The 288,358-nt window shown below is 48.7% G+C and overlaps 3 protein-coding genes and 1 long non-coding RNA gene across 8 annotated transcripts; all 4 read right to left on the bottom strand.

The window, feature by feature from the left end:
• Positions 1–90,738: 90,738 nt before the first annotated feature.
• LOC122369314 (long-chain-fatty-acid--CoA ligase 4-like) lies at positions 90,739–125,399 on the bottom strand. 3 transcript variants are annotated; one of them, XM_043343966.1, is made up of 15 exons: positions 125,160–125,399; positions 109,366–109,511; positions 106,336–106,437; positions 104,575–104,682; positions 101,643–101,820; positions 99,789–99,949; positions 98,244–98,374; positions 97,564–97,721; positions 96,922–97,082; positions 96,190–96,305; positions 95,372–95,544; positions 94,847–94,972; positions 93,841–93,978; positions 93,194–93,478; positions 90,739–92,816 (listed from the first exon to the last, which is right to left on the bottom strand). In XM_043343966.1, exons 2-15 carry the CDS (start codon positions 109,498–109,500, stop codon positions 92,665–92,667), a joined length of 2,124 nt encoding a protein of 707 aa, XP_043199901.1. In that variant the 5' UTR covers positions 109,501–109,511; positions 125,160–125,399; the 3' UTR covers positions 90,739–92,664. The 3 variants fall into 3 exon arrangements, with proteins under 3 accessions (XP_043199901.1, XP_043199909.1, XP_043199918.1); XM_043343974.1 differs by lacking the exon at positions 125,160–125,399 and adding an exon at positions 124,937–125,089; XM_043343983.1 differs by lacking the exon at positions 125,160–125,399 and adding an exon at positions 110,662–110,817.
• Positions 125,400–127,294: 1,895 nt separating this feature from the next.
• Positions 127,295–177,592, bottom strand: LOC122369290. Its single transcript, XM_043343926.1, has 12 exons — positions 177,427–177,592; positions 176,321–176,412; positions 175,506–175,729; positions 174,965–175,211; positions 174,298–174,488; positions 173,776–173,962; positions 147,538–147,650; positions 131,104–131,315; positions 130,294–130,442; positions 129,743–129,824; positions 128,193–128,378; positions 127,295–127,792 (listed from the first exon to the last, which is right to left on the bottom strand). Exons 2-12 carry the CDS (start codon positions 176,345–176,347, stop codon positions 127,479–127,481), a joined length of 1,932 nt encoding a protein of 643 aa, XP_043199861.1. The 5' UTR covers positions 176,348–176,412; positions 177,427–177,592; the 3' UTR covers positions 127,295–127,478.
• Positions 177,593–178,103: 511 nt separating this feature from the next.
• LOC122369298 (cardioacceleratory peptide receptor-like) lies at positions 178,104–239,277 on the bottom strand. Of its 3 annotated transcripts, none has more exons than XM_043343948.1 (11): positions 239,230–239,277; positions 199,190–199,731; positions 198,799–198,934; positions 197,196–197,299; positions 195,584–195,677; positions 192,940–193,035; positions 190,317–190,505; positions 188,507–188,644; positions 186,898–187,078; positions 180,977–181,132; positions 178,104–179,491 (listed from the first exon to the last, which is right to left on the bottom strand). In XM_043343948.1, exons 2-11 carry the CDS (start codon positions 199,292–199,294, stop codon positions 179,347–179,349), a joined length of 1,344 nt encoding a protein of 447 aa, XP_043199883.1. In that variant the 5' UTR covers positions 199,295–199,731; positions 239,230–239,277; the 3' UTR covers positions 178,104–179,346. The 3 variants fall into 3 exon arrangements, with proteins under 3 accessions (XP_043199883.1, XP_043199874.1, XP_043199891.1); XM_043343939.1 differs by lacking the exon at positions 239,230–239,277 and adding an exon at positions 219,678–219,866; XM_043343956.1 differs by lacking the exons at positions 178,104–179,491; positions 180,977–181,132; positions 239,230–239,277 and adding an exon at positions 219,678–219,869 and having other exon boundaries at positions 186,894–187,078.
• A 32,946-nt stretch (positions 239,278–272,223) lies between these two features.
• Positions 272,224–275,914, bottom strand: LOC122369286. Its single transcript, XR_006254389.1, has 2 exons — positions 275,719–275,914; positions 272,224–273,609 (listed from the first exon to the last, which is right to left on the bottom strand). It is a non-coding gene; the product is annotated as an uncharacterized LOC122369286 (long non-coding RNA).
• Between the last annotated feature and the right edge of the window lie 12,444 nt (positions 275,915–288,358).

Raw genomic sequence — 288,358 nt, 5'->3', positions numbered from 1 at the left:
GGTGTCGCAGAACCCAATTACCGACGGTCGCCGAGGGTGGCACAGAGTTGTGGGACCGCCGCCGGCTGCCAAGATTACTTTACTTATAGCCGGCTGCCGTTCAGAGCACGTTATTACATGGTGACGGTAGACCGGCTTTAGTTACTCCCGCTCCGCCCGTGGCGTGCATTGCGCATCTGGAGGCGATATAAATCCAGTGCAATTTGGTCAGGTAACGTCTCCCGCCGTGTAAAAGAAAGTCCAATTTAGTTTATGTTAAGCCAGCTAATTACATGTGCCTGGTGCATGGGAACGGAAGGCCAAGCGAAACATTAATATACATGAAGCTCACCAATCTTCACTTGTTCACACATTTCACCAATAAAACTTCATTATGTCCGGCGTCTTTATCCACAAAGAGGCCTCCCTGGGCGGCTGGCCAGCCGGGGCCACCACTGTTTCTCGGCACAGCAATGACCTTGACCATCGGACACAGTCGGCTGCCAACTGGATATTTGCGAGATCAGACCCATGTTATAACAAATTGTTTTTGCTGTTGATGAATTTTCTACTACAGCCGCAAGTACGTATTTTTAGGAAGCTTTCGAATGCCTATGCATTGCTGTATAGGTTTATTGAGCTTCGATGTACGTAGAGCACAGTCACTGCACCATTAAAATCTAGTACCGGTTAGTGCCAGCTCAGATCACCTGACCTCACAGTTTGATAGACCGCAGCCCACTCCTTTCGAACTCCTCCCTCCCTCCCTCCCTCATCTCTCTCCGTGCAGCCTCCGTGTCTGTGCTCTGTTCAGGAGCTGCCAATTAGTGGCCTCATCCCCGGACGATCAGCTGATTACGGCGCGTCTCGTGGCGGTCAGCATCCTCACCACCAGCAGCGCCGGCGACAACCCACAATTAATTCTTTATTAAAGCCATCGGCGGCGATGGAGCTGGCCCGACGAGTGATAGAATCCCAATAAAAACGGGCCGCGGAGATGGACAGCCGAAAAAGGGCGCGCTCGCCAAATGACCGGTGTCGGTAATAAGGCGCACACCGGAGTCGCTCACGGCTGGTAGAGATTGACGCTTCGACTAATGGCTGCGCTGGGAGCTGCGCGGCTGGGCACGGCTTCTGCTCGAGTTAGGATGGGGATGAGGGTGGGATGGGGATCATTAGCGATGGGTTATTGATGCTGGTGACCTATGGCTGGTGCTATGAAGGCGGCGTTGCTATAAGAAATGTTGATGGTGGTGGCGATAAATGTTGTTGCTGTTTCTGGTGCTGAACTTCGTACGGAGACGGTGCAGGTCAAGGTGATGAACCCATTACCCATAACGTAATGTGGGTGAAGATAATACTGATTCTGTTGGTCCAGTAAGAATCATAGCTTTCAGGGTCGGATCGGTGATTCGTTCGGAGCCAACCTGAATAGACCATTCACCATGGGGATGTCCTTTTAGCCACTGAAGCTCATTACTCAATGCCTCCGCCACTGCATCGGTCGATTTATTGAAATTCCAGCCTGTTGAAAGCCGATCGTGGCGTCATTTATTATCCGTCGTCAGTCGTGCCAGGCCGACACCTGACATCTGTTCAACCGACCGTTGTCAACCAATAAAACTGCATTGACCCAACGTTGGCAACCGTTCGTGCTTCCACAAAAATAAAAATATTGATGGGTTTGATTCGATTTAATCGCAAAAGCTGTTGACTTTGTCGACACTAATGCTTTGCAAAGCCCGTTTTCTCAGTTTTAAAGTGAGAACGATTAATAACCCCATGCATAATGTCAAGCTTTTGAGCTGCGCCCAACAGCCAGCATTTTTTTCTGCCAGCCAAAGAGCACCCAGCCCGCCTATAATCGGCTCATTGACTGCCCTAGCGAGCTGCGGCGTGGCGTGGCGCGGCACGGGCCATTGTGACGCGCTTTTGGCGCAGCGTCGCGCCACGTTTGCTGCCCGTTAGCGTCGCGCGCCACAGTTGTCTCGGTTGCGCCACGATTGTCTCCGCTTTACCCCGTCGCTGATGACGAGGCAACTTTGACAGCGGGGAGGGAAATGGAGGCGGAGGGGGAAGGGGGCGCGGAGGTGGCAAGATACCAGATGTGAGCATCTCGTCAGACATTCTAGATAATCCCGGACAACCCTATATTTTCGTTGGAAATATGTCTGAGCGTAAAATTGTACCTGGCATGTTTTTTTTTCTTTAAAAAAAACTTGGCCGTCTATCTTATACCGACACGGTGTTAACGATACAGTGGCAAGGACATAGCAAAGTTTGTTTTTGCATAACCATATGGATAATCCCCTGGTTTTAGGATAAGCCGCATTTTGAACGGAAGCGGCCATAGCTGCACCAAATGCAACGATGAGCTACCGGAAAAGGAATCAACGAAACATGTTTCATCAAATTAGCCTTAGTGCGTGCCCTTTGACCAAAATGAAAGCCTCCTTTGATGTCCACAAATCGCAATGCCACGCATCTCACTGAAGAAACCACGGCAAATGACTAAAAACTCGCCCAAACCGTTGGATAAGCAAAGACCCATTCTAGACCATGTCCGTAGCGATGTGCTCCTGTAACAGTCCCTGTGAGCTGGTTAGCAGCCCGAGGACTGGCGGCACCCCGTGGACTGGTGTCCACCGCTCGGAAGAGGCCGTCGTGGCCCGGAGATGACTCGCGGTCAGCCGGGCCCTATCTCCCATGCGGCCGGCCGACCTCCTCGCCGATTAATTTCCTTGTTTTCCCATAGCTCTCGCTCTTATCGCCGGCCGCGCTTATGGTATTGCTCTAAATCCCCAGTTAATTTTGGACGGTTTTATTGGGCCGATTTAGTGTGGGGATGTGGTGATATTTCTGCTGGCCGGCGGGTGGTGCAGCCGCTGGGGCATGTATCAACTGGCCAAACAAATAAATCGGCCCGCCGCCCGGCCGCAGCGCCGACTGGGTGGTCAGTGCGCATGCGCCCCATTTTCAATTAGAGCGGCTGCTCCTTTCATGAAGGGCGGGGTCCGAGCGCTACACTCTGAGGTCAGTGGTTATGAGCTGTGATAAAAACCGTCACTTGGCGGGAGGCAGGCACACGCTTGAACTGGGCTGGAAAAATAGTGCAAGTCTAAGGAGCTCTTTGCTCGACTCTTGTAAATGGAGAGCAAAATAGGTACTGGGTAATTTAGAATGCACTCTTCATCGTTTTATGCTGTTTACAAATCTGTCATATTTTGAAACATAAATGAAACCTGAGCCTGAAACTTTTCCATGAATCTGATATCCTCTTGTTATAACTAATGATTGTTTCAGAATCGTTCAATCAAGGTACCTTTGAGCATTGTTACTCTACACCGAACAATAAATCACGGCTGTCTGCATGCAGCACAGATCATATGTTGCAGCACAGAGTTGAAGGCTGTTATGTTCCAATCGTGTGTGGCCTGGGTGCTCTGAGATCCGATACCGACCTCTCATCAAGCATCAAACAAACACCTCCCTCGGCGCGCCGGTCAACCGTCACTGAACGGCCACCAGCAGTCCGCGCCGCCTCTCGCCTCATCCGCGCAGCGTTTGTCTCTGCGTACAAAAACGGCGCGATATGACGTGCTGCGCAAAAACCTACCGTTGAGTGAGAGTGGCCAGAGGCGAGCCGCCGCGCGCGCCACCGAGCGTCCTTCCGAACAGCACGGGCGCGAGCAGGCAGCCTTGGGGCAGTCCTTCTCGGGCGCGCGATGTCGCGTCTGCGACCACCCAGACTGCGTCCAGACGCCGCCGCTTTGACGCAGCTCAGTCGGACGTTTTTGCGAGAGCAGGTCGGATTCCTGTGCATTCGACTGACACCGTTTGGCGCCCCGCAGAGTGACCCTGTCACCTTTGGCGGCTCAGGACTGAAGGGGCGGAGGGGCACCCCGCGCACCCACACCCCTGCCGTCGCACCGTCGCGTCGTCAGAACCGATAACGTCGTGTAAGCCGTCAGGGAGCTTGTCAGTAAGGGATTGCAAATGCAAATCAGCGGAAAGAATGGCCACGTCGAGGGAATTAAACACTTTGCATCAACAGCGCTTGTTTTTTTTTTCGTTACGAACTTCTCAGATGTCTTAAGCGGTAAACCGAAAAAAGCACTATATGTCCTTTCAACTTCCTGAAAAACTTAAACTTCATTAAAATGTAGCGTTGTTTCCAATGAACGAGCGCTTAACAATTTCCGAGATGTTTGTTTAATGCTCTAAAGCATATTTAGTTAGAAACCAAAGATGCATTGCTTAGCCTTAAAAGAAGGCTTTTCGGAAGCTGTTCGTTTTGCTACCAGTCGGCTTAGTGCTTAGCTTTTTTGCAAGGAAGTTTATGAGGTGGCTCACATATGTTCAATGGATTTCAGATAAGACGATTTTTCGAAAGCTGATTTGTATCATGAACGAAATACAGCCATAGCAACCATACCCTTTCATGACCGCTGTCTAGATGGTGGTGAGATGTGAACACAGCTGGGGAAAACACAAGCTTCAGCAGTCTTATCATCGCTGATTTTTTAGTGAACTAAAATATGTTTTGTGGGTAACTGCAGGGGCATCACGGAATGCGGCTTATATCCCACGCTCACATGAAGCACAATAATTTTGTCTATGCTTATTCTATCTCATATGTAGGCGAGTGAGTGGATAAATAAGCGAGTGCCTGAGTTTCAACTGCTTGTTGGTCTCCTTATAGATCCTAACATGCTTCCCATTAACTGTTAATATACCTGTCCTATTTACTTCATCTCTTTCACTCTTATACCTCTCTCGCCATGCTCATGCACAAGTCAACTGATCAGACATGCGCGATTGCTTACATTCCTAACCATGGCTCATGTTCTTATCCCACCAGAGCTCTCACCTCAACCGCCCAGCTCGTTTCTCCCCTGTGACCCACAGGCTTCGTGTGGGGCGCCTCTGCTCAGCGCGCTGTTGTTGGCTGCACGACGCTGGCCTTCTAGCGGTGTTTGCGAGCCTTTCCGTGCGAATAGCGTGGTTGACGGGTGTTCCCAAATCAGACTGGCACCTCCGCGGATTAGCGCGTCCACTGTCGTTAGTTGTCGACCGCCACTGGTTGGTGGCTGGTTGGTGGCTGGTTGGTGGCTGGCTGGTGGCTGGTTGGTGACCATGGTTGGTGGCTGGTTGGTGGTCGGTGGTCAGTTGTCGGTGTTCGGTGGTCAGTTGCTATCAGTTGCATACCATCCGAAATAAATGGCTGGCTGGCGGTCATTGGTCAATGGTCAGTAATATAAGTGGTCTGGAGGTGTTCAGTAGTCCCTGATCGGTTGGAGTAGGTGGTCATTTGTTTTTTCAGTGGTCAATTGGTCACAGGTCAAATGGTCGGCTATGTCAGGAAGTGATCGGGAGCGATTCAGTGATAGGATGTTAGCGGTAAGTAGTGGCCCGGTTCTTTAGAAAAGTAGTTCTTTAGTGGCCCGGTTGGCTACACCCCAGTGCTCGCGCATCTGGAACAACGTAGCTGATGTTATCATATACGATTTTAATCGTAATGACATTTAGCTGTAATTTTAAGCTAAAATGAGAACCAATGTTTAATGGCACCAGTGAAATTACATGGCCATTTAAAATCATTTGTCTTCGTGGTCATATATCACAAGTACCGTCTGAAATGACACTACAGTATAACTATCATTTTCCAATTATGTTAATATCTTAACATCTTGGTGCCACTGACATCTAATGCCATACCGGAATGGTATTATAAATGAATATTCATAGTTTCGAGTGGCATTAGTCAACGCACTTCGAATTCATAATAATTGGGCAAATTATTTATGTAACGTTTTTATTCAGCAAATGCTGTGGTATGGACTACTGGAGTGTGCATCTGCAGTCACACCTACGGAGATCACATAATTATTCAACCTGTATCTAAGGGCACATTGGCTGGGTACTGTGAAAAGAGCGCTGGGATCTGACGTTGCTACAGACAAATGTCACTGATGTGAGCTCGGTCCACACTGCTAAACGCTATACGGTTCGTTGGTTGAGCACCGTTCTGTCCGTTCACCATTAGGCTGTCGTCACCAGCCGAGTCGGCCGCACGTGGACGGGGGCGGTGATGGGACCCTCCTCTGGCGCACGTGCCGGGTCGTCGACGATTTCTGGGACCCGTCCTGGACAGAGCTCATCCTTGCCGCTTCAGGGAACCGAGCAGCCCTCTCGCGCCGCCGCCGCCACCGCCGCCGCCGCCCCCGCCTCGGGAGCCAAATTACCTGATGCTCTCCGGTGGAATGTGCTAGGGCAGTCAGCCGTCATACTCTCCACCGCAATTGACCGCGTGCCCGCGTGGGGCCACGGGAGGTCACTATTGATGACCGGGTTCGGCACGAGGCAGTTCAGCTCGGTCGGCAGCGACCGAGGTGTGCAGAGAGACCTCAGCGGTGCTGCAGCGCGCTGAGAGAATGTGCGGACCGTGCGCCGGTGCCGAGAGGCTGTTATTAGGTCGCCCGTGATTGAGCAGGTAATGACCGCACGTGGGGCGGCCGGCTCAGCGCGCGCGGCCGCCGAACACTCTCCGAGCCGAGCTGACGGCATTCCGAGCACGATTTCCACCGCAGTGCAACAATACGCCGTCCGCGAACGGGTCGCCGGCTTTCTTCTGAGTCGGCCCAGCCGGTTTGGCGCAGCTCATGACCGGACGAGGCCTCAAACAGCCCAGCATTTTTCAGCCATCGAGTGAGCGAGCATTTCTAGCAACTTAGCATAATCCGTCGCTCGCGCCGGCGGCCCGCCGCGCCGGTTGGCGATTAATGTCCTGGATCAGGGCGGTGGGGGATGGGGAGGGAGCGGCGGTACTGGGAAGCGTGGTGGAGGTGCGACGATAGGGCGGTCTTTCTACGATCGTCACGGTACAGCTCGACATCGCTGCTGACATCTCTCTCTGGCGCCGGGCAATCGCGGCATCAACCGCGCCCTGCAAACATCAACAGGGATGGAGGCGAGATATGGACAACCAAAGGCTGTGCCGCGATACGAAATCCGAGTCGACGATCATTTCGATTCATCTTTCGTGTTGTTCAGTCGAAAGTTGTGTCAAACTTTGAATGATAATCTGCGATCATAACTATGTACATATATCACTGGCGTCATTGCATTTGACATGTCGTAAACAGAAAAACGCATGTTCGATTGCCGGAAGATAGAGAGTAAGACTTAGCATGATTGCCTTCACTTTCTCTGGCTTCAGCCGACCTAGCTTTTCAAGCGCAAGGATTACGCACTAACTAGTTTACCCTTTTTACGTTCGGTGACGGCGTAAATATACAGGACAGGACCGTGTCCCCGACTGCAAGCGACTTTGACATCCACCGGACCAGCTGGTTACCAAACATATGAATCATTGGTCGCAGCAGCTGCCCCGACTTAGCCTGACAGAAGGCTATCAGCAGTTAGCAGCCAGTAGCCAGCAGTGAGCGGGCAGCAGCACGATCGGTGGTCAGTGGAAGTAACCATCTGTGGGCAGTGGTCAGTGATCGGTGCTTCGTTATCAGAAGGATATGTCAAAGAACGATGGTTCTTTGAAACGGCCTTGGTCCGCATTCAGTTATATGTAAACACTACAGTGATATCAGCTGTCAGCAGTCAGATAAGTATGGGCTCCCACTGATCGGGTCTCCACGAATACATATCCTGTTACTTAAGGTGACTTGTTGATTTTAAAGGATTTTTTTTTATCTCAGAGGATGGGTTCTCTTTTCAAAATATAATGCTCATTTCTGAATTGTCCTCAGTGAGTTCTTCTATCGTGTTCTTCCCCCGTTTGTTCTGGCAACAACCTTCTCTATGTCATTTGCGTGTTTCTTACTGACATCTTTCACACCCTCCATTGACCTCCCATCCCTTCTTCAGTGACCTTTCATCCACCCTTCAGTGACCTCTAGTTATTTCAGACCTCTAGTTAGTTCAGTGATCTAGTTATTCCTTCAGTGACCTCTTTCTCGGTCAGTGGCGGCGCCACGAATTTTCGCCAGTGGGGGCAAGCTTGAGGTAACCCGACTGTGGTCTGATACCTACCCCGATCTGCAAAATCCATGAGCACCTTGCCCCTAGAGGTTGCCATTCAAAATTATTATGGTTTCAGGTTTCATGCATAATTGAGCTTAACCATTAACCCTCGCGGGCCAGGAGGGGGGGGGAGGGGGAGGGCGTTTTTCGCCTCCCCTGGCGAATATTTGCGATACCTCATGAACACTTAGGGATAGAAAGACGAAACTTGCTGTACCTTATCCCCCATTAATTTGACATCTTTTGAAGCAAGCGAATTGGACCTAGCCTTCTTGATAACGTCTCGGGGCTGATTTTCCTAGACTCCTGCACGGCAAACTTCGGCGTCACAGACGTGAACTTCAACCAGCTGCCAAAAATAGAGGTTTAGAGATGAAGACGAATTACGAGCACGGTTGTGTGGCATTTGACCTAGAAAAATGCTTAAGTAACTTTGGTGACCTGAGGTTGGAGGTCAGGTCAATGACCCCGAGCTGGGGCTTTAGTTTTTTTTCGCAAATAACTTCAACAAAAATGGTCCTAGAGCTACGACAGCGGTAACATCGCATTTGTCTCGTCGAGACGTGTCGAATGACATATATTATATATTATATATACATATATATATTGTTTGAAAAAGGTCAAGTTTTATGTTGACATCATGTGACCTCGAATGACCTTTGGTTGACTTTGACACATGAAAGGGCGTTTGTGATGATTTCGTTGCCGCTGATCACGATTCTGGCATCCATTATGCTCTAAGCATTCATTTAGAGCCTCAGGATGGCATAACATGTCTTAATTATTATGCCTGACTTGAATAAGTGAAATAACCTCTAGCAAGGATACTCTCTTGTGACTTTAAACCTTGTAGCAGCCTTTTATCGTAAGCTAAGGCACAAATAGGGGCCCGCTAAGCTTCAAAACATTTCAAAACATTTCGGAATTTAGTAAACAAGATATAAGAAAAAGTGCAAAGTTTGTGGTCAATTTTGATCATGACTGTGACCTTGCATTTGAATGTTATGCAGATCATCGGAATCCCCAGACCAGACTCTCTTCTTTCGTTTAACAACCATTTTAGCCGGTTTCATGCACTATGCCGTCCTCTGGAACACGTACCTACTTTGAGACCACTACAAAAGTGCCGGTTTTTGCCTTTGACCTTGATGTTTGACCTTGAAAATTGACCTGAGATCAAAAAGTTTAGCTTTAGAATCTTCTCGTAAATACCTTTCGTTTGGTACCATTTTTGTTTCCGTAGCTGCCTTATTTACGGAGTTAGACAGGTGTGTGGGGGGCTACCCCCCACGAGCAAACAAATCGAGCAAACAAACAACAAACAAACCCCCGGGCTGCGGTGGTTGGGATTGCCCCCCGGACCCGGGCAGGTTACGGTCGCGAGCAAATAAAACTATAAAACTAGATTGCGAGACACAAACCTATGAAAACGTTATGTTATTTGTTGAGATGGATTGAGAATGGCGTATTCCTCAAAACAATGATCAGTACCTAGTTCTCTTTTTTCCCGTAGTGGGTACGTGTGCGATTCTCACACACACGATTGATATACCAGAACAAGCTTTATTAGGGCGATCCACATACCAGATAACCCGGATATACATACCTATCACATTTTGTCATACCTCCCTGAACTCAAGTCTCAGTCTAAGGGCTCCCAAAAGAAGGTGATCTCTTCTCTGGCCGATTTTGACAAACTGCCTCTCAACCTCCTCGAGGTCAAGCGAGAGGGCAGCCTTCTGGTGAATGAAAATGAGTAGGAGAATGAGTGGGAGTAGGAGATATGCGACAGACGGTCCGAGAACGAACGTTCTACAGTGCTAATGCACTTGATACGCGTAACGCGGGGACCGTAAAAAAAGGCGTAGGTACACTCGGGGGCAGATTGATGTTCCACCACTCCCTACCCATTGGGCTCCGATGGCTCAGCACTGGCTGCTGCCAGTGGCAGCACTGGCAGCACTGGCACTGGCAGGCAGTGCTGAGCAGTGCTGAGGGCAGGCAACACCATGGCAGCAGCCACTGCTGATCCATGGGAGCCCGATGGGTAGGGAGTGGTGGAACATCAATCTGCCCCCGAGTGTACTATTATAACCGCCTATCATGAATGTTGCACCGGTCTTCTGTTCCCATTTCAACATCAGCCAAATTTTGTGGGGGCAAAAACATAGTCTTGCCCCCATGGCCTTTTGCCAGTGGGGGCAGTCTGCCCCTACTGCCCCCACGGTGGCGCCGCCCTTGTTCTCGGTCATCCAGTGACCACTAGTGCGCCCATTTATGACATTTGCTCTATTCGCTGCAGACCTCTTCTTTGTTCTCCCTCTGTCCTCCAGTGACCTCTGGTCTGTCCTCCCAAGTCACACCGTCGGCGTCCTGCCGTCCTCCCGGTGGCTGCGGTCGGTGGCCGCGCGCCTGGCGTGTCGGCCGGCCGTCCCAGCCTGACTCCGATCGACGGCCACCGCTCACGGCATGTCTCGCGCCCTGCACGAGCTCACAGTGGCCGCCGCCGCGCGTGGGACACGCGTGAGGATGGCTCGTTGCAGGTGGGCCGGCCATCGACGAGCCACCGGCACGCCAGAGGCATCACCGACTGCCGCCGGCTAATGCAGATCACCTCAGGGAGGCGACACGCCCCGCGCGTCAGGTCAGAGATACCGACTGAGGTCAGACTCGAGCCCCGGATAGAAGCTCAGTGCTGGGGACGGCGCAGGAGCGGGTTCTGGTGTTGCTCTGTTGTTGCAGCAGCAGCCTCTTCGTGGACCTCCCGGTGGTAGGGGTGATTCCATATCGTTCAGGGCGTGCCATGTGCCATAAGTCCGCTCCTGAGTGCTGCCGCTCCCCGCCTTCCGCCGGCGGCCTCCCGCCTCCCGCCGCAGGGCCTTCCCAGTACGGCCGCCGCCGGCCGGCTCTCTGCAATGAATGACGGTCGGCAGCGCCGGGAACTGCCTGATGTGCTCATTGAACGTGTGGCTCATGAGTGGAGGTTATGACTGCCGGCGGCGTGTGAGATGGCACATCAGACAGCGCCGCCGCGGCCGCCGCCATCGGTGCCGGCACTGCCTCCGCCGCCACCGCCGCCGCCGCCACCATCACGGCCCGGCGGCGCCGAAGGCGGGTTGCCTCATGGTTTGTACCAGTCAGCACGAATGCTGCATTAGCATATAGATCGCAGCCGGCGCCGGAGCTCATCAGTTGGGCCAGCGACATCCGGTCCAGCCTGGGGTCAGAACGGGTCACAGCGGAGGCGGCCGGTCACCCCGGCGTCAATTAGCTCATTTGTTGCAGCACCGGCCGCCGAGCGGCGCTACCGCGCCGTTAGCGGTGCAGTTAGCCGCAATCGTGACACCGCTGCGGCGAGGACGGCGCGACGCCGCAAGGACGACGCCGAGATGTGACGCAGGCACGAGCGCACCGCCCGAATCGCCGTGGGACCTAGCTGCTCGCGGCGGGCGCCGGGGAAGGCCCGGAGCGTCCCTGCCGGACCCTGGGTCATCCGTAAGAGATAGAGCGATGGGCTGATGTCCGCCGGTGGCCCGAATTGCCTCAGATTGCATCGGATAGTGACAGATCAAGTGACCAACTCACAGAACTGGAGTGATGTAAAATCAGTTCGATCTGAGCGGTGCAGCTCAGATCAACCACCATCATCAGAGGATCGTTCGACCCAGAATCATCACATGACCTGCGTCATGCCCTTGCGTTTTTTTAGGACAGCAGTCTGGTAAATATCTTCTTGGAAGCGCGCGGACGATGCCGGTCAGTCTGAGCTAGGTCCGGTGGACCATGGCCACAACGCCGATGAGCCTCCAACTTCTGGCCTGTCGACAGCATCGTTCGGCCTTGTAGAGATCCTGCCCGCCACGAGCAGCTAGGTCCCACGGCGATTGACCACTGATTGACCACTTACCTTCGGTCCGGACAGCCAAACTGATCAGCTTTCGGATGACCGTCCTTTCGCTCAGGTTGGCCGTCAACTTCCGGTTCATTCGACCGTCCACTTCCGGTCCGGTCGACTGTCAACTTTCAATTCAAGTTCTGTGATTGATGTCAAAAACGTGTTTTTCAACAGGATCTGCGTGCGAGCCTGAACGGGCATTATCGCTTGAGCTACATCGAACAAGATCCCCTGATTAAGCGCCCGTCAGGCGTCGGTTCCACTTGTGTTCTGCGTGAGCATAACGCTATCGAAGATCTCGGCAAAGGAATGCTGCTTTTTCTGTATATTTAGTCAGCCAACGATTAGCAGATAAGGTAAAGGTAGTAGTATGCAAAATAAGAGACTAGGCGAAATCGAAGCATGTGAGAAAGATGAATGGAATTTAGTTTGCCCTTAATTATGCGATTCCAACATGCAAACGTTTACTCAAGCAACGGGTCGTGTTGTTTGACTACTTGGTGTTTATGGAATCGGCGGAATTTGAGAGAATTGTTTAAAAATACAGCTGAAAAGATATATGTTTTGTAATATGATTTCCTTACCTTGATCATTGATGCGTCTGAATACGTCCTCCGAGAGACCTACCAGGTACTGGTAGGGGAGAGCGGGGCCAGTTGAACCACTTTTTATATATTGCCATGCACAGCGAGATCTAGTAGTCATATCGAAAAATGCACAATGCCATGAAAAAATATGCTCTTTTGGCTTTATTTTAAGATATGTAAAATTATGTTTCAAACATATTTTGCTGCCAAACGCATGCTTATAAAACAGCTCTACGCCCGTTTCAAATGACCCCGATGCGAGGGTCAATTGAACCAGCCCATGGGGTCAATTGCACCTATCCTTAACAATGGGATGTTTTCCTCTTTAAGGCCACTTTTTTAAGGAGATATTTTGTCCGGTTTACTTTTCCAAATGCTACATTCAATAGGTCATTGGAAAGCTAAAAGTGCAAAGTTCCTCATAATAGGTGACATAAAGTACATAGACTATGGTAAAATGGGCGGATGAGAAAAATGAGAAATATCTCAGGCTATAGTGTGCTTTCAAGCAAAAGGCTGGAGAAAAAGGGGTAAAAAATTGAGCTCTATTAAACTACTATTTCAGTTTAAAAGCTCATTTCAAAGGTGGACTATTTCCTTTAATGTTTACAGCCCCTGAATAATAACCATTGCAAAGGCCACCGGGGTCCATTGAAACGGCCTGTGGCCCTGTTTCAACTGACCCTCAGAGAAACGTTTCAATTGACCCCATCCGCTCCCGCCATCTCGCACGCGCCGTAAAGCACATGTCAAACGAGCTGGAGGGACGGCATCATGCTGAATGAAGGGCCAAATAAGGTGTTATTCCGGAGCCAGGAGTTCTTCTTTCAGCAAACAAAGGTATATGAGATATCACAAAATATTCATAAAAACGATTTCTCCCAAACGCCCCTCAAAACACAAAAACAAGTGTCAAATCAAAATTGCCGTCCGCTTGCCGCCCAAACGCCGTTGACAAAGGAAGTGGTCGAGCGCGGATGCGCAGTGGTGTCGGCAACGCCATATGTTGCATACTGTTGAAAATAACGCCATGTTTCATCTGACCCCGTGTTTCAACTGGCCCCGCTCTCCCCTACCTACCAACGGGATACCAAACACAGCGATGTTTTACGAAAGTTCTTTTTTGCAATTGGTCAAGATCTGTGATAATGCGTCTTGATTTTGCTAATCATCTCCTTCCCGGCAATTCTCTGTTTCTCATCCACCATTTATACCATTCCTCCTCCTCCTCCATCACTCCTCTTTTCAACAGTATCTTTTTCCAATTGTTACTCCTTCTCTCCACCACCCACCTGCCCCTTCTCTCCCAAGAAGCCCACTTCTACCACATCCCTCCCTTCAGCCACCAGCCACCGCACAATTCCTCCCCGACCATATCACCCCGCGTCTCATCGCCCTACACCACCTAGCTCACCGCCCCGCCACTCCCAACAAGATAAACGACATCTGCCTCCATGGACAGACCAACACGACTACTGACAAAACAATGCGAGCGGGCGGCGTCGGCGCGCCAGAGACGACGCATTTGTCTCACCTGCGTCGTTTTTGTCGCCACTCACGGTCGGCGACCACTCGGAATGTGTTCTGTGGTCAGTGGTCGCGGTGGAAGGCGCACAGCGACTTGACAGTGTGTGGATATGTGGATAGTGTGGTGGAATATGACTTGGTTTTGATTTTATTGTCAAGCAAATCAAGACACTTGAAATTTAATTCCCTAGTTGTCGATGAATAAGTAATACTCGTGTAGCCCATTCTGTAAAGCCAAATAATTTTCCTCATGGGCAATCATTGTTGATTTTTTTACATGAAAGCAGGCAGTCATCAAACCTACGCAGGTCTCAACGCATTACGATGTGACTGCTTTGGTTCGAAAACAACATTTTATTTTTCCACCATGCCTCACATGCGGAGAGAAGTCAAGTGTCATGTGTTTTATCTTATAAATCTGGCAGCCACGACTAGCCAACGAGGTCATGACCTCTGTCCTGAACGCGTGAAACACATAATTCACATTTTCACCTGCCTGTAAAATTAAATCCATTATCCACCCGCACTTGGGTCTCCAGCCTATCATTTCATCTACATCATTTTGTCAAACGCACGCCATCAAAGATCATCACCAGTGCATGGCCGCGTGAATGAAGCGCCTGCTTACTCGCCCAGCCTGCATGCCTAAGTGACAGTTTGGACCTGGTTTGGGCTCGCGCGTGCGGCACAGAATGTGGACGCGTGGCCGTGTTCGTTTGGAAGTCGCCGAAGCGGCACGCGCACTTCCGTAAACGATAACACCCTGCGTGTTGGTGATACGCACCGGCTCTTCCGTGCTTGTACGGCCCATCCGCCAGACACCGTAAGTCACTGAACTTAGCACGGATAAAAGATATGAGCATGGAAATGAAGAGCTGACTGCTATACTTGAGATAAATCCATAAATCAAGGCCTGAGCCAATATTTCTTTTTAGTAGTGTACTATATAAATGCTTGCCAAGAGCTGGGCGATGTGTTTTATTTTATTTAGACCTCTGTACGACTAGCGCTCTGTTTCGTTGTCACTAATTGCTCCTACTGATATTTCGTTTCTGTTTCCATGTCAATTGTCAAAGTCACAATTAACGTCAAAGTTACACGATGTCCCAACACTGTCGCTATCAACGTCACCTTGGACGTCATATTCAACGTCACCCTCAACGTCATCTTCACCCTCAAAGTCACCCATCGCCTCGACTGGATCGTTTTGTGCGATTTAGCGTCTGACTGTCCTGCCGTGTCTCCGAGTGGTATGCCGGCACACACAGACACACATACATCCTGTTGACGGAGCCCGCCATCGTTGTCACCGCTCCAGTCAAGCTCTGAGGAAATATGAACGCCTGTAAACACCTTCAGATCTGCTTTGGCCGTCATCTCAGAGCCTGTCTTTATGATGTTGTCGCCGTCGACTGTCAGGGAGGGGAAGGAGGGTGGTATTGTTGACCGGGGGCCGTTTGACACAGAGGGGATGTTGAGTCTGTGTTGTGAAGTCTCTGCAGTGTGTAGGGCAAAGAAGAAACGGCCGACCAACGAGCAGGCTTCAGACTGGTCGACTGACTTTCAAGTGGAGTAGTAAAGGCTGTTGCATCTTTTGATATTTATTCAACTGTATGTTGATTATTTAATTAAGAAAACAAATCAAAAATGCATGTTTTTGTAGAAGGATACATCAAATCAGCCTCAAGTGTGCTCAACGACTCATGGATCAAGCGTGGGGCGAGGAACGCACAAGTCTAACCCCTGCACGTTCTCACGGTGGGCTGAATGTTATGCGACGTATGATGCCCACCTGCTGGGCGGAGTCCCGTGTAACTGCCGCCACGGAAGGTGTGTCCGACTGGTAAGCGATGTGGCAGTGTCTCCAGCAGTTGCAGAGAGCAGGACGACCTGAAGTACAACCGTTACGTCCCGGCTGTCGAGAGACGTAAGTAGACAGCGCTACAACGCAGGGACAATGGAAACGGAGTCAACTTTCATTCAAAGTCAACAGAACATTCTCGGCATGGCTGTGGTATCTGTCATGAAAAACAAACTGACAGCGATTGTTTGTTCTTAACACCGGCCTGCAAGTAAATTGTGAGATAAATGGGAGGCTCGCTAACCACCGTTTCCGTTCTGAGATATCTCGGCATCAGTCGTGCCTCATTGCTATGTCTGTTGTGTTCAGATAGCCAATCCATCACATGTTGAAAACACCGGGGCCAGTGTCAGATTGTGACACGGACTTTGAATGGCATACTTTCACCGTGTGTACTATGCATACAAATCGACACTTGGGAAAACAAGCTCTGCTCGACGCCCTCTGAGACTAATGCTGTAACGTGTATCTCATCAATTTTAAAATATTGTACATGGTCGTTATGTCATTTTTATTGATTAAATTTCATTGATAATTTATTTACTGCACTTATTTATTGCATGGTATTATTTGTTGCAAAACTACATTAAATGCAAAAAATGAATACACAATTATCAGCATTTATCCTTGCATCATCCATCCGAGCATGTTGAAGTCTGTTTTATGCGCTAGCCTGAACCCGGCACCAACAGAATCTGACCGATGAGCTAACATGTCGTGTCATGACCCCAGTCTGTGTTCGGAGGCTCACCAAGTATAGAAATGCGCATAAAACGATACTGACCCCACTCTCCTGCGGCTGTCATCTCGAGCCAACTCCACTCAGGGCTCGAGGAGTTAGCCAACTCCATCTAACTCCTCGAGCGGAGCCCAACCGTCTCAGGTGGGCCAGAAGGCGGCGCTAGATCACCAGCGACCATAACACGCCGTCAGCCCAGTCGTTTTTACTGCCACCTTGTTTATTACTCGGGCTGGGTGGACGGTGGACGGTGGACGCGAGTCGCGTGGACACGTCAGCTCCGGCGGTCCAGCGGCGTGCTCATTCGTCATGGCTTCCCGCTGAGATCTCCGACTGGCGTCGTTATTAAAACTTTTTCTGTCTCGGAAGCACGCACCATTTATTTGGACGCACCTCGGAAAAGATCGGACAGTGGTCGGCGGATGGCTGCAGTAAAAACGACACCGACTGCGGACGGTTCAACATGACCACGGGTTCTATCTGGTTTGGTCAGCATTTAAATAAATCTGTAAGGATTTATAAGTCAAGTGTAATTATTAACGGCTCAAAAAAAACTTTTTGGTGTTCCTGCTGGGGAACTCGTAAATAAGTTCAACGAGCAGGAGCGTCATAATCGAAAAGGTACCGAAAAACTTTAGGGCATGGAAGCTTAAAGTCATGGTTTGAGGCTCAAAGTGATCACCTGTGCCAAAACTCGAGAAAAGATTGGTTTATTTGCATATTTTGCGAAGCTTATAAGATTCACCTAAGCAGCTGAATAACCCAAATGCTTGTTAAACAGGCACTGGCTGGTGTGAAAGAAAGCGCTGATAAGTGACAACTAGAACGAGCCTGGCACCGAAACCAGCTGGAATATTTACATAGAAACAGCACTGCAGCACAGAAGTCACAAGTGGAATGTCCGTGTCGATAGCGCCCAACGATCTTGAGTTTTATACCAAGCTTGCTGAATATTCATTGCCGTTGAATATGCATCGACTAACCTTGGCGACCATTATATGTGGCCGCCATACTGGCGTACCGAACGAGCCGGCAGAAATAAGTGGCCATTGTTCGCCGCTATAACAAAGCTGGCACTCGAGTGACGGCCACAACTAATTCCAAATTAGTCATCGACGCCGTAAATAGTCGCCCGCTGAATAAGCCGACCGGTGGTCGCGCCGGGCACGGTGTCAACTAGCCGGCTGTCACCAGTGCGGGCCGGTGACACTGACACATCACCGGTGTCACCGGCCGCGTGACACGCTGCTGGACCCGGCGGGGGTCGGGGGGTCCAGCGGGCCCGCTGGGACCTGCAGCACCCGTGCCATGGGGTCGCAGCCCGCGCATGGATGTTTGTCAGCAGTGTGCGCCACCGACACCCCATCGGCGGCGAATAAACGATCTCATCTGGACCCTTGAGGAGGGCGACAGAAAAACCGTGTCAGGTAGCCACCGCGGGTACGTGCCAGTCATCAATTACTCCTCCTTCGGCTAGGGGCAGGTGGCAGGGGTTGAACCCACGCCCCTACCCAGCTCGACAGGAGAAGGGGACGTTCGTTGGCAGATCGTACCTATAAAGTACACGTCCAACAGCTAGTTAACGCCAGTCACGATTTCTTCACATGTTTGCGTGAGACAGGGAGCCAGCCAGCTATCAAATGACCGAGTGAGAGTCCTCCGTCTCTGAACGCTTTCACCGCCATGTGCGTGCTCCTGGGTGAGAAATTCTACAGATTGCCGACTGGGAACGCATATGCAGCGTAACTCTGTCAGCGTTCACCGTACTCATGGCTTTGCACTGCTTCTGTTGATAGGAACTTTGAAAATACTGTTAAAAGAGTTCATGATTGCTGGAGAAGGCTTGAATACAGGTAAGGATAATTGTCACTAAAAGATCATCAAACACACTTTTCTGATACGATGTATTTCTGTGACCAACGCTGCGCTTTTCTAGCTCGTCCTGTGACAACTGACTTCATCGGATCGACGCAGACTGGCCACAGGTTGTTACCTGTGTGTGCGTGGGTAGACGCTGTGTGTATGTGACAGTCGTCCAGCAGCACTATCAATTCCAGCACCACGAGCTGTACTGCAGGCCTTCTAATTAGTGGCAAAACCCGCGGCTCAGAGCTGGGCCGCCGCCGCCACGGTCATTTGCAGCCAATGGGATTATACCGGTCCCGCCGGCGAGTGATTACATTATCCGGCTCATGCAAGGCAATTGTTATTTTGCCGTGCCATTTGCGATGGCGCAATACGTCTGCCAACAATCCTGCAGGCAGCCGGCGAACGGACCCCGGGCCGGAAACACTACTTTGGCCGGCTGCGCAACGTAGCTGAGAAAATGCGTCGCCGTCGTATCACGACTGGCTGACGATCATAGAGACAAACGGGGCGGAACAATGCACGGTGGCGACCCACCGACCTGGGGTCAGACTTCGTGGTATCACGGAGACTGCTGAGGCGTGGAGGTGGAGAAAGAGAGAGAGAGAGAGAGAGAGAGAGAGAGAGAGAGAGAGAGAGAGAGAGAGAGAGAGAGAGAGGCAGGCAGACAGACAGACAGACAGACAGACAGACAGACAGACAGACAGAGAGAATAGATAGACGAGTAAGAGTGACTGAGGCTAGACGAAAATGGAGAGAAAGGGACGGAGATGAGGAGGCATATATCTGCCCTTGACCGAGGTCGGGCTCCATTCAGATCCCACCGGGTCGCTGTCGACTGTGTCGCTCGTCCCATAACTGTGATGCATGGCTGATGACTCGTCGGTCGCCTGCACGGATCGTGCGGAGCCTTCTGCGACCGGCGGCGCCGCTCGTGCACGGTCTCAGGAGGGCGCTCCCTGCCGGCCGGGTCGGACAGTCGGCCGCACAGACCGCGGCGGATTGAGGGAGTGTCTCGGTCGGTAGCCACCCGGCGCGGAGGTCCCGGGTCTCGTGAGTTCCCCTGACAGGCACCTCTCGCCGGAGCAGACGGACGGTGATTTGTGACCGGGTCCGCCGTGGAGCCCGTCCCAGCGCTGCTCCATTCACAGCCGGTACTGCACGCCCGGCACCGACCATAAATCCACAATAATTATCAAACTTGTCCGTGAGGAGAAATGACAGACGCTGACAATAGACCGCCGACCGAGCCAGTGGCCCTTCTTGCCGGCCACGGTACACGGCCGGATTTGTAGGGCATTATTCATGGTGCAATGCGATGGCTGGATAGGTCAGTATCAGATTTCACAAGCGATAAGCGGACAGCGACTGGGGAGCGTCTCTGGCGCTGGAAACGGCTCGGCTTTTTGTCGCGCGGGGCTCGGCGACTGCCTCTGTCGAGCGGCGCGCTGCCGAAGCACCCTCATAAGTTGCAGACGGCCGCGTCCGGCGGCGGACGACCCTGTCTGACCCCGACCGGTGAACGGGGGGGGAGAGAACCCCCTCCCCCGGATGACGGTCCGGCGGCGATGACGGTACGCCACCGACCGGCGGCCGCGCTCCAGCGGGCGCCGACAATGGCACAGCGCCGGCAAACTGTGGACAGACTGAAAATGATGCCCGCCTCCCGGACCGGAACAATGCCCCGGGCAATGTGAACGGTGCGCCGACGGAACGCCCCGCAAAGAGAACAATTCGCACTTGCGAATTCATTGGCCTATGGCTGCAATGCTGTATCTCATAAACCAACTCAACAAAGGATTCCGGGCCATCTCTAGACGGACGATGAAAGTTGTTGGCAAAACTTGAAGCAAAGTCTTCGAAGCGTACAACTTCAGTGCATTGTTCTTTACTGCGAAAAATGTTGATAGTTATGCAATATGCCAGACCATTAACTTCTTGGCCAAAAATGCGCAACAGACTGTCGTTTAAAGGAAGAGGGATTCTTAGCGAAGGCGAAAGTTGTGTTGGTATTTCCTATGAGGTATTTTCTGGCACACCGGTCATAAAGCATGAAACATGCTCTACCACTATGCTTACATTTTTGTGCATGCAATGTTTAGATATGTTATACATATGGCTGGCTAATCATATGATATCGTCGGTGCTTCACATAACTATTTCCGTAAAAAGGAATTGCTATTCAGTTATCCATTCGAATGGTCAACTTTTTTCAAATTTTATGTATCCGAATAATAGTTATTTCTGAGGTAGACGGATCGTCTGACGTGAATTTGGCAAAGCAGAAAACATTTTGTAGCTGATGCAGTAAAGCATGCAATGCAAGTAATATTCGTTTTCCTGCTAGGACTGGAAGAATGAATTATCATTGTGATAAATTTTCCTTTCTTCTTGACGATATTTTGCCTTTGACCATTGCATTTATGGTTGACGTTTTTGGCATTGGGCAAATTCAACTTGCACCAATGAATCGTGCTGCGTCACGCCAAGCCGCTTCTGCGCCGGTTTGCGCTCCGTCACGACCGAGCCGCTTCTGCCGCTGCACCACAAGTGAAATAAGGCGCGTCGCATTTGTAGCCGCCGCGCACCAATTGTCGACGGACAGCGCCATCTATCGACGGTAGTGGCGTCAGCTGACCTCTGCTGGCCAGAACGACCCAATAACGCGGCCGCCCCATGATAAATGCAAAATTATCGCGTTCATATTGGCTAAAATATCGCCGGCCTGCACAAGCTACGAGAAGTTATTACAAATAAAGGAGGCGAATCGCCGACTGGTGGTTTGACCGTGCCTGCACGCCTGGTCGGCCCCGTTTGATCTCAGACGGTTAATTTGTTATTAATGCACACAGAGCGGCGAAAAGATCGAACCGTGGCGAGAATGATTCGCAAGAAGTGGCTGCCTGGCTGCGGCTCGGCGGTTTTTGCCGGGCCCGTGTCATTCAGTGCTGGCCGAGCGGCAGAGGGACGCCCTTAGCGCGTCACTCACAGACGTTCGAGACGGCCGAAAAACTACGCCAACTGAACACTGAGAGAAGAAGTTACACCAGGCGAGATGAAAAAAGGAAATATACAGAACATGAAGTGACACATAGGTATCGGAGATCCTGTAGATGAAACGAACCAGACAAACCGCGGCAGAGTAAAAGACAATTCGTCTCGCGGTCACACGGCCCAGCCTGGCGGCTGGGTTTGACAGCAGCCATGCCGATGGAAGCGGTCGTTTGGCGTCGGCCGCTGGAGATGTTTTTTTTTTTTTTTGCTAGGCCCCCGGTTGTATAATAGGTGGTCCCTTGAGTGACAAGCCTCCGTCCAGAGGAGCAGTTCGGGCTCGTGCCCCGCTGACTCGGCGCCTTTTTACCGCGACTCCAGTCCAACTCTATTAAAGCAATCGGTGCGAGCGGCACCTTTTTACGCCGATCCCCAGTAATGATTGTCGTCTGTATAGGGACCCCGGGTGGAGCGCTCCTGACCCCTCCCCACCACGGACCACCCCTCCCTCCCCCCATGGTCACGGACAGGTAACGAGACACGTCGCTTTTTCACGGCTGCCGGGGAGTTGAGAAATAATCAGAATTCTTCGGGCCGTATGTGGCTGCCAGCCAGGGACACTCAGGACGTTATAGCACGCGCGGATACGACAGCTTTGTGGAGTCTGCATCTGACAATTTCAACCACGGAATGTGTGTGCGAGTGCTGTGCTGAATTCTGCCGTCGCAGACACATCTGGTCACGCGGAATGTGACTTGTTGAGGCCGTTAGAGCGCCGGTTCAAAGGAAGCGAGGACGCCCCTCGGACTGGCGTCGCCGAGCTGAGGATGATTATGGGCCATTCGAACCTACGCAGTCAGGAAGTGAGCTGATGTACGGAGATGACCTGCAGTTGGACGTCGTCTGAGAAATTAATGGCATTGCAGGCGAGGATTGCTGGGGTTCTGGTCTTTCGGAACGGTCAGTTGACCGACAAGGAGAGTGCTGTTCTTACTCATGACAGAGTTAGGACGAAGTGAGCACTACTACATATACTGGTCTGTCTCCACTTGTTTCAGACATTAACCTGGCGGCTAGCGATATGGAGTAGCATCCTACTCCGTCCTGTCTACCCTGTTTAAGTGTTTACCAATGTCTGAAGAAAGACTTGAGGCTGCCTGACCCGCAAGCTCACCCTGCGTGAGTATTTTCATTAACCCCATAACCATTCAAACTATAAGTGCTTTACTGAACTCCGTCACTGCATACACCTGAATAACAGAGTTGAGCTGTGCATTGTGCAACTTCCGATGGGGGCCGGGTCACAGTGATGTACTAATCCGGGCTCGGGCAGTTGCTGGTCCCGCGACCCAGCACGCCCTCCACAACTTAACCGAGGCAATTCAAATGACACACCACGACGCTACTGGCGTATAATTTTGCACAGTAATCGTGCCAATAATTTCCGAGGCGGCCGTTGCGTCGCTGCTATTTCCCAGCACATTTGCGATCGGGCCTTGAACAATTGCTCGTGTTCAGAGTGCAGAGCGGCTGAGTGTGCAGCGCAGGGAACGGTACGGGCTGACAATGGGCCGACGCCCGGCGCCTCGGCCGATTAGTGCCGAGAAAACGGCCCGGGTCACGGTGGCAGGGAGCCGCAGGTCACAACCTTGTCAGTCGGAGACGACCCCAGAGAAGTGATGCTGCCACTTGGCAATGCTTTTTATAAATCGGCCACCCATAAATGACGCTTGAAATAGCTATTGAGGTAAGGAACTATGGTCTCCACGGCGAGATATGTAGAAAATGATGAGAGTCCGATAAATTATATTGCATAACAGAACTGGCTGTTATGTTTTACCGGTTACGCCCTACTAACATAAGTTTTGCATGCCTTATGGCATGAGACCTATTTCATACCACAGTTTATTGATGAAAATAAACACATTCGCTTTGTATCTCGATTATATATCACTACATGCATAATCTAATTGATGAAGGAGACAAAACGTTGATTTGGATAATCAATATCTATATATGTACCCGATATATTGAAAAAAATAAGTGATATCACTTCCGCTAAGCCTAAACATTTTTGTCATGTCACATGTGTGTCAACTACCTATCGATGTGTTTACAATAAGGAACACATTTCCCAAACATTTCTGGATTAGGCAACTTAGGTATACGAAAAGCGTGCCACCGTCATTCAGCAAAATTTTCATATGTTCATTGATTGATAGGTATAAGGTATGAGAGCACATTGAATATTGAATTAACACATTGATTCATGTGCTCATGTAATTGAAAAAATGTCAATGTCAATGTCTAAATATGTCAACACTTTTTCATAAAATGTAAATATGAGCTATCAAGTCAGATATCTATTTAGCATGACATGAGGCAGCAAATCGCAGACTTTTAACGGGGAATGGACTGCATCTGAATCTTCTGCACCTAAAACAGACTTTGCATCGCGTCTGATTCAATTGCCCATCTGCACTGCGTGGCGGGCAAGCTGCGTGCACGTCTGCACCGTTCTCACAAAGCTCAGTTTCGTCTGCGTGTCGGCAGAAGACAGGCCAAAGCGCGTCTGGAATCGCTCAGATCTGGCGCCAAAATTACTCGGACCTGGCGCCAAAATTGCCCCACTTAGCCGGACTGGTGGGGCGCGGACGCGGAAGTTCACTATGCAAACACTTACACGCGGGCTGCGCAAACCCTGGGAACACGAGACAGCTAAGTACCGAGTGGCACTCACGCGATCGGACTGGACGTCACGGTAACGAGCTGCGGCCCATGGCGTCCCAGACAGGCCGAGAGACGTAATGGAACAACGGAGTAGCGGACTGACGTTTGAGTCCTTGGCTCAGGTACCTGTAATATCTTTGATTGCATGCATAAATCTTGTGTGATTTCACCCACCGTTTTCGGCAGATCGATAAAGAAAATATTTCTAACCCGCGCCCCGCTGGGGGGGGGGGGGCAGAATCTGCCCCCTCCCGTTTTTAGCCAATAACTTCTAAACGCGTTACGCCAGCAACGTCAAACTTTCAGTACCTTATCATACATCAATTTGACACGTTCCCTGAAAATTTGAGCGAAATCCGTCGGAAAATGTTTGAGAAATTGACGTTTTAGTGACGTCATGTTCGCCATTTTCGCCTCAAAAATGGCAAAATTTCAAACGCCGCTAACATCTTCATTTTTAAAGGAATCAAGACGTAACAAAAAAGGTTATACGTGATTCTACTTTGTCTATCAAATGGCTATCTCGGTTTTTTGAAAATTTTGGATTTTGGTCCAATTTTTTTCAAAAAACTGACTTATTTGGGAAAATATTTATAAAATCCAAAATTTTGAGTGTATCGAAAAAACAGAATATATGTCAAAGAAGTGGTTTATGTGCACCTACATACCAATTTTTAGAAGAATCGGTTAAAAAATGTGGGAGTTATTCAAAATTTTATGACGTCACGACAGACAAAAAATTTGAAAAATGATTTTTTTTTGGAAGTTCTGGACCTCGTACGGAACAAAAATAGTACCATTCGATTCGCCGTGAAAAACTGCATCAGATAGACACCTTTTTAGGCCTTAACAACCAACTTCAAAATTTGACCTCACTTGACCTGACCTTGACCTGACCTCGACCTGAAATTCATCCAGAGGTGGTCCATATCACTTATTGAGTGCGCCTATTGAATTCTATGAGTAAAATGACCCATAAATTATGTGTCGCACATGCCCTTTTCTATATTTTGTTTTTGGTGACCTGACATGACCTGACCTGACCTTGACCTTGACCTTTGAATGACATTGTATGCAACGAATATTGTCTTGGTAGTCTAAGAACACGTTTTGGGCAATCAGCCTCACTCCATTCTTCGGCAACTACGGTGCAAGGCCGATACTGTAGAAACTTGCATCTTGTACCCTTGACCTGACCTTGACCTGACCTCTGACCTACTTAAGCAAAAAAAATTGGGCTCTTAAGATCCGCCTTGTTGAGAGCTTTCGATTGCCGTTTTCCCCGTCTTTCTACGACCATCGGTTCGGAAGTTAGACAGGGGGGCAGAATCTGCCCCCCCCCCCCCCCCCAGCAGGGCGCGTATGGCTGAATAGCCCAGCGCACAGTGGGCCGATATGCCATTCTAGCGCGACAGAGCCTGAATCTTCGAAAGGAACCCTTGGTTTTTCGCGAGTAATTCGCGTAAAAAGCGGCCGATCGCAACGAAACTTTCAGTACCCTCGCGATAACTACTTTTACAGCTAACCTGAAAATTTCATGACCCTGACCTTAATGATCTTTGACCTGTGACCTTCTTTCGAGACCATGTTTGGCCGGAATCGCGATTCAGCGTATGTCGGCTCGCATTAGCCGCGGGTTTGCAGTCTTTTCTTGGCTTAAAGCGTTCAAACATGGGATATTATGTTGCTCCCATGCATTAGGGTGGGTGTCAAGGTCACCAGAAGGTCAGGTAAGGTCATTGACCTTTGATGACCTTAGTTCACTTTTTCGAGTTTTACATGTTTCTAGGCTAGTTTTTGGAGCTGAATTCGAATCTAGCAACCATTTGAACATTTACTATGTAGATTTGGTGCCTTCGTAACATGTTACAAAGCTGTCAGAGGCGGTTGCCACCTACTGCAAATACCCGGCAAAACCCTTACTGGTTGAGCTGACCTGACCTGACCCGACCTGGCCTAAATGTATGAAGACATCATCTATGATCGTAAATAACATTATATTCGTGATCAGCACCCAAAATACCCATAGCAGCCACCCTTTACGACGTTCTAACAGGTCCCGATTTTCCCGACGTTTGGGTCATTGACCTGACCTGGAAGGTCAACCGATGACCTAGGACCTTACAATTAGGTATCATCAGCTTCCTCTTGTCACGGGCAACACGCTCGTCTTTTCCGCGAAGCTCTAGCTCGATCAGGGGCGAAGCGGCGGGAGGGGGGGGGGTCCAACGGACCCCTTCTATACGTTCGCGGCTGGAAAAACACCACTAGGGGCGAGGGTTAAGCCAAATCTGATGGCTTATTTCGGAAAGACCGCTAAAAGAGCAATTGAATGCACTTTTTCGCGACGATGTAGCTCTATTCGTCCCCGAGGTAAGGGCCGGTTTTCGAGAAATGTTGATATATGCAACATTTTACCTTAGATGACCTCTAGTGACGTGACCTTTGACCTGACCTAGAAATGACTAATTACTCCATCTGAAATTTCGGGCGCTCTTTCGAATGTCACTTACTACGTGTCGTTATGTAGCCCAAGAGCCGAGTTAGAAGGGGAGTGTTCAATCAGCACCTCCCGGCCCGGCGCGTTTGACGCCGAGCACCGGTCCGGCGCGGGTTGATGTTTGGCTGCTACATCCAAAGTCGCAAAAAGTCGCAAAAAATGACTGTTGGATCTTGTAGTGCAATGAATCATTGACATGTAGCGAGATTTTCGAAGCGGTACTCTGCGGTACTTTTTTTAAAAGTCTATTTGTGTGTGACATCAATTATGTGAAATTATATTTTCGTCTTTAAATCTTTGCGGTGCCAATACATCATACCCCAGTAAGAGTTCGCCATTTTCATGTGGTTATGTGTGTTCTGCAGACCCGGAGCTATCGTTTGATGTATATAAATGTGGAATTCCTCCTCAAATTGTGATTGTTTTCGTGGATCAAAGATACGTTGTCGAAGAGTGCGGGGGACGAGTTCGGTCCAAACGATTCCGAAGTTCGTGTTTAAGCTGAGTTTTCGCCATGAAATAGCAATTGTGTTTGAAAACAAAGACCACAGCAATGTAGCATGATCATTTTTGAACAAATTGGTATAGGTTTCATTGCACATCCACAAAGTTCGATTTTTTACCCATGTCGTGCTAGACCTGGCGATCGGCCCTGTGTGCAGCGGGGCGCGGGCTAATACCTATGTTCTAAGTTCATCGAGTGATTCCAGAGCTGCCTTGCAGGTGCACACTCAATCTATCCTGGCTGGACACATCTACGCACATTGCACAAACAGCATTCACCCCGCCCCCAGCGCAGGCCGAACCACCTGGTGTTAGTGTGCTGTGACTGCGTGCGGGCATGCAGTCTCCGATTGGAAGCCGCCCATCGATGAGTGTTAGTTGCTCGCTCTCCGTCGCAGTCCTTCGACAGGCGACCATCTCCCGTGGGTGGCGGGAGGGCGGCTGGAGCGTGCGAGACAGTGCCAGAGATAGTTTTGTGGCTTGAGTGTAAATCACATTGCTTCTCGAAATGTTTGAATATCCTCTTATTTTTCCTGTGCAGTGTGCAGGCATCACGTCATGTCGTAGCGGTTCACGGACAATCGTCTCCACTTCCTCCACAGGAAATGTGAAATAATCAGTGCAGGATGAGAGACCCAATCAATAAATCAACACCATTTGTCCATTGATAGGCCTACATGTATGTCATGCAACATAGATGAGATTGGCATCCGAATGGCCATCGCAAAGCTAATAACAAATTAACCCTCGCCCATGTAGGGGGGGGGGGGGTTGGTGCAACCCCCCCCCCCCCCAAAATTTGGCGGCGCGCAGCGCCGCCAAATTTTGGGTACCTTATGGGGCAAACCTTGCGCATCTTTTGATAAAAAAAATTGACCGGGTCATGTCAGGTCACGGAGTTATGACGTCACAAAGGGAACAGCCTCCGGCCGGATTTTCACAAACTGAGTGCCAACGCCCGAGGTTTCCTGCCGGTGGTACGGACATCGGTTGATGGATCGTGATGAAACTTCCCATGCATGTTGGGGCAAGTATTGGCTATCATATGGTATAAGAAACTTGACCGGGTCAGGTCAGGTCACGGAGCTATGACGTCACAAGAGGAACAGCGTCCGGTACTATTTTTGAAAAGCGCCCGAACCACTATTTTGCTAATTCTTGTCACCTCAATGGGAATATGCAGCAATATTAGCTTCTATAGGGAGCAAATGGACCTTCCAAATCCAAAAATACAATCAGATTTCAAAAAATTTAAATTTTGATTTTTCGAATTTCTGCCGCCGACTGTGACCTTGCCGACTTCCGGCGCTCCCAACGCGCCATTTTTAGAGCTAGGGAAACGAAATACATACCAAACGATAGAGAATTGATTAAGGAACACGATAGTGAAGGTTTCAAGTCGATATCTCCCACCGTTTTGCCGCAATCGCCGCGGAAAGTTGAAAAAAGTCTATTTTTTCGAAAATTTGACCTTTGACCGGTCAAAAGTAGGTCAAATGTTGACCTAGGACCAAAAAATATACCACCAATCGCGAGATCTCGGCGAGAGCAATCCGTTGGTCTTTTCCGCTAAGCTCTACGACGCTTCGTTTTCAAACGCCAAGGGGGGGGGGGTCGCACCAACCCCCCCCCCCCTGCATGGGCGAAGGTGGCAGATCGCCGTTTACGGGCGAGGGTTAACAAATAAGCTGGTATCAAACACGGTGTAGGGTGAGATGAATATCATTTGAAATTTAATCAACATTGCCTGTTACCAATTTGATGTTTTTCACCTATCAGTATCCATCAGTGGTCACGTACAGTTCTGAGATTATATTGGCTTGATTTGACAAGAAAACAGGCATGAGAAAATGATAACAAACATTGTCACTTTGAAGAGGGAATATGTGTACGATCCTTTGCGTTTGATTCAATTCTCTATAGCTAGGTCGAGAACGGAGGACAATTGATCAAATCTGCTAATTGGCACTTGGGAACGATTGTGACACCCACCTGCCCCTTTCTTCACATCCGCTTCCCGCGCGCGGCCTCTGCCGAGACTGCTGTGGACAGTTGCGTGGCCTATGCATTGTGCAGCTCGTGCTCACCCACTGTGACGCCTGTCGACTCTTCTGTTCAGCGTGTCGTGACTCGTTAGGCCCTAACGCGGGGCCGGACGGGTGCCGCCCCCGCGAACGCCACCCAGTGCCCCGCGAGCGCCCTGTGAATGGCTTCAGCGGCGGTGACTTTCACGACACCGTCGCGGCTGCCGCTCCGACAGGGGCGTGGCACCGGCGGTGACGACTGTGTGCGGGTCAAAGAACGACCATCCGGCCGGAAATGGCTCTCTAGAGTCGCTTGTGCAAATCACTATCGGTCTGTGACGGGGAGGTGGTTGTCACGGCAGAGCGTCCCGCCCTGCGCCCGGTGGTGGTGGCGTAAGGTGCAGGTCGCCAGGTCACAGACAAAGAAGCACGGGTGCAGCGCGGGCTGCGTCTCACATAATTCAGTTGTTCCGTGTCGCCGGCCAGTATCCGCTCGCCACATCATTGAGACTGCGCATGATTGTTTTAAACGACCGCATAAGCACGCAACTAAACGGTGTTGCACTCCATCTGAGCTGCCGTACCTCACTACGGTGTGTACTTTTGTTTGTAACAGCTCACACGCCCGGCTGGTGTTCATATGAAGCCAATGCTGTTTAAATTCTGCTTCTGCAGATGTCGTTTGAAATGTAGAGCGTGTCGTTATTATGCTTTGGGTCGGTTTTAATTCAAAGGGCGTGAATGAAGCACGCGCCCGCAGTCACACTCGAGACTCTCACTGACACAGGCACGGCGACAATAAACATCCGAAAACGCCCTCGAACAATGCCTGGTTTGTTTCTTTTCCGACAAACACTCCACTGCGAAGAGTCGGTCTGTTTCAGAGCGGCGAGTGCGCTGCTCTGGTAAGGAAGGCTGTGCTCGCCAGTCGCCAACATACTCGTAGAGTGTGAAAGCTGTTGACAAAAGGCTGGAGAAGATTCATAGCCTTGTAGTTTTGAAGCTGAGCTGATTCCTGTTTCTTGATGTCGGTGCAGTAGATATATATTCACTGAATATGGTATAGACACCTGTATAGACATTCCTATTTAAACGCCTTTTGATACCAAGAATTGGTTACTGTCTGGCTACAGACCACTTCTTATCACTGCGTTTCACACCTGGCCAATTTTATTGTCAACGCCCGTGTTTTGGTGACGATAAGTTTCCTGCAGCGGGGGAAGGTGTATGTGTGTCTGTGGGGCCTGTCCGTGGGACTGATTTGGGGCCGCCCGTCTCCTCCACGTCGCGTTAGCCCTCAGAGTGATGACGGTCACTGCGGCGCCTCACGACTCTGCGCTAATTACCCGATATTGAGCCCGCTCCGGGACAGTGATGCATGTCGCTCGTAACGCGGGCGTGCACGCCACCGTCGCCGGCATCGCACGGGGCAGTCCATACCGCCCCTGACGCGGTGACCCGACCGGCACAGAGGTGGTTAATCACCGACCGGTGTGACATCACCTCACCTCACCTCACACGAACGGCGGCCTCTGAGGTCCGAGCGGAGTGTCTGGAACCAGCCTCCATGAAACAAGCGGACGCGATATTCGGTCCGACGCTAACGTCCTGACCGATAAATCCCGGACCCGATGTCCCACTCGCGCGCGGGCTCATCTAAATTGGAACAGTTACCAACCAACTGGAAACCTTATCCGCTCACCGAAAGAGAACGCAGTAAATCGTCAACAAAGAAGGAATTCGCCGCTGCTCATTTCACGTGCGACTGGTTTTATTAGAACATGTGATTGCTAACCTCACGTCTAAAATATACTGCAGCGACCACGGACGTATAATTAAACTGGACCCGCAACCACCTCCATTCAGGTGAAGCCGACAAGGCGCCATTTTACGTTGCCAAAAACCCGTGCTCTGAAAGGTCATCGAACCATTACAATTGGAATTGCGTCTAAACGGATGATCGGATCGAGATGCTGGTGGTACCGTTCGATGGGCAATGCTTTGAGGCAGGTGATGATGCATATCACAGGTCATTCGGTGTCACGTGGCGCGTGCCACGTGCCGACAAAGTCGGGAAGGGCAAAAACCTTTAAGCGACGCTCCAAATTAAACGGTGCGCGGCACAGGTGCGAAATTCACAGGTCACCTGTCCCGATGTTTGACCATTAACATATGGTATGCTCGGCAGCAGGGGGTGCGGAATGCACGCGCCAGGGGCGAAAAACATGTTTTGAGGATGCATCCTCCGATTCCGGAAAACCTTGACCTAGGCACACCAAATTTGGCACACTGACACTACTGGACGAGCGCTTTAAGGTGTTGTGCAAATAGATGTGCTGGGGTACACGGTGCACGTGCTGTGCACGTGCAAACCTTTTGATGTTGCACTCTGTGTCACATATACGGGCAGAGTGGGTAGTGCTAGCAAGCTCAAAGTGCCAAATTTACACAGGCCACCCAGAATACATTCCAGCATAGTTATTGAGCATATCTATCTCCTGGTGGACCCTAAAGGTGCGCTCTGCACGTGCAAAAAATTATCTGCGCCGGGCGGTGGGGATGCTTGGACAGTGGACACCCCATGTAGGTTTATGTAAATATCTCGAAAACGGCGCTGTGGACCGCCGCCGTTTTTAGCACACCCTTTCATGAATCTTTTTCACACATGCTGCATAACTTTCAGGCCCAGGTCACTCAAGGTTAGGTCTTCCCCGTTCCGCCACCTATGGTCGATGATGACAACAACAACGTTCATCGGTCCCCCTGGTCGGCTCACCATTTAGGTGCTGATCCATTTGAAAATGGGAGATGATATCACTTTTGCCTACTCCAGTAGGTACCCATCACCCTCACGTGAGGCAAAGGACACAAAACACAGACGAGCGGTGTCGCCTGAAGTTCGTTATGTGCTGGTAATAGCTTGGAAGTACCACGGTTTGATAAACAAATCACCAATTATCTCAAAGCAAGAATTGAGAGTAATCGCAGATTGTTTGATACGGTCTTTAAAACGGCAAACAATTTCTTTTGTCAAATTCGGGCTCCAAAACTTTTAGCCACCCAGCAACGCAAATTTACGCTATCATCGCCCGGTAGCGCAGCATAGGCATCTTTGTTTGCACGCTGTTTGCGCCTGTAGTGATACTGTACCGCAATAACCATTATCTTCATCTTTCACCCATAGATGGCAGTAGCAGAGCGCCTGCATCTATGCTGTGCCGCAGTGCTTTTACAATACGAACTGAGCATTGAGCAAGCGCGGTGTAATTCGATTATGGGTGGCCTGGACCGGTGACCGCGGCCAAGAAGAAATGGTTCTAACTTGACTGAGTAGCGGTAAATCAGCATCTGATATTAAGTTATTATTACGAGACCATGTTTGGCCGGAATCGTGATTCGGCGTACGTCGGCGCGCACTAGCCACGCGTTTGCCGTCTTTTCGTGGTTTCAAGCGTTCAAACATGTGATATGATGTTGGTCACATGCAATATGGTGGGTGTCAAGGTCACGTGAAAATTAGGTCAAAGTCACTGACCTTTAATGACCTTGGTTCACCTTTTCGAGTTTTAATTGTTTCTAGGACAGTTTTTGGAGCTGATTTCGAATTTAGCATTCAGTTTAACATTTAAGAAGTTATAGTTTTAGTGCCTTCGTAACATGTCACGACGCCATCTGTGGCGGTTGACACCTACTATGGATAAGCTACTTTACTATGGATAATTGATACTTTACTATGGATAAGATACTTTACGTATACCTATATGGTGCTCTTAGTAATCGCCGCCAACGTTTTAGACCGATTGTTTAGTCTGTGTAGCTATGACGGGCATTATAACTTTTCCTAAGGTAAGGCCACTTGGACGTAACCTGGTGACCTAACCTTGAGTGACCTGGGTCTGAAAGTTATGCAGCATGTGTGAAAAAGATTCATGAAAGAGTGTGCTAAAAACGGCGGCGGTCCACAACGCCGTTTTCGAGATATTTACATAAACCTACATGGGGTGTCCAAGCATCCCCACCGCCCGGCGCGGATAATTTTTTTCACGTGCAGAGCGCACCTTTGGGGTCCACCAGGAGTTGGATATGCTCAATAACTATGCTGGAATGCATTCTGGGTGGCCTGTGTAAATTTGGCACTTTGAGCTTGCTAGCGCTACCCGCTCTGCCCGTATATGTGACACAGAGTGCAACATCAAAAGGTTTGCACGTGCACAGCACGTGCACCGTGTACCCCAGCACATCTATTTGCACAACACCTTAAAGCGCTCGTCCAGTAGTGTCAGTGTGCCAAATTCGGTGTGCCTAGGTCAAGGTTTTCCGGAATCGGAGGATGCATCCTCAAAACATGTTTTTCGCCCCTGGCGCGTGCATTCCGCACCCCCTGCTGCCGAGCATACCATATGTTAATGGTCAAACACCGGGACATGTGACCTGTGAATTTCGCACCTGTGCCGCGCACCGTTTAATTTGGAGCGTCACTTAAAGGTTTTTGCCCTTCCCGACTTTGTCGGCACGTGGCACGCGCCACGTGACACCGAATGACCTGTGACATGCATCATCACCTGCCTCAAAGCATTGCCCATCGAACGGTACCACCAGCATCTCGATCCGATCATCCGTTTAGACGCAATTCCAATTGTGATGGTTCGATGACCTTTCAGAGCACGGGTTTTTGGCAACGTAAAATGGCGCCTTGTCGGCTTCACTATCTTCCATAGGAGGTCCATTGGGATCGTCAGTCCAGTTTATTTATACGTCCGTGGCAGCGACCCAAGGCGTCTCTGACGAGAAAAGCTTTAACACGCGCAGTGGAAGGGTTGCGAGTACTACGCCCAGTGGAAGGGGGGGCGGATGTCGCCCCCCCCCCTAAGATCTCAGCTCCCACTGGAGCTAGAAAGACGAAATTTGGAGGGTAGGTGGAGGCCATGGGGAAATCTGTTGTGTGTGAATTTCATGACCCTAGGTCAATATCGTCAAGGTCAAATGAGGTCAAATGTGGTCAAATCTGCCATATTTGCGACTTTTTTGCGTTTACACGCCGATAACTCAAAAAGTTACCGGCTGATTTTCTTTTTTCTTTCACTATACAAAAGACCAAACCTTTGTGAGTATGTATGGTGAATTTCAAGTTAATCCAACAATGAATATGGCAGTTAGAAGCCTGCTAAGGGTAAGATGTCGCCGGCTGAAGCGGGATCGGCCGACGCGGGAAACGCGGCAATCACAATTTTGTGTTTACACACTCATAACTCAAGTTGTTACCGGCCGATTTTCAAAATTCTTTGACCATATGATTGCCTGTACATTTCTCAGTCTTTTCACCAAATTTGACGCGAATCTAATTTAATCAGCGGTAAGGAGTGCGATGTAAAGACGGTACCGTTCCGCCCCGGCACAGTCTACAATTCAGGCGGCGCGTAACGGCTAGCGCCGGCCGCCGCGCCGCCGCGCCGCCGCCGCGGCAGGATGTTTGACTTTACACCGCTGTTACTAGAAAAGTTGTGAACCGATTTTCTTATTTCTTGCACGAGAAGATCCGCAATTCAATTCTAGACAGGTAGCCAAAATTTCACACTAACATTATGTTTGCGGCGCGAGTTATTGGCGAAAAACAGGAGGGGTGGGCGAAATCCGCCCCCCCCCCCTTCCACTGCGCGTGTTAATTGGATCGTGAGCCGCTCCATTTTCCACTGTGTAGACAAAACTTGTTAGACATCTTCGAAATAGACGTTTGTGATAAATGAAAACTATGGGAACGCCAACACATTTGTTATATTTGACTGACTACCTTGAGTGAAGAGCGACATGTGGGCTGCAAATCAATTCAGTGATTGCTTAGTGATTTGATTAAACGCTTCAGAAAATTATGGAAAGAGGCAAGGTGGCATGCGGTAGTGTGTTATTCATTCATGCAAGGGCTCCGCTTCCAAGGTGGGTCCGGAATCCCCCTCCAAATAATAATTTCGCTTCCGCAATGCAGCGGTATGTAGCGGTGTGCATTTTGAGTCGGAATGTAGGTACTTATCAGAGGGACGCAGCGTTTTGATGGAGTAATTTAATTTTACTTAGATGCTTATAAGAGTATAGCTCCTTAAATTGCTTATATTATTACATGATTATTTATTCACATGTTAAGTACGTCATGCCTCTGATTTATTTGGATTTTTTCCTAGCTTGGCACATGTTTCGTGGAAACAACAGTGCTATAATTTCCACTATAGTTCGTCACACCCGACTGAAAATAAAACACGATACTTTCACGCCCTCTGAGCCGCCCGTTATGTGTGTGTCTGGCTGTTTAGTCGACACACGACGCCGTCTGGCGCTGTTTTTCGCCCGTTTCGTGATTGTGTTTGTTGCGTGTCGGTCACGGTGGCGCAGGCTGCCTCCGTTCGCCCTCAGTCCGTGCCCGCCGGAATTAGACGGGCTCGCTCTGCAGTCGCGCACGCCATCCAGCTTCTATTCGTCTCATAGGCGTCACAGAACGCTTTTTTATCAGCGGCTCTGATTAGCGTTCTTATTTTATGCAGATGGCCTCTGTATGCGATTTATTAAGGTGTGTCTTCCCAGTGTTTATCATGTTATCACCCACATCGTCAACTCCAGCCTGACATCCCACACGGTCCCTCGGTCATGGAAATTAACCCTCATACACCCGATCCAGAAAAGTCCCAAATCAACAGACACATCCAACTATCGACCAATCTCGATCCTCCCCACAATCGCAAAGATTACAGAGAGAGTTGTATACGAGCAACTATTCGAGTTTTTCACCTCCAATCACCTATTCTCACCCTGCCAACATGGGTTTCGTACAAACCATTCGACTGAGTCGGCGCTTCTGACGATGACCGATAGACTGCTAGAGGGAATGGACAGACGGCAGATAGCGCTACTCTGTATGCTTGACCTTTCCAAGTGTTTTGATACGATTCCTCATGACCGACTGCTAACCAAGCTACAGCAGTACTGCATTGACACCCGATGGTTTACCAGCTACCTGTGTGACCACTACCAGCAGGTGTCAGTCCGCCTACCTGATGGTCGAGCTGCGCTCTCGAGCCCTATGTTGAACCCTATAGGAACCTATCAAGGGTCCGCCCTGGGGCCCCTCTTGTTCAACATCTATGCCAACGATATGCCGCTTTTTCTGACCGATAGTGTCTCTCGTGACCGATGTTTGGTGCAATATGCTGACGATGTCCAGCTGGCGCTACTAGGATGCCCTCGGGATGTTGCCACGCTAGTGAATCGCATCCAAGAGGATCTGGTCACCCTCTCAACTTGGCTTGGCAAAAACGGACTGAAAATCAACGCAGAAAAGACGCAATTAATTGTAATTGGAACTAAGCAAAGTCTTCGTAGCCTTCCACCGATCACGGTTCGCTTCATGGGTTCCAACATTAACGGGTCTCGTACTGTCAAAAACCTCGGTATCACGTTTGACCAGAGCCTCACGTTCATCGATCATGTGACTGATGTGGCGCGCCGGTGCACAGGTGTTCTGAGTGGGCTGAGTCACTGCCGGCACGCCCTTCCGAGAGAGACATTGATTGACTACGCTGGTGCAGGCGCTGGTTATGTCTTCCGTACGCTATGCATCAGTGTATACGGCGTGTGTGGCGCAATGCAACGGGCCCGGCTGCAGAAATTGATCAATTTTGGAGCTCGGGTGATATCGGGTCGGCGGAAATACGATCATATAAGTGATGTCATTAGGGAGCTGCAGTGGCTGTCGGCGGAGAACCTGTGGCGCTATCACTCACTGAGCATGTTGAAGCGTATGATGCACACAGGGCAGCCGGAGTCGCTGGGAAATAGAATTGTGACTCGTGGAAGCATTCACGGCCGTGATACAAGGCAGACGGACTCACTTGAAACACCGGCAATACGTACCGAGTCCGGGCGCCGCCGGTTCCTGTACTCGGCTGTATCGGAGTACAATGCCTTGCCCCAGGATCTCCGCGACCTGGGCCCTCGTCAGTTTAGTGCCCACTGCCCACTGCCGCAGCCATCTGCTGAGAGTGCAGAATGGTGAATAGTTGAACTTGCAATGTGTGATGTGTACTGTGCAGGGATGCGTGGGTTGTGGTATGGATGTTCGTATGTGCATTTTAGAACTTTCCCATCCGTCCGTGTTTTACTTTTTGGACTCGACGCCAAGAATAGCCATTATTTGTATATGGAATGGTTTGTCATGAAGTCAATACATATTTTAGTGGTGCGGTCATTCATAGGCAGTTGCTATACCTGACAGGATATCGAATAGAGTTCCGAGAAATATTTGGCACGGCGATACCAATGCGTTTTTTTTTATTTTGATTGCTGATTTCACAATGTTTTCCATCATTTTGTACGTTCAGCAGTCAGCACTGAGCATGCTTTTAACTGAAACCAATTTAAGCCATACGTTTTTGAGAACAGCTTCTGCTCAATTATTTTTGAAAAAAGTGTCCATGGGAACACTGTTCCCTGTGATGGTGTCAATGGAAATCAAACTATCTCTTCTGCTAACCTTAAAACCAAGCTTTCGTTTCTATATAGTCAACCAGGTATAGCAATCGCATTTCCAACCCCATGTAGCGGCAACTAAACGGCCGTCGAGGCTGCCAAGGCTGAAAAGAAAACGACCTGAGAAAGTGTCGGTCTTCGTAATAGGCTGATCTCAATCTCCAATTAGCAGCAATTAAGGCTGAGCGCATGATTCTAGTTAGCGATGCGGATGATGATTTTTTCGCAGTGATGTGCGAAACTGTTGCGATAGACAGGGCCGTCAGCCGCTAAAAACGGAGCAGAATCGTGAGTCGACTGGTCGCATTCGTGGACGTGGCTGGTGCTCTTTCCCACAATGGGCACGCTTTTCTCTTATATAACATGTTTGTGTTGCTGGTCGCATACGTGCTAACATATATAAAAAGACAATGTGCTCAACATGGATTGCATGCAGTCGCACACATATTCATGAGCCTGCCGACTGTCGAATTGTATTATATGTTTTAGGTGGAAAAGAAAAATCGAGGCAGATTTATTGAAACATCTTATCACTTACACAAAAAAGCATATATGACATGTTTCTATCAACATTTGTTCTATAATTATTTGATTGGTTTGAATCTGCCCTGCACATTACCTACCATTTAGTGTTATTGCTCTTTGGAGAGACTAGAAGCTGCTGATTGTTAGACGCTGTTGACTGATCGAAAGATCCGAATTTTCACAGCTGACCACTGACCCATGACCCCTGACCGTTGACCAGTGACCACTGGCCACTAACTCTCGGTGGCATCCAGCACCGCCGACATGACACCGGAAGGTGGTGTCTTTTGAGCATTAATTAGAGTGTTTCGGGTCACGGAGAGGCTCCATTTGGGTGTCACCGCGCGCACACGGGCCGTAATTGTATTAGCCGGCTGCTGGCTGTCACAAATGAATCGCGCGCGGCCGCCACGGTGGCCGGCAATATGTCACGTCGGCAGGCACACGCCACACAGCCAGTGGAGTGACCCAGCTCAGTGGACCGTGGGACCGACGACAGTCCCCCGCTGCTCCCAGCGCGTCTGCCGATAACGCGCCATAATGTGCTCCCAAACAGAGCTGCCGGCGCGACCGGCGCGGCGACCCGCCGGCTCCTGACAGGTTTATCGGCCGGCCCGCCGAGGTGACATCACTCACCGTCACCTGTCAGTGACGTCACCAGGGGGCGGGGCGTCGGCCGGAGGTGGTGACAATGAAGCGATGATGATGTTTCTTTAGAGGAGCCTCACGGTCATTGGTTGTCAGACAGTGGACGGTAGCAATACAATAGACGGGTCGGTAGCCCACGGGGGGGGGGGGGGCTGACGGGGGGTCACACGAGTTAAGGCACTATGGCTCCTACAGCATATATAAATTATAGCTGTCATTGTCATTACCGGGGCCTGCGTTTTTAGTGACACTTGATCAAAATGAATGAATACTTCACTAAAGAAGACAATTTTAGATGCCATCTTTGACAGTAGCCATGGAAAATATAAAATTTCGATAGTTGCGTCTTACTCTTCATGAAAGATACGTTATGCCATATTCACTGGAAGTGAGGTTTTACCTGTCTTCTGCAACGGATTTCACCATGTTGCTGTTCCATTGATTTTTAATTGTGATAAGCATTACCACATTTAAATATTACGGAAACATTTGAATATCTACTCTTTTTTGTGCAAAGACGTGGTAGGTGCGTACGTTTCGATATATGTGCAATCGCACCATGTATGTACAGCTAAAACTCAAATGCCCCACCAATGCCATATGTGCGTCGCGCGCGACACTGCATCTGTGATCAGTTCCAGCGGTCACCCGTGGGGAGCGCTCGGCCGGACCCGGCTCGAACCGTAATTAGCGTGTCATTGATGATGAGTTTGTGAGCCTGCCAGGATACACAGACGTGAGCGATGGTGATTAGCGTTGTGACGCAACCGTCTAATGGTTCCTTCCTCCTGCCGTCTGACCGCGCGGCCGTATCTGTGGCGAAGGAGTGGAGAAATGTTTCACATTCCAACTTGGAATGGGGGGCAGTGTGAGTTGTACGTACTTCTGGCACATATCCACAAGCACGTTGATTATCATCAGCAGTAATGGAAAATATGAGTAAAGCCTAACTTTGGATGTGTGGATGTATGAACTATGAACGCAGTGGCATTTATTTATTATCCGCCACTTGCGCAAGCAAACCCCTTGAAGACTGGCCAAATTGGCCAGCAGTAGCAACAAGTCATGATCACTTAAGCGTCTACTCACACACGGCCATCATTGTGTGGTCTTTGTGCTTCCGATGGTCTCTCATCTTCACATTATGCGACATCCGCGACCATAAACCTGTCCAACACGCATGACATCTGTTTTCCAAGCTCGAATGCCACTTGACTGCGTTGTCATTTGTTGACTCTCCATTCACCAAGTACACGACAATAGCCTCTGAAACAGTCGGAGTGGAGCGATCACCACCCGGATAAAATGATCAGCCCGAGTCCCTTGCACCAGTGGCTCCCTGGAGTGGTGTCAGCTGCGGAGAGGGACGCCACCAGTCAGGTAATTGGTCACAATCGAGCCGGCGATGAGTCTCGTGGAGGGTGCTTGGTCGGCTGGTCAGCCGGAGAGCAGTGCCGTTACCGTGGGAAGACGGCTCTGTCTGCTCACGACTGGCCGCAAGGGAGACGTGCCCGGTACAGGATCGTTGCAAATTAGACGTCCGTCCGAGCGAGGCAGAATGTCACCGGCAGCTCCGAGCCGCGTCGGGTACACTGTGTGTCTGTCTGACACACTGTGTCAGCTCGACAATCCGACAATGGTGCGTCTGATACGGCGGGCCGTCCCGGCACGGCCCGCGCCACCCACCCTTTGTTCGCGCCGGCTCCAAAGAATAATTGAGTGATGGTAATTTTTCTCGAAAATCATCTCAACGAGTATGCAAATCCAATAATTGATATGCAGGGGAAATAGCGTATCAGAGTCAGGTGGGGACTAGAATAATGAATCCTATTTGGAGGATGGATATAAATGGGAGACGGGTGCGTGGCAGCCGGCACGGTGTGAAGCGGGGCTCACCTGTAATGTCGGCAGACAGATCACACGGCTGGCAGAGACGAGACGCCGTCCTCAGCTGTCTCAGCGGGATCGAATTCACCCCTCCCCCTCCCTCTCTGTCTCTGCAGATCTTACAATACGTCTCCCATAGGAACAGCTGAGAGCCAGGCCGGGCCCGGCCGATCGGCATTTTACGGGGCGCCGGGGTGTGAATTAGGTTAGACGGGGTGACAGAGGTGTAAAATGGGCTTTGTGAACTCGGACAAGCTTTGGAAATTAGCGTCCTCTTGGAACGAACGCCTCAGACTCTGAAAGAATTATGCTAGATGCGATAAATGTCAGATGCCTTAGATGTTCATTATCAAAGAAAAATGCGGCTTTTTCAGAAACATAGATAGGTACAATCAATGAATTATACGAAGGGTTATAATTATGAAGATAATGCTTATGCGAAAGCTGCGTATTTGGACAACGCGTATTGTACTACGGAACGTTTATAAACACTTCAGAACTCTGCAATACCCTTATTATACATTTGTGTAAGGTACATACGTGAAATATAAGACATTGTTTACTCAAGTGTAAAATACTCAATAGTGATACGTTGTTTACAGTGCCCGTAAGTTTGAGACCATTAGTGATTAATAAGCGCGTGCGTGAGTGCATGCACGTAACAAGATTTGAATATTCCGATGGGGCTGTATAGCGGAAAGGCATTCTTAAAAAAGTGATATCATTTTCGAAAACTTCTCACATTTCGTTTCCTCATACGCTGCTGTGCAATTTATAACGTTTTATGTTTTATCATAACATTTGTTTTCTTTTTGCAAAGGCATTGCATTCAGAGAATACCTATATACACATGACTTCTTAACTTAGATACCTAATGTGTGAGGGGTAAGTACCAACAACGGCCCCTCGATCCGACAGCGCGTATTCATTGGCTGGGCTCATTTTCAGTGCATGCATTGGTACAATTTCTGACGGTAGACGCAGTCATTCTTTTCTCGAGTCTACTGACCTAGATAAAAGCCTGCAGGATTGTGTCAGGTGGCAATCGATAAAGCTGCCTGTGTCATAATAGTCGCTCTCCCCTTCCCATCTCCCCCTCCCCAGCACGGCGTCACCCCAGGAGTGTGTCGCAGACAAAAACCAACAACCAGACAACGCACCGTTTTCAGAACAATAGGCTGGCAGTGGCGCACACAAATGGCACATTTGTGGCATGCTGTGTACCTGCCCAGTGCCCAGGTCTCCGGTGAAATTGGCGATCAGAGTGGATGGGATCCCCAGCAGAACCACGCCAGTGGTCATCTCTGCTTGCGATCTGGGTGGACTTGACGTTGGAGTAAATAGTCTGGCGAACCATAAACAAGAAGCGGTGGAAGTTGCTTGATTGCACAGAACATACTGAAGTGTACGTATACATAAATTTGGTTGTTCTTTATTTTTTTGTAGTCTTCACCAGATTTTTTCTCCAGACTGCATCTGGCTGCTCCTCAATCAACAGCTGCATATTTTTGGCGGTTTTGGAACGTACATAATTCGGGACCTTTGAGAAAGAGAGAGAGAGAGAGAGAGAGAGAGAGAGAGAGAGAGAGAGAGAGAGAGAGAGAGAGAGAGAGAGAGAGAGAGAGAGAGAGAGAGAGAGAGAGAGAGAGAGAGACAGAGAGAGAGAGAGAGAGAGAGAGAGACAGAGAGAGAGAGGAGAGAGAAAGAGAAAGAGAGAGAGAGAGAGAGAGAGAGAGAGAGAGAGAGAGAGAGAGAGAGAGAGAGAGAGAGAGAGAGAGAGAGAGAGAGAGAGAGAGAGAGAGAGAGAGAAGGGGAGATAGGGGAAGGGAGGGAGGAAGGGACTAGGGAGAGAGTAGACAGGCTGAAGTTTTTACTGTTTATGTGTTTATTCACTGTAATTGTCACTGTTCTTACTATATTTAGGTGTTATATTTTATGTGAATAAAAGAGTGATTCAATATTTTAACCCTCGCCGGCCGAGGGGGGGGGGGGCGGGTGCCGCCCCCCATAGGGTTTTTTCGCGATAGCTCCGAACAGCTGGCGATAGAGAGCTGAAACTTGGCATACCTGACCTTTGATCCAAGCCGCATCTTTTGACACCAACCGCATTTTTGGGTCAGGTCAGGTCACTGACCTATGACGTCATAAGTGAACCTTTGCACGGTCTTCAGATGTCGCAACTTCGCAACGCCCTCACTGCCAGAGGAGATGTCACAGGGAAATGAAACTTGCAGGATCTAGTATCCATTATGAGTCTCACAACTTGTATATCTCGGATTTTTCCTATAGGTCATATGAGGTCAGGTCATTTTCGTGACCTCACCATTATAAGTCAATGGGGAAAAATGAAAACTGCTATTCTGGCGCCGGGAACGATCTCCAACTATCTCAAGCACACAGAATTGTGATTTGATGCACTCCTTGCAAGGTTAGATGCGTCACTTTTGCAATGTTGACCCTCCGTGACGTCATTTATGACGTCATCAAGGTCATATTAGTTTTTCGTCAATAACTCCCGATCAAATTGAGCTAGCGAGTCGGGAAAGCCACCAATGGACTCAGGAAGGCCTACCGAATCGAATGATATGCGACATGACCTCTTTCTACCAACTTCGTGACCTGAGGGTGCTGACCTGACCTTGACCTGAGGTCAACACCCTAAGTTGACCTGACCCGAACAAAAAGTATATCATTCGACGCGCCTGAGCAAGGCAAACACGATGCTGCCAAAATAGCGGCTCTGCGACCGTTTTTTGCGAAGTTATTCACCAAAAACTGAACCGTACCCTGGGGCACTTGACCTGACCTCAGAGGTCACCGGTTGATCTAGGACCTTAAAATCGGGTACCAATCTCTGCGTCTCGTAACGGCGCACACGCTCGTTTTTTTTCCGCGACGCGCTAGCTCCACCAGGGGCGAAACGGCGAGGGGGGGGGGGGGGTCGTACCCGCCTCCCCCCGTCGGCCGGCGCGTATGTAGAAAACCAATAGGTCCGGCGAGGGTTAATAATGTTGCAATCCAGCATTCCGTTCAGTATTAATATGGATTAATCCCATTTTAAGTGCATCGCAATGGCTAAGTTAACCCTCGCCCGCATTGGTGTTTTATTTCTGTAAGGCGGTCCTTCGACATTACACGTTTACCCTAAAATACTAGTAAATACTAGTAGTAGTAATAAATATTCAGTCCAGGCTTGCTCTTCTGCCAAGAGTTCTAGCAAAGAGCGTTTTCACATGGAAAATTGATAGCCCTTCAGCCTTCTCACCCTCCCATTCAATCACAATTAACCCTTATATGAGCCCTAGCCTGCACCTGAACCAGGTGACTCCTGTGACCATCGGCGCTAGTCGCGTTCCTCTGCTGATGTCCATTGTCGCCGGTCCCCGTCGGCACCGACGCCCCCCCCCCTCTCCCCCCGGAGAGCGACTGTGACCATTAATCAGGGGACATTTGCCGTCGCGAGGCCCGTCTCTGTCCGTTCAGGCGCCGACGACCGGCCAGCCTGCGGCTTTGTTTCATCGACGAGTTCCATCTGCATGCTAAAGGAGCGACAGAGCCGTGCCGAGCGGCCACTGTGGCGGCGCCAGCGTTATTAATCGGCGCCGTGCCGCGGAATTTTCACATTCAAATCTGCCAAGTCGGCCGGTATTGTCTTAGCTGACGGCCGACGGGCCCCAGTTTGGCTCCTTTGTGGAGCTGGCGGGCCGGGCTGGGCCGTGCCGGGACGACAATGTCGCCTGCATTAGGGCTCACTGGCAGGCTCTGATGGGTATACGGCCGTCGGTGGAGGGTATGGCAGCACATACCACCGAGCTGCCACCTGGCCGACGCCCAGCTCACAGGATAGGCTCTGTGCTCGCATTTCACCCAGACGTGACGAGTGCATGCCGTCTCTGCGCTGGACTCACTCACAAGACAATTATCAGCCTCTAAACGGGGCGACAACATTCCTGACGGCCCGCAGCGGCAGCCACAGGCGGTTGTCATGACAACGGGCGTATGTCACTCGTGGCTAAATTGAGACGGAATCCTGTGGTGTTTTTGCTCTCATCTCTTCCCACTAAATCAGTGATCTGAGGCTTTGCCTATCAGAGTTTTGACATACAAATGATCGCTGCTAAAAGCAGCCCTGCGAAACGCACAAATCAACTGAAAAACGGCCCATCATGTCTGCGCGCCGCTTTCCAAGCCTCCAATCACGCGCACTTGTCGCCACTTGTGGTGAGGAATGGCGACTCCTGGCCGTCTGGCCATCCGTTTCAGCTTGCGGCACATTTCACGACTTCGTTTTCCCACCGCCGGCCGTTGATGATAACAAAAACAGGCGAGGCTGCTCCGCGGTGTCGCTCGGCGTGACATGTAGCCGACGGGCGCGCAGGAGCGCCCCAAATTGGATGCAAAAGGACTGGGCGTCCATAAAACACTATCGATGTGCCCGGCGGAGTGAGACTTTACCGGGCGGGTGGGGTGGGACGACGCACCAGGCCGTCCCACGCATCTGGGTTGCAGTTTCGAGTCCGGGACCGACTGACGCCGGCTCTGGCCGAATCGACTAGACAAGACCGCGCTGCAGGCCTCGGCTCCGTCTAATGGACTACGGATCAAAGAAGGACAGACTTCTTTATGTCACTATCAAAATGGGTTTATGACATCAGCCGTGGCGGTCAAACGAACCGCCAGGCTGCCCGACTATTCGTAGTATTCGTTGCTAATGCGAAGAGTTCTCTTTGATGCCTCAAGGGGCTCCCAATTGCTAGCGTTTGGCTCGAGTGCGTTCTTGACGTGGCGTCGTATTAGCGGATCAGTCTCAGTTTTTCTGCTAATAACACTAAGATCGCTGCGCTAGCCGCTAGGCGCCGTCCAATACTCCATTAAGCTGGCTTCAGACTGCACATGAAAAACGTTGGCTGGGAGCGGAGAGCGGGGCTGGATCCCAGGGGACCGGGGATGGAGCGTCTCGGGAGCAGGGCAGGGCGAGGCTCGGAAACTCATCAGCCACCACCGCGCCGGCCGGATCGGAACTGCAGGCCATTTACAGGCTGATTGGAAGGAGACCCGCGCGGGCAGATGTTTGCGAACCTCTGGAGACAGTACAAACCTTCCTGTGATACGTGGTGGTCAAAACATTCTGAATGAAATGCTGGCCAAATTTTAGAAAAGGCACTGCATTTTTATCTACAAGAATTGCTATCAAATCAAATGTTTGATATTTGACATGGATTTGAATTAATGATAAGAAGCAACAGTGATGATACATGTTGTTGTCGCTTTTTTGGTGATGTATTTGTCCCCAACGCAATTCCGATGCACAAGGTTATTTTTATATGGAACGGCTGATAAGAAAAATTATAGCGTGATTGGTTCTAGCAACATGTACCGCGTTTTTGCTAATTTTACGCAGCCTGCTATCGGTTGATGTCCAGTAATTCGGTTGTTAGCTTCTCGTTCGACATTCCTCGATCGCCTTTATGTGTGAATTCCGTGCACAGTGGGGCGTTTCGGTGCGTTCGGTCGGCGTTAATCTGTCCCCTCCATCACTGGGCGCCGCAGTCCTGCGTCGTTTTCTCCTAATTACTGCGCCGCCTCGCGGTCCCGCCGGATTCCAGTCGCCGATTTACGCCGAATGGTCACCAAATTCGGCCCATCCGCGGCCGATTCCGCGGTGCATCCGCGGCAGATTCCACGGGATTCGGATTCCGCCGCTGCACCGGACCTCGTCGACCACCTGGCAGCTGCGGTGGATATGTTTTACTGCAACTGGAAATTATGATCAAATAACAAACCATGCGTCGCACGTCATAGCATTCACTTACGGCATTGTTATAAACCATTGATTGGATCGTTTCACTCGCAGTAATACGGTGGTTTTAGAGGCACTCACATGTAGCGCAGAATCGATTAGCTAAGCAGGCCGATTAAGATGCTGTGACTTTGGAAAGGCGGTCAGTTTATAAGTAAAGACGTTAGTGCAGAATGCCGTACCGATGAAAAGGTCTTACTACAAGGCCGGAGTATGGGTCCATGTGTAAACGTTGACGCTCTTGCATGTCAATGTGTCAATGCTGTGAGTCTAGCACAGCGAATCTAATAAAACTGTTTTCCATGCAGTAGTAGTAAGCATTAGGTGACGCGCATCAAATACAAAGGTCGCCATCGTGAGTTTGAAACCAGCGCAAGGGCCCCCATTCCTAAAACAGATTAGGATGACAACGTTGCATTGCAAGTCTCGCCAAACGGTAAAGCAGCTCTAGTGTCATCATGCTGCTTTTCTGTCGGATCACCGTGCAATGATCAGAGCCGTGTCATTACCAGGACATTTCCACGGCTTCTGACGATAAAATGATGACCGTAAAGCTGAAGGGTTCACGGAATGGTTCGCGGTTAGATCGCTTTGATACGCCCAGTGAGAATGAAAATCAGAAGCTATAGTTTGACTCCATGCTACTCCGTTGTCAGTGAACAGAATGACACGGGGGTTGAACTGCGTCGTTCTTATAGAAAATGTGAATGCTGGCTGATGATAATGTGACAAGATGGGAAGAAATGCGCACCCGCCTCTGTAATTTTCAATCATTTTCACTTTGACAAAATGTGGAAAAATATAATATTTTGGTGGGTGCGTTGCTGACTCAGAAGATGACGTGCATGTCTCGTAAACGCCTGAAACCATTGGTTAAAAAGCTTTGTTTGATGAGACTTTGCCACATGTGCAATGTAAATGTCTACGCATAAGGATCCACAACTCTGAATGATAGCATGTCATGGTGAAAAATGCATGCAGACCAGGGATGCGGAGCCGGAGCCGGAGTCGGAGCCGGAGCCGCCGGAGCCGGCATATTTTGCCCGGAGCCGGAGCCGGAGCCGGAGCCGTGAAACAATATAGACCGGAGCCGGAGCCGGAGCCGGAGCCGCCAAAAAAGGGGGCGACTCCGGCTCCTTTTTATTTTTTGAAGAGGAAAAAAATAATTGACCTAGTTCGGTTTGACAGTACAAGGCAGTGAAACATATGGTATGTACTTACGTCATGGGCCATCAAGTGAATGAAAAAAGCCGAATATCCCCAGTATCCCACAGTACGCAATCAACTTCCTGTCTGCTCCTCCCCCCCCCCCCAACGTCTACTGCATCCCCAGAACATGAGGACCGGTCATCAGGTGACGGCCATTGTTTTCAAGCCAGTGCAGTGGACTGCGACTCCCAGCACCGTCCCTGCCGAGACGGATGTCAGCTTACGATGGTTCAGTGAACTCCGATTCGCGGCGACTGCGTTTCCAATGCCATCGCTTCCTAGTCCCTTGTTCTGCCATGGTTCTCTCCGAGGTGCGTTTGCGCGGGGACGCGGTCATGAGCCGGTCATGGCAAAGAGTAACGCGTATAACCAATCCAATTTTTCTTCCACCCGTATTTAATTGATTGCATAGGGGATGTACTGAGTCGGAGCCGGAGCCGCCGGAGCCGGACCATTTTACTCGGAGCCGGAGCCGGAGCCGCCATAACATTTCAACCGGAGCCGGAGCCGGAGCCGGAGCCGATTTTTTTCTCCGGAGCCGGAGCCGGAGCCGGAGCCGTCTGAAATTTCCACGGCTCCGCATCCCTGATGCAGACACCTTAATGTCAGGCATCTGTCGCAAGTGCATTCAAATAGTAATTGTGCTTAGCGTTCTCATTGGTAATGAAGGTACTGTTTTCCCGCACTTTTCCACAATTATCCGTGATGAAGACGTCACTTTGTAAATGTCGTCTATCGCCCGCCCACTGTCCATGAGTTTCACAGATTCCAAAGCCACAGCCCCGTCCGCGCCCTGTCCGTGCCCAAGCCACAGCCGCACAGATGGTACGCCCTCGGGCCAGCCACTTCCCTGTGTGGTGATCGATCCTCGGCACCGGCCATCCATCGCTGGCGTAGATTAATATTGTCAGAAGTTTTATTATAATGTCATTGGAGCTCAGCGGGCAGGTCATCGGACCGGGACGGACACCCTGGGGCCGGTAGACGCCCTCGGTCGTCGCGTCGTCGCAGCCGATACACCGCCACTGTCTGCATGAGTGGGCGATCGCGACGTCCCCATGATGATTGCCACTGTATGAAACAAAAGGCGATGCCGAAGGTAAGGGTTTGAGGGTAGTGGGAACTTACAATGGATGGTGATTGGTGATGACGAAAGTAGTCTGGTGCAAAAATATTTGTTGAGGAGAGAATACCGTTCTTTTCTGCAGTTTCAAAAAAGGTGGTTGAAAAAGGACGTTTTTATGACATTCTGTTCCAAAATCTTTACGCCAATTTTATGAACATTGATAAATAGCTCCCTGAGCTAACTGATTTCATTCAGCAAATCTGCTGACGTCCGACCCAGTGGCGGATCCAGGGGGGGGGGCTGCGGGGGCTGGCAGCCCCCACCCAAGGAAAACTGGCGCCACTGCGCCGAAGGCGCAGTGGCGCCAATTTTCAATTCGCAACTCATCGGAGTGCCGCATACTAGGACTAGGATGCAAAAATCAGTCGAATAACGTCGTTTCAGTACGCTCCGCACCGATATTTCCAATCGTGTGGTGTCACTGTACATACTGATCCTGGGCGCCTCTTGTCAGGGCCACTGGGCGCCAATATTTCAGCGCCAATACGATGCGACTATGGCGCCCATCCGGGGCGTGGCGCCCAATTATGACCTGCAGCCCCTCCCCAGTGAAAATCCTGGATCCGCCACTGGTCCGACCTTCAACACAAGTAACTTATGTATTTCCCAGCAGCTTTCTCTTCCAACTCGGTGAAAATCAGCCCGCCCTCCAATAATCAGCAGCCACTACGGCCGGGCGTCGGGTCCCACGCGAATTAACATTTTGTCGGCGTCATCGCCGGCGCGTTAAAACAGCCGGAAACGGCAATCACAGAGACGAGCTTTAGCATCGGTGACCGATGGAGTGGGACTGTTCTCACACTAGCGTCGAAGGTAAGGAGGGAGGGAGTCTTAGTGTAGGTACTCCAGTAGAGTAGAGGGAGTCCCTCGCCGTGGCTGTATCGCCGTCTGTCTCCAGCGCCCAGCGTGCCAACAGTAGCCGGTCACGGCTCATCGGGAGACCGCTCAGCGCGACGCTCGAGGGCAGCCCGGCCACGCCATGTGGACAGCGCGGCCGTTTGGCCCGCTGACCCGACCCAGAGGCGTCCTCCCCTCCCTCTCGACAGAGCGTCCTCCCCCCTCCCCGCAGCCGCCCCCTCTGGAAGACAGATCGGTGGCGTGGTGGCCGGTTTTTCAGTTGACGGCGCCGGCTGCGAGAGCCGGGCGATGATTAGCTGTCGTTTGCTCAGCGTGACAGCGCTGGTGGCATATTCACTCCTTCACGGCGTTAAGCCTTTCTTCGTCACCGTTGGTCCGTGACCGTTGGCGCCCCGGCCCCCGAGCCGCCACCCACGAGTCATTTCCGCATCCGGTCGCTCCGGACACTCGCCTGATCGAACTTGATTCGAAGTTGAACAAAAAATCGCCACCCCGCGCGCGTCCCGTGCACCCGGCGTGCCCTTTATCGCCTGCCCTCACACCTCTCACCCTGCGATCGGGTCCCAGCTGGTCGCCGGATCACGTGGTGTCGGCTGGTGACCGTGCCCTCTGTCACGTGACCGACGTCTGATGACAGGGGTCATTGTTCGGCAACGGCACCGGGTGTCCGGGATGAGGACCCCTCTATTACGTCACCGGACAGGTAAACAAACGCGTCAGGTGGACAGCGACGGAGACGACGCAGGGGGCGGATTCGGATCCGCTAAAACGAACGGTTACTCGAGCGGCTGGAGGGGAAACAGCAGAAGAAAAAGTTGTCATTCAAGCTAGCCGTTACAAGAAGTGATAATCGCTGTAAGGCATCGATTATGTTGAAGAATAGATTAGCATAGATAAGGCATTAACATTTGATGTGCGGCATATCTGTGAGCTTAGCAAAGACTCAGCTGGCGCCGTTGCTAAGGATTCGGTATGCTAAGCATGGATGCCCTCGGGATTTTCAAAGTTTTGGCTGCGCATACCGGCTGCCCGTCAGCGAAATTTATGTTGACTGTGATTTAAGCATGTCCAATGTCTAGTCTACTTCTCAGGCACCTCATCTTTCGCTGATAATAGCCGAGCGAATGAGACACCGGTTGACAATAACAAAGGACCTGGAGCTACTTTATTTGACATCGATATGAAAGCTTCTTTCAAGGTAGCAAAACGAGGCATGCTTTGATCCCAAAAGATAAATGTGTTGAATGTTCAAGTGCTCACTGATTCAGCTGAATAACGTATAAGCATCCAATTCATCGAGAGCAAACCTCTTTTTTTCATATCGGGTTACCGTTATTTGAAAATACTGGGCATTATTTTCCAGTTACCGTCTACGCTCGGCATTTGTTTCCAATCATGAATCAACATCCAGCCTGCGACGCCACAGTATCTTTTATTTAAAAGTATATTTATTTAAAAACAGATGCTGACCCTAGCGCGTTCGTAAAACTATCCTAAACGTCATTTTACCGCCGTTGGGGATTACCGTTCGGACCTGTCCCGTGTCCGATGTCCGTCAATCCTAGGTGTCCATTACGGTGACTAGCATCAGACGCCAGTTTAAACAGGACCCGGCGCCCGTCTCTTAGCATTAGCGGCCAGGCGACACTAATACTTCCCTATGTGTGAACTTGCGTGCTAAACTCGTTCAAGCGACAAAGTTCTCAGATGCGAGGCGACATGCTTCTCGGAAGAACGCCGTCATTTTGATTTATGATCGTTCCTGTGGCTGAAGGTAGATTATCCTTCATAGTCAGTTCAGTACGGATGTGAGTATCAATATCGACATATTACAGCCGCGCCGGAATTTCTACATGTGTGGTCAATAAACTTATTTGTCAGGTTTTCTGGTTGTGTTGCAATCACGATCATGAAGAACCCGGGCAGATCGTCGCGAAGAACGCGCTTCTCCAAATCTGAATAAATCGGTGATGGTAGGCACATGAATGTCATGCTCAATGTTGGTGGTGTTAATGTTAGTGGTGACGGTGGTGATGGTGACAACAGCAAAAAGTCAGCACTAGTGTCGGCAGCGGGCGGGGAAGACGCGGCGCGGTGCGTCGGCGGTGTGCGTTTTTCTTGGTCGCTCCACCGTCACATTGGCTTAGTTGGGATGTCACCAGGAGTGATTGAACACGACGACGGTCGGATGGTAGCGGCGTGAGACGGTGGAGAGAGAGAGAGAGAGAGAGAGAGAGAGAGAGAGAGAGAGAGAGAGAGAGAGAGAGAGAGAGAGAGAGAGAGAGAGAGAGAGAGAGAGAGAGAGAGAGAGAGGGGGCAGCGAGGGAGACAAATCAGACGACATCGAACTTTGTTCATGGCTAAACTGGGAGACGTGAATATTGGATATGACTGTGTCCTGATATTAGCGGAGGGTCTAAAAATAGCGTTGTTATGTGTTACAAAATAAATGAAATAGTTGTTTAACAGCTATCTAGATTTAATTATCCATATGCATATAATGCTCAAGCGAGGATTGCAACTGCTCATCGATTCATTGGACCTCATTGTATAAAATTGCGCAATCAGGTATGATATACTTCTGTCACAATTATTTCAGCATTACTTCTTGTGATTTTGTTTCAAGGTATTCGCAATTATATGATCTAAGGGCCGTGTCATTCCGTGCTCGTTCATACCTATCAATTACATAAGTAGCGGAAGCGTTCCAAATGCTTGTCTGAGGGCGTCATTAGCCAAGTGACCAATCACGCAGCCGTGGGCATCGGTCACATCATGACAGAGACAAATCCCACCTTGGTTTAAACGGCGGTCGCCCTATTGCGCCAAGTCACGTCACAGGAACGGACTCGGAGCTGGGAACAATTTCACATAGTGCGTGGCGGGTGCCGGCTGCGATTGCATGCGTCGGTAATTTGGAAATGCACAAAACGCACACCAATGCTCGTTAGGCTAGACATTTTCACACAGTTAGCTACCGAGTCTCCACAAAGACTCGACGGGATTCGGCACAGAAATGGGACAAACTGTGCCGTTCTTTGTTCCTAAATAATGCACAAAATGACGGACGGCAGCCCTTAGTTCTCAGAAACAGAGTTGAGTCTGCCAATATTTTTTTCACTCGCCTTTCCAAACTGTTATATTTAATTCAAACGTCCAACCCTAGGGTTTTCGTATCGATCGACAGGGAAACGACATGATCCAATCATTAGTGCGTAGAAGACATCGCCTGACCACTTGTAATCTCGTGATTGCAGCTCGTTTGTGGATGTGGTAGAGTTTTATGAGTTTTAATTTTGAGTCACTTCCTACTGAAACCATTAAACTAGCCTCTACGTCTCAAAGGCGATTATGCACGGCGACAGCCAATATCAACTCAATACATGAGAATGATCTGGCCTAGATAAATATCATTCCATGCCGCAGTATTTCATGCCATCGTTTGCTATACATCTTTTGTAGCGGTTTTGCCATGCTGCCTTTCTTCAAGGCACAAGCACATGTCCTCTGCGCTGAATCTGGCTGAATCTGGTCCTAACTCGGGCTGACTATGGGCACTCGGCTGGTAAGTGGTGCGGCGGTGCGCGGACAAGACGGCCCAATCGCTCACAGCCGTGACGGTCCATGGCGGAGTGGAAGACCCTCGGAGGGGCTGGAGGGGACGCCGTGGTCCCAGGAACAATCGGGAACGTTCTCTAGAAGGATCTGCCTCTGAAACAGTAGCGAGAAAATGTTGTCGTGGGCATACCATCAGCGATTTTGTTCTGCAGAAAAGCCGCTGTATCGCTTATGTCTGTAGCGTAGATGAAGATAAAGGGGTCAGAAGACCGTGTCGAGAGACTAAAGGTGCAGGTCAATCGGCAGACATTTCTGACATGCAAGGAAGTAGGAACACAATGCGAATGTTGGTATCACTAATGCTCTCGTCAAGATCGGTCATCATGTTTCAGCGATATATGTATAGTGTGTTAGAGATCGCCAGCTTCTGTCCTCTTGAGGATCGGATTACCTTTTGACGTGCATGCAGCTGGGCCGATGGGCTTATGTGGATTTTAAGCTCCATATATTCAAGGTATCTAAAAATGTGCTGAATTGCAATAATATGGAATGTGCCTAATTACTTTCAGTTTAGTTTAACAATGTAACTAGTGAAGCCAATCAAGACAAATATTTTCTAGGCCATGATTCATCATCGCTGTGTGCTCATAAAAGCACCTTATTCAACTAATAACTACTGATAAGTGTGTTTGAAAAGCTATCGATAGCTTTTCAAACACACTTCAACTGACGTAGCGTTTACTTCGATTTCAGGATAAAAATGACACTAACTGTACAATTTATCTCAAAAACCTCCGAATTGACCAATGATCTAGCAAAAACTGCTCACAAAAGCCACAATGGCCGATAAGCATCACCACTTCGTTCAAGGCCTCTCCATGATTGGGGGCAGGCTCAGAACAATGGGCTGAGCTGGGGCGCGACACCCACTTGTCACAGTATGAGCCGAATGTGACGGGGAGCAGGAGTGTGCCTTTTATCGGGCGAAATAAGCCCTCGACAGGAAAAAAATGCCGATGAGCAATAACAAACTGTCAAAAACCGTCTGTCAGAAAAAGATGTGACAGATAAATGGGTGACATTTTGTTGTGATTGTGACTTGTTTGTTTGCGATTTTTTATTCATGCCGTAGGCTAAAAATTAAAAATACCTGCAGGAGTTGTATCATGAAACGAGCTTTGTTCTTCAGAGCAGCTGCGGTTGGATTCAGTGTGCTTCAATTGAGTTTATTGGCAACTTATAAAGCAAGCTAAAAGGTTTCAGTGAGGCAGTAGCAACTAGCAGCTCAATGAAAAGCGCAGAAAAAAACTTGAGTTTCGTTCTTATACCCTTGGTAAGTTTTTGCTGGCTGGTCACGGCCCGTGTTTCGTTTTCACGACTAGATAGATACTTCTTTAAAGTAGCCGACAATTCAGTTATTCGGGTTGTGTGCGCTCACAATTTATCCCCCGTTGGTCATATCAGCCTTACGGCACACTCCTCATTTCTCGAAACACTCGCTAATTGAATATTGACAGTGGACTCTACAACCTAAACAATGTTAAAACCTTAGCATGGGTGGACCAGAGCGGCTGTAACTGGGCACGAACCAGAAGCACGTGCTCAGAGACGGAAACTATCTGCACTGACAGCCAGGACCGGAATAAAAATATATGAAATTAGTTTCTGTGTTTTAGAGCGACTCATCTCTCCTCGTGGCTCGCCAGAAGCTTCCTCGCTGCCGGCTGTTTTGCTTATGTTCGGTGACATATTGCATATTTAATTTTTAGTCACCACAGGTGGACCATCACTGGACAGGATATTTCTAGACATTGCAACGGCCAATTTTGGCTCAGCAATCTGCCAACCTCTGTTTATTATTATATTAACAAAATAACTGAAACCGATGTTATGTTCTCATTCCTAAGATTGGCTAGCACATCTCTCCAGAGGATGGACACGGTCGCATATGGGTCGCCCCACTGCCCACCAACGCTAACCGTCTCTGGAACGTCGAGAGCCGCGGCTCCGGCTGTCGAACTGCGTCCCAGGGCTCCCTGGGGACCACTCGGTGGCGGGGAGGGGGGCATTTGGAGCGAGCAGCAGCCGATGCTGACAATCAGAAGGATGGCGGTCGTTTGTCTTGGCTGTGGGCGGCCGGACGAGGTGATACGGTCGAAACAGATGGTACGCGGAGGGCCGTGGGGACAGGCAGCCGGGAGCCGCCGCGACGGACACGCAGAGACATCTGTTGGCAGATCGCTCAACTAGGGGCGCTGGACCGGTAAATCGATAGATCCGAAGATGCAATGCGTTGACTTGGAATTTGAAGGTATTATTAGGTGAGTATGTAAAATAGCTTACTGATGCGTTCTTTGCCGTTTCCTGGTGCTCTTTCATTAACTGGACCATAACATGAGGCAGGTCCCTGCTCGAACTACCTATCGAATGGCAACATATCGAACAAACCTAAATGCGGATTTCTACCCATTATCTCCCATGACATCCACGGATCCAGGCACTGAAGATCACCATCATATTCAGGCTTGGGTATCCTGTAACGTTTAATTGACTTGTCTGGCGGTGATGGGTTCTTGCCAATTTAATCCCCATGCTTCCTTCTTATTTAGGATTTCTTCCTCCATGTTTCCTCCTTTTTTAGCTACCATTCTCCCCATCGTTCAAAATGATGTGCAGAAAGAAAAGCCATAGTCTCAAAGTGGGTCAGTCGGAAGCAGAACATCCGTTATCATATGTATAACCTAGTAATAGGTTTACCCAACACTTTTGACTAGCTCCCCTACACTCCAAGAGTGTATGTGGGGAGTGGGGGACACCATGAGCGCTCCCCTAATCCCCACACCTTGGTACACGCTGATCAGCCGTCTGCGCAAGCACTCGGCGATGTTTACGACGCCGCGCTGCCGTGGCTTCTCGCTTTGCCGGCTAGGTGTCAGGGTCTCTGTCAACCGAATCCCGCGACCACCCAGCCTAGTGCCGCCTCTCGGAGTAGAGGGGCTGTCGGCTGAGGAGTGGCGAGCTGCCGCAGCCCGGGGAATTATCTGATGACGCTCAGATGCGGGGGACACGGCCACAGCTCATCAGGCGGCGGCGGCGGTGACAGATGGACGGTGACAGAGAGGGGATAGAAAGGGAGAGAGAGAGAGGGGTGAGAGGGAGAGAGAGATAGAGAGGGTAATAGAGAAACCAAAGCCTCAATCCAAGCACATGTCTATGCACACATCGTGGTTTAGTGATTAAAAATCGCTATCGAAAGAGTAGATAACATACCGGCACTATTGCTAAGTTATGTCAGAAAGATCCAATGAGGAAGGGTTTGCAACGAAATAGCGCACTAAATATTTATCATGCGTTATCTTATTTACCAGATTTGACACTGATTTCCTGCTGCCAACACATCCATTCAAGAATGCTCACAATATAAGACAGCAATCAGTGCATTTTATGAGATGATGCATATTCATGAAAGGTAACAAGACTTATGTTGTTTAAGAATGTCTGGCTAGGAAGAAAATACGAGAGTACGAGACGTGTAACTATGCATGTTATTGTCCGTGCATCTCAGTGCAGCCTTATGAATTCCTAAATGTGATTTGTTTTCGGACGGAAGTGTACTTTTAGTTTCATTTATCTGTCAACTTCCTTTAGAGTTATGACGTCTAGCAATCTCTTGTGATATTTACCAAGACGTCTGGGAGGCTCATCAAATTTTATGTTCAGTTTGTATGTGCATACGTGTAATAATGCCAGTTTCATTGTTGCGAGTTTACATTTTAATTTCTAAATCTAGACATTTCATTTTACAAATTCTATAGGCACTACCTTAACGAGACGGGCTCTTTTTTTAGTCACAGCTCCCACAGACGTTGTAATGGATAAGTTGCAACTAATTTTTTACACCGCACACGCCACCGGGCTACACGTCGTCGATGTAGGGCGTTAAACTGACCGAAAGTGCCGAATCTGCGCTGGCGTCACAAAGTCTAAGCGCGCATTGCAATTGCATTAGCTCTTTAGAATATAAGTGCTGCAGCTTTTGAAATTAAATATTTCCGAGTCAAGGTATTTCTCAATTTTGTGAGTGTCCAAACCGTTGATTTCAAGTCAGGGACCCGAATTTGGCTAGTTCAACTCAACTATTACCTATAGGTGGGATAGCTGCTTTAAAGGGACCCTCCCACCTTCAAAAAAGTTAATGAATTGGCACGAAAGTGATGTCGCTCGGTTCAGAAAGAGCGAAAACGAATATCTACCAAATTTCATCGAAAAATATTCACCGGTTTTCAAGATATTAGACTTTTACTTTTGTTTACTTTTTGGGATCTCCGCTGTTCCTAGCGACTTTATTTGAAAGTGCGGCATTTGTTGCGCGCAAAGCAGCATATACCACCGCGTGCTACCAAACGCTTTAGTAAAAGATTTAAAAATCATTAGATCTCCGCTGACGTCACAAATTCTAAGGGGGCATACCAATGCACTAGCCCCTTAGAATCCGAAAACTGCAAGTTTGAAATTCCATATCTCCGAATTAAAGCATTTGTCGATGTTGTGAGTGCCCAAACCGGTATTTGCAGGCCATGGCCACCAATTTGGCTATCTCAACTCAAAACTAATGTTAAGGTGGGAGTGTCCCTTTAAATGGCATGCAGTGCTAAATGTTGGCCGCCGCTGCTGCCGCCACTACACCGGCAGTGCCTCGGCGGCCCAGCACTCGACGCACGGTCCCAGCGGCTAACATTGATATCTGGGCCCGTCTCGGTCGTGATTGATTAAATTCCTCCCCAGGCGGATGGAACGCGCTTCCTCGAAACGTCAAAGAATCTCATAAAGATTGTATTCTAATTTACGGCTGTGTTCAAAAGGCCGTCTTCCAATTTCGTTATTAATCATCGGAGAGGTTCGGCCGATCTTTTCAGGGAGAAAGCATAAATAATTCAGGTTTCTAATCTCGCTAATTACTGAATGGCATCGATGGGTTCAAAGGAGCTCCAAGGAGCGCGGAACAGTCATTAAAACGAAAGCCGGAGGTTTCAGCTAATAAGTCAACAGAGAGACGTTGCCAGGCCATTAAATAAATAAAACAGACTTCAGAATGTTGTGTAAACAAGGACGCACGGTTCCTTTGACCTAACATGTTTATCTCATATACTTCTAAGTTTCGCTTTGCTTAGTTCCTATGCAAACTGTTTTGAGACCAGAAGGTTCTGTTGAAACAGAACAAGGCAAAACAAGAATAAGTGACAGCCGCGTCCGCTCTTGAAATCCGAAGGAGCATTCACTTGCTGATACATGCCTACATTTAGTAGAACGATATCCTACTTTGTAAAGTACTACTGTAAAGTACTGTAAAGTACTTTGTACTTTGTACTTTGTATCCTCCTAAAGTACCTACTTTGTTGTAGAGGAAATCGGGAGACAACGGAGTTTCTTTCAAGTAATTGCATAATTTCAAAATAGTTGGCACCACTGTGATTCTACGAAGCTTATAAGCTTCAGCTTACTTTTTCTGGTGTATGCAGCAGAAGCTGGGTGGCAGACAAGTGGCTGCGTTGGCGTACAGTGATCAGACAGTTGTCCAAATAAAGTAGAAACGTGCGGCACTTTAAATATTAGTAAAATATTATTCACGCTCAGTTTGAAGTTAGACCAGTAAGATGAATATTACCCACAGTCTTACCACATCGACACCAAAAGTTATCATTTGTTCTGCGCGGCACGTCGCCAGATGCTCTACATTCAATTTCAGCGGCAGTTCATCCGCGCTCTAGCCACAATGATCATTTCAGCCATCGTAATACCGTTCTGCACCCGCTGGGGGTCGTCAAAGGGAGTCAGTTCATATGAAATCCCGTATCTATCTTTGGTGAACATGCCCTAGGAGTCCTTGGGGGCCGCTGTGGGAGCGTCAATGGGATATTTCCGGACCTAGTTTCGCTCGTAAATACTGACAGCAGCATCAAGCACCTCCTTTGAACCGCAGATGGCCCCTGATATGGTCCACAGTGCTCGACGGTAATGTAATACAGCATGAGAACCGTGTTTTATCAGTATTGACTAATCTTTGAATCACCCTACACGTACTCAAGGCGCTGCGAAACATTTCTTGAAATGATCTTGTTTTTTAAGTGCGCTGAAAACATATATTAATAATAACTAGTCAAATGTCAATTGTGCCTATGATCCAAATACCTAATGTCAGGGAGCAACTAATGAGAGTACGTACAGGTCTCGCGAGATTAAGCGGTAGGTTTTGCACTTTTACATTTCCGGTTATATCTCAGAAACTAATCGATCTACGATGAAGCCATTTTACACGATCATGGCCGGCTTGTTACCCAACAAGTCGATCGCATCTTCAACACTTAAAAGCTTAAAACGACGAAGATATAGCCTGAAGTACACTAAATTTTCTAGGTGCAAAACCTACCGCTAAAACCCGCGAGACCTGTACTTCCCTGTTAAAATGAATACGCTCGGTCAACCGATGCACACTTTGATCACAATCTTAGCGTAGGTACTGCGGAGCGAGCAGGCTGTGAATCAGTGTCTTGCAATCTCTTCAATCAATCTATTTGCCTGATGAGAACTGGCTCAATGAAACATCACGGGACAGCTGACGGGACTAACTATTTCTTGACATGTCTTTCAATTGGCCCGTCTTTTCAATGTCACTCGAATCACCACCTCACCGACCACATCTTATAGAAATTGCAACCTGATTGAAATATCCACGCGACCTTGCCTGTATGATACAAGCGTCAACTGTCCGACAGAGGCGTTCGGCGTCTCTGTCCTGTGTACGAGTATGCCGGCGCGCGCCGATGTTCGGAGTCGGTTCGGCCCCGGTTCGGCCCGCGGTCGGCTCCTGTGATGTCGGCGCCCCACGCCAGCTGGCGTCCGCCGAACGCCGCTGGCCGCTCGCGCACGAGTTACGATCACCGTAAACCGGCACGGCGGCGTGCAACCGCGCTATGGAATACGCGCCAAATTACAGACGGCCGCCGAAAATTGGCGCCGTTAAATTAGCGTCGGCCGGCCCGATCGGCGCCGCGGCTATAAAGTGCACGCGGCTGCGGCGCGGGCGGTCCGCCGGCCTGCCTCCGGTCACTGCAGTCGACTTCGATAGGCGGTGGTTAGTGGTAATGAACAGGTGCCGCTCGCCGGAGGAGCGCGCTGCACAGGGCGGTCTCCTGCCACTTTGATCGATGAGACAGGCTCTGATCGCGCCGGCAGCGGCGCCGGAGACGGGCGGGGTCCAGTGATTTGTCGGGTGAGATTCTGAGAGACGGGGTGATCTCACTATGGTTATTGACATGGCGTTCGCCGCTGATTTCCTGGTATCGAAATGAAGGGAAGGGAGCAAGCTCATATATATATGGCCTTGGCGATGTGAATTGACGGTTGCGTCCGGTCACTGTACTTTTTTATTATGCTTACCGATATACATATTTATCATCTCCCAGACGGTGATGGACAAGGAGTACTCCATAGGCGGCGGAACGGAGAGGGCACCATGCCCCCTTTGAATTTGGCATTTTAACATTAGCCCATGGGCGTTGCATGGAAAGAATGGGACCAAAAGTCGGCAGTGCCCCCCCCCCGCCCCCCTTGAAGGTGCTCCGCCGCTACTTATTACGTCTACGGAGAAGAGCGCTCGTATTCGTCAACGTGCTTTCTAGCATTGAACTTCGATGGATACCGTGAAACATGATCGAATGGAAGGCAAGCTCCATTTTTTTCCTTTGAACTTTCACAATTGAACCCTCACAACATAATAACTTATAACTTAACTATAGTTTTGAAGCTAAATGAACACCAACCTTTACCAAAAGAGGCTCACTTTTGCTGTAACAGTGTATGCTTTATGCCTAATTATTATTATTTAACCAATGTCACATACATCATCCAGACCACCACAGCAGCATTCCCTGAAACAATGGGCACCGCATTGTACTTTTTGACTTTTCACGGCGTATTCCTCGGGTTGTCAACCGCAGTGAAAGAACCATAAAAAGTCATCAGATGAAGAGCCGGGATATATACGCCGCGCGAACGCCGGGTGCGGAAGCTAAAAGGTAAATTAAGGTGGATTCATTTTCGGCAGAGCGGTTACGAGATAAAAACGATTTACATTCGAAACAAAGGAGCGAGGCGTGAACGCTGAATGAGCGCCGGAAGAGTAAAAACAATGGACCCGTCGCCTAGACAATGGCCCCAGGAACAATGTCAAAATGCATTAATTCTGGAATCTGACTGAAAACATTCGGCGAAGAGGGTGCTTAGGCTCGTTAGAAATTCCTGCCAACGCGTCTGCGATTTACGATAAGCCCGGGCAGCAATAGCTAGCGGGGCTGTTGGCTGAGTGTCGTTAATTTATTGCACTGTGAAACATCGATTTTGGTTCAAATAGGTTGCGTTTTAATTAACACTGCTGGTTATAACCTAGTACACACGATACACAAAATAGGAATCAGTCATAAAATGAATGAGGTGGGTACTTTTCCAACTAAACTGATTGTGAAAATGGCCACACGAAAATCGTTGCCCCTCAAAGCTGATGCGCGCCATGTATGTATAGAGTATGCGCAAATACTTATAGCATGACACCTCTTCTGGTTTTATTATTGCTTTAAATGTTATCCATCCATAGAGATATAACTCATATAAGTGTAAATGAGATAATTTATTCAGTCTTGATTCTCGCATCTTAACCCGCGACCGCCTGAGGGGGGGTCGGATCCGACCCCCCCTCCGTTTTTCTTAAATAACTCATGAACCGCTTGAGCTATCAGCTTGAAACTTGGCATACCTTCTCCCCCATCAATTTGACGTCTCCTGTGCAATTTTTAAGAAAAATTTTTCAAAAACTTTTGAGATATATCGATTTTAGTGATGTAACTGCATGGCGTTTTCGGTCAAAAAATGGTAAATGTTTAAAAATTCGCCAAAAATCGAGGTTTTAAGCAAATTGCAAATTAAGGACATGAAAAGACGCAGCTTAACGAGCTCTTTAAAATGGCTATCTCGGATTTTCCATAAAATGCGTTTTTCACCCCTAAAAATTCAAAAAACTAAATTTTTTGGAAAACAGCTAATAAAATCCAAAATTTTGAGAATTTCCAAAAAACCGGAATATATGTTATAGAGCTCTATTAGAACATTAGATGTCCAAAATTTCAACTTTCTATCTTGATTTTTGACCCCCAAATTGTAAAAAATAGCTCCAACATGCATAGGGCATGGTGACGTCATAAGCATTTTCGCGAATTAGAGGCACTTCTGAACATCGCATGTGCAAACAAATGGCACCACTAGATTCCTGGGACAAAGCTCGTCTAGAAAAGTGCACTTTTATGTCAAAAATAAAAAGTTGAAAAATTGACCTTTTTTCTCATCCCTCGTTTAGTTATGTATGGTATAAACGTTTTTTTATGCTTTCAATGCACACTTATCACCAGCACAGTGACTTGGGGTCACATATAACCATTATCATCGGATTTGGCGTGAAAAATAAGCCATAAAACATGTGTCGCACGCCCATGTAGCAAAAAGTGAAAACCGTGACCTTTCGTGACCTGACCTGACCTTGACCCGTACTTAGTATGACCCCTATACGCACATGGTACCTTCACTAGGTCTTTGAGGTCATTTGTGGTGAGTTTCGAGCAGCAGCTATCGATTCCGCTGTCCGTAAGCCTAATCATGCAAAACCCCTGAATTTGACCTTTGACCTGACCTTGACCCGAAAGTTGACCTCAATCTTAAAATCTTAAGAGTGCTTTGGGGAGGTCTCGTAGAGACCTTTCGAACGCCGCCTCGCGGGGCTCGATACGACCATTGGTTCTCGAGATAACAGGGGGGGTCGGATCTGACCCCCCCCCCCAGGCTGTCGTGGGTACGGAAATAGCCCAGGCGGTGCCGGGTTAACCCTCGCCGGCCGAGGGGGGGGGGGGGGCGGGTGCCGCCCCCCCCCCCATAGGGTTTTTTTCGCGATAGCTCCGAACACGCTGGCGATAGAGAGCTGAAACTTGGCATACCTGACCTTTGATCCAAGCCGGATCTTTTGACACCAACCGCATTTTTGGGTCAGGTCAGGTCACTGACCTATGACGTCATAAGTGAACCTCTGCACGGTCTTCAAATGTCGCAACTTCGCAACGCCCTCACTGCCAGAGGAGATGTCACAGGGAAATGAAACTTGCAGGATCTAGTATCCATTATGAGTCCCACAACTTGTATATCTCAGATTTTTCCTAAAGGTCATATGAGGTCAGGTCATTTTCGTGACCTCACCATTATAAGTCAATGGGGAAAAATGAAAACTTCTATTCTGGCGCCGGGAACGATCTCCAACTATCTCAAACACACAGAATCGTGATTTGATGCACTCCTTGCAAGGTTAGATGCGTCACTTTTGCAATGTTGACCTTGCGTGACGTCATTTATGGCGTCATCAAGGTCATATTAGTTTTTCGTCAATAACTCTTGATCAAATTGAGCTAGCGAGTCGGGAAAGCCACCAATGGACTCAGGAAGGCCTGCCAAATCGAATGATATGCGACATGACCTCTTTCGACCAACTTCGTGACCTGGGGGTGCTGACCTGACCTTGACCTGAGGTCAACACCCCAAGTTGACCTGACCCGGACAAAAAGTATATCACTCGACGCGCCTGAGCGAGGCGAACACGATGCTGCCAAAATCGGCGCTCTGCGGCCGTTTTTTGCGAAGTTATTCACCAAAAACTGAACCGTACCTTGGGGCACTTGACCTGACCTCAGAGGTCACCGGTTGACCTAGGACCTTAAAATCGGGTACCAATCTCTGCGTCTCGTAACGGCGCACACGCTCGTTTTTTCCGCGACGCGCTAGCTCCACCAGGGGCGAAACGGCGAGGGTCGTACCCGCCCCCCCCCCCTCGGCCGGCGCGTATGTAGAAAACCAATAGGTCCGGCGAGGGTTAAATAGTGATGTTACAGGTAGGCGCCAAGACAGCAGCAAACTCACGTCTGTTCTGCAGCTAGCAATTCGAACACATAAACGAAGTAATTTAATGATCATACTTCAGTACCATTGACACAAATTGGCGTATTTGCATAATTTCTGAATAGGATTGCAGACTGCGAGTGCTCCCATGCAGGTCACTTGTTGGCGTCGTTGTTGGCGAGTTCAGAGACGGGAAAACCGACGGGCGAGAATAGGATTGAGGTGGCACTGATGTGCAAATGCATCATGCACAGAATGCAGTTTATCTCAGAACCAATAACGGCCAGAGATGCGCTGAGGAGAGATACGTAATGGGAAGAGAGAGAGAGAGAGAGAGAGAGAGAGAGAGAGAGAGAGAGAGAGAGGAAGAGAGAGAGAGAGAAAAAGAGAAAGAGAAAGAGAAAGAGAAAGAGATGGAGAGAGAGAGAGAGAGAGGAGAGAGAGAGAGAGAGAGAGAGAGAGAGAGAGAGAGAGAGGGAGAGAGAGAGAGAGAGAATAGAAAGAGAAAGAGAAAGCTTTACAGATGAGAGTGAGTTGACAGTGATATTATTATTCAGTTACAAGTATGTAGATTCTCACATAAGATAACATTACACTAAATTATATTAAAAAAATATATCAACCGTTACACCAAATCACTGTTTTTTTCGTCTTAAAGGAAGACTGCCACCTTCAAAAAGTTTTCTCAGATCGGCCTATGATTTATTCCCTGGACAAAACAAAATTTTAGAATTCACCTGACAAAGTATCATCACGTGAATCGCGAAAAAAATTGTCGATTATCATACAATTATCAAGCGGTTAATGTCTAGCGACAATGTTTACACATCACTAGACTTCAAGGTCATAAGATTATTACATTTTATTTGAAAAAGTAAGGTATTTTATGATTTACTGATATATGATTTCAAAAGAAATTGGCCATGTTTAATTTATTTTGCATTTAAGTTCGTAAAACATTTAAAAAATCATGGCTCATTTGGAATGGGTCTGGCCCATGTTAAACCCCATTTCCCACACTTTTTTGGAAAAATGAACTACTGAATATATAAGTTTAACTTTTATTTTGACACTCCAAAATTCTTCTCTGATCTCGAAACAATCAAAGTTTTGACATATATTTACCAAAAGATAAGAAAATTCATGTTTCAAAGTTATCGATAAACAGTAGAGATGTCGGTTTTCTTGGACTAAAAAAATGGCATCAAACTGAACTTTGGTCTCCGATTTCTCGCAAACGGGTTCGAATTTCGGAAAACCGACTTCAGTCTGGGACATAGGTGGCTCAGCTCTAGTGAAAACCGTTTTGTGAAAAAAAAGGTGGCAGTCTACCTTTAAAAAGGTCTATGCTACAGCACCGCTCAGTCGTTTTGTGAACAGGAAAGCAGCATCCTTAACCACACCACCACTTCCCTCCCCTGTCCAGCATTCCTTCGCGTCCGCCGCAGCGAGCCCGGGTTCGATCTCCCCGTCCTATCTGGGCCGCCATCAGACGCCCGTGCAATGTCTCCGACACGGGGACACGCGGCATCCGAGCACATTATGTAAAACGGATGTACCGTACTGAGGCCGTTTACCAGGTGACAGTGGCCGGCGACGGCGGCGACGACGAAAAACGGCGCAGCGCGGCAGGTGGCGCACTGGCCGGGCTCGCTGGGACGCATCGGGGACTGGCTCGCCACTGTCGTCCCTGCTGAAGCTCAACATGGCTACCGTCAAAACGATGTGCGAGACAGGTAAACTTTCAGTGAGGTTAGAACAATGTGCATAAGTAGGTACGTGACAATCGTTTTTGTCATCCTTACGCCGTTAAAATTGCATTGCCAGACAAAGTGTTTGCACGATAGCTAAAGCCCACAGCGCAGTTGGAAAAGTATTGGACTCTCGGTGATTGAGAGCCAATGTTCGAGAAAATCTTAACCACGTCTTTCGGATTTCCGCCGCTTGTTCTCCCTTCCATCAGCCTGTTTGTCCCTGTGGCCGACATGGTCAGTCAGAGCCGTCAGCACGTCTGTCCACCTGGCCGCCCCGGTCGTCCCGTCGGTTCGTCAGTCAATCGGTCCGTCGTCCGTCTGTGCTTCTCATACCTCCCGTCGGTCCGTCGGTCCATCGGTCATTTTATAAGACCGTTGGTTCGTCCGCCCGTCTGTCGGTCTATCAGGCCGTCAGCCCTTCTGTCTATCAATTCGTCAGTCCGTCGTCAGTTTGTCGGTTCGTCGGTCCGTCGGTCCGTCAGTTCGTTGGTCTGCCGGTCTGATAGTTCCTTGGTCCGTCGGTCCATCGGTCCGTTGGTCCATATCGGTCCGTTGGTCCGTCGGTCTGTCAGTTTGTCGGTCCATCGGTTCGTCGGTCCGTTGGCCAGTCCGTCCCACTATCGGTGCACCTGTCCATTCATCCATTCGTCGATCAAAGCATGCGTCGCATGGGCCCGTGCCGTGCGTCTCTTTTGTCGCCGATCGGCAGCAGCCGTCCGATAGCCGCGATAAGGTTCTCCTTTAGCGTCTGCCGGGCTCGACGAGTGATATCGTTACTGTCGCATCCGTACAGCGCAGTGGTCCCATATCGCGTCGGATTCCGACGTCGCCATGCGCCGTGTCCAGTTCACAAAAACCGGCCCGGTATGTGGTTTTTGGTGGCCGATTGTCGCCAGGCTCCGGTGTCTGCGCCCACATTGTGCCTCGCGCTGACATGTGGTCAGTGCCGTGAAGACACGAGACGTTTAACGATGTGACAGAAGGTGTGACAGACGCCACGAGCCGCTGTCAGTCCGTCAACAATGTCGGATGAAGTATGACAGGCGGGGCTGGGGGGGGGGGAGGGCAGTCGAAACGTGGAGGGATGGGTAGTTGGAAAAGTCATAGAGTTCATCGGAAGTCATGACATGCAGGTACACTGCGCGCCTTCTTACTTGAAATGTGTGCTTCGATGCATTGGTTGCGTAACATGCATGTGCCATGCGCTATAGGCATCAATTTATATGCTGCAGTTCAGCTTTGCTATTTTATCTATGTAGTTCCGTCACAAAGAATGGTGTTCAGCATTATATAACATAAGCTGTTGGTGATATGATCACCGTCATCATAAGCCTGGCTTCTGAGCACTGATTAAGCTTTATATACGCATACCTTGCCATTATTCGCTTTATGGAGGAAACGATTTGCTGTGAGTGGCGGTGTTGTGCACTATCAGATCCAGGGTGAGGTGTGCCTGCGACAAATGCTAGCCCTTCTGCAGCTTGAAAATGTAAAAAAGCAGTTTTTTAATAATTGAAAGGCCACTTAACTTTATTTGGAAAAGTTTGCCTCAAACTGAACTGCAAAGCACGAGGAATCAAAATCCAAGAGTTCATGGAAGTCGGAGAAACTTCTTCGGAGTACGCTCCACTTCCCCTGCAGCGTCCAAGATTGGCTTTCTAGATCCACCAAAGATGCTGTAACGTGCATTCTATGTACGTAATAACATAATGTTTCATAAAAATGCTGTAGCGTCACACAAAAACAATCAGTTGCGCAAAAACTCACGGATAATGAATGAATGTTTGTGTATATGAAACATTTTATATCCGTGGGACTTTGCAATAATTTGGTAGCGACCACCCAAACATATTAACTCTCCAGTGGTAGTCTGTCAGCACCTACATACATTCCTGCGTGCACGCATCCCCATAACCACTGCCCGTTTTTGCCACGGACAAGGAGACAAATGAACCGCACTACGACACACGAATGGCCGAATAAATACAGACGATGTGACGCCGTGAACAGATATGGTTGTGGTGGGGTTTAAACAAACTGTTGGTGATAATCAGAGGCAAATCAGACAGATGAGACGCACTATGGTATGTGTGAAGGCATTTTGATATGCGCCGCATACACCTAAGGAATCAAAATAGGGACATACCGCTGTACTTCTTGGCATGGCTGGTAAAATGTGTGGGTAAACCGATGCGCACGTCCCTAGCAACAAGTATATGCTAAAGCAATGTTTCACTGAGGCTGGAATGCTGCAAAATATGTAGGCTTATAGCAATTTCCGGGAACGTTTTCGCTGAAGTCCAGCTCAAAAGTTTTGCTGAAATTCAGCCGGGTCTAACATTTAAAGCATGTTCTTACCCTGCATTAGCCGAAGTCCGAAGCCTGAGTTCAGGAGTTTCAATTAGGCATTGTAAAAATTAAGCAGCTTTATTTTGAAGCGATCCGATTATGTGACTGCAGTACGCTTCAAACGAACGCACTTATAGCAATTCGGCAACCATTTAGGAACTCAATTTCAGCGCGTGATTACAATTTGTTTGCAGAACGAGAAAACTTTGATATTGCTCCTATTCGTGAGGATTTGGAGATGTTTTTGGGTGATTTACGCTGATGATGTGTAGAAAGTGCGTACTCGTATACTTTGAACATTTCTCTTTCTTACGTATTCCTTGTTATGAGCGATCCTATAGAAGATACGGTGCGCAACGATAATCCAATTTCGGCATTATTTTGACAGGGAACTTCTTCGAGGGATCCTTATATGTTTTTAAGATTTGCATATCTGATGGTACCTTCTTTCCCAACGCAGCATGTGGTGTTTGCATGCTCTTTGACTGCGCCACTACCTCAGCTGCTGCTGGGACTTAAAGATTTGGGACTGGGATTGAAGTACTCTTATGGTGTTAAAAACAAATGGCTTTGCCGTTCGGCTGTGCTCCACGGTTGATCAATGTGATTGGTCGTACAATTTTGAATCGATTGGTGCTGGTCCCGCGTTGATAAGACATCTAGAAGCAAATATATGAGAAGAAACGTGTGGGGGTCATTTGGGGTCACTTGAGTTCGATATTGAGTTTGCGGAGGTCAAATGGGTCTTCTTGAGGTCAAATCGGTCATCCGCATCACCACAAAGGTCAGCTGGGTGATGTCAGGTCAGAGGGATTATCTTTGGTTCACAGCGATCGGCTGGTTCACGTCGGCGCGGTGGAGTCGATGTCTGTGTGCTAGACTGGCGCGGTGACCGATCTGGCTGACCAGTAGACACGGGAGGGGCTGTCTCTGTGTGCCGCACCGCGGTGACCGATTTGGTGGGTCAGTGGGCTCGACGGGGGGCGCTCCACCGTCGATGCCCCGCCATCAGCGCCCAGATTTATTCGAGCCACAATCACCGTGCCCAGTCGTATCGGCCCACGTGATCGGCGGCGGAGCGGCGCAAAAAGCGACACGGGCCACGTCGCGCCGGTGGCCGCTCGCCGATCTTGGACTGATAACCGGGAGACAATCGGCCTCCCCTGAGCTCAGTCGGACCGATGAACCGATACAGAACGGCGCCATATTCTGGCGCCAAATGACGGTTACCGCCGCTGTCGAACCGCGCCGGACGGGGTCAGAAGGGGGAGGGTCGCGTCGAGGGGGGAGGGTGACGCCGACGCGGGGCTCAGTTGAACCAAATCCCGCCCAACAAAAACTCATGAGGACTATAATGCTGAAATACCTGCGGCTCTGTCGAGCGATCTCAGTAACGGTGGAATGTGTAGCCTGCTGTTGGTGAAATGCGATTCCGCTCCACTGGGTCATGTGTTGTCCGCTGTCAGGCTTTCGCTCGCCCGACTTTGATTTGTAACAAACGGCGTCACCATGGCCTTGAATTGCCACTCGTCTGCATGTTTCAGCGATGAGGTAAGGGCCGTCCTTTCGGCTGTCACCTTTACTAGATGCCGATTGAGCACTGAGCAGTGAGGCGAGAGCCCTCTCTGTCTCCAGGCGGAGTCTAAACTGAGAGGCAGCTCAACGGTATGAGTCCCTGCAGGCCTCGTTGAGCCGGATCAGGTAAGTACGTAATTCATACATCTCCTTAGCACTGCGGCACCGGCAGTCATGACATCAGCCTGGCGGCGCCGTGTGGTGATTGTCCTTGATAGGACTTACTAAATATTCCACTGATTAGAAAACGACGGGTGAATTTGTTTGCGGTTCAGTAACAATTTTGTAAGTATACAATTGTAAAATGCATCAAATCCATTTCCTAACCATTTGTTTGCCAAATCAGCTAAAACCCGGGAGGCACTATTGAAGAAATTGATAAAAACCATACCTACGTCTCATTTTTACCAATCACCCCAACAAAACGCCACAATGCTGTATTTCTCGGCACGTTTGAGTGTCTAGGGTCCGCGGTGGCGCACCCAGTCTCTTATACTGCCGGCTAGGGGTACCCATTTTTGGGTCAATTTTCCAAATTTTAGGTGGGGGTGGATTTTCCCATTATTTGGTCTATTCTGATTCCACCTGTGCCAAAAATACCTAAATCAAACGATTTCTAGGGGTCGCGAATTCAAAATAAAAATGCCAATTTTAGCGAAAAATAGACAAAATAATGCTATTTAATTTTGAAACAAGATTACCATGCCAACAGGTTGGGGTCAATTTTCCCATTATTTAGCCTATTCTGATTCCATCTGTGCCAAAAATAACGAAGCCAAACGATTTTTGGGGGTCACGAATTCAAAATGAACATGTTAATTTTAGCAGAAAATCGACCAAATTAACATTGTTTTATGTTGGGACAAGGTTACCATGCCAACAGGTTGGGATCGATTTCATCATTATTTGCTCTGTTCTGGATCTATAGCAGTGACAGAAATAATGATATTAGACCACTTGTATGCGTCGCGAGCTTGCATTGGAGTTTTAATTTTAGTGGAAAAATGATTTAATTTGAACGACTATAAATATGCAAAGCCAATGTGTTGCAGTGGTATTAATGACTGTTAGACACCGTGCAACATTGCTTTAGTTGTATATTCGACGTGCAGCGGTAAAAGAGAGCACCAAAAATATCATTTTGGTCAATGAACAGCATATGCTCATTTACACTCACTCTCGCTTAGACCGTCATTAGTAGCTAAAGACCGCAACTCTTAGAACGAATGGCTATGTAGTCAGGAGGGCGAAAATCAGCGATCGAAGCTTTCTCATTGGAACCACCTAATTTTCAATAAGTCGTCTCATTCAGCAAAGGCAATGACCGATCCCAAGGACATGAACATTGACCTATCGATACAATCTGGGTTTGAGTGGCATTAAAAACCGTTACGGTATGTGGCGATATAACTCGCATGCCGTATTTTAACGGAAATATGGCATGAAGTAGATAAACAAGTTATCAATTGCTTCTGTATATCTATACCGACATAAAAGCATCACTAAGCTATGCCGGTATGCACGACTGATGACCTTTGCCAATTCGCTAGCCGACCTCCCCGAGTCCCGGAGTTGCAGAGACGGCTGAGGGAGGGGCGCAAGCTTTACACCACCGTCGGGTGGCTGCTGTATGAGTGTAGCTTTGCCCCTGCCCCACAAACACCCAAACCCGCACACAGCATGTGCGTTTGTGCATATGGAAAGGAAGCTGGCCAAGCACACCAAGGACGGTAACACCGAAACTCCATCCTCACCCCATTATGAAAGAAATATGTTTGCAATTTTGCTGATGACGGACAGCACTGGCCTGGCCGAACGCGCGCACGACTGCTCGTGACTCCAGTTCTGGGCATGTGCCGCTCCTATACCAGCTGATGCCTTGAGACGGGTGCAGATATACCTATCGATGTCATGGAACCAGTGGCTGGTGACGGCCGCTGCCAGCAGTATCCTTTCAAGATAACGGACCTTACACTGCACACTGCACTCTACAGGCTCAGTCCAAACCCGTAGCTGATGTTGAACTGAAGTCGACGAATGTCATTGCTTAAAGCTGAAAATTAGGAAGGTGCCAAAGTCTAGACGGCTCAGCCAACTCCGAGGCAGAACCGTTTACTGACTCCTGGCATTGGCACGCACACTCCCTTATATGATGCGTCCTGGTATGTACCACCATACGGCCCATGCAGGATGAAAATATCCTGCTACATTAGGTTCTTCAGACTCAGACGCCAAATAGGTACCTGAGATCACAAGTGATCTGTGCAAGAAGCTGTGAAAGGTCTTCGTCACATGTCAACCATGCACGTATCAGCGCATGGCTAGTCGCGTGTGGTCAAATATGAACTCGTAAATGATCTGCAGTTGTATCGGAAACTCTTCCACAAGAACGGTGTGTATCTGTCCCCACTGAAGAAATGGAATAGTACGTACATACATGGTTGGTGGGCGTGGAAAGAATCGACGTTTTGAAGTTTATATTTTCGGATTAGAAGTTGATATTTTTGGGTAGAACACCCAGATTTATTCTACTCTGTCTCAGAGGTCTATTACATCGTAGCCGTGAGCGATCAGGACTGCGTTTCTTGTGGAAGCATACGGTCAAAATGGTTTGATCGTTTTTTAATTACATGATTTGAAGTCCATTCGAAGCCATGATCTGTGAGATGTATCCTGAGCTTATTTGCACGGACACAAAGAGCCTGTCATGAACTGAGAGTGGCAACTGAAAGGTAGGTCACATTTTAATTTGACGTCACAGGTCATCAAAGGTCACCATTACAACTCATGACCTTCAAGAGGCAGAAGATATCAAAAATGATTACACGCTGACCAGAATGATACCAACAACAGGAGCAAAACATCCCGGGCCGGGATGTTTGCTCCTGTTGTTGGTCGCCGGGATTCCCGGTTTCACCAAATAATACAATATCGACATCGTAATGATCGCTAGTAAAGCATTTAACCGGAACCACGTGATGGAGCACATCGATCTGGATGAAAACGGAGCGCTCAATGACCCCTCAACCCGACTTTCAAAACAAAAACTTTGCCTTTAGTGTGATTTATTATCAGCGTAAAATAGGCATATTTCTAGGTAAATACGCAAACTTCAATCTCAATTCGCGACCCCTAAACCACCTTTGATTTCAATATTTTTGGCATCATTGGAATCACAAGCCGCGAAATAATGGGAAAAACCACCCCCACCCACAAATTTCCAAAATCGGGAAAAATGGGTACCCCTACTGCCGGCTGGCTGGCACGGAGCACTTTATCACTGCTTAGCTAAAGAAGCATGTTAGACAACATTTGGGTGATCCTATTAGAGTTGCCCATTTACTAGCTACATCCGCCCAGCATGGTGGTCGCGACTACAATCGCCTCCTTTGGTGGTATCCCCGCTCTCAGCCACTGGGGTCTGGGATAGCTCAGATCTGCTCAGTTGCTGGGACGCTCAGGCTTCTAACTCAGAATCACAAAATGTCAGATTGGATAAACTTTAGGTACCTAACTAAAAGGAACACAAACCTTGGCAAAAAAATTACGAGATCAGTATTCAGTATTTAATGACGGACTTATGAAATCAATTAAGTACTCACTACTCACAATATACGACGGTACATATTTGATTGTCCGTCTGCCTGTCTGTCTATCTGTCAGTCTGTCTTCTATCTGTCTGTCTTCCTGTATGTCTGTCTGTTCAGTGCGCCCACCTTATTCTGATTCTCTCGGTAGCCGGCAGAGGGCAGAGGGTACCGGACAGGCTGAGAGCACTCGGGTCGGACTCGCTCCGCCTCCCCCCCCCCGCCCCCCTAATCCGTCTGACCGGCTCACCAGTAGCGGTCACCAGACACTACTGCGATCGCAGGCTGGCACCGTGATGGCTACCGTGAGCTATTGGGGCGTGAGCGTCTCAGCCGAGGCGGGGAGGTGGCACGCAGCCAGTTAGAGAGATCAGATGGCCGGTTTAGCAATCATTGATAACGCGTCGCTGAAGTTTATAGGAGATGGTGGTGTATTTGAGGGTGAATTAAGAGTGGCAGTGAAGTGAGAAACATTCGTAAAACTGTCAACATCGTCCCGAGGGCAGAGGACTCCCGGGGTGAGCTCAGGAGCACCAGCCAAAGGAATGTCAGATCTTTCCGAGAAGGCCCTCCATCATCATCACAAAGAGAGGATTGCATGTCCTGCTGTCGTCATTATTGGTCAATTCACCCTGAGCTGGACCAACAGGCATCGGTACTGCACTATAAGCTTTCGTTTCTCGCCAACACGCCCGACACATTGCCACTTGAGTTTTGACGCAAATTGACCATGATCGTCATCACAAGACCAATAGACCAAAAAGAGATAAACCCAGGGTCCTGTCCTTATCCACCACAGCTTGTGGCAGCTTGCACCACAGTGCGCACGGGTTTTTGTGATAACATAATTACAAATAACGGAACCATGACAGCAGTCCACCTGAAGCATCCCTTTAGCCTCACCATGCAGTGCAGTGACCGGGCTTCCACAGCCTCATTCTAGTCACCGTGTAAATCGAGCTGGGGACGCCGTTCAGCCAGGAATGCGGGACGGACGCACCAGCGTACACCGGAGAGGGCTGGGGCTGACGATAAATCTGTCTGACCGGAGCCGCCACAGCGATGGACATTGGTGGGTAACACACACTCTGGTGGCTACTGTGGGCCGGGGGAGAGCAGTGGGAGCGGAGAGGGGAGAGGGTGGGAGAGGTGAGAGAGAGAGAGAGAGAGAGAGAGAGAGAGAGAGAGAGAGAGAGAGAGAGAGAGAGAGAGAGAGAGAGAGAGACTAGAGAGAGAGAGAGGGTGCAGGAGAGGGGAGAGAGGAGAGAGCTAGGGGCTGGGGAAAGGGTAGTGAGAGACAAAAAGACGCGGATAAGATCTGAAGGCATAGTTCAAGTGATAACGAATAATGATAAGGAATAATAATGAGCTTAAATGGTTAGCATATATTTTCTTGACACAATGATTACCTTCGGTTTGAGCAGATAAGTCAGTGTTACAATAGGCAATGGAGCGCGATGGGGATTCGAAAACCAATATGAAAAATGTTTTGTTAGAACTTACTATGCATTTCAGACCCCATGAGACCCTAATTTTCGGCGATAATTTCTTCAATTTTTGTCCAATTAGCTTGAAATTTTGGCAGACGATATTTCAGCTCAAGCGCCAATTTTTGTCAATATGGTCTCTTAACAAAATATCAAAATTTAGAGCACTTGTCGTTGGCTCGTAATGTTAATCAGTCTTTGCACCCGGATAGAGGCTCGCTCGCTACCGCACCGGATTGGATAGGAGCGCTGGCCAATCACGTTACGCCGTGCTCAACTTGACTCCGCCCACTGGCCGTGACCGCGATGGGTCTATGCCGCTTCAGTCGGTGTCAGCACCGCGGAGGGGTCGCAGCGGGACCACATACTGGAGACAAGTGAAGCTGGCAAAGTTGTTTCGGGACGAAAGCCAAAAAATTATCCGTTCGAGGGCATTTGATGTCCTCTTTCCTTATTTTGGTATTTAAACGTCAAACCAGCTCAGAATATTCAGAATGATCAGAATCAAGGTAGGATCTATTGGAACAGAACCGGCCGTAGAAGGAAAGATAGATGAACTCTTGGACTCTGAACATTTATTTAAGCCGGAGTTGCACCTATCTCATCGTCAGGTTGGGTCAGGTCACTACGCGATTACCTATAAGATCATGCGTAAGCCTCTGCATGACCCAAAAATATTGATATACCTTGAATATACCAAAAATATTGATATAAAAATATTGGTATCTGGCAGTGTCAATAAATGTGTTTCTGAGGAAGGCGCAGAAAGCAACAAATTAGGATGAAGAGTCTCGGGCACGGCCGATTGCCTGGGGCATCGCTCCAGCGAAACGACCGTATTCGTGATTCGTGAAGCGGTGCGGGGCGCCGGGTGGGGCAGAAATCAACAGCGTCTTTTATGCGCGTTTTTCACAAGCCCCGAATCTTGTGTGGAAATATATATTTTTTGTGACTGAACAAGGTGTACGTACATTTATGATAGATACAATTAGTCGAGGGCTTCAGCTGGTGCGTTACTTATGCGCGCTATTTAGCTCATTCGATGAAGTTACGGCTGCAACGACAACTGCACGGCAGCTACGGTCCATACGAGCCGCCCCGGTGCGACAGCTACTGCCCCGCCCGCTCCACGCAGCCGACTGACCGGCCAAGGTCACTACCCCGGCCGCCGGGAGGGCGGAGCTTAATGGTCACGTGTTTGTGACGTCACACCTACGCACGGATAGCCTCTACTCCACTGACGGATTTACGGAGCCGATTTTAACATTACGAGGCAACGACAAGTACCCTAAAATTTGATATTTTGTTAAGAGACTATATTGACGAAAATTGGCGCTGGAGCTGAAATGTGCATTGTGAAAATTTGAAGCAAATTGGACAAATAGTAAATAGATTATCGCCGAAAATTAGGGTCTCATGGGGTCTGAAATGCATAGTAGAAACATATGGGAAAACCGAATAAACGGGCGCGGGCATATAATCCAACAAGACTTTGCTGAAGCTCCCCTGTTGTTTTGCAATATATGGTAGGCTGGTAAAACAGAACACCACTAGCTCGATGGTTCCATTTCATAATCAACCGAGCTGAGCTAAGCGCAACTGCATGGTAACCAGTGAACGGGTGTTGCGCACAGTTCTCCATGGTAACCGGAGAACGACTCCTGGACGACTGACGCCGTGCCAGTGACAGCTATTGGAGCATTAGAGGCCTCAGGGACGAATTAAACTCCGCTTAGCTCGCTGGTATTTAGCGTCGTCACCAGCGGTGCCGTTCCGGGCGATAAGGAACATTTATTTCCATGCAAATGCCGCCTTTTGTCTTCATTAGAAAACGTTAACGACCGTTCTAGAAGTGTCGCTAGCGTCGTCTTTGGCGGGTGACGACGCACCATCGGGACCGGCGCGGCCCCGAACGGTCCTTATAGCTTCAGCGTGAGTTCACCCAGAGCGCTGCATAGCGAGCTTCGAATTACATGAGTAAGGAGTAACCTCAGTAGCCGGGAGGTATGGACATGAACCGCTTTTTTCGATGTTTGGGGAGAGTGATGGCCTCGAGGCTATTTTATCTGCAACACACATCACATAAGCCTCAAAAGTTTGCACCTATGTCCAACGCCTGTCTTAGCATGAAGCATATTTTTTTATCCGACCTCAGTGCTTGGTTTAGGCAAAAGAAGTTAGACGTAGAAGAATTAGACAAAAAAAAAAGAATATATATGGAACCTCCGATTGAACTGTGTGACGCTGTTCTGAATAAATACCTTGTTTTCCAGAAAAAAAAAACATCAATATCAATTATCAAAGCACCATCATCATGCTCGTTTACGCTTCACACAAATGTCATCCACCATTTCAGCCCACTTACTCGAGTATCCTCCTGCGCTTCCACTTCGCTCGTTCCGCGATCACCAATACCCCCAGGGTCGGGGCAGCGCCACAGACTGCTTCAACAGGCGATCGAGTGGCGCTGCCGGAGGGTCCAGGGCGGAACAGATAGGCCCTGCGGGCGCGGCCACCGGCGACTCCACAGTCATTAGGTGCGCTGCATTAGAGGCGCGTGCTGAAGGGGCGATGTCAGCACGCACTGAGGCGAGATGCTGGCGTCCGGTGCCGTGGGGTTTCAGTGGAACTGACGACAGATCGAGAGAGCTAGAGTGGTGTGGTAAGGAAGGCAGGGTACGCCTGATGTGATTGGTTCAGTACCCGAGGGCGGAGGCTGAAGATCTGTTGTTCAGTGGCCGCGGTGTGGCGTGAAAATCAATAGATAACTGGCGACGTGTTCATGTCGAACCAGGTATTACGAGATAATGCAAGAACCCGATCCAGTTTAAGTGCAAACTACACGTGAAGAAGACATTCGTATTGATGTGAATAGTGTGATGCCGTGATGGCTTTTACTTATAAAGCAATAAAAGCCAGCCCTGCATTCTAGCCTCCGCTTTGTTTCTCTCTAGCAAATTATATGTCAAAACTTCTCTGATTTAAACTGTTTGACAGCGAACTCAAGCTCCATATGAAAATTATTTCAAAACAATGGCTTTCCAACAAAAATTGAGGTCGTATCGTCACGGATCTTGTCAACTCTCGCTCTCTGCTCTGCTATAGAGAAGGAAGGATATTTGGCCCAGCCGACCGCCATCGCCGAGCCAAGTTCGCCACGGCTGCATCGAGTTCGCCGCCGCGCGGTGGGGCTCATTTTCCGGCGTGATGATGCCACATCTGCCGATTCCCGCGGCGAACATTCCGAATGGCGTCATTTGGCTTCGGCGCCGCTCTCCATAGCGGCGTGACGGCGTGCTCGGCCGTGCTCGGGCGGCGTGCTATCACCGGGGACGTGCTCGCCGGCGTGCTATCACAGCGAGCCGCCGCCGAATCTCCGGAGAGTACCCTCGATGGCGGAGTCGGGTCGGATCACCAGGCATAGCCAGAAAGGTATATGTAGTTACCGAATCGTTATAACTGAACGGGACCGGTGAGGCGGTGAATAGAAAACGAGCTAGTTGATTTTACAACACTGGGCAGATGATTCAAACAAACATTCGCTTTTGCCTCTGAAACAGCTTAGATACAAAACTTTTGTAGTTCAAAAGTTTATCAAAATAGGCACTCGACATTATATAACATGAAGTATGATTGGTATGAAGAAGTTGTGAGATATCTCTGATATTGGCTTCCAATGACAAAAAATCGAATTATAGCAGACCTTATTAGGTATAACAGAATAACTAGCAACTTGTAGAAAAATAAATCATAGTTATATGATACGCATCTCCATACAATTGCTGCAAACTGAGTTTGTTCCCCACCGTACCCCTGGTTCCCATTACTGAGATACTTACCGAATCGCGATCAGCATCCTCCCCTATGATTCCTCATCTCCCGTGGTCCGGACGTCCATTTAGCCGTCATCATCCGATATTCCATGGGGAGAACCGAAAACGACTCGCCTGATACGCCGCCCGAACGGTCAGTATGCCGTGTGTGATCTATGGACATATTACTGGCGAATCCCAGTCCCGGGGACAGATTTCCCAAGTGGTCAATTATCCGCCCGTGGGTCTGTGCAGGGTCCGGCTCTTTCCCCACTGGATACGGCGCTGTTGTCCGACTGTTCGACCCTCTCAGGCTGACTGTTGATAGTCTGTCTCAGTGGCACGTTACTGGAGGATCCTAGTTTTGATCGAAGAGCTAGAGCTGTCGAAAGGGGAATCGGTTTGATGTAGAATGAATAACAAATTATTAGAAGTGGATTGTTGCATATTTTTATCAAATGTAGCAAAAAATAAATAATGATGGAAAATATCCTGTAGAAAAGTACCTAAAGATGCATCTGCCTAAACCTGAACGTCAGCATTGCATACGGTCACGTAGATTGCACAATATGTGTAGTTAGGTAGTGCTAAGAACAGCAATACATTTGTGTCCAGATTTCTCAGTTACATATCTCATTTGTGGACCTGATTTCCATGAACGGATTCTCGCATGAGCGCCTCCTTTCAAGCCACACGTCCATCATAGCCCTACCAACCATATCGGTCGCACTGAAAAATAGTTCATGTAGATAGCCTCTGCTGGGGAGCCATCAACCCTATTGTGATTCTCGGTCAAATCATCCCCCTTCCCAAAGCCCCCGAGCTATATTGTTAGCTATAGCTCGTCCCCCCCCTCCCTTCCTGATTTCCATCGGCGCACCATCGCTGCCATTGAGCCCCAGTGCCCGCGGGGCATCTCCCAGACGATCCATCGGTGTGCCGGCCGGCCGGCCACCATCAGCACCCTTCCCCGAGGCACAGCTCGGTTACCTGACGACGCCCGAGGGCATTCGGCCGGTCAGCCGGCCGGCGGGCAGGCAGAGACGCATCATTACACGGGGTATCGTTCCATCACTGCATCAGACCACTCCCTTCAGCGCGACGGGGACCGTGGCTCTATTGGGATGGCGAGCGCCTATACATATATGTAGGTACGACAGAAATACGTCAGTTGGAACGGTATTATGTTCGAGGTTTTTACGCACATTTTGTAGATTTGTAACACAATGTAGAATGTCGATAATGATTGCATGACAAATGTAGAGGACTTTATTTCGGTAATATGTGTCGCTATCAGCTCGATCAGCAATCAGCTCGGTGACTCATTTAGTTCATTTCCTCATCACAAAGCCTATGAGACTATTCGATTGAAGGCCTGTCTCTCAGCAGCGTCAAAACGTCTCAGCAAAATGGCCCAGTTAAAAACACTTACTGCCGTTGTGATACAATGACCAAACTCCCAGGCTTACCTCAGCGTGGCCGGCTTCTTTGAGCGTCCCATCCCGATGGGAGTTTAATCCGCTCCAGCTCATATCGGGCCAGCGCGGCCCCGGACTCTCTGCCGCTCTGACACACCCCAGAGACACCGAGCACCGGCTATTTACTCCATTAGGTCCGGCCGGTGGATGCCGACTACGTCTAATTACCGACCAGATAGCCTATTAGACTATAATGAGGCCATCCCAGGCGCGCGGGATGCAGCATCGGGCAAAATGGCAGCCGGGGCGGCCCGGTTCGATTGGCCCCCGGTGTCGCTGGTGCACGGACACAGCCCCGCTGATGAGGTCGTGCCAGGAGCCCAGACAGTCCCCGAGAGCTTCAGACAGGAACGAACGGGCGGTCAGTGAGTCGCACGCGAGAAGATTCAAACCAGCCTCGGTACCGGCATTGAGGGGGAGATGTGGTGCGGGGAACGATTGAAGTTTGCATAGGTGTGCTGGAAGAGAGAAGAAAGAAGAGACTTGAGCAGGAGTTTACAACTGACCCATAAAATTTAACCTTGGTAAACACACTGAGAATACTTTTACGGTAAAATGTCGTGCACGTGCTTGACGCTTGTTCATTTGCAGAGCAAGAATGAAAAAAGATAAACTTGTGAGCAGTGCAGGAGCATCATGCATCAAAAGTAAAAGATGCACGAATCATTTGTCTCAGCTGTGTGTGCTGCATTACTGATGGTAAAATACAGTTGATTGCCCATTAGGTACTGCTGAGCCTGACAACGGACATGGACTTGCCTACTTTTGGGTGTCGAGTGCTGACTAAAGTTCCGGTCGTGGTAGTTCGCTGCAGGTTTAGTCTGTACAGGTTATCGGACAGTATTTGCTCCATCTGTGGGACACACGGTTCAAGCTCAGAACGCTGAATAAAATCCCACGCTAATTACGAATATAATCGCCAGCTTGGTGCCCGGAAACCCACAAGCTGCTAGATGGACAACTCCGTCCGTCTAATAATTAGGCGGACTGCACACACAATTGTGCAGTCAATAAGCCGGTGTTGATCGGATTCGGCACTAATTCGGTCTCGATTCAAGCCATCCGCGCTATGAATGTTTCGTTACAGTCACTCCAGCCGCTCTGAGTTCTCACTTTGAATTATCAGTGTCATTTGCTGACGAATGAGTCTCATTAGGATTTTCATCATCAGTGTCATCTGTTATGAACGCAAACATCTAGTGTCAGAACCTTTAACTAGGTTCTCAACCCTTGCACATTAGAAATTAATATATTGTTGATGCCTGTACACTGTACACTGTACAGTGTACAGTTTGCATTTGCAGCCTAGTTGTTGCTGAAATAGTCGTGTCAATGTATGTACAAGTAATGCCACTAGCGGCAAATTACATAAGCTTTAGTTGATCTGTTAGGCAATGATAGCGCTAAGAACACTTCGACTTCCACTCTTTCTCTCGTCCAATTTTCGGCGACACCCCGACGAAACTAAGTCGTACCGCTTACTCGTACACTGCCGACGATATTGTCCCCAAACCTAGGCGGCTTTGTATTATAAAACCCAAGCATGCAAAGCATTAGCGACATTACAGGGGCGGCGGATTCCGGGGGGCAGGGTGGGCAGCTGCCCACCCTGAAAAATCTCAGGGTGGGCAAAACTATCTTTTTGCCCACCCTGTTCTGGGTGGAGGTCCTTTGCTCGGAATAGAGGGCCGCAGGCCCTCTATTCCGTTTTTTTAGGGCCAGCCATGCTTGAAAGAGGCTAAAGGCTTCCGTGCAAAAAATGGCACTTTCATGCAAAAGAAGGTTCCCTCAGGGTCACTTTGCAATGTTAAGATGAGGCTCTGTGGTGACAGAAGACCTCCCACTTCCCAGTCCCTGCAAAGAGAGGCCCTCCCAGAAACGGAGGAGGAACTATGTGTACGTATGAGGCCCCTGTGCAAATGGGAGGTCCTCCGTGTACAGAGGAGGCCCTTCCTAGCACAGAGGAGGCCCCTTGAACAGATGAGGAACTAATCGTGCGCAGGAGGCCCCCGTGCACATGGGAGGCCTTCCATACACATAGACAAACCGTAGTATACAGAGGCCTCCTTCCGAGTACGAAGGAGGCCCCCTGAAGTCTGAACGGAGGAGAAACGAAACGTAGGTACGCAGGAGGCCCACGTGCACAGGGAGGCCCTCCATCTAAAGCGGAGGAGAGTCGGATACAAAGGAGGCCCCTTGCACATGGGAGGCCCTCCATGTACAGAGGAGGCGCGTAGTATACAGAGGAGGCCCTTCCGAGTACAGAGGAGGCCCCCTGAACGGATGAGGAACTAAACGTATACGCAGGAGGCCCCCGTGCACATGGGAGGCCCTCTATCTAAAGCGGAAGCGTGTCGGATACAGAAGAGGCTCACGTCCACATGGGACCTCGGCTATGGCCTCACGGCTAGCTGGGAGGACAAAAAAGTCCACATGGGAGGCCCTCCATGCACAGAGAAGGCTTCAAGGCGCGTAGTATATAGAGGAGGCGCTTCCGAGTACCGAGGAGGCCCCTGAACGGAGGAGAAACGAAACATACGCAGAAGGCCCCCGTGCACATGGGAGACCCTCCATGCATATAGAAAACGCGTAGTATACAGAGGAGGCCCTTCCGAGTACAGAGGAGGTCCCTTGAACGGAGGAGAAACGAAACGTAGGTACGCAGGAGGCCCACATGCACAGGGAGGCCTTCCATATAAAGCGGAGGCGTGACGGATACAAAGGAGGCCCCTTGCACATAGGAGGCCCTCCACGTACACGGGAGGCGCGTAGTGTACAGAGGAGGCCCTTCCGAGTACAGAGGAGGTCTCCTGAACGGATGAGGAACTAAACGTATGCAGGAGGCGCCCGTGCACGTAGGCCCTCCATGTTAGATATGTCAATCGGATACCAACTTTTTGGTATACCGATACCAAACCGATACCATCTTGGTATTTTATATTTCAAGGCTAATTTATTTGGTATTTTGTTGGTACCATGAATCCTCACTAATGAAAAAGAGGTTGTGAATTTGGTAAAAAGTTGGTATTTTCCTCATATTCCCAAGTCGGTTCGGTTTCGGTATTTTCACTTGATCATTGTTGGTATTTGGTTTGGTATCGGTGTCCCGACCTTCTGCCATCCTCGTATCTATTGGCGTCCTCTTGCTGGTCATCGCCCTTCTGATCTTGACGCCCTCACGTTGTTCGGGGCCCTCCTACATACTGGCGCCCTCCTGTTGAATGTTGATGACGTGGTCATCCTACCTATTGGCGCCCACTTCTTAATAAACGGCCTCATAATATATTGGCGCCCTCCTGCTGCTCGCCAACCTACTATTATTAGTGCTATCCTGGCGAATGTTGATCGGGGCTCTCCTACCCTTTGGCGCCTTCATGTTGATTTCCGTCCTTCCACACATTGGCGTCCTTTTCTTGATAACCATCCTCCTACCTATTGGCGCCGTCTTGTTGATCACCGCCCTTCTGATCACAAGCGCCCTCCTGTTGATCGGCGTCCTTGCTCCTCACAGATGACGTCCTATTCGATATCACCGTCTTGGGAAAAACGCCCTCTAACTATTGGTGTTTCTGTTTTCCTGTCATTCGCCGCCCTTCTACCCATTGGCGCCCTCCCGATGTTCGCAACCCAAGCCTACCTATTGGTGCCTTCCTGTCGAATGTTGATCGGGGCTCTCCTACCTTTTGGCGACATCCTGTTAAATGTTGATCGGGGGCCCTACTACCTATTTAGTGCTCTCCTGATGATCTCCGGCCTCCGCCCTCTCAACCATTGGCACTATCCTGCCGATCACAGCCCATCTACCTATTGGCGACCTCCGTTGATCGCTGCCCTCCTATCATTTATCTACTTGTAAGCTTAAGTATGTTTCCCAGCATAGCCGTTCTCTTGCACAATGTGATGCATTGCATTGCCTGGGAAAACTGATACAATGGAACGTGTATTCAGCACAATGAATGAAGTATACCTACCAAATGTATGAGTAGATAAGTGAAACTTTTTTAAATATAAAGGTACTGTATTAAAGAAAGCATTTGCAAACGCGTTTCGAATATATCTTCGTCAGTGCTAGCTTCCTATAAATACAAAATCAAAGTGTTACAAAAGCTCACAACTCATCACAAGTACACACCCAGACCGCAAATCACCCCTCCTAAGGTGTAACAGCCCCTTATGGTTGACACACTTTGAATTAATGCCGACTCCTATATATACCTACCAAAGCTATTTACGTTTTAACATGGATGAAACCCGTCTTGGTCTTAACTGATTGATTATACAACCATGACTGGTGTTTCTGAAGATTGTTGCTGCTATGCTGCTGCTTTCTCGCTGTGAGCTTGCGTGCTTTCGCATCTCTTGCTCCGGTGTCGATTCGATACGGTGATTTGGTGTGGATGCCGTCACCAATAAACTTTTTCTACACCGTCACCCATGGGCAGAACGTCTCCACCAACCTTTATTTTTGTCCCACTAACTTTGCTAAAGGGACAAGAAAAGCTTCGAATGGTGAATGCATAACAGGTGTGCCTAAAAAGCAGAAAAAGGTTTTTTGACAATTCTACGGGACTTCGGCGCGGCATTTAACCCTAGAACGCCTAGGGGGGGGGGTTGTATCAACCCCCCCCCCTGAGGTTTTTTCGAAGTGCACGCTAAACGGCTTGTCGTAGCGGGCTGAAATTTTCAATACCCTCTGGGGCAACCTTTGCGCATCTTTTGCCGAAAAAAATTGATCGGGTCATGTCAGGTCACGGAGTTATGACGTCATAAGAGGTACAGCCTCCGGCCGACAGTTACCAAACGTGTGCGCCGAATCCCTAGGTTTTCTGCCGGTGATACCCACATTGTTTGATGGATCATGATGAAACTTCCCATGCATGTTGGGGCAAGCATTGGCTATCGTGTGGTGCAAGAAAATTGACCGGGTCAGGTCAGGTCACGGAGCTATGACGTCACAAGAGGAACAGCGTCCGGTACTATTTTTGAAAAGCGCCCGAACCACTATTTTGCTAATTGTTGTCACCTCAATGGGAATATGCAGCAATATTAGCTTCTATAGGGAGCAAATGGACCTCCCAAATCCAAAAATACAATCAGATTTCAAAAATTTAAATTTTGATTTTTCGAATTTCTGCCGCCGACTGTGACCTTGCCGACTTCCGGCGCTCCCAACGCGCCATTTTTAGAGCTAGGGAAACGAAATACATACCAAACGATAGAGAATTGATCAAGGAACACGATAGTGAAGGTTTCAAGTCGATATCTCCCACTGTTTTGCCGCAATCGCCGCGGAAAGTTGAAAAAGTTTGATTTTTTCGGAAAATTTGACCTTTGACCGGTCATAAGTAGGTCAAATGTTGACCTAGGACCAAAAAATATACCACCAATCGCGAGATCTCGTTGAGAGCAATCCGTTGGTTTTTTCCGCTAAGCTCTACGACCTTCCGTTTCGAAACGCCAGGGGGGTCGTAACAACCCCCCCCCCCTGGTCGTTCGTGTTATGAGAAATGGCCTGGTCGTGCGAGGGTTAAAGAACGTATTGTCGAAAGAAATTTGGTACCCACATGCCAATCGCTTGCAACCTTTTTGTCGCGTGTGATATTAACCCGATACCAAGTTTCGCAGCACTGCGCGTCGCCGCTTTCCGTACATACGCAAAAAAAGCTGGTGGCGTGGTAACCACCCCCCCCCCCCCCCTCCTGAGCGATCGCTAAGGATTTTTTTATATCGTCACCGTACATACGGCGCCCTCCTAACCTTTGCTCCCCCCTTCCTTCGCGATATTCTAAACACGCCGCTGACTACAATTTTGAATTTTGTTTTCGTTGAATTGGCTGGCGGAAAAATTATGCTTGTAGAGCAGATTATGCTAGTTGGTTTACTTCGGTGATACACGTTTACCCCTCCGTTCGTTCACTCACCAGATCTAGGAGGCCCCTATACACAAAAGGCCCCTTTTCGCCAGGAGGCCCCCACGATATCTTGCCCACCCTTTCAGAAATGCAATCCGCCGGCACTGAGCGACAACAGCGCATGCAGGGATGCTGCGCCGCTTAGCCTGAATGTTTGCATAGTTCCTCGATAGATGGCGCTAGCTGTAACGCCTGAAGTTATGTTGTACCGCATAGCTCCAAGCTCACGCTTCCCCAGGCAGCAAGAGGAAACGGAGACTGATACGCAGCATTGCTTGTCGCCAGCGGCTGAAAACGCAGCCGTTACACATAAATGCTTCATCGACATTCGTATTTCTATGTCCAGGGCCTCGTTTCATAAAGCGAGTCCGTAACTTACGCCGGTTTTTGGTCTGGTATTGCAAGGTTTGAATCGTTGAATTTATTTATCTTGCAAGCAAGAACAGAAGGGAGAAGGGGAAATGAATTTATCGCTTCACATGCGCTTGCAATACATGCCCAAAAACCGGCGTAAGTTACGGACTCGCTTTATGAAGCGAGGCCCAGATGACTAATAGTCTCCGTAATAGTATCAAATCCGCTTATGTAGATTCATCGGTCACCTGGGGAACATTCATTCTGGCCAGGGTTCATAATGTCCAGGGTACGATATGCCCAGTGTCGAAATGGCCAGTGCCTTGAATAGGCCAGAGTTCATAATGTCCAGGGATTGCATGGTCCAAATGCGGCCAACTGGCTGCAGATAGGGTATATTCAAAGAGGCCAGGGTTCATAATGTCCAGGGCACGATGTGTCCAGTGTTCGAAATGGCCAGGGTTCATAATGTCCAGGGAACGATGTGTCCAGTGTTCGAAATGGCCAGGGTTCATAATGTCCAGGGAACGATGTGTCCAGTGTTCAAAATGGCCAGTGCCTTGAATGGGCCAGAGTTCATAATGTCCAGGGCTTACATAGTCATTGAAAGTGACGTCATTATGTAAAAACACGGAACCAGCTCAATGCGAAGCAGTGCAGTGCCGAAGGCAATGCCTTAGGAGAGATTACAGGCAATAGTAAATCAAATATTTTTAGGTTAAGTGGTTATGTATCTGGCTTCAGGCCGAAGGCCTGAAGCCTGATGCATAACCACTTAACCTAAAAATATTTGATTTACTATTGCTTGCAATCTATTCATGCGAGAAACTATTTCCTTATCCCCGGTAGGCAAACATCATTACCTTAGGTTAGGTTAGGTTAGGTTAGGTTAGGTTAGGTTAGGTTAGGTTAGGTTAGGTTAGGTTTGGTTTGGTTTGGTTGACTGTGTAATCCCTGGACACTATGAACTCTGGCCAATTCAAGGCACTGGCCATTTTGAACACTGGACACATCGTGCCCTGGACATTATGAACCCTGGCCATTTCGAACACTGGACACATCGTGCCCTGGACATTATGAACCCTGGCCATTTCGAGCACTGGACACATCGTTCCCTGGACATTATGAACCCTGGCCTCTTTGAATTTACCCTATCTGCAGCCAGTTGGCCACATTTGGACCATGCAAACCCTGGACAATATGAACACTGGCCAATTCAAGGCACTGGCCATTTCGAGCACTGGACACATCGTACCCTGGACATTATGAACCCTGGCCTAAATAATACGCACCCGGTCACCTACGGATTTCCACGGCCACGGAAGTGAAACATGTGATCCTCAGCCCGAAATTCAACAGGAGTGGACTGCAGATGCGCTTCGCTAGTCGCCCCCCAATCCCCGTACTCGTTCTATCTTAGCCCATTTACGCCCTTCGTTGCGTTTTCGCAACGCAAGCAAGCGTCGACGTGATCGAAGCTTGAGAAGTGTGTAAAAGAGACTTACCGATGAGACAAGTTTCAGCGTGTGTAGCATGGTTGTGCGCATGATACTACGCAGTTACAAGTCTGTGCGGCCGGTAAGTTACTGCCTAGAGCTCCCAGAGGGAAGTCGAAGGTTTTGTGAGTGATGACGTCACGAAAACCAAGATAAGTAGGCTAAGTGCTTAATAATATCGTAATGAAAATTGTGTAAACATATTCTGCAGAGTCCCTACAATAGCGTAGATATGCATTTTGTTAAGAAATATTGCTACAAAAAGGGTTTGTGACTATTTTCAAATATGACTACGGTCGCGTTGCGGGAACGCAACGAAGGGCACATCGGAAAGACAGCGGTGTTGCGAAAACGCAACGATGGGCACATTGGCAGGGTAGCGAAAGTATGAATATCAACAGTAGACTTCACTCGTGATACGCTGTGGGTTCTCTCTTTCTCTCCCCCATCTTCCTCCCTCTCCTCCTCGTTCCCCAACTCTCTCCCCCCTCTCTCTCTCTCTTTCTCTCTCTCTCTTTCTTTCTTTCTCTCTCTCTCTCTCTCTCTCTCTCTCTCTCTCTCTCTCTCTCTCTCTCTCTCTCTCTCTCTCTCTCTCTCTCTCTCTCTCTCTCTCTCTTTCTTTCTCTCTCTCTCATTTTGTAGCCATGAGGCTGTAGCGGCGGAACATCTTCAATTAAGGGGGGGGGAGCACTGCTGACTTTTGGTCTTATTCTTTCCATTTCCATTTCCATGCAACGCCTATCGGGATAATGTTAAAATGGCAAAATCAAGGGGGGCACGGTGCCCCGGTGCCCCCTCCCCCCGCTCCGCCGCCTATGCCATGAGGGACGTATATAGGTATGTTTAGTGCAAGGTGCGTTCGCACGTAAAATGTTGCGACACATTTCATATTTGCTGGCTCAAACAGCCACAAACACTCCTTTCTTTTTCTCTCGCAGATTTTCGGCCTCGGGCTGTTCGTTCACTAAGCAATGTGTTCCCATGCATCTGAAAATCGCATGGTAGGAAAAGGACCCATGCACAAACGGTCGACGATGCTAACGGAGCTGAGAGATAATTAGATCCTTTGGAAATTGGATCTACTATGTACATTGTGCATACATAATGAATAACGGGGATGTATTCTGGTATCAGGCGACAGATAGGCATCGCCATTCTCTGGATAGATCTGCTGACTACCAGCATTTACGTTAGAAAAGATAACTGAGGGTCGGCAAATAGTGGGATAGGCCCCCTCTGAGGGTAGCTGAGCCCTTCGGCAGGGGTAATGAGGGCAGACCCATGGGAAAATAATAATTTTTAGGATTCATAACTCGTATAGATTCATAAGCTGCTTGATGTGGAGTATACGCCTGTTTTCTTACTTTGATAGGCTTTTTATCTAATCAGACCATTTTTAGAGCTAGCAGGATTAGGGGAGACATTTGTCTGACCGGACACGGTCAATCGTAGACTGGAGACTGAGCCCAGCCAGTGGGCAGCCGCCACCCATGACCCACCCCCTTCCCCCCTCCCAAGCACTCACTGCACCCGGCTACAGGCGCGCTCCTATGTGAGCTGCCCGATTGCGATATACGTTGCCGGTCCAGCCCGGAACAGGGGGATGAGGCGTGGAGGAGGATTCAACTATCCTGAAGATGGAAAGGACGGATTGACGTCGAATCACCATTCTGTCCTGGCATTGTCTCGAGAAAGAGGTTACACGTGAAGGTCGCTGAGAGTGGGGCCATAAAAATTTTGGATTAGGTGTAAACATGATAAACTGGGAGTCGATTTGTTGTGATGCGCTACGCCTTACGCGGGTAATTTGTTAGAGCCGGATCGGTCCTTTTTTCTTTTTGCTGAGAGTGGGTACGACTAACCTGCAATGGAATTTAACTTTACTCCTAAGAGGGTGGTTAAAAATGATTGCGGATATACGCGCATACGAGAGGCACTGGTTTACTCCCAATCCTCCGTTTAATTGTATTCAGTGTGCACTGTGCAGGGTCTGATAGGTGGAGGTAATGGATCTGTCTAGCTTCCAAAAAGAAAGCGTCACCCTGGATACGTGTCGACCACAACTTTAAATGAACAGCAATGGACAACGTAAATGGTTGATAATGACCGTGTTGCCATCTCCCCGTTCGCGAATCATAAAGTTATGCTTCCTCACTGAGGCTCTTAGGCGGGTTATAGAGCATGACGGATGTGGGTTCCGCATTTTCAAGCAATAGTTGTCAACAGTTGATTGATGTTTTGTCAAAACATATCAGCATATACGGCAGTTCAGTGTACTTTATGTCCGTCTGATGTGCCCGTCGTTGCGTTTTCGCAACGCTGATGGCGCCCGGTGTGCCCTTCGTTGCGATTTCGCAACGCATGTTTTTTACGTTTTTCTCGAGAAACTTTTGCTGCAGGCAAAAATTATTTTCGATTCCATACAAGGCCCTGGTAGGAGCATAACATATTTTGATTTCGTCGATTTTCATGATGGTCAATATTCCTGGGCATAAATGGGTTAGTGCAACATTTCTGAGGATTGCTACCTCCATCTGCCATTGCCAAATTCGTTCAGCCAGGCGACTACATGATAGCAGATACTGGTTTTCGGTATGATGTGTGTATTCAGTGTCATCGCTGACTAGCACGTCAACAAAGTATGTAGATTAATACAGCCTGCGACATATTTCTGGTGGGTATCGGCACCTATCCGAGTACAAAATCAACACGCTGTCAAATCACATATCACCAACACTTTGGGAACTACGATATGAAACAAGTCAGCTATGAATGCGCATCCCAACGAGACCATGGCTGCATGTAAATTAAAAAAAATCTCAAACAACGATTGGGTGTTTACTTTCATAAAAGATACGCAAACCATGATGTTTTGGTGTCAAGCGTAGGACGAGCTTTCAATATCTTCAGCAATCATATCCAAAAAACACATGACTAACGATACAAAAGATACAAACGAATCGCTGGTAAAAATCGGTATAAATCATCGGGAACTGTAACTAGTTCTTTGGTAGCCTATAACTATTATAGGCTACCAAATCAGTCAGCGCGTAAAGCTTATTATGCTTACGCACAGATCGACAACGGAAACACACAGCCGCATGACTGGCGATCTACAAACAGAGGCCTCTTGCACCAAAATCCTCTTGCACCAATGCTTGGATTATTTTGCATCGTATACCCAGTCCAAGTCTCAAATGTAACAATTTGCGTGCAAAATTTAGCAAGCACATGTAGGATTATGTATTGGGCTATAGCAAACAAATTTACCACCGTTAGATTAGCTTATTCTGAAACCGGTTTTTTTGATTTTACCTAGCTAGGTAGTTTGGTGCAAGAGGCCTCAGCTGTAATACGACGTCCCTATGGGATACCGAGGTCGCAACGTGGTGGTCCTAAATTACACGAACAATCAATCATGGAACCCTGTTCACTCGGCATTGTGAGCAACGGTACCGGCTTCACAGCGAATGAGTCTGAGGTTAACAGCAGCACAAACCAACCCAAACCGAATGAGCGCGTTGTATATAATCAGCTGGTACTTACATACTGGGACAATAACGCCAATGCCTAAGACCTGTTGGGAGCATCAGTGAAACTGATGCCGATACTGACCTACAAGAATACCTTGTCACTGGGCATACAATAATTATCCGTTGTAAATACTTTAGAAGATCTGTGTAAATATTTCTGAATACGGCATTCGATGCAAAGGCATGTGTGAATCATAAGGCATCTCAAGCGCAACAACTAGCTCCTATCCATTTTCTGTCCTAGCCCTTTCAATGACATGAGTGACCCTATACAATGCAGAGACTATAAACCCTGATAAATCGGTGGTCATCGGACAGGCAGGTACCTAACGTCGGCGTCATTTACCGGGGTTACATGAGCAAGTAAATGCGTATCAGGAACGGATTTTCCTATTCGCTCACCATTGTAGTCCGTTTGTAATGCGTATTAACTCTGCTCATGTAACCCCGAGCATTGTTAGCTGGTACAAACACGCGCAGACAATCACACAAACACACAGCGCACATACAAAGCACGTTTGGCATGTCGGTAATCCACTACAGGGTCAACATTAGACTACTTCCGGGCGCCGCGCGGATACTCAATCCCCTTCCCCTTCAGAGACGTAGAATAGTCTCCACATCCTAACGGGACATTGAGGGTACCAACCAGGCAGGACTTCTTAGAGCTCTGTTTACAGCGCCGGTTGGACAACAAAATAGGGAACCGATCAGTCAATGCCGGCTTCGGGACCGCAGCTTTCAATGGTACAGCATCGGATCAGCACTCACAACCTGTCAGCCCCTCCCCAGCACGGAATCTCTACAAATCTGACTGAATGATACCAAAACGTTCCAACATACGGCGAGTGTGTTTGTATGTGTGTTAACATTGGACCCTTGACAACACCAGTGGGCGGCAGTCCCTGCCTAAGGTGTCCCCCACAGAACTGGTCCCAGTTTGCCCCTGTATTTCCCACCCGTGATATCCCGCCCCGTCTCATTTATACAACCGGCGCAGGTCCTCCCGGTAGAAGTCGGCCAGCTCCTTCCGTTTCAGTTTGAAGGCGGCCGTGACGAGGTTGTTGTCGGGCGACCACGTGATACTGGTGAGGCCCACACGGAACGGGATCTCGAACTTGTCCAGTCGACCTGTCGGCCGGGTAGTGGGGATGGTTAGAGTTAGCAGACAGCCAACAGCAGAAATGACAATAAGACAGGACTACCGGAACACGACCTGAGCCAACATGACCGAACGGCGAGCGTCATCTGTTAACAAGTCCCTCGCCTACTGCGCTATCAATCCACACGGGCGCCTGGCGTCTCTCCTCTGTTTCCCACTCCAGAACTGTCAGTGCCAATCCTCTCCTCTACCTCCCCGCTTCCTTCTCAGCCTCTCTCCCACTATCCGTTTCCCAACATTCCTCCCACAGTAACTACTGTCAGTCCTCCTCTCCCCTCCCCTTCTCTCCTCTGCTCCTCTCTTCATTTCCCACACTACACCTCCCCCATCTCCCCGTTCCACTGACCTGCCCTGCCGTGCTCCGCCAGCACCCTCTGCACATGTCCCTCCAGCTCCTCGTTAGCACAGAGGTCGTCCAGGTCGGCCTCGGCCAGCGCCGGGCCCACGCTGGTGCGCGCCAGCTGTCGCAGAGGCGCCAGGTTCGGGAGCACAACGGCCACCACGTTGTTGCGAGACGACTCGGCGTACACGAACAGGTTGTCGACGAGCGGCGAGGTCTTCAGCACCGTCTCCACCCGGCCTAGGGAGATGTACTCGCCCGACTGCAGCTTCACCAGGTCCTTCTTGCGGTCTGTGATCGGCGGGAGAAATAAAAGGGATGGTTAAGCCAGGGGTTAAGGCCCAGGGTCAAGGGTATGGTAAGTCAGATGGATGCGATTGGCGTGGCTGCTCAAATGTAGCTGGATACTTGCAGTTCTCACTCTTGTCTAAATTTATTATTATTTACCCTAATAATATCAAGCCGCATCTAAATTACATACCTAAATGACGATAAGTGTGGTACATAACTTGCAATGTTCTGCCCTTTCATTTTATGCAGCCGGCAGTCATCAGGAAGTTCACGATATTATAAGACACTCTGACCGTGTGACACTCCCGACATTAACACTCAGTACCCACACACCCGTCCCGTGCCCGGCGTCCGACACTGACCGACAATGCGCAGGTTTCCGTTGGCACACATCTCGCCTATGTCTCCCGTGCGGAACCAGCGGAAGCCATACTCCTCGAAGAAGCTCTCTGCCGTCTTCTCCGGCAGCTTGTAGTACCCACGCGCCACGTTCTCGCCACCTGAGGACGTGAAGAAAGGAGTGTAAAAACCTCAACGTACGCGATAAGCCACTGACCGCACCTGATCGCAAAGACGGCGTGGGTTGAAGGCCCCAAGCGTGGGTTGAACACGCACCTACGCAAAAACGACGACAATGCATTGGCGACGCAGATTCAGACAGCAAATGACCGATTAAACTACTGAGACGCAGCTGGTGCCTCTTCAGAGTCGGGATAAAAACGCGGCGCTGCACTGCAAGCAACTGGTCAACAACTCAACACAAGAGGACTCTAGCTTTTATTCACTGATTATCATTTTTGCAGAGGCACTTCAGCTGCCAGGCTTTAAGGATAAAGAAAAACATTTAGATGGGAAAATAATATAACGTATCTAAAAACAATACAAAAAGTCTGACATTTTACAACAAAAGGATGCCTGGCGGCTAGCGGAGCACCTGGTCTCACAAAATACAAGGCGTGGCAAACAAAGCTTTTCTGGAGGATAATACCGCCTTCAAGATGTCACCAAGGTGACTCGAAAAAGCTGTAAGCCAAAGCCAATGGCAGTTAACTGACTTTGGTTTGCAATGAACCAGCTCATCGATTGCAGTCTCCAAGTGATGGGGTAGCAGTCCATGGAAATAACCGCTATCGCCGATATCGTTGTATAGATTACCGTCATTTAAGTGATATCCATTTCCGGCCCTTTCTCCCGCCATATTGCGCTTAGCTGTAGACATTGCAGGTTGTTGTGTGTATTGAATTGAAAATTTTAGCAATATGTTCTTTATTCATGTGTAGATTGTACGCACGTTTCATTCTCAGCCGATTCGTCCACTGGTGCGACGAATGAAGCCATGAAACAGAAGCTGGGCAAAGCCCCACTCACCGATGACAATCTCTCCGCGCGGCCGGGGCTGGTCCGTAGTGCGGTAGCTGCCCTCCTCCCAGTCCACCAGACGAATATAACAGCCCAGCAGCGGCGGGCCAACGCTACCCACCGACACGTCGTCGCCTGGGGAGGCCAGAGGGCGGGCAAGAGGTCAGCGAAACTGTATCGTCTTCTGAGGTCAAGGTCAAGTGAGGTGAGGTGAAGGTCAAGCCGGGTGGTCATTGATGGACCAGCCTATCATCGGTTATGTGGTGACGATGCGTTCTTGGTTATACGCAGGCTAGGGATAAATTAAAGAAGTAGCTAATCGTTTAATCATCACATGCGAGTTCTAAAATCAAACAAAACCCATCGAAACGGGCGACGCTCGTTTATATCCTGGCCACACCAGTACTAGCTGTCAAGCACAATCAAACCCTTCTTATCCCGACTACCTAGCTTCATTCACAGGACCACCAATACAATCCCACCTCCTCCTACCTGCAATCTCCCTCCCCCCCCCCACTCCTCCCCGCTCCGTACCGTCCATAAGAGTAGCACTGGCGTTGGTCTCCGTCAGGCCGTAGCCCTGCTGAATGGTGGCACCCATACAGCTCCGCACCATGTCGTGGGTATGAGGCGAAAGAGGGGCGCCTCCGCTAGCCATCGCGCGGACACGACCTCCCAGCAGCGCGGCGATCTTACTGAAAAACAGGCTGCGGGGTGGGGAGGGGCGTTAGTTAGTTTATCGACAGGGGCGTGCTGCGTGCGGATGTAGACTGTATGGAGAGTAGAAACTTTAGAGGGGACGGACGGATAGCTAGGGGATCATACACGCATATACTGAGATTAGGCGAGCCCTGACCACGGAAAGGATGTGATGCGAGCTCTCTGACAGATGTTAATTCTCACATGGACGGACTGCTAGAGGTGATCAGACAATCGTTACAGAGAGCGGACTAACAGAGATGAACAAACGTTAGCTGCTCTCAGCAACAGACAGCGGCAACAGTCAACAGAGGTGGTTTCTCAGACGATGAAACAGGGATGGATTATCATAGCTGGGTAACTATTAACTCTCAAACAGACAAACTGACAGAGGTGAGATCTCAGGCAGCCGTTGTGAGTAACGAGTCAGACCGTCTTCTACCAGATCGCGTCTAACCGAGCCTTCTAGCATCTAACCTAGCCTTTAACTTAGCCTTCTAACATCTAAAGTAGCATCTAACCTAGCCTTTCGATGCCTAACATAACACCAAACCTAGCACGTAGCATAGCCTTCTGAGTTCTGACATCCAACCAAACATCTAGCGTAACATATAACCTAGCCTTCGTTCTAACATCTATCCTAGCCTTCTAACCCGTGCATGATGGGCGTGTCGAAGCCGCGCCGCCGCCACGTGTTGCGATACTCGACCATCCAGTTGAACAGTGCCTTGGCCAGCGGACCGGCCGCCTGCAGTTTACTCTCGATACCCTGTGGGCCGTACAGACAGGGGTAGAAACAGGGTGGAATAAGTGCGAACGGAAGCCCGTTTGTTTCCTCGACGGCATATCATTCACTGATGGTCGATATCACACAATGACGGAATATCGATAAAGAATGCAGTTTGCAGGATGTTTCGAGGAGGTTTACGCTATAGTGCAAAAATGAAAATGACAGGAAAGAACTAGCACCGGTTGAGCTCTATCTTAACTGCTACCATGCTAAAAATATTAAAGCGATACTTTGAGATGTCATTGCTCCACAAAGAAACAGAACCACACGTCATCCACCACCAAGCAATTCAGCACTATTTCCACGTCTGGTACCCACCGCCAGACTCATCCGTAGCCCGAACCAATGAAGTAACGCTATTCCCGTTCCGTTCCCCAGCCCAGTTGCTCCGGCCCCATCAGCTCTACAGTCCCGCACCACGGTTTACCAGTACCACGCGATTCAGTACCTGTTGTTCAGTATCATTACCACAGTTCCCGTACCCCAGCCCACTACCACGAGTCAAGACTCGACTCACATGTACCCCGTCTCGTACCTCGGCCCTCTAGTGCCACAATTCACACAATGCACCCCTGTCCAGTTACCCCTGTCTTACCTGAACCACTCTATCCAGTACCATGGGTACAGCGGCCACCATGGTCGGCTTGAGCACCGAACAGTCTCCGCGGCAGCCGCGCTTCACCTTACTGGAAGTGTCCATCATGGTGAGGGGCGAGCTGTACCCGATCGGCACGCCGAACATGATGCAGCACATCTCTGAGGACAAAGACAAAGGTAGCTTAGTGGAGGACAAAGGAAGCTCAGTGGAGGGTGGCAGTCTCTCGCAGGTCCACGGCAAGGTGCTGGCTGGGTGCCCTAAGGAGGGATGATGTCACGAAAGGGCTTTAATTGATGAGAATAATGTTGATGCTGTTTTTGATGAGGCATAAAATACAATGTCGCCTTTCCATTCCACAGTCGAGACAACGAAAGCCTAAACCTATGTTGCTTAACACGGCTAAGTTGCCATCCAACCAGCACAGGGCTTATAAAGAAATACACATCCATTCGTCCATCCGTCTCTACGTCCATCCGCCTGTCTGTATGTGTCTGCCCGTTCGTCTGTCTTGGTCTGTCTGTGTCCGTTCCGTTCTACTCGTCCGTCCGTCCGTCCGTCCGTCCGTCCGTCCGTCCGTCCGTCCGTCCGTCCGTCCGTCCGTCCGTCCGTCCGTCCGTCCATCCTACCCATCCTACCCACCTCCCATGAGTTCGAGGACGTGTGCCAGCGGCAGGTATCCCAGGTAGATGTCCTCAGCCTGGATCTCTGTGCCCGTAGCGAAGCTGACCATCGTGCAGACCATGTTACCGTGAGTGATGAGCACGCCTTTGGGAACGCCAGTCGAGCCAGAGGTATACCTGTGGGCGGGGTCAGGGGGGGAGAGGTTAGAGGGTGGAGGTTAGGGGGGAAGGGAAGAGAGAGAGAGAGAGAGAGAGAGAGAGAGAGAGAGAGAGAGAGAGAGAGGAGAGAGAGAGAGAGAGAGAGAGAGAGAGAGAGAGAGAGAGAGAGAGAGAGAGAGAGAGAGAGAGAGAGAGAGAGAGAGAGAGAGAGAGAGAGGGAGGGATGGAGGGAGAGAGCAAAACAATGCCTAGGTGAAGTCTGTTAGCATTAATGACCTACCGGAGCAACAATACACAAAAATGACGGAACTTTGCCAAAGTCAAGGGCCATACCAACTGGGCTCTGGCGTACCCAAAATGTCCTTACTAGGACGAGCAGTTTGTAATATGTCGGCCCCTCATAGGTCTCCCCAATTTAACTCAACATTACAGAGCTCACTGAGAAGCTGTGTCTATGGGCCAACCGTTTCCCTATTGCTCTGGTATCTCTGATACCTCCACCACCCCGATCTCAGTGTGGCACCGTGCCGTCACACCTACATGAGAATAGCCACGTCCTGGCTGGTGGGCGGACTAGCGGCCACCGTCGAGTGTTCGCCCATCTGAAGCACGTCTGCAAACGATACGATGCGCAGGTCGTCCCGGAACGAGCCCGTGTCCGTCTTCTCTAGCTGGAACAGAAAGGAAGCGGGGTGAGGGGGTCAGGGTCACGGTGATAGAGAGCAAACGTAAGATACATCTTCCTTTGAGCCAGGGCTGCGGAGTCGATGGATTTACGGCGACTCCGACTCCGACTCCGACTCCGGCTTTCAAAAACCAACTCCGACTCCGACTGCGGGCAGAAATGTCGACTCCGATCGACTCCAACTCCCGACTCCGACTCCGCACACCTGGCAGGGCTGCGGAGTGCGGAGTCGACAGATTTTCGGTGACTCCGACTCCGACTCCGGCAGGGGTTTCCAATATCGACTCCGACTCCGACTCCGGTCACAACTGTCGACTCCGACCGACTCCGACTCCGACTCAGACTCCGCAGCCCTGCTTTGAGCACACCTTACAGGGAGATGCGGTGTCCCTTACAAGGACGGAGGTGGTGGCGTGTTGGCGAGAAAGGCGAGGCGTTTTGATGACGACAAAGCGATTTTGCCTTGCGTAGTGCAATGGCAAAGCGCATATTGATAGTGAAAAATGTGTTGATGGGTTTAAAGCAGAACCCCTGCAGCCGTTGACCTGTACAAATGCGGCGGTGTTCTGGTTTATTCTAAAACTAGTCGCTTTCGTCATTCAACACTGCCGGCATTCCACCACTTGCACCGCATCATGCCAGCCAATCTAAACATATCAGTCAGTATCTTAAACACAGTGCCGCCGACTCTAAGCATTATTTTCTGCCCCGTCGACACCTACGCAGTCAGAGGTCACTAAGTGTTCACTGCCCACTGTCCTCTCCACCCACACAGTCCCGCGTGACCGAGGTCCCGCCGGTGACGCCCGTCCCAGCCGTCAATGGGACTGATGACGACCTTTGTCCAGATCCAATCGGTCGTCAGCGGAATAGTGCGTCATCCACTGTCAGCGCGAATGACGGCGGCGAGCGAGGGTGAACTGAACCTCAACGAAAACACGGCGGCTTGTCAGCACTGCTTCAGCGTGACCCGTGACTCAATAGGTTAGGGTAGATGACTAGTGGGGTTATTTTGATAAAAAGCGTGTGATATAGTACATCTTCCTTTGACCACACCATATTATAGAGAGGTGAGGCATCCGTTACAGAGATCTCAGAGTATCCTATAATTAGCTAGATAAGCCCCCAGTCTGACTGATAATTGGTGGTATAATGTCTCATGTAGGGGGCACCCGACTGGCCATCTAAATCCTACTAGAATAACCGACGTCGGTGGCCAGTCATAGGCTAATCGGATATACACCCGGACCTGAAGGAAGTCCGGGAGACCCGTGTAATGGCCACCCTGGCGGCAGCCTTCTATCACATCCTAATCCGACTGGCTACGTCCCTGTAAGTTACAACTCACATGTATGTTACAGGCTGTAACACACAGGGGGAGACCCCGATCAGCAGCGTACCTGGTCCTCCATGTAGACGACGGTGTTGACGTTCCTGCAGCGTTCCAGGACGGGTCGCATCTTCTTCATCAGCTGGTGGGAGGTGATGACGTGTGTGACCTCAGTCTCGGTGATGCCGTGCACCACGGCGTCCTCCGACAGGGTCGTGTACAGCGTCACCACTGAAATAGGGTACCGCACGTCACCAGTGGGAGCAGGATACCTTACGTTACTTGAGGGTATGGTACAGTACGTCACCACTGAAACAGGGTGTGGTGCGTCACCACTGGGAACATGGTGCTGTACGTTACTAGTGGCCAGTGAGGTAAGGTACAGTGCATTACCACTTAATTAAACAGGGTACTGCAGGTCACAGGTGGGGTAAGGTAGTGGGTACGGTGCTTCACCACTACTACTGAAACAGGGCACAGTACAGTACGTCAACAGCGGGGCAAGGCACAGTGCCTCACCACTGAAACATAATGTGATGTGTCACCGTCGATACATGACATGATTTGTCACTACTGAGGGGAAGTACGAGCATATAACTTTGTCACTGAGACACAGGGTGTTGGTGACCACTGGTACTGGGGCAAGGTAGAACATGTCACCATGAAAATAAATGTAAATGAAGTGCAATACAGTGATTCACCAATCAAACACAGGCACCGCCTGGAATAGGCCGGCAGATTAGAAATAAGACGGAAGCCAGGTTATCTGTGCAACCAAACTGAAGCTTGCCTATAAATCTTATGACGTTTGCATGCCTTCATTACGCTTTATCGCCATTATAAATCAACGAAAAACGGGATGACTAACGACCATGCATCAAGGATTGACGATCATTCGAAGCCGCACAAACGCGTTTTATCAGCAAAACATTTCGGGGAACTCAAGTGATAGACGGATTCATTTATGGGTACCGCAAACCAAATATAGCCGTGAGCTAAGTACTAATCAAGGTTGATAGCGGCTACTGCACTGTGATTTTGATGCGAGGAAAGCTATAGATAGTGACTCCCAAGAACAGATAACAGGCATGCTTAATCATATACATAGTCATAGTGAATCAATCCAAACGAAAATACACCTACGCCTGTTATATCGCAAATCATTACCAGATCGCAAGAGTTTGTAGATGAACTCACTGTTATTCATGCTACGTAACCCATGTGACGTCAACACTAAACAATCGGGTGTCAGTTGCACATGTGAGGACGTCTTCTTATCGAAATCATCGGACGTCTCAAAACATACTCTTGACCATGGTAAAACCAAAAGCAAATACAGCGTCATTGACATGGCTCCGTGAGACAGCAAGGTCAGCCCCAGTGCGGTGACCGCAGCAGCTGGCGGTTTCACGAACCAAAGAGGAGATCGCGTCAGAGTTCTGGACCGTCTACGGGCACGGCGGTGGCCCTACACGAGACGCATGGTTGGTAATCGGTAACAGGATGTTAGACGCGGAGCGGCGTTCAACCACAAGTGGAGTGTGAACCACATACACGGTTCGCTAAGATGAGACAACATTGGAGCCGACACTCTGTAAAAGCGAAGTAATAACCAGACTCACCAGTGCGTTTAATGAAGGAGGGTGATTAAAAATGCGCATCTGACGCCTGTGTAATGCTCTGACACTCTCAGTACTGCTGGGCTGGTCCATTACTTTGGAATGAACGGTGCTCAACGCCATCAAATATACCAGTGCTCTCCACAAATTAGATTTAAACGGCATTCCATTCCTAACGATACTACAAACGCCGCTGCAAGTTGTAACACAACACCGTACCGCACAACTCTTCCAATTTGGCCGCCGGCCAGCCTCCCTCCCTCTCCCCTCCCCACCCCTCCACACACCCTCCCATCCTGTCTCACCTGTGATATTATGCAGGAAGGCGGCCAGTGCCGAGACGAGCCACTCAGCACGCGTCTCGGCGAACACTACCACCCGATCGCCGGGGGACAGGCCCAGTTCGCGCAGACCGCGGCCGAACCAGGCGGCTCGATCGCCAAAGTCCGTGTAGCTCACCCATCGGTACTCGCCCAGATCGTACTGAGGACGGTGGAGAGGACGAGGTCAGTTATTCGGCGGTAGAATATGGTTATGAGTTGGGATAATTCTCACTATTCTTTCCACCGAGGGATGTCAGTTATCTGCACTAAGACTGTATATGAATACGTGAGCACATGAGTAATTCGTCTAATTCAACAGAGGCATCCAGAATTGAAATGCTGAGCACATGTCAACATGACATGAGCACATGATTACCTTTCCAGAATGAGCTACAAAGGAAATATCATCAAAACTTTCACTAAGAACAAAATAAAGACATGCACCCACGCCACTTTTAAAACGCACCAGTCGCGTCAGCTCGCCATCCGATTCTATTCAGGTCGACAACCGGTGAGTTTTTGCGCCGGTGACATTCTCTGGATACTCATTGGTTCAGCGGTGTCAGGCTGGTGCGAGGACAGGAGGTGGATCCGTTGTAAAATGAGGCTGCGGACGGAATATGAAAACGAATTATGGCGTGGTGGTAGGTTAGGGAAGGACGGGACATGGCAGGAGAGAGCAGAACGTGATGGAAACGCGGATAAGAACTCAGGTAGGGGGAGGACAGGTCGGAACCGGTAAGGGCAGGTCAGAACATCGGAACAAGCATATGTCATGTGGAAATATATGGGTCCGGATCCCCTCCCGGTATGATGAAGGTGCAATGTGCATGACTCATAATAAGACAATTATTACATACCCCTTTAGTCCTACGCGCAGTGTGACGAAATATGAGCAAAAAAAAAACTTTGTTGAAAGTTATCGGGAAAAGTTTCTGACATGTCCTCTCGCTTGAACAAATAACTTTAAAGTGAAGGCTAGGCCAAAGTTGATTCTACCCACGCACCGCTCTCAACTGCGATGTTTCCTGGGCAAAAGATTCCGCCTACATTCTGTCGCGGCATCAGAACTTCACACATATCTCCCTTCATTATTCCCGGAAACGAACAGCCTACAACGTCCAAGGCAGGCTTGTACAATAATTCATCACACCATTAAAGGACGTCGCTTGTCGCGTCACGCAGGCTCAAGTGGCGGCGTTTTCAATGTCATGCAGAATTGTATAGCCGTTATCAAGCCATGTGTGTTCAGGTAAAGAGGCCACGTGTGTTTAGTGAGCACCTCTCGTGATACAATGCGCTCCGATAAGGCTTTCCGCGCGTTTATCGCCGAGCTGATACATCTCGACTGACCAGGGCACGATATGGAGACGTGACCTGATGCGTCAGGAGAGGACGTGGGTAGTCAAGGACGAGCTGAGGGGAGGGGCGCTCCGAATATGGAGATAACGTACAATCAGCGATGGACAGAGATTGTTCGTGGAGCAGTTATTAGTGAGTAGACTATACCTATACAGAGTTATCAAAAAAAATTGGAACCCCTAACTTAAAATGTCTGTAAGTCAGAAAATTGTCACTTTATTGGCAAATTGCAAACACCATTAGAAAGAGCGTTCAATTCTCTATAACACCAAGTTGATTGAACTTAATTATTATTATAAATATTGCCCTAGACATATGCCTAAAAAATTTGTGTCACGAAACTCAGTGAAAAGGTTTTGAACATTATGCGCAAATCAGTGATTGACGGTTTGCTGTTCTGACCATGTCGCTTGTTGGAGGTCCATGAATAAAAATAGCTCATTCACGTGCTATTGTCAGGAAAGGAAAGGCTGACGGCCTGCTGGGACCAGTTGTCCCAGAGACTGCTGGTCCGCGCCGTCGGAGCTGTCCCCAAGCAACTGCAGGCCTGCGTGACGGCCCACGGAGCTCGCGTTGAGCACATGCTGGGATGAACAGCGGAAGCTAGGACGCGTGTATCTGTTCTACTGTGTGCTTCTGTGTAAACTTTTATGAAATAAAATTGAATTTGGATGTGGCGTTATTCGCAAAAAGACAACAGATAGAGTGCTAACGGATTTCAGCGCATTGTTAGCATTTGGTGATTTCGTTTCACTCAGTTTTCTGACGCTCATTCCAAAAGCTAATAGTGTGCCAATGCTTCAAAACATACAGGCACCAATTTGACGTGTTTTATAGAGGATTTAATACTCTTTCTAATGGTGTTCGCAATTTTTTGTCAATAAAGTGAATATTTTCGGACTTATAGACATTTTAAGTTAGGGGTTCCAATTTTTTTGGATCACCCTGTATATAGTCAGAAGTCAGTAGTCAGCAGTCAGAACTTGGCGCTGCTGACAGTCAGTGAGATATGCTCCCTATCAGCGCTAGCGACGCACAGATTATATATATATATAGGTACCCAGAACCACCACTTCACATGCAAGAGGGAACCTTGAGCTCCGATTCACAGTTAGACAAAAAAAGGCCACTGCGCTTGGAGAGCATGCGACAAACATGATCTCTGATAAGAGAAACCTATCGTGATTCTGTGACAAAACAGCGTTTCTTAGAGCTACAACCGTTACATGGATGTGTTTCACACACACACTAAAGGGGAGAACTAATAACTATTAATCAATTAAATCAAGAGCCAAACACATTATCTGGTTAGCACAAAGATGTATGCGAGCTCCGGCAAAATACCGAAGCTCATAATCTTCGGGGGTATCGAATCACCGATACCCCCGAACCCGATTACGATACGCTGACGAAGCTTTGTAATACAATTCGAAAGCTCCGACCCGAACGATTTCTTGTGGAGTTAAGTCCTCATTCAATTATTAAAATACCGAAGTTTAGCGATAATTTGTCTCTCGTCTAACACCATCACGGCCCGGCCAAGCACACGCACCTTTTTGAATATCTTCCCATTGGGCTGTTTCTCGTCTTCTTCGGCCAGCACCTCCCGCACCCCGAAACAGGGCTTGTCGCCGTGCTGAGCGATGGCATGACGCACAACCTGAGGGGGGCAGGGGTCAAGGGGTCAGCCAGAGAAGATCAGAGGGTCACGGGGCCAGTGGGAGAGGGCCAGGGGTCGGTGTCTTGGAAACACCACTGAAAACATACCCGTGGGCAGACTAGATGGTCATTCAGCCCGGGTAGGAGAAGGAAGATGATGCGCGCAGTTATCGAAGCTGCCGTATAGGCTGAATCGTGTGTTGATGTGTCCAGCCAATGAGACTGATTGACAGAAATGATGATAGCCAGTGCATGTGACCATAAACTGGAACCTTCGCGTGGGTGGGGAGTAAATGGGTGCGCAGAGGTCAAAAGACGGCCGAGAGCAGCCTTGTGAGTGGTCGGGAGAGCAGTCTTGTGTGTGTGGGACGCAGATAGTGCCCCAGAAGCACAGACTGCAGTGTGTGTGGGTTGATGCACTCGCTCAGAATCACCAGCTACGCAGAATGTTTGGAAATAGGGAATAGTGCGAATGTCTGCGTTTCGCGATAATGTCAACGGTGTACTGCGCCACAGAACTCGCAAAAAAAGACTGACGAGTATTCAGAGGGCGGACTCACATTACAGGCCTGGAAGACGCACGAACCGGACCTAACCTTCAGTTCTGTTACCGGTAATACAGCACAAATAAGGCTCAGTGCGTTAACCCTTGTGCATATTTACACCAGCCTCTGAATATCCCAACACTTTTAAATAAGAACTTGAGAAAAGAAAAAAACTCAAAGCACTGCTGATTTTCTTTCCGTGAAAGCGCTTCCTGCCTCAACTGGTAGGAATACCCAAGCAATAAAAATCGCTATTTCCCCCGCTGAGGCCAGTGTCAGGACAAACACGCCCATTAGTGACAGTCCGTGCCAGGCGCTGGGGTCCTCATACACTATGCAGGGCGTTACACCTGCCCCTGCGGCGACCGCAGATCGTCCTACCGACAGGGCGACCGACAGCTGACCAGTCGATGGGACAATAAATCGTTACACTGCGCCATCACAGTGCGTGTGCGGAGTGTGCGAGAGGTGGTTACATTGCACTGGGGATACCGTAGGCCGGAGTATTGCTGGTTTTGAATTTAGTAAGGGCAGTGAGAAGCAACATTTATGTCGAACATGGTAAAGCTGGAGCAAAATTTGTATTAAAAAGATAAGGGCGTAACTTATTAATGAAACATGTCGCATATAAAAGCTCGGGCGTTTTGTACATATATAATGCCGCAGTAATATGCGTATTGGGTACATAAGCCTTAGCTTACCTGCAGGGCATAAAGCAAACACGAAAGTGACAACATCGCTTACAAAGGCATCCAATGTGAAATGTCCATGCCATATTGCATCAACCAAGCATTGTTAAATGTTACAAAGCAGCAGCGGGCCCTATTGTAGAAACATCTGTGAACGAAAAGTTTGCAGCAATAACAGCTTCAGCCTAGCAGTAGTTAGCAGTGACGACGAGCAAAACAAGCAGTGACGACTGACGGGAGCAAAAGGCGGCGACGGCAACAGAATGAGTAATTGAGGTGCAATTACATCAGTGACCGACAGGAGTGAAGACAGCAGTGGAGGCAGTTTCGCAGTGGCAAACAGTGAGAGCAGTGTCAGTCAGTGACAAATAGAACCAGAAGTGACAACATTAACAGTTAAAGGACATCAGCAGCTCTCACCTTCTCCACGGTATCGAGGCCGAGCCTTTTGACGGCCAGCTGCAGCTCATTGGGCGGGTCGAAACGGCGGTAACAGCACGGAATGTCCGGCACCTGACGGGCCTGTCGGAGCGAGAGGACAGTCGTCAGGTCAGTCAGGGTCAGACTCAGGTCAGGGCGGGTCACAGAGAGGCCAGTGGTCAGGTCAGCTTACCGTAATCCACTGAACTGATCGACAAAGGTTACTCGAGCATGGATTGAAACAGACCAGAGGAAAAAAACGCGTAGAAAGTAGCTTGGTGTGTATGAGGCCAGACGACAAAAAGACTGGGACAGATCACATAGGGATGTGAATATGAACCTCATGTGTAAAGCCTAAACAAAACACACAAAGAATAGTTCGCAAAAAGGTGCTACGATGAAAATGTCACATTTCTTATACAGGCAAAACAACAGGTCTAAACATTATTTCAATTAGTGCAAACAATGTGCTAAAGCTCATTACTTGCTCATTACTTCTCAAGTGTCGGGCCCATGTATATCTCGATGGTCGCTGTACTGTTTCTCCCTATCGAGTATCGGCCAGGTATATCTGGCTGTGGTGTATTTCTCTCCAGTGTCGGGCCCAGGCATATAAAGCTATAGTGTATTCCTCCCAAGTACCAGCCAGACGTATCTCGCCACTCCATGTACCGTGTCGTTTCTCCGGCGGCGGCCGCCACTAATCGACGTGTGCGTGGTCAGTCCACACGCCGGCTTGTCGCAGCGCTGTGCAAACACGGGCTATCGGAGCGGCGGGCGGCCCTTCGGACAGATAACGGTTCAGCTCTGCGCGGCAGGCATTGGTGCCGACCGGGGATGACTGGCACGGGTGGGTCACGCAGTCTCAGAGCTGGGAGTACTCCACACGGCAGTGACTCGGCCCGGAACCGTGGGGTCACGGAGGAGCTTCGCTCAGGGAATACTCCACAATCCACATAACACTGATTCAGCCCGCAGCCAGAGGGTCACGATGGTGCTCCGCCAGAGATGGCGTTATATCTTGAGAAATGAGAACATTTAACTACAGTGGCTCTGCTGGGAATAGAAAGATCACCGAGGTATTTCCTGTTCACGCTCAGGCTATGGAGTCCGCAAATACATAGAGATTAGCTCCGGTCGATGCGGCTTTTGGAAAGGCTGAGGCGTTGCCCGCCGCTTGGGCCGGTTTTCGATTAGGACAGTCTGGAATATAGTCTCATGTTTATACGACTTAGACGAATGTGGGCAGCGCTATAGACTTTGGAACCGAGGAGTCGTACATATGGGCCAGCTACTAGACTTGTTGACAATAAAAAGTGAGCTAGATGGTAAAAACAGCCTACCAGACATCTGATGCTATCTCAGATAGCTGACCGATCCGGTAGTGGCCAGTCATGACTAGCAGAAACCGGTTATAGCCGATCAGCCCGAGGGCAAAGGCCAGCCCCAGGTCAGACTACACTGGTTCTTTTCAGAGGTGGCGTTTTTTTTTTTCGAGCAGACATTTACAGAGGCCATCAACGACCACAACTACTTACGAGTATGTCGTTCAGATTCAGCAGTTGACCAGATATGAATCACATTTCGTTAATAAAAATCCAGACTGAATATACTGATTTGTAGGCATTTCCTATGGACCCTGTTAAAATAAAAACATGCCATGAACTTATATCGATTTTGTTGTTGGACGCTGGTGTCCGTGCTCAATCACTTGAACAACAGTTCTCCGTCACAATTACTTCGAGATGTCCATGCCCCCAGCCTTCTAACCACAAAAAGCGGGCCCGTTTAATAACATCCACTGCATATGACACAATGGCATGTAACCCACATAATGTTGCTACGCCACGGATGCACTACTGACGCGACAGTCTGCAATGTTGATATGTAATGGAATCCCACCAGTCTGCAATGTTGATATGTAATGAAATGTAAATAGAGGGCGTGTGCGGGGCGCCCCGGGTGGACGTATCAACACGTCGGCTTCTGATATAAACGAAGCATCTGGACGAGATCTGCAGTACCGAGATCGGTCGCTAAGGATCACCCGACGTGAAGGCATGTATGAGAAATATGCCTCTCGCCCGCTTCAGAAATTTCGTCATCGTGTTACCAGCAGTCATCTGGTTAGGGTCAGGACTCAGGGTATTGCTCTGTTGCTATACGGTGTCGTAAGAAAAGTCAGTCGAAAGTTTGACCCCTCCCGATACACTGAACCAGACGGCAAATTCTCAATAACAGGCAATGTATTCGTCGCCGCCAAAAGTCCTAAACCCATTCTCCAGCGGCCATTCACCCGCCCGATGCCCTAATCCCACCACGCTCCCGATTTCTTCCCCCTTCCTCCCATCCATCGGTCCCACCATCCCACCACTCCGTGCAGGAGTTTCCCTGCCCTTACCACACCACCGCGTCGGTTCCCACATAATAACCGCCGCGTCGGTCCAGCCGCGGCGCGGGACGGACCGTCGGACTTATGACAGGATGGCACCACCCCATCCCCTGCGGGCGATTATCACATCCTGTCCCGGCCCGCGGCACTGCAAGCAGGATGCCGTTGACAATTGGAGGACGCAGTGATAGGAGAGTGCAGACAACGCCAGGGACAGAGCCGTTAGCGTGCTGGTGGGAGAGGCGGATGTAAGAGTCAAATGTCTCGAGAAAACAAGCGCTCGCAAGAGACAAAAGACTAATGACCAGCCTTGTTAAACTTGCGTAATGTAACATTTTAAATTGAAGAATCGACCACTAGGGGATTTCAATGGCTGCGTATCATTCCTTACAAGTTGATGTTAACTTACGTATCATCAGCCATATTTCGAGATAAGCATTCCCAGGCCAGATGGTTCCATTCGGATATCCATCGGATATCCATACGGATATCCGATCCATCCATATACAGCCGTCATGCTTCGCGCACCGAATCCATTCATGAGAAGGTAAGGTACCGCCCCGTCGAACCATGACGGACAGAGTGGGGCGGGGAGTGTGTGTGTGTGTGTGGGAGGGGGAGGAGCAGTGGGCACTCACCCGTATCCGTTTCGCTCGGCGCACCTGGCGCCACGGCCACTGGACAAGGCTGTACAGCGGTAGAGTGATCACATCGTAGATGAAGACGAGACCCGAAACGAGCCATACCACGGCAGATACCATAGTCTCGCCCATGGCGGATGGTCCTGGCGGGGAGAAGGGGGGGGGGGGAGGAGGGTCAGTGTTGGACTCATTGGTAGAGTGGTGAGTGGCAGGCACCACGGCCGATACCATAGCCATGGCGAACAGTCCTGGAGCGCGTGGGGAGAGGAGAGAGAGGTCAGTACACTGACCCAGTGCAGCAGTGTTGAGTTACATATTTAAGGCTGGCGGAAATTGCATGCCTGAGAAAGCTAGAGTTGTCTGTGTTTTCTGCTATAACCATAAGCATTGATAATGAAGTTCTCAAACACGCACATTTTGTCAAAATATGGAGTTCAATGCTTATATGTATAATAAAATTGCTTTTAAATGCATGAAGATCCTGTTCAACTTTTGGCAAATGGTGTGATTTGCAGTGCAAATAATTCATCGTTTAGAAACTGCGAACGCAGAAAGTTCACTCCGCATTTCCTCATGTTCATTATTCAACCAGTGCAAGTGTCGAGGTGAGAAAACTTTCCATTCGAGAATAATATGAGGATCGGTATGTAAAAATAAAGGCCCGATGGAACGGAAAAAAGTGTCGTCGTAGGACGCAGAATGGCGATTGGTGATGCCACTGAAATCACTATTCCTTGCCTGGCTATCGAGTCGCAAGGACGCGACTGCCAATGAATAGTTTAGATCTTAAATCATGCGTCTGTTCAACTTTCACATGGCAATAATATCGTAACTATAAAATAAAATGAGCATGTCTATTGCCTAAATCTTCCCAAACCGCATTAAATCGATGATCAAGCATTGTCTATCAAAAAGCAAACAGCCACACCTGTTTCTTATGTAACAGAACCTGCAACAATGCACGACGGGCGCTGCTGCGCGTTACATAACGGCCTACCTCAGTAATTTGGTAGCCGAGCCTATGGGGACGCCAGGATCGATTATGCTCACCGGCTTCACAGAACACTACGGCACAATCCCAGGTCAAGGGAAAAGACCAATATCAAGAGCTTTTGACTCTAGACTGCTCTATGTTCAGCCCAGAAAACTTTGCTAGAATTTGAGACGGCGAGGTTCACCCATTAAACCCTTGCCCAAACAATTCAGTGCCTTAGAAACAACAACAACAAATACAATTCAATACCGGCCACCTGAACAGCGAGCGCTTAGCATACCCCGCGCCCCACTTCCTACCTTGAATGCCGATGCCCTGAACACGCGTGCCAGTGACAGCGGGGAGCGTGCGGAGTCGACCGCGGCGGAACAGTACCTGGCGGCGGGCCACCCCGGGCTAGACTGGCCGGCACCCGCCCCCGCCCGCCCTACCGCCGTCGCCGCCCCCGCCCCGCTACTCCACGGCAGCGGCGGCCGCCGTGACGGCGATGAGAGCATACACGCACCGCGAGGGTGCGGGGTGTGAGTACCACCGAGTGAGAATTAAAAATAGGCCAGGGGTAGTCAGGGATAACTGACAAAGATTGAAGGTACCTAGAACAGACCTCTATGTTCAGTTCACCCTCATCACACTGCGTGGAATGTATTCGTTTTTCGACAAAACCGATAATAACTCAAAGACTATGATATTGGTCACTCGGAAATTCTAGCATAATACGCGAGAGGCTTCAAATCTTACATTGGACTCTTCACAGTATACATTTTCCACTCAGTTTGGCAACGTTACAAAAAAGTTTATAGTTGCCGCCCTCCCCCTCCCCCCGCTCCCAAACAAACTTTTGCCTTTTGCTGCCATACTTGGCGTAATTTATTAAATGATGGACCCAATCGAAAGAATGGAGTAGGATCTCTGTGGTATGAATTCCTATCGGCTGATAACATAGCATAGCCCTCGAGCTATTATCGGCTTTGTCAAAAAAAAAAAAAAAAATACCTACCTCGCAGTGGAATGAGGGTTTAGCGGTGAGCTCACAATGAACATGACCAAGCACAATGAACAAGTATAGCTTTGCAATCCCCCGACTAGGTACCAGAATCTTTTCAACAGAGATAGTATGGTGGCTATCGGTTCACAAGACTACAGGGCTCACGGGCAGCTTCGCATGTTCTCTGAATCGCGAAAAGATAATTCAAATAAAAACTAACGCACTTTATGCCGGCAATTCAATCTTCGATTTATTAATTCATCGCAGAATGCATGAAGATAAAAGTGACATTTACCTAAACGTTGATCTATGCACTCTAGACCAGATAGCTGCCGCTGATTTTCCGTCACGACAAATTTCCGGGCGGCAACCGGAGTTCCCGGTAAACCAAAAGGTCCCTTGGCAGATGGTGCAAATTGCAAAACGCCTCAATCGCACAGTGGGCACGGATTTGAACTTTTTTACTTGGTTAGCTATTGGGCGTGGGGACTTTTTTTTTAAATAACTTCCAAGTTCAAATTCATAAATGATCACCATACACCATTTTCAAAAGGCTGCAGTCCCCTATAAGTCGCCGAGCACCTACATGCGTTTTATACGCCGATCCCATATTTCACGCCAACAGCAATTAGCATTCTAAATTTCTACGAAGCTCGTTCGTCCTGCTATGTAGTCAGCTGTCGGACTTTACACCAGCCCTCTGTTTTGACTCACCCCATCGCGTCCTCTATAACTCCCGACCAGCGCCGTCTAGTGGCACAAACCATAGGCAGTACGGCATCCCACACGGCATGACACGCCCAGGCTCCCTTCCAGTCAGTCGCCGCCATCTAGGTTACCGACGGTCCTCATTAACCCGCGCCCCACTGGGGGGGGCTATTTATAGCCCCCCCTCCCGTTTTTCTGCAATAACTTCCAAACCGCTTGACGAATCGACGCCAAACTTTCAGTACCTTTGGCTGCATCAATTTGATACCTTGTGTCAAAATTTGAACTTCGTAGCTACTACAGGTCGGCCGGAAATGACGTCAGAGTGACGTCATGTTCGTCCGATTTCGACGCAAAACATTGAACCACGGCAATCGCTCCCAAGAGCTCAGTTTTTAAGCTAGATCCAATTTCTTTGCATGAAAGGACTCAGAATTGACCGCGCTATCAAACTGCTATCTCGGATTTTCAAAATTTTGAAAATTTCGAAAATTTTATATAATAATATTCAAAATTTATATTTTTATATTTTTTTCAAAAAGTTCTTGACTTTTCGAAAAAACCGGAATATATGTGACAGAACGCATAATTATGACTAACTCTAGCAAGTTTTAGCTAAATATCTTCAAAAATGGCCAAGTTATACGCATTATTGCAAAAAATTCACAATTATTAATTTTTCAAATCAATTTTTCAGTACGTATTTGGCATCGTAGACCAATATAAATGGCACCATCGTGTTCCTGAGCTCAAACTGCATCCAATAGACACCTTTTTTGTTGAAAAATTTCAACTTCAAAATTTGACCTTTTTTGACCTGAAAGTGACCTGACCTAAGCTAATTTCGACTCAAAATGACCTTGAATGACACAGACGACATCAAATTCGAAATCTATGGCCTAAATGGACCATAAGACATGTGTCACGTGACCGACGCATGATATAATATTTTCGTGACCTGTGATGACCTGACCCTGACCTGAAAATCAAAGTACAAGTTTGGTACCCTCAAGGTATCTAGAGCATCTGTTCACGAGTGTGGAAACCAAAAATGAGCCTGATCTGACTTGTAAGACGGCGGCCAGAGCCCAAAATGTGAACAAGCCAAAGTGCTAATAATTTTTACTTTGACCTGACCTGTGACGTCATCGGTGACCTCGAGGTCAATGAAATTAGGTTTCGCTCGACAGTTTTTCCGGGGCTATCAGACGCCGTTTGAATTTTGACGATCGGCCCAGTAGTTTCGGAGTTAGGAGGGGGGGCTATGAATAGCCCCCCCCCCCCCAGTAGGGCGTGTTATACACAGACCCCAGTGGGGCGCGGGTTAAGACGGTCTTGTAGAATGTAGAACGCTTTGGCATGTGTCTGGTCTTGTCAACACCAGACAAAGAACAAAATACTGACAAGTGTGACCCCCAAGGGGACAAAAACTCGACGCCATGTGTTGAGTAAAATTGAACAGCAGCACAAACAAGCGAAACTGGTGAGAGGTTTTGATACTTACTCAACTACTCACTCAACTCTCATCAGTTTCACTGATATATCTGTGTCGATGTTCAGTTTTACTCAACAAATGAATTGGGTTTGATTCCCCATCAGGGGTCACACTGGTAGATGGAAGTCATTTTTGAGACTAACTTATTAAAGTGAGAATATGGTACACAGTTGTTACAGGGAAAGGGCAAAGGGGTTACATGACCTTGGACAGAGGAAGCCACAGCAAGCTTGTAGTCAGTGGTAGGTACTGCTATCCAAGGGTGTAACTTTTGCTTTTGAGATGGGGGTGCACTTGGTGATGGGGGCGACCTTCAATGAGGATAGGGGCGCTTCCAAGGTGCATAGATGGCGCATACATTATACATTAGCGTCGCCACGGGGGACAAGCGGGGCAGCTTCCCCCCCCCCAACCCCCGACCGGGCTCCCCCTTAGATCGATGCAGATCAGATGAGATTTTGGGGTCGGCAAAAAATGGGGGTAGTTTTCATGAATGGCTGTAAAGTCAGAATCGGTTGGAGTCGAGAGTCCCAACCAGAGTCGGAGTGAGAGTCGCCAACATTTTCAGGACTTCGACTCCAGGCTCGAACGTATCATAACTTTGATTCAATCCATGTCTTGGCTGGTGTTAGCTGAATTTTACACTCGGTTTTCAACACTGTTGTGGAGCTGGGAGCAGCCCCCTCACCTCCTCTCGGGAGCAGCGCTCCGTCCACGCGCAGAGACCGGGTCCGTCTAGCACCTACGCTGACACGAAATTTTAGTGTCAAGACCACTAGCGTCGCCACGGGGGGGAGGCAAGCGGGGCAGCTTGCCCCCCCCCCCCCAACCTTCAACCGGGCACCCCCTGAGATCGATGCAGATCCGATGAGATTTTGGGGTCGGCAAGAAGTGGGGGTAGTTTTGAAGAATGGCTGTGAAGTCAAAATCAGTTGGAGTCGCGAGTCCCAGCCACAGTCGGAATGAGAGTCGCCAAAACATTCAGGACTTCGACTCCAGAATCGAACATATCAAAACTTCGATTCAATCCATGTCTTAGCTGGTGTTAGCTGAATTTTACACTCGGGTTTCACCAGTCTAGCACGCTGACACGAAATTTGTGTCAAGACCTAGCTCGAAAAATTTGGGGTTGGGTTGGGGTCTTTTCCGACTCTGGCCAAAGTTCTGTGACATGTTCAAGTGCCGTTAAAGTGCCACAGGGCTAACGAGGGCCGTGCGTAGGCTCCTAAAAAGTCCCACTGAACTCTAAGAAGGGATCCCACGCTAGTTTCCGAGGGACCCAAACTGACCTCTGAGGGCCCTCAGGCCGGCACTTATGAACACCACTACGATCTTCCAACGCTGATTCTGAAGGCTCGGGTGCAAATCTTTGAGAGCCACTTTGGCAGTCCTTTTAAGGGCCTCCGCCGGTCTCAACAGCCCCATATTGGCTTCTGAGGGTCCATCGGTGTGCAAGGGGCGGACCCATGGTAGTCTCTGAGGGCCCTTTCGACTTTGACGACCATCCTTACGACAGGCCTATGAAGACCTACACGGGCCTTATCATAGAGGGGCTACGTGTGCCTCTGAGCAGGGCTGCGAGGTCGGGGTCGGAGTCGGTCGGAGTCGACAGCTCTGACCGGAGTCGAAGTCGGTTTTGGAAGCCGGGGTCGGATTCGAGTCGAAGGCACCGATAAATCCATCACGGAAACTGAGCATGCTAGAATATGGATTTTTAGAAGGGCGAACCGATTTCCTGGATCATTTGCAACTCTTTTTTCTGGATAAGGTTTGGGATCATCTGCACGGGCTCGTCCGAGGGAGGGAGGGGGAGGGGCCCTACAGACCCATTGTATCCTTCCCATTAATAGGCTCTACCCTGCTAAACTAACGTAATGGGTAATGCGTTTTTAACTGACGTAACTGATTTAGCCCAGGAAATCCTAAAAAAAAAATACTTTCTACATTTCATAGCTAGAGGAAAAACTGTATCACCATTGCATTCCTCGCGCCATGGCGCGTCGAATGACATATAAAACGTGTAAGTCATGACTATAGAAGGGCATGATTAACCCGCGACCACCTGGGGGGGGGGGTCGGATCCGACCCCCCCCCTCAGTTTTTCTCGAATAACTCATGAACCGCTTACGCTATCAACTTGAAACTTGACATACCTTCTCCCCTATCAATTTGACGTCTCCTGTGTAATTTTTAAGAATGTTTTTTTTTCAAAACTTTTTGAGATATATCGATTTTAGTGATGTAACTACATGGCGTTTTCAGTCAAAAAGTGGGAAATGTTTAAAAAATCGCCAAAATTCAAGGTTTAAAGCAAATTGCAAATTAGGGACATGAATAGACGCAGCTCAACGAGTTCTTTAAAATGGCTTTCTCGGATTTCCCATAACATGCGTTTTTCACCCCTAAAAATTCAAAAAACTATATTTTTTTGGAAAACAGCTAATAAAATCCAAAATTTTCAGAACTTTCAAAAAACCGGAATATATGTTATAGAGCTCTATTAGAACATTAGATGTCCCAAATTTCAACTTTCTATCTTGATTTTTGACCCCCAAATTGTAAAAAAATAGCTCCAACATGGATAGGGCATGGTGACGTCAAAAGCATTTTCGTGAATTAGAGGCACTTCTGAACATCGCATGTGAAAACAAATGGCACCACTAGATTCCTGGGACAAAGCTCGTCTAGAAAAGTGCATTTGTATGTCAAAAATAAAAAGCTGAAAAATTGACTTTTTTTCTTAGCCCTCGTTTAGTTATGTATGGTATAAACGATTTTTTTATGCTTTCAATGCACACTTATCACCAGCACAGTGACTTGGGGTCACATATAACCATTACCAACGGATTCGGCGTGAAAAATAAGCCATAAACCATGTGTCGCACGCCCATGTAGCAGAAAGTGAAAACCGTGACCTTTCGTGACCTGACCTGACCTTGACCCGTACTTAGTATGACCCCTATACGTACATGGTACCTTCACTAGGTCTTTGAGGTCATTTTTGGTGAGTTTCGAGCAGCAGCTATCGATTCCGCTGTCCATAAGCCTAATCATGCAAAACCCCAGAATTTGACCTTTGACCTTATCTTGACCCGAAAGTTGACCTCAATCTTAAAATCTTAAGAGTGCTTTGGGAAGGTCTCGTAGAGACCTTTCGAACGCCGCCTCGCGGGGCTCGATACGACCATTGGTTCTCGAGATAACAGGGGGGGGGGGGTCGGGTCCGACCCCCTCCCCCCCAGGCTGTCGTGGGTACGGAAATAGCCCAGGCGGTGCCGGGTTAAAGACCAAATTGGATTTTGTCCCCCCCCCCCAACCGAAAATCTCTGGCGACGCCTATGGATGCATATGAGTCCAATGGTACAAAGTTGGGTATTATGAAATAACATTAAATTCGTTTGCACGAATATCAATCAATCAATTGAATTTATAACGAATTGCATTTTACTTTTTATTCCAACCTCTTATAGAATTGGGGTGCCCTTTTTATGCTCGGCGACTGGCGAGACCCACTTTTGCTGGAATCACCTTTTTTCATTGGGTGCCCTTCTACTGCTGGGGTCGCCTCTCCCTCTCTCCTGCTGAGGTCACCCCTCATTCTGCTCGGCGAGACTTACTTCTGATTGGCGCTCCTCCTCTGCTGGGGTTTCACTTTTCTGCTGGAGTCTGACATTTCCCTTGCCGGGTATGCCCTATTTTTGCTAAAGGCGTCCCACCACCTCTGCTGGGGGCGCCCCTGGCCCCACTGCTGCTGGACGAGCCCAACTTTTGCTCCAGGTGCCCCTTTTGTATTGGGGCGCCTCTCTTTTTTAGGCATCCCTCTCCCGGTAGGGCGCCTCTTTCTGGTGTGGCGCCCCTTTCTGCTGGGAGCGCTCCTCTTCTTCTGGGGGCGCCCCACTACTGCTGGACGAGCCCAACTTTTGCTTGAGGTGCCCCATTTATATTGGAGTGCCTCTCTTCTTCTGCAGAAGCATCCCTCTTCTGGTGGGGCGCCCCCTTTCTGCTGGGGAGCCCTTCTTGTGGTGAGGGGGCTCCTTTTCTGCTGGAGGCATCCCTCTTCTGGTGGGGCGCCCCCTTTCTGCTGGGGTGTCCTTCTTCTGCTAGGGCACCCCTCTTCTGGTGAGGCGCCCCTTTCTGCTGGAGTCGCCCGTGTTCTACTGAGGACGCTCTTCTACTGGGCGAACCCATGCTTGAGGTGCCTCATTCCTACTGGGGGCGCCTCTCCTCCGCTGGGGCGCCAGTCTTATGCTTGACGATCCCAACCTACGTTGGAGGTGCCCCACTTCTGCCTCGGGCGCTCCACTTTTGCTGAGAAAGTCCCGCTTTTGCCGGGGTGCCCCTTTCACCCATTTTTGGGGGACGATACGACTGGACGCTTCCCAAGCCCGCAAGCATCACGACGCCGGTCACGAGACGGAATGTAGCCGGGAAATCACCCTCGCCATCTGCTCAAGAGCTTATCGGTGTCGGGCGGCGTGTGGGGCGCCGCTTAGCCTATGGGGGTGCACTTTGACGTGATGGGGTGCACTTTCAGGGGATGGGGGTGCTATGGGGGTGCAGGTAGTTACACCGCTGCAGTGCTATCTTATGGCTATCATGCAAGGCAATTTCCATGCTGTGTTTAGGTCATCTTTGCCATTTTATGTTGCTAAAATTTCAATTTCACCAATAATTAACTACCAACATTACCTAAAACTTGACTCAACAATCAACACCAGGGATGGTGATTAGGTATTCATTATTACCTGGTGGAGTTTGAAATAATACCCCATGCTAATGCAGGGGGTATCTATAAGTGGCGAGCATTGACTGCTTGCTCCCACCCTCTTACTCTTCTCTGGCTTCTGATATCCTGGTATCCCTGGCTTCCTTGGCTTGGGGACTGTCAGATCTATTGGTGCACATTTAGGGTATTAGACCACCCAGCATTTACTGAAAATTATGAAACTTTGCCTTTTCAGCAGAGTCAAAAACTAAGCTTTCATAAAAATAGATTTATTAACAGAAAAAAAAACATTATCTTGGTCTGCTCATGCTGGCATTTTCATGTATTCAGTATTACTCTTACAATCTTATCCAGTCACTGAAAATAGCCACAGATGTAGAGACATCAAATAGGCTAAGACTGAGTCTGAGAAGCACGGCAGACTAAGAACAATATCAGTAGGTGGAACTATGGTCATGAGTACCCAAATATAGGAACGTTCCCATTTTTGGGAACGGAGTTCCCAAATATGGGAACGGGCGTTCCCATTTATGAGAACGGAAGGTAATTTTTCGGCCGTTCGCCCACTAAAACTCATTAGTGCATCACGTCTCAAAAAAGTGCACGCTAATTTAAGTATCTACTAAGTCTCTATAAAATTATCTTTAATCTGACCGTTGAACAAGGAAATTGACCGTCGAATGATATTTTTAATGATTTTTTGAAATGACGGAATGGTGAAAACATGGGTTACACTACATTTAACATGCAATTTTAAGGAAAATGAAGCGTTTTTTACATTTTGAGGTCAAGTATAATAATTTTCGCCTGGTTATGAAGTTTCATACTAGCGACACCAGATGCTGATATATGCAAGCGAACACGCGGACAGTCCCGAGGTAATATTGTTGACATTTGGTGTCGAGGCGGACGACCGCGTAGAACGTGCGTGATTTTACCGAACTATTGTTGTAAACTCAGTTTAAGTGGTCGAAAATTATTCAGCTGTATTTTACCAGCCCGGAAAGACATATTCTATTTGGATGCTAGCTGTTTAGCGTTGTTTTATAAGGAGCGTCATGAGCGTGGTTTTTGTCTTCCGTGTTTCTAAGCATGATCGTTTTGGGGGAATTTCTCTTATATAGGTCGCTCTGTGTGGCTTATTTATAATTTCTATGCTGATTTCGATCATTCCTCGTGCCCATCCTACCAGGCCTTTTGCCACTTACACTCATTAAGAAAGGAAAAAACTAGATTTTCATGTTGAATGATGTTGAGGGTTTCTTTGAAAATGAGCCCCATTACCTATTATTAAAAGATAAGCAAGTAATAGCCTTTGGCTCATTGTATAATAGGCAAAAGAAATGGAAAAGAAGAACTTTTTTTGGCATGAAAAAGTGTCGAACACGAAATATCGCACATATATTCTTTTCCATTTCTTTTGCCTATTATACAATGAGCCAAAGGCTATTACTTGCTTATCTTTTAAACTAGATTTTCATTGGGACTAGGTGTTTTGAGGGTGTAACATATTCAGCGTTCCCATTTTTGGATACCGTAAAGTGGGGCTATTTGAGACAGTGGGGCTATTTGAGACAGTGCGGCAGTGGCTTAGTAAAATTGCTGTAAAATTAAAACCGTTTGATATATTTGATCAATTGTTGCTCAGGCTGATGTGGAATTTAACAATGAATTCCATGGATAGGGTTTTTTTGAAAATGTTGATTTTTTTTTGACAGAAATTTGGCATTTAATTACAAATACAGAAAAACCACAATTTAAGTTATACGAAAAGCACCCCTACCTGCAGCTTAACATGGTTGAAGTTTTAAAAACTTTGCAACCGAATCTATCGTAACTATCGTTTTACTTATGGTCTAAGCACATTTTACATGAAGACATTATATATTGTTAGCGGTAGTGACAATTATGTAACCCGATGTCTCAGAATCCCGATGATACCCACCTCGTCAAACCTCAACGCATGCCAAATACAGCTGATGATTGTGAAGCCAAGGCCCTAAACACAGGTGATATGATGCATCTTAAAGGGAGATAATGACCTTTTTCCACAAAATCTGAGTTAGGATCATTTTCTGACAAAACACAACAAGTTATAATGTAAATTAAAACCATTTTGCTCAATGCGGTACCTTGCCGCAAATATCTCAACTTGAAGTCACGTTAGCGGGGAGCGCTGAAAATGACCGTTGAATAAGTACTTACATCACTTTTTGGTACTTGCATGTAATTTTGTAAAATGAGCGTATTCCTTACATTTGATCTTCATCACATCTAGTTAGTTAATGGTCGTCTATAGTGCCTTCAAAAGATATTCATGGTTTGGGGGTGGTTTATGTCTAAATTTACGCAACTATTTTTCCTGTTCATCATCTGAGGCCATATGCTGCTATTTTAGTAGCAACGACTCAATTTTGAATCGGTCCCGCCGACTGCACAATAAAAGAAGATAGATACAACACTTTTGCGGCATCACTGAAAAACTTATGCAGTACTGTTATCAAAATTCTCATAACACCGTTCGACAAACCTGAAGTCTTTTTGAAATAAATATGCTTGTATTTTTCGCTTCAGGCTCTGAGGCCAAAATAATGAATTTCGTAGTCGCAATCGCAAGATTTGGCTGCGTTTCTGGCGCATGCCGTTCATTTGTGGCGCAAAATAATACTTGGAAACAAAGAAGAGTAGGCACTATGTACGAATCTAATTAATTCTAAACCGAATTAACTCTAATTCAAATTAGAATCCTTACAACCAAGCAACGACAAGGCGATAACATAAACAAAAACCCAAGCGTCGCTGTTTGAAACAAAAGCGCCATATACTGCGACTTTTTTATAGAGAAGGACAAGAAGGACAACGCATTTCGGTGGGTGTTACAAGTACTGCAAGTACTGCTTCTTCGTTGCAAAAATAAAAACCTTTTTCACATACGAAAATGTGCTAGGAAATTTTCATATTTTATAGAAACTACAGTAGAAATAGTATAGATGTCGAGTAATTTTTATTAAAGAAAAAAGAAAGCTCATTATCTCCCTTTAAAGACTTACCGCCATCTGCCTAAGGTGTATCAAACGTTCGACCTAAGGAACACCTGTGAATCGGCTATGGGTTCATGGTACTTTTAGCAGCAAGCAATATTAACACATTGTAACCTAATACGACAATCCAGTTTGTGACGGCATTAGTTACCTTTATGAATATGTGCATAGAATGTGTTTCATCAGTCACTGACGTGGTCGGTAATCGACCCATGTCTACTCTGGTTGACCATAAGGACCATTGAAGGTTATTTATCATACATACTAACTGTTAGGTGAGCCTTCAGTATACGTACTTGATGCAGTGCGGTAACCGGCCATTCGATACAACATGCAGTGATCTAGGAAAATCGGTATAAAATCAAAACCGTTTGACCTTTTTCTGTTATTTCTTCACAGGTTGATGTGCAATGGAACAATCAATCATGCATATCATTCATTCAACCATTTTGGAAACTGCTTTCCCTTTTTTAATGCATTACGGTACGTTTAATGCAGTAGCGAGACTGTCTCAAATAGCCCCACCAACTTTCGGCCTATGTGTGTTACGCCGCCAGATATAAACACAACAACTTTATTTGAAAATTTCACTGTCATTGACTAAGAAATAGTTCTAGATAATCATCCTGTGCTTTTTAAAGCTTAGGATCACATCATATTATTACAGTCCTAGCATAAAGTAATGCAATTCTTTAGCAGACCGAAATGCTAGGTCCAAAGAAAAACGAAAAGTTTGATTATAAGGGTTATTTAACTGTAGTTGAAAGAAATGCTTTTTGCTAGAAGTATCAAAATTTAATTTCCAATCGCATGGCATTAAAAGAATGATCCCTAGCTTGACCAATTTTCTTCAATTTCCTTGCAACCAAAACTGTCTCAAATAGCCCCACACTATGGGGCTATTTGAGACAGGCTTCAAGTATAAAAATAACTTTATTTATGGTTAATAGCTGAACCAAAATTGACCTATCTGAAAGCGGTTACAGAGAACTACGTTTTTGCAATTTACATGCTATAGGAAATATCAACCGTTTTGAAGGGAAAGGCCAAAAACTGTAAAATCCGTTTCAAATAGCCCCACTTTACGGTACTTCCTTGTACTCGTCAACTATCGGTGATAAACAGACAGGTGCTTGCCATGTCTCCACCCTCGGCACGGACGGTGGATATAGGTATGGAAGACCTTGTTGAACATCGCTGAGCGTTGTGAATTACGTAATCCTGCAGAGGGGGGCGTGCCCGCTGCGAGATCGACGGGAATAAAAGCGCAGAAGACCGGGCGAAACATGCGACGGTCTTGCCGGAAAGTCATCTGATGATTGTTGCGTTAACAATAATTTGCGGCGTTGGATGTGATGCTTGTTAATGAAAAGAGCCCCTGAAAGGCGTCGGTGAAATCGTTCCCAATTATGGGTACGCCGTTCCCATAATAAGGAACGCTTGCAGCGCCAGTGTACGAGAGCGTTCCCAAATTTGGGCTCGCGGCCCGGATGATGGACTGCTTTAGAAATAGGGGAACGATTTGAAACTACGATGGGCCTTACAATATCAAACTCTTTCCCAACAATATTGCGACAAATATCAGGCGGTTCACGATCGTTTTCTATTTTTGGACGTCATTTAACGGTTCTTTTTCTTGTTTTAAATAATGCCTACATGGCGTTCCCATATTTGGGTTTATCGTTCCCAAACATGGGAACGAAAATGCGTTCCCGAAAATGGGTACGCTTGACCATAGTTCCGCCTACTGATATTGATATCTTGTTGGTCAGTTGGGGAAACTACGAGGCGAACGTCAAAAAATGGATTGGTCAATAAATGGACTTTTGATGACCATATATGGGCATAAATGCAGCCCCCGCTACTAAGGGTGAAAAACGGTATAACGAGCCGGTACTTGCGGTATCGCGTCCACTTATTGGAGAGCAAAGGCTTCCATTTTTCACTAGGAATTGGTGTGATTTGATTAAATTCGGCGAATTGACTCGAAAATGGCGATAGGAAAACGACTTTTCTGCAGGTTCTGGGCGTCGCAATCAGCTGGCCATTCAATAAATGGATTGGTTTTATGAAAGAAAACTGTTAAAAAGATTTAATTTAATTACAATAAACAAAAATATTTAATTCTAAAATAATAACTTAACTACAATTAGAAAAACCATAAACAAACTAATAAAAATAATGACATTTTTAACCCTATTCCTGGCGGGCTCCGCCGGGACAAGAAACTGGCGGGGGGGGGGGCCGATTCGGCCCCCCCCCCTGAGATCTCGAGAACGAAGCAAGATAGCGACAAGCGGTAAACGGCATCGGATACGCACGGCCAAGATCTACAATTTTTACAAAGGTCATTTTCAGGTCAGGTCAAAGATGACGTCACAGAGGTCGAAAAAGTCAAAATGGCGGCGCTAGATATGGAGAGAGTTTTTCTCGAATAACTTTCGAATTAGTCAAGATAGGAACAAACTAAGGGCATCATCGTGATCCTCTCGTCAATCCGCATCGAATGATATATATGTTGACCTCGAAAGGTCAAGGTCAAAGGTTGACCTCAGGTCACGTGACCTCGAGGTCATCATGTATATCATTCGATGCGTCTTGACGAGCTGAACACAATGAGACCATCCACGCGTCTGTATCTTGTTCCTGTACGGAGTTATTGGCCAAAAACCTTTGGTGACCTTTGATGACGTCACATGACCTCACAGCTGCCCAACAGCAAAACAGACCTCAAGGTAGTGAAGGTTGATCGTATATGAAGTCATGTATGGTATATGGGGCCATTCCGACCCGTTTTAGTGGTAAAAACAGGGAGTTGATTTTTCCCCCATTGACTTATAATGGGGAGGTCGCGAAATTGACCTGACCTTAGGTCACCGATATCAAAATTCCGAGATATACAAATTGCACATACTGGTACCCTAACTAAACCCTGAAGAGAAGAAATTGATCGGTCAAAAACTCTAGCTCTGGCGTGATTGCAAACTTTTCTGAGGTAGGGTCACCAAACCGCCTCTGGTGACCTGACCTGAGGTCAGATCAACTCAAAATTTTCAGACATGTTGCGTAGAAGCCTTTTAGGAAAAGTCAGAAAATTTGAGCTTCCTAGCTCAACGCGTTTGGGAGAAATAACCAAAAAACCTCAGGGGGGGGGCTCCTGAGGCCCCCCCCCCGCCAGGAATAGGGTTAAACCACGGTACCGCTTACATTTTTTGGCGCGTGTGTTTCAATCCGCCATATTTGCCAATCACGGTTTGACCTTGCTTTGTAACTCTGCGATTTAGAGCCGCCAATTAATTATGCACCGGGTGAGTGTAGGCCTTGTGTGGTTAAAAAACATCCTTATGCCTTATTTTTTCATTTGAATGCTAAAATTCATTGAAAAGATGAAGTTGTCTGATTTTATGACCATATATGGTCATCGCCCCGCCCACTCCAGACGCTGATTGGCTAATCCAATTTTTGTTTGGATCCTCGTAGTTTCCCCAACTGTGGTGCAGCAGCACTTCGGCCAGAGCCCAGTGCAGTGCAGACTGCAGATCTATATTGATCTGCGGCGAGATGCAGATTTGTAATATTGTAGTGCAGGCCCCGCCTCATTCTCCGACGTGGTACTTACATACATAGGTACCAAGGTAAGTGAAGGTGAACTGCAGGTGCATCAATGTCTAAAAAAGATATATAATGGAAGAGTCGGAGACACAATAGGGTCAGCCATGAGCCAGGGAACAATGCAAAATTAACTTTTATTGCAGTTCCTCACACCAAAAGTGCATGCCTATTGCCAATATTATATTGATATTGGCTATATCTAGTCGTATCTAGTCATTTTGATGACTTACCTGCCTTGGCCTTTGATTGCGAGGCGGCTGAGGCTGTGAAATATTTGATTTTGGACTGATCCAACGTTATCTAAAAAGTGACAAGTCTTATTATGACGGTGGACAACAATGCATTGGGATTAAAATTATTTAAAAAAAAAATATTCACGATAATTTCCACCCTACCGGTGATTCCTAACATTATTCGAGCCATGCAATGTTTACCAAACGTGAGGCGGACGTGGCGCACATGTAATTGTCAAAACTCAAGGTTGATATAATTGTCGAAAGCGACACGAAGGCGACCTTTTGGTGATTTTGGAAATATGACGTCATTTTTAAAGAATAAGGTATGGATGGAAACTACATTTTTACGGCCATATTTTTTATAAATAAGTAACATTCCAGAGGCGGATCCAGCTCAGAGTTTTGGGGGGAGCAAACCATAACAATTTATCGATTCTTTCCATGCCTCGTCCATAGGCGTAATGTTAAGATTATGCCGTTTGGGGGGGGGGGGGGGGCAAATGCCCATATTGCCTCCCCCCTGGATCCGCCACTGTAAGGTTCACTGCCAAAACATTGTTGTGGACTCAACTGTGGTAGTCCGTACTCCCTTGTGGTATGTGATCTGATGATCTGATCTGCGCAGCCCGCGCCCCAGCCAGCAATTCGCTTGGGCTAAACTATGGCAAACGTCGGGCAGCTTGGGCTTAGCTTGGGTTTGCCCACTTCGATCAAAACCAACGCATTTTTTACTTGGGCTGAGCTTGGGCATGCCGCAGCTATGCCCGAGTGTGGCCAGCTGCAGCTCAGCCCGACATCCGCCCGCGCAATCAAAGCAGGCTCAACTTGGGCGGAGCGCGGGCTGATCAAGCTGGTTGTCTCCTTTGGCTAACTGGAGTAAAGCCGGAGTTGAGCCATACTTGATCGGCTGTTCACGCATGCGCATTTCTGCGCCAGTCACGTTTTGCTCGGGCTTACATCGGGCTACCGCCAATCGTCGCACAACTAGGGCTAAGCTACGGCTGTCCGGAGCTCGCAGAGTGGGCATACCTCCGGCGGAGCATGGGCTTTAGTCGGCGTTTTTGTGTCATACGCCGACTTTAGCCCAAGCCCTAGCCGACTTTAGCCCGACTAAAATCTCGGGCAAGCCGCACTTTAGCCTGCTTGGGCCCGGAGTAAAATTGCTGGCTGGGGCAGGGGACAGGATATCTTCAATCTCGAATCACTTCAATCAGTGGTGTAAGTGGTTGATCTCTGACAAATGTTGCACTTCACCAGACGCCATCTGCGATTACATATATAATATATTTCCATCAAAGTGTACCAATGCACAACACTTTCACATCTACAGCATACTTATTAGTAAGACAGCCCGGTGCTTGGACACATTCGTCTCGGCAAAATTATTCACAAATGTCGATCATATTTCATACGGCTGCAGGAACGGTGAGATCTACTATACAAAGCAAATAGGACGCAGCACACACAGGGCGACATTGGTAACGGAGGGAAGAACGCGCGAGGGGAGCGAGCTGCTGTCCACTGCGCGGAGCGAGCACAGTGTTAGAGCGTGGCAGAGGGCAGCACACGGCACTCGGGGTATCCAGTCTCGCCCGCCAGCCCGGGACGAGGCCCGACTGCCACCGTCGCCTGGCTCGGAGACACTCCAGCGGCCCGGACGGAGCATGGCTATATGAAGGGAACTATGAAGGCGAACGACAAGAGATGGTCAACACACTTATAATACAGCGCATCCAAATATGAATTTCGGCGCGGTGCCCGGTCCCGCCGAGACCGGCACCAGCCAGTGCCTGCCAGAGGAGGGGCGGAAACCTGCCGCGCAACTCAACTCAGACAGAGGCCAGCGCAGGAGCCGAGTAACTGGAAATGGCCGCCGCCATTTACCCGTCCGTTCCCGGTTCAAAACATATCGTACAACATCTGCGGACGCATAACAGTAAATGTCACCTTGAATTACATCTTAAGCACAAAGGAACGTCACACTATGCAAAATAAGTGCACATTGTAACACAAAGTCTCGCCACGCGAGACCATTGTCAGAGGCTACAGGGGGACAACATGACCTTCTAGGCGAGCTCACTCCGTGCGCCGGCCGCTCCCGTGCCCTGACCTGACCTGTCCTGACCTGAGCAGGTGGCACACCGGCCGGCTGCGGTCAGCTGCGGTGACCGCCATCACCACGTGACCCACGCGGCACGAGTGTGACCTTACCCGTGTACAGGCAACCACACACAACTTTGGCTTGATCGGTGCTCCGCCGACGCAGTCACGCTACTTTGTACTCAGCCGCCGCCGGCGCCGCCTGGCGGCTGCTCAGTGCTGCCCTCTGTACCGCATTCCGCGTCGGCTCGAGTGACGTCGGTTGTGCGGCCGGCGGTTGTGACGCTGGCGGCGGCGCTGGCGACGGCGCAGCATCTCCAGGCCGTCGCCGAAGCCGTTGTGGGCGATCAGGTCCGCCGGCTCGGGGCACGGCTCGATGGAGGGGATGAAGGCGCCGACGGGCGGGGAGTCTGCGGCCTCCTCTGTGCTCAGGTCCAGCACAGGGTACAGGTTGCGAGGCTTCACCTGGATGTTGTGCTCGCCCAGCAGGCGAACCAGCGGCTGGGGCAGCGGGCTCTCGTTCACCACTGACGGCAGACAAAAATAACGGTCAGGGGACTGCGGTCTAGAGGCAGTGCACTGCACTTGCTTACGCTACCTTCGTTAATAATAGCAAAATTAAAGAAACATACGAGTATAAAATTTATATCATATAACATTATACAAAAATAAATATTACAGAGCGTTCCCAAGCAATTAATACGAACATAACACCGTTGTTTTATTTACTTTGATGCACATTGCACATATTCATAGGAAATCATTTTTAAGGTAGATCGTTCTTTGATCTTTCACCGAAGCATTCGTCACGAAAGCTACATAAACAGCATTTATGCCGATCATTATATTCCCCAAAGCACCTCCCTATTCTCATTGAATATTGATCTAACCACCCATACCGTCCCCGCAAACCAGCGCCGTACGTACCACTGCAGTCCATTTGTTCGAAGAACGAGTCGGCGCGCAGCGTGGATCCAAACACATCCTCGACGGTGACGCGCAGCATCAGGTTCAGGTGGTCGGCCGTCCAGAAGGCCGAGCTGACGTTCAGGGTGACGGCCTCCTGTTGCGAGTAGCGCGGGATCAGGAACGAATCCACCAGCCGCTCGTCGTCTGTAAGAGAGAGCGTGGGAGTTAGACAGCGGTCGGACATCGGTGGGGTAGACGGAAGGGTGGGCAGACGGCTGGGCTGATGGGTGAAGAGAGCTAAAAGGTGAGCGGTGGTCACTGGTCTTATTGGTATATCTTACATGCACGTCAAAATTCAATAGAGTCCGTCTTCCAGAACGCTCTTTTTTACTTCCTGTAGATTGCGTGGGACCTTTCTCGGTACATTACCGTCGTTCTATAGGAGTGGCAGTGGCTCGGTACCTTATTACCGCTCTATAGGAGTGTCGGTGTGCCATAACCGTGCCACGGTGGCGGGATGATTGCTCTGGCAGATCGGCCTCAGACACCGCTCTTTGCTCCGGTGCAGTGGCGGACCTGTGCGTCTTTGGGGCGTGGGCGGCCGCCGCTGCGTGGGACGGAGCCAGGGCGGGGGCGGGGGCGGGGGCGGCCGCAGCGTACACCATTCATCGTGTGGCAGCCGGCCACGGGGCCGCGCCGTGGCACTACGGCGGCCGCCGGGCCCGGATGAATGGTTCATTGACGGGCCAGGTCCGGTCCGGCCGGCAGCAGCGGCGGCGGAGGGGAGATCTCCAATCGATGACGTTCGGTCCATGTCAATGAGGGAGGAAAAAAGCATCCGCGATATTGCGATAGCTGCCAGCATAGCCGGTAATTACGTAATCGTCTGCAGAGTAACGTTTGGGGATGGCCCACACCTGGACCGCCCCCGGCTGTTACGCCAGACGAGGGAACCGGTTCTGAAGGAGCGCTCAAGATAATGCAGACACCTGGCGCGATGATTCGGTAAGGAATGCGGGGGATGAGGATGCCAGACACGGCATAGTATTTCATCACGCAACACTTCCGTTCGATGAAATGTGAATCGGGCATCGCAGACAAAAACACTGAGATGCATTTATAACAATGAAGCAGAACACCATTTACGCACAAATAACCGTCTATTATATACGTACCGTAAAGTGGGGCTATTTGAGACAGTGGGGCTATTTGAGACAGTTTTTAAAATGGCTATGAAATGAAGAGCGTTTGAATTTTGTGTGATATTTTTGCCCAGGAAGGTGTGGAATCGAGCGGTAAATCGCCTGAGCAAAAATGAAGCATAAATTTCAAACAGTTTTTATTTTATAACAATTCTAAATACTGTCTCAAATAGCCCCACTGTCTCAAATAGCCCCACCTTACGGTACTTTATAATGAATAGTTATAGTCACAACGTGTATGTAAAAATATTTATTATATCTATAGTTATGTAATTTTGTACTTTTCAAAGGACCTTTGAGAGACAGCAGAGAAGTGATGACCCAGCGAGGTCAGTCGCTGTATGGTGCGGGATTCAGCCAACTCACCAGGCATGGCGGCGGAGCGTGCGTAGACGGACACGCGGACAGAGTCCACCTGGTTCAGTCGCCGGCCGAGCTCCCAGTCCGACTGCCGAGAGACGAGGGATAGAGACAGGTCAGAATCGTCAGGGGCCGTACTTGCTGTGTGATAGTAGAAGTGAGAACAAATGCCATTGAACGGTGGTCTAGAATACACAGTCATTAGACTAAATGCGCGAAGACGACGACACTGAACATACGATTTCTGCGAAACATCGACAACTTACTAAGAGAAGCTTTCAGCTACACCAGTAAAAGAAAACAATGGAACAGTGAACTGCATTGTTACGAATGATATTCAATTACATAAGATCACGCTATATATTTAAAACCGCTGCAAATGTCCTTATTTTAGACATTAGAGCCTGTGAAGCAAAGAGGATTCAGATCGATACCAGAACGAAAGCGATGAAGGTATAACTTTATAACTGGTCGTCAATAATTTACCGCTCTGTGCGCAGTTATCTCAGAGCTGGGGTGGTGTGCAGTGCACCGTTTCTCCCGCCTCTCGCCCTCACCTGGTGCGCCACTCTGTACAGGCGCAGCTCCGCCATGTCGATCGTGACGTTCTCCGACTGGGTCAGCAGGAAGCTGGATAGGTTGAAGTAGATGTTCATCGAGTTCTGGTGCTGGCGGAACTGGTAGCTGACATCCTCCGGAAACTCGCCTGTCGAGAAGGGGCTCTCGGTCAGTCCTGGGCTGGATGTGTTAGCTACATTCTGCCGCAGCCCGTCGCCGTGTGTCTAGCTCGCCGTGCCGGCAGAGGCGGGCGGCCGACCACGTGCCGGGCTCTCCGGGCGGCGAGCCGCGGCCGGCCAACTCACAATGGGCAGCGCGGCCGTGGGCAGCTCCCCAGACGTATAGATCACGGTCGGGACGCCGCTGACGGGCCGCCGCCGGCCGAGTACGCATATACGGCGCGGGCCCGGGCCGCTGGCATTTGTGTGGAGGCGCGCGGTGACAGAGGTGTCTAGACAGGATGGCGAAACGGGCGCGCGGTGCGGAGGACAGCGCCTAGGGAAGGTCAGCCGCAGCAGACAGCCGTCCCGCCGAGCTGCCGGCCGGAATACACAGGGGAGCGGAGCCGTCTCACGGCCACACAGCTGCCCGGCCGCCGCCCCCGGCTGATCGCACCGGCACTGCAGGGAGAGCTCCGCTCCGACCCCTGCTCACCATGACCGGAGCAGGCATGGGCGAGTGGTGCTAAATTTAACCAAATGCCGAGCAGTAAAATGAAACTGATTGCCAGATAGCGTGATGGCTAAAACGCCCGCTGTGTACAAATCCCCTGCTTAGCTCCTGGTTGCCATGCGGCAGGATCTACTCACATGTAGGGTAGAAGCTCTGGGCGCGCTTCAGCAGGTCTTCGTTATCCGAAACCGTCTGGTTCTCCATCAGCTTGCGCAGCAGCTGGATGGACTCGGGGCTCAAGCTGTCGCTGGCCGTGTCCGGAGGGCCGGACGGCACGCAGTGCATGTTCAAAAAGAACAGGACCCTCTTCTTGTAGGCGTCTAGGTACACCTCGCGCGCCTGCTCACGTCTGGGGACACAGAAGCACGGGAGGTCAGGGTCGAGTCGCCGCTCCGCTCCGAACACCTGCAAGAAGATGGCGAACATCCGTCAGCGTGGCTGTCTGGCAAGAACCGTCGCCGATTCTGAGAAAAAGAGAGCCGCTCGTTGCAACACCGCCGGGTCGCTGGCCGGTCACGTGACCGGTCGGTCAGCGGCGCGCCACCCGTCCTCCCCGGCCGGGTCGCCGCCAACGTTCTCGGAAATACGTCGCGGCGCCGGGGACACCGGTAGATTCGTGACAATCGGACAGGGGAGCGGACCGGGTCGAACGGCGGCTCATCAGGATGCCGCTCCTGCGCCCGCCCGCCCTGCATGGTGCTTCCGAGAAGGACCTGAGATGTGCCATTGGGTCGGGCGTGTGACAGCGCACGGCGGCCACAGATGTGATTCGTGACGATAGTGATTCGTGACGCTCTGGGCTGGCGAATCTGTGTGCTCGTGTCTTTGCGGTGGAGACATCGGCGTCCGATCTCGGTCTGGAGCGGTCATCATGCGGTCAACGGTGCACGACCAAAATGTCCGCGACCGACTGACATGGGGAGGGCGCGGGAGTCAGCCGGGGTGACATATACCTCTGCCGCCAGATGTTGTATTCATTTACTCAAACGGTGTGCCTGTTCATATCGAAGCGCAGCACTGCTGAAAATTACGTCGGAGGTTTGGCCAGACGCTGAGCGTCACTGGCCACCGATTAGCCGCCAGGAAAACTACTCACAACCAGCAACAGACCGTAATACCGACATTAGCCCTACTTCAGGTTCACACGACAGAGGTCAGCCCACACACAGTAGCGGCGGAACACCTTCAATTAAGGGGGGGGGGGGCACTGCTGTCTTTTGGTCCCATTCTTTCCATGCAACGCCCATAGGGCTAATGTTAAAATGCCAAAATCAAAGGGGGGCACGGTGCCCCGGTGCCCTCCTCGTTCCGCCGCCTATGCCCACGCAGGTCCTCCATGACCACTGACCACTTGATTTCCCTCACCCCCAGACGAGTGACGTAACGTCTGGCCATAAGGGCTGCACCCGTGCGTCACCGTCATCGACGACAGTGCGTGCTCGACCACCCCTGAGCAGTATCGCCGCTCATATTCGGCCGGGCGCCGCCTCTTTCCACGAAGCGTCGATGGGCCGGCCCGCACTGCCCACCACAGAACTGGCCCCACCGCCTCCACGTGGTCGGATAGAGGCTCGGACCAAAGTCGGAATCGGTCCGGAGTCCGTTGGCCCGCCGTCCGCCCGAAAATCGATCAACTTCGCCGGATACTACTACTATTATGATGAGAGGGGCGATGGAGGGCTGGGATATTCAACGAACCGGCGAGTTTCTGGGAAAGAAAGCTTCTTTTCCGCACAGGATGAAAAATTGTTTAGACCATGTGTTTTGAGAAGGATCCCGAGCACGAACTTTGTACGCCATCCCTGCCCCCTCGGTGTCCAAAGTGCGTGTCGTGTCACACCACCGGAGGGGGCGGGGCACTCTGACCCCCCCCCCCCGACTGAGGCCCACTTCCGGCCAGGGTGCGTGCCGCTACGCAGTTGTTCTTGGGGAGGACAAACAGTCTGTCCGGGCAGACGGAGTCCACGCACACGCGCCGGCACTCCAGACACAACTATATGCGTGCGTGTACGCCAGACAGACACAGACACCATAGGGCAGACAAAACAGCCAGTCAGGATGACTTTTAGAATTGTCCCATGTCGTACACGACGGTTCTGATGCAATGCACCACATGCGTAAATAGGTACTGAAAACGATTTCAAATAGGCACTTTTCATAAATATAAACGGCTGCGGAGTGCGGCCATATTTTACGATTTCTCACTGCATTATATTTTTTTTACTAAATTGCCGACCAATCGTATGGTGATGATCGTTTTGTTTGCTCATTATGCCAGCATCAAGCAAGGCATTTAAAGATTTATAAAAGGTTAATGCTGGATTAAACTTAGCATTTTATACGTAGGCCCCGTTAACTTATATAGAAATGGTAGGCGCACACGCATTATACGCATGTGGCCGATGCTACCGGAGCCGCTGGTATAAGGTAAGCCCCGGTTGATTTCCCGAGCCGACCATTGCCTGGTGTGGGCGGTAGGGGCGTACAGTGGATCTTGTAAGGATCTCCAGACGAAACTAGATGGCGTTGAACCTTAGTCGAGTCCATGTGATATTCAAGGAGAGGTCACTACCGAGCTGGGCCCGATGGGGAGGTGGGCGGGAGGGGGGGGGGGGGGCGGGGCGGGTGGTGAGGTCACGGTGCGGGCGACCTGTCAAACAGTCCCGGCGCAGTGGGGCACTGCCGCTGGCAAATGGCGCACTCCAGCGTTGTTCCATATCGCGGTGGTGGGCCGGGCGGCCGGTTAGCTTGGCAGTTGGCTGCTTGGAAGGAAAGGATAATGAGGCATGGGTTTGCTGTGGCCGGCTCATCTACTGTCAACTATGATGAACCCAAAGTAATCCAAATGTGACGTTGTTAATGCAGCTGGCAATGGAATGCTAGCGAATGTTCCGGGCGCCCAGTAGCTATAAAGATCAAGATTATTTATGTCTCCTGAAATTTTCATTGAATATAATTCAAGCAATAGAAAGATCGCATCGTTCGCCAGTTTTTTGACCGGCTGGCGTTTCATGCGTAGAACGCCCTCCTAATTATCACGCAGGTGATTTTTTTTTTTGCTGGTAAGATGGGTCCTTAGGTCAAATCAAGTCGCTAAGAGAAGATGAGGAAAAGTGGATGTATGCCACATTTTTGTGCATGAAGTCTGGAGTTAAAAAAGCTAAAAGTTATTATACGTCTAAGCCAAAAACAATAATATTGGTTAATAAAAATATTTGACCCGAAATTAGCCATTGTTTTGTCTGAACATGATTGCGTGTAAGACACCGGTCCAACCAGGTTCACCTCGGCCCAACCTGGTTCGGCTCCCCCTTTTTAATATAAATTTGGCCCAAACCTTTTGAAAGAAAGGAATCACAAGGACAAAGTCCCCGCTAAGCTGAGCTTGTTTCGTTGACCCTGCTCTCTACCCTCCGATCAAGCAATTCCTGGTCTATTGCAGAATTAAGAGTCCAAATTTTAACGTGCGCACATAGCCGCGCACGGCCGGTCCCTCACTGACCTCGCCTGGCAGCGGCCTGCCACCAACCACAACCATACCCGTCAGGAGCCGCTCAAAAACGTCAAGCACACGTCGCGTTTCGAACCCGGACTTTTGCAACCGGGACGTGCGCACTCACCACATGGCACGTCATGGAGTCCAACGCTCTACCGACCGAGCTACCGGGACGGACATTTACCCTGGGGTTTCGCCTCGTAACATTGACAGACGTCAGACACTTTGGCCGAACTTTAGCCGGAACACTGAGCAAGCTGCGCAGGCCGATAGGTGCTCGTAGCGTTGAGGTTGGGTAACCTGTGAGCCGAATGCGATGTCGTGAGTTCGAGCCCCACTCCCGGGTCTGGTTTTATCTAGACACGAACCAAAACCTTTCCTTCTACTGCAACACAGATAAGCACGATGACATCTTTCTCCAATATCTTTCCCCAACATCCTCTCCAAAAGTCAAAATTATCGCTAACGAATGTTTTACTAAGTTTCATTTTTTAAGAAAATATTTTTGGTCATTTGTCTGGAGCCATTTCAACTCTTTTTTTCTTTTCTGCTTCTTTTCGACCCGATAAAGCAAACCAAAACAGAACGTGCCAAATGAAACATCTCTAACCCAAATGACAGTTTATAAAAGTCTCATCATGCATCATGAAAAGCATCATGCAACTATCGACTGAATAGTTGCATGCTATGAATACGTCCTAGATTTCAATAATCATTGTTCAACATTTTGGCTGGAACTGACGCTGCCTCTGGCTTGTCCGTTTGTTTGAGATAATGATTCCCTTCAGTCGCATTCTTGCCGGTTCCACATGAACAGGATACCACCATACCGGAGTGAACGCACCCGCAACCATCATCCCCTCCCCTCAGCCTTGGCGCAGTGGCGGGCGGCCCTGGGCGGCCCACTCCCGGCGCTATACGCACGCCCCATGCGCCGTGATACCGCGTCACTCCCCCTCCCTCCTTCCCCCACAATGACCGGTGACCTCACTTCCCTCGGGATTTGGACTCGCCCTACCCCGACCGTAGCGCCACGTGGTGGCTCTGGAGATCTTAAATAGATCCACTGTACACAAGGTATAATTGCGGTCGCTGTATACTAGCTGCAGAGTCGGCGAGATCGGTCAATGATATCCCCTCAGCCGCAGCTGAGCCGACAGGAGGCGGATAGATGCCAGCGAGTTATGCCCAGCCCTGCAAGCAGGTACTTATTATACAGTATAGGCGGCAGCAAAAGGCTGAGCATCCAGCATTAATGATGTCCTGTCCCGTTACCGGGTAGTCTAAATTTAGAATCTGCAGACCTCCTTTCCAAAAATAGAGCTTCCATACATAGGTTGTGAGCTATGACGTCTGTCTACGACGCATCCGCCAGATCAAGATGCAACTAACATTTTAGACTCGTTACACAGTATGATCTCAAAGAAAATGAAAATAAAACAGTGATGTCGATGTTAGGTATTTAAAATGTCAAAAAGCAGAAAGTAAAAGAATGTCATGACGACCAACCGGATGTCCGATAGGTAGGAATATATGTATTCCTTCTCATGTTCAACAAGCAAAGTCCGAGACAAATAGTTAAGAAAAACTTGGAAAGACCGAACTAATGCCGATATCCCTCACAGCAGGTTTAGGAATGCGATTGCAGTTCATTTGCCAGTAGGAAGGGGGCATATATTGTTCCCATTTGATCCATTCCATCTCACAATTAAACAGTTTTGATAGAATGGATAAGAAATAAGCTTTGTAAACGCACATTTCCGACGTCGTTACGGAGTTAGGGACGGACACCGTCTCAAAAGGTAAGAAAATGTACATCAGCCAATAAAGATGTCACATTTCCTGCAGTGGATTACTTGGTGCATCACCATTAGGATTACAATGCCAGAACGCTGGCCAATCCCTGGACATCGGAAGCGTTTAGATCATTCCCGACCCGCAAAAGCGTGATCCTTCCCAGAACCAGAGGTGGTCACGATGTCTTTTGTGGTAAAAGAACAGCAGATGATTTAACTTTTACCTTGTTGACCTTCACCACTGCATTCGCCGTTCATCGCGATGACTTCAGAAAAGAGATTATCGATTGAATACAAAATTAAAATAAGCATCCAAAAGTGATAATTCACAGCGACGCCTACTTGTAAGAAAACTTGCCAAAAAGGTCATATATTTAATTCGTAGCTTATTAAATTAAGCTTGTTTAAATGTAAAAAACCTCAAGTTGCAGCTTGAAATCAAAATTGCTTCAAGTAAAAACGGATGAAGAATATATCGCACCAGCAGGTATTCTTGACATGCGGTGCAGTTATTGATTTACAAACGTATTTACTATCCCATGCCCATTTTGTCTCAAATACCGATAATTCGACAAAGATCCGTGCCGTTCTGTCGCTCCGTCGACTGGGTGGTCCGAGCCACCGGGCCTCAGACAACACAGGCACCTTACGGTTCCATGCAGCTCCGACCGCAAAGCTCAGGCAGGTGTGCTGAGAGCCGAGCTTAGTCAGTGAGGTACTCACTTAGCTGGTCTTTTATGGACGCTCAAACATAAAACGCTCATGGACGGAGAGTCGCCAGCCTGGCTACAGCTCATTCAACATCCGAATTAGCATTGCATAGTGGCTGCTGAGCTTCTGAAGGTATTCATCGATTACATCAGATGCTGTCCAAACAAGCCGTAAAACACTAAATCACTCGTTCAGCACTCAGTGTGCATAAAGCCTCGCTAAAACGTAAGGAACACATTTACCTGTTACATGAGAAAATAATAAATGTAGTAAAAGCCACTAATGATAAATCAGCTCAACTATTTGTTTTCTCAAGTCCGCAGCCACCTTGACCAAGTCTGTGAGCGGTCCCAGAGTCTCTCAGAGCATATCCATCCGTTAGTGGCCTGGCCGGCAGAGTCCGACGACCGACCGGGGACCCGCGGCGCAGACACACACGCACCCGCGACTGTCCCGCAGTGTTGCGTGTGTTTGCGTGTGCAGGGCGGGGGCGGCGGGGGCGGGGGCGGCGGCCCTATCTGGAGGACGGGTGCGCCGCGGTCGTCGACAGTTCGCCACAACCGCCGCGCCATTGTGAGGCGCACAGCGCGGCCTGTCACGCGGGGTTAATCCTTGTCTAGACGGTCCAACGGGCCCCTCGGACCAGGTGGCGCGCCGCGCCGCGCCGGCCCGCGGCGACCACTCCCGGGGCCCGCGCAGGGTCTCCGGCACACCGCGAGGACACGGAGAACACGGCCGGGAGGACACGGAGGACACGGCCGGGAGGACACAGTGAGGAGGAGCGCCACACCGATCGGCAGACGCCGCCCCTGCAGACAGCGGTTTCGTGAAGCTGCGGTTTCCCTGCTCAGACGGATCTGGGTGCGGTGGGAGTCCGGCGCGCAGTAGGTCTACAATTGACCAACATGGCCTTCGATGACATCGGGCGTTCGGCGAAATCGGTCTGTTTTCGACGGGGCACGATAAAAATTACCTGCCGTCAATGACTTAACCGTCTGGGGCGGCCCAGATGACGCAGTTCCGACCTAGAAACTGTTTTGTCTGCATGTCTCAATGGGCGGGTCTTCACACGATACAGAGTTCAGCGAAGTCGCCGACTACTTTTCATTCAATAATATTCGTATTCATGCAATCTCTTTACAATATCAGCAACAAATGTCTCCACATCGTGAATACTTTTCAATGAAAATGCGAAATATATAATTTGATATAATGCTTCTGTGAGGTGCGCTTCAAAATAAAATGGAACATTTTCATATAGGTATCCTAACTGGGTCATGTCCGCGCTTTAGGTGCATACATTTATCTGCATAATAACAAAATTAAATGCTCGGGCACACCTTATATCCTGAATATTTTGTTTTTAATGCGTTTTAATGACCAGTCCCTTCGCAACTTAAATACGCTCAGTGTGAATAGCGTTGCGTTATCAGATATTGGATATTATAGAGGTATGTGGGCTTGTATAATGTAACATAATCCCCATCTAATTTGCCTGGGATTTCCAGCAATACAAAACCTTTATCACCCCCGGCAATGAAGTCGACAGGAGGAGGATGGTGCGCAGTTCTCACGCTATACGTCAGCGTCATGTAGATCTGAGACCTCCGCTTAGGTCATGTTCCGGCCCGTTGGGCCTACTGTCATGCAACATTATGAAGGTAATTACAAAGTAACGACGAGGCATCTCCAGCTCCGCCCAAAACACCAAAAATTACTCCAATAAGGTGTGGATAAATGCTAAAAATGGGACACAATGGGACACAATGTTTTTATCGACCTCTCAAAACGCAAGCTCACGATATTGCCCAGAGCTGTTCAGTCCCTATACATACCACGTCGATCCGTCCCCAGTGCTGTTACCATATAGACATCGCCTACTGTTCCAGAAAGATGAATCAAAAGCTCACCAGTGAATTTCGTACAGCCTTGAACAACTCCCTCGAACTAACATGTCGTGCTAACACAATTTGGTGTGCTATCGCTGTTGTCACCGAGCGCCCGTTCATTCACTTTCCGCGTGTCACTAATGGAAATGAAACATTTCCACCATCTATTCCCCAAAATCTGACCGGGCTAGTGTTGTTTTTGCATGTCGGTTGCATGTTCAGCTGGATGGATCTATGAGCGATTCGCGCTAGCAAACAATGTTGTGCGAGGGCCTAACACGCCAGCTGTGGGCAAGCTATCATTGCCGTCGCATGACGTAAGCTACACGCTACTTGCCAACAAATCTGCTTCATTCCGGTGGTCATAGACGTGTTGACTGCAGACAGCAGGTTTTAAAGATGCACAAGCTATGTTGAGCGTTTGAGTTTTGATCGACGAATTTATTACTAAAGGGATAATCCTTTAACAAAGTAGGTAGGTATGTGTGGTGCACATTTTAACTTTTATTGAAGCTAATTGCTGACTGAATGGATTTCTACCGCGATAAGCGATTGCAGCTACATTTTACTGACGCATATGTAAGTAACCGTAATTTACATAGATAAATAGGCAAAGGTCCGAGTTTATCATGGATGATCATAAACAACCGATTCGAATAGTGCGTTTCAGTCAGTGTAACACATGACACGCAACCCAAAGAAATCTCTCGGTTGGCTCCAACGCACATGCCCTCCCGGCGTGGTAGTCGATTGTAGTCAGTTCGTTAGTCAGTTCGTGGTGACAGTTACACGCATTTCCCCGGGGCGAAGCTCAGGGTTTTCCATCGTGTCTGTGCGCCATCGGACCGCCCACGCTCCGTCATCAGCCGCCATCCGAGAACCGACTGCAACGAAACACACCGCGGCCCCATCCCTCTCCGCGCGCGGATGGTGCGCAATTCACTCTCAGAACTCGGTCAAAACGAAGAGGCGCAGTAGTAGAAAGCCTCGCCGAAAAATGCGCTGTCCATCAGGGATGTGAAAGCAAGTGTCTGGCGCTGGTGTCGAGGACACGGTAGCGACATGACCGCCGCTCGCCGCTACCTGGAAGTGAGGATTACGAGGCTGCTGGCTGGCCATTGACTGCAGGGACCACCCGGCTGGGGCGCGGTGTGACCGGTGACCGGTGCCGCCTCGTCTGCGCATCACGGCGTCAGGCCGGTGACCTGACCCACCCCAGACGGGCAGACAGGCCGCCAGACGGCGGCTGAGAGGCAGGGGAATCCTACACGGGCCTCTGGGAGCGGCCCCAGTGCACCGACTGCGTGTCAGACCGGCCATCAATGGACGCGGGTGCGGCCGACGCGCCGAGAAACGGCCACGGTTCGCCGAATGGGGCGCGGACGACGGACGAGCTGTCACAGTGACCTGGGCGGCACCGACGGCCGACGGCCGTACAAGAGAGGACGGGGCGTATGGCAGTCGACAGAACAGCGTGTGTGAGAAAGGTCAGACAGGGCGATTCAGGGCATAAGGTAAAGGATAGATTAGAAGTAACAGAAAGGTGAACACTGGGCGCTGTGTGTCAGGAAAAGATAAATGCTGAAGATGCCTGGACAGAACATCGAACGTTTGTGTCTTCGACGGAACGTAGCAGAGAATGTAGACGCGAACTTAGAAGGTCACAATTTTGATCAGATACCACGTTATAATGCTGATGCATTCAAATGTAAAAAAAAAAAACATTGACGGTTCAGTAGCGGCGGGTCAGATTCAGCACCGGCGTCGAACCGTCCACTGCTGCCGGCGCGGTGCCGGCCCGTCTGCCCGCCGCGCCCCGAGCCGCCCCCATAGCGTGACCGGCCGACGGGGCTTCATTCACCGGCCAGTGACGTCACACAGCACCAGACGGTGTTTTGGTCCGTTCGACGGATTAGGGTAGCGGCCCGGGCCGAGGGGACGGCGCACGGTCCGCACCTACGTGCCCAGTTTGTGTGCACGTGCAAAACAAGCGCGCTGTGAGACGGCGCAGACACATGCATACATGCATGAGCGGGCGTCTGTCGGCTGCCGCCCGCCGCCGCATACATCGGAACACCGAGCCTTCACTCGCGCCGCCGGTGGATCGGGCTTTTACGTCACACCTTGGCTATGGTCACTGAGTCTGGGCCATAAACATGAGGTGTGTACGTACGCCAACAGCACCTGCAGCTGGGGTGAGCCTCACGAGAAGACATTAGATAAATTTGCGGCGCGCAAATTAATGGACCTGCAATGACATTTAAATCCAAATGTATTATAAAATTCAACTAAAGGTAATTTAAAGAAAACATACACATAGTCAGTAACGAATATTATATTGAAGCAAAGGAAGAGATGGGTGAAATATCACAAGTGTTTGGCGCAAAGAATGGCAGACATGTCACCCTACTGGCTGGAAGTTCATTCATGTTCTCATTAACAGCATCAAAAGCATTCCCATCTCTTTCCGATCACTCAGAAAGTGGGTATGACTGCACCAACACATTTTCGCGACACTTAATGGTCCTAATTGACCTTCTAGCACTTGTCTTTCGATGCGACTCTCCCACTCCGATTTCGCTCCCGATCTTCCCCACGGGACTTGATAATGAGATCCGGCCGAATCCAGATTTAGGTGGTTCGTGAGCTGTGACCTTAACGCCATTCTCGCTGTCCAAGATCGGCCCAGACGAGCCGACTCCAATGTCGAGGGAGAATAAGGTGACGGATGCCAGAGGGGCGAGGGGTCAGGGGACGGACGACCGGGGGATGAAGGACCAGGGGATGGAGGACCAGGGGACGGAGGACCAGGGGACGGAGGACCAGGGGACGGAGGACCGGGGATGGAGGACCAGGGGACGGAGGGAAGAACCAGGAGGACGGAGGACCGGGGATGGAGGACCAGGGAACGGAGGGGTGGACCAGGGGGAGCAGGACCGGGGACGGAGGGGAGGACCAGGGGACGAGGACCAGGGGATGGAGGACCGGGGGATGTAGGGGAGGTGAGGACCAGGGAACAGAAGACCAAGGGATGGAGGACCAGGGGACAGAGGACTAGGGGACGGAGGACCGGGGATGGAAGACCAAGGGACAAGGACCGGGGGATGGAGGACCAGGTGAGGGGACGGAGGGGAGGACCAGGGGACAGAAAGAGGGACAGAAGGAGGACCAGGGGACGAGGACTAGGGGACGAGGACTGCAGGGGACGGAGGACCAGAAAACAGATGCCAGGGGGTGGGGAGGCAGATGTCATGAGGTATAAGGAGGCGCGCAGCGGCCGGATCGCACAGCGGTGCCGCCGATAGCGCGAAGTGCGATAGAAAACCCTCCGAGGGAGCATTTAAGGACATGACACATCAGAAAACCAGAAAAACTCAGCGTAGTAGGATCTATGCGCAAAAACGGCCAAAGAACAGGGGCGAAGGTGTGTCCGTCCACAATAGAGCCGTCAGAGGCGGCGCAGCTTTTGATCGCCGGTGGGCGCCGCCTGTGGGGGCAGACGCAGGCAGTGGGTCACTTCTTGTGTCGCCGCCGAGAAAGGCGACGGCGGTGCGTGTCGCAAAAGGCCACAGACTGCACCACCGGCGACCCGCCACGCACCCAAAAACGCGCCGCCCAGCCGCGCGCTTTTTCGCACGGGGGCGCGCCGCCAGTCGCGGTACGCCGCGCCGGCCCGGCCTCGGTGGGTAGTTAGGAAATAGAGGAGAAAGAGAACAGCCGTCACGAACAGGGCTGTAATGCGCACACAGATAAATGAACTGAAGCGTGGGCGGCCAATGAGTCCGAGAAATCGTCCCAGTGACGTCACCTATGACGTCAGCACCACTCAAATCTGGGTCGGTCGAGGAGCACTCCCCCATTCACGATTCACGGAAAGCGTGAACGAACGCTTGCGAAAAGGAGTGACCGCATTGAAGCATTCTGGGAAGCATGGACATCGGTCTTCGCGCTCGACATTAGAATACCAAAATGGATCCAAGCAGACACATACACATTACACATGCAAGGAAACATAGCTCGCGGAAACGGGAGATGAGTGAAAATGTGACACGTCTTAAACACCCTGTACATACGAGTAGGTGTTATCTAAGTAGTGTGCATACTGCATTGCATTCACTCTAAACTGACTGAATGAAAAGGGTTTCTGGTGATAAAATAAACAGAGACAGGACGTGAGCCACTAATTATTGCACTTCCTCAGAACTGAGTGTTGCGTTTCCCACCACGTGCCGTGCGGCGGTGACCGCGGTCCGCTCGGGACGGGGCGGTCGGACCACACACGGGCCCGTGGCGTGCCCCGTCCCACGACCGACCCATTGGCGGAGCCGCCTTCGGCGAAGTGACGCACGCCGGATTCCAGAGGCGCGGCCCGGCCCCGGCGGCGGCGTGACAGGTTCCTCGAACCGAACGGCTGTCCCCATCCTGCGCCGGCCGGGTTTTCGGGGAGCCGCCGGCGGTCCGACCGGCCCGGCCCGTCTGGCCCGTCGCGTCGGCCCTCCAGACGAGCGCCCCACCGAATACGGCACCTCCGACGGCCGCCGCGCATAGAAATGAACCGCAGACGTCGGCCCGAGACGGATTAAGATAGTTGTAGCGCAATTTTGTCCGTTTTAGATGCGGATCTAAAGGGCATGCTAATGCCAGATGACTCGACAAAATACTCGAGACCGGGCCCCGCGTGATAGCATAGCCCGTGGGCTTTGGGAAAAATGTTATTGAGGAAGCGCTCACATACTGACCAAATACTCTCACTGATGTTATAACTGTATAAACAATCCTAAGTACAAGAGGGCAAATTTACGCCAGGTGTCTGCTTGAAATATATAAAACGGAATCTAATAAAACTGGTAGCCGCATTCCATCCCGCGCGTCTCGGGCTCCCCCGATGGCTCTGTGGGCGCGGCCGGTCGGAGTGCCGGTGCCGGGGCGTCTCGCGGTCAGTTCACACCTCGGGCAGTCTGTGCAGGCTGGCTGCCGAGTCAGCCCTGCCCAGACAGACGGCGGGTCGCCGCTGCGCTCCGACAACGGGCCGAGCTGCAAAAACGTGTCGGTACCAGCAGCCGGCGGGCGGCCGGCCGGGGCTGGCACCCCGCCGCGCCAGACAGGCGTGCGCGAGTACGCTCTCTCGTAAGCGCGGCTGCTGGATGGTGGCGAGGCCGCCGGCCGTCCGTCTGCGACCGTCTGCGTGCCTGTCTGTGTGCGTGTTTACAGTCTGCGGAGTGCGGACACGCCCCGGCAGAGGACACGCACCCAGTGAGGACAGAGGGGCCCCCGTCTGGGAGGGACGCGCGGGCAGCAATCAGACCCACATTCGAATTGGAGGGATAAGTATTGATTCTTCAAAAAAAAAAAAAAATATATATGACCAAATTTGTAGAGTACTGAGTAAGTGAAGAAACCGACAATTGCCAGAAGGAACGTCATAAAAATTGTTTGACCAAAAACTATTCAACCAAATAAAATGACTCAGTTGAAATATTTAATTCCCAAATAGCGAACAATTCTACATCATGAGCGATATCAACTTTTTTTTAGAGCTATAAAATGAAAGAAAACTCTATTTCTGTTGTTTGTATATAGTCCCCGTACAACACAAGACTTCATTCACCCAGCCTTCAGTAAAACCCAAGGACCGTTCCTGGTGCGGAGAGTGCCGCTTCTTCCCAATACCATCTTCCCACCCATCCTCTGGCCACGTCAGCCGCTCGCACCGGCCGGCAGGCGCACCGACCCCAGTTTGATGGGCCATTTCGACTTTTTTCGGTTTTTGGGACGCGCCGTCGTGGTGCCCATGTAAAGTTTACGATGTCGTGCGCGCCCGTGCGCTCTCAGTGCAGGCAGATGCGGAAGGTTCAAGAGCGGACACGACTGTCCGTGGCTCACGCAGCCGGTATATGGATACGACAGTGTCTGATCGAGGGGCAGGCGCTTTGGGACTTCATCAGACACGTTTTAGTTCCCATGTGCTCTTGAACACCAGCACGGTAGAGCACTTTGTTCCCCGTCAGTTTTGATATAGGTACGAGTACATATGTAAAGGATTGTAATTCCATTCATCAGAAATGATGAAGCCAAGGCAAATCAAAGATGGTGTTCAATGAAAAGTGAATTGCATATGCCTGAAGCAAAATTTTGAAACTAGCCCCAATAAGCAATACTACGCTCTGGTTTGCCGCCATCCTAAAGTTACCGGTTCACCAGTTTTGTCATGCTTGATATGCTTGATCGGCGTTAGCAGACGCCTCAAAGCTATCCAGTATCCAGTATGGTAAGTGGTGGCATACTTAGTGCTGTATGAATGACTTATAGCCAAGTTAGAATCTAGTTATGTGCCGATTTACAAATCAATCAATCGAATAGAATACAAAATAGTAGGTTACGGAGGATTCCATAACATGCATATTTTGAAACTTCTAGCTCGCATACAAAACTCAAAGGCCTTTCCAGGCGTAGCTCAACAAGATGAGCGACGGAAAGTCTGATGAGATGGACAGTGGGCTGCTATGCAAACTGAATTATGCACAGAGTCCTCAACAGCCCTCATATTTAACCAGGCACTGGGAGCCGTGCAAACGGCGGGCACCAGTGAAAATGCAAGAGAATGCTAATTAGCCACCATTTAACCGCCAATCAAAACAAGCGCGAACATCGACCAATCACAAGAACTTGCTCGAAGATCGCCCGCTTGCCAGGTGCTTCGTACATACAATATGCTAACAAGCCGGCACCGGGCACGGACGTTCAGCAGGCGCAGCGTCCGGCCGCGGCCAACCGAGCGGCGGCGGCGGCGGCGGCTCTGGCAGCCCGTCGGCCGTCTGCAATGGTAATTCGGACCATCCTGACCTCCGTCACTGGGCACGAGCGCCGTGACCACTTCCCAGTGCCTGTGGGAGCGCGGCCGGCCGCCCGAGAGCCGATCAAAGGCACCGCCACGGCCGGCCAGGGCCAGGGTGCACGGCACAAGCCGCTAAGAACACGGCTAATGGGTCCGTGGCTGATTCACGACGCTAGAGACGAATGATGTCATAGGTCGTGTGTTGCTGACGGGGTACAATGGGTGGATACAAATCTGCAGAGAATTATGGACATACGGCAATGTCGGCCAGTGGAAATTTGTGAGGTGCAGAAATTCACGGTCATCTTGTAAAACGTGTCATACTTGTGCAATGTGCAGTACGGTGAAACGGGTGTGCCAGGTCTTTACGGAAACAACGCATCGCTAACGCTCCTGGCTTGCAATAAATACAATAGAAACGGTCATGCAACATAAGAAGCGCACTTACAACGTAATATTAGATAGACTAGTCGCGAACGATGAGAGAAACTGAAAGAAGTCATTGAGTTCTGAACGAGAGAACGAGATAGTTAAGACGAAAACTTCATAGTAGCATAACTGCCTAAATGGAATGGATGCATTGCCTCAAACACCAGCATCTTGAGATTATACAGCATCATTTAACAGCAAAAATAATAGCAACCAGTATAGCGCCTTTTGGGGCGACTAACGGAGCGACCGAGGGGGTGAGTCTTGCACGTGCGAAATTTCGAGGGGGTACCTCCAACTGACTTGTGCACGGCACCCTACTGACCGGTTTCTAGCGATGTGCCAAATTTGAGCACAATCGGCCCAGCCGTTCTCGAGATCTGGGAGCGGCACCCTGCACGTGCGCACGTGCAAAATGGGTCCCAACTGACTTGTGCACGGCACCCTACGAACTGGTCCCTAGCCGTGTACCAAATTTGAGCGCCATCGGTCCAGCCGTTCTCGAGATCTGGAAACGACCCCTGCACGTGCGCACGTGCAGCAGCACCCCAACTCTGGCACATGGATATGCAGTGCCTAGTGGGTGCCTACCTACATGCCAAATTTCAGCGCAATCGGCCAAGTAATTACAGAGATATTGCAACAATTACAAAACTGACACCTCTTCGTTTTGCACGTGGCACCTGCATAAGGGGTCACCCACATACATCGGGAATAGTCCAATACTTGGTAGAAGGAATGAAGCTACCATATAAAAATTACCGCGTGTAAATCGGTCAAGTGGTTGCTGAGATATAAGCCTCGCAAAAGCGTCCGCACGGCCGGCCGGCCGGCCGGCCGCTCATACTCAGAAATTTCCGTTAATCTAAGGAAAGACTCCGCTCGCTTCGCTCGCTCCGTAATGATCAGTACGCAAATTTAAATGGCCATTGCATGCAGTAAAACTAACTTTAACAAATATGCCAGTTTGCGGTGATATGAGAAAGAAAATGTTTAACACACACATAATCTAGAAGGACGCAGAACGGCATGAACGTTAGATGCTGACGAAGCAGGGAGCCGTTAAAACACAGGTGGAGAATCCGGAAAGGCTGGTTGGAATAGACGAGAGATACATGTTTGTGCGAAGGCGGAAACAGGACATACTGTAAGGTCCGAGGCAAAAGACGCGTGAGAAACTGACGGGTAGGAGACGTGTGGAGAAAGGTAAGAAAGATCCGAGAGGCTGACAGACCGGAACTAGGTAGGTAGGCAGACAAACAGATCGACATACACAGAGACAGCAGACTGACATGCTGACAAGCTAGCACCACCCATCAGGTCTCTCTCTCTCTCTCTCTCTCTCTCTCTCTCTCTCTCTCTCTCTCTCTCTCTCTCTCTCTCTCTCTCTCTCTCTCTCTCTCTCTCTCTCTCACCTGGTCAGTTGAGTCACAGTGACGGCAGACGCTGACTCTGCCGGTGGCCCCGAGTCGGACTTGAGCGGCGGGATGGACTCGATGACGAAGTAGTTGGGCTCGCTCGAGGGGCCCTGCAGTGGCAGCGAGAGCGCGCCGTTGAGCGCCGCGCAGACAAGTGCCGTCACCAGGCTGAACATGTTGACAAGTGGGAGCGCAGAGACAGGCTACCTCCTCAGAAGGATTCCCACAGCCAATTGCACCGGAGACGGCCAGTGTGCACGGTTTTCTCTGGTGGCGCGGACGCCGCCGCACAACGTTCGACCAATCAGCAGGCAGCCGCCGCCGCCGCCGCCGCCGCCGCCGCCCCCGCCCAGCCGCTCAGGGTGACGACCGCCCCAGGGCGGCGGAGCTGAAGACAACTCGATGATGAGAGGAGATGACTGTCCCGATGACGGTGTCTCAGGGCCGAGGTCGTCTGATGACGGGGCGTCATCAGGTGATGCCGTTCTCGGTCGGATGCGCGCTGGTGCCGCCGCCGGCCCCGGCGGACGGAGGGAGGGGAGGGAGGGGAGGCGGGTGGGGTGCCGGCGCGCCAGACACCGTGGGGCCAGGGCGCGCGCCGCCGCCGCCGCCGTCTGGATCGGACCAGTCGGGCCGCTGCCGCCGCGCCCGGCGCACACGTGAGGCCCGCCTCCGCTTCGAGCGGACACTACTGGTGGGCGGCAGTCCGCCGCATCGGCACCACTGCTGCATGCTGCTCGGAAAACCTCAGCTGTCCTTTCAGAGTAATAAGTCAACAATGAGAAAAATAGAACGCACAGTGCACACTTATTCTTTAGCATACCACATGTAAATTTACCTTTTCGGGTTTGGCTCTGCTCGTCTGTTATCGGATCAATTAAGGTCCGTTGGATGAGAAATTGTAGAGAACACATTGGACTGATTTAACCACAGAATGCAGAGCGCCGCAGCGGTAAGGCCCATCTCGTCGATATAGGTGTCCTGCTGAGATAGATGTACAAACGGTCACTCCTCACAGCCAATGCTCCGCTATCCGCACTGTCCTCCGTTATCCACATAGTTGACCGCCAGTAGGGAGCGTGAAAATGTGATTCGGTGAAATGTGAATAAGGGGAAGTTGATACCGAACATAAGCGGGACGGATGATATGCAACCATGCTTCACACGAGCGTATTCATCTGTCTCAGCCAGGATTACTTTTGTGGATTGGAGAAAAAAACTCACACTAATGTTCAGAGAATAAATCCCAACTTTCAAATCTGTCGGTAACGCTTAGAATGAAAGTGAGAGATTAAACCACCGTTCGGCTGAAACTGGCATTTATTGATGCAATGAAATATAGGTCATATCTTTAAAAAAAATCAACGAAGTCCAACGGGAAATTGTACAGAAGCGGTAGTATTGCTAGAGGACAAGCAACATTGAATTTCAAGGGGATCGCATCACCAATTCACGAGTTTACGTGAATAGTCCGAAGGGGGCGTTCAAATGCCCCCTTTCCCTCAGTCAATGGTGCATGAAAAGAGAGGTGGGTGGAAAAATGACAATCGAGTGACTATAAGATGATGGCCTGCTTATAAAAACATTCGGATTTCGGAGCGAATTTCGTTATTTCAAGTAATGTTCATCACCCGACAACATGCAAAAAAAAAAAACGTAAGTTATAAGTAATAGCCAAAAACTTAATCCTCGTCGGACCTATTGGTTTTCTCACGGTGACTATGTTTCCTGTCGGCCGAGCAGGGGGGGAGGCGCGAGTACAAACCCCCCTCACCGTTTCGCCCCTTAATTGAGCTAGATCTTTACAGAAAGACTGATGTGTGTGCCGTTATGAGGCGCAGCGACTGGTATTCGATTTAAAAGTTTCAGGTCAACCGGTGACCTCAGAGGTCAGGTCAAGCACACCATGGTACGGGTCCGGTGCTTGTAAAAACGCTCACCAAAAATGGTCGCAGAGCCACGATTTTGATACCATCGTGTTTGCCATGCCCAATCGCTTCGAATGATATACCTTTTGTCTGTGTGAGGTCAGCTTAAAATGTTGACTTCGGGTCAAGGTCAGGTCAGAGCCACTCAGGTCACGAAGTTGGTCGAAGGAGGTCATATTGCATATCATTCGGTTCGGCTGGTGTTCCCGAGCCCATTGGTGGTGTTCACGACTCGCTAGCTCAATTTGATCGGGAACTATTGACAAAAACTCATATGACCTTAGTTACGTCATTTATAACGCCACGCAAGGTCAGCGATGCAAAAATGAAGCATCGAACCTTGCCAGAAGTGTATGTAATCACTATTCTATGTGCGTGACGTAGTTTTAGATCATTCCAGTGGTGCCAAAACAACAGTTTCCAGTTTCCACATTTCCCCGCTTATAATCGTGAGATCACATGACTGACCTGACCTCAGGTGACCTTAAGGAAAAATCCTAGATAAAGGTACAAGTTGTGAGACCTGTGGAGGATGCTAGGTCCTGTAAGTTTCATCTTACTGTGAGGGCTCCTCTGGCACTGAGGGTGTTGCGAAGTTGCGAAATTTTAGGACTGTGCAGAGGTTCGCTTTTTACGTTAAAGGTCAGTGACCTGACCTGACTTGAAAGCGCCATTGAAATCAAAGGTCAGGCTCAGATATGTATGCCAAATTTCAGCTCTCTATCGCCTGCGTGTTCCGAGCTATCGTGAAAAAACGGAAAACCCTATGGAGGGGAAGGGGAAACCCATCCCTCGGCCGGCGCATAGGCGCGGGAACCGCGGGAGGGGGGGGGGGGGCAGTGGGGGCAGCTTGCCCTCCACCCAACTCTGGGTCCGTGGGGGCGGTGCCCCCTCAACTTTGAGACGGAATACCGCACTTTTTATGCAAATGTTTTCTTTTTTGTTGCAAAAGTCAATAGGTGGCCTAAACACGGTGAGAAAATTCGATTTAGGGGTGCCCTAGGTCAGATCTCTATTATGGTGTGCCGGTGCCCCCCCCCCCCCAGTCTGAAAGTAGCTCCCGCGCCCTTGCCTGGGGTCGAAACTTTTGCACACGATGGAAAAATGATGTAGTTATGATAAGCTAGAAGTTTCGTAACGCTGAGCCCCGCGGGTTACTTAACACGCAAAAACAAACTGGAGAGTGCGACTGCGGACAAAAAAGCCCACATCCACCCCCACCCAGTCAATTTATCTCGCTCGGGGTTCTCAATGTTTTTGTCGAATGCATATGATAAAAAAGTGTTATATGAGGCGTGCTTCACCTTGCACACTGCATAGTTGACAGTTCCAGGCAGTCAGGTACACCCGCCGACAGTCACATCGGCACCGCCATGTCAGGCCCGATGAATCACGTCCATTGATGTAAGTGTGACGAGGTGAACGATGCCACAGCTTTATTATTTTTAATGACAAAGTTGTTCAACATGATGACAAGTTCTGCTGAGGTTTCGGCATGAGCTCACCACTGGGCTTGGTTCATAGGTGGGTGCCGCTTTACAGTGAAACCAGACGGTAAGAAATACCGCATTTGATCGGAAACAAGGACCATAAATCGTGTTGTGTAATTAAATTGAGGATTTGCCAAATGTATGCTTGCGTCATGTCTGTTAGTTTTGGCTCCTATCACTTGTTCAAGAAACGCAATTGCAGTCTGGGCGAATGGTACGAGGAAGCAAAGTTTTTCAGTGGTGTTAGCAAACAATGATCAATGATCATGGCAGTCTAGTCGGAACAGGGACATTCCGGACGATAAATGTGAATAACTGACTATGTCTCATGCACTTTCCGAAGCCACGAATAATTGCACTGAGTAATGAGTATACATACATGTACAGGGCTCGTCTTACTGCGGGGTAGGTATTCTTTTATCGGCAAAACCGATAATAACTCAAAGACAATGTTATCGGTCACTTGGAAATCATGACACGAACATGCGCGAGTCTCCACACCTTAGATTGGGCTGATTAGTGTTATCGCGTACATTTTTCAACCAGTTTGGCGGCAATATACAAGTTTATACATGCCACAAAAATAAACTTCTGCTTTTTGTTGTCACACACAAGTCACATTGAACGCATGGTCATATTGAAGTCACATTGACATTGAACAAGTCACATTTTGTTGACTTGTTCAATGATAGACCTTATCGAGAGAGTGGAGCATCACGCGCCTCCGTGTTGAGTTCTGACTTCCGATCGACTGATAACATAGCCTTCGAGTTATTCTAGGTTTGGTCGAGGGAGAAAAAAAAATTAAATACCTTCCACGCAGTGAGACGGGGACTGTCTACAATGTATATGTATGTAACTGTCCCGCCTGATTCTTCATAGGTATGCGCTCTTCTTGATCGGGTGCAAGGTTGCTGGTGGAACAATGAACATCCCCTCAGATAACTCTATTAATATCCTCAACTGATCTCAGAAATATGATCTGTCAATATATTCGTGAACCAAATGAGACATCTCTCCATAATCTCATCGAGTTTGTCTCGTTGTAGCTTCATTGTTGTTGCATACTCGGGCTTTTCGTTTTGTCGGCTACCTGATGCATCTTCTCAGCAAATGTCGCTTGAGTTTTAACCATTCATATCTATAGAAAGAGAAGCTTTCTGTAAAACGAAATATGCCTATCAGGAAATGGCGGTGTAGTCAGTAACTAGGATAAACAAACATTGAAATCAATATCAACACCTCGAAAGTATAGGTACCTATTTATGGCGAAAAACGAAGGGCGGAAGACGGAAACGGCGAAATACGTTCACCGTGTTGCAGTTTGCACGTGCCAAACAGGCACACCAGAGCGGTGACCCGCTGGTGGAGGCATGGATGGGTGGGGGAGCAGGGATGATTGTGGCTTGATCCTCTCCTCAGGATCGCCGTGCGTCTCGCCGTGACCGGCGCAGCGGTCTAGGAGCCCTGTGCCGTAGATGGCGCCATGTGCAGGGTCGGTACCCACCGGACCAGTCCGCCCCCCCCCCCCCCCCCAGCGGCTGACACAGGGCCGTCAGTCAGACAGACAGCCCCGCGCGGGCATGACAGAACTCCTAAGATACGGGTTAGGCTCGGAGCTCTTAAAAGGTTAACATTAGCGAACAAGCCGAACATGCAGCGGCCTCGCTAGAGATACCTACCTAAAGATATGCACTCTGATATCATATCGACGCCAGCTTCGAACTATCAGAAAATGACAATAGGTACCGTAACAATACAAATAATACAAATAACACAAATACAAGTAATGGAAATAACAACAACAGGTCAAAGGTCAAAGGTATTGTCATTGAGAAAAAGAAAATGTCTTACCATAGACCTCTGTACACCTCTGGTGTACAGAGGTCTATGGTCTTACTCTTCTTAATCTTCTTCTTGCTTTAAAAGCACCCATGGTAATAAAAGTTCAGTTTGTGACCTTGACCTGACATGGTGACCTGACCTCAGGTCACCAACATTATTTTTGTACCTATAGCTTTTCTCAGCTCATATGTTGAAGTCATCTTTGTACCTTGTCTTCATCTCTATGTATGGACTATGGGTCTTCTTTGGCAGGCGTTCGAAATTTACGCCAGGACTCAAGGACGTCGAAATTTATTTTGCAAGGGTCCAGCAAAGTCCACCCTGTCATCAGGGAGACTATAGCAGAGGGGAGACATTGTTTGCCTCAGGAGAAGTGTCGAATTGGTTGGGAAAAAGACTACTGAAAGTGTCGTGCTCATATTTCTCTGCGTTCGGAAGCTATCGCAAGGGCCTGACTCCGACTCGCACGGGAAAATAGCTTACTTATCCCCCCCCCCCCAAAAAAAAAACATTTAGAGCATGAAATGCAACTTCTTAAAAATGTATTACATTTTATCAAAATATAAGGTGCACATGATAAAATGATAAAATGACCAATGATAAAATGGATCAGTTGCTACGCTGCACGGAACTGGCTGTGCCAGTTATTACAACGAATTACCCGTCAAGTGCCCATAAAACACTATATGTATACCGGTACAACTCTTTAGGTACACTATATCGCCTGATCCTACTCGCCCTTCCCCTCCCCAATCCCGAAAACACCAGACGCGACCCTTTCGACGCACGAGTGTCGATATGTGTGGATTATTCAGCGGTAGGAGTGTCGTTTTTAGCCGGCGTTTTGTGCTGCCGTCTCGACTGCTGCCGCATGCGGTTTTTCTTGGCGTCAAGAGCGACGCTTAAGGACATGCGTTCGCTCTTGTCCAGCTGTGTCCTCAGCCGTCTGAGGCTTTCGCCACTTGACGTTCTCTTCTGGTCGACTCGCGTGCCTTTTTACACTGTCACCAAGTTGGGACGACGAGATCGGCGGCGGTGTCACGGGACGGTGGGATGGGGACGGCCGTGACGACTGTTACGCTTGCCGTGATGTGACTGTGACTGAAGCTGCAGCTGTGACTGTCGTTGACTGTGATTGGCAGAGATTGTGACTGCAGTCTGCGATTATGACCGCGACAGAAAATGTTAGAAGTGACAGAAGGTGTCCGTGCCAGTGAAAACCCTATTTTTCTACCGATGACTCTCTGTGAATATCGGCGACTGTGACTACCGGTGGTTGATCTCACTGTTGAAACTGTGGAAGTGTGATGCACTATTGACTGCACCAGTGCTGGTGGCGCAGGTTCCCTCTCCCTGAGGCCATTTTTTCAAACTTAAAATCGCCGGACGTCGGTATGTTATTTTTATTTTCATCTTAAAAAGTTTCGCACAAACTTCAACCTCAAGCACCTAAATGACCACTCCACGGGTGTAAAAACACCAGTTAGACTGGCTGATGTAATTTTGCACATCAACGATTTTTTATCAAGTGGCTGACGAAATTGGGGTGCGACTTCAGACGAAAATACCGGCAGCCGGCGATTTTTCTGTCGGTAAAACTGGCCTCTGGTCGTGCCGCTGTATCCGGCGACCCTGTCCGACCACCACGGCGGCGATCGGCACCAAACGTGGCGCACCTGTGCCGATCGCGCCGATCAGCGTCGCGACATGGGCCAGCCGACAGCTATGACGTCACCGTGACGTCAGTGTCGGCACGCGGCGCGCCCGGGGAAGCACGGGAACAAGCCGCAGTCATTGGCGAAAGTCGCGCGCGCCGCCTCACGCCGCGCCGGCCACCCGGGCGGTGAATGGATGGAGGGGTGCTGGCCCAGACGGCAGCCGTGCCGCGGGGGCCACGGGGCCGCGACAGCCACCGTCCGATTGCAATACGATGTTTTCAGACATCGTGCCAGATGGGTATCGTTATCTTGAAATGCACCCAACAGGTGTCCGACTGCCCGGTAGAGGGAAAGCGGATTTGGAATAAATAAATGCCTATCTTTGCATAAAATGTAAATATATTTAGTCTTCAAATATTGCCGTGTCGAATTCCTCCAATGTCGCAACCGGAGTGGAGAACAGAGCACAGTTTATTGATTTAAAAAATTAAACCGTCTCAGATAAAAAGGAAACACAAAAAGTTCTATGAGAAAAAACACTTTTAAATGGCCTCCTTACAATGAAATACCGAAAGATGAAATAATGAAATAATTATTGATGATTTCGATTTCGACAAAGTTCAGAAAATGTTCGAGCAGAATGGGTATCCCAACCAGATGATCAGAGGCATTAGAAGGGAAGTGTCAAGACAACGGACTAAAATAATGCGACAACAGCGCAATTCTGGACGCGCTCGGCCCCAACAGGATCAGCGGCGACCACAGGAGCAGCAGCAGCCACGGCAGCAGCAGCAGTCACCGGCGCAGCCAGGTCCTCGGCTACAGCAGCAGGCACAGGAGCCGTCTCCACCGCTTCCGCCGCCACCACCGCCTGAGCAGCAGCAGCAACAGCAACAGCAGCAGCAGCACCACCACCACCAGCAGCAGCAGCAGCAGCAGGGGCAGCGACAAACTCGAAGTGACGTTGATGGTTACCTTTCCTTACCTTATGTCGACGAGACCCTCTGTGCAAAAATAAATAACATAGCCAGACAATCGAAACTCAACGTAAAAGTGGCATGGACTAGTAAAAACACCCTAAGACATACTCTGATCAAATCTGACCTGACGCGTCCTGAGTGCCCGTCTGGCAGGCGTAGATGCAATGCATGCAGTTCAGGAATCGAGGGCAAGTGTACCACACCAGGGGTGGTTTACTGCGTCACTTGCAACCTATGCACTTCAACTTCAACTGATGAGCGTGTACAGTACATAGGGGAGTGTAAGCGTCCAGTAAGATTACGTTTCAATGAGCATGTGCTCAATGCAAAGAACGCGACTAGGGACACCCCCTTGGGTGAACATTTTAGAGCATGTCATGCTGGTGAGACCTTACCTGACCACCCTTTGTCAGTGGAAATTTTACACAAAGCCAAAGATCACCCGAATCGAAAGATAATGGAATCCCTGTACATTCGCGAGCGAAAACCAATCCTAAATAGAAATGTCTCTTCCTGGTTCATATTTTAGACTGTGTCAAGTACCTACATGTCATCGCTTAGGTGCCTATTCATAGACGTGCATATCGAGTATGTGGCACATCTACCTACTGATACTTGTTGTAAACGTATCTAGAAATGATTGTGGGATTGTTAAATCACTGTTGTCATTTATTCTGGGGTGTGTGTGTGTGGGGGGGGATATTATAGGGAACATCCTTAAACTTTGTCTTGGCTCTAGGACTTAACCTTATAACATATACTTCATTCGTTAGTTGTAGCAGCATTTTAGGTGAGCTCTATATGCAATGTGTTCACGTGAAATGTTTGAAAATGTGAATTTTTCTGCCGATATTGTGAGCTTCCCATTGTGTCTGACAAAGTTCTGTCTGGCTTATTTTGATAATGACCTGTGGTCGAAATCATCAATAATTATTTCATTATTTCATCTTTCGGTATTTCATTGTAAGGAGGCCATTTAAAAGTGTTTTTTCTCATAGAACTTATACCTATGCCTTACATACAGCAAGTGCTTCAACAAGGAAACACAAAAAGGTACGATAAACACACTTTTTAAAGGGATAGAGGCATTTTGCTGTAAGCAAAATGACACCTGAAGGTGTATTTAGGACCTTGCCTGAAGGTATTTGAAGAAAAAAAACTTGAAGTGGGAAGCGAGTCAGCAAAACCAAAATAAAAAACAAATGCGATTGGAAGCCAAATCAGCTATTTTGTTGCATTAGAATCGAAATGTTCGCACTGTAAATCCCTTGGTGCGTTTTCCAGGAGTTCTCATCACCCCGCGGCAAACCCCATTTTCGGGCAAAGCAGTCTGCGCCGCCCATTACTGGACTCGTTCAGAGTTCAGACAGCATAGACCGGACAGATTGCGGCAAATTCGCTAATTGCCGGCTCCGTAAATAGCGCGGCGGGGATGGCCGGCGGTTGAGTGCCGACGTCAGGACGCCGTCCGGTGACCGTCACCCCGTCACGCCCGTGACGGGGACGGTGACGGCTAGACGGCGCCGAGACGCGCACCCATGGCACCGAGCTGTCGGCCGCATTTTGCGCCGCTCTTTGTGTACAGAGCTGAGAGGTGATTGTCTGAACGGGCCATTACACGGACAGACATATGACGCAGACGGACCGGGCGCCGGCGACACTTGGAAAAGAGCAGAGAACTGCAGATGGCGCCGGTAAATACACGATATTGATACCGAAATGAGGAGCACTTGAAATGTAATAAACGAAATAGCTCTTAAAAATTGAGCAGAGTTAAGCGTTGACCCAATGGACACGCTCATTAACGAAAAAGAATTGATTAGAATCCAGCAAATCAATAATTAGACTCTTTAGAATTAGATCACCTTCGAGCCGAACTGGTTGTACTTGAAAACAAAATGATATCTGGAGAAGCAGCCCCACACCTAATATGGTTGCGATTCGCGAACTTGATGCCTTGAGTCACGTCCAAAGAAAATTTATAGAAACAATATAAATAAATACATACATCTGGGAAACCATCGCGTCCTCCGCAGGGCTGGCGGCGACAGGAACAACAAAACGAGATGGGTCAGAGAGGGATGCTGTCCGGTCCTGCGACTCCTGCGTTCAGCTCTGAGGGAGCGACGGTGCCACAAAATCGGACAGACCGGAGAGACACGCTCTCCGGAGAGAGAGACGCTCTCCGGTCAGGTGACCAGCGGTGGCAGAGTAGCGGCCACCGTCTGTGGCTGATGCAAACAGTCCACCGCGCCGCGCGGAGCAGTTCGGAGAAGTATAGAGAATAGAAATAAGAGAGGTGATGTGAGTTTAGCTTTTGGGAACTACTAGTGGTTGCTGTTCACTTTCAGTTTCACATGCCTCTCGGGCGAAACGACTTGACGAGTGACGAAATGACGATGAATACGCCGAATAGAGAAGAAGGCACTGCAGTCACAAAAAAAGTTGAGGAAAATATATCCGAAACGTCTGGCTATATAGATAATTTATAAACTATATCCGAAATCGCACAAACACCAGCGTCCAGCTTCTTACACTGCTCAAACCTGCCCCATACCAATCAATATGGTAGATTTCGTCTTACAGCCACCCAAAATACCTATCTGCGGTGAGTCCTTTATTCGTGTCATAGAAATGAAAAACAACTAAAACTTCTCACAAAATTCTGGCGTTTACCTGCGCAGTTTAGGGGAAAGTATCAATGTTCGGGTAATGGGTGTCAAAGTATCAAAACATTCCAAATGAGCAAGCAAATTCACAAGCATGTTTCACCAGAAAATCTTCTCGATCCAACGGGTGATTCAGCCAGTGACGCATCCATTCAGCGTACCCCGGCGCCTAATTTATGTTTATTGAAGAGAACAGGTGCCGAAAGGCTTTGGGCCGTGCTTTTCTGTCGTCTGGGCTGTTGGCGCTGTCGGCGGCGTTTTTTCACGGCTCCAACACCTGTTGTCTGGCCGGACGTCGGTCCGTCAGACCACAGACACCGGTCTCAGTCGGCGTCACGTGCCGGGAGGCTGACCAGTGACCACTGACCAGCGCTCAGCAGACGGCGTCTGCACGTCGGCAGGGTCACACAGCGGTCCTGGCAGGGCCACCGGCGCCGGCGGACAGGTGTACCGCTGTGGTGGGGCCCAGATCGGGTGCGTCTGGCATCAGCCACTTGTCGCAGGAATGCGTTCGATAATTATGCAATGCAAGGGTTAGAACAGAAACGAATCAAAATCAGACGCACCCAAAGAAAAGGACGGCGAGGTAATGAAGGCATTGGTGAATACATCATAAATTAATAATAAGGTGAATGAGGTGAATAAAGGTTAATACCCTCCCGTCACGGGGGTTGATGCACCCCCCCCCCCCCCAAAGGTTTTCGCCAATAACTCGCGTAAAAAGGGGACCATCGCGACGAAACTTTCAGTACGTTCGCGTTGAGTAATTTCACATCTACTCTAGAAATGTCATGCCCCTGACCCAAATGACCTTTGACCTGTGACCTACTTTTCGAGACCATGTTTGGCCGGAATCGCGATTCGGCGTATGTCGGATCGCATTAGCCGCGCTTTGCAGTTTTTTTTCTCGTGATTTCAAGCGTTCAAACATGTGATTTGATATGGCTCCCATGCATTAGAGTGGATGTCAAGGTCACCTGAAGGTTAGGTCAGGTCACTGACCTTTGATGACCTCTGTTCACTTTTTCGAGTTTTCCATGATTTTAGGCTAGTTTTTGGAGCTGAATTCGAATTAAGCCACCATTTGAACATTTACGAATTAGTTTTTGATGCATTCGTAACATGTTACAAAGCTGTCAGAGGCGGTTGACACGTACTACGAATACCCGGCAGCACCCCTACTGGATGACCTGACCTGAATTAACCCGACCTGGCCAAAATTCATAAAGTCATCATCTGTGATCAAAACTGACAGGATTTTCGTGAACAGCACCCCGAAAAAGCCCACAGCAGCCACACTTTGAGACGTTCTAACAGGTCCCGATTTTCCCGACTTTTGGGTCATTGACCTGACCTGGAAGGTCAACCAATGACCTAGGACCTTAAAATTAGGTATCATTGGCTTTCTTTCGTCACGTGCAACACGCTCGTTTTTTCCGCGAAGCTCTAGCTCGATCAGGCGCCAAACCACAGTGATGCAAATGGGGTTCACGAGTGGCCATAAATACGAAAAAGGCCCAAAATTCAAGTTCACTTAATCGAATAAATCGTAATATGGTCAGTCAGGCAAATGTTTGGGGTGTCTGAAAAAGTATGATTTTAATGTTTTTGTCAAAACCGGCCTCGTGTAGTATTGTTAGAAGTCGAGACATTTTCGATGTCGTAAAATGACTGTCAGGTACTTGAAATTCAAGTGCCGCTAGCGTGTGTTCATGTCATACAAACTGCAAAAATTATACATGAAAATGATCCCCGAAACCTGCTGCTTCTAATGCCATGTCATACATAGCCGTATCTATTTTGGTATGGCGGTGAGCTAACTATTTGTAATCATGTTGCAACCGCAGTTTTTTACCAAAAATATTTGCTTTCAATTAACCTACAGCACTTCACACAGTGTGTGCCCGCTAGTGCACCATATCATAGCATTCCCTAATCATTTCTGAGTCGCATCGTGAAAGAATTAAGGCGCTAGCACAGGGCTGACCGGCGCTACAGAAGTTTTCGTCCGGCACGGTCGGGTGCTGCGGCGCAGCGGGCGGCCCGGGCGGCCGCGCCGCCGCGCCGCCCGGACGCCGCGCGGCGGCACCCACCCGCCCAACTGCGCGCCCACTGCGGCACCCGACCGCCCGGACAAAAACCTCTGTAGCGCCGGTCAGCCCTGTGCTAGCGCCTTAATTCTTTCACGATGTGACTCAGAAATGATTAGGGAAGGCTATGGTATGGTGGAATAACGGGCACACACTGTGTTAAGTGCTGTAGGTGAAACGAAAGCATTTTTTTCTTAGTAAAAAACTGCGATTGCAACATGATGATAAATAGTCAGATTACCACCAAAGCGAATGAGCTACGGCTTTTTGTAACCCAGCATTAGAAGCAGAAGGCTTTGGGGATCATTCCCATGCATAATTTTTTCACTTTGTACGAAATGAACGCAAACCAGCGGCGTTTGAACTTGCGAGTGTCTGACCGTCATTTTACGACCTAGAAAATGTCACGACTTCTGACGATTATACACGAGGCCGGTTTTGACAAAAACATGAAAACCATGTGATTTCAGATGCCTTAACATTTGTCTACTCGGCCATATCGCAATTAACTCGATTTGGTAAACTTGACTTTTGGGTATTTATGGCCACTCGTGAACCCCATTTGCATCACTGTGGCAAACGCGAGGGGGTCGTACCAACTTGTGCCGTCGAAGGACGCAAAATGGCCTGTGCCGGTGAGGGTTAAAAAAGAGCACTTATAAGGCAAATGCTTTAAATACCTTCCATTCAAAATGAAATACCCGCCAACCTAATTATCTTTCCTATAAGTTTGTAGTATCTGCAATCGATTTAACCCGCGCCCCGCTGGGGTCTGCGTATAACACGCCTATACTGGGGGAGCTCTCCATAGCCCCCCCCCCCTCTTAACTCCGAAACTACTAGGCCGATCGTCAAAATTCAAACGGCGTCTGATAGCCCCGGAAAAACTGTCGAGCGAAACCTAATTTCATTGACCTCGAGGTCACCGATGACGTCACAGGTCAGGTCAAAGTAAAAATTATTAGCATTTTGGCTTGTTCACATTTTGGGCTCTGGCCGCCGTCTTACAAGTCAGATCAGGCTCATTTTTGGTTTCCACACTCGTGAACAGATCCTCTAGATACCTTGAGGGTACCAAACTTGTACTTTGATTTTCAGGTTAGGGTCAGGTCATCACAGGTCACGGAAATATTCCATCATGCGTCGGTCACGTGACACATGTTTTATGGTCCATTTAGGCCATATATTTCGAATTTGATGTCGTCTGTGTCATTCGAGGTCATTTTGAGTCGAATTTAGCTTAGGTTAGGTCACTTTTAGGTCAAAAAGGGTCAAATTTTAAAGTTAAAATTTTTCAACAAAAACGGTGTCTATTGGATGCCGTTTGAGCTCAGGAACACGATGGTGCTATTTATATTGGTGTACGATGTCAAATACGTACTGAAAAAAACTGATTTGAAAAATTAATAATTGTGAATTTTTTGCCATAATGCGTGTAACTTGGCCATTTTTGAAGATATTTAGCTAAAACTTGCTAGAGTTAGTCATAAGCATGCGTTCTGTCAAATATATTCCGGTTTTTTCGAAGTCGAAAACTTCTTGGAAAAAATATAAAAATATAAATTTTGAATATTATAATACAAAATTTTCGAAATTTTCAAAATTTTGAAAATCCGAGATAGTAGTTTGATAGCGCAGTCAATTCTGAGTCCTTTCATACAAAGAAATTTGATCTAGCTTAAAAACTGAGCTCTTGGGAGCGATTGCCGTGGTTCAATGTTTTGCGTCGAAATCGGCCGAACCTGACGTCACTCTGACGTCATTTCTGGCCTATGGTAACTACCAAGTTCAAAATTGGACACAATGTGTCAAATTGATGCAGCCGAAGGTACTGAAAGTTTGGCGTCGATACGTTAAGTGGTTTGGAAGTTATTGCAGAAAAAAACGGGAGGGGGCTATGAATAGCCCCCCCAGTGGGTCACGGGTTAAGAGGTACACAATGCATACATAAAATAAACGAAAATAGCTACAAAAATGTCCTCAGCTTTTCAAAATGAGAAAAAGTTGTTAAACTTCTCCTTTAAAAGCTGCACAATTATTACACTATTAGACACAGTCATACACTGTTAACCCGCGCCCTGGTGGGGGGGGCTATTTTTTGCCCCCCCCCCCTCGTATCTCCGAAACTACTGGACGGATCCGCAAAATTCAAACAGCGTTCGAAAGGCCTGTCAAATTGGTCGAAGGAAACCAAATTTCATTGACCTCGGGGTCACCGATGACGTCACAGGTCAGGTCAAAGATGAAATGTTTCACCGTTCACGGGTCATCTAGGGAATGCGCTATAACACCGAAGAAAACGCATTTTGTTGAGAATCAGCGATAGGGCGTCAGTTACCTAGTACATATGTTGCTATAATAGGTCACTGACATTACCAGGTCAGGTCACAGGTCAGGTCACCAAGGGTCACAGGTCAGGTCACATGAGCCTAACTTTAGGTACTAAGGTTTGCGATGCATGTTTTATGCCCAATTTTTCATTTCCAACTCAATGGTGTTGGTTATAAGACTATCAGGTACGGCTTAGGTCACTTTCTGGTGAAGGTAAGGTCAAGGTCAGGTCAAAAAAGGTCAAATTTTAAAGTTGATAGTTTTGCATAAAATGGGTATTGATTGGATGCAGCTTGTCACGGGGAGTCTAATGGTGGTCTTTGTTTTGCGATACGGGGTCTAGAATTGCTAAAAATTGAGTTTGAAAATTTGACGTCATCAATTTTGAACAGTTTTTACGCTATACCTTCGCCAAAAAAAGAGGTATCAATCTCAAATTTGGTATGTGGATAGAAGGCGTAAGGACTATCACATATGTTCCGGTTTTTGCGAAATTCAAAAAACTTTTTGGATTTTTCGGCTATTATATTCAAAAAATATATTTTTTGATTTTTGGGAGTCAAAATCCAAAAATTTCAACAATCCGAGATAGCAGTTTTGTAGCCCTGTCAATTCTACAGCTTTTATGTCTTTATCGTTTTTCTGTATTTGCAAAGCTATAGGCCTGACAGCTCTTCCCGCGAAACCCTTTTTTGGGTCGAAAACGGCAGAACATGACGTCACTCTGACGCCATTTCCGGCCAACCTATCATAGCCTTTGGATTTTTTTTTTTTTGGTCACAATGTGTAAAACTGATGTCCAGGAGGGTACTGAAAGTTTGGTGACGATCGGCGCAGCGGTTCTGGAGATATCGAAAAGTCTGGAGGGGGGGGGGGCAAAAAATAGCCCCCCACCAGGGCGCGGGTTAATTTGATGCCTCCATCATGCCTGTAAATGGATACTTCGGCGTTGCCTATGTTACCGTAAGGGGCGGAGTTTGCCTTTGACGTCAGGGTGTAAGCTCCACCCTGTTTTGTGGCAAGACCACCGACCTGGACATGGTCGCAAAGGATTAGTTTCCACTTAACCGGCTAAACCGCGCGTCAAACAATCAAGGTTTACAGAGAACAAACACCTTGTCAGAAGTGCAATATCTTGCTTTGCAATAGTCCTTACCAGTGGAATTTTTAACAGAACTTCCTGCCAAGTCACGATCGCGTTTTCGACTAATTTTTGCCTCCCAGTACGGCGCGTGCGGTCGGCGAAGCGACCAGAAAAGTCCTTTGGCACCTTGTGTCCGGTGATCCTTGGAACCGGCAGTGGCACACGGCGCGTCGCGTCAGCCACGGGGCCGTCTAGACGAGCGATTCCCGATCCGTGGAAGCGCCGAAACAAAGGCGCGATTGACGTTTGGTTACCGGCAACCTAATGTCATTATCTTGTTCGTTACATTTCCTGACTGCATTCATGCTAGATATAAATTAGAAATGATATTTGGCACGACTATTCTTGAAACTGCAGCGGTGGTACAAAAAGGTATCAAACGCGACACAAGTGAAAGGAAAGGAACTTTCGGTCATGAACAAATGCATGACAGAATGTATCATGCACCATGGCAGCTTTTGTGAATGAAAATGGGGTAGGTCCGGACTGAGGATCCTTTGAGCAGCCAAACAGCAAGTGCATTGTGGCTAGACTTGCATTATTGCATGCAGCAAGCATGTATTTATGCTTTATGAAGATACATTGTATTGGCATTTGTGCAATCATCAGACCCAGGATATGCAAGGTTGTTTTGCCTCCCTTGACTGAACCAGCAGCACCATCATTCCATTCGTCTGGAACAAGCTTTGCAAGTATTGAAAAAATAATGATTTATTAGCATGCAGTTGAGAGTACCATTTACAACAATCTAGGATGGCTCCATGAATGTGCCGCAACCTAAACCAGCATCTACTACAGGGTGTTCAAAAAACGAGACGATACAGAATCGCTATAACTCGAATAGTGATCATACTAGGAAAATGATTGATATGTCATTTAAAAGAGAATGGTTGAAAGTTGTTTTATGGTACGTCGGTTCTTATTGTCGGGCACGTGCCACGTGCAAACATCACGTACCCAAAAAATCTTATTTTTGAAGTCGGAAAACTTGATCTCTTCAGCCGGCGTCATTCGACGATCAGTTGACAGACGAGCAAAAGTTTCAATACTGCGAATGGCTTGATCGACATTTACCTATCTCCCATTCTCAAAAAAAGCTTTTCCAGAAAGCATTTCATTAAAAGTCCCCTTCGTCATGGGCTTGCCAACTTTATAAAAATAAGCCTTTTTTGGGCTCGAGATGCACGTAGCATGGTCATACCTAATTCGTAACGGACAAAAAAAAAAAAAATATGCGTACCATAAACATCTTTCAACAATGTTCTTTTGAATAACACATTCATAATTCTCATAGCATACCTAATTACTTTGAGAAATATAACGATTCTTTATCGTCTCGTTTTTTCACCCTGTATAAGCATGATTATCTGATATATGCATGATTGTCTGACTAAATCATTTAATGCTTATAAAATGTCTTTTTATCGCGTCTTAGTCTAGCAGCCATACGCAATAACGCACAACATATTACACGAACCCGGTGGTCAGTTCCAGTGACCTCGGGTGGCGGGATATCGGTGCCGGCGGCCAGCCGATCGGTCCATCTGCCCGGCCACCAGACGGCCATCTATTTGTGGCCCATCCACTCCCGACAGAGTACGCCGAGACCGCATAAAAACGCTGCATCACCCGCCGCGCCGGCGTGGGAGTATCGTCAGCACGGAGTCGGCATAATACTGGACAGCCAATACTAATGGACGGATCCGTTGGCAACTGTATGAGCCTGATGGCCGAGTGAGCTGTTTATGGACCCGGATGGGTGGCGCCACGCAGAATATATCAGCCAAAAATAGCGCATCTGTCTGGACTGCAAGGTGAATGACCCCCCGATGGTCAGTCGGATGCATCGATACGCCATATAGTGTCCACCGGCAATGGCTCATCAGAGACAGAGGACTGTCGTATGTTCAGGCAGAAGGCGCCTATCACTACGAATCGAGTGATGGCCATTGGCTTTAGGCTTCATGTTTCCGAACGATTCTTTTTTATGTTGTTAAGACATAAAACTGATCGCAAAAAAAATCCATCATCCATGAATGCTAGAATCCGGACCATGGATGATTAGCAAAGATTACCCCGTTATCTATGAAAAATATATTTTGGGAGTGTAGTTCAGTATGTAATTTAGTTCCGCCAGTTTCAGACAGGGTTCATGTCCAAAGTCCAAAATCCTGTCTTTTGGCCGAAATTTGTCCAAAGCATGGAATTGTCCAAAAACTGTCGGGAAGCTGGATATGGAAAATGGCGGTGTTGGTTTCCGAAAATGGTTTGTCAATTGTTTTAAATGCTCTTTAGTTCTAGTGGCACAAGATTGCTTATTATCACCGCATGGTGATTTGTCTAAACAATGTCCAAGAGTAATACTTAGGTAATGAAAATGCTTTAGTGTGATCTGTGATATACCGATCTTGTCCAAAGCCAGCTGGCTTTGACCCGATTTAGGAATTGAACATTAGACAAAATTGGAATTCCGAAGATCCCAGTTCCGATTAGCGCCTATAATCAGCAGCTAGCGAAGACAAATGTAAAAAAATGGACAGCTTTTTTACGGATGGTGCTGATACATTTAGCGTGAAAAAGTAGTAAAAGTGAATGGAAACGGCGGTAGCTCGCGCCCTCGCGCACTTTCCTGTGGAGAAAGAGAAAAGTGGTTTTATTCTGAAAATGTTACCCGTAAATGAAAGTCTAACGCAGACGTTCCCATTCCGGACCCATCAGCGATCTTCGGAAGCCCCCACCCCATTTCCATTCGCCGTTGTCCCGGTACGCTGGAAAGGCAGTTGGGTAATTCACCCGACGCAACATTCGCCGAACCGCCTCCGAAAACAATTCGGACAACCGGCCGTCCGTGATAGCCAGGTGCGCGACGGCCGCTCCTAGCCAGAATCGGGCGCGGCCGGCCGGGTTCGGCCGATCACAGACTCGTCTAGAGGGCTATCCGCCTGGGGGTCGGACTGCGACGATCCTCCCTATAGGGGGCGGAGGGTGGGTCACCCGACGCCGCCGTCAGAATGAATGGCAGACAGTCCAGCTGATGTGCGTGACGGTCGGAAAGGGTAGCCCGCCCGGGTGGCCACCGCGACACGACGACCTCCGAGAACCCGTCACACAAAAGCGGCGACCGGGGAGCGGCCAGGAAAAACGGCCGCCGACCGCAAATAGATGTCTGTCTGATCAGTACTGATCATATACAGACGGTGGCGTAATATTGCTCCTTTTAAACTGGAGATGCAGCTCGTGGCAATAAATGGCACGCAAGAAATGCGACATCAATCGAAATTACTAGAATCGTTGTCTAATAAAATCAGACAAAATCCTGGTTTCACATTCGGATGGGTGTTCAATTTATGATCAACAAAAGGTCACAATGTAACAAGAGTTGTGAGACTCTATTTCAAGCAGATAGAAATGCAACCAAATACAAGTCCTCTGACAACATTTGCTGAAGAATTCTTCATATGATTTGCAGTTATTACTGCCTCGCATCTGTTGGGTAGAAACATGTAAGTAGGCGTAGAAAGCACGACCACATCAAATCACCTTTCAGCTCGGTCAGTGCTAATACAACTCGTTCGGTCAGTGCAGTGCCTGGTGCAGTGCGCGGGCTGCACGAGACAGCACCCACAATGTCACCCATCCCAGGAGGTACGCGTCCTGGAGCATACCTACTCCAGCTTTACTTCATTACACTAGCAATAACAGACGCTACAAGCCGGAACCTCAGATACTGCATCATTTCGACGTAGAGTGAAAGAATTATAAGGAAAGATGAATGATTATGAAGGGGGATTTGACCAGCTATTCACTGAGCCACCCTCCCCCCTCATCCTGCCGACTTTTCGCGATACCTCCCTCAGGTGGCCCTCAGGAAAAAAAGAACGAAATAAAAAAAAAATGTGAGGGCTTAGGAAGTAACTATTCCTGTAGTCTGTACCTGCATGTTTCATATTCCCGTGAAAGATCCCTGGCACTGAGGGCGTTGCAGAGTGCAGAGTTGCGACGTTTTAGGACCAGGCAGAGGTTCATATATGACGTCACAGATCAGTGACCTGATCTGACCTAGACATTTGGTTGGTGTCACAACACAAGATCTACCTTGAATCAAAGGTCAGAAATGCCAGTTTACAGCTCTCTATCGCCAGCGCGTTCCGAGCGATCGCGAAAGAGGACACTCATTCCCTCCCCCTTCGACCGGGAAGGGTTAATCGTTCACGAGCTATTTTACCTACGCATAACCCCATCTGTTAAACTTATGATCAGTTAGCTCTGACGTGCCATGACCTCTGGTGACCTGATCCTAACCCGACCTGACCTAATAGGTAAACGAGATACCTTTTTACGTCTTCAATTTAGATAAGACCTTACAAAACATACCACTTAGCGCTTGCCGCTTGTCCCTACATGACGCAGGAGCCGAGTTAACCCGCGCCCCGCTGGGGGTCCTAGAGTTCCACGCGATGCTGAAGGGGGGAGGGGTGTTTGAACACCCTCCCTCTCTACCTAGGCTCCTGGGCCACGTAGCGATACGGGAAGGCGGCGTTGGAAAGAGCGTCAAAATAATGACGAAAAAAAAAAACAACGGTCACTTTTTTGGTCGGGTCAAAGGTCAGGTCAACAGAGGTCATTGAAGGCCAAATTTCGCCGATATTCAGGTCGAATGTCGACAATTCAAACAAACCGACGTATAACTCGGGAACTAATATAGCTACAGCGTCCCGAAAAAAAAAAAACGCATCGATAGCTCTTCTAACGTTCCTTCTGAGTATTTCTCTCAGATTCCACCCAACGTCAACGGTCTTGCCTCCAGGGGGACAACAACTGCCAAAACAGATGATTTTTGCGGAAACAGTTTTTCTGCAATAACATTTGACTCAAACCTTGCACGAGCTTGATTTTACAGGCATCGTGTTCCTCTCGTCAAGACACATCGAAGGAGCTACAACTTGACCTTGAACTGTCAGCTTGAAAAGTTGACCTCAGGTCAAGGTCACGACCTGACAGGAAAAGATCATGTTGCATATCAGTCGATCCGTATCGTCGAGCTGAACACATTTAACGCGTTTTCATCTCTCTAGCGTGCCTCTATTAAAAGTTATTTGCGAAAAACTATTTGATAACATTCGTGACCTGAGCTGACCCCATTGGCATAAACAGGGGTCATGGGTGATATTGTCATGTTCAGTGTGGCATAGTTACCCGTAACTCAGTGTTTGAGAGTGTTTAGATTGGCGTTCGTCCAAAAGAGGCGTGCTTCAATTTTTTTCCATTGACTTATTGGGGGTCGTACAATTGACCTGACCTTAGGTCACCGATATCAAAATTCCGAGATAAACATTTTGTACATACTGTTGCTCTTATTCATCGCTGAAAGTTTCAAAGTGATCGGTCACTCGGTGTAGCTAAGGCAGACATTGAAACTTCGGAAGTCACTTGAAGTGACCTGGTGAGTCGATGATCTTGAATGATCTTGGTGTGAAATTTCTCCAACATGCAGGTACAGAAAAGATGCATGATAAGGCGCCGCCGTTTTTGAGATATTCGCGAAAAAAAAACCTCAGGTGGGGGTGTTCAAACACCCTCCAGCAGGACGCGGGTTAACACTCGCTGGCCGAGGGGGCGGGCGCCCCCCCCCCCCACACACACACCATAGGTTTTTTCGCGATAGCTCCGAACACGCCGGCGATAGAGAGCTGAAACTGGGCATACCTGACCTTTAATCTAAGCCGCATCTTGTGACACCAACCGTATTTTCAGGTCAGGTCAGGTCACTAAGCGAGCCTCTGCGCCGGTCCTAAAATGTCACAACTTCGCAACGCCCTCAATGCCAAAGTAACTTTCACAGGGAGATGAAACTTACAGGTTGTAGTATCCTCCAGAGGTCTCACAGCTTGTTAATCTCAGATTTTTCCTAAAGGTCACATGAGGTCAGGCCGGTCACGTGACCGCGTAGACACGAAAATTGCTTCAGAAATATTCAAATTAGTGAAGAATTCGAAAACATCTAAAAAAAAATACCCTTATAGTCGTTAAACGCCACGAACAAAAGCAGCATTGTACGCAAACAAAATTTATTGTGAAAACAGTACACCGACACCATTTTCCTTTCATGAGGCACTTGTAGAAACAGGAAAGCATCGCATGTGCCCAGCCATTCCAACAAACGACGGAGTATAACAATTGGTCAAACACCATCAGCTTAATTCAACACTGTTGAATCAACATTCAACAGTGTTGCACTGTTGAATCTACAGTGCAATCGCGTAACAGTCAACCAGTGAGCCTGAAGTGAAGCCTCATCTAGTTCGCATAGCGTCACAATAGCCTCGTTTTATCACAACCAATAGCCGAGTATATCGAAAATACTGAGCAAAATATTCGAGATTACCCGTTAATGCCACTTTCAATCCTGCGTATGGTGCGGGTGCATGACATTACAATTACAACTACAGATAGATAACAGTACAAACTATAAACTGCTCTAATATAACAGAAAAGCCTCAGTGCGATGACGTCCGATTCTTACAGTGCTCAAAGCAGGTGAATTAACCCGCGCCCTGGTGGGGTCTGTTTATAACGCGACCTGGTGGGGGGGGGGGCTATTTTTTGCCCCCCCTCGTATCTCCGAAACTACTGGACGGATCCGAAAAATTCAAACGGCGTTCGAAAGGCCTGTCAAATTTGTCAAGGGAAACCAAATTTTATTGACCTCGGGGTCACCGATGACGTCACAGGTCAGGTCAAAGATGAAATGTTTCACCGTTCACGGGTCTTCTAGGGAATGCGCTATAACACCGAGGAAAACGCATTTTGTCGGGAATCAGCGATAGGGCGTCAGTTGCCTAGTAGATATGTTGCTGTTAGAGGTCACTGGTCATACCAGGTCAGGTCACAGGTCAGGTCACCAAAGGTCACCAAGGGTCACCACATGAACCCAACTTTACTAAGGTTATGCGATGCATGTTTTATGGCCAGTTTTTCATTTCCAACTCAATGGTATTGGTTATAAGACCATCAGGTACGGTTTAGGTCACTTTCTGGTGGAGGTCAGGTCAAGGTCAGGTCAAAAAAGGTCAAATTTCAAAGTTGATATTTTTGCATAAAATGGGTATTGATTCGATGCAGCTCGTCACGGGGAGTCTAATGGTGGTCTTTGTTTTGCGCTACGAGGTCTAGAATTGCTGAAAATTGAGTTTGAAAATTTGACGTCATCAATTTTGAACAGTTTTTTCGCTATAACTTGGCCAAAAAAAGAGGTATTGATCTCAAATTTGGTATGTAGATAGAAGGCGGTAAGGACTATCACATATATTCCGGTTTTTTCGAAATTCCAAAAACTTTTTGGATTTTTTGGCTATTATATTCAAAAAATCTATTTTTTGATTTTTGGGGGTCAAAATCCAAAAATTTCAAAAATCCGAGATAGCAGTTTTGTAGCCCTGTCCATTCTACAGCTTTTATGTCTGTATCATTTTTCTGTATTTGCAAAGCTATAGGCCTGACAGCTCTTCCTGCGAAACCCTTTTTTGGGTCGAAAACGGCAGAACATGACGTCACTCTGACGTCATTTCCGGCCAACCTATCATAGCCTTTGGAAAAATTTTTGGTCACAATGTGTAAAATTGATGTCCGGGAGGGTACTGAAAGTTTGGTGACGATCGGCGCAGTGGTTCTGGAGATATATCGAAAAGTCTGGAGGGGGGGCAAAAAATAGCCCCCCCCCCACCAGGTCGCGGGTTAAGTTTGCCGATACAAATAGACATACTTAAAATAAGTCACCATCTCAACCATTCACGGAGTTCGCCAACCAACACCAGTGCAAAAGGTAAATGGCAAGAACGACTGCGCAATAGATAAACCTGTACCGGTAACAATAACAACTTCAGCTGCGACCATAACATTGTTAACAAACTTTTAAAGATAAAGTAGCACTGTCCTCAAAAATCGGCGGCGCGAGAGGCACTATAACATTGTCTGGACGGATGGAGTATGGCCCTCAAACAGGCAACATTCTTAAAATCTTGGACCCTGAACACAGAACAGCTCCATTTCCTACATAACATCTCGCAAATATAACAACGAGCCATGCTTATATAAATGTACAAAAATATGTTCACAATAGGCAAACTAGGTATGCTCGTATTATAATTATAATCATTCGTTATGGACGGAAGCAGTTCGAGGACTTGAGCAGCAGCGCCACGGACAGAAGGAAGACTAACAGTTCAGATCTTTGCCGCCATGCGGCGGGCCCACCTCTCGCCAGCGGACGAATCCACAGTTTCCGTACTGACGAGTTAACGCAATCTCAGCATTTTTTTTTTCTTCTTCTCCGCAGATTCACAAACACAACACTAACGTAACTTAGTAATGCAGAATCCGTCCAAATCCTGGCTTATCGCCGCGACACGAGCCCGGCAGTTTTCCACCCCACGGACAGATGCCGCTCGCGGGTTAAACAGACTGTGATATCGTTGTGTCGTGAGGGAACCGCCTGATAGTCGGCACCATCACTCAGCCTGGTCAGAGTCTGAGTCTCCTTCGGCAGGGCTGCGGAAGAGAGGGGAATGACGTCAGCAACATCAGAGAGTAACAGCAGCGCACACGAGAGAGAATGAGAGCTAGGAGATCGCCGTGCTAACAACAGCGTTCGCAGTTCGCACAGGAGCAAAAACAAAATGAAATCACAAAATGAAATCACTGCCGCATTTAAACACGCATGGGAAGTAAATGATATACACACAAAAGCATCACAGACACTGCCATAAAAATATGAATAAAATGGTATCTGAAAGAAAACATTTTGTTTTTGTTTTTTTGCTAGGAGTCACTATGACGTAGTGCAAGATTTATTCGGCCAAGTCCACTTTAATTTCGAGTGACTCCGGCAGACATGTAAATAAAAGTTAAAAATAACAATTCTAATAAGTGTCAACTGTCGTGCAACTTCAATCAATAATCAAATAGTTTAAACAGAAATCGCGCGTTTATTTAAAAAGAAAGATAAAACAAAAACAAAAAAAAACAAAAATAACTAAATAAATGTGAGATTACCAAAATGTGATTACGGAGCGAGCGAAGCGAGCGTAGTCTTTCCTTAGATTAACGGAAATTTCTGAATATGAGCGGCCGGCCGGCCGGCCGGCCGGCCGTGGTCACGATTCTACGACGCTTATATCTCAGCAACCACTTGACCGATTTACATGCGGTAATTTTTGTAGGATAGCTTCATTCCTTCTACCAAGTATTGGACTATTCCCGATACATGTGGGTGACCCCTTATGCACGTGCCACGTGCAAAACGAAGAGGTGTCACTTTTGTAATAGTTGCAATATCTCGGTAACTACTGGGCCGATTGCGCTGAAAGTTGGCATGTAGGTAGGCACCCACTAGGCAATGCATATCCATGTGCCAGAGTTGAGGTGCTGCTGCACGTGCGCACGTGCAGTGGTCGATTCCAGATCTCGAGAACGGCTGGACCGATTGCGCTCAAATTTGGTACACGGTTACGGAGCAGTTGGTAGGGTGCCGTGCACAAGTCAGTTGGGACCCATTTTGCACGTGCGCACGTGCAGGGTGCCGCTTTCAGATCTCGAGAACGGCTGGGCCGATTTTGCTCAAATTTGCCACATCGCTAGAGACCGGTTAGTAGGGTGCCGTGCACAAGTCAGTTGGAGGTACCCCCTCGCAATTTCGCACGTGCAAGGCCCACCCTCTCGCTCGCTCCGTTAGTCGCCCCAAAAGGCGTTATACTGGTACAGCTAGGACAATTAAATATAACTCACAACTGTCCGGTAACTTACGTGTCATTGTTTTCTGCCTGTTCCCCGTCCAGATTGTCACCACGGTTGGCGTTTTCCTTTTCAGCAGTACCTTCAGCGCCACCCCAGCTAACTTTCTGATCACCGTCCGTCTTCTCCGTCGTCCTCTTCTTACTCTTCTTTCCCGAAGCCGAGCCCTCCGTCTTTCCGTGATACTCGTACTGAAAGTTCAGACAAACGTTTGACATGGCTCCCTGGGGAACAATCCCCGTTGTGAGCGACTAGCTACTGGACTACACTACGTGTCTGCCCCGGCCGGCCGACAGCGCCGGCGGACTTACCTGATAGAGGGGCCAGAACGAGGCGAAGAACCCGACGTCCTCTGTGAGGTTGGGCAGCAGCCACAGCTGGTGACGGCCCCAGGTGACCAGCCAGAGCAGACAAAACACCACCACACGCACCACGGCCAGCACCAGTATCACCACCAGGAAGCCGGCAGCGGCCAGTGACAGGTAGTACACGTACTCCCTGTGGTGCAGAATTAGTGACACCGTCAGTTCTGCGCGCCGTGTCTCATACTGAAATTCACTGGACTGGACAGAGGCTTTTGAGTGAACACTTCTCATAACACAAATCCAATTATTTTCCCAAGAGATTCACATTAGATGCGGAAAGAATTGAAAGTTATTACAAAGTAGGCATGGGGGCTAGTGATTTCCAATCACTTCTCACTGAAACGATGACGCAGTTTTACTAACAGCCTCTGCCTACCCCCAAGATCTCCCCACCTCTAAGCCTTCCCCCTCCATCCTTCCAGTTTCCCAAAAGACAAGACATCGTCCGTCAAGAGACCGCCTACGTGCCTCATTTTGCTGGGCCACAGCGGGAACAGGCAGACAGCCACGATGGCCGCGACGATCAGGGAGCCGAGCAGCCAGTAATAGGTCGGAATCGGGTCGTAGATCCACACGTAGGCGTCGGTACCGTCCACAAACAGCTGCTCCAGGTGCATGTCCAGCTTGATACGCCGCTTCGGCTTGCCGTCATCTCCGTCCTGGGGAGGGAGGGAGGGGAGGGATGTTGATGGAGCAATGGGAGAATGGGGAAGTGAGATGCGATGCACTGGCCGCGGTATTGGTTTGTTAGGGAAGGTGGCTAAACAGGTCGTTGAGGGAAGTGAGACGAGGAAAGCGCAGACAGACACAGACACATGAGACACAGACACGTATTGTCATATCAAACAATGCATACAAAATGAAAAAAAATCGATAGAACAATTTCGTTTTCCTTTTAGGGTTCATACGATCAAGAACTAAGCAAAAGCAAAGTCGGGCTGTAGTGAATAACTTGACTATCATTTGGTAAATTCATCGCATCGGAAACAAAGCAACTCTGTTCGCATGCTTACTCAAAATGGTTGCATTATCTGAATCATATGTATTATCTGTAGCGGCCCCACATCTGTTCACTTGCAATAAAATTGAATTAATCAAATTAATCACTTAGGTACTGTTGTCTCTGAGTACCCACCTTCCCGGAGGCTTTCGGCGAGGCCTCTCCCTCGACTGCGCTCCGCTCGGCGGCCGTATCCTCTGCTGCGCTGCGCTCCTCGGCTGTGCGCCGGTCGTCCCGCTCCGACTCAGAGTCGCCGCGCGGCGCCGTGCGACGCTTCTCCTCCTCTTCCAGCTTCTTAAGCTTCTTCAGCTGCTTGCGGCGCAGGTCGCGGTCGCTGATGGCCACCTTCTTGGCGCGGTGGAAGAACTTGCGTCGCAGCATTCTGTGGGGCGAAGGACGGTGGGAATGATAATGTGACTGCATGTGGCAGGCTAAAACGAACAGTCCAGCACCAATGGGCACTGGCAAAGTTTCAACAATAAAACAAGCATGAGGGTGAAGAAATTAACTAAATAGAACCCTGAGCTGATAAAATGATCATAGAGGACACCAATCCAGAAATGTGTATACTTCTCCCTGGCTGCTGTGGGGAGCAGCATCGCAATCAATTAGCCATGGCATGAGTCAACACTCGGATATCGGCACCGATACCGACTGCTGAGCGCTCATAGCTCACCCGTCCAGGAAGTCGACCACCGACTGGCGGTCGGTGAACAGCGCCGGCTGCCTCTCCGAGTCGGTGGCCCACGGTGAGTCGAGCAGCACGTCCACAGCTCGCGACGCCGTGAAGTACTCCACCGGATGGTGCAGGAACTTGGTCTTCTTGCGCGGCACATGCTCGCGCATGTATTTTCCGACGGCATATTCCAGCGCGGATGGTTTCTCTGGTGCCGGTGGTTTCTGAAGATGATTCCATTTGTAACCAATCACGAAACAGAACAGGGCTAAGACAAAGCTGAACAAGTAATCGACAGTTGATCTTATCAAACATATCATAAAACTACAGCAATTCAAAATTGCATAACACATACTTGTCTAGGGGTACAAGTTATCAGTTGCAATAGTTGTCTTGGACAATAGTTGTTAGTTGCATTGTCACTTGTCATTTATATGATGCAATATTTTATGAGCTAAAATTGCCTTTCATTTAGAAAAAATAGTAAAAAGATGGTCTGCACAAGCTGAGCCCTCTTGCACCAAAATCCTCTTGCACCAATGCTTGGATTATTTTGCATCGTATACCCAATCCAAGACTCAAATGTGACAATGTGCGTGTAAAATTTACCAAGCACCAGTAGGATTATGTATTGGGCTATTGCAAACAAATTTACCATCGTTTGATTAGCTTATTCTGAAACCGGTTTTTCGAATTTACCTAGCTGGGTAGTTTGGTGCAAGAGGCCTCAGGTCTTGCATTGCATTATTGAAGTTCCTTAAAATTGATGTCAATAGTATAGGTATATATTTACAAAGCAGCTGACAAATACTTACTGGAGGAGTTCGCTTGACTTTTGACATTTCTGCTTCAGCTGTTTTGATGAAAGTTGATGCTTCTGTGCTTTAATCTCTCAAAATATCAGATTCTGAAACAGTTCTCATGTGCTTTATTACTAGACAATTGAAAATTAACATTTTTGTTTTGCCTGAAAGCAGTTGGCAGTCCATTGCAACAACTCTACCTACATGTGCCTTGCCTATAATGACTATTGGTAAAGATAATTTGAGAATGACATCATCCCATTGAAAGGTCAAAACTGCTAATATTGGTACCTAATTGAAGAATGCAAGTGGATATGCAGTATTCTTTTTCAGCTCATATATATTTTGTCAGGGCTACAGAGTTAATGATTTTTTGTGAATCAAACTCGAACTCCAACTCTGACTCCAAGCATATTTTTTAGTCATGCTCAAAAAGTTCATGCCTGAGATATTTTCATCCTGCCTGGAATGATCTGGGCTTAACCTTTGCCTAAAAAGTGTTGTCATTGTATGGTCAGCAAACATTTTTAATGAGCAATTGATCTCAGAACTATCAGATCTCAGAGCTGAGCAGTTGATCTCAGAGCTGCTGTGCAAAGGCAAAAACCATCACACGGGGTCAGACTCACTCACAGTCACAGTGACAGAGGTTATAAGTTATTACATCACAAGGCCAGAGCCCTGAGGTCACCCTGACCCAAATGCAATCATTTTTGCCTTAACACGGCATAGAAGAAATGTCACACCCGTACCACAGGAACAAAAGGGGCCGAAGGACTGAGCATTAAGAGACCTCACTCCTGACAGCACCTAAGACACCTGCTATAAGATTACCGCCTATTCCGAACTCTAAGTGGCCTCTTTATAAATTTATCATTGCTGTACCAGGATAATTCAAATCCTGGAAAATTACATGGTGCAAGGGTTTATGTTTTAGTTGTTCACCATAATTTAGACATCTGCAAGACATGTTTTAGACTATATTATTGCACGTGCACAATTTAAAATGAATTACAGCTCATGTGACGCGACAGTGACATTTGAGGTATTGACACCAAACAGGTGCATAAGTCAAAGACTACGCTAACAAATCGCCTAAACCTTTCCACAACACTTACCCTGCCTTCTTCTCATCCAAAAAATGGCACGTTCTTGCAGTCTACATCAATACTTCACAGGAATACACGATCTTCTTATCACCTTGGTTCCAAAGCCACGTAGCCGTGCACGTAGCTGGCCGTTTGTCCTATTGTAATTTGGCATATAGTTGGCGTGAACAACTTATTGGGCCTAAACGCGGATTATGCCAAGATAATTGTATAAGTCGCCAAATTGATGCCAAGCTTACGCCAAGGTGAGGTTTTCTCCCGAGGTCCGTGAAGCTGACATTGGATTCGTTTTTAAAGTTATGTCCATAAAACCACAGTTATAAACCAAGATTCCTATAGTTACATGAAACATGACTACGGTAGATACGTTTTCTAATCTAAATTAGCTTGGAATTTGAAATTTGATCTAGAAGGAACGGGAACAAAATAGGAAACTTAAGTCGTCCTTATTAGAACCGGATGGTCGGGTTGAGTGCAGGGAGTTGGGAGTTTGGGACTTGGGATGAGGGACTGGGACGTCCATCGGGACCGGTGGTCGATGGAACGCGGACTGCGTTTTTCGTCGCCATGGCGAAATTTTGCATTTGCTCTTGAATGCTGAGATGAGATAGGAGCGCGAAATTTTCAGTGCCCTCTTTTTCAGGATTTGCCGTTTGCTTAATTTTCCAAAAATAAAAAAGAAACTGTTGACAAATTACAGGTTTATTTACACTTAACATAAATAACACGGTCAGTCGGCCCCTGTGTTTTTGGTATCGAATCGATACTCACGCCCACGGACACACGTCACATAAACCGACAGGCAACGTCACACACACACATAGGTAGGTATATGTACACTCAGACGGCATCAAAACAAGGCGACAGCCGACAACCAAGAGGCTTGCCTGAGCCTCTCAACAATGCCTACTGTGATGAAGCTCAGACAGGTGGATTGACACATCAACCATCATTGTCATCGTCGTCATAAAAAATGAGCCATGATTGTCAATTTCCGTCCGCCTAAGATCTCATGGCTTTGTCATTGTCGTTAAAGTTCATATTCATAAAGCGATGTACGTACCTAGAACTTGTTTTCTTCGCCATGATAATTTTTCCTCAACAATAGGCGTTTGTTGAGGAAACAACAAAAAAAATGTCTTTAAACGATACTTAGGTTCGTGTTAGTAGTGATAAATGTTATATTTTCAGGCCTCAGCACCCATGCAGTTTTTTAATCCGATGGACATCGAGCTAAAGCATGGTAAATCCCGAGACGATTCGATAAATATTTATCATTATTTGTGCTGAGTGCATCTGGCTGTCCGAGGCCAAGGTCCCGACATGGTGTCCCTTGTTTGTTTGTTTTTGTTTTGTTGGGTTAGGCCCTTTCGGTCGACAAGACCATTGCAGAGCCGGAAGGATGATAGGAATTAGGGGGAGACATTGGTCTGGGCAGGCACCCTAGTGAGTCGCCGGGGCTGAGCCTGTCCAGAGGACAGGCCATCCAGCCCCAAGGCACTCACTGCACCCGGCTACGGGGTGCGCTCCCTCGGGAGCAGCGGTGCCGCTCCAAGGGAGCAGCCCGCATGAGATAAAGTTGCCTGTCCAGCCCGGAGGGGGATTGCGGCTTGGAGGAGAAGGATTTCAGTATCCTGAAGATAGAAGCACGGATAGGTGATGGTGTCCCTCCTCGAGGACTACATAAATATCCACTTCCATTGAAACATCCACACATTGATCGTCTCTGGCATTGCACACATAAATAACCGCCACACATTTGTTCGTACGTAAGAGCATACAGCACATTATTTACAATTGGCGTTCCACAATGACGTCTCATCTTGACACCAACAAAGCACATGACCTCTCGGTCATCTACATGCAGCCTGGCCCTTTATCCGCCTCCATCTCAAACTGAGGACTTTTCGTGAGTGCTGCAGGCAGGACTCAGACTCGCACAGAGCCGCTCAGGGCAGTCCGCTCCGGCACTGTCTGTGTCGTAGCGCCATCTGGCTGAAGGTGAGTTTCCGTTTGCGGCCCCGAGGTGGCAGCACCATAGTTCCGTAGGCCGTCGCCTCGTTGAACGATGGATCTGTCAACAAGCACCAGGACGTCGATCACCCACATGTTTTCCTGCATACTTCAGAAAGTTCGTACATATGTGAGCGTGAAAAACATGTTGATATCGCTGGCATTCACAGGCAAACTATGAATATCTTTATCCACACCTGCTTACGTACAAACCTATTTACATTTTTTATCAGGCCAACGTCTGAGGCTGCTTACAGACTTGGCTAACACTAGAGGTGGCAAAAGATGAAAATTTTGGGAACCAGACTCGAACCAGACCCGGCTGGACATTTCTGGAACCAGTCAGACCCGGTCTTAGTTGGAACCGGAACCAGTTGGACCCGTTCCCCAAAAGTCAATTAATACAAACTTCTTGTAGGAATCATTAGTTGCATCATGTAGAACAGCCTGTTTCCCACTGGGAATACTCATGAGCTACTGTGTGCAAAAAAAAAAACATTCACTTCATATTTTGCAATAATGTGTAGTGTGCAAGATGTATAGTTTATGGTAGGACCCGGTTGGACCCGTCAGAAAATTTCCAGGAACCGGTCTGGACCCATATGGGTCCAGACTGGTTCTTTGGACCGGGTCCTCGGGTCCACATTTTGCCACCTCTAGCTAACACATAAAACGGTTCGGATTACTGGAACTCATAATAAATTAATGCATACAGAACAAATCGTACCTACACAGCAATCGATGCGAACGTGCTGCCTCTATGTTATCATCCACTTATACTTATGTAGCGCTTTCGCCGTATCAGACTAATGCTAGCTTTTCCGACAAACATGTCCCAATAAAACTTTAAAAGGTTGTAACGCTAGTTCAAGTGATTTCGCAGCCGACAGACAAACAAAACGCAGAATCTTTAAAGCTAGAACCTCGCTAAAGGACCTCGCTAGAGCCTTCTGTCCTCTCCTGTATACCTATTTCTGAACGCTTGGGGATAATTGCTTGAAACTTTTCGAAAGCACCTAATCCATAATAAAAAAGGAAATCGTAAGACAGATTTATGCATTGGATAATGGAAGAATTAGACGACCTACTATAGTCGGAGACTGGACAGTCTCTCACCGTGTTTGGATGGACAGTTTCTCACCGTGTCTCATCGCGTCTGTGTGAGCGCACAGCCTCTCACCGTGTCTGTGTGTCCGCACAGCCTCTCACCGTGTCTCACCGTGTCTGTGTGCGCACAGTCTCACCGTGTCTGTGTGCGCACAGTCTCACCGTGTCTGTGTGTGCGCACAGTCTCTCACCGTGTCTGTATGTGCGCGGACAGTCTCTCACCGTGTCTGTGTGTCCGCACAGCCTCTCACCGTGTCTGTGTGTGTCACCGAGTGTCTGTGTCTCACCGCGTCTGTATGTGTGTCTGTGTGTCTGTGTCTCACCGCGTCTGTATGTGTGTCACCGAGTGTCTGTGTCCCACCTGTGCGCACAGCCTCTCACCGTGTCTGCGTGTGCGCACAATCTCTCACCGCGTCTGCGTGTGCGCACAGTCTCTCACCGTGTCTGCGTGTGCGCGCTGCGGGAGCGCGAGTCGGACATTGTGGTGAAGTCGGTGCCGTAACGGAACGTCGACGTCGTAACCGACGGCCGACTGGGCGCCCATCGACGGCAGCAGGGCAGTCGCTTCACCAGCCACTCCACCGCCGACAGACGCCTGCGGGGGAAATGGTCAATTGGTTATACGGTCACTGGGGCTTGTAAAGAAGCCGCCAACGCCTCCACCGGCTCGCGTAGGCATATTGAAATCCAGTACGAATGAAACATGGGTCTAGTGAAAAATGATTGAAATGGCTAGGGCTAGCTTTGGATAGATTAGGTAAGGTAAGGTAAGTGCGGACAGCTTTCATCACAAGGGGCATCATAAGCGCTTATTTTATGGTAAGGCAAGGTTCCAGAAGGGAGTGGTGGGGCTGGACAAGGGGTCAGTGATAACACAGACCGCCGATGTGGTGCACCAGCTGGGTAAATACGGCAGACCACCTGGGTAGTAAGAAGCAGGGCTGCGGAGTCGGAGTCGGAGTCGGAGTCGGAGTCGGTCGGAGTCGACAGTTGTGACCGGAGTCGGAGTCGGAGTCGGAGTCGATTTTAGAAACCCGAGCCGGAGTCGGAGTCGGAGTCACCGAAAATATGTCGACTCCGCAGCCCTGCTAGGTCTGCGGAGTCGGAGTCGGGAGTTGGAGTCGGTCGGAGTCGACAATTCTGCCCGGAGTCGGAGTCGGAGTCGGAGCTGGTTTTTGAAAGCCGGAGTCGGAGTCGGAGTCGGAGTCGCCGAAAATCCATCGACTCCGCAGCCCTGGTAAGAAGGTAGTAACGTAAGGACCACATGGTAACTACCATACGGATTGCCGTCCAGTAGGTATCCGCCGGCGACCCAACGCCTCAGATTAACTTTCTATGTAGCTGGCGAATATCCGGCCAGCACATGCATATTGGTACATTTCCTATATCGGCACGTTTCAAATAACACCAAAGCAGCGCTTGACCAAGGCGACTCAGCCCAGTACAAACAGTGTAGGACATGCGGGCGTATGGTCAGTTTGCGGACGAAACCAGTTGCCACAGTTGTGTGGCTTGGCGCTGGTTTTCTGAGAACAGCGTCCGACTTTGATACCAATCGTCACGCATTGAATGGAGGCTTTACAGACTAACGTAAGGCAAGTCAATTGCATAATCAACCGGTCGTGGGTCCCACCGTCGGTAGAAATCCCACCATATCCCACCGTCTGATGTGTCCCACTCTCCCACCGTGTTTGGGACAGTGCGGCGGTCTCTTGAGGGACTGAGGTCCCACCGTGACCCCCACAGTCAGGTTCTGCGACACCTGAGCGAGCGTCATTTCAGCGAACGACATTTGAGCGAAGCCTTTTCAGCGATTATCAATTTAAGCGATTGACTTTTTCAGCGATTGTCAAGTCGGCGAATTCAATCACAGCGATTATCAACTTAAGCGAGGACCAGAATCAGCGAAACCAGATTGAGCGAATATATGGAGGTCAATGGGGGACCAATTGAGCGAACACAGTTACAGCGAAACCGAACGCGACGGAAGTCAATCATTTGCTACTTTTCGGGAAGTCTTGCCCTTGGAATACTCGCTTGGTATGTGTCATGCTTCAAGCTGCGCGCGGCAAATTAAAAATTTGCTTTTTAAGCTTGGAAACCACAAAAATATCTGGCCTCATTCTGCAACCTTGATCTGGAAATGTGGAACGTGAGAGATAGGACGATGGAAGGAATGCCAAGGACCAATTATAAACTCGAGTGATGGCACAGGGGGATCCAGTCTATGTTTCAGGGACCTCACCCAAATATCTGAAAATTCGTACGTTGCTTAGGGCAAGAACAAATTTTACAACATGGGGAACTGATCCAAACTCAAGCGGGGGAATTTCGCTAAAAACAGCACAAGCAATATGAATCTCTGAACAAACGTTTGGTCATCATTATTGATTGGCAAACAGCAGGGGGGGGGGGTGAAATCGAACCACTGAAATTTTTGAGAAATGTGGCATTAAATTTGGAGCTTAATGTCTGAACTTTGCACGTGACATCCGCCATCCAGTTCCGGATAACCATGAAAAGTTCGGGAAAAATTCGTTGTACGTACGCTCGCAAAAGAAAAAAAGAAAAAATTTACACCGTTACGGGACGATGAAGTGTTTCGCTGAAATGACAGTCGCTCAAACTGTAGTCGACGAAATAGATGTCGCTGAAACATAGCTTTCGCCTAAATTGATAATCGCTATATTTGATAATCGCTCAATTCGATATTCGCTAAGTTGCCAGTCGCTGAAAATGGTTCGCTCAAATGACGTTCGCTCAAATGACACTCGCTAAAGTCGCTCGCACCGCCACAGTCAGGGTGCCACTGAGCTGGCGGCACCAGCTGAACCGACGACCTCATCCAATCCCCACCAGTGACACTTTATTCCCAGAAAACGACCGAAAAGCCAGCGTCGAGTGCAGTTTAACGAGAGGGCGCATGGATTAGCATTGGAAATGAACCATCTCGCATATCTCGGACGCAAAGCATGTCTCGTGAATTATACTATTTTGTGTTTTCTGGGAAGCCATGGGCGAGTTAAAACGAAAACTGAACGTAAACTATTTCTGAGCTACTGGTAGTGTGACGTAAAACATTTATGGATAACCGCATATTAACCCACGCCCCACGGGCTATTTATAGCCCCCTCCCGTTTTTCTGCAATAACTTCCAAACCGCTTGACGGATCGACGCCAAACTTTCAGTACCTTCGGCTGCATCAATTTGACACCTTGTGTCAAAATTTGAACTTGGTAGCTACCATAGGTCGGCCGGAAATGACGTCAGAGTGACGTCATGTTCGTCCGATTTCGACGCAAAACATTGAGCCACGGCAATCGCTCCCAAGAGCTCAGTTTTTAAGCTAGATCCAATTTCTTTGCATGAAAGGACTCAGAATTGACCGTGCTATCAAACTGCTATCTCGGATTTTCAAAATTTTGAAAGTTTCGAAAATTTTATATAATAATATTCAAAATTTATATTTTTATATTTTTTTCAATTTTTTTTAACTTTTCGAAAAAACCGGAATATATGTGACACAACGCATGATTATGACTAACTCTAGCCAGTTTTAGCTAAATATCTTCAAAAATGGCCAAGTTATACCTACGCATTATTGCAAAAAAATCACAATTATTAATTTTTCAAATCAATTTTTCAGTACGTATTTGACATCGAACACCAATAAAAATGGCACCATCGTGTTCCTGAGCTCAAACTCCATCCAATAGACACCTTTTTTGTTGAAAAATTTTACCTTCAAAATTTGACCTTTTTTTACCTGAAAGTGACCTGACCTAAGCTGAATTCGACTCAAAATGACCTCGAATGAGACAGACGACATCAAATTCGAAATCTATGGCCTAAATGGACCATAAAACATGTGTCACGTGACCGACGCATGGTATAATATTTTCGTGACCTGTGATGACCTGACCCTGACCTGAAAATCAAAGTACAAGTTTGGTACCCTCAAGGTATCTAGAGCATCTGTTCACGAGTGTGGATACCAAAAATGAGCCTGATCTGACTTGTAAGACGGCGGCCAGAGCCCAAAATGTGCACAAGCCAAAATGCTAATAATTTTTACTTTGACCTGACCTGTGACGTCATCGGTGACCTCGAGGTCAATGAAATTAGGTTTCGCTCGACAGTTTTTCCGGGGCTATCAGACGCTGTTTGAATTTTGACGATCGGCCCAGTAGTTTCGGAGTTAGGAGGGGGGCTATGAATAGCCCCCCCCCCCCCCCAGTAGGGCGTGTTATACACAGACCCCAGTGGGGCGCGGGTTAACCCTCGCGGGCCCGGGGGGGGCGTTTTTCGCCCCCCCCCCTGGCGAATATTTGCGATAGCTCCCGAACGCTTAGAGATAGGAAAGCGAAACTTTCAGTACCTTTTCTCCCATCAATTTGACATCTTCTGAAGTAAAAAATTTGGACCTAGCCCCCTTGATGACGTCACAAGGTCCATTTTTCTAGACCCCTGCACGGCAAACTTCGGCGTCACAGACGCAAACTTCAAATAGCTGCTAAAAATAGAGTTTTAGAGATAAAGACAAATTACGAGCACGGTTGTGTAGCGTTTGACCTAGAGAAAAATAGAAAAATAGTTTTGGTGACCTGAGGTCAGAGGTCAGGTCAACGACCCCGAAATGTGGTTTTAGTTTTTCGCAAATAACTTCGACAAAAATGGTCCTAGAGCTACGGCAGTGGTACCATCGCATTCGCCTTGTCAAGCCGCGTCGAATGATATATATTTTGTTCGGAAAAGGTCAAGTTTTATGTTGACCTCATGTGACCTCGAATGACCTCTGGTTGACCTTGACACATGAAAGGTCGTTTATGATGGATTTGTACCCGCTGATCACGAATCTGGCATCTATTTTCCTCTAAGCCTTCATTTAGAGCTTCCGCATGGCAAAATTGTCTTATTTATTATTACTAACTTGAATCAGTGAAATAGCCTCTAGCAGGGATACTCTTCAGTGACCTTGACCTTTGAGCAGCCTTGTATCGTAAGATGAACCACAAATAGGGAAGTGATAAGCCTCAAAACATTTCAAAACATCTTGGAAGTTAGCACGCAAGATGTACGAAAAAGTGCCAAGTTTGAGGTCAATTTTGAGCGTGACCTTGACCTTGACCTTCCACTTTGAGCAAATTTTCAGAATCCTCAGATTCTCTTCTTTCGTTTGACACCCAATTTTGCCGGTTTGATGCCGCCTGCCGTCTTCTAGAAGGCTTACTTTGAGATCACTACATATGTGCCGGTTTTTGCCTTTGACCTTGACCTCTGACCATGAAAATTGACCTGAGGTCAAAAATTTTAGGTGCTTTAGAATCGTCTCGTAAGGACCTTTCGTTTGGTATCACTTTTGTTTCCGTAGCTCCCTTATTTACGGAGTTAGACAGGGGGGGGCGAAAACGCCCCCCCCCCGGGCTGCGGTGGTTGGGATTACCCCCCGGGCCCGGCCTGGGCCCTGTTCGGGCAGCGCATCCTATTGCAAAATTTTGCACCACGCATGCGCAGTTGGGGTCTCTCGGGTGCCAAGCCCCGCCCTTCGGCGTATGACGTCACACGTGTGACGTAGGCTCGCGCAAAATCTTTCAGTTTTGCGCAAGAAGAAAATAGTAGCTGCAGGAGGCGAAAGTGGCGCGGATTAAAGTTTGCCCTCATATATTTCTTATTGTAAGTGGTTAGTGTGGTGTTGTTTTGGTATCACTATCTTTCTTTTCAGTGGCACATTGCTATTAACCACATTTGAACGCATTTTACTCAGTAATTGAACGAAACACACCAGTCCATCCGCGCCACGGTTCGCCGCGTGTCGCGTGGCCCTCGGCTTTGCGGGCCGGCGGAGAGGGGGCGGAGCATGGGCGGAGCCAGGCGGCTGACATCATCGCATGTGTGACTTCACACTCGGCAAAATATTTTGCGCGGACCCGAACAGGGCCCGGGTTAAGACTGACTCATTCACAATAAATTGTTTTTTATCGCATGAAAATTAGCAGATTTGGACCGTAAGAGCGCTTACGCTGCAGTTCCCATTTACCAACAGACCTATCAATGTAGCAAATAATTTACATAAACTCTCTCTCTCTCTCTCTCTCTCTCTCTCTCTCTCTCTCTCTCTCTCTCTCTCTCTCTCTCTCTCTCTCTCTCTCTCTCTCTCTCTCTCTCTCTCTCTCTCTCTCTCTCTCTCTCTCTCTCTCTCTCTCTCTCTCTCTCTCTCTCTCTCTCTCTCTCTCTCTCTCTTTCTCTCTCTCTCTCTTTCTCTCTCTCTCTCTCTCTCTCTCTCTCTCTCTCTCTCTCTCTCTCTCTCTCTCTCTCTCTCTCTCTCTCTCTCTCTCTCTCTCTCTCTCTCTCTCCCTTACCTGAGGTTTCTGCAGACGTTGTTGGAGAAAATGATGTAGATGATGGGGTTGGCGGCCGAGTTGAGGGGTGCCAGACTCTGGATGAAGGTGGCCACCGCGATGGTGGTTTGTGTGCGCGGCAGGTGCCCGAACACTTGCAGCAAGTCGAACACGAAGTACGGACTCCAGCATAAGATGAACACTGTAAGCATATGAGAGCAGAGTTCACTGGGTTAACTCTGATAAGTGATAGATACTTTATGTCCGGGCAGCACCCAAGCGACCATTGTTTCCAGCATGCCGTGCCAGTCAGTCGGTAGGGATCACCGGATGTCAGGCAGGCTTGGAGCCTGATTATACGTTGTTATTAGCGTTTTTCCATGCCCCGTGTAACAGAGAACACAGCTCGAAGCGTTACGGCCGACAGCCACGGATGGCACACAGCCCAGTTGCTGAATATGGCATCCAATAATGTACTCTGCGTCTCAGATTACGTGATCGCAGCTTCAGTTCATCTGACCTATATAATTAAACATCACACGAATCGTAATACTAAACGCAAAGCAGAAATGCTGTGTGATGCGAGTGTGACATCCATACAAGACATCAACATTAAACAGCTCATTTCGGTATAGGTATGCACCGAGCATTGACTTAATGCACGAAACATACCTAAGTATTATGAATCATGTTTATATAGTTCATGAATCATAGATTCATGTGATGCATGACAAGAAACATTCCTAAAACGACAACTTGAGGTAGGGTCCGGCTTCTTGACGTTGATTTGTCCCAGTCTGAATGTCAAATAACATTTACAACTATATCGGATGCATATGCCGGATGACTAGTTGAAGAAACCAAGGTAGTGCCAGCAGCACATTGTGTATTTCCCTTACATGCATATGCCGGATGGCTAGTTGAAGAAACCAAGGTAGTGCCAGCAGCACATTATTTGACCCAAGTCTCCAGTTGTATTTCCCTTAAAAACATAGCGATGGGGATTTTTTTTGACGCAACGCATCTCTGAAATGAGTTGACGATTTTCAAATGAAGATTAGGACGAATACTAAAATACCAATCCAAAATGCTCCGCGCGCCTACCTAAGAGATCATTCACTCCATTTAATTTGTGCGCGCATTATTGTGCCTCACTGATCGCATGTTACGCATCATAAGCTCCTGTCTGAGCGAGCAATCGTCGAGTCAGTTTGGCTCAAGAGCCACTATCCTACAAACCATGTCATTAGTGTACAGATAAGTACACATACGTATCTGGTTTGATGTAGCTCACGTGCCTAATGGGTTGCTCGGCAGACTGATGAGCCGGAACAAATCATCGCGATTTGGGAGATACAGAATGGTGACGTCAAAACAGCATACCCACTCACCTGAATATAGCACATGTAACTATGTTCTTATGCACTTGTCAACCGGAGAAGCCAACAAGTTACTAGTCGCAGAATCAGCTCCGATCGCTCAAGGAGTAAGGACTGATGAGTCGTGAAATCCACTACTTACATAATACGACTGATCCATCTGGTTGAATTGTTACCCATTCAGAGACAACGCCATCCCGCCCCACTGACTCCTTTTGGCGAGCCCTGATCCCGAGGACAGTCGGACTCACCGAATACAATGACAAACGTCATCTTGACTGTCTTTATTTTCGCCTTTGGTATCAGACCGCGAGAACTGGCCCGACGAAGGTCGCAGTCCTCGGCTCTCTTCCCTGCAGCTGTGTTGGTCGCGCGGGCGAACCGGTGGTCTGCGGAAAACAGGTCAGGTCAGGTCGTTCAGGTCAGGTCAGATTGGTACTCATCGGGTGGGGTTGGATCGTTTTTGTTTGCCTGATGGTCCACTGCTGCACGTTTAGCACGAATAAACGTGACCTGTGCATCATGCAAATGCACACCGTCTAGACGCATGGTCGCTGCTGCTATTTGCAGCCGTCAGCCAGCACGCCCATTCCGAGTAGTTGCCTTTTACCGTGCTTGTATCGACTCGAGATAAAGGGTTACGCTGCTGGAAACCGGTGACGGTCATGTCAGCCATCGGGCTGGACAAGCGCCTGCAGTTCGGTACAAGGTGCGCGGCGCCTCCCGCCTGCATATCGTCCTTCTGTTTGGTGTGGGGCACCGCCTGCCGACCTGTGTGCCAGTTCCATGGCAAATGAGACCGTGTCGGGCCGGCGACGAATACTACATGCCTGTGACCCGCGCTTCTAGCCAGTGGCCAGAGCACCCTGTTCAGCGCATGAACATACCAGCTGTCCGATCATGGATCAATGCTTCTGACTATACAAATTGCTGACCATAGCCGCTTCTGACTGACTATTTCTGCCTCTGCCCATATATTTATTTAGCATCCAGCGCACACAAGTTAGCAATGGTGCGCTTATGAGTTATGTGAGAACTCATAGCGCAAACCATGGTCTGGAATATTGTTGAAAAGGCTGGGGGCTGAGGCGGGCCGTTGCAAGCAGTGTCAGCGCATTCTATTCTGTTCCTTCACGCCAGTGTAACATTTCTCATCATTCATGGAATGGATGTCAAAGTAAAAGGGCACACAAAACTGAATAAACTGAATAAACGTCACATCTCGCTGAAACAGTGATTTCAGGCCTTTGCAAATCGCAGCTCAGCTTCCGACTAAAGGAGATCGGCGCCATAAATTCTGAAGCAGTGTGATATCATTCAGATGCTTCTGATGACTTCGATGAGACACTAAAACTGCTGGTGACCGTTCATGACCTGAGATGACCTCAAGGGCATACAGAGGGGTCAAAGGTGCATTTTGCCGATTCAGTGTGTCATGTTACCTATGAACCGATGCTTGAGAGCGTTTTCAACGACATTCGCACAAAAGAGGCGCATTTCAGTTTTCTCCCATTGACGTATACCTAGGTAACCCGCGTCCTGTTGGGGTCGAAGTCAACACACCCATGAGTCAAAACAAAGACGTTCAGGTTCCTGAAAATCGTTGTGTGGTGAAAGGGGTTTCCAACCATCCAACAATATCAACATAAACATCGTTAATATGATGAAGAAATGTCATGAAACGAAATCTGCCACCCCTGCTGAGCATAAATTACAAGATGGCATTCCTCAGTCTAATCAACTGGGCATTACGATAGCTTTGAAGCTCAACAGCCACATGACCCAAAACTTTAAAAGGGAAAACAAGATGCTGACTTTAAACTGATGAATAAAAGGTTGAGAAACGATACTTTCATTATTACGCGAGGGCGAAATTATTTGCTAGGCAGGACAGATGCAACTCGAGCGCTCAAGCTTGGTAAGCATGACTCCTAGACATCATCTGTAGACTGTAAAACAACTCACAATATCCAAGTCGGCGGTTAGGTACTTGAGGCAAGCGTTTCTCGCACCAAAGCGCTGACACTCACGATCCCACCCCTTGGCCGTAAGACAACTCACTTTCGAGGTCGGTGGTCATTTTGAGCATGCGCCCCTTGCTCCAGAGTGTGCAGAGGATGACCGAGTAGCAGCAGATGATGATGACCGCCGGAATGATGAAGAGTACCACGCTGATGAGTACCATGTACAGCTGCCACTCGAACGAGTTTGGCTCGCCCAGGTCGATCCAGCACTGGGTCATCTGGTGTTCTGTCGGGAGGAGAGGGAGAGGTCAGAGTCGATTGCGCTATGTCGGAGGGAGGAGGGGGACACTGAGTCGCTCGTTCATACATAAGCTGCTACTGGGCTCAGCGGTTTATTGTTGACTCACAACAGGGGTGAAAAATTGTATCGTTTTGTCGTTGTCGACGACAACCGAGGAGACGATCTTATGGCGACCACGCGCAGCGCCTGAACTGATTAACTCCTTCCGCTTAGTGCGGTTAGAAGCGCACAATCCATCCGCCTCTGCCCACGCAACCCAATCACCTCTGCCCACGCAAACCATTCTCTGTCCCTCCCCATCACATCGACTCGCAGTTCTCGAGTCCGTTACCTCCCGTACGCGGCGGCATCCCAGTGGAAAATTTCCTGGTAGCTACAGACATATTCCAGCTCCCCATAGCTATTTAGTATATACTGCGTCGTTCGACCATCGTTCGGACGGCCGATCGGTGACCCTCATAAAGACGACCAATGGCATACCAAGTGGTCGCCGTGGTTGTCCGCTGGCAACACGTGTCTGGCAAATCTAGTACATTCCAGGACTCGGCCGCACCCTTCAGCGCCGCCCCCGGCCGGCGGCCAGTTAGCGTCCCCTCCAATCCGCCGGGGCTCCTTTTGTGACGTCAAAACCCACCCCGGTGGCGCCTGGGGGTAGGTCCGCGGCGGGACATCTTGAGTGGGATCGGGTCAGTGCCGGTAATGTTTTGATGAGGCCGAGGGGAGGGCACGCCATGACATGCCCACGGGGATATGGTGTCTCGGGACTTCCAAGGTCGAGGAACACGGATCGTCGGACAATTGAGCCTGACGGCTGCTGCGCTATCAAAAAGGAGCGGAATTATAATATATTCGCACGCAGGGTCCGTGGCGTCTGCACGACTGAAGTGTACCAACTTGAGCACGTTTTGTTCAAAGGTGAGTGGAAGTCGACCAGTGGCACCGTCGAAGGGTCACCGAAAGGGTCCAAAGGGCAGTATCTATTCTTTTCCGCGGCGCTGTACAGCCCTATATAATTGGTTCCCGAGTTGTGCGCGGGTTTTGAAAAAATATTGAAAGGCAATATCTTTCATTTAATGACCTCTGGTGACCTGACCTTTGACTTAGCCTACAAAACGAATGTCATATTTTCGCCCTTATTTTTGGACGTTCTTTCGAATGCCGTTTCCTGCTTGTCACTTCGTGACCCAGGATCCGAGTTAAAAGGGCGGGGTGTTTGTCGTTTGACCGCCCCCCCCCCCCCCCCCCTCCTGAGCAGGGCGTGGAAATCAAGGACCCTCAGCGGGGCGCGGGTTAGACATCTTGAGTTGACAACCAAATAAGCCCGTTTTTCTTTGGACGACAACCACCGAAACACTTTTTCCAGCCCTGACTCACAAATGCACAGAATTTTCCATAAAATGTTGGCTAGTCCAGAATTGGAGGATCAAAAGCATGCGATAGCATGCTTTTGCATCCGGAAATTCCCATTGGTGGGTCGCTGAAAAAAAGTTCGGCTGAACGCTGAACCTGTTTGTCAGTGAGTGAGTATGTGAGTGAGTTTGTCCAAGCTTTTTTGGACCTGGAGTCAAAATGGGTGGACCGATCGGGACGAAAGTGGGACCGTTTGATTCGTCTCCGGCGAGGTAAACTTTTGGTGCTGGCCTCGATTCGCTCGGTGCCTCGTGACACATGCTATTCCGCTTCAAAGTTTCGGTGACACGAAATTTTTTGTCAAGGCTACAGGTCAACCCGAGGTCACGGGCAAAGCCATACTGGCGGGACACATCGGTAACACCTTGAACCAGTTTCCAGGGGGGTCACCGTCTGCGAGGGGTGCAGGCTGCACGTGCTGGGGTCGGAAAACCGTTTTGACGTGAGGTCCTCTGGCTCAAAGAAATTTTAAGCTATCAACCTCAAAATCGGTTCAATGGTAGTCCCAGGCAAGGCCTCCAAAATAATGCACATTTGGTTGAGCTAAACTCTGTGGTGCATGAGCTATGCACGTGCAAGCCGATTGCACCCCTTCGTACGTTGCCACGCCTGCAGGGTAAACGGCAGCTCTAACTGGTTCAAAACTTGCAGGTCATAAGAAGAATACATTTGATCACGACATTCCGGCGAGATAATATCCGAGGGGTGCAAGCTGCGCGTGCGGGGGGCGGATAACGGTTTTGACGAGGGATCCTCTGATCCCGGGAAACGTCGATCTAGCGACACAAAAGTCGGTCTTTAATGAAGTCGCTGGGCTATGGATCCTCCAATTCTGGCCCAAGGCAACGCACGAGCGCTGCCGGCATCTAGTCTATACCCATGCACGTGGGTTCACCCACAGTGTATATAAATAGGTTCACCAAGGCACTGTTGACTCCATCCTATGATACTGTTGACTTATCCACACACTGTGCGCTCACACCGGCTCACACATACAACATAGGCTCACCTGCGAACCACGTTGTGTCGAACAGAACCAGCATTGGCGAGGCAAACAGGGCACTCACGGTCCACGCCCCCACGACTAGCATTCGAGCTCGGCGCCCTGGAAAACAGGGACGGTCACAACAGTCGGTCAACATGTCACCACAGTTACACACCGGGTTCGTGGCCAATGACAGCCCTGGAATACACTTTGTAGATCAATCGTTTCTACATTTCAATTGGAATTTACATGGATTCCGCATGTGAATTAAGTTTCCATCGGGTTAGTGCTTGGTTGTCAGGCATGAGATAAGTGTTCAACCAAGAGTAAAAAAAATCATAATTACAAGCAGAGATAACAAAATCATGGAACGGAAGCCATAGAACCAATGAACAAATAAATAAATATATAAGGTTACCTCTATTTTAAAAATTTTAGACCTCCAAATAAGGTCACCTCTACAAATAAATAAATAAATAAGGTCACGTCTGTTTTTTCGTGGGTGGGCGCACTGGTTCTAACTCTATATCCCTCCAACGCAATGGAGGTGAGAAGAAGGAGAGACACATCTGGCCCAGACGGTCGCTGGTTGGAAGCACCGCAGTGCAAGTGGCTCAGTCAGTCCAGAGGGACGGCCTCCGAGCCTGGCTAGTCACTAACGGTCGTCCCGGCGGGAGTTTCATGCGATTGGAGATGCTCCGTTTCAGTGCTGGTTATTTTTACCAGATATGTAGGTAATGTTATATAGGTATTCAGAGCGGGTAACAGTAAGTCTATAGAAAGATGGAGAAGGGAAGGAGGAGTGCAAAATGCGTGACCGTCCTGATGTTATAAAAGACGGATGAAAAAGAGATGATCTGTTTCGTCACGGCTAGCTTCGAAATCTTCGCTTGGAAGAACTGTGCATACGGGAGAGACATTGATCGCTCTCCCAACAAACGAATTGGATGCAAGCTTTAGTGTGTAGTGGGCATGGTGTTATTTAAAAAAAACACACACACATAAAAAGATCGGCATATCAAACATAATTTTTAGCAATGACTGACACCGTGGAGAGAATCGCAACTTAATCTGCAGCAGCGATTAAATGCGCATTGCACGTATGCAGATACAACATGCCAGCAGCCAAACGGCAAAGGCTATAACCAACAAACGGACTGGAAATGTCTGTAGATTAAGCGGGCGATATTTCGAAGATAGCCTGCCAAACCAGCGCTGTAATAGAAACAGATCGCTGAAGTTACTGACATTCTGACGCACTGAGAGTCGAAACTAGCAGTGGCTCGCCTTCCGAGTTATTGCCTTTAGTAAACTAGATCAATGCAGAGACGACACCAACTCTGCCATATATATAGTACTGCGCCTCGTCCATAACTCCCAGACATACAAATATTGCACAGTTGCAACTTTCGCCGACATTCCATGCAAGTTTTCAGACCTTCCAAAACTTGTACGGACACTGTCCGTAATGTCTGCGGTGGTGGAGATGCCCGCGAATGCACCCTTGGTGTGCGCAGTATAGTCGATTTGAAGGCAGCCAAATTTCAATAGGTACCGATTGTATATTATTTTGGCTCCCACTCCCATTTCCTGAATTAAAGAACAATCAATGTCCTTCTATATACCCCTCATAAAATGTGCGCATTACACTGCTTTTCAACGTTTCGGTAAAATTATGCATAATGTACTCGAATTCAAATCACCATCTATGCTCGAATTTGTGATCAATGGGGCAGATATTTACCGTGTCTGCCACTGTCTAGCCTTCTATGGCTGAAGGTAACTATAGACTCAAGCATGTAGCTGGATGACAAATGTGTTTCTTGAGACATAGGCTCAATAAAATCCGTTTGTAACGGTTCGCAAACGTTACATTGTCACTGGCAAACATATTGCCATACCTGTTTACGTCGTGAAAGTTAAATTTTTGCAGGCACACTTACCCCCGCTGGTCCCCGAGGCCTCACTTCTTACGAATCCTCGACTCTTTCGGGTACCATAGTACCTACTTTTTAATAAAAAAAGTTAATATCGCTATGGGGATGCACAACACCTCTATAATATGCCACTGCAAGACTTTCCCATTTTTTTTTTACAAGCTCACAAACCATGTGCGTTGTGTACGCATTTCCTAGAAACATCGACGTAAACATGGTTTTAATTGTTGCTGAAGGGTAAAAAGTCACACTGGACCAATGCAGGCCGCGAGCTTTTCCAATTTAGAACCGTGTTGCTAGTTGCTACGGATTGTTCAGTGTGCGTGGGACTTGGCGTAGTAACTATTAATAACTATGCATATGAACAACATATATCGTGTTGCCAGGAAACACTCACTGGTGTCGAATGAGTACTAATAGCTGCTCATAAAGCACTCACTACTCAGTTGCCGATAGATACCACCAGCCGCCAATACAGAATAATTGGCAGCTGCCTAAGAAGCATTCACAGCTCTGCTGCCTAGTACTCAGAGATGATTATAGAACGCTCACAGTGGCTAATGTGAGCACTCAAAAATATTGCCGCCGATAGAGTACTTACACCAGCTGAAAGAGTATTCGTACTGCCTCAGAACACTCACGGCGGTCGATAACTAGAGGAACTCGCAACTGCCGAAAGAGTACCTACTCACAGCCCACAGATGCCTGTTGCCTATGAGAAGAGTACTCACAGCTGCCGATAAATCGCATCGGGTGTATGATGGCGTCACACCGGTCTATGCTGAGTGCCACCAGCACATATGTGGACGAGAAGGTCACCAGAACCTGCAACGAAACAGACCATCAGGAGGTCAGGGTCGGGGTCAACTGCTGGGGTCAGGGGTCGAGAACCAGGTGTCGATGGTCAGGGGTCAAATTCAGGGGTCATGAGTGAGGGGTTGGAGTCAGAGGTCGAGGGCCAGGGGGCATGGCCGGGCCATGGATAAGGGGCCGGTTTCGGGGGTCGAGAGTCAAGGTTGATGTTCATGGCCCTTTTTGAATGGACAGAGGTCGATAAATATGCTTATCGATAAATTCACCGAAATAATTTGAAAATGCATTTAGAAACAGATGCAGCACAATCGATTGAGTAATCTCATAAATGAGAAACCCATAAGTCTAGCGTAATCTGCTAAGTCCACGCCTTCCTTAATCGAAACCCAACGCAGCATGGATAAATGTCACTCTGTCAACCTGCATTCCACCGAAATTTGTGGATCAGAACGACCATAACAGTGCATACAAGATGAGTTGAATCGACAGAATGCTAGGAAAAGTCCTTATCGCTCAATAATTCTGCTAGTGTATCATGAAATGAAATCAGAGCTGTTTACTGTAGATGGAATTAACAGCGCGGTGAAATTACTTATAAAAGTGAATTCTTTCTTTGAAATACTCCTCGTAAGGAAAAGATATCGCAAGGAAAACAAATGAAAAATAGCAAACATTCTTTTTGAAGGACTCAACAGTCACCTACGTCATTTGCTGTGACCAATGAACCATGGATATGCGTTCATCCTCCCTCATGTCTCGCTCTCGTTCCAGTTGACAAGCTTAGAATATGATACTTCGAAAAATCAAATTAGCCCTTCCTGTAGGTATCTGTCTAACTCTACACACTGTGCTAACTGTCTATCTGTATGTACACTGATCTGAGCGATCTCGCTGTAACACCAAGTGATAAGGGCCAAAGGGCGGTCCCTGCAGCAGTCCGTCAGGCCGTCAGTCGGCGGCAATATGTGGCCGCCGCCGTGGGCTACAAATCGACCCTGATGGACGTGACGGGTGCGCCGGTGGCTGCCCGTCAACATGAGCGTTATTGGACACCGCCGAGGTCGGCGGAAAGACGCCGGTGACACACCAGCCGTCGCTGAGTATGCAGACATTGCAGGGCGAAGAAACCGCGACAGAAATCACAGTTACAAGGGAGGTGTGGGGAGGCGATGGCGGGACAAAACGCCCAGCGAGCTTTGGTGGTAGTTATTTTATCGAACGCGTGTGTATGTAAAAACTGGCTTGACCGAGGTATGGAATCCACTTCGAGTGCCCACAAGTACGTTTAGCACCGACGCCAGAGCATGTTTTGCGGCTTGTTCATTCGAGACTAGCAAACACAGCAATTATGGGCTAATTTTCTGTAATGTTCCCTCCTAATATTATTGAAGCCATTCCAATCTTGAAGTCGCACGTAATTGCACTATTTTGGGCTAGTTCTGGTCCCTCACTACTCGCTCCGAGCAGTTTCGAAGCCGTCTGAAAATGTCAAAGGGCGGGCCCTTCTTAGATCCCGTCTAGTGCACTTACCTGGAAGTATTTGACGATTTTACAGGCGATAGCTCCGCCGTACCAGACCACGGTAAACTTTCCAACGACGTCGGTAACGACACTGATGAGGCCCACCAACAGATCTGTCGGCCGAGAGGAAACGTCAAGTCGAAGAAATATCACAAAGGCCCAGTCCGATAATTGGCGTCAAAGAAAATGACGTAACATGTTACAGAGAAACTACGGGGAAGAGCAACACCATTTGAAATGGGAAAGGATGGGTCGCTGCCAAACTTAAAAGGAAACGATTTCAGGTGACATGGAGCTGTGCTTGTGAAACAGGCGCGAGTACTAATACAAACTGGCCAAATCGGATGGACCTATCGCCAGATCAGTCCGAGTTTGTATGAATCACGGGCGGCGGATCGGTCAGATATTAGGGCGATCCGATCGGTCCGGCGCTCCATCATTGGTTTCCGAGCATCATTTCCGATCATCTGTTATCCCCATGTCGACCCATATGAGATTTAACGAGGAATGCTGGACTTCCCCGATGCAAGTTCGCCTATAAAGCTCGTGAATCGTGGGAACTACAGAATAGATCCACGCAGCTTATGGAGTATGGATTGCTAAGTCACCAGTAGCAAGCATTTCCTTCTGCTAGGGGCGATGTTCATTTTATGAATTACAATATGTTGTCCGTCTTTCGATGTCTTGTTTTTCGTTCCCCGACTTGGAGTTTTTGATGTTTCTTCATCGCATGCAATCAATGTCTTAACAAGAATGTAAATAAGGGCCTCGATTTAATTCGATAGATATTTTTTTAATCCAGATTCTCTGTGTCAGACACCAGTTTACACCGAACGATTCAGCTATGCCCAGTGCCCACCACACAAATAAGAATCCACTTCTGAAGACTAGAATCCTCCATGAAGTCTGAGGATTTCGCTATCGCACGGCACTCGGTTTACAACCCAGGAGGCATGTAAAATTTGCAAAGGCAAACGAGCGGCCACCGGAAACATAAAATGGAAACTGCCTAGGAAGGGATCGCTTTATGGCGACACGCATTCGTGCGGTCAAGCTAAACGCGCGTATCAACATCGTAAAAGAATTGCAAACACCATCAACCACCGTCATCGTTTTCCGAACGATAAATGTCAATCAAAATGATCGACATATAGGCCGAACATTTTGACGTAAATCGTATTCAGCATAGAGATCTTATATACATAATAATATGTACATAATACATACATAATTATATACATAATATGTATATTAGATCTCTATGGTATTCAGCAGCTCGGTGACGGCCGCACCGCAGAGTGCAGGCTACCTCTCTGGCCGAAACCGCACGCTATAGATTTCGGTGACTATAGACAAACTTTATGTTGGCAAACTCATGATGATTCAGTAGCAAAGGTTGCACGTTTACAGCGTGCCTCAGGGTCAGGGTGGATCACAAAAGGTCAAAAGGTCGATAAGTTTAGCATTGTGAAAAAAAAAATCTTGCAAACAGTTTTCGGCTCGTCCTAAAATATAAAAAACCTGCATACGGAATCCGCTTATAGCGCGCTTTTTCTGTCTTAGTTATGCATCAGCGATGATTTTATTTTCAAAATCATAACGACTAACTTACCTGCCAGCGCCAGGTGCATGATGAAGAAGTTGGTTCTGGACTTTCTCGACTTGGCCGACACGAGGCTGATGAGCAGCAGTGAGTTGGCGCAGACGATGACGGCGAACATGATGCAGAGAAAGGTAAGCTGCTCCACCTGCCGGAAACAGAGTGGCATCAGCATCTCTGACGACCAGAATTAATGCTGGTTGTCCATTTCAGAGTTCCCCAATAAGTTACTTGGAGCATACTGCCCCAAGTGTATTCGTAACGGACCATGGTTTTTACCTGAACCTGTGTGAATATCAATGCATGCTCCTCTATCACGAATCCCCCTGCCTCAGTATTGTCTATACCTGCTAAAAAAAGATCCTGCGACTGTACACAGATCATCAGTCTCCGATCTTCTCACCTTGTAAAAGTAAAAGCTGTCCAGGCTGGTGGCATTGGCGTCAGCGGTGCTACTGTTGTTCTCCAGGCCCTCCATCGCCGGCTCCTCTGGTAGCGTGGACGTCATGTTCACTGGCTGATGTCCACAGCGGCCGCTCGTCTGCTGGTGACGTCACTGGGAGGCGCTGCGGCTGGTGACGTCACAGGGAGGCGCTGCTGGTGATGACGTCACTCTAGGAGGCGCTACAGATTTCTGCTCGGAGGGCACCGAGACTGACCGCAACTGACGCACAACCTGTCATTTGACGAATGTCCGTATCGCTGTAAACAACATGGATTGGCTCCGTTTCTTACTGCTCGCTTCTTTTTTCGTGACCCTCAAGGCTTATGTCATAAGGACTTAACTTGTTCGCACAAACACAGCCATCTTCAATTTATCCGATGTGATTTTCTCGGCTGTGTTTAGTTGTTATGGAGACAGAAGACTTCCTTTTCTGTTGCAGATACTTTTTCGAAGTTTGCGCTGTCAGCGGACTCTTGGCTGATTAGCAGCTTCACGCAAAACTGCAACACAAACAGAAACCATGATTAATTGCTGAACTAAGCAATGACGCGGTATGATGAACAGCTGCAGGTAGCGCTATGGGAACATATCTAGTTGACAAATTACCAACTCTCAGTCAAAGGATTAGTGTGTTTGATTTGTACAGACGAAGCTGGAAGAGTGCTAAATCAGTCAATGGGGTCGGGTCAGCAACCTGTGGCCACTGACCGAATTCGGCGCGCAATGGCCTATAACATTCGGACCGTGGCGGAAACGACCAAAAACGGAACTCGCTTTTGCCTGTGGCACGACCACCAAAAGCGTGCTTTATTACGAAACAGGATGACATATTCAAACTGTCGCAACATCCCATAAATTACGCAGACCCAACTGTTGTGTGACGTTTGCTATTGTCCTCCTGGTACCGTAAATTTTAGCTTATTATGACAGCGTTCGTCCGGCTCACCGACTGTCTCTTCAGCTGCAGGTTAAATCCTGACCACACGCATGTGGCCAACCATGCATACCTAAATGTGTTATGACTTACACGAGCACACCCTAATCTTTAGAATAAGTGAATAACATTCGCATCGTTTTCCAAGAAGAATGTATATTGTAAAAAAAACACGGATCACGCACCTATACAGACGCTCAGTTTAAACAGGCTCACACAATACCATTGTGTACCGTCAAATCCGAACGGAATGAGACTGATCAAGCTGTCTCCATGCCTGTCGTCTATTTCGTGGAATGACACTAACTATGTATACCCCGGACATGAACTGGCGGGCTCCCGTGATTTATTGACATGACATAACTTTGACCAACAATCAATTTTGTCCAGTGGACCATGACCAGCTACGCAAATGTATTATGTAATGAATATTTCCTCGAAATACATATCACACAGCCTTTACAAGCTACTTATGCTTTTGCGATATATTTCACCCGCCTGATTGCACACAGGTGTAGCATAAACATTCTAAAATAGCACACATGTATTGTACTGCTGCAGATTCAGCATTGCACAGTTGCTTGTGCCTCGATGCATCAAGGAACCAAACCTATTGAAGCTGAAACAAATGGACAAACACATTCAATGGTTCGTGCCTCGCAATTTATTTCCTTCCAGATAAGGTCGGGAAGCTGAAATTTACAACTCAATCACAGACAGTAAAAGAATAGCTGGCTTCTTTTAAATCGTTCCCATTATGCAGCTCCTGCATGCGGCTATATGCGGTCACTTTGTGGCAAGGCGGGCACAGATGACTGTGACTATATTCGTGTCCACGGTGGTCCAGCATCCATCTGTCGCACACCCACCCAGTCCGAGCGCGTCACTCCGACCGCGGCCCGAAATGCCAGACCTTATCATCGCACGCGGAACCGCTGCCGAGTGTCGGTTACGACGGCAGCCGCAGTGCGCGGCAGGCGGAACGACGCGGCAGTCTTAATTTGACGCCGCTCTGCCACAGAGCAGCGCGTCTGAGTGAGATAGAGCTGGTGGGCAGAAATCCGTGCATTTACGAGTGTGCTTCAGACGTTGGCGTGAGATAAACCAGGTTGATGGTTGATGGTTGATGGGCGATGGTATTTTGGTAGCTGATATACGAAATAAAGGATTTCATTGTTTTTGGTTTCTTTCATCTAAACCTCTAATCATTTCTATCATTTACTACAAATCGAAGTTCATTGTGTCTTCATGGTATTCTGTGTGCACAATGCAATGAGCCTCATAAGCATTATAAACGTTCATATTTAAAATGAAAGACTTTATAAGTTCAGATGCTGTGATAACGGGGTGTCAATTGTTACGTGGTGGTACTGGATATCCGGATATACATACACCCGGTTATACGTCTACAGTTGTATACGGCTGCGGGCGACACGGGCGGACCATCGCGGACCACACAGCTGGACCATCGCGGACCACACAGCTGGACCATCGCGGATCACACAGCTGGACCACCGCGGACCACACAGCTGGACCATCGCGGACCACACAGCTGGACCACCGCGGACCACCCTCCGCCTGAGACGACCTCCCATCGGCGCAGTCCGCGGCGGGCGGACCCGAACCGGAACTGAACTCCGCTCCGCGCGGAACCAGAACCGGAACTGATTTCCGCCGCTCCGCGCGGAACCGGAACGCCGCTGGCAGTCCCGCTTCCAGATAGAAGAAATGAAACGGGGACGCGGTCGGGCCGGCTGAGCCCCAGTGACGGCTGATGACACATAAACTGCAGTGATGTGTCGGAGGACCGGCGTCCGAGCGCCCCGCCCGCCCACCAGCCTCCGCCAAATAAAACGACAACAGCTCTTCAGATGGCCTCCATAAAAGCGGGAGCTGGCCACATGCCTCGTAGGCCAATCAACACAGCTCAACATGCCAACATAATGGCCCAACAAAAGTCCGCAAGGAAACAATTGCAGAAACCAAGGATATTATAAAATGGTTCATGGGCTGGCCGAGAGACAGCTGTTGGCTTAAAGGGACCCTCCCACCTTCAAAAAAGTTAATGAATTGGCATGAAAGTGATGTCGCTCGGTTCAGAAAGAGCAAAAACGAATATCTACCAAATTTCATCGAAAAATATTCACCGGTTTTCAAGATATTAGACTTTTATTTTTGTTTACTTTTTGGGATTCCCGCTGTTCCTAGCGACTTTATTTGAAAGTGCGGCATTTGTTGCGCGCAAAGCAGCGTATACCACCACGTGCTACAAAACGTTTTAGTCAAACATTTAACGGACGTTCGAAAGCTTGATGACGTCATCAGATTCCCGTAATGGTTAAGAGATAGGGACCACGCTGGTCCCACCCTGCAAGTAAAGGGAAGAAATTTCTTGAACACCATAAAGCTGCGGGGGTTGCGACCAGGATAAATGGTGGTTTCTGAGCCTGGCCGCAAACTTGGCTATCTCAACTCAAAACTAATGTTAAGGTGGGAGGGTCCCTTTAACTGGCCGACGGCTGTGTTTTAGATGTGGCATGAAATGTATGTTCTTTGACCTAAATTTTGGTCAAAGTATCACCAGCATGACGGCTCAACGCCGCAAGTGTTTGGTGCAAAAACTAAAAGACTAGGATATTGCATTCGAGTAGTTGACTGCTTTGATGTAAATTAAATCGCACGCATTAGATGAGTCATTCATCTAATGCGTGGCATCAATGTGCATCATATAATGCATCATCATTATATCAGAATAGGTTTCTAAGCGGATTGGGGCATATTACATTACGAGTGAGGCACAACAGTTGAATTTCCTGAATGGTAAACATTCAGTAGGGTGCGAACTGCCTCGAGCAAGCACGGCAGGCACAGCCAGAGGTGAAAAAGCATGCTTCTCGCCTGCGTGCGTATGTGTCACCCAGAGACAGCTTTGACTATTTCTAGCTAACACATTCAAAATCGTTAAGCGTTTTTCGCCTTTGAGCCGGCACTCACGCAGGGCCACTAAGCACCACGGCACAATAGTTCAACAGCGTAATCTATTTCTATATGTACAGCTTGGTCTGAAAAAGAAAAAAACACCAGTGAAACCGCCGGTACGTTATAAAACCACCTAGGCTAGAACACTCCTAATCCCACAGGCCTCAAGTTATGACGATTGATATAGGTGGAAGGGATAACATTCGACACCGTATTCACACTTTGCGGAGTTATCTCTCGCCAGAGCACAGGCTGAGTGCTGAGCTGACCATGAAATGAAAGTCCATAGGCTCGTGCCTTTTTCTAGAATTCAGGGTTATAGAAAATGTTCAAATCTGTTCAACTCTCACCGCGCAAAAATTAAAATTGAAAGACTTTATGTTACCTACTTATAACATCATCGAAAACGACAGTAGACATATTCAGATCTCTCTTCTCGGCCATTTTTGGTCGATACCAGTGCGGCGATGATGTAAGCTTTGGCCTCGGTCGCATACGAATACATATATGCTCACTGTCCGTGAGCCTCCTTCACTCACCAGTGCCTCCTGTATATTCTATGCATCATTTGTGCGCTCCTGCATGCAGCAAGGCAATGCAGGGTCTTCGTCACAACAGCGTAAGCATATTTCCCAGGCGACCCATTCTAAACCACGTCAGACGTTCAGCCGGCGCAAAACAGGGAGGTTACAGTGATTTATGGGTCACATATGTATACCGTGCACATCGCACACAGTACCGGCAATCGGTGCGCCTGTGTGCGGCTCTGGGTCGGCAAGGAACACCAGGAGATGGGGGGCCGGGACGGTGGAGGGGGCGGGGTGGGGCAGGGGCGGGGTGGGGCGGGCGTGGGACCAGCCCCAGCGGTGTGACTCGGCGCGCCAGGAGACGCGGAGATGAGAGACGCGTCTAATGGCCCCCGAATAGAGACAAGACGATAGCTGACCAAACAGGCGCCGGCCATGGCACCGATCCCCCTGAGAAACGCGTGACCGGGCCGCGGTGTTGGGTGCTGGGCGAGGAAGGAGCCGCGAAGGGGATATATGCTGGACAGAGGACAATGCATAGTCTCGGGCACCCATGGCATACTGGGTACTGGACGCGTCGCCCCTTTCTGAAATTGTTGTGCACAGGATGACAGCGCTCCGACTGATGCACAGAATAAGCCCTATTTGTTTTACGTCTATTAAAATGAAATGTTAAAATGGAAAAAGAATACATTTCTGAACATTTATTTCGTTAAAAAATCCAAAAACACCCAAATTTGAGCAGCATTCTCCAGCAAATTGGATATTGCCATCCTGCTTTTTGGATAATTGAAATGCCAAATTATATAATGAGTTATCAGACGATCACAGCGGGTGTCACATGCTCGTAAGTCAGTATAGGCGAATCACCTACTTCTCGTACCTATCTCCATAGGCTGCACTGCAGTACGCCTCCAGACAGTAACTGTCTGGAGGCGTGTCTGCCTCTGCACTACAAGTCCATCCAAATCTCAGATTCACCGAAAGCTTTTATGGGAACATCGAATTATTTCCTCTTCTCGCTCACTTTGTTTGAACGCTTCCAAAGTTCCCGTTGAAGTCAGTGGTAATGACGGCTTGTTTCTTTCCGCGGTGGCTGCGCCAATGGGATGCAAGGAGCGACGATGCGCAATAAAGCCATGCTGGAGAGAGAAAGAGGGAGGGAGAGTGAGAGAACCAGAAAGAAAGAAAGAAAGAAAAAAGAAAGAAAAAAAGAAAGAAAGAAAGAAAGAAAGAAAGAAAGAAAGAAAGAAAGAAAGAAAGAAAGAAAGAAAGAAAGAAAGAAAGAGTGAGAGACTGAGAGTGAGAGTGAGAGTGAGAGTGAGAGCGAGAGTGAGAGTGAGAGTGAGAGTGAGAGTGAGAGTGAGAGTGAGAGTGAGAGTGAGAGTGAGAGTGAGAGTGAGAGAGAGAGAGAGAGAGAGAGAGAGAGAGAGAGAGAGAGAGAGAGAGAGAGAGAGAGAGAGAGAGAGAGAGAGAGAGAGAGAGTAAAGGACGATGAGCAGACAGACAGACAGTCAGATAGACACACGGACAAATGGTTTTCATGCCATGTGGCACATGCCGTCTGTTTTGCCATGTTTCACTGAATGTGCCATTTTCAAATTTCCAGTGCTTATTTTCGGAGTTATAACAAAAAATAATAATATCCATTTTTTGGACTCCCTGTATCTATGTGTACTTCATACTACCTATGCTTCTATCGACAAAAGCAGAAAAGTTTCGACATCATGAAAGGTATTGGCGGGCTGGACCGCTACAGCTGCTTTCTAATGGACGCTAAGTGCACGCATCTTTCGTTCAATACACTCGCGCAACCACCGCACAAGCTCCCTTTGACAATACTCAAAGTTAGATTCAAGGGTATTCACCTCACAGCCCAAGTTTTCACCAAGCCATTTACCCAACCATTTAAGTTCAGTCAATATCCACTTAAAAAGTAAACTACTCCATACCAACGCAGCTAACCGAAATACACAACACGCACAACACGCCAAGTTTGAGGCAAGCCTTGAGCTTTTGCCACTCGAAAAGCCCAAGGCCTGCCCCAAACATTCGCAGTCCCCAAATATGTTGATCAACCACCCAGCAACGGCCACGAGATCGGCTAGCCTACGCGAGTCTTTCACCACAGACAGCGCAGCTTCCGGGGCGGCGGCGGCGGCGGCGGCGGCGGCGCGCTGCCACCCGCTGGGCCCAGTGCCGTATTGAGTAACGCAATTTCACCCCGTAATCACCTGTTCTGGTTACCCCGGTGTCCTATTGGCCGCGGTGCGGATAACCCTGTTAGCGGCGCTGGTCTTCCTCGGAGGTTCCCAGCACACCCTCTGAAGTCGTTACCGAGGCCGTGCCCGGCATCCAAAGCACGAACGACTGCTGTGAAAATTCAGCCCCAGTGATTTCAGGGAACTGCACCAGCTGCAGTCTGCCATCTAACGTAGCTTACGTGTTCTTAGCTTACGAGTGCGGGGTGTTGTTACCTAATGAGTTATTGGATACAACCATTTTGAGAGCTAATTATCTCATCTGTCTATGTCATCTCATCATTTGGTAATAGAAACGTCAATGTCCAATTTCATCTTCGTTTCGGCTTTGGTGTAATGTTGTAAGTTAACCCTCAATTGATCATTTTAAAGCGTAGGTATAGGTCAGTGCGGTGAAGGAACAAGACTCCACCACACGTGAAGCGGCCCTGTCGTCGTGCCGTGCCCCAGGTCTCAATCAACGCACGGCTGCGTCTTCAACAAAGCCGCCAATGAGCGGAAAGGTCAGCGGTTTCGCAGTATCCGGTGCTGGGCCACGCACCATTTTAGCGGCGCGTTGGTGATCTGCCCACGCACTCCGAAGTCCGCACACTTTCTGATATTGCGGTACGCGTAAACCCGCATGGCTTAGCGGGCGCAATATAGTAGCTCAGCTGAGACAGTGAGAAGTGGCCTCACGCGCAGCGCGCAGCCAGTTGGCTCAGAATTGGGTGATCTCAGAGGTACCGACACCGGCACCGGGTAGGTTTAGGGGCCGTGCTCAGTTTTTGTCAGAGTTTTTCGCACGGCTTCTGGTTTATGTCGTTGAATTGACATCCGAATGAGTTTTGCGGAAGTTTTCAACCTGTCGTCCTAAAAACATTCGTGAATGGTCGTAAGCCAGCAGAAAATAAAATAGCAAAATTTATCACGGATGAGAAATATCATGTTTGCCATTCATTTTTTTTTTTTGAGAAATGTCATGATCAGCACTCTTCTTTGTTTGACGTCCCGTGCTGCCTTTTGATTGTGTACAAACTATAAATGTCTAGAGCAGCCATTGTTCATTCTTTTGTTTTCTATTTTGCCATACGTCCTTTCTTGTTTTATATTCCCTAAGCCTACACTCATGCTGGGTAAATGGCCTTTGGAGTGTACCATTTATGACATTAACTATTAAAAGCCATCAACTTGAACAATTGATATTAATGCACACCCATTCCATGCCTTCAAAAACATTCGCCGGCTTCACCACAGCTGTCCATCAACCTCACCATTATTTTCCAATTAGCGAATGATTTAGCTCCTCGATGCACAGTTCCTGATCAATACGGAAATCTGTCCCCAAGACGCCAAGACGACGCACGCGCGCACGATGTTGCCGGGCCGGGCACGTCAATCATGGTCACAATCGGGGCCTGGCCGCCAACTGTGCCGCCAGTATCTGTCTGAGCGGCCCTAAATCGGCGGCCGGGGGCGGTGCCAGCTGCACCCCGGGGCGGGGCTGGCGCGGCTGTCCCACTGACACCCGGAGGACGAACCGGCGTCATCACTCCTCCGGGTACACAGCCCGACAGTGGGGTCGGCCGGGCAGGGAAAGGGAACGGAAGGAGCGGGATGGAACGGGACGGAACGGGACGGGAATTGGACGGGACGGGACGGGACGGACCGGGAAGGACAGAACGGGAAGGATAGAACGGACAGCAAGGACGACACGAGAACGGTCAGCAAGGACGGCAAGGATGGCACGAAACGGACGGTAGCATCGCGACAGACGCTTTCCAAGGGAGCAAACAGTCACACATGGAAAGACAAAACTGTAGCCCATGGGCTGATGGATGGCTGAAGGTCCCACTTCCAGATAAAAGCCCTCAAGCACAATCTATGACCGCTCGTTTACGTTTAGACCGCGGCAGAGGTGGGTCCAAAGCAGTCACCCCTGGTTGACAGACTGTCCTCTTTGACGGTAGTTTGGCCCGGAGTGTTGGAGCAGCTGCGGCTCCGTACGCGTCTGAGGGGCGACACTCGTCACACAGTCGAGACCATAGCGTCCGTGACAGATAGCTCCTTCACATGGAACGCTGAGAGGGCACCGCCTCCTCTGGCACAGCTGACAGACACCGCTCAGCTCACCCGGGTAAAGCGAGGTGAGAGAGGAGAGCTGGGGACGAGCGGCGCCCGTGGGAGGGGAGCTGGGGACGAGCGGCGCCCGTGGGAGGAGAGCTGGGGACAGACCGAGCTGGTGAGAAGCGAGATGGGGACGGGAAGAGTTGGTAAGAAGTAGGGAGCCGATGACGAGGAGCGCCGGTGAGAATTGCTTTAGGAATATCGAAGGACTGGAGGTCACTTGTACTAAACATTATTCCTTAGCTAATGACCAAGATGAAGAAATTTTGTTCCGTCTGCAAGCACGAATTGTCGCTACATGTCATTATCCTTGCCGCGTGATGATGAAAATGGGTGAGAAATTAAAGTCACTGACCTCAACAAACAACGTCACAAGCCCATTCCATTTTACGTGAGTCATCTGCCATCTTTGGTTTCCTAGATCAGATCGGCTAGATGATCTGGGCGTGCTATCAACAACAAAGAAAGCAGACCAGCGAGGATATGATATTACAAACTCGACGCGCCTATGACGTGAAAGCAGGTCCACAAAACTAATAACATGGGTAATATGACAACAGAATATCCCGCATATATCCCGGATCCATTCGACATCACTGTAGCAATAAGTATCAGTTGCTTTCGTTATTGCGTATGATAACTCGAAGTTCTATTTTCGACTGCAGTCATGCGAAAATCACGGCGCAGAATTGTGTTCATCCAGTTGTGACGTGCCACAGGCAGCTATCTGGTGTCACCCGGGGGAGGCCCCTCCCCCCAGTCTGATCCGTTCTCCCCCTCCCCCCCCCTGGGCGTCACGGCGCGCACACATCTCGTTAGCACCACAAATCAGCGAGCAGTTGGGATTTACGCACTACCAAGATGTTGACATGCCGCGGAACTGCGAACTCTGCTTTTCAGTTTAGTAGTGGCAAATCTTTGAAGAATACTATAGTCACAAATAAAGTATTTGAAGTAAGGGCTTTTTAAAACTTCCTTACTTCAAAAGTGTCATATTGGTTTTAAGTGCGCATTCACAAAGCGGCCGATATCATAAAAAGGTTATTCTCGCACTGCTGTATCATACTGTGCCTCGGAGAGGCCATCATAAAGGAGTAAGGAGACTCACTAAGGCCATTCGAGATCATCGGAGTTTTTTGTCGGTAGTCCCTGATCAAATTGACAATTGATTCTGAAAAGGCACACGCACCACTTAACTCAAAGTGAGCCATCACATCATTTGATATGTCATATGCAGCATCATTTTCACAAACTAGCCTGCTCAACTGGTCAGCTGGCTTTGACCTGACCTTGAACTTTAGCTAACATCTTAGTTGACCTTTTCCCAACATAACATACTCGTATACCACTTAAAGGGACCCTCCCACCTTAACATTAGTTTTGAGTTGAGATAGCCAAGTTTGCGGCCAGGCTCAGAAAGCACCATTTATCCTGGTCGCAACCCCCGCAGCTTTATGGTGTTCAAGAAATTTCTTCCCTTTACTTGCAGGGTGGGACAAGCGTGGTCCCTATTAGAGGTGGCAAAAGATGAAAATTTTGGGAACCAGACTCGAACCAGACCCGGCTGGACATTTCTGGAACCAGTCGGACCCGGTCTTAGTTGGAATCGGAACCAGTTGGACCCGTTTCCCAAAAGTCAATTAATACAAACTACTTGTAGGTATCATTAGTTACATCATGTAAAACAGCCTATTTCCCACTGGGAATATTCATGAGCTACTGTGTGCAAAGAAACATTCACTCATATTTTGCAATAATGTGTAGTGTGCAAGATGTATAGTTTATGGTAGGAGTAGGACCCGGTTGGACCCGTCAGAAAATTTCCAGGAACCGGTCTGGACCCAGATGGGTCCAGACTGGTTCTTTGGACCGGGTCCTCGGGTCCACATATTGCCACCTCTAGTCCCTATCTCTTAACCCTCGCACGACCAGGCCATTTCTCATAACACGAACGACCAGGGGGGGGGGGTTGTTACGACCCCCCCTGGCGTTTCGAAACGGAAGGTCGTAGAGCTTAGCGAAAAAAACCAACGGATTGCTCTCAACGAGATCTCGCGATTGGTGGTATATTTTTTGGTCCTAGGTCAACATTTGACCTACTTTTGACCGGTCAAAGGTCAAATTTTCGGAAAAATAGACTTTTTTCAATTTTCGGCGGCGATTGCGGCAAAACGGTGGGAGATATCGACTTGAAACCTTCACTATCGTGTTCCTTGATCAATTCTCTATCGTTTGGTATGTATTTCGTTTCCCTAGCTCTAAAAATGGCGCGTTGGGAGCGCCGGAAGTCGGCAAGGTCACAGTCGGCGGCAGGAATTCGAAAAATCCAAATTTAAATTTTTGAAATCTGATGGTATTTTTGGATTTGGGAGGTCCATTTGCTCCCTATAGAAGCTAATATTGCTGCATATTCCCATTGAGGTGACAAGAATTAGCAAAATAGTGGTTCGGGCGCTTTTCAAAAATAGTACCGGACGCTGTTCCTCTTGTGACGTCATAGCTCCGTGACCTGACCTGACCCGGTCAAATTTCTTATACCATATGATAGCCAATACTTGCTCCAACATGCATGGGAAGTTTCATCACGATCCATCAACCGATGTCCGTACCACCGGCAGGAAACCTCGGGCGTTGGCACTCAGTTTGTGAAAATCCGGCCGGAGGCTGTACCTCTTATGACGTCATAACTCCGTGACCTGACATGACCCGATCAATTTTTTTTCGGCAAAAGATGCGCAAAGGTTGCCCCAGAGGGTATTGAAAATTTCAGCCCGCTACGACAAGCCGTTTAGCGTGCACTTCGAAAAAACCTCAGGGGGGGGTTGATACAACCCCCCCCCCCCCTAGGCGTTCTAGGGTTAACCATTACGGGAATCTGATGACGTCATCAGGCTTTCGAACGTCCGTTAAATGTTTGACTAAAACGTTTTGTAGCACGCGGTGGTATATGCTGCTTTGCGCGCAACAAATGCCGCACTTTCAAATAAAGTCGCTAGGAACAGCGGAGATCCCAAAAAGTAAACAAAAGTAAAAGTCTAATATCTTGAAAACCGGTGAATATTTTTCGATGAAATTTGGTAGATATTCGTTTTTGCTCTTTCTGAACCGAGCGACATCACTTTCATGCCAATTCATTAACTTTTTTGAAGGTGGGAGGGTCCCTTTAATGTGACTGACTGAATGTCAATACATTGAATGCTCCAAACTTGTCACAGACCGATTACTTCGACAATACCATTTAGCGAATACGTGAAAGCGATTTTGGGGTCTTTGCCCTGAGCTTTTAAAGCCGGTATATAAGCGCTTGGTCTGAGACCTCCTCGCACCTACAGATGGGTCGAACGAACCCCCTTTCCTAGATCATTCACGATTATCTAGGTCCTAGCTTATAAAGCGACGGATCTGGACGAAACTTGGGTAATACCCAATCAATTCAATCAATTGAGTTAATGAATTTTACAGCTTCCCTGAAAAATGTCATCACCATGAACCAAATAACATTAAACCCAAGGCTATGATTAAACCCTCGCATGTGTAGGGGGGGGGGGGGGTCGGACGAACCCCCCCCCCCCATGGTTTTTCGCAAATAACTCGCGCAAAAAGCGGCCGATCGCGACGAAACTTTCCGTACCCTCAAGATGATCAATTTTACACCTACTCTGAAAAGTTCATGACCCTGACCCAAATGACCTTTGACCTGTGACCTATTTCTCGAGGACATGCTTGGCCGGAATCGCGATTCGGCGTAGTCGGCTCGCATTTGCCGCGCGTTTGCAAGCTTTTCGTGGTTTCAAACGTTCAAACATGTGATTTGCTGTTGCTCCCTTGCATTAGGGTAGATGTCAAGGTCACCTGAGGGTCAGGTCAGGTCAGTGACCTTTGGTGACCTCGGTTCACTTTTTCGAGTTTTACATGTTTCTAGGCTAGTTTTTGGAGCTCAATTCGAATTTAGCAACCATTTGAACATTTCCGAAAAAGTTTAAGTGCCTTCGTAACATGTTACGAAGCTGTTAGAGGCGGTTGACACGTCACTACGAAACGCCGTCACGACCCCTACTGGTTGACCTGACCTGACCTGACCTGACCCGACCTGGTCTAAATGCTTAAAGACATCATCTGTGATCAAAACTAACACGATATTCGTGATCAGCACCCCGAAAATATCTTGGCAGCCACACTTAACGACTTTCTAACAGGTCCCGATTTTCCCGACTTTTGGGTCATTGACCTGACCTGGAAGGTCAACAATGACCTAGGATCTTAACATTGGGTATCATTGGCTTCCTCTCGTCACGGGCAATACGCTCGTTTTTTTTTTCGCGAAGCTCTAGCTCGATCAGGGGCCAAACGGCAAGGGGGGTCCAACCGACCCCCCCCCCCCCTCCTCCCTACACATTAGAAGCTGGCAAACGCCGCACACATGCGATGGATAAAACATGGTTTCAAATGTGGTGCATGATGGGATCCACTCAGATCATAGATCCATGTTCTTAATTTATCGTCAGATCATATGAGATCATAGATCCAAGATGTACAGGGTGATCCAAAAAAATTGGAACCCCTAGGCCCTAACATAAAATGTCTGTAAATCAGAAAATTTCCACTTTATCGATAAATTGTAAACACCATTAGAAAGAGCGTTCAATTCTCTATAAAATTAAGTTGATTGTACTTACTTATTATTATAAACATTGCCCTAGACATATGCCTAAAAAATTTGTGTCACGAAACTCAGTGAAACGGTTTTGAACATTATGCGCAAATCAGTGATTGACGGTTTGCTGTTCTGACCATGTCGCTTGTTGGAGGTTCATGAATAAAAATAGCTCATTCACGTGCTATTATAAGGAAAGGAAAGGCTGGCGGCTTGCTGGGACCAGTTGGAGTTGTCCCAGAGTCCGCTGGCCCGCGCAGTCGGAGCTGTCCCCAAGCAACTGCAGGCCTGCTAGAATAGAAATTTTGCACATGTTAGCGCATATTTTCCGTGCGTTTCCAGACTGCTGTGGTTGGAAACGTTCCAACACGTGAAATGATGTTTATCACATATATTATGGAGGGTATACCTATTACCTATCCGTATAGAGCTCACGTGAAGGCTAGGCCAACGTCATTGACATTAGATGAGCTCTGATTGACTTTTTAGTTTAACAACTTGTCAGGATAGTTTTGGGAGCGTACTTGTCTATTTCGAATTCAGCACCCATTCGAATGATTGAAAATTATTTGTGATGCCTGGAAAGAGCTGTCAGTGATGGATAACAGCTATGATCACTTATTTGTCGTGGGTAAATTGGCGTTTCGACATTCTCTTATTCAATTATTTTCTTTTCTTAAGACTTGAAAAGCCTTAGGTTTTTCAAGTCTTAACCTTCGCCCCAGTGGGGGGGGGGGCATATGTTACCACCCTGTCGCGTTTTTTGCGTGTGAATAAAAAACCGCGGCGCGTAGCGCCGCGCCGCTTGGGGTAGCTTTTGGTACATCAATTTTGGACAATGTGTGAAATTTTTGACCCCAGGTCATGTCAGGTCAGGTCACCAGGTCAAGTTAACTGACCAAGCCTAAAAAAAGTTTGCAATCATGTCCAGCCTGCAGTTTTTGTCAGAAAGGTTTCAAACTTGGTGGATTGCATGCTGTTATGGGCGCCTACAATTTGTATATCTCGGATTTTTTATATCCGTGACCTAAGGTCAGGTCAGTGGCGAAACCTTTCCATTACAAGTCAATGGAGAAAAATGAAAATGCCTCTAGATCCGTGTGTACGCATCGGAACAGTCCAAATATTTCAGAATCACAATGATTTAGTCCACTCGTGATGACCAAGGTGTCATTTTTGCTGATAGCCTCTAGACAGGTCATCCGAGGTCACTTGAGGCTACAAACAGTTTTTTGCCAATAACTCGCGATTGGAAAGAGATAGAACGCTGGGGATGGTCTCATTGTGTTTGTCTTGTTGAGACGCATCGACTAATATGCAACATGACCTTTTCCGGTAAGGTCATGACCTTGACCTGAGGTCGAATTTTCAGCTTGAACTTTCAAGGTCAAGTTATAGTTCATTCGACGCGTCTCGGCGAGAGGAACACGATTCTGGCAATAGAAATGTCGTGGCTTTTTGTAGTCGAAAGTAATTGTCGAAAAACACTTTTCGTAAAAACAGCTATTTTTGGACTTTTTGCCCTCTGGAGGCCAAACCGTTGACCTGAGGTCAATATTGATAATGACCTTTTCAAAAGAAGAGTTCAAAAGCTATCGATTGCTCTTCCCTGCGTTATTCTAGCTACCATAGTTCCTGAGATAGCGGCATGTTTTCTGAAAAATATAATGACAATTGGCAAATTTCGACCTTTGATGACCTCTGGTGACCCCAATATTGCTCTAAGGTGAAAAATGACTGAAATACTTTCAAACGTACGCATTGAGAGCTATCGACTGCTTTTTACCGCGTCTTTCTAGCCCTCTTAGTTTTTGAGTTAGAGGTGGGTGATAACATATGCCCCCCCTCACTAGGGCGAAGTTGGCTGAGACCGCCACTGGGGCGCGGGTTAAGAATGCCTATGATTTTTTCCAACCTTAGGCATTTTATCGTTGGTAAGCAGGACAACTGTAATGGGCTAGTGGCTCTGTTTTTGTGGGATTCTCAAGATATAGAGCGTTGCTTTGCTCTCATCCTTTTCACCAGATGTGAGCTTACGGTCCGTAATGCAGAGAGTTCACCGGACCACTGGTCTCTGGTTGACTTGAGGAGACCATCTGTTGATATTAGTGCGACAACGTCCGAGGTGGCCGACCATCTCCTATTGACCGAGGGCCGAAAACAACAACAGCCGGCTGTTATTGGCCGTACTCACCCACTTTTTGGTTGCGCTCCTCATCTACCACGGCTGTTATTGGCCGTACTCACCCACTTTTTGGTTGCGCTCCTCATCTACCACAACCTTGGGTGAGACGACGGTACCTATTACTGGGGACAACTAACAAAGACAACGAAGCAGGAGTGGAGTTAAAAAAAAAACGAGAGAAGGAGAGAAAAAGAAAGGAAGAGGGGCCGCTGTGTGGGGATGGTGGGCGGGGGACGCGCTGTCCGCGGTCCATCTCCGCTCCCCGCCGGCCTCTGCCGCAGACTGACGGCTGTCCCCTCCGTCCCGTTTCCCCCTCCCTCCCCGTCCTCGCCCCCTCCCCACAGAGTGTTCTCCCGACCCTGCCTCGGACCAGGCGGCTCGCGGAGTCTTCAATTCGCGCCTCGTCGAGCCACTAAACTTCATTAGGGGGCCCTAATGTCGATTAGTGTTTCCTCCTCTATCGCCATTGTCCCGTGCTCCCATTCCCATTTGGCTGTTATCACGTTCCGTTGAACATGACGCCTACATGTCACTCGGCCATTACGAAACCCTCCCCCGGGGCCTGGGTTCCCACCATTCCGCGCTGGGGCCGCGGGCGCTGCGAACCGGTCCAGATCATCATGCGTCATGAAATCTCTCGGCCGCATGGCCATGGCCTGACGCGCGGGGTCGGTGAAAAAGGAATTCGTTGCTCCGCAGGCCGCCGTAAAACGCTAACATGCATGCAACCCACACGCACCGCTGGTCCAAGACCGATGAAAATAACGACCCCAAACGCGTTTACAGCCGTCGAAGAGCGGATATGTCGAGCGCCTGCCGGCGGGGCTCCGCCCCACCGCTTCGGTGCTCGTAGCCCCGGAACGCGGCCGCTGGATTAGGGGGGTATCCCGACCGCCATTGGCCGCCCCCACTGTAGATGAAAGCGTCTCACTGCTGCCAGATACTGCCGCGCGCTGGCCACTGCTAGTCCCGCACGTCTCATAACTCCCACGAAGTAAGTGAGCGTGTCATCGGAAGCCGGCACGCCAATGTCATACTCGTCCCGCCTTCCCCTTCCCTCCCCGGGGCGGGGGGGGGGTCCTCCTCCCGGCCGACCGTCCAAGCCCAACGAGGGCGGCGACCCCGTCGAGCCGCCGCGCCGCGGCCGGCCCGGCGCGGCGGTCCCCAACGGTCATATAACCCACGGCAGGGAAACCGGAGGGCTGTTCACGGACCCTAGGGCTGTTCACGGACCCTGTGTGCGGTCGGACCGCACACAGCCTCCAAGCTCCGCCCACTGCGTCCCTACGTCAGCCTTGCGTCACCGCACACAGCGACCGCTGTGGCCGGTCGGGACTGGCCACAGCGGACCGTCCACCGCACGCAGCCGTGACGTCAGAGCCGCCTACCCATCCCCTACCCCCACGCCTGCTGGACGTACCGCACACACCGCACGCAGCAGTGTGCGGTGCCCGTGAACACCCCTCCTGTCTGCGGTCGGACCGCACACAGCCTTCAAGCTCCGCCCACTGCGTCCCTACGTCAGCCTTGCGTCACCGCACACAGCAACCGCTGTGGCCGGCCACAGCGGACCGTCCACCGCACGCAGCCGTGACGTCAGAGCCACCTACCCATCCCCTACCCCCCCCCCCCCCCCCCCGCCTGCTGGACGTACCGCACACACCGCACGCAGCAGTGTGCGGTGCCCGTGAACACCCCTCCGGGCCACTCGCTCGCCATCACGACGGTCCCTGTGTCTCAGGACTGTCATACTCGTCTCGCCTTCCCCTCCCCCTCGGGACCCCCCTCCTCCTCCTAGCCGACCGTCCGAGCCCAACGAGGGCGGCGACCCCGCCTAGCCGCCGCCCCGCATCGGCCGGCCCGGCGCGGCGGTCCCCCAATTAACGGTCATATAACACGCCTCGCGACGGCCCAGGACGGCGCTGGATACGGTTTGCCATAAAAGGACACCTGCGCTCATAAACCAGCTGTGGACATAAACCAGCGGATCCCGAGACGGTGACAGGCCGTCTGCGGCGTGCCGCGCCCGTTGACCGACGCCCGTTGGCGCCGCAACCAGCGTCCGACGCCGAGCCGCTCTGGCCGTGTCGTGGGAGAATGCCGCCAAACCCACTCGCCGGGCAGACCACTATACGTTATACCAGGCCAACCTCAAACCGATCCATTACCAAGTAAAGCCGGGGCATTATCCGCTCACCCCCGCGGTCACCTATGACGTTCGCCCACCGGCCCGACCCAAGTTCCCAGGTCAGGGCGGAATCGGCCGCTGCCCGGTCACGCACCGAACTGACCTAACGTATCCAAGCCATGTCACTCAGACCCCGTCGTGGCGCCCGCCGTGCGAACCTCGCATTCCCAGGTCCGTCGCCGATCCGGCCTCTGCCAGGCCTGTACCGCACTGACCTAACATTACCAGGTCAGTCGCCGAACCGGCCTCTGTCCGCACCGACCTCACCGAACCGGCCGCAGTCCGAACCGGCCTCTGCCAGGCCTCATACCGAACTGACCTAACATTCCCAGGTCAGTCACCGAACCGCCTCGCCGAACCGGCCTCTGTCTGCACCGGCCTCATCGAACCGGCCTCTGTCCGCACCCGCCTCTGCCAGGCCTCGCACCGGACTGACCTAACATTCCCAGGTCAGTCGCCAAACCGGCCTCGCCGAACCGGCCTCTGTCTGCACCGGCCTCACCGAACCGGCCTCTGCCCGCACTGGCCTCACCGAACCGGCCTCTGTCCGCACCGGCCTCACGAACCGGCCTCTGTCCGCACCGGCCTCACGAACCGGCCTCTGTCCGCACCGGCCTCACGAACCGGCCTCTGTCCGCACCGGCCTCACGAACCGGCCTCTGTCCGCACCGGCCTCACGAACCGGCCTCTGCCCGCACCGGCCTCACGAACCGGCCTCTGTCCGCACCGGCTTCACCGAACCGGCCTCTGTCCGAACCGGCCTCTGCCAGGCCTCGTACCGAACTGACCTAACATTCCCAGGTCAGTCGCCGAACACGATACATACAGCCAACGACACTGCACACAGCACGTGGTTACGATGCAGATACCGGCGGACCGGACCCACCTGCCATTCCAACGGTGCCGGGTCCGTAGTGTTGCGCGGAGTCCATGGTCCGCGTCCCGCTCTGGCTCTCACCACCGTACCGTGCACGATAGAGGCCGCGTGATGCCAGCACACGCACGCTATCCTACCACACACGCGCAATCACGCCACCAAACGCGCCACTCGCGGCCCGCCTCTGTTGTCACCGTCGTCCCCTCTCACTGCGCAGGAGATTAGTGATACTCCCACCAGACAGAAGAGTGATACTCCCCCCAGACACGTGATACTCCCAACGGACCAGTGATACTCGATTCGTGTCCCGCCGTCTGGGGCGGGCCTGCCATAAAGGGGAGGGGGAGGGGTCCAGGGTCGTAAACCATCTGTAGCCCGGCTCCGCCGGTTCGACCGCAGCCGGCCCGGCACGGACGCCGCCGCGCACGGGCCCGGCACGGACGCCGCCGCGCCGCCGTCACTGAGCCCCGCCGCGCGGGCGGCCCGGCACCCTCGGCCACCCAGGGTCGTAAACCATCTGTATCCCGGCTCCTCCGGTTCGACCGCAGCCGGCCCGGCACGGGCGCCGCCGCGCCGCCGCCGCCGAGCCCCGCTGCGCGCGGGCGGCCCGGCACCCGTCGACCACCACCCGTGTCGGCGCTGACAGTCTGACGGCCTTGCACCCGTGCTGTTGGCCGCTAGCCGGCCCAGTGTCAGCGCTGTTGGCCTGAAACGGCCCGGCACCCGGTCTGTCGGCCGCTGTGGCCCTGTGTCGGCGCTGTCGGCCTGAACCGGCCCGGCACCCGGTCTGTCGGCCGCTGTGGCCCTGTGTCGGCGCTGTCGGCCTGAAACGGCCCGGCACCCGGTCTGTCGGCCGCCCTGGCCCTGTGTCGGCGCTGTCGGCCTGAAACGGCCCGGCACCCGGTCTGTCGGCCGCGGTGGCCCTGTGTCGGCGCTGTCGGCCTGCACGGCCCGGCGCCCGGTCTGTCGGCCGCCATGGCCCTGTGTCGGCGCTGTCGGCCTGCACGGCCCGGCGCCCGGCGTCGGCCGTTACCGGCCCAATCTCGACGTCGTCGGCCTGAAACAGGCCCGGCACCCGGTCTGTCGGCCACTGTGGCCCAGTGTCGGCGCTGTCGGCCTGAAACGGCCCGGCACCCGGTCTGTCGGCCGCCATGGCCCTGTGTCGGCGCTGTCGGCCTGAAAACGGCCCGGCACCCGGTCGGTCGGCCGCAATGGGCCCTGTGTCGGCGCTGTCGGCCTGAAACGGCCCGGCACCCGGTCTGTCGGCCGCCATGGCCCTGTGTCGGCGCTGTCGGCCTGAAACGGCCCGGCACCCGGTCTGTCGGCCGCCATGGCCCTGTGTCGGCGCTGTCGGCCTGAAACGGCCCGGCACCCGGTCTGTCGGCCGCCTTGGCCCTGTGTCGGCGCTGTCGGCCTGAAACGGCCCGGCACCCGGTCTGTCGGCCGCCATGGCCCTGTGTCGGCGCTGTCGGCCTGAACGGCCCGGCACCCGGTCTGTCGGCCGCCATGGCCCTGTGTCGGCGCTGTCGGCCTGCACGCCCCTCGCCCGGCGTCGGCCGTGTACCGGCCCAATCTCGACGTTGTCAGCCTGGAACGGCCCGGCACCCTCCGCTGCCGGTGTAACAAACACACGCACAACACGACTCATAACAGGTACCCGGTAACTCGTCAACACAGCCAGCCATATCACACATGACCCATGTGGAGGACGCTGGTGCCGGCGTACCGGACCCACCTGCCATGCCGTGACTGTCGCGGTCGTAGTGATAAGCGGTGTCCATGCCCCGTTTCTCCACTGAGTCGTCCTCGATGGTGCTCACTAGGCGCCGTACCCACACTTCTCACGAGCCCGACTCACAGGACGTAAAGCACACGCTCTATCACACAGGGACGCGCTGTCCGCGGTCCATCTCCGCTCCCCGCCGGCCTCTGCCGCAGACTGACGGCTGTCCCCTCCGTCCCGTTTCCCCCTCCCTCCCCGTCCTCGCCCCCTCCCCACAGAGTGTTCTCCCGACCCTGCCTCGGACCAGGCGGCTCGCGGAGTCTTCAATTCGCGCCTCGTCGAGCCACTAAACTTCATTAGGGGGCCCTAATGTCGATTGTGCAGATCTCCAACGGATGGCGGTGACAAGACGAGAGAAGACGACAAAAACAGCAGCAAGGAAAGCTCTTGCAGTAGATATGATAGAATGGAGTGTCTTTAGAAGCCCATAATTTGTTAAGATTATTAGAATTCAACTCGTTAAGGACCAGCATTGCCTTTTGGTTTAAGGTGACCAAAAATATAGCTTTATCGCAAAATTTAGCCTTCTCCGGCCGAGAGTGGCTGGTGGCAGCCTTGATATATTTCGCAATTTCTCGGAATTTTGTGATTTGAGCGCGGGTCTGGTAACTCAAACCGCATTTTGAGGTCAGGCAGGTCAAGTCACTAGTCCTTCGAAGTAATAAGTGAACCTCTGCACGGTCTTGAAATGTCCCAACTTTGCGACAGCCTCAGTGCCAGGAAATTGCTCGCAGGGAAATGAGACATGCAGGAGATAGTTACCTCCCGAGTAAAAACCATATATACATATGTATATAAGATCTCTATGGTAAAAACAACTTGTATAATACATTTATCATTTTTAAAGCTCTCCTGAGGTCAGGTCAGTCACGTAGCATCACCGTTATAAGTAACAAGTAAATGAGAAAATATGAAAGAATTCATTTCTGCACCGGGAATAATAGGTAGTTCATTTTCAGGGTCACAGAAGACTATCTCAAGCAGCACGTGAAAAGAATAATGGCGAGTTTATGCGCTCATTGAAATGCCCATTACAGGAGCCGCTAGATTAAACATTAGAGCAAGAATATCAAACAAAATCATTTGGTACCTCGTTCACCGTGTCTTCTGGTTTGACATAAGTTCAAAGATTCCGCATGAAGAGGGAAAATTTCAGTCAAATTGAAGTTCTTAGTCATAATTCAAAACAAAAGCCAACAAATGTACCTGCATAAGTGCGGTACCACATAGAAGCCCCCGCCCTCCCCCAAAATATTCCAAAATTGTTAAAAATAATGCAACACCTCTTTAAATAAAAAACAATGATAATCAACACGCAGCAGGTGACTGCCGGGCTGACCTGACGTGCTACTGCTGCCGGAAGGAGCCGGTTCTGCCCGCTCCCACCGCGGTGGTCCCACCCGCCGTGCATCGGCAGCGGCGGCCGGCGGTGACTGAGACTCGCGAACGTGTTGAGCCAACGGCGCCCACTTATCACACCGACACAGACGGACGCGACGCACGCACCGCGAGCGGGACCAAACCGACGCGGCTGACGAACGGCGCGCGTCGAGCGCGACGGAGATACGCATCGAGACCAGTATATCGGTCCCCGTCTCACCGAGACGCGGGATCAACAGGTCCGCACCGGGCAGAGTATGGTCTGCACAGAGATCGGAGACAAACGAAACCGAGACCGAAAGTTCTCCGGCCGACCGCCTCGCGCGCCCCCGCAGCCGTTTTCTCTGCCCACCGTGACAACGTTTGGATAAGAAATCGCAGCGTCAGCAAACGTTCTCTCTGCTAGTCTGTGCCACTCTGCCATCCATTAAACGCTAATCGAATACATATGATGATGAACTCTTTAATATAACGATTTCGTGCTGAGTTTTCCCTAAACACCATGAGAACGGTGACCGAATCGGCTGTCCGGAGCCTCGGAGCGCCATTGTAGTGACACTGCAACTCAGCGTCCGAATTAGGAATTCTGGTCTGCTACCGGCTCAACCTTTGGCGGCTCTGTCTCATTCGATATATTTTCGGCGGCGCGATACTGTCGAATTCGGTGTCGGTGTTGCAGAGAGGCGATCCCATTCCGTGCAGAGCTAACAAGTCACAGCTGGGTCCAGTGGCAGAGAGAGAGAGAGAGAGAGAGAGAGAGAGAGAGAGAGAGAGAGAGAGGGGGGGAGAGAGAAAGAGAGAGAGAAAGAGAGAGAAAGAGAGAGAAAGAGAGAGGGAGAGAGAAAGAGAGAGAAAGAGAGAGAGAGAGAGAGAGAGAGAGAGAGAGAGAGAGAGAGAGAGAGAGAGAGAGAGAGAGAGAGAGAGAGAGAGAGAGAGAGAGAGAGAGAGAGAGAGAGAGAGAGAGAGAGAGATCAATTCCATCATTCTTATAAGCATTGTCCAACTGCCGAAACGCCAGGTAGCAATGATCTCGGTGTAAAGAGCATTGGTAGATCAAAGTGAATGTAGTGAATGCATCTTTTACAACGAATAAAAATAAAGTAAATCAATCGCGACACCTTAGGAGGTTATGTCAAAACCAGTGCCCGAGTGTGCTCATCTGGGTTCTACAGGCGCCCGCTATGAAGTGAAACTGACTCAGTGAGGCGAAGGGTAGCAACGTGAAACAATTGGGGTGGGGTAGAGCGGGACAAAAGCTATAGTAGAACGAGGGAGGATGGCCAATGGCCATTGGCAATGGTGAGAAGTGATAGTTTGAGTAGAGCAATGGAGAGATGGTCAGAGCGAATAAGAGATGATGGACGGTTAGAGCAAGAATGGACGGTCACAGCGAAGACGGACAGGCTAGATCAAATAACATGTGTAACAGAGCATTATATTGAGTGGCAGATAGAGCTGCGAAGAGCAGGACAGAGCAGGGAGCGGAAAGCCCTGAGCCACCGTGACGGGAGCGGCCGCGGCCCCTACGTCATCCGTCTAGTCATTTGGAGATAGGTTGTGGATTTATTGCCGGCCGGCTGCGGCCCCGGTGACACTTCTGACACCTCTGACACGGGTCTGCAGCTCCGGGCTGACGCCATGCTGCTCAGACCGCAGAGCCAGCTCTGCTCCACTAGACAGAGCATCCGGTCGCGCCGGCCGAACGTGGATTAGAAGCGCGGCAGGAGGCGGCGCAATTGCTATTAGCCGTTTTCACTACGGGCTATCTGGCGAATGCACCGAATTTGATTAAACCTGCACCAAATCTTTTTCACAACGAATATTTTTTATCGTGAACTTATTCCAGTATTTTAATCGAAAATAATGTCTCATTATTTGAAAAATGGTGTATATAAGCATCTCAAACTGATAACTTTTAAGAAACACAATGAACCTGATTTGACCAAATCTGCACCAAATCTGCACTGCACCAAATGTGTACCAGATAGCCGTCGTGAAAACGGCTGTTGATTACCAGATTGATTGTGCGTTTCAGGTAACGAGGATGACGATGAAATGTGTTTCATCTGAGCTGTAATAGATCTGAGATACCGCAGCCGCTTATTAGAAAGCGCTTCGCTTGAGGGCTGCAAATGCTAGGCGCTTTTTCTGCATACTCGAATTGCCGTTAGCTGGCATGAAAAACCGGCAACATAAAGGTTTTCTCGAGGCCACAGAAAGTTTGAAATAAAGTTGCAGAATTTAAAACATCTTGAATGAAGGGATTTGTTGTGAACTAAGACGTCAAACTACGAACATGTGCACTATACGTGTTAACATGTGTGAATGTGTTGAGTTATTTCCTTTTATTTTAAATATCTATTTAGCGCTCTTCCCATTGCAAACGGCATTGATGCAGCAATACATCACCTTTTTCTTTCTAGTTCCTACTGATAATTTGTTTTTGTCATTCGATGTCGCCAGATGGGATACATTTATGCTACATGATTAAAACTCTTACAAATTTGGATACGACATAAATGTTACTGAAGTCACAAGATGTTACAGAGTGCAGTGACTCCGATAAACTGTAACATCAATTTTCAGATAGCAAAATATCGAAAGAACCTACAGGAGATATATTAAACCACTATTGGAAAACTGCAATCTATCCTATTGAGGCCGTATGTGAAGCTAGCGTAAGCCATTAGATCCCTTCCCATTGTTGTTACCATTGTCTCTTTTACAGTGCTCTTTGCAGCCTGACTGCCGTCAGCGTATTTCAGCCAGTTGTTTGCGCCCCAACAGTTGCTGCCGTTGGGCGCACAACATGTGAAACTCCGCCCAACTGGAAAGCTGGCCGTATTGGATCGGGTCGCCTAATAGCGGGCCTCCATGCCCGGATTCGGCGCCGACTGGCCATCGTCTAGTTTCTGTGGTATAAACTGGTTTAGGGGAGATTGGATTCAGTTATAACATTCATTATATGCCGTTCTATCAAGCAGATGGCCCGGCTCATCTGTAGCAAACTTCTATAGAGTTTAACAGCGATTTGAATTCAGCCCGAGCACTGTCGGTGTCCAGACAGTGTTAAATCCATAGACTTTATACGATTTTACGTAAATGCCTCAATCTTAACCCGCGCTGTGTGGGTCTAAGCCAACTTCGCTTTGGTGGGCAAAGGTGTATGTATATGGCCAAACCATGGATTATCTCGAAAACTGAGAAAGCTCATATGCATAAGGTTATATGTAGGAAGTACATAACAACGATTTCATTATATTGTCAGTGAACCAACAAACCTGTGAAATTCAAGACTGTCATACGCCTCCGCTCGACATCCGAAGACAATCAGATCGGTGACAAATGGGTTGTCGGAGAGCGCTGACGCATAAATAACATCTCGTCCCGACGACTTCCATAGCCAATGATGGCTACTTGTTGAGCAACGGAAACAGTCTCTCGGAATACATCAGCCTTCCAACGCAAAAATCAAATAACGGATTAGCTTCAGACTGAAGGCAAGAGTATCCAGCTTTGCAATCAGGTGGCTGAATACAATAATGCATACCGACTCGTGGGTTTGATCTGGGACAGATCTCGCAGAGCTCGGTGCTCCAATATGCCACTCGTCTTCTATTTGTTTTCCACAGTCAAGCAACTGACAACTCAAAACAAGATCTAGTGGGTATTTATTTGCTCACTGATATCTCCGATTTCCAAAAGCACAGGCCTGGTGGACATTGAGACACTCGAAGCGACTCTTGCTTTTCTTTTTGATGGGTAATCACATTGCATAAAAAGGGAATCCCAATAGCATATTTTCATACTCCAGAGGATCTAGAAGCAATATTAACTGAGCTGCCGACACCGGCGGCCCACCTCAAAGGCAGTGATATTTTCTGCTGCCAACAACCCCAGCCCTTTCGGCAATAAATGTCAGAAGTATGATCGTAACCAGACTTCAAGTCGACAGAGCATACACCGCCCACAAACATCCAACGCGGTCGTCAGGTGGCTTCCATCCGCGTTACGCCGCAGTTAATATCTACGCATTCGTCTGAGGAGCACTGAAGTGCGAAACGACCCGCGGCATCCGGGCCTGCAGTCTGCCGCGCTCGATTCACAGCACTCGGTAAATATTACCGGGGATCGGTGACTGTGGCAACAGTGTAATATTTGGCCGGATATCGGCATCATGTGTCGGAAACAGGCGAGCTCAATCGGCGACTGGGCCGGCTGATTGGATACGTGCGCCGCCTGCCGATGCGCCGGCTAAGTGTAAAGCGGTGTCTGCATACGGCCCAGGTCGGCCGCCGGCCTGTTTGTATGCGGGCACCGGCTCATGGTAGGACACGCGACTGGACCGGCAGTTTTTGCGCCATGACAACTATATGGCATGACAATGCCGGTCCGTCTGAAGGATCAGCCAGCGCGCATATGTTTTGCCTTGAAGGACGCCACGCTCCGTATTGACGAGGGCATCATTTCATCATGTGTCAGACTGAATGGATTGTAAACAGATGCAGATACATGGACCGTGCATATGATGCATTTATTCCATACCATTTTTCTGATTGCATTCGTAGATTGTCGATATCAAACATGCCCAGCAAACGTCTATTTTAGCCGGGCGGCCGTTTTCACAATTGGCGATCGCTCGCCGAAATGCCTGCTCTCGGGTTACGAGAAAACTAGCCCGCATACTTTTCAGAGGAGCCACTGCGTCGTGTCTCGTTGAGTGAATGTATCGCTACTCATCTTTCCACAAGTCTGCGTTTATCAGAGGGTCCGTCGTCAAAGTGGGGCGACGCGGCTCTCTGTGGTAGTTGTGCATTTGGCCGGCGCCCAGGCCGGGTCAACTCCAATCGCCGACGGCAAATTACGGCTGACCTCCTCCCCCCCTCCCCACACCCTCCCGCCCTCCACCGACGCACTTCTCAGCTTCTCAACAAACGGGATCAGGGCAGGGTGGCATGAATTTCCAGCACGAGCTTGCACACAATGTGTAAAATTGATGAAGGAATATGTAGTTATGTCAAAGTTCGCGGCGTTACGCGCCGCGGTTTGTCCACTATTCACGAAAACCCTCATGGAGGCAGACATCCGCCCCCCCCTCGGTGCGCGGGTTGTGCTTTTCTAACTGCATGTTGTTGTGCTTTGGGAAAAATAGCCCAAATATTTTTAACGTGGAACACTAAAATACTCGACTAACCGATTTATCGCTCTAAAGCTTTCAGGTGCCTGTTAGATCCATGTTAAGTTATCCAGAATTGGAGGATCAAAAGCATGCGATAGCATGCTTTTGCATCCGGAAATTCCCATTGGTGGGTCGCTGAAGAAAAGTTCGGCCAAGCCTGTTTGTCAGTATGTGAGTGAGTATGTGAGTGAGTATGTGAGTTTGTCCAAGCCTTTTTGGACCTGGAGTCAAAATGGGTGGACCGATCGGGACGAAAGTGGGACCGTTCGACACGTCTCCGGCGAGGTTAACTTTTGGTACTGGCCTCGGTTCGCTCAGTGCTTCGTGGCACATGCTATTCCGCTTCAAAGTTTCGGTGACACGAAATTTTTTGTCAAGGCTACAGGTCAACCCGAGGTCACGGACAAAGCCACACTGGCGGGACACATCGGTAACACCTTGAACCAGTTTCCAGGGGGGTCACCGTCTGCGAGGAGTGCAGGCTGCACGTGCTGGGGGCGGAAAACCGTTTTGACGTGAGGTCCTCTGGCTCAAAGAAATTTTGAGCTATCAACCTCAAAATCGGTTCAATGGTAGTCTCAGGCAAGGCCTCCAAAATAGTGCACATTTGGTTGAGCTAAACTCTGTGGTGCATGAGCTAGGTACGTGCAAGCCGATTGCACCCCTTCGTGCGTTGCCACGCCTGCAGGGTAAACGGCCGCTCTAACTGGTTCAAAACTTGCAGGTCATAAGAAGAATACATTGAGTCGTAACATTCCGGCGAGATAATATCCCAGGGGTGCAAGCTGCGCGTGCGGGGGGCGGATAACGGTTTTGACTAGGGATCCTCTGATCCCGGGAAACGTCGATCTAGCGACACAAAAGTCGGTACACTGATAGAACTAGACACACGCTACATGATGTTATGAAAATGACTGCACTGGGGTGCCTGGGACATGAACTATGCACGTGCAGTTAATTCATACCATACTGTAGGAAGATATCCGCACCAATCTCACGTGCTTCGAAGCATTTTTGGGATGTTTCATTTGGTTTCAGGTTCAGTCCAAGAAGCTCAGTCGCTCAGTCTGGGTTTCGGTGGTTTGGCCCGGTGTGTGCCCTCAGTACCGTTCCTCCAATTCTGGCCCAAGGCAACGCAAGAGCGCTGCCGGCATCTAGTGTTATAGGTTGGGTGTCTTGGTGCATCATCAGCCTCCCCTGTATAATTTGGGTCCCTCTCCCCAATGTGTTAAAAAGCAGTGCTATTTCGGGTGCACTGCGCAGTGTGCACTCGCTTAAAGGGACCCTCCCACCTTGAAAAAAGTTAATGAATTGGCATGAAAGTGATGTCGCTCGGTTCAGAAAGAACAAAAACGAATATCCACCAAATTTCATCGAAAAAATATTCACCGGTTTTCAAGATATTAGACTTTTAGTTTTGTGTACTTTTTGGGATCTCCGCTGTTCCTAGCGACTTCATTTGAAAGTGCGGCATTTGTTGCGCGCAAAGCAGCATACACCACCGCGTGCTACAAAACGTTTTAGTCAAACATTTAACGGACGTTTGAAAGCCTGATGACGTCATCAGATTCCCGTAATGGTTAAGAGATAGGGACCACGCTGGTCCCACCCTGCAAGCAAAGGGAAGAAATTTCTTGAACACCATAAAGCTGCGGGGGTTGCGACCAGGATAAATGGTGGTTTCTGAGCCTGGCCGCAAACTTGGCTATCTCAACTCAAAACTAATGTTAAGGTGGGAGGGTCCCTTTAACCCTCGCCCGCACATGGGGGGGGGGGGTTGCCACCCCCTCAGGTAGTCTTTCTGCTCTGCACTCAACATTTTTAGAGCTAGAAGGCTGATTTTGCGTATAGCTGCTCCTCTATCCTTTCTTGATGTCCGCTGAAAATTTTAAGTTTCTGTGATTTTTGGTTTCGGAGATATGAACTTGTTTTTCAGGTCATGTCATGACCCAAATGGCCAATTCTCAACATCTTGCGTTTGCCATGGGCCTTGTGAGCTTTTGACACCTTGATTTCGGCCTTTTTTGCCAGTATTACCTCCCACCTATCATGGAACATGTTGTTCGACGATGTACAGGTGTCAAGGTCAGTGTCAAGGTCAACCTAGGTCATCTAGGATAATTGCGTTTTAGGCAAGCTGAATTTATTTTTTGTGAAGTTTTTTACTGCATTTTTGGTAAAAGCTTCTCAGATCATGATTTCATGTAATATGGACACAAAAGCAATCGGTGCACACATCAGTATGCACACAGACACACACAGACATACAAACACATATAATTGACCTTGACCTAATTTGACCTGAAATGACCTCAGCAGCAAAAATCTGGTCGGGTAGTGTGACAAAGAGGTTCTAGCTGGCTTGGCACCAGAAAACAGCATCGTCATCGGTATATGCTAAGCAGCGCACTTGATATCCAACGGTGACCCAAAACAGCAACATTTTTTAGTTTGACCTGACCTGGAAGGTCAATTACTGACCTGAGAAGGTAAAACTGGGTATCATTGGATTTGTCTTTTCCCAAAGAATCTTTTTGGTCTTTACAGCTAAGCTCTATCTCCAACAGAAACGAAATGGCGCGGGGGTGGCAACCCCCCCCCCCTACCCCCCATGTGCGTTCTAGGATGGGAAAATGGCATGTGCGGGCGAGGGCTAGTTCATATAGTAATGCAAAATGGCTAATGGTAAAGTAGAGGGATGCAGTGTTTTACAGCGATGGCGAAAATACTGTTATTCTATGTCATTGAATCTACGTGGATTTGCAGTATCGATCCATATATCCAGAGCTGATGTAATTTTATTGCCTGGTATTATTATAATAGAGCTTGATTATCCATTAATTTGTCCTAAAATTCATGCATGCCTTAGCAGTGTTTCAAATTTGCTACACGTGTGATTACGGCATAGCGTAGGGGAGAACGGGGTTAATTGTAACATTTTTTGCATTTTATCATCTGGTGCAAACACGTTTGCAGATATAAAACTTTTTCTTTTATTTTTAGAAACTATGATGTTTTGTCTTTAAAATGTTGTTAAAACATTTCCGAAATAACTTATTTTTTGGGTCAAAATTGTTGTCCGAAAAAGTCAATTCATCTGTTACAATTCCCCCCAGATACAGGGTCAAAAGTAACACCACCCGGGGACAATTGTAACATGCTAATTTACAGGCTACAGCAACACAATTTTTTCCCAAAACTTTCATTTAACAAAAGTATTGAACACTTGTTCATCTTCCCAGACTTGGTAGAGACGGTTCTTCTCAGGAAAAAGGCTTAAAACCTCGCACTTATACAGGGGTTGGATGGACCTCCTCTCCCTCGGTTTTTCGCAAATAAATCACGTAAAAAGCTGCCGATTGCGACAAAACTTACAGTTCTCTTAATTCTAGCAATGTTTCATCTCCCTTGAAAATTTGACGACTTTGACATAATGGCCACTGACCTATAACCTGTTACATTTGACCCCTGCAAAAATGTCACAATTGTCCCCGTCGCGCCTTGACATATTTTAGACGAAACTGGCGCATAAAGATTTTGCATGTACAGCATTTAATGCTTTCAATTTATGGACAACAAGCCTGCCAACGCTTACACAAAGTCTGAAGTCGATATCTTTTCAATGGCGGGAATGAGCTAATCAAAGGTAACGGTATAAAAATTTATAAAATGCACTCAAAAACACATTACTGTGCACAGCCATCGACATACCCGGCACTTTCGCTTCATACTCCGTTGGGAAAGGCAGTATAGAATAACGCATTTTCGGTCTTAACATCAGCTCATTCTATTGGTAAGTTTATGAATTATTAGCACTGTTACAATTGCCCCGTGTTATATTTGACCCCGCTCTCCCCTACAAACATTCTTACGTATTTAAAGAGATATGAGGACTAAACGTGCAGACTGTGCAATTATGATGTTTCTGTGGGGTAAATTATAATCACAATTGAAGACGGAAATGGTAATTAAGAACTTAGTAGCTACATTCATTCAAGATTTATCACACACGGCGCAAGTAATTTGCTCATTTTTGTAATAATCACGTTTCATCATCATCATAACTTCGTTCAAAGGCTAACTTCACCTTAACCCTATTCCTGGCGGGCTCCGCCGGGACAAGAAACTGGCGGGGGGGGCCGATTCGGCCCCCCCCCCTGAGATCTCGAGAACGAAGCAAGATAGCGACAAGCGGTAAACGGCATCGGATACGTACGGTCAAGATCTACAATTTTTACTAAGGTCATTTTCAGGTCAGGTCAAAGATGACGTCACAGGGGTCGAAAAAGTCAAAATGGCGGTGCTAGATATGGAGAGAGTTTTTCTCGAATAACTTTCCAATTAGTCAAGATAGGAACAAACTAAGGGCATCATCGTGATCCTCTCGTCAATCCGCATCGAATGATATATATGTTGACCTCGAAAGGTCAAGGTCAAAGGTTGACCTCAGGTCACGTGACCTCGAGGTCATCATGTATATCATTCGATGCGTCTTGACGAGCTGAACACAATGAGACCATCCACGCGTCTGTATCTTGTTCCTGTACGGAGTTATTGGCCAAAAACCTTTGGTGACCTTTGATGACGTCACATGACCTCACAGCTGCCCAACAGCAAAACAGACCTCAAGGTAGTGAAGGTTGATCGTATATGAAGTCATGTATGGTATATGGGGCCATTCCGACCCGTTTTAGTGGTAAAAACAGGGAGTTGATTTTTCCCCCATTGACTTATAATGGGGAGGTCGCGAAATTGACCTGACCTTAGGTCACCGATATCAAAATTCCGAGATATACAAATTGCACATACTGGTACCCTAACTAAACCCTGAAGAGAAGAAATTGATCGGTCAAAAACTCTAGCTCTTGCGTGATTGCAAACTTTTCTGAGGTAGCGTCACCAAACCGCCTCTGGTGACCTGACCTGAGGTCAGATCAACTCAAAATTTTCAGACATGTTGCGTAGAAGCCTTTTAGGAAAAGTCAGAAAATTTGAGCTTCCTAGCTCAACGCGTTTGGGAGATATAACCAAAAAACCTCAGGGGGGGCTCCTGAGGCCCCCCCCCCCGCCAGGAATAGGGTTAATTTCCAACCCAACGTCTATGTTGCTTGTCAACAAAATATATTTATTTACCAGTCAGGCATTTGAGGGCCCTTTCCCACTCTGGCCACTGCCTATCAACTAATGAGAGCGAGTGGTGCGCCGAAACTTCATTAAACTGTCGCTCACAAACTGAACCGCTTGTTTAGAGTGGATGCAAATCCCGCCGAATTTGCATTCAGCGTGCGTCTGTTGGGGACCGCTCGGCAGCGTACGAAGCAGGTGCTACTCACCGCAGGCCGCACTCCGTTCCGGAGACCGGGTCGACGGCTACGTGACGCCGGGGCTCGACGGAAGAGACGGCTCAACAATGGAGTCAGCGGACCGACGCCCATCGGTGCTGTGTCGCCGCGCTCAGCGGAGAGGGTGATGTCGTGAAGGTGACGGCAGAGACGATCGTCGGCAGCGGTCAGTCTCAGCCGACGCCGCCAGTGTCAGACGCTGAATACAAAATGTGAAAACGGCCAGTCGGCCGGACACGGCTTCAATGTCGCCGGTGGCAGACCGGACAAGGCAGAACGCCAGAACGGCCACGGCAGAACGCACTAACGGCCGATTTGGCTTCCTGACTGGCTCATGGACAGGCCATTTGATCAGTAACGGCTTATTTAGCTTAATCACGTCCAGCGTCTGGCTCTTAGGCTCAAGCTCCTGTCTCCGTGACGGCCGTCTGGCTCACGGAGATGTGGCTCAATACGCTTGGCTCAGTGATGCTTGGCTCACTGACTCATGGCCCACTGACGGATGGCCCACTGACGGTAAGTCCACTGACGTTTGGCTCATAAGCTCATGGCTCAGACTGATAAGCTCAAGGCTCAGGCTCAGAAGCTTATGGCTCAGCTCATGGACAAGGAGTCAATAGTCATGGGCTATGCGTCGCCCACTGACTCACTGTCCACTGACAGTTGGCTCACAGACTCTCCACACGACTTCTTCTATCTGACAGTTCAACGTCTGGCTCCCCTCACGAAACCAATTGCTCGCCTCTACCGGCTGTGAGCGTCCCAATCAGTTCACGGAGCCGTGATAGTGAGTGGGCGATCAACAAACAAGCCAGGGCGTGATGTTAACAGGCTGGACGGCAGCTGGTGCAGTCAGTCTAAAGGAGACTCATTTCCAGTCAATCAGGCGAGACTCGACAACAAATAGTGCTTCAGAGAACACTTGGAGGCACAACACAACAACGGGTTCACAGAAACAGAGCAAGACTGAGAGAGAGAGAGAGAGAGAGAGAGAGAGAGAGAGAGAGAGAGAGAGAGAGAGAGAGAGAGAGAGAGAGAGAGAGAGAGAGAGAGAGAGAGAGAGAGATTGAGAGAGAGAGAGAGAGAGAGAGATTGAGAGAGAGAGAGAGAGAGAGAGAGAGAGAGAGAGAGAGAGGGAGAGAGAGAGAGAGACGCACTGACGTCGCGGGGCCAAAATTCTGTGATGCTTGGTTGTTTCGTCCCCCCCCCCCTTATTGCCCCGGGACCGAGTGACTCAAACTAATGCAACAACGTTTGACCAAATCAGTGACTGTGACCTTCCGATCGGTAAGCATCGGCTGTGATGCGGCCGGTCTATTTTCCGACTGGCCACCCGGCCACCCGACTAATCTCGGCCCCATCTCCTCGCCCCGAGAGACACCAGTTTTATTTGTTGGCGTTTGATGAAGATTGAGAGGAATCGGACGCCATGTTGCTCGGACGTTATCGCTCGACGATCGGGTACATCGGCTCCGATACAACGAATCGTCGTGTCCGAATCCGGCGATAGGTCATCCCGAGATGGCCAGATAGATTCTGCCAGCAGCAGTCTTGGTTTCGTCATCAGAGGTTTCTCTAATAGCCAGGCACACCTCCACCAAATAACCTGTTCCAGATCAAGCGGGGGATGCCTTGTAACGACGGTTCCCGGCTCCGCAATAGGATGTGTAACTGGAGCATAGGCAGGTACCTCATTTGTGACAGAAAAGTGCAATCGTTAGACGAAACGATCTCAAATCAGTTCGGGATATGAATGCAAATATTCATAGCCAGTGACAACACATGCAAGCGAGTCATTATCAATTTCCTCTCTCTCTCTCTCCTCTCTCCCTCACTTTCCTCCCCGTCCGACGTCCGACTACGGGACGGACGGGCCCGTCCCACGGTCCCTCTCTTGTTTGTCGGTTTTCTGGGGGTGTAGCTTTATTACCGCAACGGCCGTCCAGAACCAATAGCACCACCGTGGCCATAGACCACCCTCATATCCACTTTCGCGTTTGACGAACGCTAGACGGCGATATTTGAAATTGACATGTTTGCCTGGCACCGCCATTGCGTCCTTTTTATTGACACCATCCGAAGCCGTGCTGCTGGCGATATGCATGGACCAGCGGACGTCATGCTGCTGGTGGCCTGGTGCCTGGTGCAAAACAGGGTCGCCAGGTGTCCTTAGGGTGTGTTATTCCCCAGCGACGGCAAAGTCCAAGTCGGCGCGGAGCCAAGCGTCTAAAGTCGACGCGGAGCCGCCAAGCGTCTATGTGCGCCTGTTCGACGATGGCCGCGCTGAGCGGCCGCAGTTTTATGCACACAGCATTGGTTAATGGTTTGCCCATCTCCTTATTCGCTACCGCTTATAATTGCCATTGTTCCATAAATTTTTAATGGGTCAACATGGTTCAGGCATGTGGAAGTGCCTCACCGATACGGTTCTGGCGTACCGGGCGCATAAATGAGCCCACATGGTTCACACATTTGTGGCTTGGTGCTGCGTCGATGTGGTTCACGCATACCTGACGAGCAGCGAGTTTTTAATGATCAGCATGGTTCAGGCATGTTGAATTGCCTCCCCGATACGGTTCAGGCGTAACTGGCGCATAAATGAGCCCACATGGTTCACACATTTGTGGCTTGGTGCTGCTTCGATATGGTTCACGCATATTTGACGAACAGCGAGTTTTTAATGGATCAACATGGTTCAGGCATGTTGAATTGCCTCCCCGATACGGTTCAGGCGTAACTGGCGCATAAATGAGCCCACATGGTGCACGCATGTGTGGCTTGGTGCTGCGTCGATACGTCGATACGGTTCAGACATACCTGGCGAACAGCGAGGTTTACTGTGTCAACATGCTTCAGGCATGTTGAATTGCCGCACCAATACGTGTCAGAATACCGGACGCGTAGATGAGCCCAGATGGTTCAGGCATGTGTGGCTTGGAGCCGCGTCGATATGGTTCATGCATACTTTACGAACAGCTAATTTAACGGTCAACATGGTTCATGCATGTTGAATCGCCTGACCGATACGGGTCAGAGAACCGGGCGCGTAATCCAGCCGCCCACATGATTCAGGCATTTTTGGCTGAGGGCCGCGTAGATATGATTCGGGCATCACGACGAACAACGCATTTAACTGTCAACATGATTCGTGCATGTTGAATTGCCGCACCGCTACTGGTCAGGCGTACCGGGCGCCTAAATGAGCCCACATGTTTCAGGCATGTGTGGCTGGGGGCTGCGTCGATATGGTTCATGCATACCTGACGCACAACGGATTTAACTGTGTCAACATGATTCATGCATGTTGAATCGCCACACCAATGCGTGTTAGAATACCCGGCGCATAAATGGGCCCGCATGATTCAGGCATGTTTGGTTGGGAGCTGCGTCGATATGGTTTAGACGTACCTGACGCACGACGGATTTAACTGTCGACATGATTCATGCATGTTGAATCGCCTCATCGATACGGGTCAAAGAAACGGCGTATGTGAGCCCACATGATTCAAGCGTGTGTGGCTGGGAGCCACGTAGATATGGTTCAGGCATGCCTGACGAACAACGAATTTAGCTGTGTCAACATGATCATGCATGCTGAATTTCCGTACCGATACGGATCAGAGAACCGGTGTAGGGAAGCCCACATGACTCGGGCGTGTGTGGCTGGGAGCCACGTAGATATAGTTCAGGCATACTTGACGAACAACGAATTTAGCTGTGTCAACATGATTCATGCATGTTGCATTGCCGCGCCGATACGTGTCAGAATACCGGGCACATAGATGAGCCCACATGATTCAGGCATGTGTGGCTGGGAGCCGCGTCGATGTGGCCTCACGCCGATATGTTTCAGGCATACCGGTTGCATGAATGAGCCCACGTAATTCAAGCGCGTGTGTCTTATAGCCGCGTCGGTACGGTTCAGGCATACCTGACGAATAGCGAATTCTAACTGGGTGAACATGATTCATGCATATTTGGCCAATCGATTCTTCACGCCGATAAGGTTCAGGCATATCGGGGTACGGTTCAGGCATACCTGACGAGTAGCAAATTTAACTGGGTCAAAGTGGGTCATGCATGTTTGATAGATCAATTTCTCACGCCGATATGGGTCAGGCAGACTGCCGGCGCACAAATGAGCTCACGTGATTCGGGCGTGTGTGGCTTGTAAGCCGTGTCGGTACGGTTCAGTCATATCCGACGAACAGTGATTGAACTGGGTCAACATGGTTCATGCGTGATCAATCGCTTCCTCACGCCGATATGGGTCAGGCCTTCCGGGCGCTTAAATGGACGCTGCGTCCATTGTCCTCCCTGACTGCGTGAGGGGTTATCCTGTGCAAATAGCTCCCGACCGACTGCTGGAGTCGTGGGTCTCTCCCCAGTGTTATCGGACAAAAGGTCAACCACTTGGCCCCACAGAGGTGACCCCTGCGTCCCTCCCGCGCCTTCCCCTCCCCCTCGTGAGCTGGCGGTGGTTTTACACGCCGCGACGCCCGGCGGCGGTGTCACGACGTGACGTAACGGCCCTATTACTCCTGACGGCCGAGTGTTGGCCGCCCGACCGGTGGGCGCGCACAGCGGAATGGGTGGGGGAGCCCCGTCCGCGGAAGTACAGCTGGCACTCCCCGGCGGCCATCACAGCGACAATGCTTTGATGTGTGCATTTGTCCTGGTGACGTCACCCGGCACCCAACGAATAGCGTCATTGGCTCCATCTAAGTCAGGTGAGGCGCCGCGTCGATATGGTTTAGGCATACCTGACGAACAGCGAATTTAACTGACAACATGATTCATGCATGTTGAATCGCCGCATCGGTACGGTTCAGGCGTACCGGGCGCATAGATGAGTGGGCAGTAATCGACACGCCATGTGTGGATCGCCCATGATCGTAAATACATACATACATACATACCCACATGGTTCAGGCATGTGTGACTTGGCACTGCGTCGATATGGTTCAGGCATATCTGACGAACAGCGACTTTTACTCTGTCAACATGAATCAGGCATGTTGCATTGCCGCACCGATACGCTGCAGGCGTACCCGGCGCATAAATGAGCCCACATGGTTCAGGCATGTGTGGCTTGGAGCTGCGTCGATATGGTTCAGGCATACCCGACGAACAGCGAGTTTTACTGTGTCAACATGATTCATGCATGTGGAATTGCCGCACCGATACGGTGCCGGCGTACCCGGCGCATAGATGAGCCCACATGGTTCAGGCATGTGTGGCTTGGCGCTGCGTCGATATTGTTCAGGCATATCTGACGAACAGCGAGTTTTACTGTCTCAACATGATTCATGCATGTTGCATTGCCGCACCGATACGGTGCAGGCGTACCCGGCGCATAGATGAGCCCACATGGTTCAGGCATGTGTGGCTTGGCGCTGCATCGATATGGTTCAGGCATATCTGACGAACAGCGAGTTTTACAGTGTCAACATGATTCATGCATGTTGAATTGCCGCACCGATACGGTGCAGGCGTACCCGGCGCATAAATGAGCCGACATGGTTCAGGCATGTGTGGCTTGGCGCTGCTTCGATACGGTTCAGGCATATCTGACGAACAGCGAGTTTTACTGTGTCAACATGATTCATGCATGTTGCATTGCCGCACCGATACGGTGCAGTCGTACCCGGCGCATGAATGAGCCCACATGGTTCAGACATGTGTGGCTTGGCGCTGCGTCGATATGGTTCAGGCATATCTGACGAACAGCGAGTTTTAATGTGTCAACATGATTCATGCATGTTGCATTGCCGCACCGATACGGTGCAGGCGTACCCGGTGCATAATGAGCCCACATGGTTCAGGCATGTGTGGCTTGGCGCTGCATCGGTATGGTTCAGGTATATTTGACGAACAGCGAGTTTTACAGTGTCAACATGATTCATGCATGTTGAATTGCCGCACAGATACGGTGCAGGCGTACCCGGCGCATAAATGAGCCCCCATGGTTCAGGCATGTGTGGCTTGGCGCTGCGTCGATATGGTTCAGGCATATCTGACGAACAGCGAGTTTTACTGTGTCAACATGATTCATGCATGTTGCATTGCCGCACCAATACGGTGCAGTCGTACCCGACGCATAAATGAACCCACATGGTTCAGGCATGTGTGACTTGGCGCTGCGTCGATACGGTTCAGGCATATCTGACGAACAGCGACTTTTACTCTGTCAACATGATTCATGCATGTTGCATTGCCGCACCGATACGGTGCAGGCGTAACCGGCGCATAAATGAGCCCACATGGTTCAGGCATGTGTGGCTTGGCGCTGCGTCGATATGGTTCAGGCATATCTGACGAACAGCGAGTTTTACTGTGTCAACATGATTCATGCATGTTGCATTGCCGCACCGATACGGTGCAGTCGTACCCGACGCATAAATGAACCCACATGGTTCAGGCATGTGTGACTTGGCGCTGCGTCGATACGGTTCAGGCATATCTGACGAACAGCGACTTTTACTCTGTCAACATGAATCCGGCATGTTGCATTGCCGCACCGATACGGTGCAGGCGGAACCGGCGCATAAATGAGCCCACATGGTTCCGGCATGTGTGGCTTGGCGCTGCGTCGATATGGTTCAGGCATACCTGACGAACAGCGAGATTTACTGTGTCAACATGATTCATGCATGTTGAATTGCCGCACCGATACGGTGCAGTCGTACCCGGCGCATAAATGAGCCCACATGGTTCAGGCATGTGTGGCTTGAAGCTGCGTCGATATGGTTCAGGCATATCTGACGAACAGCGAGTTTTACTCGTCAACATGAATCAGGCATGTTGCATTGCCGCACCGATACGGTGCAAGCGTACCCGGCGCATAAATGAGCCCACATAGTTCAGGCATGTGTGGCTTGGCGCTGCGTCGATATGGTTCAGGCATATCTGACGTACAGCGAGTTTTACTGCGATTTGGGTCAGACCGGTCGCCAAATGAGCCCGTGTACCTGACGAACAGTGAATTTAACTGGGTCTACATGGTTCATGCATGTTGATTGTTGCTGCTCTGCACCGGTATGGGTCAGGCATACCAGGCGCATTAATGGGCCCACACGATTCAGCCATGTGTATAAGCAGCGTCGGTACGGTTCTGTCGTACCTGACGAACAGCAAATTTAACTGGGTCAACATGGTTCAGAAATGTTGGTTCTCCGCTCTGTGTTACTGTGGTCTGTGACATAGACGACGAGCCGGTATATACATTCATACCCAGATGGAGCGGGTGGTATTGTATCAGTTGTTCACTATCAATGACTCTGGACACACACATCTGCCATGTGGTCTCTGCACAACGGTCTATCCCACTGGTATTGATTCGTTCACAGCATCAGCATAATCCATTCGCTTGACTTTTCGGCGAGTCAGCCATGCAGGCAGCAGGCTCCTTATATGACTAGTATCGCTAGCACGCTAGCCTGACTTACCGGCCATGTCCGTCTCCCTTGGTCCCCCTCTGCTGAGCACCAGGTACTCTGTCGCTCCACAAACCTGTCTCCCGGCCTTGTCTACTTTTCCTGCTCGCTTGTTTTACAGCGCTTAGCTCGACGCTCGATTCCCACTCTCTCGCTTTGTCCGTCACCTCTGCGACCGCACGCTCGTTTTCCACAGCCTGTCGCTTCGTTTCCACCCTTCCGCACTGTCCGCCGCCTCTGAGCGCGCGCCTTGGACTGCCCGACCTGTTTTGCGGCCTGTGTACTGTGCGTGTCTTATCTCGCCTCGGCCGAAGCCCGGTCCCCTCCCCCTGGACCCGGGTCGTCAACCGCGCCACGACTCGGGTCTCCTCCCACCCCTCTGCCCCTCCCTCCCTCCTCGTGCTGGCCATCCTCCGCTCCCTCTATTCGAGCCCCAAATCAAGCTATTCCCGGCTCCGCAATAGGATGTGTAACTGGAGCATAGGCAGGTACCTCATTTGTGACAGAAAAGTGCAATCGTTAGACGAAACGATCTCAAATCAGTTCGGGATATGAATGCAAATATTCATAGCCAGTGACAACACATGCAAGCGAGTCATTATCAATTTTATTTCTATAAAAAGTGGAAAGGGCTCACTTGCACTTACAATTGCTTACCTACTCATTTACAAAATGAGTCGGTACGATCCTAACAAACGTTAGTATTTGATGTAATTCGATCATCAATAATAACAAATGGCTGCTTTGACATTCATAATATACCAAAACATTTTCTGAATATTTTGCTCCAAACGCCCCATCAATCCAAGTAAGACTGATGAGTTGCGCTACACGCTATGTGAGCAGCGCCAAAAATTTCCATCCGCAGAATTTCGGGCTGCAACATTAAAATCTACATCAGTATTTGAGGAACTTCAGGAAGTTCAGAACTTGAGGAAGTTCAAATCAAGACCGATTTATATAAAAACACACTGGTAACACACTGGTAAAGACAATGGTAGCACAACTGGTAAACTGCCATACACTGGTAAACACACCAGTGTACATTTTCATCCAGCGACAGCTCGAGTCTCCGAGGCAGCCTCTGATCATGACCATGCTCACCAATGGGGCACGGTCTCCGTGTGTGGTGAGGCGCGGCAGGACGATGGTGACACGGCGACCTGACCAGTGACGCCGCAGGCCGCGCGCTGTCGGCGCCACCGCACTGTGTGCCTTGGCAGAGGATACCCGGCTGGCAGAGTGTGACACTTTCCTAATAAATCGCGGCTCCGTCACCGCCGGGACCGGTCCCATACGTGACCCTGACGCGGCCCCGCCCGGCCCGCCACGGGTCATATAGCACGACGTGTAGCCTAACCGGCTGCCCCGTCTATTGTTACGCCACGTTTGGACGATATCGGCACCTGTCGGGAAACCGGTCACTTGACGGCGTCCCCGCGCTGGGTTCTCGATAGACAGGCGGTGGCGTGGTCGGTATGTGATGTGACCCTGGAGTATGCCGGCTGGGAGGTTCGGGAAGACGCAGGTAGGATGTCGCTTAGGGTGGCACTAAAACGGGGCTAAAATTTCGTTTTGAGAATTTTCAACGGGACGGGCAGCCAATCTGTTCTACCACCCGAGAAAACGTTGCGTGTAAAATATTTTTGGAAAATATGTTTATTTAGAGGTAGCTCAACAAGGTCAAAGTTCGCATTTTTGTGAAAAACACAACTTTGCCGAAATTTTAATTTCCACGTGTATTTCTGATGTTCACAATGACATTGGACGTTGCCAAGACTTTACCGAAACGTTTCAGCACCTTAAGCTCAGATATATAGGTACATATGAGGTACATAATTCTTTTGAAGGTATGCATAACTTACTGCATAACTCCATAAAAGAGAAAGCGGTATCATCCGTAATCAGCCAACACTTGTACACGTTATTCGTCGGCTAGTCTTGCCTACTTAGAAGGTATGATCGCCTGGCGTATGTCAGAATGCTTGCTTCTTTGCTCCTCGACGACCTACAAGAGGAGCTGCTGTTAGTCTTTATCCTTCGTGGGGGTTAGATCGATTTCCTGGCCATCAACAAAATGCCTCGTTCCGCGAAGTCGTAGAGACGTGAAGAGACCTCATGTAGCGCATGGCGGCGTTGTAGAATGGCTTGACCTCCCAAAGAATCAGCTCCTTCAAGAGGAAGTCGGTGTCCATACCGAGGATGCTGAAGAAGCTTGTGAAGCCAGTTGTGCTATGACGAAGTCTGCCGTGGACTTGCTAGAGACTGAAGCTATAGTAAGTTCAACGTGGGCTCGACGGGGGGGGAGGGGCACTCGGCCCTCTCCTCCTCTCGTAACGATGCAGCCATCTCACGTTTAGTAGCAGTAATCGTAGTCTCCTTCATTAGAAGTTGAGGGCGACCAGCCTCTCATTTAGATACCAGAGGTGACGGCTGAAGGCAATGGCTGTCGCCTTGGACACCAGTTCGGACACCAATTCGTACTCCAGAAGGGACTTGAGGAGGTCGAGATCTTGCGCTGGTGCAGACGCCAGAAGCGGTGCATTGAATCGAGCCGAAAACTACGTTTTTACCACAAAGGTCACGATTTGCTGGAGGCTCTTCTTTTTAGACGTAGTGAGCCGGGATTGTGCTCGGAAGAGGTAAAACTTCATAGCGTAAATGGCATTAGTCAACCAGCACACAAGGAGCATATCGGGGCGAGCGATCTTCATACCTCGTTTCGGAGCACCACCGAGGACAGTGATGGCCAGCTCCAGAATCTCACGGTTGTCGCGTGAGTGCTGGTGGTCAAGGTCCAAGGATATACGACCGAACTGTGCAAGAGCATCACGCGTGTTGTGGAGGTGGGACATGTCACAGTTTTGGAAGGTTTATGGCTTCGTTCCATCTAGCCGCCCACTTTTTGTGGAAGCGCTTAAACAAAACGACGTCCGGGCCACTGGACGGGCCGAGGCAGGCTGAAAATGTCTTTATAGAACAAACTCGTAAATGTCGTGGCAAGTCAGATGGAGCAAGTCCTGCTCGAGCCGCTGCTTGATGATCGTGCAGGCTCCTGCATTGAGGCCGGTGTTCGATGCACTTGTGTTGTCAAAAGTGAGCGCTTTCACTCAATCCTTCAACTCTCACCCATCGAGGGATTCTAGAACAGCGTTTGCTGCGGCCTGACAATTTGAGCCTGGCTAGCGAAAAATGTTCTGAAATGGCTTAGCAAAACACAACTTATCTTTTTCACGTGCACGTCTTCTGACTTCTCCCTGACATCACGAAGACACGGAGACCTGCCCTGTGGCCGTACACTGGCAGTGTCCCCCTGCGCATCAGTAACCTGGGATAGGTACATGAGCAGAGTAAATGCATATTACAAACGGATCACAATACTCAGCGAAGAAAAACCATTCCTGATACGCATTTATTTGCTTATGTAACCCCGGTAAGTGCCAGCAGTCTCGTGACCCTTCCTAACCATCGTAATACGAGAGAAGAGCTGAAGTTGCACGCCTAGCAGCGTGCCACCGTCACCGAACAAAATAAGCTAAACTACGCTGAACGGCCATTGGTTGAATCACGCATTGCGTCACAGCGCGTTTGCGGCGAGAAACACTGTGGTTATGAAACAAATAGGAAGGCATTTATCATTCATTTAAACGTGTTACAGCTCAAATATGACAATGCTTGGAATGGCGCGACACACATCTGAATCCCCGTTCACAATATACGTTTTCTCAATATGTACCAAGTATGACCCCATTGAGCTACCTCTAAATATAAATATTTTTTGATAAAATTTCATACAGATCATTTTTTCGTGGGGTAGAACAATATGGCTACCCGTCCCGGTCGAAATTAAAAAAGTCGAAATTAAGTGCCACCCTAATGTCGCTGGATATCGCGATTCGGATTTAATAATGGGTCCGAACTTCGAACCCTAATTGGTAAATTTGTTAGGAGACCGGCGACAAACAGAAGCCATCAGTAGACGGCCATTGTCAGCGGCTGGTCAGCAGCTGTGGCTAAGTGAATACGTTTGGCAGCAACCATCAGCGGAGCAAGAGGCCACCGCCAGAACAGCTCCAAATAGCTGTCAAACAGCTTCACGGACCTCACCTGATGCCGTCTCAGTCCAGTGCAGTGCATCGAAAGGGACAGTATCGATGAGCATTGAGCAGTGTTCCTCCCAGTCGACCGAGCCGTCGATCAGCTCGTCGACTTCGACGATGTGCGGGGTTCGACGGGGCGCCTTTCGACGCGACACCCGACAAACACGCTGAGCGCCGGGGGGCGTGATTTAGCGGCGCCCCGTGGGTCCTCTGACTCACGGTGGACCGAGCAGACCACTCGCACCGGTGACACAAATATTTGCCCTGTTGTCTGTCCCGACTGAGTTACCGACACAATATGGGCACGGGCCGCCCGGCGCTGTTTGCTTTCTATTCCGATAGTCCGTAAATATGGACGGGTATGAAATTGTCTCACGATTTATGCCATCGATCGTGTAATATCGCACGAATGCATCAGGGACTGGAGCCTTCAAAATTTTCGGCGGGCCCTCAGAGACGCAGTTTAGCCGAGAGAAGTGCATTCTGCTCGCATCTCGGGTTGATGAAAAACGACTTCACGGAAACCTGAAATCCACAGTGCACTCGACCAGTCAAGCTGGCACTACGTGCTTCATATCCAGGGAACACTACCGAACTCCAAAGGTCGCTGCCATTTCAAGCTGAAATAAAGTGAAGCCACTTCTTCCCTCAGACTTTCAGAGCACAATGAAACGCCTTCGAAGAAGAAAAAAACTACTCCATAGTCCTTTATTTGTGTTATACGGAGAAAGAGGCAAGTTGATCAAATTTACTTATACGTCTATAGAGGTCGTTAAAATCGCACATATGAGACGTACCTTCGTGATTTTCAAACCATCACGCAACTGTATTATTTTTTCTCCTTTGCTCTGCCATGTTTTTTCTCTGTAACCCTCCACCAGGTTGTCTTGTAGGCATCGTTTGCCAAATAGACCCCTCAACTTGATGCAAACTTACAATAATTGATGGGGCATGATGCATCGCATGGTGGTTTGAACAATACTTAGTTACTCTTCGCGTCTGGATTTGGAAGCCTGCAATAGTTGACCTTACAATTTTGACATTTGACCTGACCTTGACCTAACCTAGCACCAGCAAGAACATTTTTTTAGGATTATATAAATTCATCATGTTGAGAGCTTTCGATTGTCAGCTTTCCGCACTCCCTCACACCAAGCAACGTCTTAAAAGTTTGCACGGGTACCTTTACCCTGTCCCTAATAGTTTTTCGTTTTATGACGCTGCTCGGGATAATCCATGCGCTCATTCAGTTTGTTCAGGGCTTTTAATCTTAATTACGGGTCTAATGAAATTTTGACCTACAGGGTGTCCCATAAGTTCGTTCTCACCTAAATTTTACATTTTTAGGCTCTCTTGCTTAAAGGCACGCTGAAATTGGTTCGTAACTGAGCTTACGTGGTTGCCATGGCTGGTAGAAATATGCTCCACAGTAGCTAATTTCTGTAGACAAAATAGTTTTTGCTATAGAGCCCGCTTCCTACAGAGACGGCTAACGCAGCAACATAGAGGTCTCCGATACGGGTACGTCTCAGTATTTAGTCAGCACGTGACCATTCGCGACGATTGAGGGTGATTGAGGCCTACCAGTCTGTAGCCAATGTCCATCGCTAACTAAACGCACAGTCAGCAAGTGACGCCGATGATTTGTCGGGAGTCAGTCATTGCAAGTTTATCCTTTTTCCAGTCAGCCCTCAGGAGTGAGCCAAGTGGCCAAAACTGTGTCGCGCCAAAGTGGCCATCAAAAAGGTCAAAGGGTTACAAAGTTGGCAAGCAGACTTTTCAGGATGGATTACCAGCTGTCTAAGAGTGTCCTTTCGGGGTACATAACTCAAGGTGACTTAAGCTTTGCTTACCGGAGGGCACATAACAGTCAAAAACGTCTAAAAATGGTCAAACATGAGTTTCGTAATGCCTGAGGCTAAACAAAACAGAGGGCTGATGACATCAACCAGGTCATCAGGACTAACTAGTCCACGTTCGAGATGAAACACCCGTCCAAATCCGAAAACAACCCCATAAGGGCGAAGGAGGAGGCCTCCGTTTCGTCTCGTTATGTTTCTATGCAAAAGGACAGGGTCACTGTGTTGTGGGGTTATAGGCGTTCTGGAGTTACCAAGTTGCAAGTGGCAACCCAGAAACAGTTTTGGGAAGCAGAATGTTTTTCCAAGAACATCTAGGAGGAGTTTCAGCCCTCAAGCTGAACTCGAACCGCGAGTATGAACATATTTATAGAGGAGAGAATGGCATCCGGGAGGTCGTAGACCCATCTTCAGGCAAGACAGTGCATCAGTGCACAGGTCAAGCAAAGCTTAAAAGCGGTGCAAGGAGACTGTGACAGGCGCTTTTGGCAAGATCACATGCCAGGCACCTCATTGGATCAAAATTTCATAAAAAAATTTGTTGTTTATGCTGAAATTGAGGCTCGTCGAAGCGTAGCGCTGTTCCAGCCTCGATGAGCTCACGGCGCATGTCAAGTCAGTCTGGGTTAACTTTAAGCCTGCTATGCAGCCAAACATGCCGGTTGGCATGCCGCAGCATGTATTCATGTGTTTGCCTATTAACCCGCGCCGGGCCGGTGCTCTGAGATTCCGCGCCGGGCCGCGGGGGGTGTTTGAACACCCCCCCCCTTCTAACTCGGCTCCTGGGCCACGTAGCGACACGCGGTAAGCGGCAATCGAAAGAACGTCAAAAATAAGGACGAAAACACTTCGGTCATTTTTTGGGTCAGGTCAAAGGTCAGGTCACCAGAGGTCATCAAAGGTAAAATGTTGACTATTTCAACATTTTGGAAACTGCCAACGGCTATTTTGGGAACCGATAGAGCTACAGCGCCGCAAAAAAGCGCATTCGATAGCCCTTTTATAGACCTTTCTGAGTAATGTTCTCAGATTTGACCTCAGGTCAACAGTTTCGCCTCCAGAGGGCAAAAACTCCAAAAATAGCCGTTTTTACGAAAAACGTTTTTTCGACAATAACTTTTGACTCAAAAGAGCCATGACATTACTTTTGCCAGCATCGTGTTCCTCTCGTCGAGACGCGTCGAATGAACTATAATTTGACCTTGAAAGGTCAACTTGAAAATTTGACCTCAGGTCAAGGTCATGACCTGACCGGAAAAGGTCATGTTGCATATCAGTCGATCCGCAACGTCGAGCCGAACACATCTAAGGCGTTTTCAGCGCTCTAGCACGCCTCTATCAGAAGTTATCATCGAAAAACTGTTAGATTCTGTTCGTGACCTGAGATGACCTCGGGGACATAACGAGGGGTCACAGTTGCCATTTTCTGGTTCAGTGTGTCTATTTTACATACATCTCGATGTTTGAGAGTGTCTAGAATAGCGTTCGTGCAAAACAGACGCTTTTCAATTTTCTCCCATTGACTTATAATGGAGAGGCCGCAAAATTGACCTGACCTTAGGTCACCGATATCAAAATTCCGAGATATACATTTTATAGATAGTGTTGCTCTAATCAATCGCTGAAAGTTTCAAGGCAATCGTTCAGTCGGTGTAGCTATGACTAGCATTCTTATTTTTTCTGAGGTGAGGTCACTTGGCGTGACCTGGTGACCTGACCTAAGGTGACCTGGGTCTGAAATTTTTACAACATGTGCGGAAAAGATGCAAGAACAGGTGTGCCAAAAACGGCGGCGCTCCGCGCCGCCGTTTTTTAGATATCTGCGAAAAACCGCAAGGGGGGGTGTTCAAACACCCCCCCCCCGGCCCGGCGCGGGTTAAATGGGGAGCACGTTGAGGGGTCGTAAATATATCAAAACGCAATGTACTCTGTTTCACGTGCAACCATAATGTGAGAACGAACTTATGGGACACCCTGTACATAACCCTGTAACTGCATCAAAGGATCACGTAGCCGACTCCCGATTCTCCTTGGTTCTAGAGCCGAGCCTCATGCATAAGCATATTCCACTTTATGAGCAATTGCTATAATTTTACACGGCATATATTGCATATATTTAGCATGGTATTGATGGGACCCACGAAGCTGTGAAAACGATGAATCTCTTTTAACTTTCTGCGCTATAACGAGCTGTCCTGAAACTAACAGGTCGCTCCGATAAACGGAGCGGCGATGCGTCGTCCTTTCAGCTGTCTCGTGTGAATGCTTCTTTCTGTGGGTGCGGTATTGTACGCAGCTGAGGCCCGCCATTCTATCGCCTGGAACTTCAATAAATTCTTTGTCCAATGCTGCCGAATTTCATTTCCTGCTCTCGCCGAAGTTGGATGATGTTTCCGTTCATTTACGGATGTTGTCAGTCGTTAGCTTCTTTCACATCGCAATACCATAATAATTGCTCTGAAGGTGCCTTCTGCAGTAATTTTGTGCGACGCTTAGTTGCCAAATGTTGGACGAGCCTGTCAGGTCCAACTGTTGCTTCCCTCATTCTTGATATCTCATTCAGCTGCGCTCGGCGAAAAGTGATGCAAATTAAGGGGCCAGCGCCAACGGGGATCGTTAGCCTACGGGGATCGATGCGAGCTGAGCAAAACGTGCGTAAGACTCAACACGGCTCCCTGAAAGCTTTCGCGCTGTTAAAGGTAGTGTGCCACCTTTGAAAGATTTCCCATTTTATTTTTCCTAGGATAAGAAGCTTCTGTTTTTGCCTAATATCGCAAAAAAAAATCAAAAATGGGCCTGGAATAGTGCCTTTTCGCCTAAAAGTTTATCGGTTTTTCGATATGTATAACAATTGTAGTGGGCTGACCTGTAAACAGGCGTCGGCAACAATCGCGAATGCGGCGCACATGTGACAATAAGCAAAGGTCATTATAGAGTTACGACGTACGGGAATGAGTTATCAGCTGTCTAATCGTAGACAACACAATGTCGAGCCTTAAACTGTAAGCCTGTATTGGTATTTTATTTGGCTGTCGAACATTATTTATGGTTTGAAATATGATTTTATGTAAAATAATTGATATGGAAAAGCCGTCTCTTAAGTTATGACCCCATTTCACCACACGCAAGTGGCAGAAATGACAATGATCAGCTGACGCATTTTTCTTGGCCGAAGTCAGAGCGCGCGGCCCGACGCACCACCACCGCACCACAAAGTATGTTTGTTTTGTTGGGTTAGGCCCTTTCGGTCTGACAAGACCATTGCAGAGCCGGAAGGATGATAGGAATTAGGGGGAGACATTGGTCTGGGCAGGCACCCTAGTGAGTCGCCGGGGCTGAGCCCGTCCAGGGGACAGGCCACCCAGCCCCAAGGCACTCACTGCACCCGGCTACGGGGTGCGCTCCCTCAGGAGCAGCGGTACCGCTCCAAGGGAGCAGCCCGCATGAGATAAAGTTGCCTGTCCAGCCCGGAGGGGGGTTGCGGCGTGGAGGAGAAGGATTTCAGTATCCTGAGGATAGAAGCACGGAACGGTGCACAAAGTATGAGCAGAAGCAAGGCTATATAACCAGCAGAAGCCGCGCCCAAAGCCAGGGCCCCGGTAACGTGAGGTAGCCGAGTCGGTGCAGCGTGCGCTGACCCAAGCCGGGGCCGCAGCTTTGGTCGCGGTCTACCGCATCCCCGCGGGCAGCCCCGGGCTATCACATGACACCGGGAGGACGCGCGGCCCCGGCTTGGGTCAGCGCACGCTGCCCCGACTCGGCTACCTCACGTTACCGGGGCCCTGGCTTTGGGCGCGGTCTACCGCACCACCTAACAGGCGTGTTCGAAACCGCAGGAGATGATGATGAACGGGTTTATCGAAACTTGATTGGATGAGCATATCGGTAAAAGCGATTTCAGTGTGTGCATTTATTGTTCTTAGTGGTGTGAAATGTGGTTGGGGTACGACCGACAACCCGTCGGGGCGAATTTCGCACTGGGGTACTCAAAATTTGAAGAATTTAACCCTATTCCTGGCGGGGGGGGGCCTCAGGAGCCCCCCTGAGGTTTTTTGGTTATTTCTCCCAAACGCGTTGAGCTAGGAAGCTCAAATTTTCTGACTTTTTCTAAAAGGCTTCTACGCAACATGTCTGAAAATTTTGAGTTGATCTGACCTCAGGTCAGGTCACCAGAGGCGGTTTGGTGACCCTACCTCAGAAAAGTTTGCAATCACGCCAGAGCTAGAGTTTTTGACCGATCAATTTCTTCTCTTCAGGCTTTAGTTAGGGTACCAGTATGTGCAATTTGTATATCTCGGAATTTTGATATCGGTGACCTAAGGTCAGGTCAGTTTCGCGACCTCCCCATTATAAGTCAATGGGGGAAAAATCAACTCCCTGTTTTTACCACTAAAACGGGTCGGAATGGCCCCATATACCATACATGACTTCATATACGATCAACCTTCACTACCTTGAGGTCTGTTTTGCTGTTGGGCAGCTGTGAGGTCATGTGACGTCATCAAAGGTCACCAAAGGTTTTTGGCCAATAACTCCGTACAGGAACAAGATACAGACGCGTGGATGGTCTCATTGTGTTCAGCTCGTCAAGACGCATCGAATGATATACATGATGACCTCGAGGTCACGTGACCTGAGGTCAACCTTTGACCTTGACCTTTCGAGGTCAACATATATATATGTATATATATATATATATATATATATATATATATATATATATATATATATATATATATATATATATATATATATATATATCATTCGATGCGGATTGACGAGAGGATCACGATGATGCCCTTAGTTTGTTCCTATCTTGACTAATTCGAAAGTTATTCGAGAAAAACTCTCTCCATATATAGCGCCGCCATTTTGACTTTTTTGACCCCTGTGACGTCATCTTTGACCTGACCTGAAAATGACCTTAGTAAAAATTGTAGATCTTGACCGTGCGTATCCGATGCCGTTTACCGTTTGTCGCTGCGATGTGTAGTTTTTGAGATCTGAAGGGGGGGGGGGCCAAATCGCCCCCCCCCCGCCAGTTTCTTGTCCCGGCGGAGCCCGCCAGGAATAGGGTTAAGACGTTTCCATGAGTTTTGAAGGTATGGATAAGTTCTAAAAATCCGGTTCTCCTTATTTGGGCCATTAACTCCATACGGTCCAGGAAAGCTGGCACACTACCTTTAACTGGTGTTGAGAATGGTTTATTCAGAATGATTATCGTCACTTCTTGCAAACGGATTCTCCCTTACCGCACACCGGGTGGGCTCTGGCGTTTAGCTTCCGGCCTCAGTCCGCCGCGACTCCCGGCTCCCGGTTCCCGGCTCCCGGCTCCCGGCTCCCGTCCCCATCCTGCCGTGGCTCCCGGTTCCAGGCTCCCTCCTCCAGTGTGCCTCTAGTTCTGACCTCTCGGACTCAGTCTGCAGCAGCTCCCGGCTCCCGGCCCCCAGCTCCAGCCTGCCCGCGGGCGCCGGAACCCCGATTCCTCTGAGCTGCCAGCGCCCCCCCCCCCCCCCCCCTAGGCAGCTCGACAGCTGTCGCCACGCGGTCGGTCGACGGTGACCAAACGGTCGCCCGGGACAGCATCGGTCACAGGGCACCGCCAAATTAAATCGCGGCTCCGCCCTGCGTGGTGGCGCGTGCCGCCGGCCGGTCGCGTCGTTTGGCTCTGGACGCGTTTTGAACGACTCATATCGACAACCGACGGCTGTTGGTGACGTCACGGACCGCGCGGGTGGCCGATGGGTCGGCATGGTCTGGTCGGATGCCTCTGCTGCAGTTATGCCGGCGTGGCGCCCCGGGGACGGCCAATGTCACGGCCCAGCCGGCCGGCCAGCTGGTCCCAATAGCCGGCGGGTGGTGGACCATCGGACCATCGGAGCATCAGACCATCGGACCATCAGAGTATCAGACCGTCAGACCATCGGACCGTCGGACCTCCACCGGCGTCGGGCGCAGCTCTGACCAGATATACCGACTGCGATCCGAGTCAACCGCCCTCCACTCGGTCGAGTTTAGAATATCGGCCCAACCGATCTGGATTACCAATGAGTCCAGTGTGCGCCGCACGCACTGTGTGGCCAGGTTGGGTAACAAGAGATGTGAATACAGTAAGAGACGGGCCCATCAGGTCCCGAGGACGACATGGGTGTGTCGCGCACACACACTACACGCGCCACGTGGCGTCCGTAGGCTCTCAGAAGTAATGGATGCGAGTAGGTAAACATGTTGGTCGTGATCAATGCGACAACGTTCGACATGCACGAGTGCATTCTGTTGTCGTCCCTTACTGGAAAACAGCACACCGTTCTCATGATTACAGATCCATCGTCTTCCAAACCAAATACGCGCTGGATTATCGTCATACACACATATATAGTATGGAGTATTATGCATATACAATGGAAGAGGTGAATGCTAACAACTCAATGCCTACATAAAATCTTGAAGGGTCCTTGAATCTGACTCGTAAGTTATCTCGAAGAGTGGCCACAGAAGTTCCAGCATGAATGTCATTTGGAGTTGCATATGGATTTGAGAAATACGTTTGATTCGATAGTGACTCCCAATTACTTCAGGACCAGCCCTGTCATTTTGTGGGCGCTGAGTTGACCATAGTATGCCCACACTATCAAAAATGCTGTGAAAACAGCAGGGCCCACACCAAACTGAGGAATGAGAACTAAGAAGCCCGCATAGTTGCGTAAACACTCCCATTAGTTGTTAGCAATATTCTAGGGGCTTCTAATTCACGAGAAGTCAGCAATATCGATCCTAAAGCGGTTCATTCCGGTTTAGAAGTGATGCACTGTTACTTCCTGCAAAACACGGTCATTTCTCTGAAAGGAAGATGCTTGCCTGGCCGACATCGCCACCTCATCGCCAGGTAAGTGCGAAACGGAACAAAACAGATGGTAAAAACTCTCCTTCAAACCAATGACCTGTGTTGACGCCATTCATCTCACTTACGTAGTCGCCAGGCGAATAATTATTTATCGCTTGAAAACACACCCTAAATGGAGCACAAACGATGAAAAACATAACATTTAATGTATTTACCAGGTGAGAAAGCAGGAAGCTGGGCACGAAGTATGTCAGGTGTTTGGCATAAGTCCGTAAACAACAGCCACGCCACCTGACTCGGGCATTTTTGCTGCAGCCACAAAAAGCGACAACACTACCTCAGAGCTCTGGAAAATCTCGCAGCAGCTGCTAAGGTGAATCAAAGATCAGACCAAGATGATCACTGATCAGTGATCAGACATCATTTCCAATTTGATGCTGAGATGACTGGTTACGTGCGCAGCTTCGATATTGCGTAAAAGGTTTCGCAGTCAAAAGGTTAAATACTTAGCCATAATTGCAGATGCGTAAGGAAATTTCTGTCTTCGCAAGGCATGTCAACCATTTAGGCAATTACGACATAATAATCATCACCACTTAGCGTAGCATCCGGACCCAAAACCACACATTCATCCATTCGGACTTAATTCATTTTCAAAAACTTTTGATACCACACCAATCATCAAAGCAAGGTCTAGTCTACATCGTCTAAGGTACCACCCTCATCACTTATACCTGTAATTGCACCCTCGAAGACATTTACAATTGCGTTTATGTTTGCGAATCAAAATGACAAAACAATTCCAAAATCACCCAATCATCACCATAACAATCTTGAGAGTTTGTGTCGCGTGTCGTATGTAAGACGCTCATCAACACGGGTTTCTCTGTACCCGAGCGTCACTCTTTCTTTGCATCTACGGTCGTGTGACATCCACATCTATCAACAGGTGAACAACAGCCTTCAGGTGAGGTATCTCCGGGACGCATTGATCGCAGAGAGTGCGGGCAGTGCAGTAGCAAACTCGACTGCTAAAAAATCGACAACGGCTGCATCTTTGAGGTTTGAGCACGGTAGGGGAGAGTGGGGTAAGATGCCCAGGGTGGGAAAGACCTAGCGGCGAAACAAAGAATCGGACCTGGAAATTAACCCTCGCATGTGTAGGGGGGGGTCGGATGGACCCCCCCCCCATGGTTTTTCGCGAATAACTCGCGTAAAAAGCGGCCGATCGCGACGAAACTTTCAGTACCCTCGCATTGATCAATTTGACACCTACCCTGAAAATTTCATGACCCTGACCCAAATGACCTTTGACCTGTGACCTCTTTTCCGAGACCATGTTTGGCCGGAATCGCGATTTCGCGTATGTTGGCTCGCACTAGCCGCGTGTTTGCAAGCTTTTCGTGGTTTCAAACGTTCAAACATGTGATTTGATGTTACTCCCGTGTGTGTCAAGGTCACCTGAAGGTCAGGTCAGGTCATTGACCTTTGGTGACCTCGGGTGACCTCGGGTCACTTTTTCGAGTTTTACATGTTTCTAGGCTAGTTTTTAGAGCTGAATTCGAATTTAGCAACCATTTGAACATTTACGAAGTAGTTTTGGTGACTTCGTAACATGTTACGAAGCTGTCAGAGGCGGTTGACACGTACTACGAATACCCGTCACGACGCCTACTGGTTGACCTGACCTGACCTGACCCGACCTGGTCTAAATGCTTCAAGACATCATCTGTGATCAAAACTAACACGATATTCGTGATCAGCACCCCGAAAAACCCCTTAGCAGCCACACTTTACGACTTTCTAACAGGTCCCGATTTTCCCGACTTTGGGTCATTGACCTGACCTGGAAGGTCAACCAATGACCTAGGACCTTAAAATTGGGTATCATCGGCTTCCTCTCGTCACGGGCAACACGCTCGTTTTTTCCGCGAAGCTCTAGCTCGATCAGGGGCCAAACGGCAAGGGGGGGTCCAACCGACCCCCCCCCTACACATTAGAAGCTGGCAAACGCCGCACACATGCGAGGGTTAATGTTCTTAGCGTAAAGCGGAAGCCTGCCTTGTTAACTGCACAAAAAATTGCGAAGCTCAGTTGGGCAACGGCTGGCTGATGATTGCATGTTTTTTATTTGCTGCTTTCAAAAAATATTTTGGTGTCAGAACATTGGAATTATCAAAGAAGGTAAATAATTTTTGCGTCCCTTGCTATAGTCGTGATACATTAGGATGCGTGTACTGTGTCCCAAACAGTTTGTTTCAGGGTGTAGTTTTATGGCTAACAAATTGTACTGATTTAATGTTACTTCGGTACCTTGGGGTAAGATGCCCCCTGTCCTGATGGGGAAAGACGCCCCCCTAAATCCGTAGGCTGTCCTTCAAACAGCCCGTATATTATATATATATATATATATATATATATATATATATATATATATATCATTCGATGCGGATTGTTTCAGGGTGTAGTTTTATGGCTAACAAATTGTACTGATTTAATGTTACTTCGGTACCTTGGGGTAAGATGCCCCCTGTCCTGATGGGGAAAGACGCCCCCCTAAATCCGTAGGCTGTCCTTCAAACAGCCCGTCAAATCATTTATTAGTTACCAGACATGTGCTTGGATCCGAGAGCTGGATCTATGATCTCAGTGGATCTCTCGACAAAATAGAGGGGTTGGATCTATGATCCGAGTGGATCTCTCGACAAAATTCAGGGGTTGGATCTATGATCTGAATGGATCTCTCGACAAAATTTAGGGGTCGGATCTATGATCTCTGTGGATCCAGCGGGCAAAAATTTGTGGAGGACCTATGATCTGTATGGATCTCACGACAACATGTAGCCAATGAAACCCTTATCCTACATAATTGTACACCTTACAGTGCAATACAATTGAGAATTATCACTTGTGGACATGGTTATTGGTTAAGACCACTTGTGATCATTAGGTATCATCATTAAATTTGAATTTAAATAAACAACATTTGTACTACATTTAAAATAAACCAAGAAGTAAGAACATGCATATTGCTACTTTTTGTGACCAATTGTGACTTTTTCATGACAGCACTGATGACAATCTTATCAACAAGCTACAGCCACTTTAATTCAAAGAACAAACAGTACAGATTGATGCAGTGGCAGCAGGGCACTGCAGATTTTCATTTTGGTCCCATTCTTTCTGCAACGCCAGTAGGGCTAATGCTAAAATGCCAAAATCTATGGGGGGCACTGTACCCTGGTGCCACCCCCCCCCCCCCCTGTTCTGCTGCCTATGGACAGATGTTAGGAAATCAAACCTGGAAGCCAAATAGGTCAGTTTTGTTAAAAATAATCCAGCAATCCACTTCTGCCAGGTATGAAATCCCAATCCAGAATGTTCATATGAGCTATTAGTATGTGCAACACAATTTCGATTTAGTAAGAACTAAGAATAGCAACCAACCTCTAATACTTTCCTAATAAAATTACAAATTCAAAAATGGCATCAACTTCATCAGATTACCTACTTTTTTGGCCACTTTTGGCATCGTGCCACACGTGTGGTGCCATGCTGTGCTTTTGTTATGAGAGAACCTCCCAAAAAAAGACAAACGAAATTCACAGCTCACGTTTTGGTAATATGGTTTTATTACGTCATTATCGTTTGACCAATGAAAAATCTTAATTTGACCAAGCCCGTAATGATTGCAAAAGATTCCCCGTAATAGGCCCTTTTAACTAATGACGTAAGATATTGTTATTCTTTTGAAAAGTGAATAAAATAAAGATGCAAGGCGCACACCGCTCAGGGCCATATAATAGGGTAGCCTGGGGCAAGACGCCCCAGATAATTTATTTTGCTACATAACTTTTGTCCCACATCACCTGGAAGGCCAAATTTGTGCTCAATGCGTTCTTTGGACATTTTACTTTAAATTCCACCCGTCAAATTCATTCACTTATGATCGAACTCCCAGCTAGGAAGTGATTTGTGAAGCAACTGCAAATGGGGCATTTTGCCCCAACCCCAGGGCAAAACGCCCCACGGCCTGGGACAAGAAGCCCCATACTCTAGATTAAAGATTAAACATGCTAGTTGACTAAATCTTATATGGGAGGCCCGTTAGACCTCTGGAGGCACGGCTCTGAAGTTAGCACCTTCCATCCTGTCAGGTGTTCAGCTATGACACTATTGTATGTACAGGTTTTTCACCTGGCTCATAAGGCCAAATAATAAATTATTGCAATGCAAATGTTAACAAAATACTTCCTTTGCCATTAATTTGCTGAGAAAAGCACATAAAATTGCATAGAAACTTACTGTTCGCCAGTTACCGAACATTAGGAAGTGGGTATTCGGAACAACACATGAGGTAAAACGCCCCATGGGGCTTTTTGCCCCGCGACCTACTGGGGCGTTTTACCCCATCACGTAGTTCGGTCAGAGAACAACGCCTTGCACTCCAGCAAGAGATCATTTAAAACGGACCAACCCATTATTATAAGCGTTAGACACTAGTTGTTCAAAATACATAAAAGTCGTTAACCTGATGTCGACAATAAAAGAACGCCATGATGCATAATCTGACTGCAAAACATAAAAATCACTCCAAAAACAAATTTTTGGCTATATCTCCCTAAAGAGTTATCACAATTTCTTTCCAGTTTGCTCATATAATGATCATATAGTGCACGTTTTATAGAAGAGAGGATGTTTCCCCAGAACCTTGCCAGTTCCGAGAAACATCGGTGAGGCGTTTTACCTCGGCGGGGCGACTTGCCCCGGTCTACCCTACCGTTTCAGCTTACGTTTACGTCATTAAATTCAACGCTACAAAGATGATATTCACAAACAATCATAACGTAAGATTAGGGTAGACCGGGGCAAGTCGCCCCGCCGAGGTAAAACGCCTCACCGATGTTTCTCGGAACTGGCAAGGATCTGGGGAAATATTCTCTCTTCTATAAAACGTGCACTATATGATCATTATATGACCAGACTGAAAAGAAATTGTGATGACTCCTTAGGGAGATATAGCCAAAAATGTGTTTTTGGAGTGATTTTTATGTTTTGTTATCAGGTTATGCATCATGGCGTTCTTTTATGGTCCACATCAGGTTAACGACTTTTATGTATTTTGAACAACTATTATCTAACGCTTATAATGCCGGGTTGGTTCGTGTTAAATTATGTCTTGCTGGAGTGCAGGGCGTTGTTTTCTGACCGAACTACGTGATGGGGTAAAACGCCCCAGTAGGTCGCGGGGCAAAAAGCCCCATGGGGCGTTTTGCCTCATGTGTTGTTCGTACTACCCACTTCCTAATGTTCGGTAGCTGGCAAACAGTAAGTTTCTATGCATTTATGTGCAGTTTTCTCAGCAACCGGATGGCAAAGGAAGTATTTGGTTGACAGTTGCATGGCAATAATTTATTATTTGGCCTTATGAGGCAGGTGAAAAACCTGTTCATACAATAGTGTCATAGCTGAACACCTGATAGGATGGAAGGTGCTAACTTCAGTGCCGTGCCTCCCAAGGTCTAACGGACCGCTCATATAAGATTTGGTCAACTAGCATGTTTAATCTTTAATCTAGAGTATGGGGCTTCTTGCCCCGGGCCGTGGGGCGTTTTGCCCTGGGGTTGGGGCAAAATGCCCCATTTGCAGTTGCTTCACAAATCAATTCATAGCTGAGAGTCCGATCATAAGTGAATGAATTTGAGGGGTGGAATTTAAAGTAAAATGTCCAAAGAACGCATTGAGCACAAATTTGGCCTTCCAGGTGATGTAGGACAAAAGTTATGTAGCAAAATAAATTATCTGGGGCGTCTTGCCCCAGGCTACCCTATGTGAGGCAGAAAAAAATGAGCATTCTTTTAAAAAAAAAAAGCTCCAGACTTTTGAACTTCCAGTTTGATTTTTATTTATTTTCATTATACTCGAAGGTAGAACGCCTAGCTCATTTGTTATTTGAAATGACGTCACGAGTTTAATTTAGATACTGAATAATCACTTTACGGTAAATATCCAAGGCCATTACAATTGATATTTCGCTTCCCATCGCTTCCGCAGGCTGTTGAATATTTTTATACTTTTGTTTATATCTCAGTTTATTTTATCAAATATTTCTTTCAATAGATTGAAATACCTTTACATAACCAAGCCACATGTGTCAGTATCATCTTTTATTGTTTATCAATCAATTGTGGTAGCTGGAAACTGGAAAGCCTCATGGTTGTCTAATGCAAGATCAATGAGATTGTCTTATCAATATCATTATGTAGATTCTAACATGAATTGTGATGTGGTAGGTACCTAGTTATGTATTGTTCATTAGTCATTACTTTGACTTACCTCTATGTTAATTGTTAATGCAAACTTTTCTGTTGGTATGTGAACTGTGAACAATCTTCATGTCACTCAATTCTCTTAACCCTCGCCCGCACATGCCATTTTCCCATCCTAGAACGCACATGGGGGGGGGGGGGGGTGGTTGCCACCCCCCCGCGCCATTTCGTTCCTGTTGGAGATAGAGCTTAGCAGTAAAGACCAAAAAGATTCTTTGGGAAGAGACAAATCCAATGATACCCAGTTTTACCTTCTCAGGTCAGTCATTGACCTTCCAGGTCAGGTCAAACTAAAAAATGTTGCTGTTTTGGGTCACCGTTGGATATCAAGTGCGCTGCTTATCAAATACCGATGACGATGCTGGTTTCTGGTGCCAAGCCAGCTAGAACCTCTTTGTCACACTATCCGACCAGAATTTTGCTGCTGAGGTCATTTCAGGTCAAGTTAGGTCAAGGTCAATTATATGTGTTTGTATGTCTGTGTGTGTCTGTGTGTATGCTGATGTGTGCGCCGATTGTTTTTGGGTCCATATCACATGAAATCATGATCTGAGAAGCTTTTACCAAAAATGCAGTCAAAAAACTTCACAAAAAGTAAATTCAGCTTGCCTAAAACGCAATTATCTTAGATGACCTAGGTTGACCTTGACCCTGACCTTGACCCCTGTACATCGTCGAACAACATGTTCCATGATAGGTGGGAGGTAAGACTGGCAAAAAAGGCCGAAATCAGGGTGTCAAAAGCTCACAAGGCCCATGGCAAACGCAAGATGTTGAGAATTGGCCATTTGGGTCATGACATGACCTAAAAAACAAGGTCATATCTCCGAAACCAAAAATCACAGAAACTTGAAATTTTCAGTGGACATCAAGAAAGGATAGACGAGCAGCTATACGAAAAATCAGCCTTCTAGCTCTAAAAATGTTGAGTGCAGAGCAGAAAGACTGCCTGGGGGGGGTGGCAACCCCCCCCCATGTGCGGGCGAGGGTTAAGTTGTGACCATCATGAGCCTCCTTTATTTTGTATTCTGTATAATGTAACTGGATGCCTTTACTAATATGGTCTTTGTATAAGATTGTTTGTTTCTAACCATACTTTGGTATTCATAACTTCTTATGAAAGAAAGTTGTTAACATTTTGAGCACCTATGAGCTATGATCCCAATGGATCTCACGACAAAATTGGGGAGCCAGATCTATGATCCGAGTGGATCTAGCTACAAAATTGAAGGGTCAGATCTATGATCCCAGTAGATCTCTCGACAAAATTGAGGGAGTGGATCTATGATCTGAATGCATCTCGGATCGGGATCCATGGGATCGGATCTCAGATCCATTTTTCCGGATCCAAGCACATGTCTGTTTATTACATACTTGTGATAAGAGACAAAAGCCGATCTGGGACTATTGAGAGTCCAGTACGGTCGGGTGCTCCCCATTCCGGTCTCTCGGCCCACATAGCGACTTTTTGGGCGGCATGTGACTCTGAGAGCCCTCACGACGGCCTCTGTGGGCCCCATTATTGGCTCCAGGGCCCCTCACGACATCCTTTGAGGGCTCCCACGTTGGCCCCACGGGCCGCGCTGGCATCGGAGGTCCCCACGATGGGCTCGAGGGCCCTCAAGCATCATGAAGACCTATAAGAGCCCCACAGTGGTCTCCGAACGCCACCACGGAGGCTTGCTTGACCGCGCTGGACTATGATGGCCCTAACGATGACCTCTGAAGCCCCTTACGACTACTTTTGAGGGCCCTTATGATGACGTTTAGTGTCTACTGCAGGCTCGAAGGGACTACTGATTCGTTCAGGCGATTCACGTGCCCATTTATGTTTCTTATAGTGCAGGGGGCATCTTTCCCAACGTCAGGAGCGTCTTTCCCACCCTGTGGGGTAAGATGCCCCCTAAATAGCAAAAAAAGTTATAATATTTCAGGCACGAAAGTGTGCTATTTTTGGAGAAAAATGATGTCGGCTTCCGTTGAAACTCCAAGTTTTTGCTTTCCCATCGTCATTTTCGAATAATACATGACATAGCAAAACCCTGGGCATCTTTCCCCACTCTCCCCTATGTATGCATCTACCTCGGCGACGACAAACTTATAAAAAATGGATACATCTTCCATCTCATCAGCACTTTGATGTGTTTACGCGCAAGGTGGCGGGGTTCGGGCGAGGAGCTCTGAACTCGCGGCCGTGCACAAACACGGTTTGTTGCGCGCACCTCGAGCAGACAGCTCGCTGTTGCCAGTGATGTGCGCAGGAGCGAACTGGCCTTCCCTCCTATTGATGTGCTGCGTTATTGCAGAAAACGCATCAGCCCAGTGTCCTGAACTTGGCAGAGCAATAAGATTTTCAAACAAATCGAAGTGTCACAAACATAATTGATGTTATATTTGACTTAAGATATAACTTGAAATTGTAAGAAATGTGCAGCAGCTCGTTTCCAACTTAACCCTCGCATGTGTAGGGGGGGGGGGGGTCGGATGGACCCCCCCCCATGGTTTTTCGCGAATAACTCGCGTAAAAAGCGGCCGATCGCGACGAACCTTTCAGTACCCTCACATTTATCAATTTTACACCTACCCTGAAAATTTCATGACCCTGACCCAAATGACCTTTGACCTGTGACCTCTTTTCCGAGACCATGTTTGGCCGGAATCGCGATTCTGCGTATGTCGGCTCGCATTAGCCACGCGTTTGCAAGCTTTTCGTGGTTTCAAACGTTCAAACATGTGATTTGATGTTGCTTCCATGCATTAGGGTGGGTGTCAAGGTCACCTGAAGGTCAGGTCAGGTCATTGACCTTCGGTGACCTCGGGTGACCTCGGTTCACTTTTTCGAGCTGTACATGTTTCTAGGCTAGTTTTTTTAGCTGAATTCGAATTTAGCAACCATTTGAACATTTACGAAGTAGTTTTGGTGCCTTCGTAACATGTTACGAAGCTGTCAGAGGCGGTTGACACGTACTACGAATACCCGTCACGACGCTTACTGGTTGACCTGACCTGACCTGACCCGACCTGGTCTAAATGCTTAAAGACATCATCTGTGATCAAAACTAACACGATATTCGTGATCAGAACCCCGAAAAACCCCTTAGCAGCCACACTTTACGACTTTCTAACAGGTCCCGATTTTCCCGACTTTGGGTCATTGACCTGACCTGGAAGGTCAACCAATGACCTAGGAGCTTAAAATTGGGTATCATCGGCTTCCTCTCGTCACGGGCAACACGCTCGTTTTTTCCGCGAAGCTCTAGCTCGATCAGGGGCCAAACGGCAAGGGGGGGGGGGTCCAACCGACCCCCCCCCCTACACATTAGAAGCTGGCAAACGCCGCACACATGCGAGGGTTAAAACATCACTCGGCATTGTTTAACACAGAACTGCACCGCATTTAGGCTGCAACGAAATCCATTGAGCTTCAAGCCGGTGCCGGGTAACGGGAGGTACTTTTTAGGGCAACGCATAATGTAAAATGCAAAAATGGAGTGAGTGCATTATGTTCACCCTTTGTCATTTTTAGCGAAGGCTTCTATCCCATTTGTGCTCCTGGCATCTCATTTACATTTCAAATGCTTGTATAGTGTAGCGACCGAGACAAAATATATTGGTCGAGAGAGGTCTGACAGCTGACCCAACAGCACAACTGACATTGACGTTTTCAGGACTCAAGTCCATTCAAAGTGCATAATACGTATACAAATAGGAGTAACTTTGTGCAGGAAGGAAATCACACAATATATAAAAAAGTTTACGAACTCCAGAGGTCAATTATCCCGAAAGGATATGTATCCAAATTGACTGTACAGTCAATTTGACAGCTTTTCGTTTTATTTGGTTACATTGTTAAAAGGTCATTCGATCTAAAGGCCAAGACAAGAGATGTTAAAAACATAAAAAGCAGGTTGTTCTGCATCTTAGAGTCATCTCTTCACCCAGCTTAGCATTTTTGGGTTATTAAACACTGATCTCCGTGCCAAGTGGACCTAAAAACAGCTGTTCTGGGCAGCTCCAGATTAACGCGCTGTTCTTCGGCCCATTCATTTCCTATTACAAGGTCTGATCTCGCCCGTTGCGCCAGCTCGTTACCGCAAAGTTTCGGCTTCAAAAGCGCATTATGGCCGAGTTCCAGCAGTTTCGCCGCTCAAGGCTATCGGGTGCGACACGCCTCAACAACGCGGGAAGCCGTAACGGCGCTAACGCTACAGCGGGCAGCTGTAACGGCGCTCACGCTATAGTGGGCAGATGTAACGGCGCTAACGCTATAGTGGGCAGCTGTAACGGCGCTAACGCTGCAGCTGTAACATTGTAACGGCGCTAACGCCCCAGCGGACACTACTTGGAGCACGAGCGCTCCAACATCGTTACGAGCGCTTCAACAGCGAGAGCAACTGCAGCATCAATGGTAGATAATATAATCGTTTGCAGGTATGAGGTCAGTTGATATCTGAATAGGTAAGGTAAATACGAGCAGATGAAAAGGCTTGGCTGAAAATAACTGTTCTTTTTTAAACTTATCCTCCTAAAACACCATCTTATAATGAGATATGGTCGGTATAGACGAACTCAATAATTGTGATTTATGTAGCATGTCGTTGTTACGTTTTGTGATAGCTGGGTCACACAACATTACAAGCCATCTCACCTATTCCAAAGGATTTATTCCTACACAACGACCATCTCAAAATTAAACCACTTATTTTTTCATTAATGCCTTCTGATGTTCAAGCACCCAGCTCGCGGAAAGATACTCACGTGCCAGAAGACGATGGCACGAGGTGGTCTGCTGATCAGATGATCTAGTCAGCCGGTTCTCAACCTGGAATAAAGATAACAGTGTTAGAAATGTGCAACGTATCTGATAAGATGAACGATCATAATTCAGAGAGATGGGATTGGATGTTTTTTATAATGCTCACATTGCTTTGCTCGTTGTAATATTTTCTCATCCGCCAAGGAAAACGGCAAGATGGATTAAATACTAATTAGAAGTATTCTGAAAAAGAACGGACAGAAGTATCCCATTAAATTGTCGTCAGCTCTGATTGTGACGGTAATGGCCTATTTAGAGGCTGTATGGAGCTACTCAGCTCAGTCGACCGTGTGCAATAAACCGTTAAAACAATGGCGAATGTGGCGCTCCGTGTACCATTAGCGGAGACCACAGCGCCATAGCTAGCTCGACGATGGCTAATGACATTAGACGGGAAGCAGTAGCCGGTCACGGGTACCCACGAAGGTCGGAATTCTACAACCTGCCAGTGTTTAAAGGAAAGACATCAACGGATCATTTCAGAACTAATTGAAAAAGACCACTTCGACGTGTGTTATTCAGAACTAGCGCTGCCTCATAGTATTCGCTGATATCACTATTGAGATATGCTCACACCTACATTAGCAAATGCATATGGATTATGGACATATAATGTACTTACACAGTCAAACTAATAAAACAAGCTTCCTGATCCATGCTTCCACGACCTTGACGATCTGCTAAAGTCTCGCCAGACACAGAGGAGCTGTGGCTGTAGCAGTGCTATTTTCGTATGCCAGTATATGTTACTATGCATGCGGGCGGCCGTGAGATATTCCAGTCATTGTTAACGTCCCGTGAACGGGTGGTGGTCGCGGCCGCGATCCATCCATTCCGGAGAAGCGGCCCCATCTTTCAGTGGCGCGGACGGCAATGGTGCGCGGCCAGCGACGGAGTGATGGCAGGCCGTCTCCCCCCACCCCCCACCCCGTCCCTGTCCCCGTCCCCTTCCCCTTCCCACTCCCGTCGCCATTGCGGGTGGGGCTATTCAGTGTTCAGTGTTTAGTAGGTATATTTTAAATGTTTACGGTCCCCGATCCACGTTCTGGCTAGTAAAGATGCACGTTTAGTGTGTAACTTTTGCGCCAGAGGTGCTACTGATGAGGCTATATATAACTGCGCCGTATATTATAAGAGAGACGTTTCAATCTATTTTATAGAACATTTTTTGATACGGTTGCTCAAAGGTTATTCTATAGCAGGGAGCGTGAAAAGAATCTAACTGCGGCATACAAATTTCTAGTATTCATGGGAATTAATGGTGAAAATCCAGCTTTCTCTTGCCTTTTTGACGTTTCATACCCCAACCATCGGTACTCTTGAAATGTTGCTCCACCACTAACATTTGGAGGTAGGTATACATTACATTTTAGCAGCCAACCAGTCCCATATTTCTATAATTTAGCCTACTTACAGGATATTCACTTACCACGCGAACTAAAACGACGTCAATTTACCCTCAATTCAAAGTGGGCTACAGGTTTGGCAGTCGGCAAAAACACGCCAGTTTGGACCAGGACGACCAAAGTCCAACCAAACTTGCTCCCCCACCGCGGGGAAACACACGGAGTAAAACAGATAAAACAGCTCACAGTTGACATTGGGTTCGCCAGAGTGGCAAATAACTCTTCGAATCCGGACATCACAGACAGTCGTGCACGCTGGTGAAGCAGTACTTTCTTCTGTGTTCCAGACTCGAGTGCCACGCTTTCAGTCTCTTATTCTACATACATCACAGGGTGAATGTTTTTACTACAGTTCGAAGCCGCCCGTTTCAACGAGTTTGTCCCTATTTACATGGTGCAAAATCCGGATGCTAAGGCTTATTCACAAACTTCAAACCCGTTATTGGGAAGTTGCTCAAAGTCGGTTCAGAAAAAAATCAATATCTGCAGCAGATTATTCGATAAGGATGAAAGATGTCCACCAACTTTTCTATTATGCATAAACGAACAAAGCGTGAGAAGTACTGTTGGCTGATTGATATGCCTTTTAAATAAAACACCCTACACTTTCTAGTTTCTTCTTTGTTTTTCAAACTTGTGAAAAGTTCACCATGTATGCTCCATCCCTGTCTTACACTGAAAACAAATCGACACAGTGAGGGCATGTTCTGTACTGGTAACACATCAGGCATGTGTTAATCGCACCCAAAACACAATAATGCTGAGTATTTTCACGCTGGGCGGGACCTTCGACACGTTTGATAACACATAAAACAGAAAAATGACACAGTTTTCTCGTGCCAAGCACGCTGGACGAATGTAATGCATCAGTGTATCGAAATCATGTGTTGTCGGGGATGGTAGACGTGTACCCTTGCACAAATACACCGTGTCATCCACCAGTGAGCGACCTCTGAACCTTAACTTCAGATGGGGATAATAGAGGGCGTATTTCGAGCACCGACTTTTATGCTGGGTTTTTGTAAAAATTTGCCAAAGTGTTTTGAGAAAGGTCAAAATGCACAATACAGCCGAGGGAGTCGATACATGATAAATTGTTTAGAGCAATATGCGCTGATTACATCAAGGGCAAGCTGAAGCATAGCTAATTAACGTCTGCTTGGAGGAAGAAACTCCTCAGTCTATATAGGATATATTTGAAAAATCGGTGGCCGTAAGTTTATCCCGGATATCTGGACAACTGTATTGTACAGTAGTCTTCCAATTTGGAGCATCGTCACTTGGCGCTCTGATTGAGCCGTCCACGTGACGCGTTCACCCTACGGCTGTGAAGTGGCCGACCGGGCGCAACTCTAGCTCGTGTATGGGTCGGCGGCCTCGTATGGGTCGGCCGGCCGCGTGCTCAGCCCTGACCGCGCCCTGACCATATGGGTCGGCCGGCCGGGTGCTCAGCCCTGACCGCACCCGAGCGCCCGATTCCACTCGGGGCCCGGCTTTGGCAGTCAGCCTGTCCAGCCTAAGCCAAAGTCCCTTCAACTGCGCCCCGGCAACAAACTACATAATCACCACGTGTTTCCTTCTTTCACTTGCGATTTGTGTTAAATTTAGTAACACATTTACCTTTTATTCTGCAAATGTATTCACACAAGCCTTATGTGTTGAAGACACAATGATATTGTGTTTAAGGCAGGGGCGGATCCAGGAAAACTCCAAGGGGAGGGTCATGAATCGAAGTGGTGCCCCTACCTATACCCAAAATTAAAAACTCAACGGATTTCGTCCACTTCATTTTGGTGGTGCCCCCATTTTCAGTTTTTTCTTTCTTTTTAATTTTTATTTTTAGTCAGTATCTTAACTTTTGCCACAACCATATTTACCAATTGTAAGCAAGTACCTATATATGAATGTGCTATGTGTATATATGTTGTGGACGCTGAATAGTGAGTACTTACCAGGAACGTTATCAGGTAAGCGAATCGTTGTCAGTCCGACGAACTTGACCCTGGCGTCTAAAGGGTCTGTCCTTGACACTTCAGGCTTGTCAGGGGCACCAAAGTCCTTCCAGGGACACCACAAACCTGTCAGGGGCACCTACGGCCTTGTAGGGGCGCCACAGGCCCGCCAGGAAGCAGGGGCACCACAGGTCTAGCAAGTATACACGACAGGCCTGTCAGGGGCACAACGGGCCTGTTGGGCCCATGAGCACCCCTAGGGGCAGGGGCACCACAGTCCTTCCAGGGGCACCGCAGGCCTGTGAGGGGCACCAGCGGCCTAGCAGGGGCACCAGTCAACACAGGCCTGCCAGGGGCACCACAGACCTGCCAGGGGCACCAGAGGCCTGCCAGGAGCACCACCGACCTTGCAGGGGTAACTTGGGCCTGTCAGGGGCACCACGGGCCTGTCGAGAGGCACTTCAGGCTTTTCAGGGGCACCATAGTCCTCGGCCGGGCGCAGGGGTAGCAGGGGCACCAGAGGCCTGCCAGGGGCACTACAGGCCTAGCAAGGGCACCACTGATCTATCAGGGGCACCACGAGCCTGTCATAGCCAGGCATCTCAGGCTTGTCAAGGCCCAGGGGCACCACAGGTCTGTGAGGGGCACCAGCGACCTAGCAGGGGCACCAGTCAACACAGGTCTGCCAGGGGCGCCACAGACCTGCCAGGGGCACCACAGACCTGCCAGGGGCACCAGAGGTCTGCCAGGGGCACCACCGGCCTCGCAGGGGCACCTTGGGCCTGTCAGGGGCACCACGGGCCTGCCGAGGGGCACTTCAGACTTTTCAGGGGCACCAGTCCTCTTAGGGCGCAGGGGTACCAGCGGCCTAGCAAGGGCACCAGAGGCCTGCCAGGGGCACCACAGGCCTAACAAGGGCACCACGGGCCTGTCAGGGGCACCTCAGGGTTGTCAGGGCCCAGGGACACCACAGTCCTTCCAAGGGCACCGCAAGCCTGTCAGGGGCACCAGAGGCCTGCCAGGGGCACCACAGGCCTGCCAGGGGCACCACAGGCCTAGCAAGGCACCACTGGCCTGTCATGGCCGGGCACCTCAGGCTTGTCAGGGCCCAGGGGCACCACAGTCCTTCCAGGGGCATTACAAGCCTGTCAGGGGCACCAGAGGCCTAGCAAGGGCACCACAGGCCTACCATGGACACCACAGGCCTGCCAGGGGCACCACCGGCCTTGCAGGGGCGCCTCAGGCCTGTCAGGGGCACCACGTCCCTGCCGGGGACACTTCAGGCTTGTCAGGGGCGATACAGTCCTGTCAGGGCCCAGGGGCACCAGGCCCGTGGTGTCCCTGCTAGGCCTGTGGTGCCCCTGGTGGTCCTGTGGTGCCCCTGTCAGGACTGTGATACCCCTGATAGGCCGGTGGTGCCCCTGGCAGGTCTTTGGGCCCCCGGGCCTCAAGGGGGGGGCCATGACCCATGTGACCCCCCCCCCTTGGATCCGCCCCTGGTTTAAGGACACAACACGACTGGGTTAACACATTTGTAAATTGACACGTCTGCGACGGGTCAAAAAATGCATGATGCAGGGTACACAAGAAAGCCTAGTTAACACGATCTGCCTGTGCGTTTTAGTCGTTTTTTGTGTCATTTTGTTTTCAGTGTATAGTGTCTATACACTGAAAACAAATCGACACAGTGAGGGCATGTTCTGTACTGGTAACACATCAGTCATGTGTTAATCTCACCCAAAACACAATAAGTCTGTGTATTTTCACGCTTGGCGGGACCTTCGACACGTTTGATAACACATAAAACAGAATAATGACACAATTTTCTCGTACCAAGCACGCTGGACGAATGTAATGCATCAGTGTATCGAAATCATGTGTTGTCGGATATGGTAGACGTGTACAGTTACACAAATACACCGTGTCATCCACCAGTGAGCGACCTCTGAGCCTTAACTTCAGATGGGGATAATAGAGGGCGTTTTTCGAGCACCGACTTTTATGCTGGGTTTTTATAAAAATTTGCCAAAGTGTTTTGAGAAAGGTCAAAATGCAAAATACAGCCGAGGGAGTCGATACATGATAAATTGTCTAGAGCAATATTCGCTGATTACATCAAGTGCAAGCTGAAGCATAGCTAATTAACGTCTGCTTGGAGGAAGAAACTCCTCGGTCTATATAGGATATATTTGAAAAATCGGTGGCCGTAACCTTATCCCGGCTGTTTGGACAGCTGTATTATACAGTAGTCCCCCAATTTGGGGCATCGTCGCTTGGTGCTCAGAATGAGCCGTCCACGTGGCGCGTTCACCCTTCGGCTCTGGCGTGGCCGACCGGGCGCAACTCCAGCTCGTGTATGGGTCGGCGGCCTCGTATGGGTCGGCCGGCCACGTGCTCAGCCCTGACCGCGCCCGCCCTGAACATATGGGTCGGCCGGCCGGGTGCTCAGCCCTGACCGCACCCGAGCGCCCGATTCCACTCGGGGCCCGGCTTTGGCAGTCAGCCTGTCCAGCCAAAGCCAAAGTCCCTTCAACTGCGCCCCGGTAACAAACTACATAATCACCACGTGTTTCCTTCTTTCACTTGCGATTTCTGTTAAATTTAGTAACACATTTACCTTGTATTCTGCAAATGTATTCACACAAGCCTTATGTGTTGAAGACACAATGATATTGTGTTTTAGGGCACAACACGACTGGGTTAACACATTTGTAAATTGACACGTCTGCGACGGGTCAAAAAATGCATGATGCAGGGTACACAAGAAAGCTTAGTTAACACGCTCTGCCTGTGCGTTTTTAGTCGTTTTTTGTGTCATTTTGTTTTCAGTGTAGGTTTATTTATTCATGGAAGTCAGCATTACAAGCTACCTTGCATTAGTCAGTCAGTGACATCTGAAAATATCAATCAGACGATTCTCTGAATGCATGCCAGTCCGTGCTGCCATATGAAACAATAAAACTCGTTAGCTGCCGGTTCAAAGTGCCGCAAGGTGCCGTGAGAGACTCCGGCGGCTGCTTACAAACAGCCTGCTTACAGTCTTCACGGCATCAATAGCATCGAGCCCAGCCTGGGGTTGGCAGGAAAGATAAGGCCTCGGGAGCAATGCATGTAGGCTCGACACGTACTTTTGATAAAATGAGCTTCAAGTAGGCAATCTTTAAAGTAAAACAGGTGTTGAGAAGAGTCAAAAATCCGGTTTAAACGGCTTTCAATATCATATATTATTAGGCATTTGTGTAATCAGATTTGTTCTTCATGAAGTGACAACGTGCGGTAATGATTTCTGCGTAATGTTGAATTTATGCATCCGCTTTCAAGCCTTTATTTTTATTTCGTTCGGTTTATTTTAATTTCGTTCGGTTTATTTCGCTCGGTTAGATTCCTTCGAATTAAGCCAAACCATTTCATGTAGTACCGGGTGCATTGATTATAAGGTGTGATGTTGGATTCATTCGATGCACCGGCCGGTCAGCGCCACCGTAGCTGATCCTGTCCAGTTGGCATTTTCTTCTTTTTGGGACAGGCTGCTCAAAATGTCAGGCTTGTTATGTAAAAGTCGCTCATTTCTATTGCAAGTTTACTTTTGCCGGATGCGTGGGTGGGCTGACTGTCAACCAGAACAGAGAAACATGATCAAAGAGGAGGATCTGTTGGTGTTAAGAATAGAAAGGACGGATGTTGCAAAACTTTGTAGCTTGCATAACATATACATATTATCAAATTATATCGGTAGTTGAGCAGGGCTAAATGAATAGCAATGACCTCACTGTTCGGGCATGCACATTTCAAATTTTAATTTCACCGAAATTATGAGTTATCAATGGCATCCAGTGCCCTCGTTTTGCATCCATATGGGAATATTAAGTAAGTTAATAGGGAGGGTAAAGTGTACTGAGCTTTTCTTCCAATATGTTAGTGGTAGACTATTCCCTCCGTTATTTGCCCAAGCTGTGATGCATTGTCACTGTGTGGTCTGCTGGCTGACTCGGGTTTCAGCGGCCAGCAGTGTGTGGGTGCAGGGGTGGGGGGAGGGGGGGGGGGGGGTAACGGGTCGTACAGATGGAATTTGACGGGAGGAAAAGTGTAGCAGTCTAGTGGTGGGATGGTAATTGGTAACCCTCGCATGTGTGCGGCGTTTGCTGCAGCTTCTAATGTGTAGGGGGGGGGGGGGTTGGACCCTCCCCCCTTGCCGTTTGGCCCCTGATCGAGCTAGAGCTTCGCGGAAAAACGAGCGTGTTGCCCGTGAAGAGAGGAAGCCGATGATACCCAATTTTAAGGTCCTAGGTCATTGGTATGGTTGACATTCCAGGTCAGGTCAATGACCGAAAGTCGGGAAAATCGGGACCTGTTAGAATGTCGTAAAGTGTGGTTTTCGGGGTGCTGATCACGAATATCGTGTTAGTTTTGATCACAGATGATGTCTTGAAGCATTTAGACCAGGTCGGGTCAGGTCAGGTCAGGTCAACCAGTAGGCGTCATGACGGGTATTCGTAGTACGTGTCAACCGCCTCTGACAGCTTCGTAACATGTTACGAAGGCACCAAAACTACTTCGTAAATGTTCAAATGGTTGCTAAATTCGAATTCAGCTCTAAAAACTAGCCTAGAAACATGTACAGCTCGAAAAAGTGAACCGAGGTCACCCGAGGTCACCAAAGGTCAATGACCTGACCTGACCTTCAGGTGACCTTGACACCCACCCTTATGCATGGAAGCAACATCAAATCACATGTTTGAACGTTTGAAACCACGAAAAGCTTGCAAACGCGCCGCTAATGCGAGCCGACATGCGTAGAATCGCGATTCCGGCCAAACATGGTCTCGGAAAAGAGGTCACAGGTCAAAGGTCATTTGGGTCAGGGTCATGAAATTTACAGGGTAGGTGTAAAATTGATCAATGTGAGGGTACTGAAAGTTTCGTCGCGATCGGCTGCTTTTTACGCGAGTTATTTGCGAAAAACCATGGGGTCCATCCGACCACCCCCCCCCCCCACACACACACACACATGCAAATTGTAAATTACCGTGAAGCGGTGTGGAAAGAGCACGGTGAAATGGTCCGAGTGGGACAGTGCAGTGGTTAGAGGGACTGTCCCACGAGATAAAAGTCGACCCACCCGTTAGCTCAGGGTTGAACATCATAACCAGTAACATGACACCAGGGAGGCACCGGTTCTGACGTCACACGAAAATATCAGTCGGCTGGTTGTGGCACTGCCCCCTGCCGGCGCGACTGTGCTGCCACCTAGCTAAGCCTAGTCAGCCTAGGACGGGACGGTTTTATTTGTTCTCGTCTAGTGGTGCAGCTTGCGACGACACTCGGTCGACATAGCTGTGCTGCAACATACCCCAGGTTCGGAGTCTCTCGGACGGCCAATCCTGTTCCATAACCACAGCTAAATCCCCGCTGACCTTAACCAGGATTGGCCGGACGACGTTAAATCTTCGTAGTTCGAGAGACACCGAACCCGGGGATAGTCTATCGAAGCCTTGGCGGCTGAAGAAGGGCTAGACATATCTCACTTGATTTTGACGTGGCCAGCCTCACTTCTGTAGTTTTGCTTCACAGAATTCTGCGTCCTATTGAGTTTCCGGTTACGTAGTACACGACCACGTTCAGGAACTCGATGTTTTTTTTAGATACATCACGTAATGACAAACTTTTGGCAGCATTTACATTGGTTGCCTGCATATTTTGGTGAGGAAAAATCGCTATCGCAGTAGTACAGTCAAGACATACCACAAAGGATCAGAGCTAAAGCAGCATTATTAACCAAAAGTGTATTGCATTGATCGCCAGCATGTTCGTAAAATAAAATACATCAGGAATAAAGATGACAACCAAGCCGCATGGACACTTATAACAAACATGAACGATAAAGTGGCAACACAAATGAAAGAGAGAAGATGAATCTGCCCTTCGCAATCGTCAACTTAAAATAAAACTTCAACTATACAACAGACCTCTGTGCATTAAAAGAACACGAATACACTCGCTTTGTCGTCGACACACAATGGGAACATCCTGGCGGCCCAGCCAAACAGCGCGCCCGCCTTCGAGTAGGAAATAGCAGCGGCCGCAGAAGTGGCCAACAGATAACTACCACATTGTTCGTCACGCCACCTGCACTGAAACGTAACAGCTATTTAATCGTGAAATGTAGCTATCCATCCAAAAATGCTGCACTACACCAGCACCACCGCACAGTTAGCAGATAGGTACGGAACGCAGGTCCTGGTCTCTGTCTCTTCCGAGTAGGGTCTCCGGACCGGTCACCAGCGCCACCATCTCCGCGCGGTAGCTAAAGCACAGCTCTCCGGCCGGGGCCCGCAGTTCCTCGGCCTCTTCGTCCAGCCTTGTCCTTGTTTTGACGTGAGTGAATGTGCAAATGTTTTGAATGATTAGATCAGCAGCCGCGGTTACGGATTCTGAGCAGTAATCGCCACGCACTTTGTATGTGGATCGCTCTTAAATGTAAATACAAATACAAATACAAATACAGCCAGACCAGCACGGCTCCCGCCCAGCACCTGAAGACTCCGCCCTCCGCAGATCCGTCCGTCCAAAGCCGGACAGCACACAGGGGCAGGAACGCGAGGTGCAGCGTAGCCACGCTTTCCCTTTCCACCGCCGTGGCCCCAGCCCGGATCGGGCACACGTCCAACCGGAAGGTGACGCCAGCCGTCTGTTGACACGGTGGGATTCTCGCTCTCGCCCAGGCCTGGCGGCCTCGCAATCTCCAGCCTCGGACCGAAGACAGGCGCGCCGGTGCCGAGGCCTTGGCGGTCGCGCGCAGGGGGTCCCCTGATGGCAGAGCCAGCGCCCTCCCCAGCAGCCTGGCAGCCAGCGTCCAGCTTCTCTCCTCCATCGGAGAAAGTCGGGCTTCCGCCATTAGTGCGTGGCACGGTGTTGAGCGCGGACACAGGTGATGATGCGGCCGCCTCTCGCAGTCCTCGCTCCAGAAGATTCACGTGCGAGGGGGCGGCCGCCGGCAGCCACGCGACGGCAGCGTGTTCGAGCGCCCCTCGGACGTAACCGATTGGCCACCGTACTAAGGGCACCCTCGTCCAGGCCCCAGCTATTCAACCAGGTCGACGGCGCCGTAGCCGTCACTCGAGCCACGCCACAGAGCTCACGCCTCAAAGCGGTTGGCTCTCCGGTCCTCGGCATCCGGCATCCGCAGTGATTTGGCGTAGCCAGGACAGGTGAGATGCCGGCCTCAGTCATAACCGGAAAGCCTGTAAAAAAAAAAAACAATATGTGATTGACAAATGGAAATATATTGTAAGTATAGAGTTGATAAATCATGACGCACACTGCATTGTGACAGTAGATACTTTAGTGCGATTGGCAGAGGAGGGACTTATTGTAAGAAAACAATGAGCAATTGAGGCATTGATTTGGTTCTGTAGGTAGCTACCTACCCTTCACATATGAATGTGGATGATTTGTACTATTAAGAAAAACCATAGGCGTAGGAGCGGAGGGGGGGGACATGCCCCCACTTTTCAGCTATGCTAATTTTTAAAGTAAAATATTTATTTTTCATTTAAATTCAAAACTAAGAGCAAGAAATGGTTCGGCAAGGTGAGATGAGCACGAAACTGCAAAGAATTTGTTCATAGGGGTATTACGGTTCCCACAAAGTGACATTGAAGTTCTCTGCCCCCCCCCCCAAACTTTACGTGAGGTTCCTGCGCCCATGGAAAAAACACATTGCATTATGTGCATCAACACTTAACCCTTGCACGAGGGCCACAAAGCCCACTATAAAGCCCACAAGACACCATCTGAAATTAACCCTCGCCGGCCGAGGGGGGGGGGGCGGGTGCCGCCCCCCCATAGGGTTTTTTCGCGATAGCTCCGAACACGCTGGCGATAGAGAGCTGAAACTTGGCATACCTGACCTTTGATCCAAGCCGGATCTTTTGACACCAACCGCATTTTTGGGTCAGGTCAGGTCACTGACCTATGACGTCATAAGTGAACCTCTGCACGGTCTTCAGATGTCGCAACTTCGCAACGCCCTCACTGCCAGAGGAGATGTCACAGGGAAATGAAACTTGCAGGATCTAGTATCCATTATGAGTCCTACAACTTGTATATCTCGGATTTTTCCTAAAGGTCATATGAGGTCAGGTCATTTTCGTGACCTCACCATTATAAGTCAATGGGGAAAAATGAAAACTGCTATTCTGACGCCGGGAACGATCTCCAACTATCTCAAGCACACAGAATCGTGATTTGATGCACTCCTTGCAAGGTTAGATGCGTCACTTTTGCAATGTTGACCTTGCGTGACGTCATTTATGACGTCATCAAGGTCATATTAGTTTTTCGTCAATAACTCTTGATCAAATTGAGCTAGCGAGTCGGGAAAGCCACCAATGGACTCAGGAAGACCTGCCGAATCGAATGATATGCGACATGACCTCTTTCGACCAACTTCGTGACCTGGGGGTGCTGACCTGACCTTGACCTGAGGTCAACACCCCAAGTTGACCTGACCCGGACAAAAAGTATATCATTCGACGCGCCTGAGCGAGACGAACACGATGCTGCCAAAATCGGCGCTCTGCGGCCGTTTTGTGCGAAGTTATTCACCAAAAACTGAACCGTACCTTGGGGCACTTGACCTGACCTCAGAGGTCACCGGTTGACCTAGGACCTTAAAATCGGGTACCAATCTCTGCGTCTCGTAACGGCGCACACGCTCGTTTTTTCCGCGACGCGCTAGCTCCACCAGGGGCGAAACGGCGAGGGGGGGGGGTCGTACCCGCCCCCCCCCTCGGCCGGCGCGTATGTAGAAAACCAATAGGTCCGGCGAGGGTTAAAGCATGACAAATGATAGCATGTAGGCACCTGACGGCTGACCTACTACATATAACCTACTGAACAAAACATACCACATATATCAATATGTATGTGCAGATAAAGTATGAATGCTAGGTTGATACCAAGGCTGTTTAGTAGATTGTAGGTATGCTGAAAGGATGAAAGATGGGTATTTTTTCAAAAAAATATCTGATCTACAGTTCATATGAACATGCAACATGGGGTTAGGTAAGGTTTGTTTTTTGTTTTGTACCAGACTGGAAATAATACACGTTATGCCTTATATGTCCGGCATAGTGGCAGGATTGCACCGAAAATTTCAGCGCATGTCCGGCGTAGGTAACTTCGCATGCGCCGAATTCGGCGCATGGCGGCAGACGCCATAGCCTTGATATAGCCTTGATCGGTAGATGTGCACATGTGCTTTATATAAAAAGGGTTTAATTTTTGCACAAATAGGTACCTAATTTTTGGCGCAAATTACACAGAAATTTCAGTGTCTGGGTACCCACCTTCCTGTCAAGTTGATACTTGACACACCATCCTGCTATCTGAGGCGGCCCAGGAACCAGCTCAGGCAATTACAATGAAAGTCAACAGTCGTGCGGGAATTACACCACTCCCCATTAAAATATGATATCAAGTAATTAGTTAATGACGATAATCCCGCCACCACAAATCTTATGAAACACATCAACATTGACCTTTGATATTCCGAAAATAAATACCCATAATGCTTAAAAGCGAACGTGTTCTTACGCAGCTGTGACATAAGCTGCGCATACGAAAAACACCAGCTAGACCAATTGATGGCGAATAAACCTGTTGATGAAGAAATACTTGTCTCCCATTGGTCTGTGAACACAATCTGCAGGAAACGCAGCTTAAACTACAGTAAAATTTTGCAGGAAATTCTGCAGAAAGTAAGAAAAATGCAATTTAAACATATTTAGCCAATGAGTCTGGCCAATCTGTTGATATATTCCGATAGATATTGAGCACGATCAGTCATTTTGAAAGAATTACGGTCCGACTCTCTTTATTTTTAAAGCAATGACGCATAATATGATTATTGAAAAATTGACAAATATATTTTCTTGGAGGGAAAAGTGGGACTAGCGTTAAGTTAAAAATCAAAATTAATACACTGATCGAGACCTCGCTTTCAAAAGTATATATCAGTGCATTTTCGCATCGAATCTCTCTCAATCATGAACAAACTTGGGCAAAAACAGCAAGATTGCCTGTTTTGTCAATTCACACATTTTCATATTTGGGGGCAATTTTAAAGTTGATGGCCAATGTTTTCAAAGTCAACATTTCCACAGGAAAAAATACAGCTATTTTTCTTCCAAATTCATTCATTTGTAGAGTCCGACTCTCTCTTGTTTTCTCGCAGTTTCCGTTGTGATTTGAGAGAAACGATCATGTGTATCATAAGCGTTTGGCTCACTTCAAGACGGCAGAATTTGCACTTGCATTTTCTGCCGTGTGGAAGACCAGAGGGAGTCAACTAATTTATGACAGAATGTGCTTAAAAAATGACTGGTGAATAATATCTTTTGTCAGTGCCTGACAAATATTTATATTTTAAATCACGCTCTTCAGCTGTCAAGTGAGCTCCAAATAGCCTAAATTGTCGGCTGTTTATCATCCTAGGTCAGCTCAAGGTCACAGACGTCAGCTGAAGAAAGTGGTGACCATTGGCCCTGTGTTGAGCGGACAAACCGGTGTTACCTAGTATTCTATGTACCGTGCATGACACCATTTCTATTTTTGCCGTGGCAGCTATGAGATGAGACTGGAAGTTATCATGTTTATGTTCGTAGCTTTAGTGTTGATGAGAAAATCCCGACAGCACAGGATCAAAGTACCTTACGAGTATTGAGCTGCATTGAGCCGTTCATCTGAGCTCGCCTGTTCACGTGTTCACCTGCACTCACCTCCCTCTCTCTCTCTCTCTCTCTCTCTCTCTCACTCTCACTCTCTCTCTCTCTCTCTCTCTCTCTCTCTCTCTCTCTCTCTCTCTCTCTCTCTCTCTCTCTCTCTCTCTCTCTCTCTCTCCCTCTCTCTCCCCTCTCTCCCCTGTCTCTCCCTCTCTCTCTCTTCATCCCCCTCTCTCTCTGCCCCCTCTCTCTGTCCCCTCTCTGTCCCCTCTCTCTCCCTCTCTCTTTCCCTCCCTCTCTCTCTCTCTCTCTCTCTCTCTCTCTCTCTCTCTCTCTCTCTCTCTCTCTCTCTCTCTCTCCACGTATAGAGGCGCGTGCTCTCCCGTGTTCTGGCAATGAACACATTTCAGCCTTTAAATAAGCACAGCAATGCTAAATGCGTCCTACATATACTTTGGAAAGTGGGAAGGCACAAATCCGTCTAGAAGAAAGACATGTTTAATGTTTATATGTAACCATCTCAGATGAATCCGAGGAGTCAAGCAGTTGGCTGGAACATAGACCTCTACGCTGGAACAATACCTGATACCTCTAGTCAAGGAAGACGTAATGGCCGCCCCACACTGGAACTCGCATGCGGGTTGCGGGTTTTTGAGTTTTCGGGTTTCTTCAAAATTAAATAATACAATCTATGCTGAGTGACCCGCACTACCATCTAACAAGCGAGTCTGCATGTTCTTAGCTTGCGAGCCACCTTGCATCGCATTCGAAAAGTTGATTTTGAGTCAACTTTCGATTTTCCTCGCTGCGAGGTCTGCGAGTTCTGCGAGGTTTGCGGGTTTTTCGTTGGAGTCGAATTTTGATTCGTTACGCTGGTATTGCGACTACATGTAATTTTCTGAAGGTGTACCGGCTTCACTGCATTCATGAAGTTACCATGAGGGAACGGTCTAATCACTCTATAGAGTGATTAGACCGTTCCTCTCTATACCGCTCTATATAGACCGCTCTATATAGTGATTAGACCGATATAAAAGAGTATCATGCCGGCAAACTCAAAACTCGCAAAGTCGCAACCCGCATGCGAGGTCCAGTGTGGGGCGGCCTTAAACCAGAGCGTAAAAATCGCAGAGAATGCGTGAGTTCCGGATGAGTTCATCTAAAAGAAGTCCTTTTGGTGTTGCAAAACGCGCGGTGTTCCACAGTATGATCAATTATTGAGCTCGACACATCTTTTCTTCGAGGTGGTGCAAATGGAGTGAACGGGAAAAGCAAAGCACAAGCGAGCTGCACTATTAGAAACGTACAAGCGGCTGCGCCACTTGCTTTGCTGCGTGGTAGGAAAAATTACGGCACCAGCCAATTTGCTTTCGAATGGTGTTTGATTCATGTCGATGTGTCGTCTAGAAGCATAGATATGGACGGAAATGTGAAAAGAATTTAAAAAAGAACTGTTCTGAGGGCGTTGTTGGATGAAATTTGGGTGATACGGGGTCAAGACGGGTCAAAGGGGTCAGCCCCGGTCACTTTGGGTCAGGCCAGGTCACATAGGTCACCTCTCGTCCGCTGGGATCAGCCCGGGCCACTGTTCTGCTTTTGTCTCCACCACTACCCCTACCCCTACCACTACCCCTACCACTACCCCTACCCTACCCTACCACTACCCCTACCCCTACCCCTGTCCCCTACCACTACCCCTACCACTACCCCTACCACTACCCCTACCCCTACCACTACATCTACCCCTACCACTACTACTACCCATACCACTACCCCTACCACTATCCCTACCACTACCCCTACCACTACCCCTACCACTACCCCTACCACTACCCTTACCACTACACTACCCCTACCACTAACCCTACCACTACCCCTACCCCTACTCCTACCAACACCGCTGGGTCATGTCAGGTCACAGAATAATTCGTGCCATTCCATTGCCCTTACTCGATTTTGTCGGAAATGGCGCTTTGTGGCAAATGTGGCGCATTGCGGCAAATGCGGCGCATCTGTACCTGTTGTTTGAGCATGCATCTTGACACCAAATTACACCCATATCGGACTATATTTGACAAAACTGTGCGAGTTGCGGCGAAAATGACGCCCTGAGATAATTGTGGCGCATTGCGGCAAACGCGGTGCATTTGTAAACTCGTATCACAAACTGTTGCCATTCAACGAAAATCTACACAATCTCTCGCCACTATTTATTCAAATTAAAACTTGCCCATCCGCCAATGCGAGGTACTCGCCGCCGATCGGCATGCATTTAGTCCCCAAATAATGATGTAAATAATAAACCAATTAATACAAATCAAATATATTCAAAATACACAAAGCTTTCGGCTTAAACAGCCTTGATCACTGTGAGTTGTGACAATGTATAATCGGTACAACACAAATATTCGCAGTAACCGTCTAAGAATTCTTGAAAATAATGAATCGCGTGTTTCTTGTTTTACTAGCCAACTGCCGATTTTGCTGCCATCGATGACCAAGTAATGAATCCATTTCTACTGTTGAATGTGTCCCGTGTGATAATATGAGCCGCTTCCAGGATCTTTCTCGTTGATTTCTTCATGTTCTTTTCTAATATTTTCGTATTTTCCCAATCAGGTAAGTGGTTGCATTGTTCTATGTGTAGCACTATCGCGTTTGAAGTACGATGGAATTTTACGTCGCTTTTATGCTCTTTTAAACGAACATTAACCCCCCTTCCCGTTTCTCCAACATAAGTTCTTTGGCACCCCTTGCACGGTATTTCATAAACTACACTTTTGGCATCATTTATGTCTTCTCTACTTTCTTTATGTTTGACTATTTCTTGAATTTTCTTTCCCGTCACAGTGGCTACTTGTATGTCTGACTTTTCGAGTGTTCTTGATATGATGTCGATGTTCTTCGAGTTTGGCACTGAAATCCACCTTCGTTTTTTGTTCGCTTTTCGTTTTCTTGCAGTGTTCGTGTCATCATCTTGTGGTTGGTTCGCATGTCGTTCGTGTCTTCTGTTAACTTCATCGCTTTGCTGTTCGTTCGTTTCTTGCTCGTGTCTCTTGTTTTGCTCCTTTCTTCGATTTTTGATTTTTTCCCGCCTTTTCTTTTTGTTTAATTAAAAATCCTCTTGGGTATTTCAGTTTTTCGAACGAAGCGTATATGTGATTGAACTCATCTTGAACAAATTCTTTGCTACAGATTCTTAAAGCTCTTAAAAAGAACCCAATCACGATTCCACTTTTTGTTCGTTGGCTGTGTGCTGAGTAAAAATGTACATAATCCTCTTTGTTCGTCGGTTTCCTGTAGACTTTGAATTTGAAACCTGTCGTCGACTTTATGATGCATGTGTCTAAAAACGCTATCTTTTCTTCTTTCTCTTCTTCTAGTGTGAATTGTATTTTTGGATGAACATCATTCAGTTTGTTCAGGGTTTCAGTCAAATCTTTTTCTTTCGGAACGATAACCAGTACGTCGTCTACATATCTGAGCCAAATTGAGTCGTCACCAATGATTCTAAGAAAATGCTCTTCTTCAAGATTTTCCATAAAAAGGCATGCAGCTACAGGGCTTAATGGTGACCCCATTGCAAGTCCGCTGTGCTGAACGTATTCACATCCTTTGTATGAGAAACAGTTGAATTTCATGCATAATTCGATGAGTTCTAAGTAATCGTTCTTCGGAAGAGGTAGTTCGTTATCGTTCATCGGTTCAATCACTTTTCGTATGGCGTTCAAGGCGTCATCGACCGGAACGTTTGTAAATAGAGACTTGACATCAAAACTAGCTACCTTTTTGTCACACACGTTCTTTACTTCTTTGATTTTGTCCATCATCTCCGATGTGTTCTTAATATGAGTGTCGCTGATGGATCCAAGAGAGTTTGAAAGAGGTTTTGCTAGTACTTTGGCCAGCTTGTGAGGCGCACTTCCGATTCCTGATGTGATAGGTCGCATAGGCATTCCTTCTTTGTGAACTTTTGGCAGGCCTTTCATCTTGGGGAGAGTCGGCGCTTCTTCCATCAAATGGTATAGCTTCTTTCCTTGTTCTGACCTTTTAAGAATTTTTCTGACATTTTTGTTGAAACTTTCACCTTCGGTTTTTCCATGACCCGGCTTCATCTTCTTGTAAATGTTTTCGTCATGAAGCATTTCTTTCATTTTGTCATCGTACTTTTTGGCATCCATGATAATTATTCCCCCACCTTTGTCTGCTTGTGTAACGACAATGCTTTCATCATCGGCTAATTGTTTTAGGGCTCTTATGTACCTTCTTGGTAGGCTACTTGGCTCACTGTCCGCTAATGCTTTGCAGCAGGTTAACACGCCTTGAATAAAACCTTTATCGGCATCACTTTCATTGAATTTGTAGTTTCGTTCTATGTGTTCTGCTAACGTGTACCTATCCTTGCCGGAGTCAAACTTGAGTCCTAGCGCAAGAGCTTCTTTTTCATCGTTTGTGAGTTGTCGTGAAGAAAAATTTCGCACTATGTCGATGTTCCCGGCGTCTTTCCATTTGCTTTTCTTGCAGAGGTCGTTCAGTTTTCGTTTTAGGCGTTTTTGCTGTTCGTTGCTTATTCCTTTTAACTTCAGTTCGTGTGACTTCGTTAGTCGTATCCCGCTTCTTTGTTCGTTCAGAACATAAATATTATCCTTGATTTCAGTGCATGCTTCTTCTAAATATGTTCTTGCAGTATCGCTGAAAGGTTTTGAGCTGTTCTTGATTGCGGCTGGGGCTGACTTTGGAATAACTTGTTCTGCTAAGCAATCTTTTAAGAATCTTAGACGGTTAAAGCTACTTGAGATCTTTTTAAGTACGTTAAATTCTTTCAGTTCTTCTTGTTGGTTATTATTTACATCAATTGACAAATGTTGAGTATCCATGACAGATTGGATAATGATGTAAATAATAAACCAATTAATACAAATCAAATATATTCAAAATACACAAAGCTTTCGGCTTAAACAGCCTTGATCACTGTGAGTTGTGACAATGTATAATCGGTACAACACAAATATTCGCAGTAACCGTCTAAGAGTTCTTGAAAATAATGAATCGCGTGTTTCTTGTTTTACTAGCCAACTGCCGATTTTGCTGCCATCGATGACCAAGTAATGAATCCATTTCTACTGTTGAATGTGTCCCGTGTGATAATATGAGCCGCTTCCAGGATCTTTCTCGTTGATTTCTTCATGTTCTTTTCTAATATTTTCGTATTTTCCCAATCAGGTAAGTGGTTGCATTGTTCTATGTGTAGCACTATCGCGTTTGAAGTACGATGGAATTTTACGTCGCTTTTATGCTCTTTTAAACGAACATTAACCCCCCTTCCCGTTTCTCCAACATAAGTTCTTTGGCACCCCTTGCACGGTATTTCATAAACTACACTTTTGGCATCATTTATGTCTTCTCTACTTTCTTTATGTTTGACTATTTCTTGAATTTTCTTTCCCGTCACAGTGGCTACTTGTATGTCTGACTTTTCGAGTCAGACATACAAGTAGATTTTCTTAGAATCATTGGTGACGACTCAATTTGGCTCAGATATGTAGACGACGTACTGGTTATCGTTCCGAAAGAAAAAGATTTGACTGAAACCCTGAACAAACTGAATGATGTTCATCCAAAAATACAATTCACACTAGAAGAAGAGAAAGAAGAAAAGATAGCGTTTTTAGACACATGCATCATAAAGTCGACGACAGGTTTCAAATTCAAAGTCTACAGGAAACCGACGAACAAAGAGGATTATGTACATTTTTACTCAGCACACAGCCAACGAACAAAAAGTGGAATCGTGATTGGGTTCTTTTTAAGAGCTTTAAGAATCTGTAGCAAAGAATTTGTTCAAGATGAGTTCAATCACATATACGCCTCGTTCGAAAAACTGAAATACCCAAGAGGATTTTTAATTAAACAAAAAGAAAAGGCGGAAAAAATCAAAAATCGAAGAAAGGAGCAAAACAAGAGACACGAGCAAGAAACGAACGAACAGCAAAGCGATGAAGTTAACAGAAGACACGAACGACATGCGAACCAACCACAAGATGATGACACGAACACTGCAAGAAAACGAAAAGCGAACAAAAAACGAAGGTGGATTTCAGTGCCAAACTCGAAGAACATCGACATCATATCAAGAACACTCGAAAAGTCAGACATACAAGTAGCCACTGTGACGGGAAAGAAAATTCAAGAAATAGTCAAACATAAAGAAAGTAGAGAAGACATAAATGATGCCAAAAGTGTAGTTATGAAATACCGTGCAAGGGGTGCCAAAGAACTTATGTTGGAGAAACGGGAAGGGGGGTTAATGTTCGTTTAAAAGAGCATAAAAGCGACGTAAAATTCCATCGTACTTCAAACGCGATAGTGCTACACATAGAACAATGCAACCACTTACCTGATTGGGAAAATACGAAAATATTAGAAAAGAACATGAAGAAATCAACGAGAAAGATCCTGGAAGCGGCTCATATTATCACACGGGACACATTCAACAGTAGAAATGGATTCATTACTTGGTCATCGATGGCAGCAAAATCGGCAGTTGGCTAGTAAAACAAGAAACACGCGATTCATTATTTTCAAGAATTCTTAGACGGTTACTGCGAATATTTGTGTTGTACCGATTATACATTGTCACAACTCACAGTGATCAAGGCTGTTTAAGCCGAAAGCTTTGTGTATTTTGAATATATTTGATTTGTATTAATTGGTTTATTATTTACATCATTATCCAATCTGTCATGGATACTCAACATTTGTCAATTGATGTAAATAATAACCAACAAGAAGAACTGAAAGAATTTAACGTACTTAAAAAGATCTCAAGTAGCTTTAACCGTCTAAGATTCTTAAAAGATTGCTTAGCAGAACAAGTTATTCCAAAGTCAGCCCCAGCCGCAATCAAGAACAGCTCAAAACCTTTCAGCGATACTGCAAGAACATATTTAGAAGAAGCATGCACTGAAATCAAGGATAATATTTATGTTCTGAACGAACAAAGAAGCGGGATACGACTAACGAAGTCACACGAACTGAAGTTAAAAGGAATAAGCAACGAACAGCAAAAACGCCTAAAACGAAAACTGAACGACCTCTGCAAGAAAAGCAAATGGAAAGACGCCGGGAACATCGACATAGTGCGAAATTTTTCTTCACGACAACTCACAAACGATGAAAAAGAAGCTCTTGCGCTAGGACTCAAGTTTGACTCCGGCAAGGATAGGTACACGTTAGCAGAACACATAGAACGAAACTACAAATTCAATGAAAGTGATGCCGATAAAGGTTTTATTCAAGGCGTGTTAACCTGCTGCAAAGCATTAGCGGACAGTGAGCCAAGTAGCCTACCAAGAAGGTACATAAGAGCCCTAAAACAATTAGCCGATGATGAAAGCATTGTCGTTACACAAGCAGACAAAGGTGGGGGAATAATTATCATGGATGCCAAAAAGTACGATGACAAAATGAAAGAAATGCTTCATGACGAAAACATTTACAAGAAGATGAAGCCGGGTCATGGAAAAACCGAAGGTGAAAGTTTCAACAAAAATGTCAGAAAAATTCTTAAAAGGTCAGAACAAGGAAAGAAGCTATACCATTTGATGGAAGAAGCGCCGACTCTCCCCAAGATGAAAGGCCTGCCAAAAGTTCACAAAGAAGGAATGCCTATGCGACCTATCACATCAGGAATCGGAAGTGCGCCTCACAAGCTGGCCAAAGTACTAGCAAAACCTCTTTCAAACTCTCTTGGATCCATCAGCGACACTCATATTAAGAACACATCGGAGATGATGGACAAAATCAAAGAAGTAAAGAACGTGTGTGACAAAAAGGTAGCTAGTTTTGATGTCAAGTCTCTATTTACAAACGTTCCGGTCGATGACGCCTTGAACGCCATACGAAAAGTGATTGAACCGATGAACGATAACGAACTACCTCTTCCGAAGAACGATTACTTAGAACTCATCGAATTATGCATGAAATTCAACTGTTTCTCATACAAAGGATGTGAATACGTTCAGCACAGCGGACTTGCAATGGGGTCACCATTAAGCCCTGTAGCTGCATGCCTTTTTATGGAAAATCTTGAAGAAGAGCATTTTCTTAGAATCATTGGTGACGACTCAATTTGGCTCAGATATGTAGACGACGTACTGGTTATCGTTCCGAAAGAAAAAGATTTGACTGAAACCCTGAACAAACTGAATGATGTTCATCCAAAAATACAATTCACACTAGAAGAAGAGAAAGAAGAAAAGATAGCGTTTTTAGACACATGCATCATAAAGTCGACGACAGGTTTCAAATTCAAAGTCTACAGGAAACCGACGAACAAAGAGGATTATGTACATTTTTACTCAGCACACAGCCAACGAACAAAAAGTGGAATCGTGATTGGGTTCTTTTTAAGAGCTTTAAGAATCTGTAGCAAAGAATTTGTTCAAGATGAGTTCAATCACATATACGCTTCGTTCGAAAAACTGAAATACCCAAGAGGATTTTTAATTAAACAAAAAGAAAAGGCGGAAAAAATCAAAAATCGAAGAAAGGAGCAAAACAAGAGACACGAGCAAGAAACGAACGAACAGCAAAGCGATGAAGTTAACAGAAGACACGAACGACATGCGAACCAACCACAAGATGATGACACGAACACTGCAAGAAAACGAAAAGCGAACAAAAAACGAAGGTGGATTTCAGTGCCAAACTCGAAGAACATCGACATCATATCAAGAACACTCGAAAAGTCAGACATACAAGTAGCCACTGTGACGGGAAAGAAAATTCAAGAAATAGTCAAACATAAAGAAAGTAGAGAAGACATAAATGATGCCAAAAGTGTAGTTTATGAAATACCGTGCAAGGGGTGCCAAAGAACTTATGTTGGAGAAACGGGAAGGGGGGTTAATGTTCGTTTAAAAGAGCATAAAAGCGACGTAAAATTCCATCGTACTTCAAACGCGATAGTGCTACACATAGAACAATGCAACCACTTACCTGATTGGGAAAATACGAAAATATTAGAAAAGAACATGAAGAAATCAACGAGAAAGATCCTGGAAGCGGCTCATATTATCACACGGGACACATTCAACAGTAGAAATGGATTCATTACTTGGTCATCGATGGCAGCAAAATCGGCAGTTGGCTAGTAAAACAAGAAACACGCGATTCATTATTTTCAAGAATTCTTAGACGGTTACTGCGAATATTTGTGTTGTACCGATTATACATTGTCACAACTCACAGTGATCAAGGCTGTTTAAGCCGAAAGCTTTGTGTATTTTGAATATATTTGATTTGTATTAATTGGTTTATTATTTACATCATTATCCAATCTGTCATGGATACTCAACATTAGTCCCCAAAGTTTGTCGACCCCGGCTCTCAATGAAGATCTACGAACCGATCAAAATTTCATTGGCGTTCTTCCAGCGCGCCCCACGCGCGAACCGTGCACCCCAGCGAGTCGGAACCTAGAAAAGGCGCTGACCCGGTCTATCACCTATAAGGTGTGCAAATTTCAACCCCCTACGATATACCGTCTGCCCTGTAGGCGAGTGGAATTGAACCCACTACCCATCCAGGATGATGCGCCTGGATATATTGCAGACGGTGCGAACTGCAATATATTGGGGAGACCAAGTGCGGACAGACAAACAGACGGATCCTGTTCAAATAGTAATATAGACAAGCGGCTGCGCCACTTGCTTTGCTGCGTGGTAGGAAAAATTGCGGCACCAGCTAATTTGCTTTCGAATGGTGTTTGATTCATGTCGATGTGTCGTCTAGAAGCATAGATATGGACGGAAATGTGAAGAGAATTTAAAAAAAGAACTGTTCTGAGGGCGTTGTTGGATGAAATTTGGGTGATACGGGGTCAAGACGGGTCAAAGGGGTCAGCCCCGGTCACTTTGGGTCAGGCCAGGTCACATGGTCACCTCTCGTCCGCTGGGATCAGCCCGGGCCACTGTTCTGCTTTTGCCTCCACCACTACCCCTACCACTACCCCTACCCCTACCACTACCCCTACCCCTACCCCTACCCCTACCCCTACCCCTTCCACTACCCCTACCACTACCACTGCCACTACCACTACCCCTACCCCTACCCCTACCACTACATCTACCCCTACCCCTACCACTACTACTACCCATACTCCTACCCCTACCACTACCCCTACCACTACCCCTACCACTACCCCTACCACTACCCCTACCACTACCCCTACTACTACCCCTACCACTACCCCTACCCCTACTACTACTCCTACCACTACCCCTACCCCTACCCCTACCACTACACTACCCCTACCACTACCCCTACCCCTACCCCTACCCCTACCCCTACCAACACCGCTGGGTCATGCCAGATCACAGAATAATTCGTGCCATTCCATTGCCCTTACTCGATTTTGTCGAAAATGGCGCTTTGTGGCATATGTGGCGCATTGCGACAAACGCGGCGCATTTTCACCCGGCGATTGAGCATGCATCTTGGCACCAAATTGCACCCATATCGGACTATATTTGACAAAACTGTGCGATTTGCGGCAAAAATGACGCCTTGTCACCAATGTGACGCATTGCGGCAAACACGGTGCATTTGTAAACTCGTATCACAAGACACAAACTGCTCCCATTGAAAGAAAATCAACACATTCTCTCGCCACTTTTTATTCAAATTAAAACTTGCCCATCCGCCAATGCGAGGCACTCGCCGCCGATCGGCATGCATTTAGTCCACAAAGTTTGTCGACCCCGGCTCTCAATGAAGATCTAAGAACCGATCAAAATTTCATTGGCGTTCTTCCGGCGCGCCCCACGCGCGAACCGTGCACCCCAGCGAGCCGAAACCTAGAAAAGGCACTGACCCGTTCTGTCACCTATAAGGTGTGCAAATTTCAACCCCCTACAATATACCGTCTGCCCTGTAGGCCGGCTAAATTGAACCCACTACACGGCGTGGCGGACAGACAAACAAACAAACAGATGGATCCTGTTTAAATAGTAATATAGATATTTACAAATTTTTACAAATTTACAAATATTTACAAATTTGGCGGATGGTCTATTGTGTATTTGACGGGTTGTGCATAATTTTGATTTATCAATACTAATTTGGTAGAGTTGGACCCTCACCTCAAATATTATATAGTAAAAATTGACATAAGCGCACCCACTGTCTCTTTGATTTCACTTAGACATACAATACCATACAATACATTACTTACTAAGGTACTAAGCCAATATTGCTTACACTA

This window comes from Amphibalanus amphitrite, unplaced genomic scaffold (assembly GCF_019059575.1).
Source record: "Amphibalanus amphitrite isolate SeventyFive unplaced genomic scaffold, NRLGWU_Aamphi_draft 000033F_arrow, whole genome shotgun sequence".
Lineage (NCBI taxonomy): Eukaryota > Metazoa > Arthropoda > Thecostraca > Balanomorpha > Balanidae > Amphibalanus > Amphibalanus amphitrite.
The sequence above is the reverse complement of the archived record's forward strand: the minus strand, read 5'-3'. Positions and strand labels throughout refer to the sequence as shown.

Bases quoted from the DNA above. Each gene is read 5' to 3' on its own strand.
- LOC122369314 (XM_043343966.1), bottom strand. From the start codon at position 109,500: ATGGGCGAGACTATGGTATCTGCCGTGGTATGGCTCGTTTCGGGTCTC. The intron at 94,973-95,371 runs GTACGGAGCGGG...TGGCCTCCCCAG, and splicing joins CAGTGCTACTCTTATGGACG to GCGACGACGTGTCGGTGGGT. The intron at 93,979-94,846 runs GTGAGTGGGGCT...TCACGTCCTCAG, and splicing joins GCGCGGAGAGATTGTCATCG to GTGGCGAGAACGTGGCGCGT.
- LOC122369290 (XM_043343926.1), bottom strand. From the start codon at position 176,347: ATGTCAAAAGTCAAGCGAACTCCTCCA. The intron at 131,316-147,537 runs GTGAGAGAGAGA...CTGTGTCCCCAG, and splicing joins ACTGTGACTCAACTGACCAG to ACGTGAGCAGGCGCGCGAGG. The intron at 130,443-131,103 runs GTGAGTAGATCC...CCTTCTCGACAG, and splicing joins CCAGAGCTTCTACCCTACAT to GCGAGTTTCCGGAGGATGTC.
- LOC122369298 (XM_043343948.1), bottom strand. From the start codon at position 199,294: ATGACGTCCACGCTACCAGAGGAGCCGGCGATGGAGGGCCTGGAGAAC. The intron at 193,036-195,583 runs GTGAGTACTCTT...CCTGTTTTCCAG, and splicing joins GATGCGATTTATCGGCAGCT to GGCGCCGAGCTCGAATGCTA. The intron at 190,506-192,939 runs GTGAGCCTATGT...TCCTCCCGACAG, and splicing joins CGACACAACGTGGTTCGCAG to AACACCAGATGACCCAGTGC.